Source organism: Perognathus longimembris, chromosome 7, assembly GCF_023159225.1.
Source record: "Perognathus longimembris pacificus isolate PPM17 chromosome 7, ASM2315922v1, whole genome shotgun sequence".
NCBI lineage: Eukaryota > Metazoa > Chordata > Mammalia > Rodentia > Heteromyidae > Perognathus > Perognathus longimembris.
The window spans coordinates 44833489-45121846 of NC_063167.1; the positions used below are offsets into that span (position 1 = coordinate 44833489).

The 288358-nt window shown below is 40.4% G+C and overlaps 2 protein-coding genes, 2 long non-coding RNA genes and 2 other non-coding genes across 7 annotated transcripts; 4 read left to right on the forward strand and 2 right to left on the reverse strand.

Moving 5' to 3' along the window:
* The first annotated feature begins 9815 nt into the window (after nucleotides 1-9815).
* Nucleotides 9816-74483, forward strand: Raver2 (ribonucleoprotein, PTB binding 2). 2 transcript variants are annotated; one of them, XM_048351481.1, is made up of 12 exons: nucleotides 9816-10068; nucleotides 31790-31856; nucleotides 43314-43783; nucleotides 47063-47254; nucleotides 51231-51357; nucleotides 57087-57172; nucleotides 59388-59492; nucleotides 59646-59757; nucleotides 62046-62293; nucleotides 63450-63561; nucleotides 66946-67082; nucleotides 72358-74483. In XM_048351481.1, the coding sequence occupies exons 1-12, from the start codon at nucleotides 9856-9858 to the stop codon at nucleotides 72502-72504; spliced, it is 2016 nt and encodes a 671-aa protein (XP_048207438.1). In that variant the 5' UTR covers nucleotides 9816-9855; the 3' UTR covers nucleotides 72505-74483. The 2 variants fall into 2 exon arrangements, with proteins under 2 accessions (XP_048207438.1, XP_048207439.1); XM_048351482.1 differs by having other exon boundaries at nucleotides 57090-57172.
* Jak1 (Janus kinase 1) lies at nucleotides 74476-191500 on the reverse strand. Its single transcript, XM_048351480.1, has 25 exons — nucleotides 191247-191500; nucleotides 141224-141304; nucleotides 137968-138166; nucleotides 132590-132713; nucleotides 126307-126460; nucleotides 122677-122840; nucleotides 119573-119915; nucleotides 117057-117242; nucleotides 113182-113339; nucleotides 109796-109919; nucleotides 107760-107946; nucleotides 101123-101229; nucleotides 88207-88350; nucleotides 87431-87518; nucleotides 85973-86100; nucleotides 85236-85371; nucleotides 82894-83045; nucleotides 81889-82039; nucleotides 81639-81733; nucleotides 80553-80745; nucleotides 79733-79857; nucleotides 79281-79453; nucleotides 77791-77908; nucleotides 76997-77107; nucleotides 74476-76008 (listed from the first exon to the last, which is right to left on the reverse strand). The coding sequence occupies exons 2-25, from the start codon at nucleotides 141227-141229 to the stop codon at nucleotides 75898-75900; spliced, it is 3477 nt and encodes a 1158-aa protein (XP_048207437.1). The 5' UTR covers nucleotides 141230-141304; nucleotides 191247-191500; the 3' UTR covers nucleotides 74476-75897.
* LOC125355868 lies at nucleotides 90156-90262 on the forward strand. Its single transcript, XR_007211789.1, has one exon. It is a non-coding gene; the product is annotated as a U6 spliceosomal RNA (small nuclear RNA).
* Nucleotides 125079-125209, forward strand: LOC125355811. Its single transcript, XR_007211743.1, has one exon. It is a non-coding gene; the product is annotated as a small nucleolar RNA SNORA51 (small nucleolar RNA).
* On the forward strand, nucleotides 185037-188399 carry LOC125355259. The gene is made up of 3 exons (XR_007211630.1): nucleotides 185037-185055; nucleotides 187116-187118; nucleotides 188082-188399. It is a non-coding gene; the product is annotated as an uncharacterized LOC125355259 (long non-coding RNA).
* A 27645-nt stretch (nucleotides 191501-219145) lies between the features above and the next one.
* LOC125355258 lies at nucleotides 219146-225659 on the reverse strand. The gene is made up of 3 exons (XR_007211629.1): nucleotides 225150-225659; nucleotides 224113-224223; nucleotides 219146-219277 (listed from the first exon to the last, which is right to left on the reverse strand). It is a non-coding gene; the product is annotated as an uncharacterized LOC125355258 (long non-coding RNA).
* Between the last annotated feature and the right edge of the window lie 62699 nt (nucleotides 225660-288358).

Sequence of the window (288358 nt, forward strand, 5' to 3'; positions counted from 1 at the left end):
CATTGGTGATTTATACCTTGTAATACTAGCTACTTAGGAGGCTAAGATCTAAGGATCAAAATTCAAAGCCACCAAAAAGCTGAAGTGGAGCTGTGACTCAAGTGGTAGAGTGCTAGCCTTGAGCAAAAGTGCTCAGGGACAACATTCGGGCCATGAGTTCAAGCCCTAGGACCTGCATCCTCACCCCCACCAAAAGAAAAATGATCACAATAATCAGAAAATACTGAGTGTCAAAGGCACCATGAATTTGTGGTGGTTTTCAAAGAGCAGAAGCTATAAAGATTGCTAAATGAAGGTTTAGGATTAATAAATATTTAACAAATGAGTTGTATTCTGATCCAAAGAGAAAATGGCCATTTGCATGAAGTCCTGTTATGGGAAATAAACAGTTACAACTTAAAAAACAAACAAACAGCGTTAGGGCTGGGAATATGGCCTAGTGGTAGAGTGCTTGCTTCATATACATGAAGCCCTGGGTTTGGTTCCTCAGCACCACATATATAGAAAAAAGTCAGAAGTGGTGCTGTGGCTCAAGAGGTAGAGTGCTAGCCGTGAGCAAAAATAAGCCCAGGACAGTGCTCAGGTCCTGAAGTCAAGCCCCAGGATTGGAAAAAAAAAAAAAAAGAAGAAGAAGCCAGGTTTACTCTTATGAAAAATAATAACAAAATGATTTGTATATTCATAGAAGAAATCTCTGCCTGGACATTGTTAAACTCTAGAGTGAGTTTTCTATTTTCTGGGAGACATTTTGTGCTGTGTGGGTTGTTTATGTACAAGTGTGCCAGAAGGTAAAAGAACATAGCAGAACTGACTTCCTTAAGCTCCTTCAGGCATAAAATTCTCTAGGGTATCATTTTAAGCAATTACAGATAGGCTTCTACTCTATTAGAGTCAATTCAATGGAAACTTGGGTGAACTTTGTGAATGGGTAGTTTGCAAGTAAAATACTTACAATTGCATTAGATGTGCATTTGCATCAAAAGTATAGGTTCATATAATTATGGGTACCTGGGAAACTTCCTACAGTATATGTAGAACTAGTACTCACCTAAATTTACTGAGATTTTCCTTGTCACACCCTATCTTGGGATCTTTTTCTCTGTTAGCAATACATTTACCATCTGAAAAGTGTATTAAGAGAAACGTCTGTGCTCATGTGAAAACTATGCAGGAATAGTCCAACTTCAAAGCTTGCATTTCTCTTACTAGGTGAATAAAAAGCAAAATGTTGCTCATAAATGGACAATTGAGTGCAAAAGCAGAAGTAACGGAATATCACAACTGAAAAAGTAATGGAAGAGTTGGCAAGAGACCTTGGATATAGCAAAAGGAGAGATGTAAAATTAGCTAAAAGCAGATGCAATTGTGGGAACACTTTGAGTGGGCAGCTCAATGCTGATGAGGCTACAAGATATTCAGGCTTTAGCTAGAAAATCCTGGGGAGTGAAATCTATCATTATATTTTCCCAGAATCAACAGAGCCAAGGAATATGGAATGAAACCTCTGAAGCCATGAGCCAAACTAAATAATTCCACCCTGGAAGTTTCTTTCAGGTATTTGGTCACAACCACAAGAAGTCTGACTCACATAGGAAGTTAACATTAAAAAAAACAAACAAAAAATCCTTTCTCTTGAGACTCAATAATTTATGAGGTGATGATATGAAACACCTGCTATGTTGGATTTAAAAGCAGTAATTGTCCAAGCATTCTAATCCATTACTAATCAATGATAAGACTGCTGTCAGGACTGAACCAATCAGGTTTAAAAGTGTGCTCCAATGCCTGTTTTCAGTACAGGTCCAGAAGCATGTTCTAGAAACATGCCAGGGATGGAGGACTAAAGGGACAGTACTGAAGGAGATTAAGATGACAGAACAAATCAGGGGAATGAATACATATCAAAGTGTGCTGAGAATTCTTGCATATTAACATGTTAAAAGTGGTTTATTTCAAGTCCTCCAAGGCAAAAAAAACCAGGGATGTTGAGCATTTCCTCTTGTATTTGTTGGCCACTTACTTCTTCTGAAAAGGAGAGAGAGAGAGAGATTTTTTTAGAATAATTGGGCCTTGGCTGACATGATTGTGGGAAGTAGAATCTGAAGAACAAGGGTGGCAGTATAGAGACTCGGGAAGAAGCTCTAGTTCAAGTTCAAAGACAGTGCATTGGTGAACCAGGAAGAGTACATCTTATAGCTAAGCCAGTAGGAAATCTACTGGAAGAATTCCTTCTTGCTCCGGGGAAGTCAGCCTCTTGTTCTATCCAGGATCTCAGCTAATTGGATTTAACCCACCCACATTATGGAAGGCAATCTGTTTTGCTTAATTAAAGTCCCCTGAATTAAAGTCCCTTGAGGTAAATCTCATCTAAAAAATGCCCTCACAGAAACATCCAGAATAATATTTGACCAAGTGCTTGGACATTGTGACCTGGCCAAGTTGACAGGTAAAGATAATCATCACAGTGATACTAATATGGGCCATTGTTTCTGGGACATGATATTATGTAATTCACTGTCTTGGCTTAGGAAGTGGTCATTTTAGAGGCTTCTCCTTGGTTCTTACCACATTACCAGAGGATATAAAAGAACCAAATTGCCATGGACATCAATCCTACTTCTCCATGTAGACTAGGTGAAATGACTGCCTGGATTCATGGACAGTAGGCTGACCAAATGCTGGATTTTAAACAGATCGCATATATTATGGGGTCCAAAAGCCCCAATCTTACAGGGACCAGGTTAACACTTCAAACCTTTGAGAATCAATGTCAGCTCAGACAGTTGTTCAAAAGCTCTCAATATCGTTATCCTCCTTTTCCCAGTCACATGAGTAAATAGTTGGGTGTCCCTTTAAGACAGGACTGAGGGATCCATCTCTCGTAATACCTGCCATGGTCTTGCAGAGTTCTTCTTCCTCAGAACACAGCCATTTCTCAGTCACTGAGTTCTAGGTCTGACAATGTCCTCAGATGCAGGAAGTGAGCGATGGAGCATGAGACGCTATTGGGGTAACCAACTTTACCCTCTGATAAATGATGTTAAATGACACTCTTGCTGGCTGTTCTGTTTTTTTCCCTGGGGATACCAGATTCTTTTAACTTTTTTTTGCCAGTCCTGGAGCTTGAACTCAGGGCCTGGGCACTGTCCCTGGCTTCTTTGTGCTCAAGGCTAGCACTCTACCACTTGAGCCACAGTGCCAGTTCTGGCCTTTTCTGTTTATGTGATACTGAGGACTCGAACCCAGGTCTTCATGCATGCTAGGCAAGTACTGTACCATGAAGCCACATTCCCAACCTCTATTAACCATTTCTATCTCCTTTGCTCATTCTCTCCCCCCATCCCCTCATTCTATCTATCTGTCTCTCTTGGTGATCTTAGGATTTGAACTCAGGAATTCATGTTTGCTAATCAGGTACTCTACCACTTGAGCCCTTCTCTAAACCACTTTTTACATCTTGTGGCTCATGAGCCTCTGTGACTCCAGTATTGTTGGTTGTTACAGTAATGGCATCCCACGGGTAGTTAAGCATTGTTACCTGGCCTCATCATCCCTACTGCTCTTTGTGAATCCACCTTGGTGACAGCATCAGTCCTGACCTGAAGAAGGGCTGCCATCATGATGTTGGGTACCCTCCCCAGTGCGCTCCTGATTGCCTTGGAGAATGGGGTGTTCTCTGGGCCATGCAGTGGACATAGTCCTCTTGTGGGCCTTCTGGCCACATGCTAGGAATTCACTGCAAAACCTTCTATACTCCTTCCTATGCCCTCTGCCACTTCTCTTAGCATGGGCTATCACTTTCTCTAGGCACGTAAGCACTTTTAAACAGTGAGTTTGCCTCCCTCAAGGGGGTTTTGTGTCCTTGCAATGTTGTTAAAATCTCATGATTCAAGTTAAACAGGATCTATTTAGGTGTCTCATATTCTGTCTGCCCTTTTTTGTTGTTTCATTATTCCTCAGGTTGAAATCCCTCTGTGGGTAATCAATAGAACTTTGAAATAACCAGCCAGCAACTCTTATTGCTATAGGCATGATTCTCCCCATACCTTTCAAATACCTAAATATTACTCTAAAAGCACTGGAAGGCTAGAGGCATGGCTAAATGGAGGAGCACTTGCTTAGTAAGTGCAAGGCCCCGAGTTAAAACTCTAATACTGCCAGAACACAAGTGGACAAAAATTGTTCTCTTCTCTCAGGATGTATTCCAGATCCTCAGCAGTGAAATCTTCAGCAATAGCATGACCACCCTGGACTAGGAACATTCCAGTAGTCTCTCAGAATGAGGTCCTCCTTGCCAGCAAAGCATGAATAAACAATACCAAAACCTAATTACACTGCCTTTTTCCTTGGACCATTGTTTTTAATCACCTATGTCAGTTTATATCCTCTTGGTAATGGACATTAAGCCACACGTAGATGTTACAAAGATGTTTAGGAGTAATCATGTGTGAAAGATGAAGCAGAGAGGAGCAGGAATGGGTAGGGAGAGACTCAAAGTGCAGAGCAGAGATGACACTTGTGAAAGAAAAGAAGGAAGGAGGGCAGATGAGGTAGGAGGAGCCCAGGCTGCAGGGCTGCTTGGAGAAAAGTCTTGGCTGCATGACTGGCAAAGATTGCTCAATATAGGAATCTTGTGTCAGGCAGAACTGAAGCAGCTGTGGTACCCTATGTATTTAGGCATTGCTTGGCAGTGCTGTGGGGGTAGGGAGAGGAATTAATGCTGCACATCTGGAGATGCAGTCACTAGCTGGAGGCTGGGAGTCAATAACACTTCATACAGCACACTGTCTTGGAGAGAGATCTGAGTACAACACCTCCACAATCCTGTATAAATGCAGAGGCAGAAAGAAAGGAAGCCAAGGCCAGGAGGCCAAGTGGAAAAATAGAATGAAAGCCTGCCAAGAAGCATTCTGGGTAATACACAAAGACATGCAATTAGAAAGGAGGAATAAGTCTAGTGTTCTATTGCACTGGAGGGTGACTTGAGTTAACAAGGATGTGTGCTGTATAGTTCAAAAAAATTTAAAAGAAAGTTGTCTGAATGTTCTCACTACAAAGGACTGATAAGCGTCACTTGATCATTATACAATGTGTATATGAATGAAAACACTGTGTAACCCCTAACTGTACATTTTTATGTTACTTAAAAATATAAAGAAAAATAACCAAGGGCATGTGGAAATGTCACCATTATTTCCATAAATATAGGTTTGTTTAATGGGGTGGTTTCATGTTACAGTTGACACAAATGAGCCTCTGGGGCAAAAGATGCCTATTGAAGAGAACTGGTGGAACTTGGCATGGTGGCCTATGGCTATAATACCAGCACTCCTTAGGGAGCCTGACACAGAGGATTCATGTAGTCAAGGCCAGTTCAGGGTATAGTAGGGAGTTCTAGGCTAGCCTTGACTATGTAGCAATACCTTCATCTCACAAATATAAAACAAAGAAAGAAACAGAACTGGCTAGGTATGTCTCAAGAAGGGAATAGCCAACATGTCATATCATCAGAGAGGAGAGATGGACAGAAAGACCCCCAGCGACCTTTTGGAGCCACTTTTTCTTTGATCATTTCCAACCTTACTTCCTTTTTTCTGATTGAGAAAAACATTTTGCTGGTATGATATGGAATGCAAGGTCAATAGCAGAAAGCAGCAAATGGTAAATTGGTTCCATCTGTGATCCAAAAAGGAAGTAAAAAAATACAAGCAAAGTCGATGAGGACACAGAAGCAAGGAGGTGATACACCAGCAGCCAGCCAGGAAAGCTGAACTGGGGCCTCCGGGCCTCATCCTGGACTTCGCTTTCACTTTGCACACTCACCAGAGTTAAATGTTCACTTTCACTACCAAGTTCTCTTACAATTTCTCTAGTGTCTTCTGGGTATTCTTAGCTATGTGTCCTCCAGTAGTTGAAGCTCAGATGCCTAAAATCGAGCCTCGTAGCTATAGCTCTTACATGGTTGCCTCTTTTCATTGTGGCATCACCACCCACCCCACTTCACATTGAAAACCATACCATTCTCTTTGCTGACATTCAATATGCCCCTGAAAGCTCTAATGATAATTCATAAGTATTCATTATCATCATCATTATTATGACTGTCTTTTATCTAACCCATGAGCTGAGCCCTCTGCTAAGTCCTTTTATATGTATTACCTTGCCTAATCCTCCTCTTAGCCTTTAATTATTTATAACCTTATGGGTGCTGCTATTATTCCTGTTTTAGAGATGGAGTGTCTGAGGCTCCACATATTTAAGTATTCTCTCATGCTTTAAATAGTTGCTCCAGTTACACAAAATTGAATCCAGGTAATTTGACTCTGGATCCTGTTCTCTCGCTGCTATATTTTGCTTTTTCTTAGCTCTACTGTGTTTTTCTCAGAATAGCCTCACAAATCCAGCCCTTTCTCTGACTGCAGTTACATAAGATTATATACCTGGGCTCCAAAAGCAGATGGATTTACATTGGAACCCTGGGGCCTCTGCCTGCTGTGTGCCTTTGGACAAGGTAGCCGACCTTCTCTACTTGTGGTCCCACATTGGTAAAAAGGTACATTCTAGCTACATCGCAGGTCAACTACAGGGGTCCAAATAAAGCTGTATGCAGAGAGAGAATGAGAGAGAGAGAGAGAGTGAGAGAGTGAGAGAGCGAGAGAGCGAGAGAGAGCACGAGAGAGCGAGAGCAAGATAGAAAATGAATATAAAAGCTTACATACATTATAGCTCTCATTGTTAATATTCTACTCTAATATGAAACTGCAAATGTTTTCACTTTGTTTTAGAAGATTCCTGACTGGTCACTGACACAACACCTGGTAAATGAATTTTTTCCATTCTTGTCAGAATTATTTTTCAAAAAGCTAAAACGGATTGTGCCACGTTCCTGTCTGCAAGCCTCTGATGTCACTTTCCTCATTGGGATTGCCTTTGAAGCCACACGAGGGTATTCGGTTATAATGGAATCAACTACTTGAAAGAAGAATGACATCTGCTGCTCTCTTCTCTTTTCTGTCTTGTTCCTAACAGAAGCAGGGTTCTCAAAAACATCAAACTCATTCCTTTTGATGCCTTTGGATCTCTTTGTGTTTTCTGTTTCAGCACTTGCCCCATTTCATCTAGAAAACTCCTATTTGTGTTTCAGGATCCAACATCTCAGGATAGTGACCCTGGCATCAAAATTCAGCCTCCTGCTGTGCTACTGAGCACATTACCAATAGTACTTATCATACTAAACTTGCAATTATGGAATTGCAATTATTTTCCCCATGGAAAATTACACTTTTGAATAAAAATTAATGTACTGTGTCTGCTACATTGTAAATACATCTATAGACTGAAATTGAATATATATGTTGAGTGAATAAATTACTAAGACTGTGGTTCTTACAGTCTATAAAGTCTTGCCAAATACTTTTTTTATGTCTCATTATCATGATGTAAAATCCTAAGATTGTTTGGATACAAGATGTTATTTTTATTATTATACAGTAAGATTTATTAAATCTCTTCAGCACCACCACCCCTCATTTGGAAAGCTTTAAAAATACAAAAAAAAAACAAACACTCATAGTTTTTTTAATAAAGGCTAAGTGAGCACATGGTTCATATTTTAAGAACAATGTAATTACATAAATCATGATAATTACCTGTGAGTATTTGGTAAGTGTGCTGTAACCTGATAATGGTACTTCACCTCACATTCAGATTAGAGTGTTCTTCAGTTTTCCAGGGAGGCTGCTATTTAAAGAGTCAGCCTGAATCCTGAAATGAAAGGAACTCTGGAATTACATTAGCCTTCATTGGCTACCTCCCTCCCTTTTTAATGTGACAAGAACAATCAATTCAGCTTTAGAATGTCAGGAGCAGTCGTTTATTATTTCTCCAAATTCCTCAAAAACCTATTGAACAAGAATAACAAAGAAGGATGGTTGATTTGAACCCTGGAGCAGTGTTTATCAAAATGTGGGTGATGATTTATTAATGGCACATAAAACCAATTGTGCCCTCACAGAAGTTGTTTTATTTGCGGGGGCAAGGGAGGCAGTCGTGGGGCTTGAACTCTGGGCTTGGGCACTGTCCATGAGCGGGCTTGAACTCTGGGCTTGGGCACTGTCCATGAGCTCTTCAGCTCATGGCTAGTGCTCTACCACTTGAGCCACAGCACCACTTTTGATTTTTTGGTGGCTAATTGGAGATAAGAGTTTCCTGGACTTTCCTATCTGGGCTGGCTTTGAATTGTGCTCCCCAGGTCTCAGCCTCCTCAGTAGCTAGGCTTCTATAAGCAACCAGCACCTGGCTCCCACAGCAGTTTTAAAATGGACACCTGATTCATTCATTAGACATGCATGGCTCCATATAACATAGTCCTTTTTTTTTTAAGCAGCTGGGGAAAGGTTTTAAGCAAAAGCAACATCACTAAAGTTAGATTCAGATCACTGTTTTCTGAGGCTGATCCTGAAATTCTGTTTGCATACTAATTATCACATCTAATTATAGTTATTACATAATTTCCCTAATGAGGCTGAGCCCCTATCACGAGGAAACATTTTATTATTTGTGAATTTTTAGAGCCTATCTATATATTGTCTAGAACAAAATAGACATTTAATAAGTGTTTGTCAAGTTGAGAGTACTCATTTGGATAAATACATGTTCTGAAACTTAATGAATGACTCAAGTTATCGCGTATTCTAAGGCTATTCTTGCTTCTTGCTCACTTTGAAAAATAATCTTTTCAAAGTGTCCAAGCTCTATGCAATAGACTATCATAGAATTGAAATCATGTGAATGCTGGGATTACAGGTATGCCCCACCACACCCAGCCTGCAGGTTCCTCTTGGTTGATTTGAGCAGGTGCCAAAGGCTGCTTCATCTCGTGATTCTCTTTGACTAGGTAGTTTTACAATATAATTCTCGCAGTTTCAACTGAAATAATTTTATCGCAAGCAGCGTTTGTTCCGCCCTCGGCCCCCCAGTTCCCCTCGGACCTGGTGCTGGTTTCAGCACTGCTTCCTAAGTTTTCTCCATCTCAGCAACGCAATTGTTGGACAAAGACCCAGGGACCAGGACGCGTGGGACGCGCAGGCTTTCCCACGTGCCCAGTTATAACAAAGGTGTACGGTCCCCGTCCTAGACCCTTTTCTAGAAATTGCATTTCTCATTACAATTCCCGACTTTGCCAGACACGCCTATCTTGAGCCGCAGACAACAGGAGAGTTAGGGTCAGGAGTCCCCGCAGCTGCAGGGACGCGCCTCCCGTATCTCCCCAGGTTTGGATGTCTTACGTCCGCACCTGCCACCCCAGCACCCACCCAACGAGGGAATACCGTGGGGGCCCCAAGATCGGAGTGCGGCGGGAGGGGGCGATCTGCGGGAACAAAGGTCCGGGTCGGAGTCCCTGGCCCAAGCCGCGCAGGGGCCACCTCCAGAAAGCCCGACCCTGGGCGTTCCCACGGGCCTGGGGAAGGGGGAGGCCGCCGCCCCGCGCGAGCCCACTCACCTGCGCCCCCGGCGAGCCCACCCAGCGGCCCGCCGCCGCACAGGTGCGGGACGGCGGCGGCGTCCCGGCCGGGAAGGGAGGGGGCTTGGGCTCCTCGGGCGTGGGGGGGGGGCAGGGAAGGGGGGGCTGGGGCCGCGCCGTGGGGGGCGCCCGAGGGGCCGCTGGGCGGCTCCTCAGGTTTCCTCTCCCCCTCCCGCCGCCGCGGTCGCGGCGCCGCCTCCGCCCTCGCTCCCTCCCCCTCGGCGGCGGGGCCCTCTGAGCGGCCGCGGCCCGCCTCGCCCCCGCCCGGGCCTCCTCGCGCTTTCTCTCCGCTCCCCCTCGAGCCTCGAGGAGTCCGCGGGGCCGGGGGGAAGATGGCGGCGGCGGGAGACGGCGGCGGCGCCAGTGGTGGTCGGGGGGGCGCGGGCCTGGGAGGCATGGCGGGGCCCGAGTCGGGTTCTCCCTCCGAGACGCCCCCTGCGCTGCCCCCCGACGAGGTAGCGGCGCGGCTGCAGCGGATGCGGCGGGAACTGAGCAACCGCAGGAAAATCCTGGTGAAAAATCTGCCCCCAGACTGCGGCTGCCAGGTACCGGGGCTGCGGGGGGGCGGGGAGTGGGGTGGGGGGCACGTTCCGGGGTGTTGGGGCCGGTCGCGGGGAGCAGTAGGGGGGATCCGGGCAGCGTACGCCCTCCCCACCCCCCCCGGCTCTTTTCCTTATCTGCTGGGGAGGGAAACTGAGGCTCGGGGAGGCGACGAGGCTGTGGCCCAAGGTCACGGGGCCGGGGTGGGGGTGGCTGCGTGGAAGTGTGGCCCGCGTTCCCCTGCACGTCCAGCCCACCGGGAGCCGGAGGAGGGCCAGGGAGAGTGGATGTGGGGTGTGCCGCTCAGATTTGGGGGACTGAGACTGGAAACCTCCCTCCCCCCCCAAAAAAAAAGAAAGGGACGGCGGGTGTAAGGGGATACCCGGGGACTCGGATGCGCCCGGGGAGGGCGGGGTCGTGGTGAGCCCGCCCGGGCTCCCGGCTGCATCTGTGCTCCACCAAGTTTGAAGCAAGTTTGTCTCCGGGGTTTGCAAAGGCCCCGGAATGGAGGCTTTCAGCTCGCGTCCAGGAGCCTGCCGCCGAGCCTTGGACCCGGAGGGTTTGTGCCTCAGTGACCTCAGGGCAGCCAACTGTTGCCTTAGAACCAGAAACTCTTAAACGATCTTGTTGTTTGCTTGTTTATTAGTTAGATTTCTCATTGCAGAAGTTACATGGTAGAAAGTACAGCTTGGAAATGCAAGAAGGGTTAAGGAGAAAAAATAGGAATAACTCATATTTGGGATACTTATAACCACTGTTAACCTCTCTTTTTGTATGCACTTTGTTGTATCAAATGCATGAGGTCTTGGGGGGGGCTTCTTAATGGTCCAGATGTTCACATATATATTTTTTTTCCAGTCCTGGGCCTTAGACTCAGGGCCTGAGCACTGTCCCTGGCTTCTTTTTGCTCAAGGCTAGCACTCTGCCACTTGAGCCACAGTGCCACTTCTGGCCATTTTCTATGTATGTGGTGCTGGGGAATCGAACCCAGGGCTTCATGTATATGAGACAAGCACTCTTGCCACTAGGCCATATTCCCAGCCCCCAGATGTTCACATATTATACACACACGTATTTGGATGTCCTGGTGGTTAAGGATTTGTGTGTATTCAGGCACGACTGCATGCATGGAATTGTAAGCGGGACTGGCTGTTGACATTTGCAGGGTGATTTTTCTAGGGTACCCATAAAATAATGAGACCTATGTCCCATTATCATGTTGTTAGAACTTACAGAGCTTCTGGTAAGAAACAGGAACACTTGACTTCATAACTCACAAGTGCATGGGGCCATTTTTTAGGGAAAGATGCAAGCAAAACATTGAGTTAATGTTTCTCCTTTCATCTGTCTTAGTCCCCTTCCCATCTGTGTGATGTTTTGTATTGCTACCTGTGAAGATACCTGGATTGTTTGTTTGCTTGTTTGTTTTTGTTTGAAGCAACTTTCCCTGCCCATGCAAATAGAGGAGCTTAGAGAGGGGGAAGGCTTAGAGAAGGTGGCATTTCTAAGACACCAACTAAAGCAACACAGCACAATATGTGGATAATCTTGGGGAGGAAAACAAGTTTCTGGATTTGTTTTGTAGAATGTCAACTATTCTTGCATTAGTTCTAAAATAGATTTAGAGGCAACAATCAAGTCAGTTCTATTCTTGTTTTCTGTTGGTATTTTGTCAAAAGAGGTAGAAAGTATATCGGTATCCTATGCGAAGAACAAATCAATTACATCTGGTAGCAGTGATGGAGACCAGCTTTCTGAAAACTATAGGTGTGGCTTGTGGTTTTGAGCTAGTCTTTCTCTGCTATAAACTTAACTTTACCCTAAATCTTAGAGTTTTCTCTAAGGTATCAAGCATAAACTAGCAAATAAAATTGTTGTGCGTTCTGTATTTAGGTGAGCTATTACTGCCAGATCAAGTGTATACTGTTCTTATGCATTTAAACACTTATAGCAAGTTTCCTGAGAGGCAGCAAAAAAAAGGTACTAAGAACTACACCTGTTTCCAGGCTTGTGCCAGCATTTAACTTTTCTGTAAGAATGTCCATGGTGAAAGCTCTTAGTATTTCAGATATGTAGTTTAAAAATCAAACAGGTCAATGTTAGTTTCCATACAGGATTTGCTTGAGTGTGGATTTCTCTTCATCACCCCCGCCCCCCATCATATTCAGGACTTATGTTACTTTTACTAGTTTTCTGGTCTATGTTACATAAGTAACTAAAACAAGCCAAAGTATGTGAACTGCTAAAAGCCATGAAAAGACAGTCTTTCCTTTAGACTATTTTAGTCTGGGAATTGTTTATTGGTTCAGTAAAACTAAAATTCTCTCCCTCCCTCCCTCCCTCCAATTCTCCCTTCCTTCCTTCTTTCCTCTCCCCCCCACCCCAATCCCAGGGAGTGCCAATGGGTTTTTTAACTCAGATATTCTACCACTTCAACTATGCCGCCAGCCTCTCTCTCCTTTTTCATTTTTCTTTTAGAGTCTTAGATTATTGTAAGGGCTAGCCTCTGATGGTCATCCTCCTACCTGTGCTTCCCGCTAGTGTTTACAAGTTGATATCTCCATGCCTGGGGTGGTAGTTAGGATGAGGTCTCTAACTTTGTGCCCAAGCTGACCTCAAACCTCCATCCTCCAAATCTCTTGTCATCTATTGGCTGGGATTACAAGTGTGTGCCACCACACATGACTTCATCTACTTTTTTCAAGTAATATTTTCTTGAGTATGTCTGGGAGGAATTCTTTTAGGTCCTATCTCCTCTTACTTTCTTTAACAATTCTAATGTCTGTGGGTTTCCCCCCTTAGTTTTAGTATTTTGGTGTAAATTCAATAATGGAAGTTTCAGTATATTTTGTAACCTCTTTAAAATGATTGATTTTTGCTCAGTTATTAAGTAATCAGATGTTTGAGATACATTCATTTCCAAAAGAAAGTCTGTGTTGCTTTCTGTTGCTTTCTTTTCCTTCCCTCCCTCCCTCCCTCCCTCCCTCCCTCCCTCCTTCCCTCCCTCCCTCCCTTCCTTCCTTTTTCTTTCATGGTCCAGGGGCTTGAACCCAGAGCCAGAGTGCTGTCCCTGAGACTCTTTGTGCTCAAGGCTAGCACTGTACCACTTGAGCCACAGTGCCACTTTCAGCTTTTCAGACTTTCCAGCCCAGGCTGCCTTTGAGCTGCCATCTGAGATCTCAGCCTCCTCAATGTTAGGATTATAAATGTGAGCCACTGGCACCTGGTTTGTGCTGTTTTCATTTGTTTACTTTACTTTTATTTCATGTAGTTATACAAAGGGATTTTAATTCAACAAGAATATGATAGCATGATCAGTATCATGCTATCATCAACCTTTGTATCATCTTCCCTAATCCCATGCATACCCTTATATTTTATTTATTTTAGGATAGCACATTAATAGTCAATGGCATTTATGACTATAGTTCTCCACCTATGTAGCTAGAGCTCCAGAAAAACTTCTGATTGGTAATTGGTTCGTAAGTGTCTAATAATTTTTTCTTAACATTTTGAAAACATAGTTTTCCCTTTTATTTTATTCATTTATTTTTGTGCTAGTACTAGGACTTGTACTCAGGGCCTGGGCACTGTACCTGAGCTTTTTCTGCTCAATGCTGGTGCTCTACCACTTGAGCCACACCTCTACTTTTGGCTTTTTGCTGGTTAATTGGAGATAAGAGTCTCACAGACTTTTCCTGTCTGGGCTAGCTTCAAACTATGGTCCTCAGATTTTAGCCTCCTGAGATTACAGAGTGAACCACTGGTGCCTGGTTTGGTATTTTCTTCTTAAAAAGTCGTTTTCATAAGTATAGTTTCTGTGGTATAGTTTCAGTGACTAAAATGCACAATCAAAGTATTATTTTTTAGTGAGCACTGTAGAGGTAAGTACCTATATCAAATACCTTCTAGCAATGTGTTGTTTGATAGAATGAAGCCCTTTATCTTAATATTGTCTCCCAGGCTTTCTCCTAGTGGTACATTCATTCACTCAGCCCTGCTTGCTCTGCCTCCCAAGCCAAGAGGCCTCCTGGCCTCTTGTTTTAAAACCCGTCCCCCTTACAGGTTGTTGGGTTTTGTTTGTTTTGGTTTTTTCAATCTCTTGTTCTGACTAGCACAACTTTTCCCTTTCTTTACCTGCAATTGTCAGTCATGACCTGCTTTAGATTTTTTGATCAGTCCTCCTCCTGCTGTAAACAGTAAAAGCAAACTATAATATGGATGTCAGATCTGGCCACATGACAAGTTGTACTCATCTGGTCTTGATGGCTGTGCCTGGATTCCTATAGGAAGGGAAGTCCCATCCCCAGGTAATAGGTGTTCCTGAACCCCAAGAGACAGGGGCGGACACATGAACCTGCAGGTTACTGAACCTGCCTGTCAAGTGCTTGGAACTGGGAGCTTCCTGTGACCAAGCCCCCTGACCTGACCCTATTTAGGGTCAGGCACCCTTAAGCCATGCGATGTGTCTCCATATTCACGTCCTGTGTCCTGTCTCCTGGCTCATCTCTCCTCCCCATGGCGTCCCAAGTCAGCTCTCCTTTGGAGCTGAATAGGTTTACTGGTGAATCTTCTGGAAGTAAGTCTCTGTGTCTCTGTGTCTCTGTCCTGTTTTGTGTTACATATTTTTTCTGAAACCTGGGACCGGTCCATCTGGAACTTCCCCAATAAATTCATCATGTTGCTTGAGACTGTCTCTGAGTGGTGACTCTTGGATGGATGGGGAATCCCCTCCCTTGAACCCCATAACACCATCAGCCTCTCGGCTTCACAGACCCTGGACCACTTCTCATACATCTCCAGAGATGATTTTTAGTAGGAAGAAATAGTAGGTCTGAATTAGTCGTGTAAGAGTGAGGTTGCCGTGAAGTTCGGTCTCTGTCCGAGAAGCTTGTATACATTTTGTATGCCACTGGGAGCATGGAATTGGATTTTAAAGCAGTGATTTCTTTTCATCAATTTCATCCATAGGCAAGATGTGCCATATTCCCACTGTGACTTCCTGTACTCCTGTGCTGTGGCTCCTCATCATGGGATGGGCATTTAAGGCCCCTGGGCCTTTTGTGACCTGAGCCCTCCTTACCTTTGCAGCCACACCTCCTACCTATCCTGCACTGGATTCCAGTCTAGCTGCATAGGGCTACCTGGGTGGGGTAGACAGGCACATCATCGATCACTGTGGATTGAAAATGTAGAGTTATGTCTTTCAGAGTTTGCATTTTAGGATGTAATTATTTAGAGTGATAATGTATAAAACTATATTTGTAACAAATAATTTCTAATGAATATTGATGAGAATCTGCTTTGTTCTCATAATTCCATGTTATTCCCCTCTCAGCACATTCTTTTTATGTATCCAAAGATCCTATATGAAGGACTTGCCTCTCCCCTCTAGGCTCCATTCTTTCTATGTATCTAAAGATGGAATATGAAGGGTTGATTCCCCCCCACCCTATTGCCTAAGGCCCATGCAGATATCAGGCAGAACCTCAATATGCGAACCTGCTTTGATATGCAGACAGGACATTTCACCTAGGCCCAGCTGTAACAGAAAAGCCCCAATTTCTGTGAACCTCCTTTGATATGCACCTAGGCCTAGCTGTAAATAATCCTTTGTGGGCAAAAGGAAAAGCCACCAACTTGCTAGACCTAGTAGTGGTGCCTTCATTAACCTCTGCTTCCTTGCTCAGACCCCATATAAGCCTGGTCCCAAATCCACCCCCTTGCACAACCTCAAAACCCATGGGAAGGTCTGCTCCCCTCGCTGTTCCCCAATAAACAGTCCTCATCTGTTGACAATTGACCTATTCCTTTTCCATTCTCCTCCATTTTCCTAACAAATATAAAATTATGTCTGAAGCAAATAATTTCTAATAAAAACTAGTGTTGTGAATACTACTCAAAATAGTTGTGCATGTGTGTGTTTGGTATGTGTACTCTTGCAACTTTGAATCTAGAATTTTGATTAAAGTACCAGGTACTTAATTAAAGAATTAGGGTATAAGACACCCTATCTTAATGTTTGCTATTGCATTTCTATAAATTGTTTATATTCTAACTTGCTTCTCTTCCAGAAGCACTGTTGTTAGAGTTTCAGATGGGAGAAAACAGACAATTACTTCCTATGTTGCTTGTGCGCATTCGGTATTTTTCACATGGCTTGTGTGTGTTCATCACTGTTTTTGTTGTGTTTTTTACTTGAAAACCTGAGGGGCCTGATTGTGAGTGCTGAGGTGTATATCCAGGATCAGCAGTAGAGGAAAGAAAGCATGATCTCCTCTCCATGTGAGTACTAGAAACTTCTATTTCAAGGTGACGAGAATCTTGGTGGTTACTTAACAGAGATCCATTTGAAATCAGAATATCATCAACTAAGCACTTTTTAGAATCAAGACTCACCAAATGTAGGGTACTCTGGTTTAGCTTATCTTTAAAAGCTACTTATTGTTCATTAAAGAAAATTAAAACCCCAAAATATATGAAAATTTTGCATATGTTTTATGTACTTCAACTGTGGTATATTAAAAATATACTTTCTTTTCTTTTTGGGTTTGAACTTATGGCCTTGAGCTTGCTAGGCAGACATCACTTGAGCCATGCATTTAGTCCATATATATATTGTTTTAGAGGTGATATACAATGGGGTTACCTTTACATATGTCAGGTAATAAGTACATTTCATTTCTTTCGCATAGTATCATCTGTTCCTTCATTATCTCCCATTCCCTCCCTCCCATCTCTACCCATGAGTTGCTTGGTTCACTTTTATCAATGTCCAGTGCAACCAGTGGCCTCCACTGCTGCACATTTTTGCCTGCTTTCCACTGATTCTGTGCCCTCTCTCCACCTTCTCTCAAATGTGCACATGTATACACTGTATATGAGGTAAAGCATACAGAGCCATTTAAAACCAAAAAGACAAAGTAAGAAAAAGGTCCTTTGTTTCCTTATCTTTGGGGTTCTTTTCAGTCTGTATACTATTTTATATACATATGAAGAAGTGCTTGGTATTACAATTTGGTGCTTTTCTCCTAAGAGTAGCCACTTTTGGTCTCCCTGCATATGTATATCTTGAGTCCTGTATACTTTGTCATATCTCACTGCTCTCTAAATCTAACTTCCACACATCAAGGAGAACATGCCCCGTTTATCTCTCTGATCTTGGCTTAACTTGCACACCATGATTTGTTCTAGTTCCATCCATTTCCCTGCAAATGACATTATTTTATCCTTTCTAATGGCTGTGTAAAATTCCATTCTATATAGGATCCATTCATCTATTGTGGGGCATCTGGGTTGTTTCCATATCTTGGCTATTGTGAACAATGCAGCAATGAACATGGAAGTGCAGGTGTCCTTGTCACATCCTGGTTCATGCCGCTCAGGGTAGACGCCTAGGAGTTGTAGGGAAGGAGTATGTTTAGCTTTTTGAGGAATCGCCAGACTGCTTTCCACAGTGTTTGTATTAGTTTCCATTCCTACCAGTAGTGCAGTAGGGTTCCTCTTTTTCAGCATCCCTGCAAGCATTTTGTTGTTCTTGTTAATAAAATTCAGAATATTGGCCAATCTAACTGGGGTAAAATAGTATTTCAGGGTTGTTTTTATTTGCATTTTCTTTATTCAGCCCTTCTTGTTTTTAGTTATTTTCCAGTAGAGTCATCCTGCCTGTGGCCTCTAGTGTAGCTGGAATAAGAAGTAGACAACAACATGACTGGCTTGTTAGTTAAGATGAAGTCTTAATAATTTTTTACCTCAAACTGTGATCCCTCTGCTCTCCTGCTACTGAGTACTTGGGGTTATTTTCTTTTCCATAATAATTTATTCAGTAATCATGGCCTCTTTGGAAAATAGAATTGTTATTTACGATTCTTGGACTGGGAATGTGGCTTAGTGGTAGAGTGCTTGCCTAGCATGCATGGAGCCCTGGGTTTGATTCCTCAGTACTACATAAACAGAAAAGGCCAGAAGTGGCACTGTGGCTCAAGAGGGAGAGTGCTAACCTTAAGCAAAAGAAGCCCAAGGACAGTGCATAGGCCTTAACTTCAAGCACTAGGACTGGCAAAAAAAAAAAAAAGGCCTATTATTTACTACTCTTTCCTGACAGTATTAAGATGTTTTCTCATTTTGAAAAATTATTGCTTCTTTGTCAAGAATACATTGTACTTCCAAAAGTCAGTATAGGTATACTTTTTAATGGTTGTTAGAACATTTTCATTTCTAATGTAATTAAGTAGGATTGAGTTACGGGTTCTGCCTCTTTGTGCATCTCATTACCCTGTTTCTAACATAATAAGGACATTGGTGGCTGCTGTAGAAATTCACCACTGCCTCCCTAAGTGGTAGTCTTGGCAGAAATTCCAGAAAAGCGTTCTGGAAGTGCTGATCCCTGCTCTGAAATCTATGCTAGGAGCAGTGGAGTACTTTGTGGTTAGCATCACAATGCTGTGCGTTAATGCCAGGCCCAAGAAGGCTCATACAATCCACAGACCTTTTTTGTTTTCATCTAATGAGTGGGGTTATGCATAGAAATGAGCTTTAGAGTTGCAACATGTTTTCCATAGAAAGAATTTGGTAGTGTTTAGTTTTTGCAGGTTAGCATTTTAACTTCTATTGAAATTATGATTGCTTCTGGAGGGTAAGATTACACCAGATCACATGGTGACCAGCATCTAATCAGCTTTGTGCTGAAGTCCAGACACACCCATGTCTCACAACAGAACAAGGAGGGAGGAATTAAAGAGAATTACTTCTTAAATCAGACTCAGATTAGGGACGCATTAAATGAAATTGACTCTGATGGAAGAGTTGCTGTGAAAGGGAGGCCCTTTCACCATCCCCAAGCCTTCTCCCCTGGTTGCCTTTGGCCAGAGTCACCATGGAGATCAGCAATCAGAGAGCGAGACTGGAGTCACGTCCACCCAGCTCTCCCCCTGCTAGCTTTATTGCTTCCTTTGTCAAAGGTTACAGGTCCATCCAGTGGCTCTGTGCTCTTCTGGGTTATCTAACCACTCCCCTTGTCCCGAAGTCCATGAACCATAGGGAATTGTGGGTAGCCAGAGGATTTAAACTTTGTAGCTGTCTCTCCAATGAGTTAGTTTTCAGTATGCCATCTCTTTCTTGCTGGGACCCAGATAGTATCGCCCACCCAGTCTCCTTTCTTCCTCTGCCTTTCTTAACAGCAACTCACTTTCCTTTGAGGCCCTACCTTCCTGGTTATTTAGCAGCTCTATGATTTGGGTGGGTTTCCCTCTCTTTTTGCCTGAGGAGGTGGTTAAAGAGTGGGCAATAACTAACCTGCCCCTGAGCCAGTCTGCACGTGGTGGTGCCTGGGCCACTGGAATTGTGCAGCCTAATGTAATACAGAACAGAATCACCCAGGAATTTTGTTTGATTGCTAAGAAAAATGATTTTCTCCTCACTGGATATGAATGCAAACACAAAGTCCTGGTTGCAGCAAGCACCCGAAGGAAGGCTGACTGAGTTGGGGCTGGCTGTTAGAAGCTGAACTGGAGTTACAACCTGTTCAGCTGCCCTCTGGAGCTTGACTTCCCAAGCTCCTTGTTCCCTTTTTGCCTCACTGAAGCTAAGTCTTATGTTGATGCCAGCCAGAAGTATCCTAGGTAATAAAGGACTGTAGCAAAAATATATAACCACTGGGCATGGTGTATCATACCTGTAATCCTTGGGCTCAGGAAGTAGAGGCAGAAGGATCAAGAGTTGGGAGATCATCCTGGCTTGTATATTGAGACTCTTAACAGAACAAAACGTGTGTGTGTGTGTGTGTGTGTGTGTGTGTGTGTATGTGTGTGTATTTCAGTATTCGAAGGAAGGTAGAACATTTTTGTTCTAGATGCGAGTCTAACTTCCGAGTACACTGTAGCACGTTTGAAAACCTTTCATTTCACAAAACTACTATAAGGTATCCTCCCTCTTCATCAAGTTTCTGTGTTGTCAGTGTCTTAGTAATATTGACCATATAAAATATTGCTTTAAAAATTTTAAATTCTTGACCCAGCACCTACCCAGCAACACAGGACTTGTAGTGTCTTACAACATAAGATCTTGTAAACCACAGTTTTTAAGATACAATTTTAGGTTTCCTAATCACCTTACTTTTCTCTGGATACACACCACTATTTTTTAAAATCATTATATCTTTTAAAATGTAGCACCCAAAATTAAATTTAGTAGTCTGATCAAGATATCTGTATAGACTGTGGTGTGGTAATTCAAGCCTGTGGTCCTATATATTTGGGAGACATAGATTGAGAGTTCAAGGTAAGCCCAGGCATAAAAGTTGGTAAAATTTCACCCAGTCAGTTCCTGGGTACATTGGAACATGTCTGTCATCTCAAACCAAGAGGAAGCACAGTGGCTGGATTCACCTGCAATCTAAGTGACAAAGGGAAGCACAAGTAGGATTGCCAGTCCAAACCAGCCTGAGCAGAAAGTGAGAAGGGACTGATAGAATGTCTCAAGTGCTAGCGTACCTGTGGCAGAAGCACTATGTTCAATCCCTAGTAATGCCGAGAGAAAGAGAGGAGAGAGAGAGAGAGAGAGAGAGAGAGAGAGAGAGAGAGAGAGAGAGAGAGACTATCTCCTTATAATCCTCAGCCAGAGCAAATTTCTCTTTCCTTTGAACATCTGTAGTAACAATAATAATTCACCCCCAAGGCTGTCAACTCATAGTGCTAACACAGTCCCATGTGAGAGCTCGGCCAGCCTGGCTCTTCGAGGGCCCTTCCTTGGTCACCTTGCCTTTGCTGCCCTTCTTCTCTGCCTCTCCTCCTCCAGAGCCATCCCGAGGACTGACTTTCACACTGGCCCTTGTCCCAGAGTGGGAGATGCTCCTGCATCTGTATTTGGGACTGGGGGTGGCAGGAGATATGGCCAGTGGCAGGCAGGTGCCAGGACACCCTTCAGAAGGAGCGTTTTGGGCCTTTGTCCTGCTGCTGCCCCACATCCCCTGACAAGTGGGTTTGGAGTACACCGGCATTGAGGAACCTTATATCCTTTGCTCCTGTGCCATTAGGGACCTGAGGCCCAGCCAGGCCAGCCCCTCTGCCACCCAGCTACACTCAAGTTGCTCAGCCTGTATGTCAAACAAAAGATCATCTTACTATGCAAGAAGATTAACAATAATGACTTAGGTTTGTCAAGTATTATACTTAGAGCTTTGTGCATATTTAATTATCATTAAAGTTGTATAATCAGACTTTCTTACCCCTACTTTATTCATAGACAGCAGAAACTTAAAAAATAATGTTGATATGCTCCCAGGATCATTTGGCTAATTAGTGATAGAGAACTAATATGTGTTTGGGTTATACATGCAATTCCTCCCTGCCCATGTTGTAGTGTTAAGTGTTGAAAGGGCAGAGACTGTGTCCTATTTACCTTTGTGTCACTAGTGTTTAGCCTAGAACCTGACTCATGGTTCCAAGAGAGATATGGAACATCTACTTTGTTCTGAGTGCTGCACTTCTCCTCTTCACATGCCTGTTGGGTAACAGGCTCTCAGCACTGCTCTGTGGATGAATACTTTTTGCAGTGTAAGCCTGCCTTAGTTTTCAGCTGTGAGCTCATCTATTCACCTACAGTCAGTCAGCCAACTATCTGTAGCCTTGGGCACTATTAAACCTCTCACAGAAAGGTGCTAAAGTTCCTAAGCACACCAAAATCTGCATATAATTTCAAGAGTTAGGGATCCTTTACAGATCTCAGTACAGCATCACAGACCCCAGGTTGTAAAGTGCTCTTGTAGGACAATGAAATTTTGATCACCACTTCAGGACATGTGAGGGTAGACCACATGGGCAGATCCAAAGCAATTTTTTTTAAAGAAATTACTATATTGAAAGTCTCATATACAGCTCAGGCTGGTTTTCTATTTGAAATCCGTCTGTTCCCTGACTGCTAAGATTATAGCAGTCAGCCTCAAAGCTTCAAAGTTTGTGTGTGTGTGTGTGTGTGTGTGTGTGTGTGTGTGTGTGTGTGTGTGTTGTAACTGGCACTTGAACTCAGAGACTTGCTATGTTCCCCCCTCTCCCCACCCTCCCAGATAGAGTCTTGTGTTTTCCCCTGGGCTAGCCTGGGACCTTGAATCTCCTACCTATGGCCTCCAATGTAGCTGGGATGACTGATGTATGCCATCCCACCCAGATTATTTGTTGAAAGGGAGATCTTGCTAACTTGTACCCATGCTGGCCTCTAACTACAGCTTTCTCAATCTCAACCTCCTGAATAACTGGGATTATCGAAAGGAGCCACAGCACCCTGGTCCTCAAAGCTGCTTCTTGAGAAAAGTTTTCATAAGAAACTTTTGCACGTGTGGATGATGCTCCATCTAGACAGAAGTATAAACCAGGCCCATTTGTTTCTGAGATGTATTACTTATGCCACCCAGGAATTGAAGACTGACCCTTCACATTCTGGGCCTGGCAGGCAGTGGTTGCTCAGTACAGTTTCCTCTAATGAGGTTTTCAGCCTGAGTATAAGATTGTACTCTTTTAACCCCAGCACTCAAGAGGGTGACTCAGGAACATGAGTTCAAGACCAGCCTGGGTTATATTGGGAGACCCTGACTCAAACACACAAGAAAGTTACTTACGAATTAGCTCTTAGGTAAAAGTGTTGAACTGAAAAGTTACAGAAGAACAATGCAGAAAGCAATAAAAGGCCAGTACAAGTGCAGGGAAAGACATATTGATAAACACTAAGTCCTCAGCTCTTCTAAGCTAGGAACAAGGGAGAGGAAATTAGACCTCCCAAAGCTCCAAGCAAACCAAAAAGGTTTTCAAGGAGTTACAATGTAATATTTCATTTAAAGAATGTTTCCCTTTACAACATTTAGAACAGTATCCATTATGCTAGTTTTCCTCACACTATTTCTAGGAAGGAAAAGTTTCTCTAATCCCCAAAGTTTAATTAGTCTCATTGTGCTTTGTGTTGTGTTTATTCACAACAATTGTCTTTACTTTGAGACCCCCATTCCCTCTGCCCTGGGTCAGCTTCCTGCAAAATCTTTATTTCTGCTCCATTCCCACTATCCTACCCTCACTCTGTCCAACCTACCCCACTCTACTTTCCCTAACCCCATTCTACCCACCCTACCCTACTCTTACCAACCCTACCCTTACTCCATTGTCCCTATCCCTTCTGCCCAGGCCAGTGAGAGCTACTCTTAGTCACCAGCGTTCCTTTCTTTTCTGGACTTTGGAGCTTCAGTTATCCTACCAGTTTAACCACTTTCTTTGATTCCAAATTAGTCTCTACTTCCCTGACTTGGTAAGGATGTTTTTTGCAACCTGAACTAGAATAAACGTACTTGCAGTAAACAAGAGCATGCGAATCTGAAAAGTCTTCAAATAGTTACAGTAAGAGGGTTACAATCCAACATGTGCATCTTAACCAGAGGCACCCCTCCCATCATTCTTCCCCAGACACCCCCCCCCCCCGTCACACCAAGTTTCCTACTTTATTTTTTGCATATATACATTGAATATTGTGGCTGTATTTGTGCCCCTCCCCCATCTCTTTTCCATTTGGGAAATGAACTTTTGAAAGCACTTCAAACATACCAAATATTGTCAGTACAGCTCTGAGAATTTTTCTTTCCCGGCACTGTTTGAGCATACTGCTGTGATACCGTCACCCTGGAGACAGCCATTGTCACATCTTGACAGAGGTAGTTTTTGTTTGTTGGTTTTATTTTTGTTCCAGTATTAGGACTTGAACTCAGGGCTTTACACTCTGGTTTGGCTTCTTTGCTCAAGGCAGGCACTCTGCCACTTGAGCGCTATGTTGTGAGGGATGCATTTAGGCAACTCGGATGTCTGTGAGGATCAAGGGTGCACTCACACAGACCTGGTTGGTGGGAGGCAGTCACGTCAGGTGACCTTTTGATGAGACTAAGAGACAGAGGACACAAGACAACTGAGGCTGTTACTAGTACAACATGTACACTGCTTTCCAGTAAACACCTTTTATAAGAGCAAAGAATGATTAAAAGTGCAGCATAGTAAACATAAACCAGTACCATAGTTGTTTGCTATTATTAGCAGGTATCTAGGGCCATACAGAATTACATATGCTACACTTTTATGTGGGGCAGATGTAAGCATGTTTACCTCAGCATCACCATGAACATGTGTGCTACAGACTACAATAGGTGAGGGTTGCTTCTCAGCTCAGTGGTGCTCATAGGGGACCACAGTTGTCACTATTCCCACATTAGGGCCTCCATTGTTTTAGTTCTGGGCAGGAGGAGCTGTTTCTAATGGCCCTGTGTCCTCTTTTCAAATAAGCTCTTTAGCTTCACAAAAAGTTTCAAAGATCAAACATACACTTATCATGTATTGCCTACCCAGCTTTTCGTAATGTTATACATTGCATAACTAATATATGTTATTCTAAACTGTGAAATTGATGTTGTCTTACTAGTATTAGGAAACCACAAGCTTTATTTGAGTTTTATTAGTTTTTTCACTTAGGTTCTTTTTTTGTCCCAGGCTCTAATACATGATACTTTGTTTAGTTATCTTGTCTGTTTTGTTTCCCTCTAGGACAGTTTCTCAGCCTTTCTTTCGTTTATTACTAGATCAAAGATCAGGCATATTCTACAGTGTTCCTCAGTTGGATTTATGGGATTTTTTTTCTCCTTCCTGATAAGATCAGTGCTATGGGTTTGGGGAAGAATGCCAGAGATGAAGTGCCCATCTGACCCCAGGGTGTTCCTCTTGACACCAACAGGACTTAGCACTGGGGATATTGACCTTGGTTATTTGGTTAAGGTGATGCCTGCAAGTTGCCCTTCTCTAACGTTAGTTTTTCATAGTCACCACTCTTAGGAAACAAGTCATTAATACCTTCACACATTTAATGGAAGGGTTTTCTCTCTCCCCCCCTCTCTTTCTCTCTATACATATATATGTATATATATATATATACACACACACATACATACATATATATTCTGTGTGTGTGTGTGTGTGTGTGTGTATGTATTTAATGCTAGTACTAAGGCTTGAACTCTGGACTGCTCTTGACATTTTTGCTCTCTGTTGGCACTCTATTGCTTATGCATGCCTCCAGTTCTGGCATTTTACTGGTTACTTGGAGGTAAGAGTCTCATGATTTATCTACCTGGGCTGGCTTCAAACTGCGAACTTCAGCTGGAGGCAGGCCTTTAACACAGACCCAGACTTTAGCACATTCCACTCAAAGTTCCTGGCACATTTTTCTCATGGGAACTGATATACTGATTCTAAAATCTATGCAGAAAAGGTAGAGGGCTTCAAATAGCCTTCCAAAAATGGATTTGTACTACCAGATTTCAAAGCTTTCTCTAAGATAAAACTTTTTTTTTTTTTTGCTGGTTCTGGGGCTTGAACTCAGGGCTTTGGTGCTGTCCCTAAGCCTCTTTGTGCTCAAGGCTAGTGCTCTACCACTTGAGCCACAGTGCTACTTCCACCTTTGTTTATTGGAGAGAAGAATCACATGGTGACTTTCCTGCCTGGGCTGGCTTTGAACCATGATCCTCAGCCTCCTGAGTAGCTAGGATTACAGATGTGAGCCACTGGCACCCAGCTAAGCTATATCAATTTATACCCTGTAATACTAGTAAAAAGGACTAGACAGGTAGACCAATGGAACAAATGCCAGTTAGCCCATGTGTCATATAGCAGTTCATTCAGCAATGCATGGCTTTCCAATAAAGGAAGGATGTTGGGAAGTTGACTTGTAACTAGTGGAATTTAGACAAATTCTTTTAAGATGAATTGTAACCTAAATGTTGATGTTGTTTGTTACTTTTTTTGTTTGTTTGTTTTTGCTGGTCCTGGGGCTTAAACTCAGGGTCTGAGCACTGTCCTTGAGCCTCTGTGCTCAAGGCTAATCCTGTACCACTTGGAGCCACGGTTCCACTTCTGGCTTTTTCCGAGTGGTTTATCGGAGATAAGAATCTCATGGATTTTTCTGTCCAGGCTAGCTTCAACTCATGATCCTCAGATCTTAGTCTCCTGAATACCTAAGATTACAAGCATGAACCATAGGGCCTCTGGTCTAAATGTTAATGTTAAGACATCTTTCCTGCTGGGAGCTGAGGGCTCACACCTGTAATTCTAGCTGCTCAGGAAGATGAGATTTGAGGATGAGACTTGAATTTGAAACCAGCCCAGGCAGAAATGTCTATGAGACTCCTATCTCCAATTAACCACCAAAAAAAAAACAGAAGGGAGGGAGCTGAGGCTCAAGTGGTAAAGCCTGAATCTTAAGTAACAAAGTTAAAGGACAATGCCAAGGCCCTGAGTTCCAAGTCCCAGTACTGGCATACACACACACACACACACACACACACACACACACACACACACACCTTTCCTGAAGAAACAATAATGCATTTATGAACTTAGGTAAATAAAGATTTCTTTTTTCCAAACTGACTTAGAACTGAAATGTAGAAAACTTCAGTCTATTAGCAAATAAGTTTTTGGTGAAGAAAGAACCTCTTAAGACATAAACCCTACAAATTTTATGGCAAAAATTGATACCAGTGGCTTCATAAAAATGTGAAATGTCTCTGGAAAGTTTCACAAATAAACAGAATGACAGACTACATAGTACGGAAAAAAAGTTTGTAATACTACTAATGACAGGGGAGTTTTAGCATTTAGAATTTGTTTTTAAAATCCTCATACAAGTAAACAAACAAACAGAATCAGAATGGAAAAACAGGCAGTAGAGATACATATAAATGTTTTTCAGAAGAGGAAGTAAATGGCAAATAAACATAGAAAGATGCCTGTTCCAGCAAGGGTCCTTTCAGAGAAACAGAGCAGGTTTTTCTCTTCCTCTCCCTCCTCCCCCCCCCCCGCACGTGCGTGCATGCGTGCGTGTGTGTGTGTGTGTGTGTGTGTGTGTGTGTGTGTGTAAGGAATTAAGGAATTGGCCCTTGAGCACTCTCAAGTCCAAAGGGCATGGCAGCAGGCTGAAGACTGAGGCAGGTATAAATGTTGTAGCTTTAAGGCAGAATTTCTTTAGCAGGACATCTTAGATTTTGCTGGTACAGACTTCAACTGACTGAGGGATGCCCATCCACCTTATCAAAGGCAATTTCCTTTATTTGAACAAAATGGCCTCTTACCAATACCTAGATTTGACTGTGACTGAATAACTGGGTACCGCAGCTCAACAGGCATGTAAAGACAGCCAGCACACTGCCCTTTCTGGTTAGTCAGTCTATAACAACTTCAGAACACAGTGAGACAATGAAGTTGACCAAAGCTTCATATCTGCTAACACTGTATAAAAGGAAGTGGATCAGCAGGTGCATGTGTGTCAGCTCATTCTGCCAAACACATTTTCTCTTACTCACAAGCCAGCCATTTGCATGCATGTACCCCATGAAGACTCCTTGAGGATGAATACCAGTAGATATGCCATGCTTGCTTGCAAGAACATGATGTAGTTTTATAAAAACTCAGAAGAAAAACAGCCTGGTAATAAACCAGATGTCAGAAACATGATATTGAATATAGAAATCAAGGTCTGGAAAGACAAACACCATTTCTACAAAGACTCAAAACAAGAAAGAGAAAAACCACTCTTGCTCAGGTAGGGAGTCAAAGGTGGAGGATTGTGGGGTGTGGGGGGGTAATACCTATAGAATGGTGAAGGTAGGTAAGGACCAGAAGGAGCAGGTCCATGTCCCAGTCCTTAAGCTTGGAGTCCTCAGTTTTCTGGCTGGCAATATGGTTATGAAATTTTGCCCCATACTTCATTTGACAGATGAAAATTAACACACTATTTGTTTCCTTCAGGATCTAAAAGTAGACTGTTAACCTGTGAAAGACTTAGAAGAATTTGAAACACAAAAAAGTAAGCCAGTGAAAGGCTTAGGAAACTGTGGTTCAAGTGCATCACAAAGGCCAAGTTTCATGTAGGAAGAAGTCCAGACCAGCAGGAATATTACTGTTAACTTTGGTGGGATTTGGGGTGTCATTGACTGCCTGCTTTGAGCCGAAAGTAGCTCATCTTCTTTTCAACCAACATTTTATGTGAGCAAAAGCTTTCATGTAACTTTAGGGAGTGAGAGCTAGTCAGATCTAGAAGAACATTACTATTGGCAATTAGTAATAGCAATGTTGATAAGCCCTTGTGCTCAGAAATTTGTAAATGATATTGCTGATCAGAGGACAGAAGTATTTCTATCAGAAGTTCTTCTTAAAAATTAGCTTGTGGAATGAGGGAAGAGGTAACAAACAGTACAAGAAATGTATCCAGTGCCTAACGTATGAAACTGTAACCTCTCTGTACATCACTTTGACAATAAATAAGAAAAAAAATCTTTAAAATAATTAGCTTGTGAACTGGGGTGGGGTCAGTTGAAGAGTGTTTGTCTAACATTCATGAGGCCCTGGTATCCAGTTCCAGCATTACAAAGGAAAAAAACCATTTATAATTCATTAGAAATGTTATAAAGCTAGCTGCACAGTAGGGAAGTGTTAGTTTAGTGTTTAGTTCTTTCAGGTCTGTGTGGCAACGCATAGGAGAATTTTGGCAGATGGTTATTAGAACTCTCAGGTTTCAAGTTTTTAATTTGGCCAATTTACGAAGGCTCAAATTGAGGGGTGACCCACTTTTGCCTGGGTCAGAACAACCAGGGCATGGGGAAAAGTAATTTGATTTTTCTTTGAGGATACTATAAGGAATCCCAGTTGACAGGCTCTGTACCCCATGTCTGATGCATAGAAAAGCTATGGTTAGAAATATGAACGTTTTCTAAGGGACTCTGAAGCTTTCCCTCAGCTAATCAAGCAGAGAGCATGCCATTTGTTTACAATGCCATGACAATGTGAAGAGCAGTATCAGGTTGTCATTATCTAATGTTTAACAGCTGTTCACCAGTGAAAGATCAGATTCTGTGCAACCAAAAGAATATACTCGATCCCTTCAAATAAAACCTTCTCTGTGGAGTATTAAGTTCATCAGCTGGCACAATGTCTATGTTATATACAATTGAAGTTGTTTTTCTTAGTGAAGAATACACTATATGTTTTTATAAGTTTAAGAAAATATTGAAGCCTACAGTACAAAGATTGTGATAGTAAATTATAGACTAATATGTACATTGATCATTATATTATGTGTTCCAGCTAACAGTATTTAAAAAAATCAATACATATACGTATATATACACGTGCTTATGTAATACATGTAGATAGATATATAGATATATATATACATATGTGTGCATATATATAGATATATATCTATATCTACATGTATCTATTCAGTGATAATGGGGCTTGAACTCGTGCTTGCAAGACAGGAATTCTCTTTCTTCTTTAGTTATTTTTCAGAAAGGGTCTTCCTTTTTTCCCAGGATGGACTAGACCACAAGTCTCCTATTATATTTCCTGCATAGCTGGGATGACAAATGTACAGTACTGTATTCAGCTTTTTAATCAGTTGACATGGAGTCTCTGCAATGTTTTGCCCAAACAGGCCTATAATCCTCCAGATCTCAACCTCTGAAGCTAGGATTACAAGTGTGAGCTGCTGTGTCCACCTATTTTTAAACATCTGTCCTATAGCTTACAAATAAGTAGTGCTGCATTATCTTTTGTATGAGGCCTGATTATCTTTTCTTCACCCAGCTTTATGTTTTGCCTATTTTATCACTTCTCTTTTCCCCTTCTACTGGGTTAAAAGGGAAAATATTTCTCAACTATCCTCTTGTTTTCCATTTCTAGGTTGCTCTTATGTCTACTTATTATGAAGAGTTACTGTTGTAATGGGGTAACTATACCAACAGTTAGAGTTTTGGCAACTGTTAATGACAGTGTACTGCTGCACAGGGACAAGTAAGGCAGTACAGTCAGCTCCTAGAGCCCCAGTGATTGGCCTAGTCCTCACTTAGCAAGATACTTACTGGCCAGACTTAACGAAAAAAGTACTGAGTCCAGTGCTTACTACCAGCTGACAGCTAACTAAGTATTATAGCAACACAATAGTGAGAATTAGCATTATGGAATTAAGCCTTTTAAATATACTTACCATACTGTATACTTTATATACTAGCAACTATGTATAATTATTTTTTTGGTTTTTTTTTTTTTTACTTTTATTCCTTGACTGTACCAGAGTTTTGTTATTGGTGTTGGTGGTGGTGGTAGTTGTGAGGCTTGAACTCAGGGCCTGGGTACTGTAGTTGAGCTTTCTAGTATTCTACCTTTTTGAGTCACAACTCCACTTCTTCTTTTTGTGTGTGTGTGTCAGTTGTGGGGCTTGAACTCAGGGCCTGGGTACTGTCCCTGAACCTCTTTGTGCTAGTGCTCTACCACTTGAACCACGATCTCAGATCTCAGTCTCCTGAGTTGCTACTACAGATTATAGACGTAAGCCACCAGTGCCCAGCTGCTTCCAATTTTCTGGTGGTTAATTAGAGATTAAGAGTCTTATGGACTTTCCTGCCTGGTCTGGCTTCAAACTGTGATGCTGAGGTCTCAGCCTCTTGAGTAGCTATGATTACGGGCACGAGCCAACAGTACCAACCTGCTTATGGGTACTAGAATTTTGAACTTGAGCCAAGCTTTCAGCCTTGTTTGCTTTCAGTCGTTTTTTTTTGACAAGTCTTTTGCTTTTGCCCAAGGCTGGCCTCAGACCACAAGTCTCCTAATCTCTGCCTCTTGAGTGGCTACAATTACAATTGTGTACCACCATATCCAACTCATTCGTTACTTACATAGTATAGGTTCCTTGTAACTATCCAGCACTGGGTTAGAATGTCCACTTAAGGAATTATCTACTTCCTTTGTATCTGTTCTATATTATGGAAAATAATTAAGGCCACAATTTATATTTACTTTGATATGTATTTGAATGTCTTCCATATGCAAAGTGATACAGGTAAAATCTAAATATATAAAATAAAGTTCCTGTACTCAAGTACTATATGGAGCCCACAGGGAAATAGATTTAACTGTATCCTATGCTTTGATGGCTATTAGTTGTTTTTATAACTAGAAATTTCTCAGTTAAAATCTCAAATTCATTTATTACAATAAGAATAATGTATATTTATTTACTCTCTGTGTGTGCTTCAAGTATCTACAGGTGAATTCCTTTTAAAGCCTCTGTAGGTAGTATGTAGACATTGAAATACATTTTGATGAGAGGTATAAAGTTATGTCTCTTTTTTTTGAATAATTACTTATTTATTGTCAAAGTGATGTACAGAGGGGTTACAGTTTCATATGTAAGGCAGTGGGTACATTTCTTGTACAATTTGTTACCTCCTCCCTCATTTCCCCCCAGTTATATCTCTTGTTCGCATAAGGAGAATGAGGTCACATTCTTTGGGGAAGTTTCAGGCAAAGCTTCATGAAGCAGCCCTTGAGGTGAATTTCAGGAGGCATGGCGACTGTGGTGATACCCTGCTGGGAGGCCTGGTGAAGGCTGTGGGAGGAGTATAGGGCAGTCAGTGTCTGGTGCACTCAGGAGACAGAGGCTGTGGCTCTGTGCAGGACCACATTGGAAGGTGCATTTTGAGAGGGAGGCTTTTGCCTTCAATGCTGGCCTTCTGTGCCTTTAAATCAATACTGGGGGATGTGTGAAAGAGTTCCTTTTCACAGGTATGTGGTGATGGCGGCAATGTAGCCATGATGTTAGACTAATAGAGCAGTATCATCTACTAACATGAATTCATGGTTTTGTCTCTTTCAGGAAGTTCATGATTTGTTAAAAGACTATGAGTTGAAGTATTGTTATGTTGACAGAAATAAACGAACGGGTAAGTTTTCAGTTTCATGCATCTAATTTCACTTTGAGGCTACATAAGAGTCATAGAACAACAAGGAAAACACTGTCTTCTCATAATTAATTCTATCTATAAAATTTGCAGATATTGAAGTACCTTAGTGTTGTTCACATAATTTTCTGAAGGTAATGTCAGTGTCTTAAATTTTAACCATATAAATTAAAATAACATTAGAGATTCACAGTTTAGTGTGTAGCTAGGTGAGTTGAGAACTTGTAGTCCTGGCTTTTGCCTTTTGACTTCTGGAATTACAGGAGTGTGCCACAATATCCCATCTGAAACAGTTTTTAATAATGAATATTCTAATATTGTGTCATATTGCGTTTTCTTTCTAGGCTCTGTCTGCTTCAGTTTTAATAAGCTATTACTGGACTTTGCAAATAGACTATATGATATGACTGATAGCTGGACAAACTGGGAAACTTGCTTTGTTATACTGACTGAGCATTCATTAAAAATTAAGATATTTTATTTGCAAAGACTGTAAACAATTTTTATTGAAACAGGACAGATTGATATTCCATTATATAAGGGGATAACACATAATAAACCTTTTTTGGCTTAATAAATTAGTTAAACAATTTTTAAGTTGTACAAATAGGGTTGAATTTTATAAGTCAGGTTATGAGAACAGTGCATTCATTTTATATTTGTGAGATTAAAGCTAGATTATTTCTTTTGTGTGTATGTGATATGTAAATGTTTACAGCATCTTTTTAAGGTAACAAGGAAACTGAAGGGTAATAAAACCACAGTGTACAATCTGCTGCTCTGATCCCATTTTTACCCTCCATCCTTCCTTCATGAATTCGGTGCCCACTTTCCAATCTGTGCATTATTTTGATGTAATCAGTAGAGCAGTCCACAAGTTCTTGTTGTTTTCCTTCTGGGCATAAAGTAAGGTAGTATGTCCCTTATGTCCAAGAGTGGACATGTGATTTGCTTTGCGGTAAGACAAATTAGAGTGGAAGTGACTTCTGTGCCTCTTAGAGGAAGGTCTCGGGCCAGTGGGCGTGTGACTCATTTGTTACTCATTGCTCACCTGTCCCTGGCTGCGGTTACTGGGGAAGAGTTTTGTTTCTGGTAGTACTGGAGTTTGAACTCAGTTTTATATGCTGGTTATGCAGATACTTAACTGCAGATCCATGTCCCCAGTCCATTTTTGCACTAGTTATTTATTTATTTATTTTTGGCCAGTCCTGGGCCTTGGACTCAGGGCCAGAGCACCGTCCCTGGCCTCTTCCTGCTCAAGGCTAGCACTCTGCCACCTGAGCCACAGCGCCCCTTCTGGCCGTTTTCCATATATGGGGTGCTGGGGAATAGAACGAAAGCTCATGTGTAGGAGGCAAGCACTCTTGCCACTAGGCCATATTCCCAGCCCTGAGCTAGTTATTTTTGAGATAGGATCTGGCATCCTGTCTATGCCCAAGTCTAGATGAATATACCTATTTTATGCTTTCTGTGGTAGTTGGGATGATAGAAATATACTATCCAACTTGGCTTCTTTTGTTGAGATGAAGTCTTCTTGGGCTTTTCTGTCCAGGCTGCCCTTGAACTGATATCCTTGCATTCTTATTCACTCAAGTAGTTGGGTCATACTTTAATCCTAGCTACTTCAGAAGCTGAACTTATTCCAGTCCAGATCTTAGGCTGTAAGGAGCAAAATCTCCTTTCTTGCCCTTTCTTCAAACTAGACATAAGCTATGAACAGCAAAAACAAAACAAAACAAAAATACCCCAAACAACAACAACAACAAAAACCCTTGGTTTTAACAGTAATAAGATTATGGGGCTGCTTTTTGTTTTCATTTTGTTGTCACTGTTGTTTTTGCCATAGTATCTTGAGTTAATACCCACTTATTACTGAATCTGTACACGATAAATGTTTTTTTCTGTCATTTTTTAAACATTATATGAGTGGCATTCAGTATTTCATTTAGCAGCTTTCTTTTTTAACCACCATTGTTATTCAGATCTCTCCCATGTTGATACATACAACTCTATGGCATTGTTTTAAACCACCACATGTCAATCATTGTGTGAATTTATAAGAACTGATGAATCCCTTGGGGTAGTCATTTAGGTTTTTAACATTTCTAGTATTTCAGTGTTGTAAAAGTTGTTTCTAATAAACCATTGCTCCACAATTGGAGAAATTTCAGTATTACTATGTAGTGATATAAGGATTATGGGTACAGATTTTAAGTGTTATAGAACCAGGAGTTCTATTCCAGCTGTTCCCACCAGCTGTGATAATACATTTCTATTCCTGAAACATCAAGAGGAATATTCAAAAGGTTTTGCCTCAATAATGGGTCAAATTACTTCCTGTCCTACCTAGAAACTTAAAAGCAAGAATAGACAAGGTCAAACTGGTAACTTAACCACACCTGAGAGCAAAACTCAAAGATATTTATACAAATACAAAAATACCTGCGATCCAAACAAGGTTAAATTTACCTATGGCATCCAGAAAAACAAAAACAAATTATCAGGCAAGTACCAGGCATGGTGGTGTATGCTTGTAACCCAAGCTACTCAAGAGGCAGAAGTCCAGAAGGCTGGAATTTAACTTTTTGACCAGACAAAAAGTTTATGAAATTTGTCTGAATAAACAGAACAGTAGTGGGGCTGGGGATATAGCCTAGTGGCAAGAGTGCCTGCCTCGGATACACGAGGCCCTAGGTTCGATTCCCCAGCACCACATATACAGAAAACGGCCAGAAGCGGCGCTGTGACTCAAGTGGCAGAGTGCTAGCCTTGAGCGGGCAGAAGCCAGGGACAGTGCTCAGGCCCTGAGTCCAAGGCCCAGGACTGGCCAAAAAAAAAAAAAAAAAAAAAAAAAAAAAAAAAAAAAAAAAATAAACAGAACAGTAGTGATGCTGATGCCTGTCTGTAATCTCAGCTATAAGGGAGGCATAGTGAAGAACATTATGATCGAAGACCTGTCCAAGATAAAACATGAAATCCTATGTAAGCCAAAAAAAAAAAAAAAAAAAAAGTGGGAGAGAAGCTGGAGATAGGGCTCAAGTGGTAAAGTTCCTGCCTAGCAAGCATATGATTCTTGAATTTGAATCCTTGTAGTATCTCTGACTACTCCTCCCACCCCCAAGGAAAAAAATCAGCTTTGGTAGAGAAAATACAACTCATAATGAAAAGAAAACCAATCAAAATTGATCTACAATTGACCCGGATAAATAAGTGAAAATGAACATTAAGCTAGTTTTAATAAGTATATTCTATACATATAAGAAATTATACTAAAGATTGAACATGTAAAGTAGAAATATAGAAGATATAAAGAATTATCAGAGTCATACTTCTGGTGGTAAAGACTATAATCTCTGAGGTGAAAAATGCATTGAATAAGATTGATGCCAAGTAGACACTGCAGAATAAAAAGTTAGTGAAATTAGCGATAATGAGTTATCCAAAGTAAAACAAGGGAGAAAGAGACTGTAAGTTATAAACTATGTCTTGCGACAGCTTCAGGTAAAGGTGGAAAGGTAATACTGACGGAAATGTTTAAGGAATTAATGACTAAAACATTTCCAGGGCTGGAAATGTGACTTAGTGGTAGGGGGTTTGCCTAGCATGCATGAAGCCCTGGGTTTTATTCCTCAGCACCACATAAACAGAAAAAGCCAGAAGTGGCACGGAAGAGGTAGAGTGCTAGCCTTGAGGAAAAAAACAAAAAACTAAAGAAAACAGGAACAGTGCTCAGGCCCTGAGTCCAAGCCCCAAGACTGGCAAAAGAAAAAAAAAATTTCCAAATCTCATGAACTCTCTAACCCCAGAGAACAACAAAGTTGCACCAGCCCCAGCCACAAGAGCGTGAAGAGAACTATGAGACACATTGTTATCCGACTGCTTATAATTAGTAATACAGAGAAAATCTTACATACTGAGGAAATTAGTAGGTGGCCTACCATATGTAGAGACAAAGCCCATCACAAATTTCTTTAAATAGAGATGAGAAGGCCACAAGCAACATCTTTTCTTACTAAAAGAAAAACAGTCAATCTGGATATTTTTTTTTTACCCATTGAAGATAATTTTCAGCAAAAGGATGAAATAGACATGCTTTTAGTCATACAAATATGGGAATAATTTGTCATTATCAAGTGTGAACTATAAGATATATTTAGGTGGTTATGTTGGATTATGACTATAATCCCACCTATTTGGGAGGCAAGATCAGAGAGTGCAAGGCCAGCCTAGACCCAAAGTGAGACTCTGTCAATCCACAAGCCAGGAGTGGTGGCATATGCCCATAATCTCAACTAGAGAGAAAGCATAAAGGGGATTGTAGTATGGACAAAATCATAGAGCACCTGCCTAGCAGGCATGAAGTGGATATATAACGTCAGCCAAAAAGATAACACAATAGAAGAATTCCTTACTGGTATTAATTAATATGTTCAGCACATTTGATTTTAGTATCCAAAGAAACATAATTAATAACTAGTTTAATATGGGGATGTCTGAAAACATAATTAGTAGTTTTATAAAAATAATTAAAACAGTAAACTTTAGTCTTGTAATCAGAACTTTTCTATAGCAGATATAAGGAAATAATTGCATTGAAATAGGACACATGAAGAAAAACTATTTACATTATATTTTTTCCAATAATAATTTATGAACCAACAAATTAATTACAATATAGGCCAATTCCTGTGACAACTCCTGCCATGTTCTAAGTACAGAGGTGTAAGAAAACAAGGCATGGTGAGCTCTAACCTAATAAATTTAGGTGGTTATGTTGGATTGTGACTATAATCCTACCTATTTGGAAGGCAAAGATCAGAGGATCACAGTGCAAAGCCAGCCTAGACCCAAAGTGAGACTCATTGTTAATCAACGAGCTAGGGATGGTGGCAGAGAAGACCAAGGAAGGCCATAGGGGCCCACGAGGTAATCGTCTCTGGCTGGATTTGACTCAGCCGAATAGCTGAAATGCTGGGGTAGAGCAATGCACTTAGGATGTTTGTGGATACTTGGAACAACTTGATGTTTACAGGGAGCTGCAAATACTTCAGCTGCAAATGTTGGGGGCTGGAGCGCTGTGAGGCAGATCTTGTAGGGCACCATGCCTGATCTGGGGTGGCATGGTGCTGAGAATACCATACCTTTGCATCTGGAGTCAAAATGAGCCCAGTTTGGTTTTTGAGTGATCGCTATTGTCATTATGGAAAAAGATTAAAAAGAGGAAAAGCTAGCAAAATGAAGAGGGTGGATTTAAAATCTATTTGAAGAGTTGAATTTGAAGGGTTTTATTGCTGGTTTTTAAAGTGGGAGATGAAGAAAAAAATGGGCCTGGAGAATCTGCCAGCTCTCCTATCTGTAAGTGTGATGAGGTTGCCTCTGAAGTCAAGAAGAAAGGCCAGTGAGCAGTGCTGAGCAGTCACCTCCTCTTTCTCTGTCTCTGTCTCTGTCTCTCTGTTTATCTGAGACAGCATGAAGATTATGAGTTGAGGTTGGACAGTCAGGTGGGAGTCAGTTTGATGTTTGTGCATGCACGCACACACACACATCTATGTATACAAGGAACAAATGAAGACTAGAAACAGATACAGGAGTTCACAGAGTCTTGGATGCCTTCCACAACCTTTCCACAAGGTTGCTCTTCTGTACTTAATTGCTTTCATGGTCCTTCTTTGTCCTTCTTAGTAATACTACATTTGATGTCTTGTGTCCCCTATTAGTGTGTGAGTTCTGTGTTGAAAGGGATCTTACCTGATGCTTTTCGGTACTTGGCCTGGTGATTGGCACAGAGTACTGAATAAGTGGCAAAGGACCTTGTGGTTCTTGGGATGAGAGTGTAGAGTAACAAGAGAAAGTCAGTGGTAGGAGCAGCAGACTACAGGACATAGGTGTTCCCATGCATGAACCTGCCAGGCAGGATCCCAAGGAGTGTTCCGCTTGACAGGAGACAGTGTGGGAGAAGGTGTAAAGGAAATGTGCAAAGGAAGGAGTGCTCTAACAGGCATGCAGAACTAGGGAAGAGTATACCTTAAAAAGGAACAGTTAGATTAATGGTTAAGATCCCTCACAACTCAAGCCTGAACTGGTAAGTGTGGGCTGATAGAGGAACATGAAAGTATAGACAGCTGATGATTAGCTTGTTTGTAAATAATAGGGAAATAGAGTTAAGTGGTATGTTGTGTCACCATCTGAAAAAAAATCAGAATAACTCCTGCCTTTTGAAAATGGTGTTGGAAAGCAAAGGCTATTCTCTCACTAAAGATGGCAAAGCTATTTTTTACTCTAGTGTTGAAAGAATTAGCAGTAGTTCCCTTTGGCAATGGTTTCCTTGCATTTGGAGACTTAGGAAAAAGCTGGGTTTCTGTAAATGTTAGCATCGCACTCAGTGCGGTGAGAGGTTCACACTTTGAGAGCCACGTGGGCACAAAGACTGAGAGACTGAAGAGATGACGGGCAGAATTACCCAAGCTGTTTAAATTCTCCCTCCCTCTCTCGTGCTTTATATATTTGCCTTGCACAACATTTTGTCGTGTTGATATAATTGAGTTTGGATAAAGAAAGTGTCATAATGTGGCAGCTCCGTTGAGCAGGAAGGCAGCAGTGGATTGCTTTAGGTTACTTTCAACGTAGTTGAGGTCTCTCACATTTTTTTTTATAAAACCTGTCTCTGTCTTTGTCTCTCTTTGTCTCTGTCTCTGTCTCTCTGTCTCTCTGTGTCTCTCTCCCCTCTCAAAGCATTTTCTTGCATAACAGGTAAATTGATATAGCTAAAGTTTAATTTTTACAAGTATGAGTGTATAAATATTTTGTTGATTTAGACCGTTGTAATTATCACGGGTTTGTGTTGTTTAGGTTTTTAAACATTAGCCTCAATTAGTTCTCCAAGGGGTTTTGATTTTGACTTGTTTATTGGCTATTCACATTTCTTTTGAAAATTGTTCAGGTCATTAATTTGCCCATTTATTTATTTTGCCAGTCCTCGGTTTGGGCTCAGGGCCTGAGCACTGTCCCTGGCTTCTTTTTGCTCAAGGCTAGCTCTGCCACTTGAGCCACAGTACCACTTCTGGCCATTTTCTCTATATGTGGTGCTGGGGAATCGAACCCAGGGCTTCATGTATACGAGGCGAGCACTCTTGCCATAAGGCCATATTCCCAGCCCCTAATTTGCCCATTTATTAATTAGGTTGTTGATTCCCTGGGAGTTTACTATTTTCAGCTCCCTTTATAATCCAGTTGTTAATCCCTGGTCTGATGTATAGACTTCTCATTATGTAAACTGTCTTTCCACCCTGGTAACTACTTCCTTTTCTGTGTAGGGTTTTTTAGTTTAACATAGTCTCATTTGCCAATCCTTGTTCCTGTTTTCCTGAGCTATTGAAATTCTGTGCAGGAAATCACTGCCTATGCCAATGTGGTCTAGTGCTTTCCATATTTTATATAGTTGTTTCATAGGTTCAAGTTTTACATTGAAATCCCTGATCTGATTTGAAATTGATCTGGTACTGGGTTATAGACAAGGATCTAGTTTCCATCCTCTACATGTGGTTATCCAGAATTCTAGGCACCCTTTGTTGAAGAGGCTTGCATATACTCTGGGCTCCTTGGTCATAAATGAGACATAGATATGTGGATATGTTTCTGGGTCTTCTAACCTGTTCCAATGGTCTTAATGTCTGTGCCAGTTTTGTGCCAGCACCATGGTGTTTTAGTTACTATGGCTCCATGGTCTAATTTGAAGTCTGCTGTATGATACTTCTAGCAATTTTTTCCTCTTTATTATTTTGGGTGTTTGGGATCTTTTGTGATTCCGTATGAACTTAAGGATTTTTTTTTTGTATTTCTGTGAACAATGACATTGGGATTTTGGTAGGCATTGCATCACATCTGTAGATTGCATCTGTTTTTTACATCGTTACCATTTTCACAGTAGTGATTCTACCAATCCGTGAACATGGGAAGCCTTCCCATCTTCTGTTGTCTTCTCAGTTTCTCTCTTCAAGGATTTATAGTTTGTTTGTTTGTTTTTGTTTTGCTTTTGCCAGTCCTGGGCCCTGGACTCAGGCAGGGCCTGAGCACTGTCCCTGAGCTTTTTTCTCAAGGCTAGCACTCTGCCACTTGAGCCACAGCACCACTTCTGGCCGTTTTCTATATATGTGGTGCTGGGGAATGGAACCCAGGGCTTCATGTATACGAGATAAGCACTCTTGCCACTAGGCCATATTCCCAGCCCCAGATTTATAGTTTTTATTGCAGAGAGTTGTCTGAGACCAGGACTTGAGCTCAGTACTTGATGCTTTCACTCATTGGTTAGTGCTCTACCAACTGAGCCATGCCTCCAACCCCAGTTACTTCCTTTTTCACTCAAGACTGGCACTCTAGAACTTGAGCCAGAGTTCCACTTCGAGCCTCTTCCCCGTTAACTGGAGATAAAAATCTCCAGTTTATCTGTATGGGTTGGCTTCAATTTGGGGTCCTCAGAGTCCAGCCTCCTAAGTAGGTACGATTACAGGTGTGAGCCACCAGTACCCAATTTCAAAGGTATTTATTTTGTGCATCAATTGAGATAAGATATGATTTTTGTTCTTGATCCTGTTCATGTGCTTTATTACATTTACTGATTCACATACATTGAAAAAATCTTCTGTCACTGCCGTGAAACCACCTTCATCCTATATAGTCGTTTAGAGGTAGAGTTGAATGCATTTGACAGATATTTCATTGAGAATTGTTACATTTATGTTCATCAAAGAAATTGATCTATAAAATTATCTTTCTTTAATGTATCCCTGTCTTGTTTGGAAATGAATATAATACTGACTTCATAGGAAGAATTCTGTAGTGTTCCTTCCCTTTCTGTCTCATGGAAGTGTTTGAGGAGTATTGGTGTCTGATAGAATTCAGAAATCAGTCTGTTGAGTCCTGGGCTTTTCTTTTGGGGAGTTGTTTTTTTTAACTCACTGCTTCAGTTTTATTGCTTATTTAAGTTTATTATTAAAGCAGTCGGCATCCTCTTAGATCAGTTTCAAATCAGTTTCAATATAGTAAGTTCATCTAGAAATGCATCCATTTCTTCTAGATTCTCCAGTTTACTTGAGTATATGTTTTCAAGGTGCAGTATTCCCTCATGATCTTCTAGCTTTCTCTTGTATTTGTTGTGCTAGTCTCATTTTTTATCTCTCTGTATTTCTAATTGTATTTACTCAGGCCATTCTCTTCTTCCTTTCAGTCAGATTAGTTTAAGGTTTAATAATTTTATCATTTTGAAGACCCAACTTTCTGTTTCATTGACCTTTTTTCTCCAGTATGTAGTTCTGAACTTGGGACCTTGCACTTGCTAGGCCAGTGCTCTATCACTTCAGCCACACCTTTAGCCATGCATTTTTGTTTATTTTTCTAGATAGGGTCTTGTGAACCTCTGTACTTAAGACTGTTTGTTGAGTACAAAGTACTTGAGTATTGTAATGCTTCTATTTGCAGCCTCCCCAAGTAGTTAGGATTTCAGCTATGGACCCTCATGCCCACTGTTTTATTGATTCTATGTATGTTGTTTTTTTTAGTCTCTATTGTTTTCTGCTCTATTATATCTTTTCATTTTCTGATTTTGGATTTGGTTAGTTCTGATTTTTCTAGGTGCTTGAAATACACCATTAGGAGGGCTGGGGATATGGCCTAGTGGCAAGAGTGCTTGCCTTGTATACATGAAGTCCTGGGTTCAATTCCTCAGCACCACATATACAGAAAATGGCCAGAAGTGGCGCTGTGGCTCAAGTGGCAGAGTGCTAGCCTTGAGCAAAAAGAAGCCAGGGACAGTGCTCAGGCCCTGAGTCCAAGGCCCAGGACTGGCAAAAAAACACACACACACACACATACAAAAAAAAAATAAGAAATACACCATTAGGTTACTTATTTGAAATTTCTCTATTATTTTGATACAGACATTCAAACTATAAACTTTCCTCTTTGCACTACTTTTGCTGCATCCTAAATGTTTTAGTAGGTTATATTTTCATTTTCATTGGCTTCTATGAACTTTTGAATTTCCTCTCTTAATCTTTTCAGTGATTCACTGTTGATTTCATTCAACAATGTGTTCAATCCCCGTGTGCTTGATTGTTTTCTGTAGCTTCTTTTGCTACTGAGCTCTAGTTTTGTTCCACTATAATCTGATAAGAATACCGGGAATTGTTTAAATTTTCTTAGATTTGCTTGGAGTTGTTTTATGTCCTAAACTACGATCTGTTTTGGAGAATGGCTCATGGACTAAAGAGAAGATACAGAATATGTATTGTGTAGCTGCTAATTAAAAAAACCTGTAGCTAGATCCATTTGGTTTATGGTATCATTTAAATCTGAGACTTCTTTATTGATTTTTTTGCTTGGATGACTTATCTACTGGTGAGAGTTGGGTATTAAAGTCTCTTAGTCGTGTTGGGGTCTATATGTGTCCTTAAGTCTAGTAGTGCTTGTTTAACAAAGTTGGCACATGGTAACTGTTGTTTGGTATGTAATTATTAACAATTGCTATCTCCTCTTAATGGAGTGTTCCCATTGTTACTTGTCTCTTCTGACTAGTTTTATTTGAAGTCTACTTTATCAGATATGAATATATCTATTCTTGCCTGCTTTAGGGTATTTTTTAAAACCTTCATGTTTTCTAGTCCATACCATCAAATGGAGTCTTTCTTGCATTTCTCTGGAAAGAAGGATGGTTCTGTAATATTGTTTTTATTTCACTGACTTTTTAAAAATTGTACTGTTTTTAACTCAGTAACTCATACTTGCCAGCATGTTAAGCCATGTTCCTAGCCCAGAGGGAAGTGTTGTTTTTTTTTTTGTAATAAAGTCTCCATAAAATTTGATATCACAGGTTGTTAAGAGGAAAAAACAAATCTGCATATGATTGGGAAAGATTACCAAAAAAACCCTTAGAATGTGGTAGGACCTTACAGTGGAACTCCTAATATAATGACCATGCTTTCTATTTGAGAGAATGAATACCCATGAAATTAGTTCAGTGAAGGTTCAACATTTAAAAAAACAATAAACTAGGGCTGGGGATATAGCCTAGTGGCAAGAGTGCCTGCCTCGGATACACGAGGCCCTAGGTTCGATTCCCCAGCACCACATTTACAGAAAACGGCCAGAAGCGGCGCTGTGGCTCAAGTGGCAGAGTGCTAGCCTTGAGCAAAAAGAAGCCAGGGACAGTGCTCAGGCCCTGAGTCCAAGGCCCAGGACTGGCAAAAAAAAAACAATAAACTAGAATAAAAACTCATAATGTATTGGATATTGCTGAGCTATAACTGCATGATAATTTTGTTTTGGAAAAATGTGCAAATATCTGAGTATGTGCTGAGTTATGGACCAAAACTGTTTTTCTTGTTGTCGGTTATAGTAAAAAGAATTTGGCATCAAAACACTATAATTAATTTTATTATATTCCAGCTTTTGTTACCTTACTGAATGGAGAACAAGCCCAGAATGCAATTCAGATGTTTCATCAATATTCTTTTCGAGGCAAAGAATTAATAGTTCAGCTCCAGCCTACCGATGCTTTGCTGTGTATTACCAACCTGCCCATTTCTTTTACATTAGAAGAGTTTGAAGAACTTGTTCGTGCCTATGGAAATATCGAGAGATGTTTTCTGGTCTACAGTGAAGTAACTGGCCATTCCAAAGGCTATGGGTTTGTGGAGTACATGAAAAAAGACTTTGCTGCAAAGGCCAGATTGGAACTGCTCGGCAAACAACTGGGAGAATCTGCACTCTTTGCACAGTGGATGGATGTTAATCTTTTGGCTTCAGAGCTCATTCATTCTAAGTGCCTTTGTATAGATAAACTCCCTAGTGACTACAGAGATTCAGAGGAGCTGTTTCAACTTTGTTCCAGAATCCATAAACCTATATTTTGCCAGGTAGGTATTTTTAAGAGATTGTTAGAGCTATTTTAAAAATACTTGCATATATGTCTATTCTACATGAACTCACAAGTTTCTTTATCATACTCATGAATAGCACATGGAACAGTTTTATTCTGTGCTAGTCTATCATGGAGACTTAGGGTTCCTAGGAAATTTTAAATCACTTCCGGTTGATGACCCATATTAGTTATTATATGTACTTTAGCGTGCCTTAGGAAACCCAACGCTACTCATTCCATTCATTCATCCAGCTTGTCACCCCTTACCTGTTCAACATACCTGCCACCTTCTCAGTGTCAGATACTGTGCCCAGTGTCAGAAATGCAGAGAATAGAAGATACTCTATCTCAGAACCTCATAGTCTGGTGGCAAAGAATGACAAGTAGGAAAAGATTGGCAAATCTTACATAGGAGAGCACAGAAAAATGTTATAAAGCTTAACAAGAGGGCATAGTATCTTCATGGAGTAGTCTTCATGGTAGAGAAATCCTGAAAACAATACTATAACAGTTTTGAAGCACTTGATAGTAAGCACTTGTAGTAAGATTACCTATATCCAAATCAACAGATACATACTTTGTATGACTATATAAAGAGTCCTGCCCTTACAGATTTTCATAAAACTATCAGTTCTTCCTCTAGTTCTCCACTTCTTCCTGCTTCTTTTCTTTTTTTTTTTACCAGCTTCCTTACCACACCCTTTGTCTCTTGATTGTTTTTCCTCCCCCTTTTCCCCTTTAATTGTACATTTGATGAATTCCAACTATTGCATTAGAAATTTCAGAGTTGGGGTGCGCATGTATGTGTGTGTGGAATGGTGCACTCCAGCTAGTTAGGTTCACATTGTCCAGATAGTTGTGTTGTGGTAACCCTCGTAGCAGATATTGACTTATAAGCAGCCATGTTGTGTGGTAGTTCCACTGAACTCATTCTTGCTATTTAACTGGCATATGTGTCCTTTGAGAAACATCCCTCCAGATTTACCTGACAACCACCCCAGCCACTTCTGTACTCTGCTTCTAGGAGTTGAGCCTTTTAAGTTCCACGTGTGAGTGAGATTATGCACTAATGTGTACATTTGAAATTAATGTTACCATCTTCCCTCCAAGAATTGTATACATTTAAAATTTTTGTGGCAAATCTTTTAAATCAAATTTCTTCCCAGTTGCTGAAAGTTGATTGGCTTATAGATATGCTATTCTTGAAAACTAATAATTCTATAGTGATATCATCTTGTGACCACCCCATAATGCTTTATAGTTTTAGTTTAGGTCTTTGGAGCAAATGGGAAAGGGTAGCCATTTATTATGTGTTATATTTGAATATGAGTCCAGGAGTGAGAGGGATCATGTGGATTATCTAATTGACCATTGCACTGATAGAAAATGTTTCCTACACTATTTTTGAGTCACCTCACTATTTCATTTCTGCTAAAATGCTTTAACATAATGGAAAATTAATTAGATCATAAGCCAATCTATTATGTCTTTGAATTGCTTTCATGGTGAAGTGAAATACATTTTTTATTTTATTTTATTTTATTTTTTTGCTGGTCCTGGGGCTTGAAATCAGGGCTTGGGCAATGTCCCTGAGCCGTTATGTGCTCATAGATAGCACTCTATCACTTGCGCCACAGTGCTACTTCCAGCTTTTTTTTTTTTTTTTTTTGCCAGTCCTGGGCCTTGGACTCAGGGCCTGAGCACTGTCCCTGGCTTCTTTTTGCTCAAGGCCAGCACTCTGCCACTTGAGTCACAGCGCCACTTCTGGCCATTTTCTGTATATGTGGTGCTGGGGAATCAAACCCAGGGCTTCAAGTATACGAGGCAAGCGCTCTTGCCACTAGTCCATATCCCCAGCCCCACTTCCAGCTTTTTCTGAGTAGAGATAAAAGTCTCATGGACTTTTCTGCCTTGGCTGGCTTTGAACTACAATCCTCAGATCTCAGCCTCCTGAGTAGCTAGGATTACAGGCATGAGCCACTGTTGCCCAGCTAAAGTATTCCTTTCTAAAACTACTGATTAGTGGATTTAGAGAGACTGTGCCTTTTGAAAGGCTTAAAAATGAACTAATGTATATGGGATTGAAAGATATCACAATGAAACAGTAATAGTAAGTATTTTAAGGCTTCAAAGGATTATTAAAACAATACTAAGATGACAGCTTCTTGCTGTCAAGAGCAATTCCTGGGAATGAAGACGGCTCAGAAGGCTTTCAAAGATGAGACTTTAAAATCTGGTTTGGATTACGAGAAGAACAGAGCTGTTAATGAAGTATTGGGAAGAGGTCAGGGTGATGTCCTTGTCTTTACATGACTGGAATGTTTTTGGAGAAAAAGACAGTTACAGGCAGTTTTAAAAGGCACAAAGAATATGAATGAAAAGTGGAAATTTGGTCTAAGTGCAACAAGAAAAGTAGAAGGAAATTAAGTTTCAAAAATTAAATTTAAAAACAGGGCTAGGAACCTGGTTTTTCTGCATCAGTGTATGAGATGCCAACCCACACAGAAGGGTTGAATGTCTTCTTAAAGACTGCAATATACACATATGGAAGATAACTCAAATGTGTTAGAAGCTTGGAAACATTATAGTGTCTTATTGAGTTCTCTTGGTGCCAGCGTTCACAGGACTTTAGTATCTCCCAGTGCCCTCCTGCTGGTGGGTGACTGGCCCCGCCTAGCCGCAGTTTACTCAGAACTCAAGGTTGGATGTTGTGTATGGTATATTAATAAACCTGGAAGCATTTTCACTTTGGTATACTTGACCAGATTCTGGGGAATCTGCCTCAGATATTGACATACAAGTTGAATACGCTTTCTCTTTCTCCCACCTGCCTACTTCTGACAGTACTTGTTTTACATCAGTATATGATCCAAAAATTATTCTCTATGGTCCAATACTGTTCATTGTCTCTGTAACCTGTACATTTTGTTTAAAAGAAAGTTTCAGTTATTGTGTCCTCATGTTTTCTCATAAATCCCCAATCACATGTTTCTGAATGTGTGGGGGACTATTATAATTTAGGAGTTGATTGTTAAAATAAATTATAAAAACATCAAATGAGACTCAACAGATCCTTGTCTATTTTCCTAACTATAGAGAAGGATGTGTGGAGTCTAAGCATCCTGTATCCTTCCATTTTCACAGAGGAAGGACACATTAGGGTCACAGCTACCAGGCTCAGGTCTACTTGTTCTTGAAGTTGGAAATGATTTATTGTGGGCTAGTGTTCTGAGTTCCCTGCAGAGTTTCCTTGTAATAATGTACGTGGTGTCAGCTTGCACAGGATGAAGGCAGTTACGTTGGTGGCTTTGCAGTGGTTGAGTATCACTCTGCAGAGCAGGCCGAGGAGGCCCAGCAGGTGGCGGATGGCATGATGGTCAGCGGGGGCAGAGTCCAGGTGTCCTTCTGTGCTCCAGGCGCGCCAGGACGAAGCACCTTAGCAGCACTGATAGCGGCACAGCGTGTGGTAAGTGCAGTTTGCTCTGTTGGGTTTTCTCTCTTTAAAGTTATAGGAAACTCTAAGACTATCCAAAATCATTGAACCATTATTACGTTTCACATTCATCCTCTCTGAAGAGCGACTAAATGATATTTTTGTAAGAAGTTGTGATAGAGAAAGAAATGGTATTTAGTAAAAATGTATTCATCTTGAGAAGTTCTGTGACAGAATTTTATTTGTTTGGTAAATATTGGCATTGCCCTTCTGCTGTGAGTTTGAGTGTATTGTGCCTCTATTGGTGTTGCCCTTCTGCTGTGAGTTTTGAGTGTATTGTGCCTCTGTTGGATGTTTTTCTAAGCATTCCTGAGTATGAGTTGAGGAAGGCGTGTGTCTCCTTTCTGTTCTTTATCATCACTGTCGACTTCTCCCTCTCCACTTCTCTGTCCTGAAGCCCTGTAGACAGGACTCTGCCTTCTTCACAGCTTTTTCCTCAGCCCTCAGCATAGCAAATAAGTTTTGATTTAATAAAGGATGAAATACACTTTTGAAAGAACTGGGAAATAGTTCATGAAGCACAAGCAGGTGACATTTGAGTGTGACATTAAACAATGGCATATGTGGATGGGTGGAGGATAAGATTGCCAAATACAGATTTTGCATGAGACATACTCCTGTTAACAAATCATCCATTGTTTAGCTGAACTCCAAGTTTAACTGAACATCCTGTATTTTTTAAATAATTATTTATTGTCAAAGTGATGTACAGGAGGGTTACAGTTTCATATGTAAGGCCATTTCTTGTACTATTTGACTTGGCAAATTTGACAAGCGTGAGGAGGGAGACTGCGTAGTGACTAGATGAAGTGAACAGCTTGAGGAGTGGTCTGGGCCGGGTCTATGTGCTTATAAGCAATCAACTTGGACAACAACACAGGGATAAGTATGGTTAAGGCGATAGCTTGATGTCACAGTAGGGAAGACTAGTGTACCCAGAGAACTTAAGCGGAATCTGATAAGCAGTGGAGAGCTTATAAAACCCATAAGTAAGGTAGTGATACTGAGGTAAGCCATGCTGAGAGGAGTCTGAAACTGACTTGTAGATGAACTACCAAGACAGGAAGGTCGAGTATAGGGGAACAGACAGGACATGGCTATTCGTCCTCAATCCTATCTCCATCTTCCTTCTTCTCTTCCTCTCTCATCTCACTTCTGGTACTAGAGCCTGTCTTCTCTTAGCTGTCTCCTTACAGCTTCTTTTGCCATTCCTGTTCTTTTGCTTACATAATTTGCTACTTTAGCCATTTGCTTCCCATCAACTTCAGTTCCTCTGGCTAAGCTGTCTCTGTTGGATTGCAGAGTTTACAATTCTGACTTCATTCTAGTCACCTACTTCCAAAGTCAGGGCACTAACTTCTCATGGGGAAAAATAAACAAGTGGGTGGTGATGCTTAGGAATGGCATCTGTTTAGAGCTGGCCCAGCAACCTGCAGCTTGTCACTCATCTGGTCTTTGGCATTTCCCCCAGCAGCATCTAAAAAAATCTACACCCTGTTCCTGCTTTTGTCCTTTCTGCCAGAGAAGCATGGGTTCTACTTTATAGAGACATGAAGGCTATGTGTTAGATTCATTCAAGCAACTTTTCTTATTTCTGGCTTCCTTCTTTGACTAACACCATTCATTCCACAAGTACTTACTTGGTGCTGTCAGAATTTCCTGGTGTTCAGTTGAGATCCCTGCTCTCTGGGAGGCAGCAGAGCTTCTGTAACCAGTGTCCCAGGTCAGAGGTCTAACTCCAGGGGTCTAACTCCAGGTTCATCCACTTAGCCCAATATGCCAAATAAGGAGACAAGCAGTGGTAAAGGAGAGTTATTAATCTGTCACGGGAACCCAAAGTAAGCATTTCAGCCTATCTTTGGGGAACAGGCATGGGTTTTAGATTTAAACAGAAGAATTGGGGTGGGGGAGAAAAGTATGCCTAGTTAAGCAGCCCTGAGCAAAGGGTGACCTGATTAGTTACTGTCTTGGTTCTACTTCTGAGAGGGATCCCAGAGAGGAACAGTCTTCTTGACATGAATGGATCACTCCTGCTCTAGAGTACAGCCTCAACATTAGAGGTGTGATAGATGATGGTCCTCATTTGGGGAGATCTGTTCTGCAAGGAGGAGGAGGAGGAGGAATCGTACTATTTCTATGTGTAAATTATTGTTGGTACTATATTTTTTTGGACCAAAGTCATGAGTTCTAGAGACTTATATCTCTGCATTTTATACTATCTTGATTCTTTTCATCATTGTATACTATTTCATTAAATATAGGGTTTTTTTTTGTTGTTGAGAGAGACTTTTCCAGATCTTGGTCTTTACAACTATACAATCAGAATTTCTAAAAAAAAGAGTCCCATTCATTTTCCTCATTCCTTACCCATTTCCTTCTCATCACATTGTAGTTTCTGCTTTTGCGAGTAAAGTGACTATGGAGAAGATTAGCAAAGATTTCTTTAGTATTCATAGCTAATGAGTATTCTTCAGTCTTTTTTTTTTTTTTTTTTTTTTTTTTTTTTTTGGTGCCTGTCCTGGAGCTTGAACTCAGGGCCTGAGCTCTCTCCCTGAGCTGTTTTTGCTCAAGGCTGATGTTCTGCCACTTGAGCCACAGCTCTACTTCCAGCGCTGTGGCTAAGTGCTGGAGTGTCAGCCTTGAGCAAAAAGAAGCAAGGGAAAGTATGGATAGGCCCTGAGTTCAAGACCCAGGACTGGCAAAAAAAAAAGTTATAAAATGCAATATATATGCATATATACTTCTGTCCTTATATGTGATGTTTTCTATGGAATTTTAATACAAAATCTTTTTTGGTACTAGGATTTGAATGAACTCAGCCTCATGCTTATATCAGTTGCTTGCATAGCTGGCACTCTACTACTTGAGTCATGCCTCTAGCCCAGCATTTTGCTTTTTTTGTTGGTCCTGAGGTTTGAACTCAGGGCCTAGACACCTATCTGAGCTTGAGCCACAGTGCTACTGAGTGGTTTATTGGAGATGAGAGTCTCACAGAAGACTGCCTAGCCCCTATTTTGTGCTATCTGCTCCCCACTGTCCCTGAACTTGCAACCACCCTGGGGCTAATTCTTCTATCCTATGGCTGTCACTGGACCTTGCTGCTCTTTTTCTTCCTTGCTTTGCTGGGCAGAAGAGCCAGGCCCCCCTGAGGGCAATGTACAGGAAAGATCTCAGTCACAAACTCAAAGCCCTTCCATGAATTTCCCTGTGCATCCAGGCTCTCTATTGGAACCTTCCTGGTTACCTGCACACCTTTTCTTTCTCCAGGGTTGTTGTTGTATGTTTTTAAAATCAGATTTATGGCAATTTCTGAGTCATCTCTCCCTCTCAGTTTCAGTGTCTAGATCAGGAGAGGGATCTGGATTTCTTGGTCAAGTCTCCATTTTCTCATGACTAGAAGTTTCAAATTTTTCTTGTTTACTATTATAAGTTAAGATCCTCATAGATCAGGCTAGTTTTTAAAACCGAATACTTCAATTACATGTATACAAAGCTTATTTTAGTCTTGTGTTCACCTTGGAATATAAAAAATTATTTGTGCGACAACCTACATTATTAATCTTCAGATCAACAGTATAATAAGGCTTTTCTGTAGTATTGAAGAAGATTCATATTGTGTCAGCCAAGTTCTTTCCTTGGTAGCTAATTCAGGCCTTCCTTGTTACCATCTTACGTGCCTATTATGAAGAGATTTGTTCTTCTAGACGTGAGTTTTTGTGAAAACAATTGATGTTTAATTGACATACATGAAGAGTTCATGTCATATGCAAAATAGAACAGCTAAGCTAACTTGAAAGCTGGATAGAAAGCAAACAACCAGTTTATCACATAAGGCAAGTTGTGGCAGAAAATAGATCTTTGATGAATGAGAATTTCTAGGAGAAAGCCTTTAAAATGCTGTCTTTTGTATCCACGCTTGTTCTAATGTTCGTTGCTGTATTCATGGAAGACACACAGTAATCAAAAGGGATTACTTCCAGAGCCTAATCCTGTACAAATTATGAGAAGTTTAAACAACCCTGCCATGTTACAAGTTCTTCTGCAGCCGCAGCTGTGTGGACGAGCTGTCAAACCAGGTAAGCAGGTGTCCTCATTAACCTAGAATGCTGGTGCCAAAGTGATTGGGCCACCTTATGTGTGAAATGTGAATTAATAAAATTTTGTATTTTAATTTTAGTCAGTTATCTGAGAGAGCAGTGTATTTTGACTAATTTTGTAAGTTACAATCTGCTTATGTGTTGCCTGTTATATTTACCAGTAGTAAATATTCAATACTAAACTTTTAATCTAGCTTTTAATTGGCATGATGTGAAACCAGGTCATCATTGTCATACCACTTCTTGGCACACCTCCCCTGGTTGTATCAAGCCCTGCCTGGCAAGTGAGCTGTGGCTTTTCGATGTGAGTTTCCCAGAATTCAGTTTGCGGCCGGCTCCTCTCCTGGGAGGGTGGGAGGTAGGGCTGACTGAACGTGGCTCAGAGCCCCAGAGCTCTCATCCTATATAGTCTGCTCATCTCTCCCCAGTATCTCCTTCCTTTGGAGGCCATTTGTGGTCTCACTGCATCTTCTTAGCATAGCAAGAGCACTCCTTTCATGCAGAAATTGTCATTCTCCCTCCCAGGAAGCAGAGATAAAATCTAGTTAAATGTGTGTGTGTGTGTGTGTGTGTGTGTGTGTGTGTGTGTGAGAGAGGGAGAGAGAGAGAGTGTGTGTGTGTGAAGGTACCAGTGTTTGCTTTAGTTATTTTTCTCATGGGGTCTCACTTTTCCCTGAAGTCGGTGGTCTGGAATCACCTGACCTTTGCCTCCCACGTTTGCGATTACAGGTGTGCACTTACTCCACACAGCTTGTTCCTTGACTATCCCCTACCACCTATGGTCTCAAACTGTGATCCTCAAGTAACTGGGCCCACAGGCATGAACCACTGTGCACAGCCTGGATAACTTTATTATACAGCAATATTTGTATTGAGTGTTTCATGTAATCAACAATTATTCCTGCCTAAGAAGCAACTTTAGAGGCCTTCAGGCTTAGGCTATTATCCAACTTAGCATAGAAATACCATCTTGAACATATGGATAATAAAAATCTCATTATTTCTCAAGGCAGTTTGTTTCTTGATTTCATCATTTTAGTCACTAGAAATTTCTTTTCTTAACAACAGGACTGAGTTTGAACTCAAGGCTTCATTCATGCTTTCTAGGCAGGCCCTCTATCACTTGAGTCACATCCCAGCTTTTTGGTTTTTGCTATTTTTTTGCTTTAGTCATTCAAAAAAAAACAAAAACAAAAACCAACAGCAAAAAAACAAAGTCTCACTTGGGCCAGCCTAAACCACACAGTTCTATTGATGTTTCCCATACAGCTGGGATGACAGGCACTTGCCATTGTACCCAGATTTTTATTGATTGAGATGGGGATCTTCTGCCCTTTTTTGCTCTTGCTCCCCTTGAATTTTATCTCCCTGATCTCAGCCTTCAAAGTAGATAGGATTATAGGTGTGAGCCAGCACACCTGTTTTAGAAATTTCTTATATTAGGTCATAATCGCTATAATTTTTAGTCCTTTACCATATTTCTGAAAATTGTCGTCTTTCACAAGAATAGGAAGACAGTACTTGAATACTCATAAATTCTGGTTTGATTTTTTTCCTGGCTTCTGTTGTCCCAGGCTGCTGTTCTCTGCTCCATTTATTTATTCATTCTGTGAAACCATATTTGCAGCCAAACTCCAATAAATTCTTGCCCTTTAGAGTGTTCTCAGTTATATATCAAGTCAATTTACCATTGGCAATCCATGTATTAAAAATGGTTAAGCTTAATATTTTCCTTTTTAAGACGAAATTAAGTATAAACCAGAATTGTAATATATTCTTTCCTAAAACTTTTCTTTTATACTTTTTATTTTTGCCAGTCCTGGGGCTTGAACTTAGGGCATGAGCACTGTCCCTGACTTCTTTTTGCTCAAGGCTAGCATTCTACCACGGAGCCACAGTGCCACTTCTGGCTTTTTCTATATATGTGGTGCTGAGGAATCAAACCCAGGGTTTCATGTATGTGAGGCAAGCACTCTACCACTAAGCTATATTCCCAGCCTCTCTTTTATACTTCTTATAGTTGTTGTTTTTTTCAGTGACAGTCCTGGGGCTTGAACTCAGGATCTGGACACTGTCCCTGAGATTCTTTTGCTCAAAGCTAGTACTCTACCACTTGCTACAGCTCCATTTCCAGCTTTTTGGTAGTTTATTGGAGATAGGAGCCCCAGGAACTTTCCTGCTCAGGCTGGCTTCAATCTGTAGTCTTTATATCTTGAATAGCCAAGATCACAGGTGTGAGCCACCAATGCTTCGCTTGGCCTTTGAATAACAATCTAAAAATGTCCCATGTCCTGGCTCCTGGCTAGAATAGGATTCCACTGTACCTCTCAGTACCTGATAAACTCATGAACTGACGGAGTGTTTGTGGGGATAAAGAAAACTCGAAGTGTTCTCTGCTGTCAGAAGTGATGTGTATTGTAGGAGAAATAAGCTGAGCATGACTTGGTTTGGTTTTGGATGTTTTTGGTGTGCTTTTGTCCCCTGTATTTTAGTGTATTTGTGTATTTTAGTGTTTTACAGCAAAGTAGAGTGGCTTTCTGAAAAAGGGAGGAGAGTATTGAGTTCTCTAGCCATAATTTTGGATTTACCTACTTTTCATTTCAGTTCTGTTAATTTTATCACTATGTATTTTGAAGCTTTGTTTTTGGATATACAGACATTGGGATTTTTGTACCTTTTTCATGAATAAGCCCCTTATTATGAAATGATCATCTTTTTCTCTTGGAATATTCTTTGCTCTGGAATTTTTATATCAATGTAGCCATTTGCAAGAAATTTGTATTAACATGACTGTGCATATATTTAATAAAATGTCTTCTAAATTGTCAAGTAGGTTTGTATTTTATGTTATTGTAGAGAATCCTTTCATCACACTTGCCAAATTACTACTGGCTGCTCCATCAGTAATCTGTGACTTTAATGTTATTTAAAAAATGTTTTGACATCTCTTATGTTTCCCATGATCATTTTTTGAGGGAAAGATCTTTTTTCTCTGGTAGGTGATACATATGAGACTTTGTAATTTTGATGTTTTTCCCCATGTATTCATCAATTAGGAGGGAATTTGTCTTAAAATAATTCTTTGAGAATGAATCAAGTTGAAAGTAGTCAAAATCAATTATTTGCAACAGTGAAACCTGCTGAAATTGTTTTAGGAATGGGAGAATGAGAGTGATATGGGGTGGAATTGATTGAAGTACATTGTCAGCACGTGTGGAAATGTAGCAATGGACTCCTTCCCCCAACCCAATGTAAGCTAATAAAAAGTCAAAGTCATCCAAACATAGTAAACTTTGAGTTTGATGACTTTTTACAGCCATTGGAGACTTGGCTGTTGCTACATGCAGTGTAGTACCCTGGATGGAATCCTAGAATAGAAAAAGGATGTTATCAATAATAATAATAATAATACCACTAATGACATGCAAATCAAGCATATGCTGAGTACACATGTCAATATGGGTTCAATAGCTACAATGTAGCTTGAGAGGGAATTCAGTGAGGCATATGGACTGCTCTGCTACCATTACTTTGTTGTAAAAGTATCCTAATAGTTAAACAATAATTCTTAAGACTTCAATTCCAAACCCGCCCCCCCAAACCCTCTTCTATCCTGGTTGTTAGTCAAATAATACTTTTCCTATTTCTACACTCAATTTTTCAGACATAGAGCTTGCAAGCACATTCCTTCTATGTAATACTTTTCTACCCAGACATGCCTTTTCCACAGACGTATGATAGAAAAGAAGGCTACAGGGTCCCCTGCTATACACCTTTCCATTACTCTAGTGACATTAAAGTTCCACTGTAACTAAGCATTCCCTCCATTCCCATATGCAGTGGGTATCACTGCTAAATTTCGTAGTCCCTGCGGTTGATTAACTCTTGGAATACTGCGTCATTGTCATCTGAGGTGTCCTGATGTAGGCTTAGATGCTAGAATATTTGGTTTTAAGTTCAGTTTGTTTCACTAGCCTCTTTTAGTTTAGTGGCTTTTAAAAATAGTGTTTGTTGTTTTTGTTGTGACAGAGTCTCTCTGTACTCAAGACTGATCTTGAATCCATGATCCTTTAAAAAAATTATCTTTAACTAGTTGTACAAAGAAGTTGCCATTTAACAAAACAGTTCATAGATACAATGCCTCTTGATAAATGTCACCTCTTAAGATTCTTACCCATTCCTTCCCTACCTACCTTTTCCTTCACTCTTACACATACACACACACACACACACTCACACACACACTAGATTCTTGTCGTCATTTTCCCCTCATTTCCTCTTCATTTGTCTACTCCTTTCCCATTGACCCCACCCAACCCCTTTTGAGTACCTGCTCCCTGGTATTTTATTTTCCTGGACTTTGTTTGGCTTTCTAAGGAATTATACTATTTGAGGTCTCCCTTGAATCCACCATATTTCAGTTAATGCATTTGTCTTAGCCTGGCACTGATATAGCTTTTTTACTTTTTCTATATATTAATTATGAAAAGCTTTTACCAGTACCTTCTCTGGCACTGAATATTTTATATATTGCATATGTATAATTTTGTATGTTATGACTATTTGCATCTGCTTTATAATACTTATGTGCAGTATCGTCGCATATTTTCTATCTCATTGTTCTTTTTGTTCTATGTATTATCTATTCAGAAAATACCTCTTCTAAAATTGACACTGATATTTAGACATTTAGATTTTGATTAGAATGTTTATCATTTATTCTTCTTTCTCTGCCCAGTGGTGTTGTTTCCTTTGTTTTTAGTATGTAAATATATCTGTGTGCATAGATTATTTTTTCAGTAGGATTTTGCAAGTTTTTTTGTTTGTTTGTTTGTTTTGCCAGTCCTGGGGCTTGGACTCAGGGCCTGAGCACTGTCCCTGGTTTCTTTTTGCTCAAGGCTAGTATTCTACCACTTGAACCACAGTGCCACTTCCGGCTTTTTTGGTTTATGTGGTGCTGAGGAATCAGTTTTTTTCTGCTAATGTGGTGCTGAGGAATCAAACCCAGGGTAGGGCTTCGTGCATGCTAGGCAAGTACTCTACCACTAAGCCACATTCTCAGCCCTTGCAGGGTTTTGGTTTTTTTTTTTAAGAACATCATATCTTTCCACCATCTTCTCATAGCACCTTCTTTTCCCCAGAAAAGCAGCGTCCTGGTGCAAGTAGCTCAAACCTGTAATCCTAGCTAGTCAGGATGCTGAGATCCAAGGATCACAATTCAAAAAAAGCCCAGGCAGGGAAGTCCATTCGACTCATATCAAATTAATCACCAAAAGGCTGGAAGTGGAGCTGTAGCTCAAGTAGTAGAGTGCTAGCCTTCAGCAAAAACTGCTCAGGGACAGAACCCAGGCCCTGAGGTCAAGCCCTAGGAAAGGCACACACACAAAACAAAAACAAAACAACACTGAGCAAATTCAGTGGGTTTAATTAGTACTGAACTTATGAAAGGATTGAGTTGGTTTTATTGCAGTAGGGACTAAAGAAGAATTAGTGTGTTTCACAATAGTGGCAGAAAGTAATACAATTCCAAGGCTGACTCCAAAGTTGAATCAGGAAAGGAGCCTGACACTTTGAACCAGTGGACCAAAGATGAATATGTCACTAAACTTCTGAAGAATTTGCTAATACTTTGAGCAAATGTTTTTGGAGCTTGGTTTGTTTTTAATTCATATGTCTGTTGGTTAAATGTTCCTTTTGTTTTCCCGAAGCAGTTCTGGGGACACCTCACAGCCTGTCCCACCTGGGGAACCCGTCCATGTCCCCTGCGCTTTTGCACCTGAGTAAAGCGCATCAGGTATGTCAAGGCCCCGTGGCTGGCTGCGGCGCCAGGCACAGCCACGTGCAGGTTCTCAGCCCGCAGAGGTCTTAGAAGTTCCCTGAGCATTTTTTGCTTTTAAAGCCTATCCTTAGTAAGTAAAACTACAGAATATAACATGAGTGTATCAGATCTAGTTAAGTTAATAAAAATAGCATGATAATTATGTTGACTCCTATGTGGAGGGCCTTAAGAAGGGAAGTGCTCTTTTTATGGTATTTATTTTTAATGTGGTATCTTTTTTGCTAGATAATTAATAGATAGTACAAAACAATCCTACATAGTCGTAACTCAAAACATTTCAAAGCCAGGCCTTGTGGCTCAGCTGTGTCACCTTAGCTATTTAGGAGGCAGGTGTTAGGAGATTTCAGTTTGAAGCCAGCCCAGGCAACAACTTTTGCCCTACGCATGTGCGTAGCATGTGCATGTTCTCCCTGGTGACAGGAAGCACAATAGGAGGATTGCAGCCCAGGCCAGCCCACGCAGAAAGTCCTGCTTCAAAATCCATCAGTGGCAAAAGGGGCTGGCGGCCCAGCTCTCATGGTAAAGCACTTGCTTAGCAAGCTTGAGGCCTTCAGATGAAACACAGGGCTGCTCCCACCCTCAAAGTTTTTTCTAGAAACTCATCAATGAAGAGTAATTCTTGAAATTAAATAAGTATTATAAAATAATTCATATACTCTTGAGAGCACAGAATATTTTTCTTACCATTTAAAATACTTCAAATATGTAAGTGATGCTGGAGACAAACATGATGGAGACAAACTATTAATTTCAACTGATTAAAAGGCAAAGTTGGTATATAGTAAGTTCTTGTGTAGGGTTGCAGAAATTAATATGTGGTCCTACACCCAGCTTTTATTTTTTTTTTATCCTCACAGTCCTAACATAGGATTGATGACATCTGTATTCATTCATTTCCTCTGCATGTTTTGTTGTTTTTTTTCTGTCATTCATGGGGCTTGAACTCTGGGCCTGGGTGCTGTCACTGAGCTCTTCAGCTCAAGGCTAGTTCTCTACCACTTTGAACCACAGAGTCACTTCCAGTTTTCTGGTGGCTAATTAGAGATAAGCCTGGGCTGGCCTTGAACCGTGATCCTCAGATCTCAGCCTCCTAAGTAGCCAGGATGATAGGCATGAGCCACTGGCACCTGGTCCCTCAGCATATTCTTATTGTGAAGCAGCACCTAGGTACTGGGCACTGATCACTGATGTCCCAGCATCCCCCAACACATTCATAGGGAAAACAGATATGAAACAATGATTGTAATTAAGTGTGCAGTGTGTAAATTATGAAATGGGCTACAGGGATAGAGTTAGTATTGATAATATTCCCTTTGTGTTAGAAGAAAAATCAAATTCGTTTTAAGTTGGCTTCGAAAGCTTGCGCAGTGGCCCAGCCTGTCCCCAAGCTCAGTGTGACTGTCCCCAGGACCTCTTCTCTCCTTCTCAAGCTCCTGTTATCTCTGCTGTCTACAGCACCTCACCACATGGCCCCTAACTGCCCATACCTCACTCACCTCTTCCTCCCAGCCTTCAGACCTTAGTGCCTGACCTCAATCCTCAAGGAAACCTTCCTCCATCTTCCAGGGTCTGCCAGAGTCCTCCAGCATTTGCATAGCCTCTTGCTTGTTCCTCATGCCATTGCCATTTGCAATCTTATGTAGTGTTCTTTTTTTTTTTTTTGGCAGGGGGTAAGATTTGTTTGTTTTGGAGCCAGTCCTGGGGTTTGAACTGCAATCCTAAGATTTCAGCTTTCTGGCTACAGGCATGAGCCACTAGTGCCTGGCAATCTTTTTTCATTAAAATCTCCCCTTCTCTGGGGGACTAAGATCCACGAAGGCCAATCATTATGTTATATTTCTCAATGTAGAACACAATACCTGACAAATAGAAGATGCTCAGCACATCGTTGTTAAGTGTTGGCATGCATGTGAATGTAATGTCAGTATCATCACAAGGGAAGAGAGGAAAAGTGAGGGCAGAAACAAATGTGCAGTTAGTCTCATAATGGCCTGGTCACTTTTTATGTATTACTGAGAAAAGGCAATAGCATTGCATAAAGTTGGAAAGTGGGGATATTATAATGCCATGGCTTCTGCTCAGCTCAGTTGGAGAACTGAATTTTTAGATGAATTGGTTATATGATAGCTTTTTAAAATTAAACCAACTTAATGTTCTGTCTTGTTCACAGAGCTCAGTTATGGGTAGTACTTCTAATTTATTCCTTCAGAATCTGACTCATGTATCCCTGGCACAACAACAATTAATGAAGTTTGAGAATATCCCTACTAATAATGTAAGTATTACATTTTTTTTCTTTTGAAATGAGTCCATTTCTTTTCTGGAATCTGGTGATCAGATTGTGAAATTGCGTGCATGTAACCTCTGTATATGTTTGTAGCTGTCTGCCATGGGCAGAGCCATACTTCATCTCTTCCTCTTCTTGTAGAAGCCTGGCTTACTTGGCGAGCCCCCAATTATGGTCCTGCCAAATGCTCTAGGGCTAGGGCCTGCACTTCCACTGAAGGCGGAGCTGGCACATCATGGAGAGGCACGCAAAAGTAAGTGATGGGTATTTGCCAAGAATTCAGTCCTTGGTCAGGCTTGAGATTTAAAGACAGTTTACTGCTGGGCTCCGATGGCTGAGGCCTCTAATCCTAGCTTTGCAGAAGACAGAGATCCAAGGGTTGCAGTTCAAAACTAGCCCAGACAGAAAAGTCAATGATATTTTCTCCAATTACCAGCAAAAAGCCAGAAGTGGAGCTCTGACTAGATGGTAGAGTGCTAGCCTTGAGGAAAAAAGCTGAAAGATACTTCCCAGGCCATGAGCTCAAGTCCTAGAACTGGCACAAAAACAAGCAAGACTTATTTACCTATATTTTGCTTTTATATATAGGAAGGTTAGCTAGAGTAGACCATTTCAAATTTCAGGAACCCTCCTCTCTGTATTTAATATTGATAAGTTATGGGTACATCTGCTCCCATGCCAACAGAAGACAGCCCCTGTGGGGAAGCTCTCATCTTTCATGCAGTTTCCAGCACGCGAGGGGAAGATACAGCTTTGTTTGAGAATGACATACTGCCTGTGGGGCCAACAGTGCACCACACACGCATATTTACTTTTTGTCTCAGCTTCTATAAAAGGAGTAACTAGCATTTGCAAGAAAAGTTTATTTACTTGAATCATTTTAAAATTAGTATAGAAAACATTGTTTATGTGCTATAGACAAGACTTGGCAGCATATGGCAAAAGATGCATTATTTACTGTATGAAAGCAGGAGTGTGGCTTTATCTCTTACTGGAATGTGATTTTGAAAGTCCGTCAGACATGGACATGCTGAGTGGAAAGCAAGTCCACCAGTAACGTAAAAGTCAGCCAACTATCTGTCTTCATGCTTCACTCGAGTGAATAACTCAGGCCGTTCCAATGCTGAAAGTGATCAAGTAAAGGTTCAATTAAGATATTTTTATGATGAAAGAGCTGTCCTTCCAAAAAATTCAACTTTCTACAACTACAAGCTATATAAATGTTTATTATTATGCTTACATTAAATAAGCCTTGCTTGTGCTATTTACAAGCACTGAAAAGTCAATGTCCAAGTAAACCTCTTATTAAAAAGAGAACTTAAGTAGCAGTATCTAAGCATTTAGTACTAGAAATTATTTGCAAAATGTGTTTAGTGAATTTGTAAAACACAAGTTAGACTTAGTTATATTAGCTCTTTTTAATTTTTTTTTCTTTCGTTGAGATGAGGGTGCCCAGGCCGACTTTTAAATGTGTAGCTTCACATGATCCTTCTGTTTTACACCGAGACTAGCTAGGAATCTCTCTACATGTCTGCCATTTGCCCAGATGACCTGTAGACTTGTCAACAGTGGAATGATTATGAATTTTCCCATTAAAACTTTTATTTCTTTCAGAATTTTATTTCCTGCAAATAAAAACATTAAGCTTTTATGGGTTCATGTTTATCTAGTCACAAATAGTGATTATCTTCCCCATTCCCCCAAAACAATGGTATACTAGTGTTTCAACTCAAGTTGAAAGAGATTCCTGGTCCTCTGGCTTTCAATAGGTGAGGCCAGCTAACCAAACAGCGCTGGGCTCAGTCCAACACATTGTCAAAGGATTTAATCAAAATCAAAACTTATATCTTTAAAAAATAGAAGCGGATGGGCTGGGAGTGTGGCTTAGGTAGGTGCCTGCCTATCAAGTTGAAACCTCAGTATCATTAAGGAAAAAAAAAAAAGATGTGTACCAATGGCTCACACCTGTAATCCTAGCTACTCAGGAGGCTAAGATCTGAGGATCAAGGTTCAAAGCCAGCCTGGACATTAAAGTCCCCATGAGACTCTTATCCCCAATTAACCACTCAAAAATTGAAAGGGCTGCTGTGGCTCAAGTGTTAGAGCACCAGCTTGAGCACAAAGAGGCTCAGGGACAGTGTGCAGGTCCTGAGTTCAAGCTCCACAACCAAAAAAAAGAAAGAAAAATTTAAAAATAAATAATGCTGGAGCAGATAAATTGAGCCATTTTAAGGTACTGACATAATTTACATCCCCAAACATACATAAACCCATAAATACACAATACTTAGAATTAGAAATATAATAATATTGAAATCATTCTGGGGGTTGGAAATAAAAAAGTGTTATTATTACTTTACATTTTTTTCATAAATGAGCCACCCAACTTAAAGCCTCATCTTTTGAGTTTTAAAGTTCTCTAATGGGTACAAAATAGACTCTAGTGCCCAATGTCACAAAGTCAAACAGACTGTCCTGATCAGTCCTCCTGACTAACGATCTTTGCAATTGTGGTTCACACAGCATCTACTCTGCTTTCAGCTCAGACAGCTGTGGCGGCCGGGATGGGCATGTTGCCTTTCTTCCCGGCTCAGCACACTGTTGGACAGTCTGGGCCCGGGCCCGGCAGTGCCCAGGAGAAGCAGCCAGCCACGATGGGAACGGCAGATGGCAATTTCCCAGTGTCACAGCCTTATCTTCAGAGCTTCCCAAACCTCCCCGCTGGAGGCCTGCTGCCTGCACACCAGAAGCAGCAGAGCCAGCCCAAAGGTGCAGAGATAAATCCAGAGGTGAGCAAACGCACAGGTGTGCTGATATACCGACAGGTGCTTCCTCTCACCTCAGTGAGATTTTTCTAATACTAGCCATAGCCTAATTGTGATTACCTTATAGGTGGTATAACCTTTGAAGCTTCATAAAGCAATCTCAACTATTTCTAAACTTGAACTTAATCATATACTTGAAATATATAATGACACCTAACTAATTATATGAAAACATAGTAAACACATTGCTATTGTGAATTTTTATCATTTCCACGCAAATTTTGAGTTGGGAATTCATTTTGTTGAAATTTTTTTCCATGCTGGGGGGTTAAATGTAAGGCTGTGTTCATGCTAGTCATTTGAGCAGTTCCCCTAGAATGCACCTCATTTTGGTTTTTTGTTTTGTTTTGTGAGACAGGGTCTTACTAGCTTTGTTCAAGAAACTTATATTTGGTTTTTGCCTCATGATTAGCTGCGATTACAGGCTTATAATACCACGCGGGCCTTCTTTTTTGGGGTAGGGGTGTAGTGCAGGGGTTTGCTGCTCTCCGCCTATGAGCCTAACCCCAGCCCTATTCCTGGCTTCACAGTTGTAGTTTGCAAAACAACAAACTGTTGTTTTTAGTACCAGAAATAAATACGATTTGCCTTTGTTGTTTGGTCAGCTATATCATATGAAATAAAAAGTCTTAGTAATCAATGTTAATAACTGTATTATAGAAATGAGGTCTAGGATGCGTTGTTTATTCTGGAAAGATGAATTCTTTCTGTTTCAAGTGTCAACATTGTACCAGACACCTTCACTCCTATTTCAGTTCACCATCCTATAGGTCCAAAATTTTATTTTTTTAACATGAAAAAATATTGACAGGTGAAAAATGAAAGTAAATAAATATTTGTAAGTATTTCACAAGTTTATATAATCAAAGATTAGGTTCCATGGGTTTTTACTCACACTACACCAATGAATTAAAAACTGTGTTTTGCTATTCGGTCTTCATTCTTTATGCTAAAATCTTAAGTAGGGATTATTAGTTGAATAGAATATATTAATTGGGTAAAACAAAGGATTTCACTTTGATGTTTTCATGCATGCATGTAATATTCTTTAATTATTTTCACCCCCTTTATTTCCCTCTGCCTCTTATGAAACACCCCATCTTTTGTTTTTGACTAATAGGCTGCTGCTAAGAATCAGACTTCACTCTTGGGGGAACCTCCAAAAGAAGTCCGGCTCAGTAAAAATCCATATTTGAACCTGGCGAGTGTGCTGCCCAGCGTGTGCTTGCCGTGTGAGTGAGGCCCTGTCACCTTGCGCGTGCTCTCGGTGCCTCACACGGTGACTTGCCTTAGCTTTGAACTCAGTGGAAACAAATCGTGTCCCCTAAAATTATGCCCTAAATCACAGCCCTACTCTTTAAATGGATGAAAATTTAGACTCCTAGAATGCATATTATCTTAAGGGCAAGATCTTCAATAGTTTTATTAAAAATAAAATAATTTTATTGATTTATTATTGAGTCATGATTGAACATAATGAGGGCAAAGGGATGGCTTGACAGTTCTCTGTGAGTCTTTACAACACATAGAGAATCGTTTCATTGCATGCTGCAGCTCGGCTATGGGCTGTGGTGCTCAAAGCTGGACCTGACTTAGGGCAGACTGGGTGGGCACTTGGGCTTCCACTCACCCTCCTTGTGCCACTGGGGTGTCTGAAACTCTGGTGTGATGAACCAGGGTGAAAACCAGAACAAGGAACCAGAGCGACCACTTCCTGTCTTAGGGCCTGTAGTATTTGATCCTAAAGGTTGTATCATCATAGCTATCCATGCCAACGTTGGTCCCAAACAATGCTGAACCAGCTTTGAGGCCTGACGCCCTAAGTGCAGCCACTGCAGCACCAGGGCCGGAGGCAGGGGCTGAGGCTGAGCTCTGTCTGTCTCAGAACTCAGGAAGAGGCATGCCATTTAGATAAGTGAGATCCACTTTACAAAAAGGTGGTGATGCTTTCAGACTCAGCAACCCTAGAAGAGATCTTGGAGAAATTAAAAACGGAAGCTGAATAAAAAGTTAAAGCAAACATAGAAATACATTCTTGAAAGACTTTTGTTTAATTGTTAATGATGGATAAAGAGGTAGGAAAGGGAATTTAAATGAACAAATGAACACGGGGCAGGGCTGTAGGTGATCCATCTGGATCAGACTAAAATCCTAGAGATTTGAAAAGCACTTAGGCGCCAGTGGTCCATGCATGTAATCTGAACTACTCAAGACTCTGAGATCTGAGGATCATGGTTTAAAGCCAGCCCAGGCAGGAAAGTCTGTGAGACTCTTATCTCCACTTAACTACCAAAAAGCCAGAGGTAGAGCTGTGGCTCAAGTGTTAGAAAGCTAGCCTGGAACAAAAAAGTTCAGGGATGGCACGCGGGCCCTGAGTTCAAGCCCCGAGACTGGCAAAAAATAATAATAATTAGAAGAAGCACTATCCTTTGATAGAGGTTCTAAAATACCTAACTCCAAACATCCTGAACATAGTTCCTTTGATGTCTCGGAGTGGCAGCAGAGCAGCTCCCTTGCACTGGATGGGTCTGATGTGGGGAAATGGGGAGAAGGCTGACCAGCACATCCTGCGTGTGTCACGCTAGCCACAGCGCCAGCCAGAGCCCAGGGCCCGGCCTCCTGCTTGAGTGCAGTGCGCCTTGCTGCAAACTGAAATGAAAATTCCACATCACTGTCACCCTAAGCCACCCCCTAAGCCACTTCATAACTGACTTGCCACACTGCTTCTAGTCTTCCATAATAGTGAAGGTGCTTATCAGATGCAGAATGGTTTTTTGTTGTTGTTTTTGCCATTCCTGGGGCTTGAACTCAGGGCCTGAGCACTGACCCTGGCTTCTTTTGGCTCAAGGCTAGCACTCTGTCAACTTGAGCCACAGCGCCACTTCTGGCCTTTTCTTCCACATTTGAGGTGCTGAAGAATCGAACCTAGGATTTCATGTATATGAGGCAAGCACTCTACTACTAGGTCATGTTCCCAACCTCCACAATGTTTTTTATGTCTGTTCAAAACTACATGGGGCCTTTTGTGAAAATATTAAATAAAAATCAAGACTTGAAACTTAATGATTTTTGAGAAGCCACTGAATGCCTTTCCTTTTCTGTTGTTAGCAGTCTTCAAACCCAAAAGTTCTTACAAATCTCCAAAGATCTTTAAAAAAACAAAGACGACCTGCTAAATCTTTTCAGTATTTGTAAAAGCCTGTCAGAAGGTACACCTATACCTGAGAAAGAGGATAATGAATTTTATATATTTGCAGCACCTTATAGTAGTTTAGTAAATATCTTAGTTACCAACAAAAGAGAATTACTTTTCTAAGCCAGAAATAAGTAACCTAATATATCCAAAATATTTGGATTCCTGAAAAGCCTATAAATACTAATTAGTAGAAATAAGTTGTTTTTTTTTTTTTTTTTGCCAGTCCTGGGGCTTGAACTCAGAGCCTGAGCACTGTCCCTGGCTTCTTTTTGCTCAAGGCTAGTACTCTATCACTTGAGTCACGGCGCCCCTTCTGGCTTTTTCTATATACGTGGTGCTGAGGAATCGAACCAAGAGCTTCCTGTATACGAGGCAAATATTCTACCACTAAGCTATATTCTCAGCCCAGAAATAAGATTTTTATATTTTAAAGCCTCTACCCCTAACCAGGCCCTTAATCACTGTAAATCATCTGTCACCCAAATCTAGTTTTAACAAATGTTGTGGAGCACTATCCACGCACAAAAGTTACCACAACTTTGGTGATCAGCAGAAAAAAACTGTACAACACTGGGATGTTTTCACAAACTCTTAAGCATAGTTTAAGCGGGGGGCATAAAGCATACAAGTCAGTTGATTCCATCTATGGCTATTTAAAGCTACATATTCTTACATGCACACATTTGACTTTGTAAATGCATGTTACTCTGGAGAAATAAATTCTGAACTGTTAGTTATGGGAAAAATAGGACTGAATGAAAAGGATTAAAGCTGAGTATCACTAAAATATATGACTTTTGCTATATTTATGTAGTAAATTCTTGAGCCCAAACACTATTTTGTAATTTAATATACCTGTGCCTACAGTATGTTGACCTGGTCTAAAATTTGAATATGATTCTATTCTATGATTCTATTGACAGCAATTTAATTTGCATTTCATGTGCCTTGTTTGAAAATGTGTCTTAAGATGTTTTTAAAATGTTTCATCATAATTATTTTAATAGAGCAAGCTTTTTGAAACAATGTGCCAGGTACCAGTAGCTCACACCTGTAGTCCTAGCTACTTAGGAGGCTGAGATCTGAGAATCATAGTCCTAAACCAGCTTGGAAAGGAAAGTCTTGTGAGAGTCTTACCTGCAAAAAACTACCAAAAAAATTTTAAAAACCAAAAATGGCGGTGTGGCTCACGTAGTAAAGCATGAATCAGGGACAGCACCCAGGTCTGGAATTCAAACCCTAGGAATGGCAAAAAAGAAAGAAAAAAAAACCCCAATATTATACATAATTTCTCCTGGGGACAATAAATACATATTGGCAAACTAAACTTCTTGTTCTATTTGAGACTATGCTGAGTTAGTGAGATTAGCATTGTGTTTGTAATTTATAAAAACCTAAATTGTGCTGATTTTGCCTTCAGCTGCTGCAAGTAAACCCCCCCTTCCTAAGACTGGAATGGCACACAGCATTCTGGATACAATCTCTCAGGGAAGTGAGTCTCAGCATGCGCTGGACAAGTGCATTGCCTATTCCCCAGCTTTCGGTGATTACGCACAGGTAAGTGATGAAGACCCCAGATCAGGGTGACCTGTAGAACAGCCATGTGCTGAGTTCACTGAAGGTGAAATTTGCTTTGTTTCCTGTTAACATAGGAACATCGAATTGCACAGGTCTGCAAATGGTGTTTCTTGCTCTGCATTTGGAATCTGGGAATGGGATCAAGAGATTGCTATGTATGATTTTGCATCAGATGTTTACCTCTCATACTAGTTGGTTATAAACTATAGCCCACAGATCACACCCAGCCCATCATCTGCCTTTGGAAAGAAAACTTTATTGGATATAGCCATGTCCATTCATTACATAGTTTCTGTGGTGCTGTTGAGCTACAGTGAAAAGACATGAGCAGTTCCAACACAGGCCTATGTGGTTACCTGATTGAATATTATCTGACAAAATACAGAAGACTGCTGACCTCATGTTCACACAAGTGTAGGCCAAAGAAATGCCTCTGCTCATTGCTGCTTCTAGATGGAGGACATGGTCGTTTTTACAGGCTCTGCAACATGAACTTGTAAACTAGTTGATCAATAATATCACAATTCAACCATCCTCATTGTCTATAGGGGATTTGCCCCAGGACCTCAGTATAGGCCGACATCTGTGGATGCCCAAATCTTGGGTGTAAAATGCCATGGTACTTGCATTCATTCTATGCACATCTCTCCAGATTCATAGTATGTTTTTTTTAATGCTGTTTACGAAATAACAATGAGAAAACAAGTCTGTATGTTTAGTGAAGATGCATCTTTTTCAAATATATTCAATGTTGGTTGAGTTTATGGATACAGAACTGACAGAAAATATTCAAAAGATGTGTTGTCTTGACTTAGATATATCCATTTTGCCATTCTCAGGTAGAACCCAAGAGATTGGAAAACCAGTGTCCACACACAAACTCACATGCCAGTTCACTTAGATTTATAAGAGCCAAAAGGGAAAACCTAAATGTCTCTCAGTTAACAAATTATCCATGATAGAATATTACTTAACCATAAAAGAAATGAAGTTCTGACACACACTACAACATGAATGAAACTTTCAAGCATAATAAAGTAAAGCAGGTGCCGTGCCATACATGATGCCATCTTATGAAATATGTAGGACGGGCAAATCCGTGGAAAAATTAAGTAGACGGTAGTTATTAGGGGCCAGAGGAAGATGATTTGCAGGTGCAGAGAGGTGCTTTAACAGGTATAGGAATTCTTGTATGAGTGAGGAAACACTCTGGAATCATATTGTGACACAATATTGAGACTATCAGATATTGGACTCTAGGTTGCTATTAGATATTGGACTCTAGGTTCTGTTGTTTTGTGCCTGTCTTGGGGTTTGAAATTAGGGCACTGTCCTTGCGCTGTTTTGCTCAAGGCTAGCACTCTGCAAGTTGAACCACTATTCTACCTGTGGACTTTCTTTTTTGTGTGTGTAATTGGAGATAAGAGAGTCTTATGGACTTTCTTGCCTGGGCTAGCCCTAGAACCATAAGGTCTTCTGAGTAGCTAAGATTACAGGCATGAGCCACCAGCACCTGGCAGGACTCTTGAGCTTTTTTTAAAATAAGTCTTAACTGTGTTAGGCCATTTTATTCATATTTTAGAAATATTCAGAGTGTCTACTGAAAGCTAGGCACCAGTGGCTCATGTTTGTAATCTTAGCTACTCAAAATTCTGAGGATCATGGTTTGAAGCCAGCCCAAGCAGGGAATTCCTTGAGACTTCTCTTCAGTTAACTTCTAAAAAGCTGGAAGTGGAGCTATGGCTCAAGTGGTATAGCGTGCTAGCTTGAGTGAAAAGAGTTCAGGGACAGTTTCCAGGTCCTATAGTCCCAGCACACACACACACACACACACACACACACACACACACACACACACACACACACACACACACCACATCTATTGATACCAGACAAGTTAAAAGCAAAGATTTATGATCTAGGTTGAATTGGAAACCAGTTTTAAATGGACACTACCATTTCTTCACTTAACTACAACTTGGATTTTGATTGAAATGGTCAATTTGTGCAAAAACTACATGTCAAATATTTTAACCATGACTTAGAAAATTTAAGTCAGTTTAAATCAGTTTAAATTTCCTCTAGAATAGCATCACAGTCTGAAATCTTGTGTTAATGTGAATGTACAGTTTGAAATGTCAGATTCTGAGACAGATAAACAATGCAGTAATTGGTAACCTATTTTACAGAAGGCTTTGAATCAATTAAATACTTAATGACCAAATCTAACATCTAATTATAATTTGACAAACCAGTTTTCTCTGCATCCTTTTATTAAAGTAGGCAATAGGGCCAACGTTTATTCTCACCACTTGTCAGCTTTAGTTAGTCATATGTCTCAATAATACAGAAAAAAACTAGTTGGCCAGGAGGCATGGCTCAAGTGGTATAGCACTAGCCATAAGTAGAAGAGTTAGTTCAACTGTTCTGTATAAACCCTGATTCTGTAAGGTCTGTGATGTCCATTGTGTGGTGTACTTCTGCATTACTCTGGATGCAGGTCATTCCTGCCAGGAAGTTGCCTCTCACAGGGAAATCATCACAGAATGGGTAGAGAACAAAAACAAAAAGGAACAAGGCTGAAAGGGGCCTGCCCCTTCTTCTAGAGTGCCATGCTGCCACCTAGTGGCTTCACATGGCAGAAAAGCACACCATGCAGTGACAGCAAAGTCCTGAGACATGCGTGGATATGCCATAGTGAGACCTCTATTTGTGCAATTAAACTTACTTTTGGTCTGTCATTTATACAGCCTTGTGTAGACACTAAACTTAGGAGGTGACTGCTTCACTTTTTAAATGATATAATACCTTTAGATGTGGGGTTGGCAGAGTTGGGAGGGCGGGGAGTGCTAAGGGAGAGAGTGGCAAAGCCAGGCACACACCTATACTTCACAGCCACTGTGCGAGTGTGGTGCTGGCTTCCGCCGTGTCAAGCAATCATGTGGGGAAATACATAGGTAGAGGAAACATTTGTGACAAGTATTGTTTCAACCTATACTTACTATTGGACCGGTAATGTTCTGGGCACTAGGATTACAGTAGAGAACCAAGTGCATTCTTTTAATTTAATTTTTATTGTTAAGGTGATGTACAGAGGGGTTACAGTTACATATGTAACTACAGCAAACCATCAAAGCGAGAAGAGGGAGGGATCGGGTAGGGCAGAGATAGGTGAGAATGTTGAAAGGGATGACACTGAGCGGATTATATTGTTTTCATAAACTGCTCTGTTAAGTGGAAACACCTTTGCATGACCAAAAGCTAGTGAAGAAATGTAATACTGTAGACAGCAACCAGAACTCAAAACCTTAGCATCTAAAATAATCAGATTCCAGAAATGGCCAAACCTCTCTCCACATTAAGCAGGGCAGTAAAGGTAGCACCTGTGGTCGAATCCTTAGTATTTGTATTCAAATAGCATGACAAGCCTGTCCAAGCAGTTAGGCAACAATAAATGTGAATGTAAAACCAGCTGATAAGGAAGGTGGTGCTTGGACCATCACTGGAGCCGGCTTCCGAGTGGCAGAGGCAAAGTCCGTCATAGCACAGCTGTCAGCCCTCCATCATGCCTGTTGAGGAGGCTGGCAGGGCGGGGTGTGGCTCCACACAGCCCTTGTCCAGCACGTGTAAGGCCCTGGGCTCCATCTTCAGCATGAGGAGGACAATGACGATCTGTTTTGCTACATACCTTATAACGGTATGGCTTTCTACTGGGAGGACAATTAAAAAAAAAACAAAAACTTCCCATAACTTTAGTTTACAGAACAGTTCACAAAGTGAAGCACTGACTGGCCACGGATTTGCCTTTGCCCTCTGTCCCCAACTTTCTTTGGCAGTAAAGAATGAGGTTTGCTCAGAAGTCATCTGAAGATTGAGGGAAGGAAACAGGCTGTGAGCTGACGGTTGCCCCAGCCGAGAGCACCCGCCTCTCCCACTGTCTCTCCCAGCCCTCTGCTCACAGGCAGGCCCTGCGCCACTCGCCAGTGCCCAGCTGTCTTCAGCCAAGACCCTTCACTAGCAGGGGATCTAGCTCGTTAGTGGATCCCACCCACTAACATGCACTGGTGCACCTTCACTTGCAGTCCATTCTGCAAGCGAGATCTTCAAAGACAAGGGGAGTGGTGCCAAGCCCCTAACTGGGACCAGGACACTCACACCCCTCACGACTCCGTACCTACTTCACTCTCCCCACTCCTTTGTTTTGTCCAGGTTCTGAGGCTTGAACTCAGGGCCTGGGCCCTGTCTCTTCGCTCTTTTACTTAAGGCTGGCACTCTACCACTTGAGCCACAGCTCCACTTCCAGCTTTTTGGTGGTTAATTGGAAGTAAGAGTCTCATGGCCATTCTTCCCTGAGCTGGCTTTGAACTGTGATCCTCAAATCTCAGCCTCTTGAGTAGCAGGAATTTCAGGCGTGAGCCACCAGCACTGGGCTCTCAATTGCTGTTAGCAGGCAAACTGAGCATCAAATTTGCTATGCAGATCAGTGCCACTCAAGATCGCTGACTCCAATGTAAGCAGCAAGACTGATGTAGTGTGCTTAGTTTTCTTCAAATCCCGAGAGGGCTCAGAGGCTCTCATGTTGGCAGAGTCCATAGATGACTTATTCATTTTTGTGGTGCAGGGATGGAGCCTAGGCAGCTAGACGAGGCTCACTACATTCACAGCCCTCCACCAGTGACTTTTTCTTTCCAGTTGTGGTTTTTTATTTAAAACTGCAAGGTTATGAAAACAAACTCTTGGAGTCTCCTTAAGGTTTTTACATTAGTAAATTTCAAGTTCAAATCTGCTCATTTTGAACTATTTATAGGTAACAGGGCACCTTAGCATAGTAGTATGTCAGACAAGTTATGAACTTTTTTTGTGTGATTTGGGGGGCTTGAACTCATCAGAATCTTGTGCTGTCGCTTCCCTTTATGCTCAAGGATGGCACTCTCCCACTTGGTCCATAGCTCCTCTTCCAGTTTTTTGCTGGTTAATTGGAGTTTTGGACTTTGCTGCCTGGGCTGGGTTTGAACCTTGATCCTCAGCCTCCTGAGTAGCTAGTATTATAGCTGTGAGCTCTGGCTACACCAGTGATTTTTACACAGATTTAAAAACCTAGTTTTATTTTAACTGAAAGCTTTGTTTTTTTTCTTTGATAGCTTCTAGATTCTGTAATTATTTACACCAACATGAAGAGAACACAAATAAACATCTTTAACGAGTAAGCAATTTTTAATTTAGCTTTTAACGCTGTGATATGATTTTCTCATAGATGTCTTCTTTGAGAAATGAAAAGCGAGGCTCTGCCTATCTCATCTCGGCCCCGGGTGGCGGCGCAGTGGAATTCCTTGACCAGCATTCTCAGGGCACTGGAGCTTATTGCTTGGAAACCTACTTAAAAAAGAAGCGAGTGTGCTGAGCGCCGTGTTCTGTCACCTCCTACGGTTCTCTGCAGTACCTCTGCTGTTCATCACTGCCTTAACTTCATTCAGTCTAGCCATATCCTTTCAATACGGGTTTCTGATTTCCCAGAAGGAACTGTGTTGTGCAGCAGGCGGAATTGCCAAACTTCAAAGAAGTAGCAATAAGAAGAGACATTCACTGAGGATGCATTTCCACTAGAATTAGATCTGTCCTAATCCATGTGACATTAGCACACAGACCACTGGAGAAACAATGTTCTAATATTCCTTGTTTAGGACTGGGAACAATTTTGACGTCGCATACAAAAGTTTGAAGCAATAAATGGGAAACAGTCTTGTTTCCTTAGCCTTAGAATGAATTTCTTACAAGCCACTGTGCATTTTAATGCACTTTCCCTAGAAGTAATCTCCTTTACTACATTTGTAGGACCTGCCTTTCCTAGAACCATCAGGGCGCAAGTACCAAATGTGGTGATGGCATCACAACCAAGATGATCGTTGTGCACACTCCATGACCATATCCACACCAGCCGTGCTAGGCTGGGCCCAACAACTGTGGCCATGACACTATCTGACGCAGTTCTACCTACTACCATTTGTACCTTCTGTGGCAAATGCAAAATATTTTAAAAGGTAACTTTGGTGATCACATTCGGGAGATGGGCCAGTTTGGCCCTCTACCCATCTGTGCTACCTGCAAGCTAAGAATGACGTTTACATTTTTAAATGGTTGGGGGGAGGGGGAGACTGATGACAGGAAACTTACATGAAATTTCAATGTCCACAAAATTTTATTTGATTGGAACAGAGGCAAGCTCATTTAGGGAACCAAGTAGCTTTGACACAAGACCATAAAGCCTGCAAAGCCTAAAATAGTTACTACCTGGCCCCGCATAGAAGTTTGCTGACTCTTGGCCTTAATGCCACTAATTCCCTATTATTTCAGCTAAAGAAAGACCTTCAACCTTTGCATGTGACAAAGGTTTCTGTGCCATCTTTCAGAGCAGACTAGTGATGATCACCAAATGCCCTCATTCCACAGTGCACTAATTGTCCATACTGCCCTTTCTGAAGGAGTCCTGGGAGGTGTTTGTAACTATTTAGAGCTAATTAGCTATGCTTAACCCTGGTTTCTTTGGTAATATGTTTGGGTGGGAAAAAAAATTAGCTCTTTAACCCACTTAAAGAAATTTTTGTCTTAATGTGACTCTGACAGTGCTATTTTCTGAAGATCTTGGTATTAATTGCATGAAAAACCCTTTGCTATCCAGAAATTTCTAAGTTTGTTCACTGCTCTGAGACTATAATTGGTCAGAGTTTGGAATCTCAATGATCCTAGTCTTTAGGAGCAAACAGATCACTGAAGTAGCTTGTCAATTTAGAGGACTCTTGTTTTTGACTTTTGATACTGACATCTCACTTTAGTTATGAAGCGTAGAACTGGTACATGTATGCTTTGTAGAGAAATTTACTGGTTAATTTATTGCCTATATTAGCATCAGTTGCAAGATGACAGCTAGAACATTAAGACAATTCCTAGGATGTATACTACCTATAAATAACCAGACAGGACCCACTCCACAGCAAGTGGCTAGTGGTCTCTCCTTCCCTGTACTTCTTCCATTTTCCTGTTGGATTTGGCCTCTTGGGCACCCGGTTGGTTACTCCTCTACTACAGTGTAAATAGAGGAAAGGGAAGATGGTTTTACATCACAGCAGCAACAAAGAGAGCAGGAAGAGGTTGAAAGAACTAAAACGATATTTTGGATTACAGCACTTGTGGATTTGCCATCCATGCTGGTCTTTGCCCCACTACCATTGGACTTAACATAAGTACAAATCAAGTTGTTTTAGTAACAAAGACCATTATTAACCATTCCCCCTTAAAATCTATATTGTTATTTTTCTATGTAAGCAAATTGTTTGAAATGCTTTGAAAGTAAAAAGTTAATATTAAAAGGCATATGCATGTAAATTCTTCAGTATATTTATTTGTATAAAGAGTAAACAAAGTGCATATAGATGACCACAGGTTTGACACAGAGATCTTGATGATGAAGGACAACTGAACAGATTTAAATGGCAAGTTTATTGCCATGTGAAGAAGTCCTGAACTCTTTTGGGGGTGGGGGGGAGGGGGCGCTCAAAAGGAAGATACTGAACAAGTACTAGACAGCATTAACAAGTTTTTCAGACTCTTAGTCATAAGGAACTTTATGTTTCACATTGAATTAAGAGACTAAACATCTTGACTTGGGCTTTTTGGGAAGAAAGGGTAGGGGAGGGGGAAGACAGGGTCTTGCTGTGTAGCCATGTAGCACAGGCTGGCCTTGAATTTTTAATCCCTCTGCCTCTTAAGTGCTGGGATTACAAGCCACACCTAACAGGGACGAATCATTTTCGATTACCCAGCTACCTCCAAGCAAACTGGAAACTGTCTAGAACTCCAGAGTGCCTCCAGCTAGATCTTCATGTTTTGCACCAGGAGGCAATAGTCAAAATAGTGATCGACTTTTTAGATGGTGGTATCAAAACGCTTAAGAATAGTACAACATATGTGGTATACATTGTTTGCCTATAGTGTCCAAACCTAATGCTGGAACGGCTTGCCCCAAAGTGGTAGCTAGAAAAGGGTACACACTGAAGGTTCTTGAAAGCATGTGTAGCATCCAGGTCTAGGGAGGGGGCAGGTGGAAAGCACACTGCCTAGGAAAGCACTGGCACAGGCTTAGTCCTCAAGAAGTAACATGCACGGTGTGTCCCACGCTGTCCCTGGTGCAAGGCCAGTCTGTTCAGCAGAGAACGATGATCAGCCAAGGGAACAGCGGCTGAGTCACTGGACAAATAGCTTGAAGTTTCAGTCAGACTGGTGACAGAATGTACTCATTTCTGTATAGCAACAACAGTAGACTAACTGGTATCTAATATTTTAAGAATGCTTGGTCTATCACTGTATAGATACTGAAATTTGAGGGCATGTTAGCATATGGGCTAATTAAGTCCACTGATTTTTACCTAAGATAAATGTGCCAGAAAATACATTAAGTCATCTGGCAGTTGAGGAAAGCTATCATCTTGAGACAGTACTTTGGTCAATTCCTCTTATTTCACAAATCCTATTTTGTTAGGCAATTATGATGGCAAACTAGCTCCATGAAGGTGATACAGTCTTTCCAAAAGGAGGAGTGCTTAAGTGCTTTCAGACATTTTGGCTGTCATTATTTGTCACTAATTTGAAAGGTGGCAATTTAGAGAAAGTTTTATACATGCTAGGCCCACAGTGGGCTTTTGCCTGTTGAGTGACTTTTTAGACAAAACAAACTTGGCATAAAACTTTTAAAATTGCTTGGGTATTCATTGGGGGCAGAGGACTTGGTAAACAGTGGGATTTAAAGGTTATTCATGCTTCTTAAAAGTGCTTCAAATCCTTCAATAAGGTTCTGAAAAGTTGTCCGATTGGCTGGTTGTAATTCCCAGCATTTTTTCATAAGTAGATAAACCTGTAAAAAATAAAAGCAATTAGCAGTAACAAAAATGTCAGATTTGGTAAGTTTTAAAGCATTATAGAAATATTAAGAGTAAGGAAGTAATTTTGGAAATGACTTTTCCTTAAAGATTAGCTCCTACAGTACTGGATAATTTAAAATGCAGAAGACATATTTATAAAGTACAATTCCTAAATATTAACATTTGAGAAGGTCATGGCGGAAAATTACTGTAACCAAGTGAAAAGGGGCTGGATGAAGCTGGGGTGAGATCCCACCTCAATAAAATGGTCACCCCATTCTCACTCACACCACTCAATATGTGTATTTTTTTTTCTTGCAGTGCTAAGGTTTGAACTCAGGGCCTTATGCTCTGTCACTTGAGCCATACCTATAGTGCTGATACAGTGTATTTTAAAGAGTCTTAAGGAGTTGAGTCTCAAAGCTCAGCTCACTTCAGAATGTAAGAAACTGATGCTGTAAGATACTGTAGGCCTTACTAATAACTATAACAAATTTACATACAAAAATGAGATCAGGGGCTGGGGATATAGCCTAGTGGCAAGAGTGCCTGCCTCGGTATACCCGAGGCCCTAGGTTCGATTCCCCAGCACCACATATACAGAAAACGGCCAGAAGCGGCGCTGTGGCTCAAGTGGCAGAGTGCTAGCCTTGAGCGGGAAGAAGCCAGGGACAGTGCTCAGGCCCTGAGTCCAAGGCCCAGGACTGGCCAAAAAAAAAAAAAAAAAAAAAAAAAAATGAGATCAGGCTTTGGCAAAATATTCTTTGGATAGGCAATAGATAAGCACAGAAGGGCTTCTTGCCTTGAATGTATTAATCATGTGTCCCAAAGACTATTTCTCGAATGTCCTACCTGAAACAGCTTCAGAAAAATAATTTAGAGGAATTTTCGACTCCACCTCCCTGCCCTCATCCCACCCTTGCTAGAAACGGGCTGTGAGAGTGAACTGCAAGTGGGCTGCTCCTGATGGGAGCGGAGTACCTCATCGGGACAGTTGCGGGGACACGGCAGGCGCTTCCCTTCTTTCAGCGTGTTCACAAGTCTTGTGACTGTCATCTGGCCATGAGTTGGACCAATCATTTTCAGAAATAACTATGTAAAATAAAACCAAACAAAATGTTTTACTTTGTAAATACTTGTATAGGTAAAATACTTAGAACAAAAACTCTTTTCTCCTTAACTTTAAAGGAAAATCCACATTTTTAAATAGCTCTCGATTAGGCTATAATCCTATCTTAGACTCTACCCAACCACTTGTTCCAGTCAAGAAACCTGCTCAGTGAAAATGACCTTGTTCAGGAGTAAACGAGCACGAACAAGGTCCAGTACCTCCTCAGACAGGTAAGATCCTGGAAATCTGGGTTGTCCTACAGAACTCAGGACTCCTTGTGAAGCCAAATCTTAAGACATCTTGTTGAATAACAAAAGGGAGTGACACTTTCCCTTTTCAATGGACTGCATGACAATTAAAAACAAACTTACCGGGGCTGGGGATATAGCCTAGTGGCAAGAGTGCCTGCCTCGGATACACGAGGCCCTAGGTTTGATTCCCCAGCACCACATATGCAGAAAACGGCCAGAAGCGGCGCTGTGGCTCAAGTGGCAGAGTGCTAGCCTTGAGCGGGAAGAAGCCAGGGACAGTGCTCAGGCCCTGAGTCCAAGGCCCAGGACTGGCCAAAACAAAACAAAAAAAAAAAACAAACAAACTTACCAAGTAGAGAAGAATGGACATACTTTAACAGGATTTTAGGTTCAGATGCAGAGACAAGACTTACAGCCATGGGGCTTGAATCCGAATCACAGTAAGTGAGCAGCTCGTGCAGGGTCACTCCAAAGGACCAGACGTCAGAAGCAATATAAAATTTACACTGAATTAAGCATTCTGGAGCATACCTGGGAAAAAGCAGCAGGTAAATCTTCCAATCCTGAGAGATTCCAAACATTACATAATAGCTAACAAAAATCACCTCTTTGGTTCTTAGACTTTAATATTCAAGGCATCTAAGTGTGTATTATGTATTGTATGCTAGTATGGTGCACATCTGAAAGTACTGTTCCTGTCTCTCAGTAGCACCTATTTGCCCCCAAATAAGTAGACAATTCATGTGGAAGACAAGGAAACTCATGAAGGCTGGCTCCATGCTGAATTCCTGCAAACTCCAGAGTCCGTGGTAATCTCACTGGCTCATCAATGTCTAGTGTCACTTGTTTTGGTGAATGCTCCCCAACTGTCTAAGCAAGGTGTCAGGGTACTCCATATTGTTTCCTAAATACTCCTTGGTCCTACCCCCGATTAGCCTAGCCACTGTCCTGGTCCATGCTGTTGCTGGCTCTTGCCTATGCTGTGGAAGCAGCTGAATCTTGCACCCCTCCAATGGCATCCCACTGTTCTTGGGATAACGTACTAGCTCCCAAACTCAGCTTTCTTAAGGCCTGACTTGGTTGCCTCTCACAAGCCTCCCTTGTGATTGATGCACACTGAGTTTCAGTTCCCATCACTCCTGTTAGCCTCACAAGCTACCTTCCTTCATCTCCACAAACTCCAGTCTTTCAGGTCTTACCCAAATATACAAGACTTCTAGAAAACTTTGCCTGACCCCTTCTATGCTTCTGTACTCCAGGTTGGCTGCCTCACACTTGAATTCATATGGTTGATCATATCTCCAGCAACTGTCACAAAGATGGGCTGTGACACAATATTTTTTACACAAATGAAGAAAGATTCAGGCTCTATGAGGGAGAGATAATTTGTGTCTGTTCAGGAGGTACTAGGGCTGCTGATCAGTTTTAGGGCAGAGAAGCCCACAGCTGCTTCCCTGAGATCGTTGAAGGCTATGAGGTGGTTGTAAGTGTGTGGCCTTCAAAGTAGGATGCTTGGTGATTCATGAAATGGCCAAGACCTTCATCAAAGATTTCCCTGGCTCTGTTCAGGGTCTCTATCACCACTTCCTCTCTCCCTTTCCTGTCCTCTAGATCCCTTCTGCATGGATGTGTTTAAGGAAGTGCTGGTCTTCTCCATCTGCTCACAGCTGTGACAACTGTGGCAGATCTGTCCTCTCCTTAAGGGACTAGAGATGCTGAGCTGGGGATCAGACCTTTCCTGTTCCTAGAAAAGTGGTGCCATCAAAGCACAGGATTTGTGAAGCCTACCAGTAATACAGACTAAATGAACTCTAACCCTGATTCAAGACAAAGGAATGAGAACCCATGAAAACAGTATAAGCCTGGGAAGCACTGATGAAATCTAGTAGTTTGATTCAGTTACCAAAACACAGGGCTGTCCCGGTCGTCCTTGACTGTGTAGTACTCCTTATCAGTTTCAATTGCTTTGGTTAGACCAAAGTCTCCAATTTTCACTTGGTGTTCACTCTCAACAAGCACATTTCTTGCTGCTAAGTCCCGGTGAACATATTGCCGAGAACCCAGATAGTCCATCCCCTGAGAGAGAAGTAAAGATAGTACATTGTAAGCCACTTCAAGGTACATCTTATATCTGTCATTTCATAATAAAAATCGTTTATATATCACTTATTTTTTGTGAGATCAAATGATAAAAGTAAAAACAAATTCATTCAGTTGTATGCAGAAGCTCATTTTTCACCAAGTAAAAAAAAATAGGCTCACACAATTATTCTGAAGTTTCCTACTTGTGGTCTAATTTCAAAGCACTATGATCTAAGGCAAACTGCCCAACCTTTAGGCGTGTTTCATTTTTACCTTACAAATCTGAACAGCATATTTTAGTTGTTGTTTGAGGTTAATTTTGTTCTTATTCTTCGGAAGATATTCCTTAAGGCTTCCCGAAGGCAGAAATTCCATAATGAGCTTGATTCCATTTCCTCCTATTTAGGAAAAACCCATCAGTATGAGGTTGCTGAATCAAAGAGTGTAAGACTGGAGACTGGGGGAGAAGAACTGACATGGTTTCAGCATTACCCTTTGAGCCAGGCAGCTCTAACTTTGATGACACACACCCCTCACACTACACAGGAAACACACCCCTTAAGTTCTTACCTTGTGTACAAGCACTCATCAGGATAACATAGCCCAAGTACTCATAAACCACCAGGAAGATGAAAAATGTTAAAGTGACAAGCCACATTATTCATTACCAATGTTAAGGGACATACATGAATATCATGTCCTTAGAAATAAACAAGTATTGGTAAATACTACTACCAAATACTACTTGCCACCTTGATTTAAGAAAATATAAAACAAAATGTTCTGGCTAGGGAGGGGGCCTGGGATAGGTGTCACTCCTATGTATCAGTGTGGATATCTGAATGGTAGAATCCTGTTCAGAATGAGTATATCAACCACAGGAGAGACGCAACTGAACCATCCATCCCTTCAGTGGGAGAGAAACTGGGAAGCTACTGCAGGAAGCTAAGGGACTGACAGTGTGAGACCTGCAGTCCTGACAGTTCCTAGTAGCTGATGGCTTAGACGAGGCCAAGGACTGCATGCCCAACAATGGCCTCTATGAACTAGAGAACCACTTAGTCTGAACCAGACCCCACTTTGGACAACATACCGTCTTCTGTGCAGATTCCTTTGTACTTCACAATGTTCTCATGATAGAGGTTCCTTAAGATTTCTATTTCCTTCTTCAGATCAGCTATGTGGTTACCTCCACTCTCAGGTTTCAGGGATTTGACAGCCACCTGCTCTCCTGTATTGTCCCCCTCAGGGTCATACCTGCAGAGCTCAACCTTCCCAAAGTGACCCTAGAAAGACATGTGTGTTTATCAGAGAAGCCCCAGCCTAACTAGCTAGACACACCTAGAAAATAAAAGTCTCGCTCACACATCTGTGCTTCTGAAGGCCAGGAGCTAATAGCACTGCCTGACTCTGACATACTATGGACCCAAGACATGCCAATCATTGTGCCATTATCTGAACAATGGAAAAATCTGTGTAAAGATATAAATCTCTAGCCCTATTGGCCATTGGTAACTTCTATTTGAGATCTAAAGGAAAAGCCAGCAGTCTCTTACTCTGTAGTAAATCCATCCGTGTGTCAGGAGCCTCTTATTTACTCCCAGGAAGTCCAAGACAGAGATTTTTCTATTGATTCAAAATCTATACCTAATTACCTCTGTCTAATAGAAAAAAAAATCAAGACAGGTGTTGGTGGTTCATGCCTGTAATCTTAGTTACTCCGGAGGCTGAGATCTGAGGATTAAGACTTGAAGGCAGCCTGGGCAGGAAAGTCTGTGAAACTCTTATCCCAATAAGCTGTTCAGAAAAAGCTGGAAGTGGCACTGTGGCTGAAGTGGTAGTGTGCTAGCCTTGAGCACAGAGGCTTGGGCAGCACTGAGTTCAAGCCCCAGGACAAGAAAAAAAAAATCAAGGCTCTCTCAAGGAAGCTGAACAAGGTCCTGGGTACACATACACTGATGATACATACAGTTATACATGCAGACAGATGAGCGGTCTGGCAGGTGGGGAGGTGTTAAGTGGAGTATAATAAAAGTGTTCCTCCACAAAAGGAGTAAGATGTGTTCTTTTATAAAGTCTGACCCAGAATGGGAAGAAGCAGGGAGCTCCTTTCTATACAGACATGGTATGTCAGCAGAGAACACTGTTATCAGCCACAGAGAGCACTAGTGTAACTTGCCTCTCCCAAATCACGGATCCTCTTCAGGAAGCGCTTTTCAAAATGGGTGGGATCCACCTCTGTTGCTGGTTGTCTTTCTGAAACAATGTCTGGATCTAACAGAAGAAAAAAAGTAAAAAAAAAAAAAAAAGCAAATGATACCCAGAGACTGCCACTGACAGGCAGGCCCTGCTCATTTTCTCCACTCCCCTGCCCAACTGTTCAATGGCTGTTGCTGCTCATGGTTATGATGGTGTGTATAGTGTCTTACTCTGTTCTTCAAGCTTGTTAATGTCCCTCATGATGGCTCGGAAGAAGGGTCTCTGATTGGGATCATAGTTCATACAACGGGTCATAAGGTCAGCTAGTTCTTTGCAGGACGGTGTCACTGGCCTGCAGCGGCTTTCATAGAATCTCTCTTTCTGTAAAGAAGGAGGACATGTAGAAGAAACAAAGGAGCCCCAAACCTTTTAGCCCCAGGTCAGAATAATTGTAATCTCTAATTTAATTTCCAACTTGTCTGCTGAAAGGTTGATTTTCTGTATGGGTTACAATGGCCTTATTTCACTGCAGGAAATCTCTGTCCCGATACTAGAGTAGCCCAGATAGGCAGTATATCTCAGTCCTCAAACTGCAATCCTGTGAAGTCAGGCAGCCTTTCTGGAAGAGTGTGGCAACCTGCTTAACAATCTTCATGTTCTTCACCTGCTCTAACTCATTTAGTTCCAATTTGCAAATGATTCAAAAACAAATCTGATACACCGAGACTAGTATACAAAAGTATTACCTGCAGAATTAGAGCACTGGAAACTTGAGAACAACATAATTCAAAAAAATTCAAAACAGTATATATATACATATATATATACATATATATGTATATATATGTATGTGTGTGTGTGTGTGTGTAACAGTGAAAGAAGACCAATTAACTCAGATTTACTTTTTAAAAATTAAGGCCTTCTCTTAATATCATATGAAAGAATTCATATTTTTAATTCCACTTTTAAAACTCACAGCTTTTAAAATTCAGAACATATTAACTATAATTAGCATGATGCCAATTTATTTTACGAGGATAGACACAAACAGGCTGAAAGACAATATGTGAAAGTATTAACAGTGGTCAGAGATGACAGGAAATTAAGTTACTTTCAGGGGCTTACACAGTGGCCCATGCCCACCTCTTCCCACCATGAGCTTCCTGGAAACTCCTACGATGTGCATGGTCATCTGGAATTCGCATCTTCCTTACACCCTAGAAACAATTGCTTACCTCAATCAGGGTCTTGTCTTTCAAGGGTATCTCGCCATTGTAGCAGATTTCCCAGAGTGTGGTTCCAAAGCTCCACTTGTCAGCAGCCACACTCAAGTTCTTAGAGTCTTCAACACACTCAGGAGCAATCCATGGGATTCGCTCTATGCACTCTGGAAAAAAGACAAGAGGCACACTTACAAACCTGCTTCTGAGATCACACAGGGAACAGAGCAATGCCATTCGGCCAGAGCTGCAGACAACCAAAGAAACTATTCCTATCAAGAGTCCCCAGAAGTAGACCTGGCTATGTAAGTCCAACAGAGAGTCATCACATGGCAAATATTAGACTTGCTCCAGTGCTTCTGATAAAGCAGTATGATCACCTGCCTTTGAAGCCCTAGCCTCACAAACAGCAGAGCATCCCAGCACATGGACACCATGGTAGATCAGGAGAGAATGAGAATAATGGCTCACAAAAAAAGCAGGGGAGAAGAGGCCAGTGTATGCAGAGGCAGGCAGCTGTCTGTATCCTGTACCACAGCTCAGAGTCTTAGGCTAATATTGTACTGATTTCCTTTTGTGGGGGAAAGAATGAGGAAGAAATGGGGAAATCTGCATATCCTTTTCTCATAGCAACTTCTGTGGCCACTGGTTTTGGCTTCTAAGACCAGAAGTCACAGTCTTAGCAAAGACCCCTGCCATGTCCACTGGAAATGTCCTCAGCCAATGCCATGACACCTACAGAGCAGTAACTTGGATGCCAAGGGAGGAAAAACAGGAGAGATGCCCCAGAATCCAGCATTCAGATTCAGGTCCACCTGATTTTCCAGGCCTTCTCCCATTCTTTCTGTTCTTTCCCCTTTCCTATAGCCCCCTTCACTAACCTGCAAGGCCCAGAGAAGTTCTAAACATCTCCCTGAACAGCCCATTGCCACTAACTAACTAGGTGATGTCTCTATCTTCCAAATCACCCCACAACAATTCTCTTTTTTGGAGAGAGGGGGTGTCAGTCAGTCATGGGACTTGAACTTGGAGCCTGGGGACTGTCTTTGAGCTTATTTTTTGCTCAAGGATAGTGCTCTACTACTTTGAGCCACAGTGCCACTTCGGGATTTCTAGTGATTAATTGGATATGAGTCTCCTGGACTTTCCTCTTCGGGTTGGCTTTGAACTATGATCCTCAGATCTTAGCTCCCTGAAGAGCTAAGATTACAGGTGTGAGCCATCAGTGCCCAGCCCCACAGCATTTCATAGGCACCTCTAAGTCCCCAGGCTTTTCTGACTGTAATGTCATGAGAGAGAGGTGGGGGGGGGGAGTAGAGAGAGAGAGAGAGAGTGTTCATAGGGTATGTGTGTTTGTCCCTTGCTGAAGACGAGACTCCTGATAGACTTGTGTCTCTGCCTCAGGACTACTGGCTGATGGTCACATGACAACCATCATGTCAGAAATGAAGGGTAACTTGCCATTCCTCTATCAAGGAAAACATGACTGAGGTTTCATATGTAAGATTTCCTGCCTAACTCCATCCACACAGAACAAATTTACTAAGTAAAATTCATTATGTTGGGCTGATCAAAACAATAATGAAGGGGCTGGGGATATGGCCTAGTGGCAAGAGTGCCTGCCTCGGATACACGAGGCCCTAGGTTTGATTCCCCAGCACCACATATACAGAAAACGGCCAGAAGGGGCGCTGTGGCTCAGGCGGCAGAGTGCTAGCCTTGAGCGGGAAGAAGCCAGGGACAGTGCTCAGGCCCTGAGTCCAAGGCCCACGACTGGCCAAAAAAAAACAAAAAAAAACAAAAAAACATTAATGAAGACAGGAGACTGTAAGGCCACCAGCACCAGGCCCTGGTGTGTTCCAGTCCTCCTCGAGTAATCCACTGGGCCAGGAAGAAGAGCACAACCTGTGCAGTGTGGGTTTCTGATCTTGCTCCCAAAGTTACATTCTCCTTTGCAGCCTACTACTTGACATAACACAATTCACAGTGATGATGTGAAATCATAGCAATCACTCAATAAAGAGGCCTTCCAAACAACTCATTAGCTACAACAGAATCCAAAAAGAAAGTGGAGGAGGACTCAATTCCTGCCTTCCACCTCTTGAACACCCCTTGGAGCCAGTGGCCCCCTCTGAGCTTCCCTAACACATGACTGCAGCATCTATACAGCAGGGATCAGACAGTATGGGCTGGGCTATCAGGGACTGCCCTCCCTCAGCATTATATCCCTGCCTAGGATACAGCAATAGCACCATACATCAGTTTGCTGACTCTCTTGTCTCAAGAGAGCCAGCCCCTTCTCACTGCTGGACAGACACCTGACATTGAGTACACAGAGGTGATGGCTGGGGACATACCTTGCCTGGACAGCACAGAGACAGGGATGCCAGGGTCGCTGAGTTTGATAAAAGGGCCAATCTCGCTGTCAATGCCCTCTCGGGCCAGAAGGAGATTTTTGGTGCACACGTTCCCATGGACCAGGTCTTTATCCTCCTGCAGAATAAAAAGAGTCTTTGTGGCAAGGCCCATCTTCTTTCCCTTACTCCTCTGTTTCCAACTCTGGCCCCTCTGATTATCTCTCCTTGCTCTTGTGAAGGCAGAACCCACAACCTGGCCCTCCTGCTGCTGATCTGTGTGATTCATACACATCCTATACTGCCCCTCAGTCCTTGGCTCATCAGTGGAACAGGCTAATGGCAGGGATGTGTGAGGTTTCAAGCTAGCAGAATCTAAAACATAGGAACAGCATATGGCTCTTGGTAAGTTGCCAATAAAACATTAGCTCTGACTGACACTGACAGTTTCCCTTGTTTACTCAGTTCTACACTATTCCACTCTTACCATGTACCACAATATAGTCAATCCTCTTTTCTGACACTGTACTATTTTGCTCTAAGCAGGATTCATAAGCGAGCACAAAAAAAACAGCCCTCAATGACCATTTTCACTAAGTACTGGCCACACTTGTATTTAACTAGAGCCTTGACATGTGAACCTTCTGGAGGTCTGCTAGCCAGCACCTCCTTCCTGTTACCCCCTATGAGGACAGTGTGGTTTCTGGTCAGAAAAACTGTGGATATGAGGACATTCTTACCAAGTAACTCAGAGCGCTGGCCAGCTGTTTGGCAACTTTGAACTTCCATGGTGTGGTGAGAACATCACTTTTCCGGTGCATGAAGAGATCCAGGGGCCCCCCCTCCACAAATTCTTCTACCATAATGTCTGCAGACACAGAAAAAATGACATCCAGAACATCCATCTGTCTGGGATGGTATTCTCCTTGTCCCCTTACAACAGCCCTTTTTTAGTGGATGGTACTCAGTTTCATAACCCAAAAAACACTTTTCAGAGGTACAGCTTTTCCACTTCTAATATGAGCCTCTCTGAAGTTCAGGTTCCTTGTCTGTAAATACGGACACAACACCACCTCAGGGGTTTGAGGAGAGCTAAATGTGATGAGACATAGAAGGCCTGTGAAGAGCCACCATCACCATCCCTACTCTTAGCACACACTGTAAAGATTACCCTTACAGCAAGACTTATGCATAAGCAAGCAAGCAAGCAGAATAGCCCATATTACATATTGCACAGAAAACAAAGTATTTGGGGTTTAAAAGCATTCCTTTCTTTCACATATGTATGACAGGAATTCCAAGGTCTTTTTCTAGCAGCTTCAACCCAAAGACAGGTGAACAGCAATGGTGTCAGTAGCCTGACACTAGAAAGGTCAGAGCTTGCACATTATTATAAGCAGCCAGTCTGCTAAACAGGCAACCCCACTGTTCAGGGTTCCTCCCTCCTGTCATGCTGACTTTACTTCCTGAGGTAGCACAGTAAGAAGCCTAGAGTAACCTGAAGAGGTATTAAAGAAATGAATGAGAGCTGAGCACTGGCTTATACCGATTATCCTAGCTATTCAGGGGGCTGAGATCTGAGGATCATGGTTCAAAGCTAGCCCACAAAGGAAAATCTGTGAGACTCTTATCTCCAATTAGCCACCAAAGAAGCCAGAAGTTGGAGCTGTAGCTCAAGCGGTAGAGCACTAACCTTGAGCAAAAAAGCTCAAGGACAGTACCCAGGCCCTGAGTTCAAGTCCCAGGACCAGCACACACACACACACACACACACACACACACACACACACACACACACACACACACACACACGCACACACACACACGGTGTCCAATTCCACAGACACTACTAATGTATACAAAAGACATTCTGGGGCTGGGGATATAGCCTAGTGGCAAGAGTGCCTGCCTCGGATACACGAGGCCCTAGGTTCGATTCCCCAGCACCACATATACAGAAAACGGCCAGAAGTGGCGCTGTGGCTCAAGTGGCAGAGTGCTAGCCTTGAGCGGAAAGAAGCCAGGGACAGTGCTCAGGCCCTGAGTCCAAGGCCCAGGACTGGCCAAAAAAAAAACAAACAAAAAAAGACATTCTGAGTAGCTAAAGTCTGTACATCGTGAAGGTATCAAGAGTTCTGAATAGCAGCTACACTCCCCAGGCAGGCCCCACTATCCACTTTAAGAGGGAAGACACTTACTTTCCACATCTCGGACACACACGCCATAGAGGTATACAATGTGTTTGTGGGAGACCTGTCTCATCATGCTGGCTGCCTCAAAGAAGGCCTGTGAGAGAAGGGAGAAAGGTGGGTCAAGGGTAAGCCTTCACTGCTAAGGGAACATCAATGGACCCCTTGAAGTCTCATCATTCTCATCACTCCTGGCCATGAAAATACTTACACTGGCCTTTACTGTTCAAAGACATGGCTACACCTTGACCTCTACACCAATGAAACTGGAATGACTTTTAGAAAATCCAACAGGACACAGAGCAAACCTGATGAGATAAGCTGATACTTTTCCCATCAGATACTCATCCTCCCCATTCTTTACATTTTAGGAATAATAATGCTTACTTAGCACTGTGTTAGAATAAAAGGGATGCCAAGGCAGTAGATCTATGCACTCTACTAGTCTGTGGGATCCTAGGTAATCATTTTTTTGCTTCTCTCTGCTTTCATTTTCTATATTTTGGAATGGGAACCCCAGACTCCACTGGAAACTCTTGAGACCACCTGGCTTGTCCCAGGGCTTCATAGCACCCACATGGGCCTTTAGCAGGAGAGAGGAGGAAAGGTAGAGGACAGGTTAGGTACTGAACCTAATGTTCACTCTTCCTTGACTAATTTTACATACAAGGTCAGCCTGAAACTGACTGAAAGGCAGGTATGACAACAATGAGGGCAATATTAAGGTGAAGGCTCTTCCCAGCCCACCGCCCTCTCCTGGCTCCACAAAAAAGGAGAACACTTGCCAGAGAAATGTCCCTGTGGCTGGGGTCTAAGACCTTGAGGATCACTTTTATTCTCTTCTCTTCAGCAGTCCCTTCATCGTCCTTGTAATCCACCAGGGTCCCGGAGTAGATATGTGTCCTGGTGCCTCTGCCAAGGTGCTCACCCTGAGGGATGAAGCAGAATATGGTGATCTCTTTCTGTAACTGTGTGATGGCTGAGTGTGGGACTGAATCATTAATGGAAGCACTAAATATGGATGGGGTAGTGGCCAAGGGAAATGAGTCTTAAGTTTGTTAGGTCTCTGGAAGATCAGAAAGTTTACTGGATAAACATAATTATGTAATTTCCTGGTGCCCTGGAAAGAGTTACCTACTCTCTAAATACCCTACCCTTGCTTCTTATCTAGAAGACTGACTAAAGCCAAATCTCAATCCTGACTTACCACAAAACTTCAAAATAATGATATCAACAGCCAGCTACCCCATTCCATCCCAGGGTCTCCACAGAAGACTTAGGAGGGACCCTGTCAGATGGCTTTCTCACTCTAGTCAAGGGAACAAAGTGAAAAAGTTTATAACTCTGTGTTCTACTACCTGCTGTCCACTCTCTGAAAACATGGATAATGGCACCTACTTTGCAGAGTTGTTTTAAGAGCTGATTAAGGAAGTAAATATAAAGGTTCCTGATACAGACTCCTGGATGTGATGTCTGATAGAAGCCCATCTTGCTGGGCCCATGTGTTTGGTGTGAAAGGCTTCCAGACTAGCAGTCATTTCCTCTCACACTGGAAACATTCATTCCTCCTCCACCCTATCTTTCCATGTGCACAAGGACACATGCAAAGCTCTAGAAGCAGTAATACAAATTATACTGGCATTACCAAGAAGCCCCAAGCTAAGAAACTGGGCCCTTAGTTTCCTCACATGAGAACAGTGATAATACCACTAAAAGAGAGGCATGAGGATTAAATGAGCGATTCAGCAGAGCCCTCAGCACAGAACTATCTGCCTCTAAGGACCCTTCTAATTTGTGCTTCAATACTTCTGATTTTTGAATGCTTTTATTTTTTTCGGGGGGGGGGAGGGTCAGTCATGGGGCTTGAACTCAAGATCTGAATGCTGTCCTTGAGCTTTTTTGCTCAAGTATAGCACTCTACCACTTTGAGATACAGTGCCAATTCCAGTTTTCTGGTAGCTAACTGGAGATAACAGTCTCATGGACTTTCCTGCCTAGGCTGGCTTTGAACCTCCATCCTCAGATCTCAGCCTCCTGAGCTAGGATTACAGGTGTGTGCCACCAGTGACTGGCTTTAAATTCTTAATATGTGAAAATCAAATGAGATTTATACTCTGGACACTAGTGGTTATGCCTGTAATCCTAGCTACTTAGGAGGCTGAGATATGAAGATTATAATTCAAAGCCAGCTTGGGCAGGAATGTCCATGAGACTTTTGTCTACAATTATGTACCCCTAACAAAGGGGGAACAAAGCCAAGAGTGGAGTGGAGGTGTAACTCAAGTGGTAGAGCACTGGCTTTGAGCAAAAAAGCTCAGGGACAGCACCTAGGCCCTGAAGTAAGAGAGGAGAGAGAAGAAAAAAAAGGAGAGGATAAAGAGAGTTGTAGCTGGGCACTGTGGCTCCATCCTTTAATTCTAGCTACTTAGGAGGTAGAGATGAAGGGATTGTGGTTTCAAGCCAGCCTGGGCATAAAAGTTCATAATATTTCATCTCAACCAATGGCTGGTTGTAGTAGCTTACATCTATCATCCCAAGCAACACAGGAAAGCACAACTGAAAACACTGTAGCCCAGGCCTGAAATACCATCTCAAAAACAAGGCAAAAATGGGCTACAAGTATAAGGCCTTGAATTCAATTCCCAATACTTCCAGAAAAAATTACTCATAAAACTAATGCAATATGAAGCTGTTGACCTTAGGCTCACAAAACATAACTCAAAGGACTATTATGGTGCTCGCTCTGGCAGCACATATAATAAAACTGGAATGATACAGAAAAGATTAGCATGGCCCCTGTGCAGGGATGATATGCAAACTTGTGAAATGTTCCATATTTTTAGCTGATTTTAAATACTGCAAAATCAATGAAGTGGCTATACTACAATGGAAAGAAAATCAGAATCACTGCAGACCTCTTCACACAAACCCTCAATGCAAGGAGAGCTTGGAAGGGTACTATCCAAGCCCTGAAGATCAACAACTGCCAACCCAAAGTGATATATACCCAGCAAAACTAGCATTTACACGCTGGTGAAACGAAAACCTTTCACAACAAAGAAAACTTAAAGGAATTCATGAACACTAAACCATAACTACAAAAAATATTAAAAGGAAGAATACAATGTAAAGAAAACAAGATCAGGGAAACACATCAGATAGAAATCACTAGAAAATCAATTTAGTAATCACAGGAAAAGGAAAGAAGCAAAATACAGGAAAGAAAATGGCAGGAAACAAAATGTTTCTCTGGATAACAAACCTAAACATTAATGGACTCAACTCTACAATTCAAAGAAAAAGAACTGCAGATTGGATCAGAAAAACAAGATCCATCCATTCGTTGTTTCCAAGAAACCCACCTCACAGCCAAAGATATAAATAAATTCAGAGCAAAAGGATGGAAAAAGATCTTCCATGCAAATGCACCCAACAAGAAGGCAGGAGTACCCATTTTGATACCTGACAAAATAGACTTCTCATTAAAATAAGTACAAAAGACAAAGAAGGTCATTACATATGAATACAAGGAACAATCCATGAAGAGGAAATCACAGTCATCCGTTTATGTGCACCGAACAATTGAGCACCTAATACGTTAAACACTCTCAGACTTACAGAACAAGATAGATCTAAATACAATAGTAGCCTTTCTGTACGTCAACAATATACAAGCAGAAAGGGAAATCATGAAAATAACACTATTTGCAATAGCCTCAAAAAGAATAAAATATCCAGGAATTAACCTAACCAAACATGTAAAGGATCTATTTAGTGAAACTATAAAAATCTCAAGAAAGAAATCAAAGAGGACACCAGGAAATGGAAAGACCTTCCATGTTCATGGATAGGTATAATCAATATTGTGAAAATGGCCATACTGCCAGAAATGATCTACAAATCCAACACAATCCCCATAAAATCCCAATGACATTCTTTACTGAAATAGAGAAAACCCAAAAATTCATATGGAACAACGAAAGACCAAGAATAGCCAAAAAGCAATTCTAGGCAAAAGAAGCAATGGAGTTGGTATTACAATATCAGATGTCCAGCTCCAAACAGCTTGATACTAGCATAAAAAGAGACCCGAAAATCAATGGAATAGATTAGAAGATCCAGAAATAAAACCACATATTTACAGTCAGCTGATATTCAACAAAGGAGCCAAAGGCATACAGTGGAAAAAACATAGCCTCTTCAGCTATTGGTGCTGAGAAAACTGGGCAGTCACATGCAGACAACTCACAGTGTATCCCAGCCTGTCATCATGCACTTACATCACTCAAAATGGATTAAAGACCTGAACATCAGACCTGAAACTCTGAAACCACTGCAAGATGGAGTAGGAGAGATATTAGAACATATAGGCACAAACAGGAACTTCCTTAATAGAGTCCCAGGGGTATAACAGATTGACGAGAGACTTGACAAATGGGACTACATCAAAATAAAAAGTTTCTGCACAGCTGAAGATACAGCTACTAAACTAGAAAGACAGCCACACAATTGGGAAAAGATACTTATCAGCAATACATCAGACAAAGGCCTAATATCTGATATATACAGGGAGCTCAAGAAACTAATCCATCACAAATCTAATAAACCAATCACTAAATGGGCAAGGGAACTAAAGAGAGACTTCTCAGAAGAAGAAGTAAAAATGGCAAAGAAACAAATAAGAAAATGTTTGTTACCCGTGGCCGTAAAGGAAAGGAAAATAAAAACAACCTTGAGATACCACCTTATCCCAGTTAGAATGGCCAATATTCTGAATTCAGACAACAACAAATGCTGGTGGGGATGTGTAGAAAGAGGAACCCTACTGCAACTTCCAATTGGGAATGTAAACTAATACAACCACTCTGGAAAGTATTCTGGACATTCCTCAAAAAACTAAATATAGACATACCCTATGATCCAGTCATATCACTCCTAGGCATCTATCCTGAGTGACAGGAACCAGGTACAATAAGGACACCTGTACAGGCATGTTCATTGCTGCACTGTTCACAAAAGCCAAGATATGGAGTCAACCTAGATGCCCCACTGCAGTTGAATGGATATAAAAAACATGGTACCTATATACAATGGAATTTTACACAGACATTAGAAAGGATAAAATAATGTCATTTGCAGGGAAATGGATGGAGCTAGAACAAATCATGTTGCACGAGGTAAGCCAAGATCAGACAAATAAACGGTGCATGTCCTCCTTGATATGTGGGTGGTAGATTTAAAACACAATGAGATATGACAAAGTAAACAGCACTCAAGATAGCCATACGCAGTGAGACCAAAAGAGGATAGTCTTAGGAGAAAAGTACCAAATTGTAATACCCAAGCATCTCTTCATTCATATGTATGTAAAATAATATACAGACTGAAAAGAATCCCAAAGATAAGAAAACAAAGGACCTCTTAATTTGTCTTCTAATTTTTAGATGGCTTTGTACTCTTTATCTCATATATGGTGTTTACACATGCACTTCTGAGGGAAGATAGGAGGAGGGCACAGAATCAGTGGAAAGTGGGTAAAAAAGTACAGCAGTGGAGGGCCCATCAGCTGCACTGGACATTGATGAAAGTGAACTAAGCAACTCAAGGGCTGTGACAGGAGGGAGGGAATGAGCGAGGAGGGAACAGCTGATACTAAGCAAAAGGAAAGAAATGTGCATACATATCACCCAACATATGTAAAGATAACCCTGCTGTATATCACCTCTAAAACAACAATTTGAAAAAAAAGGCCTATTATTCTATGACTACTCTTATATGCAGAAAATTGTGGAAGATAAATAGGAAATCAGTCCTGTTTCCTACAGAAACACATGTGATTATTAATTGGGTATATGAATTTGCACAAATACTGCCATTTGTCTGTCACAGCAGAATAGCCACACATAGCTATATATATATTACACTTAGCTCCCTCAAGATTTGTGTCTAGAGATAAGTTTGCCTCTTCCACCAGTCTAAAAGCCTGCTGAGGGTAGCAACTGCACCCAGTGGGTGTAAATGCTCATCACTGCTGGTAAATGGATAGAGAAGGCATGAAAGATGGTGGTTATCAGCTCACAGGCTCAGAACTAGGGAAAGAGAAAACACAGGTCCAACGTTCTCTTTCAAGTTCTAGAGAGAAAACAGACTGCAGTAAGTATGATGATTTTAATGTCAGGACACAGCTCTAACACCATCAGAGGGTGGTAATGATGGGACCTCAGGGAAAAACATTTAGATTCACTTAAAAAGTAACAATAACAAACAGACCCCATGCTTGCCTTCTTCCTTGTCCTCCCTATCAGTGAGCCTATAATTGGCCTTGAAGTTTCCTTCTTTCCAAGCTACTGCTATCTACTTTGAATCTCCACTTGCTGCCATGTCTTGTTCCTAACCCAGGAGGGCTGGAGAGGGGGCAAAAAATATGGGTGGGATGGTCCCTGAGCTTCAAATGCTTAGAAAAGGTCTAAAGGAAGCTACAAGGGAGTAGGGATGTACAGACAAAAGCCTCCAGAGGCTAGGACATTTGATCTCAACTGCTATAAGGATCCATTTCTCAAGGAGTTGTTTTTCTGCCATCTGATCATGTTCTTTGTTTCCCTAGCTCTGTTCCTTCTGGAAGTACCATCAAAAAGAGCAAGAGAGGAGAAAGATGGCGCCGAAACAATAGGGAGGCACCCCGACTCGCACCAACTGAATAGCGAGCTGGGAACTCCAACACCCAACACTCCACCAAGAACCCAGCAAAACCAGCATCCAGAAGCAGTGGAGAAACGCAGGAAAACAAAAAGGAGCAAAAAAGAAGAACCGAAAACCTACACGGAGCCGGAGATTAATTGGGGCACCCTCCCCCCACCAGCCGGCCCTGGCCCAAACAGGGTCAGGCTGGGAAAGGGAAACCCGGCGATCGGCAGACAGGTTGCCAGGAGCGCAGAATCCATATAGCGGGAGACCCCACGGACACAAAGCAGGGTGCGGACCAAGACACACCCGGCAGCGACGAGAAGTTCGGGTCCACACCGGATTCGGACAAGGGAACCCAGCGCGGCAGAAAGAGGGAACGGGGGAGCCACCACGACACTTCGCCAACCCCTGAAGGGCCAACGGCGGTGCGGGACACACACACAAAGCAGCAAAAGTGAGTCCCCCATAATCCCTTCCCCCAACGGGAGACCCAAGCCCGACAAAGAAGCTATAGCTCCCTCCCTCCCCCTCCCCACTCCCGTGGGAACAAAGGATCCCCAAATCAGGCGGGAAGCTCCCATCAGGCGCTGGGAAGCCAGTCTAGCAGGGGAAGGGCGGAACAGCCCCAAGCCCCCAAAGGTTCCTGAACTGGCAGAACCGGCCCCGTCCCCTTCCCAACAGGGGCCGGGGACGGCCGGCAGGGCAAGCCCCACCCGAGGCGCCTAGACCTTGCGGACTCTTACAACTAAAATCACAGGCGCTGGTGGGCAATACCAGCCCAGCAGGGTCACCTGAGCCTGATCTCGTTCCCCCTCCTCGCAGCGGAGACGAGGTCTGAGAGTGCTAAGCCACACCCGGACAGTCGATCCCACTGGGCCCCACACATACTGCCTCCCCCCCCCAACGGACTCTCGGGAGGGCGTAAGCACAACCCAACAACCCAGGGCTCGCTCTGGGAGGCAGACCCCACTTAAGTGCCTGTTGTAGGGGACTCACAGTGCACAGGAGGGCGGGGCCCCGGCGAAAGCGCCCGCTCTGATAGGCGTGCCCTGCACTGGTGGGCGGGGCCACAGCGACAGCACCTGCTGACGCAGACACGCCTACACAGAAGGGAGGGAAGATCTACACAGACTTCCAGATGCGCAAATCACAAAGAAACATAACTCAGTTCATCAAAGGACAAGCCAACTCGCCAGCTCCAAAAAGCAGCACGACTGGAGAGGAGATGGAGAATAAAAAAGCAAATGAGGACATGTTAACAGGAATGATCGAAACCGTCAGAAATGAAATCAGAAAACAATTCCAGGAGTTTAGAGCGGAAATCTGGAAGGACACCCAGGAAGCCAAGAAAGAAATGGAAGCAAAACTGGATACAATGCAAGCCTCGTTTAAAGAAATGGAAGCAAAAATGGATACAATGCAAGCCGCCTTTAAAGAAAATCTCCACACCCTGAGAATTGAAATGCATGAAAAAATAGATTTAAAATACAACTCTTTAAAGGAAGAAATTTCCACGATCAGAGCTGATATGACAACCATGAATAGCTCTCTGACATCCATAAACTCCGCAATTGAAACCATAACACAAAGAGTGGACCATATGGAATCCAGAATCTCTCGCCTGGACGATGAAGCAGCTGACAACAACCAGAAAATGACCACACTCCAAGAAAAGGTGAAGCTTCAGGGAAGATTACTCCAGGAACTAATGGACAAAGACAAGAGATATAATCTGCGCATAATTGGAATAGAAGAAGGAGCCGAATATCAGAGCAGAGGGCTTAATCATGTTCTCAATAAAGTTATTGCAGAAAACTTCCCCAATCTCACAGGGGACCCCATCCAGGTAACCGAAGCCTATAGGACACCTGGCAGGCCAGACCCCAGGAAAACCACCCCAAGGCACATAATATTCAAGACTACAGACCTCAAGATTAAAGAGCAAATTCTGAATTCAGCCAAAGCGAAGAAGGAAACTTTTTTCAATGGGAAGAGGATTCGAATAACATCCGACTTATCCACACAAACTTACCAAGCTCGAAGTGAGTGGAAGAACACCATCCAAGTACTTCAGAATAACAACTTACAACCTCGGATCAAATATCCAGCGAAACTGGAGTTCACATTCGAAGGGAGAACCAGATCTTTCCACACCAAAGAGGAGCTAAAGGAGTATGTGAATAAAAAACCAGCCCTACAGCGAATATTAAGAGGGGAAGCCCACCCAACAGAGATCGTAAAAGACACACAGACAGATTCAGAAAGAAACTTCAATAGCCAAAGTCCAGCAGAAACACAAGCTCACTAAAGACAAGAAGAAAAAAAAAAAAACAACAGGAAAAAACAGCCCAACAAGAAAATGGAAGGAGAAAAAACACCCTTATCCTTGATCTCTTTAAATATAAATGGCTTAAACTCCCCGATCAAGAGGAGCAGACTGGCAGAATGGATCCGCAAGCAAAAAGTTGACATCTGTTGTCTACAAGAGACCCACCTTACAGCAAGGGACAAAAACAGGCTTCGAATGAAAGGATGGAGCAAGATCTACCAAGCAAATGCACCCACCAAAACGGCAGGTGTAGCCACCCTGATCTCAGACAAGCTGGATTTCTCTTTAAAGTCCACTCAAAAAGACAAAGAAGGACACTACATATTGATACAAGGAAAAATCCAGAATCAAGACATCACGGTGATAAATGTATACTCACCGAACAAAAGAGGCCCGACATATGTCAAGCAAATTCTCACAGAATTACAGAGCAAGATAGATGCAAACACAATCATAGTGGGTGACTTTAATACTCCTCTCTCTCCAAGAGACAGATCCAACACCCAGAGGATTAGTAAGGGAGCTGAGGACCTAAATAACACCATTGCCCAAATGGATCTAACAGACCTATATAGAACCTTCCACCCTACAGAGACCCAATACACCTTCTTTTCAGCAGCCCATGGATCATATTCCAAAATAGACCACGTCATAGCCCACACAAAGAACCTCAGCAAATACAAAAGAATTGACATCATCCCATGTATTATATCTGATCACAGTGGATTAAAGGTAACCCTCAACAACAAAGGATACCACAGAGCCTATACACACTCTTGGAGACTAAACCCCACGCTGCTATCCAACACTTGGGCCACAGATCAAATTAAAGATGAAATCAACGAATTCATAAGCCACAATGACAAAGAAAACACATCACAAAGAAACCTATGGGACACAGCTAAGGCAGTACTGAGGGGCAAGATCATTGCACTCAGTACCCACATTAAAAGAATGGAAGCAGAGCAGGTGAATACCCTCACGATGAAACTAAAACAACTGGAGAAACAAGAAATGACAGAATCTAAAACGACTAGGAGGGGAGAGATTACAAAGATTAAAGAAGAGATAAATCTGATTGAAAATAGAAAGACCATTCAACAAATAAATAAGACTAAAAGCTGGTTCTTTGAGAAAATAAACAAAATTGACAGACCCCTTGCAAGACTCACAAAAAAAAGAAGAGAAGAGACTCATATTCGTAAAATCAGGGACTCCACAGGAAAAATTACAACAAATACACACGATATTCAAACAATCATAAGGAGCTATTTCCAAAACCTCTACTCAACAAAAAACAATAATTTTACAGAAATGGATCAATTCTTAGAGAAGTACAAACTGCCCAAACTGAACCAAGAAGAAATAAATCAACTAAATAAACCAATAACTTACGGTGAGATACAGGAGGTAATCAAGAACCTCCCTACTAAGAAAAGCCCAGGCCCAGATGGATTCACCAATGAATTCTACAAAACCTTTAGTGAGGAGCTAATTCCAATACTCCTCAAACTCTTCCGCGAAATAGAAACGGAGGGAAAAATCCCGAACTCATTCTACGAAGCTAATATCATACTCATCCCCAAACCAGGCAAAGATCCAACAAAAAAAGAGAACTACAGACCAATATCACTAATGAACACAGATGCAAAGCTCCTCAATAAAATATTAGCTAACAGGATCCAGAAAGTGATCAAGAATATCATACATCATGACCAAGTAGGCTTCATCCCTCAGTCACAAGGATGGTTCAACATCCGTAAATCAATCAATGTAATTCACCACATAAACAGAACTAAAATCAAGAATCACATTGTTATCTCAGTCGATGCCCAAAAAGCCTTTGACAAAATACAACATCCATACCTATTAAAAGCTTTGGAGAGAACAGGAATAGATGGAACATTCCTCAAAACAATAAAAGCCATATACAACAGACCAACTGCTAATATCATATTAAATGGAGAGAAACTTAAATCATTCCCCCTAAACACAGGAACAAGACAAGGATGCCCACTCTCCCCACTTCTGTTCAACATAGTACTGGAATCCCTAGCCATAGCAATAAGGCAAGAGGAGGACATCAAAGGGATCCACATCGGCAAGGAAGAAATCAAGTTATCCCTATTCGCAGACGACATGATCTTATATCTCAAGGACCCAAAAAACTCAGTACCCAAACTCCTACATCTAATAAACCAATTTGGCAAAGTAGCAGGATACAAAATCAATCCACAAAAGTCAGCAGCTTTTCTGTACACCAGCAATAGACAAACAGAAAAGGAAATTATGGAAACGATTCCATTTACAGTAGCCAAAAAAAGAATAAAGTACCTAGGGATCAACTTAACCAAGGACGTGATGGACCTATTCAATGAAAACTACAAAAATCTAATAAGGGAAATCAAAGAAGACACAAGGAGATGGAAAGACCTCCCATGCTCATGGGTAGGCAGAATCAATATAGTGAAAATGGCCATACTGCCCAAATTGTTATACAAATTCAATGCAATACCTATCAAAATCCCAGCCACATTCTTCACTGAAATAGAGAAACCAATCCATAAATTCATATGGAACAGCAAAAAACCTAGAATAGCCAAAGCAATTCTAGGCAAAAAACATAGTGCAGGAGGTATCACCATACCAGACTTCAAGCTCTACTACAAGGCCATCATAACAAAAACAGCATGGTATTGGTATAAAAACAGATCGGAAGACCAGTGGATTAGAATTGAAGACCCAGAAATAAAACCGCACTCTTACAGCCAACTGATATTCGACAAAGGAGCTAAAGACATACAATGGAATAAACATAGCCTCTTCAACTACTGGTGCTGGGAGAACTGGGCAGCCATATGCAGAAAACTCAAAGTAGACCCAAGCCTATCACCATGTACCAAGATCAACTCAAAATGGATCAAGGACCTCAACATCAGACCTGAATCCTTGAAACTACTGAAGGACAGAGTAGGAAAGACACTAGAACTTATAGGCACAGGAAGGAACTTCCTGAATAGAGTCCCAGGCGCACAACAAATAGGGGAAAGACTCAACAAATGGGACTACTACAAATTAAAAAGTTTCTGCACAGCTAAGGTCATAGCCACCAAAATAGAAAGACAGCCAACGATATGGGAAAGGATATTTACCAGCACAGCAACAGACAAAGGCCTGATATCTGTCATCTACAGAGAACTCAAAAAACTAAGCCCCTCCAAGCCCAATAAACCTATTAGGAAATGGGCAAAAGAGCTAAAGAGAGACTTCACAAGAGAAGATATAAAAATGGCAAAGAAACACATGAGGAAATGCTCAACATCCCTGCTAGTAAAGGAAATGCAAATAAAAACAACCCTGAGATACCACCTCACCCCAGTTAGAATGGCCTATACTCTGAACTCAGGAAACAACAAATGCTGGAGGGGCTGTGGGGAAAGAGGAACCCTTCTCCATTGTTGGTGGGAGTGCAAATTAGTACAGCCACTTTGGAGAACAGTATGGAGGTTTCTCAAAAAGCTCAATATAGACCTACCCTATGACCCAGCCATACCACTCCTAGGCATCTATCCTAAACAGCAAAACCCAAGATATCAAAAGGACATTTGTACTTCCATGTTTATCGCAGCACAATTCACAATAGCCAAAATTTGGAAACAACCCAGATGCCCCTCCACAGATGAATGGATCCAAAAAATATGGTACTTATACACAATGGAATACTACATAGCGATTAGGAATGGTGAAATATTGTTATTCGCAGGGAAATGGTCAGAACTCGAACAAATAATGTTGAGTGAGACAAGCCTAGAACACAGAAAACAAAGGGGCATGATCTCCCTGATATATGACTGTTAACAAAGGGAGATGGAGAGACAGAAGAGACCAAGTCTGTGAACACTGTATATGTGCTTGATACATTGTATACTGCATATGGGTCTACCTGACCTAGACAAGGGATGGGAAAACAGGTTGTAAGATATCACAAGAAATGTACACAATGCCCTACTATGTAACTGCACCCTCTTTGCACAGCACCTTGTAAAAAAAAATTTATGTTCAATTGATAATAAAAAAAATTAAAAATAAAAAAAAAATAAAAAAAAAAAAAAGAAGTGAATTGATACCTTGTACTGAATGACTACATCTGATTGTTAGTGAAGGGGAGACAAGAGAGGAAGAGACAAATCTGCCAATGAAAGTAGCGACTTTAAGATAACCTCTGATTTATGTTTATTCACTTTATATTTATTAGTGAATAAAGTTTTAAGCCTTTCAAATTGAAAAAAAAAAAAAAAAAAAAAGAGCAAGACTAAAATCTGGAATGCAATCTTACACCATATACTGTGGGATGGTGAGAGCATCAACCCAGGTCTCCTTGGAGAGCTGACTCCTGCTATTCCATCAGTGCTCCCTCACAATGTACAGTTTCTCCAACACAGGTAACCCTACACCTACGCTAACGTACTTCTTCAACAATGAGTAGCCCTGAGGATGGCCATCAAAACACGGTGGGGCAGAATAGGAGGTACTAGGTGATCTGCTTTAACTATGAAAACAAGTTTTCTTTTCCTTCTCTCACCAGGATTTCCCCAGACATAGACTTCATTTCACCTCTAGTCCTCAGGCTTTTCTCCTGTCAGGAGGTAAAAACAAAGCTAGGCCAAACGACTGCAATAATAACTTACTTGTACAATATCTTTCTTGAGGATCCGATCAAAACTTAGCTGGCTCATGGAGTAGACAGGCTGCCACTCCTGGGCTTTCTTTGTGGCCACCAGCAGGTTGGAGATTTCTGTGGAAAAGATCAAAGAAGTCTTAGTATACTAGAACTAAAGATTCAAGATCCCAACCAGCTAATGTGTGAAGCTACAAAAGCTGCTGAACACAAATGTGTATTTGTTGTCTCAATCGTTTGTCAACTAAACTGGAAAAGTACTTGATTCATGCCCTCCAGGGGATCAAAGGCTAATAACAGAGCCAACAGAAATCAAATAATCAGACCAACAGGTGGAAAAGTACAATGTGGCTAGCTATTGATTATACAGGACAGACTGAGTTGTTCCAAGTTCCACAAAGCAGGACCTGCCCTGGGAAGAGGTCAGGGAAGATTTCTATAAGGATGTTTTAGACCAAAAGGGAAACTCCCAAGAAATCAGGGACTGTTTTCTATCTTAATTTCTGTTCTACATCTACAGCTACATGATGGGCACACAAGAAGTACTGTATTGGGGTTTTGCTTTGTTTTGTGGTGTTGGGAATTGAACCCAAGTCTAGGTAAGTACTCAGCCACTGGCCTCAGCCCTCAACAAGTATTTGTTAAATGTATGAATAACTAGCAGTGGTTTGTAGGAGGAAAGTTAATGAGGGAAGCTGAAGCTTTGATCCTAGGGAGCTACAGGAATCCTGTGAAGAAAGGAAATGCTGGTTTTGTGCAAGAAGAGGGGAAAGGCATCCTAGAGAGGACTGTCTAAATTTCTCTGAGCCTAGCAGTACCCCTACTGAGGAGGTGTTTACCAAACCCAGAACATATGGGTTATGAGTGACCTATCCCCTCCAAACTCTATTCAAACATAAGCCCAACACGTGACAAGGTCTGCTGGACCAGTCTTGACAGAAGTAGCTAACCTGGAATTTATGATTCTCAAAAACCACCTTTTAAGTTAGGGTCCAGTGGCTCATGTCTATAATCTTGGCTACTCAGGAGGATGACATCTAAGTATCAGCAAGTTTGAAGTCAGCTTGGGCAGGAAAGTCCATAAACTCATCTCTAACTGACCCTCCAAAATCCAAAAGTAGAGCTGTGGATAAATGATAGGGCACCAGACTTGAAAGAAAAATCTAAAGGATAGTGTCCAGGCCTTGAGTTCAAGCCTCAGTACTGGTATGCACCTAGGTCCTGAGTTCAAGCCCCAGTACTGACATATACATGCATGCATGCATGCACACACACACGAGCACACACACAAATCGCCTATCCTACTGTGGATTCACAAGATATGAGGTAACAATGGGGAAATAAAGGACCTTTCAAGACAAGTGCAGTGGCTCAGGCCTATAAGCATAGTAATATAGGAGATCATGGCTCAAGACCAGTCTAGAAAAAAAAAGTTAGCAAGACTCTTATCTCAACTAATAAGTTTAAAATTTTTTTTTAATTAGAATTAAAAAAAATTTTTTTTTGTTGGTCACAGGGCTTGAACTCTGGGCCTGGGTACTATCCCTGAGCTCTTCAGCTCAAGGCTAGTGCCCCACCACTTTAGCCACAGCTCCACTTCTGGTTTTTTTTTGGTGGTTAATTGGAGATACGAGTCTCATGGACTTTTCCTGCATGGGATGGCTTTGAACCGCAATCCTCAGATCTCAGCCTCCTGAGTAGCTAGGGTTATATACGTGAGCTACTGGCACACAGCCTAATAAGTTTTTGTATGGTTGGTGCATGCTGGTCATCTCAGGTATGAAGAAAGTATAAAGTGGGAGAGCTTGAACTATGAAAACATAACAGACCCTATTTTAAAATTCTATTTGAAAAATAACTAAAGTTAAAAAGGGCTGAGGTATGGCTCAAATGGCAGAGCATCTGCCTAGCAAACACAAGGCTCTGAGTTCAAGCCCCAGGTGTGTGTGGAGACCTTCCAAATTGGGACACACTCAAATGACAGGCCTGGAACCTCAGCAGACACTGGCAGTCACTGAACATGACATGGCCTCTTTTAGCTGAGGCCCAATTGTTAGGGAAGTGACAACTCATGGATGCTCTCCTGCTTCCACTTTTGGGAAGAAAACTCAAGTCCTGATTCTTGGATTCTGAAGGAGCTTGTCAAAGATCTGTGAGCTAGGGTCACACGTGTCCACTGGGAGACAACAGCTGCTGAGTACCATGTCCTCATGCATGCTGCAAACTCCAAGTCCCTCAAGTCCTCACTAGCCTTCAAAGTTTCCCCTTTGCTATTTTAATTTCACACTTTTTTTTTTTACTGCTTTCTCTCTGCCAGACACTGTTCTCTGCCCACATGATGACCCTATGCAGACAGCAACTTTACCCTTATTACAGATCAGAAAGCCAAGGTCAGAGCAAATAGTCTGACCACAATGAGAAAGCTCATAAGCTCCACATGCAGGCTTTACATGGAAGTCAGAGACAGCTCATCTCTTTCCTTGCCACAGAACATCTGCTCTAGTATGGATATAAACCTCGATGCCTGAAACTGGTTTCAGGAAGGACTCCTCATTACCACATTGTGGGGACTCCTTTTTCAGAGGCTTCTCCCTCTATATGTTTTCCTGACTTTATTCAATTCCTGGAGTAAAACCTGATTCAAACAAGTAACAGGCTGATGCCAAAATAAGTATCTTGACTGGTGACACATAGAAATAAGGTTTACTGTGAGTAGGAGAGAACTTAAACCTCCAGGAACCTCCTTCACATCAGAAAAATGTTCCTCATCAGCTCTCTATGAAAGACAGATGAGACAGTACATTCCAACAGCTGTCTTCACTGACTGGTGTGAAGTAAGAGCTCCATCATAGGTAGCCTTTGTTTTTATGACCAGCCACCATCCTTCTTCTACCACCAGGGTGCCCCAGACTGCAGAGCAGCCTGAAGAATGCCTTGGGGTCAGAGTTGATTGGTGTGGAACTCAGGCAGCACAGATGCCTCAGCTGAAGAGGATATGGAGGATGGCTGGTGAAGCTTCGTATTTTTAACACAGCTGCTCTCAGGTCTGGAACTGGGCACAAACTCCACAAAGGGGAGAGATGGTGAGTTTGCTTAGCCATCACACCAATTCTGTGTGGTCTCCTGCTTTTTCCTCTGATTTTTATTTATCCCATGAGGATAAATGAGGTTTAGTTTTGAGTGAGAAACTCAGATTAGGATATCTGACTACTGGAACCTTGCAGTTAGAGCAAAGAAGCTGAACATACCAAAAAAGAACACTTTCAGATCAAATTTTCATGATTTTACTACTCTGATTTGTAGAGGGAAGAAAGAGGGCTCTGAGAACTAGTATGAAGAAGCCTCACTGCCATCCACTCCTTTGCCCTTGTCTCAGACTCAGACTAATGGCTCATCTGCCCTTTTACACAATATCCTTGTAGCCAGACAATCTAAATTCAACTTCCTACTCTTCTGACACATGATCTGAGAAAGTACAATGAGAAAAGAGAACACACTATGTTTTGTTCTAAGGATTAAATGACTTAAAATAGAAACTGTTTTTTGAGTTATGTCTTGTAAGTAGTAAGCTTTACTAATAGGGTAGCAGTTACCATTATTACTTATTGACACTAATTCAAGTATTACTGATACCATTAGCATGTAACCTTCAAAGTCACCAAACATTCCTAAGACTCCATTTCCTCACCTCTGTAATGATTAAAAAGAATTGCTGTGTAGATTTAAAAAAATAGGATATTCATGTAAACTGCATAAGATAGGAGGTACCCATAAATATGGCTGTAAGTGCTAACATTACTGCTTGACAGGAATTATTACTTGACTTTGTGCTGGGTCCTGGGGTTCCTAGGAGTCACAAAGTAGTAAGACCCAGACTCTGTCTGAAAAGTTAATAAGAAAGTAGGAAGGCAAACACACTAAACTTAATGCTCAGTGCTGAGTCTCAGGAGACTCAACAGAAGACACATGACAGGGCATTTAATAGTTTCTGCACATCTCCTCTACAGCTACTGGCTCCAAGACCTGGGATGTCAGGGATGGCATCTATGTCAAACACCTTCCCCCTAGAGCCCTAAAAGACGTCACGTCCTCTTCTCCAGCCTTCCCTACTCCTGTGGATACTGTCCTCTACTTTTTCCCTTTCAGAGGCCATCAATCCCTAGAAAAGTATAACTCACTTTTTACTATCTGGAAGCAAAGGTTAAACAAGTAAACAGGACTGTTGGGCTTTAAGCTTTTAATTTGCTCTGAGGTCTCACAGCCAAGTGGCAGATGTGTTTTTAACCTCTGTGGAACATCTTTGAGCATAAAAACAAAGGCCGCAGTTATTCCCCAAGGCTGGCAGGAAGTCCTATCTGATCAACAAGAACAAGTCCTTCCTCTTTCACTATGTTTAGTGCCCAACCCCCTTTGCTTAGACTGAAACATGATTCACACATCAAGAAATGAGGCCCAGAGCAAGGGGAGTAGATCAGTGGCAGAGCACTAGCCTAGCATTTATGAGATAAGCTCCTGGTTTGATCATTTCTGCAGCAGCCACAGAAGCAACAACAAAAGAACCTCTTTCTGACCTGGCATGCTTGCTTTGCCATACCTGCCCTTGATTCTAAGATATAGATACAGATGGCTCAGAGATAATTTCCTCCCATGAACAACACCCTCTCAGGCAGATCCTCAGAACAACTTCCCTGCCTGTGCTTTCAGGCCTGACAATTTGAAAGAAGGTCTGACAATTACAAGCAAGTATTTTGGAGAAAGAAATTCCATTCAGATTAGGCCTGCCCTCAAACACTTGGATCTTGACCTTCAGTGACTTTATTTCTCTGCACCCCAGTTTTCCTATCTATAAGTGGAGGTTCAGGTCTAGGTGAACCCCAAAGTGTTCTTCCACACTCATTATGAAAGATAGTGAATCCTCCTTCAAGACATCAGTGACACTACTCCTGGGGCTTAATAAAGAATGGCTGGGCCCCTGGTCCCTTGTCAGGCTAGATGTATACCTCCCCATGTGCGGAGATGCCAAGCTTTTATCCCCTTATCTGTGTTCCCTTTCCACTCCCTTCCTTGGCCACCTGACCTGCAGGCAGGGCAAGATGGAATGGAGGACACGGGTAGCCTCGGGTACACGTGGCTGCGAGAAGCCCTCCCCCTCCCTATACCCACCAAGGAAGCAAGGCATGCATGGGCTCTCGGAGAAGCTTCAAGGAGCTGTCTGTTTATTCAAGGGAGGGGCAATCAGACTTATAGCAATAGTGACGGGCAAAGGGGAGGGACTGACCAGGAACTAGCGATAGGCTGGTAAGCTTGTCCATCCAAGAGCAGCGCCCTACAACCTCCCTCACGGGCTAACGTCACTTCCCACAGAACCCCCTTCTGAGCGCCTTTACGACACAGGTGCTCGCTGGCGAGAGGTGGGGGCTGGTTTAGAGCTACTCCCTCGGGTTCCAGAAGGAGAAAGGTGTGGCTAGCTTCCATAGGGCCCCAGGGCGGGAGGAAAGGCAGCTTCTCGGGACCACCCTCTCCCCCTCAATGCCAAGCTGAATCCCCAACAGTCCCTTGCTTGGATTTTATTTCCTAGTCCTTCCATAGCTTTGACTGCTGGCAAGATAAAGTCCCAGCTCTTTGTTGTAGCAGCTGACTTCCATGATGCAAAATATATCCCCCTCCTCCATTCTTTCCACCTCTGCTTTTACATTTGTCCCTTTTTTGGCCTGCTGCTTTGCACAGGTAATGGTTTCAGATTTGCCAAAACACATTCTCATCTAACTGGTACCTCCTGCTTATCATCCAACACTCAACTCAGGATCTGCTTCCTCCATGAATCCCCCCATGTTCAGTAACTCAGAGAATTTGGTCATCTCCTTCTTTTCACTCCTGGGCTAGGTTAATTAAAACACCTATCACAGGGGCCTCATTGACATATTTTCTGCATTAGAAACCCCCAGAGAGCAGGAACCAGGCCTTAAGCAATTCTGATTCTTTAGATCTAACATGGATCTGGGCTCACAGATCATATTTCTCTGACATACCAATGATAGAAGCCCTCAAGACACTTTATCTTTCCTTTCCTCCCTCATTCCATTCCTCTTTCTTTCTTTTTTTTTTTTTTTTTTTTTGTAGGGTACCAATTGTGGGGCTTGACCTCTGGGCCTCATGCTCTTGCTTGGCCTTTTCATATAAGGCAGTTCTACCACTTGAGCCACGCCTCCACTTCCAGATTTTTACTAATTAGTTGAAGAGCCTCTTAGATTTTTCTGCCTGGGCTGGCTTTGAACTGTAATCCTAGAATTGTAGCCTCCTGAGTCGCTAGGATTTTAGACAAGAGTCACCAGCACCCAGACAGGGCACTTTATCTTAATGAGTGAAGAATTGCATTTCTGTTCACTGAACCTTCAATATGCTTCTTTCTGTAGCCTGAGATGTTGAGAAAAGGTGTTCATGTCTTTTCTATAGAAAATTCTAACATTCAAGGATGAGGTGTGACTTAGAGATAGACTTGTAACAACATTTAAAAGAAAAAAAAAACCAGAAACGGTGAGCAAGGGCTACTTTCTTTAACCCAATTAGTATCCTTTAGTTCATCTGGGTCTCAAAGTACCTATGACAACTGAGAAGACATGGCCTTGCTTTGGCACAGGGAGACAAACCTCGAGGTTTGGGTTGGCAGCAGCGTTTCAGCACAAAGCTGATGTTGTCCGTGCGCAGGATCTGCTTCTTGAGATGGCTCATGAGTTCTCCCAGACTGGGAAATCTGCGGTCTGAACCATGCAGGCTGTAGCTGCCCTTCTGTACCTCAATCTGAAAGTTCTTGAACTGCTTTTGGCCACCTAACACCTGTCATTCAGAAAAGCAATCAGAAACTATTTGTTTAAAATGGAACAAGGAAAAGTTACCTTGAGTATGTAAGATGTTAATAAATGTTAAGAAACCCTCTGGAACATTTCTGTAACGTAACTTTTCATTTAAAATTATTAAAGCATTTTAAAATTATTCAGTATATAAGTTAACCAATAAATAAGGAAATAATGTAATGGAGGTTCAGGAGAAGGCCTTGGTAAAGTGAGCATACAACATAGAGTCTCCCTTAGCTTTTCACCTAGAAGATGAGGGTCAGGAAACTATCACATTTACTACTAAACTGTTGCTATAGTTAACTGACAAGGAGTATCTTAAGACTTAGTACTTTATAAAAGATAGAAAGTATTATGTATAAATTAAGAATGTGATTGCAAAATTCACCCAGAGACTCCTTCAATCTGAGTCCTTCTAGTCTATAAAACTATTAGTGGAGAACCACTAGAGTGGGTGCTTGACTATCGTCTAGGTTCAAGTTCTATGATGCAACAGAAAGGAAACATAAGCAGATGTTTCTTTCATTGTTCTTTCTGTGCAAAGGAAATTATTTTAGTGGTTAACAACGAAAGCTAGTAAGACCTACTTACACTGTATAAAGTAGGACAGATATTTCAAGCCTCAATGCCTTACCTACTTCACACAGTGAGATAACATTGCCTACCTAATATGGCACTGTATGGCTTACCAAAAAACATGTATGTAAAATTAGCACTGAGCCTAGTGGACTAAATAAGCAGAATAATTAGTCATACTGGTGTGATGCTCTTTTTCTCCAGGTAACTAAGGAAGGCAGGTCCTTTCTCAACCACTGACCTTGTTGGTACAGCACAGGTGGATTCCACTTCAGAAAGGCTGGGTGGTCTTACATATCCATCTATCCTAAAAACACTAAAACGTCTCCGAAGATGGAAGAATAATAAGAATAGGCATCCCTTGTGAAGACAACAGCCTGAAAAGTTCTGAGCCACTTAAGTCATATCAGCCTTGAGGCCTAGCTGTCCAGAAATACCCCTGGACAAGTGGTAGCCACTGGGACTTTGCCCAGGGCACCAGGCAGCACTGGGATCCTTTTGTAATCTCCTCTTCCCACTCTTGACAGAGTCCAGTCCAAGACACCCTCCTGTGTCTGATATCTACCTTATACTATCAGTTGACTTCCATCTTGAGCATTGCTTTCACTTCAGTTCTCCTCGTTCATGTTGAGCCCCACTATTACTAGTGGATTTATCAATGAATACTATAAAATTCTGTCTTCTAAAATTTCTACTTTTTATTTTGAAAAACTGTCTAACAAAAGTTAATTAATAAGTCTGGCTAAAATCTCAGCCTCTGGGGTTTCTCTATACCACTGTCAGCTTCCAGGCACATCTAAATGTCTAACCAATATCTGTAATTTTCAAACCACAGGTCAGCCATTTACTTGTTATGATGTCTGAAGATGTCATTTGAATACTTGTCTGAACTATATGTGACAGAAGGACACAACTCTGTGTTTGTGATGATCCTGATATTAGGTCTAAAATACACCAGTCTAGGTAATTACACTGAAGTTCACAAGTGTCTGGTAAAAATCAATTTTCTAGTCATGGTCTGTCTTACAAAAACACTGAATGCCTGCCTGCTGAGGGAGACAGCAGATAGAGAAGGAAGGCAATGAAGAAAGAGTACAGGTTTAGTTGCTTAAGACTGGTCTTTTGTGAGCCAGGGATTTTCTCAACAACCCAGGCTTTTCTACCTCAACGTGGCCAAGTAGTCTTCTCTGCCACAGATTCTGGTTGCCCAATACCCTGTGATCATATGGCTCAGCTCACACCAGTTTCTCACTAACCTCAGACTTTTCAAAGCAGGTGACAGTCATGAGGATGTTATCAAAGTCAGTGCAGCTCCACCTTAGCACATACATCCCCTCTTCGCTCCCTTCTTGCCGTAGCTTATTGATGGCATATTCCGTGCTGGAAAGGGAAGTAGGAAAAAGGAGAAAGAGCTCACATTACATAGCACTTTTTAACCCCCCTGGAATATCCATTTACCTGAGATGTCACAATTCTTACAGCCCCATTATGTAACCCATTTGGAGTCCTATAGCCTGTGGCACGACACAGGGAGATATCCATGAGCACAGAGACAGAATGAATCTCTAGTATAAAGGATTCACCTTGCTACCCACGCACTGGGTTTTTGAGTCTTATTTGCTCCAAGTTCCCAAACACATCTCCAGGACTCACTAAACAGTGTCCCTGGTGATAGGGAGCTACCAATGATGCAGTGGTAAAGGTCCCATACTTAGCCCCCTCCAAATACCCCTAACTCAGCCTAAGTGGAATGTTATGGTGGACATCTGGGTCGACATTTCTTATTGCTATATTCTTAAGTAACCAGTACAGGCCTGCCATAAAATATATGGAAACATATATCATTCACATCAAAATTGCCTGGCCCGAGTGTCTCAGATATGGAATCCCAGCCTGTCAGGAGGCTGAGAACAGAAGATTATTTTGAAGCTAGCCCAGTCAGGAAGTCTCTGAGACTCTTACTGACTGCCCCAAAGTCAGCTGTGCAAAGGATGGCTCAAGGGGTAGAGTGCTAGCCTTGAGCAAAGAAGCTCAGGCCCAACACACAGACCCTGAGCTCAAGCCCAAGGAATCAACAGAAGAAAAGGAACAAAATGAGAAGCTCCTTAATGAAAGAGTTTACCGATTTTATGTGAGTAGTCACTGGTGTCATATTTTCAATAATGTAGAAAAAGTGTGCTTTTCAATATACCTTCTCAAATTACCTATATTCAGGTTACTGAAGAGCATATCTTGACAAGTAACAGAAGGTGCTTAGAAAGTATATTAAATAGTATTATTGTTTGCTGTAAGATGCATGTATATTTTTAAAATTAGAAATAAATGACCAAATGTCAAGATACCGAGCACTTTCAAAAACTTTTCACAAATGCCTGCATATCTACTGTGTTTTTAATTTGCTAAATAGAATATATTGATGTTTTTTGTGTTTTGATAATGTAATATTCCCAGTAGACTCCTGCTTTTAAAACTTTGTCCCCAGTGGACTGGGCTGTTGTGGAACACTTGTAGACTTCTGGGTGGAGGAAACAGGTCATTTTGGGTATGTCATTGAAAGCTCTACCAGGAATCTCTTCTGTTCTCCCTCCTCCTCCTCCCTCCCCTCCTCCTCGCTCTCCCTCCCCTATCCTTCCTCCCTTCTCTCTGTCATTTTCAATGTCTCCCTCAGCCTCCTTCCTGGCTGCTAGGAGGTGTGGTAATTCTCTGCTCCATTTTCCCACTGTGGTCATGTTGTGTCCAGTGCATGGGTCTCAGGAACTGAGAGCAGAGTCCTTTGAAGTAATGAATCAAAATAAATCCTTTGTCCCTTAAAAAAAAAAAAAGAACAGGCCTGGCTCACAGTAAGCACTCATTAAATAACATACTGGATAAATAAATCAATGAGATAAAGATGCTAGCAGGGAACATGTCTGTTTTACACTTGTATTCCCAGGACCAATGAGTCCTACCACTCAGAAGGCAATGAACACTCATTTAAATAAATCCAGATAGAATTACACTAGCATTGAGTGAGTGCTACTCATGAAATGTGGGTAAAAGAGGACTGACATGACCAACATGCTTTACAAATGCAGACTTTTAAGTACTTTTCCTTGCCCTGGTCTCTGACACCTCCATACCTTTACACAGCTGATCCTTTACCTGGAGTACTCTGCTCCCTCTTTAAGATCTGGCAAACTATAATTGATTCTTCACAACTTAATCCAATGTGAATGTGGATTACTTTGAGAAGCCTCCTAGGCAGACAGTTTCAACCTCCCAGAAAACATAAAACACTTATCCTTCAACAAATAAATCGTCACTGAATGCCTATAATGTGCCAGGCTGTGCTAAGGAAGGCAGGGAGCATTGCCTTAAGGAGGCTCATAGTCTGGGAAGGGAAGGTAGTCAGGCCAGAAACAAATGGACATATAACTAAACACAGGAGGTAATAAATGCTGCTGAAGGAAAACAAAACAGAATACAGAAGCCAAGGAGGGAAGGATGGAAAGGAGAGAGAGATGTTATTTTACACAGCAGATGGAGTGCTAGCTGTCACGTGATAGAAGTAAGGGGCTATGTAGATCTCAGTGGAAGGGCATTCCCAGCCTAGGGAACAGAAAATGCTGAGGCCCTGAAACATAATAATGAGTGGGACACTGGAGGAAGACACATTTATGGCGGTCAACTCCTTATTCTGCAACTCTTCATGACAGTCTCCCCCTAAGTCCTTAAGACTATAAGACACAGCCCAAAGCAATACTAACCTGTCTTTCACTAGGTAGCCAAGAGAGGAAAATGGAAAGCATGTCACATGGAAAACAGCTGCAGAAATAGTATCCCAGATCTAAAGAATCAGTTGTAGCTAGGGATATAGCTCAGTGGTGGAGCTCCTGCCTAGCACAGGGGTTCAATCCCTGGTACTCAAAAACAAAACAAAACACAACAAACCACAGTCTTCCTTTGTCCGGAGGGTAGTTTCATTTAACAGGAAGTACACTGAACCCTCACTGTCTCAAAAGCAGAACACAAATGAGTAAGGAGAAGTTACGAGAGGCCAAGTACAATTTTTTTTTTTTAAAGATTTCTACATTTGTCACTAGGGGGGTTAAAATCTATGGTTGCCTTATGTAGGACTGTGGGAACCATTTGCAGAGGTGTTTAAGTACAAGTTACCAATTGTAAGACACAAGTGTTCTAAGGCATGTGACAGGGCCCTTTCTGGCTTAAAGGCTGAAACACTCCCAGTCCTCACAATTCCTCCAGCAGCACTAGATCAAGCTAACCCAGGATTCTATTTACTACCTGTCTGGTCCTGAGATCTGTATTATACCTTGAATTGACCACAGCATGTGACAGGGCAGGGAATGAGGAAAGGTAGTACTGGTTGATCAGTGTGATGGAGACATGAAGGTATTGAACTGAGTAGAGACTGAGTAAAGGAGGAGTTGAGAGATTATGGCAGGAGATGACAGGCAGGACTAACTGAAGCGCACACAGCAGCAACAGAAAAAAAGCTAGTCCATATGTACCATAAGTGAACAGGGTCAACTGCTCCAACCTAAATAACTAGCCTCATCTGGATTGGTGAAGACCAAACTCTCTACTGCTAAAATCTGGACTATCGTCACACCGAAGTCACCAAAAGCATTCTAGAACCAACCAGATTGGACCGTGACAGCCATTCTGAATGTTGTGGACGATCAATGGTGGAGCCACATCAGTGCAGAGGTAATGGTGGGCATCTGCTGTGAGCCGGAAATAGCCATCTACCAGGGATACAAAGGACAAGGCCTCCTCATGGGAAGAAAGTTTCAGTTCCTGTTAAGAGAGAAGACATTCCAATAGTTACAATGTGTCTAGCACCCTACATGGTCAACCTAATTTGTAAAGCACATAGTGAAAAGATACTTAAAGTAAAAGACAGAACATAAGTGACCTCACAGGGAAACCATTTTGTTGAAGGTAACTGTACTCCTACATTTACATAGAACTTATATTGTTCCAAACTTAACCCATTTATTATCTTAATGAGACTATCAAGACAATGGACAGTGCATTTGAGTAGGAAGGGATGGGACCAAAGGGAGGCTGTGACAAGCAGAGAGACCTACAGAGAAGCTGGCTCGTGAGTCCAAACGGGAAAAACAGCAGCCTGAATCAAAGTGGCAGAGGCACAAAAGTAGAGATGTTAAGAGGAGAAGGTATACATCCCATTGTTGGCACAAAGCAATGACCCATTGAATTGGCATTATGCCTGTTCTGCAGTAAAGGAACACAGGCATGCCTCATCTCATGGCATAGCTAATACAGAAGGTGACATTCCTAGGTTCTAATACAAGAATGGTCCTCCACACAGTGCTCAGTGTGCAAGGAGCTTGGAGAGTTTGTTTGGAGGAGGCAAATCATTCTTGGAGAGGAAAAAAAAAAAGACAGAGCAAAGCAAAGTGGAAGAATTTCCACAAAGGAAGGTATTCAGCAAAACACTTGGAGGAAAAACCAGGGGTCCTAGATCAAATATTGCCAATCTGAGTAGAAATGTTTGCTCATCCAAGAACATTGCTTGGTGAGAAAATACATGTAAATCATGATTTGGAGCTCTGGTTTACAAAAATATTAAAAGCACCTGAGCCTTCAGAGAGGGGCAGAAGAACACTTGAGAATAAGGTGCTTTCTTCTGGAAAAGGGAGAAGAGACATAATGATAGCTGAGGAGAAAGGAAGGAGGTAAAGAGGTCTTGATATCAGCTGCAGTATTAAAGGGAGGGTAGTACCCTAAGACTGAGCCAAGGAGGTTGTGAGGGAAAGGCACTACAGAGATGGTACCTCAGAAGAAGGACTTCCTTTTAGGTGTAACCTAAAATCCATCTGAAAATATCTCTGGAAAGTAGATTTACGAGGCTCTAAAATGAGGGACAGGGTTGGCTAAGGCAGTTCCTTACCTAGCCATAAGAGCACTTGAGTTTCCTAAGAGCAAAAGCCTAAGTAGAATTGGAGATGTCAAAGAGATGCAGAGAGAAGTGATACAGCAAGATGGATTTGGTGGTCTGTAGTCATGCTTCCCTGAAAGACCATCAGCCAAAGTGCTGCCTCATCAAAGGTAAGCACGGGGGAGTGAGATAGTCAAGAGGAAGCATGGAATGGTGGTGAAGCCACTGGTTCTGGATCCTCCTATCTGAGTTCAGATCACAGTATCTCTACCTGCTACTGGGTTTAAGCATTATGTACTGCTTTTTTTTTAGGTCAAAATGGCAATTTCAAATGGCTCAATCAAGCAATTATGTGTTCTGGGTGGGTTACTTACTAACCTCTTTGTGATTCAGTTTCCTCCTCTGTAAAGTAAGGACAACTATCTACCCATTCAGAATGAAAATGAAAATGAAAATGTGGGTACTTATTGAGAACATAGAATAACAAGTGCTGACCAAGCTGTGGGCCTAAGTGGCAGGGTAAGCTCTGATTTAGAGGACAGGGATCCCAACCAAGTGCCAGATCTGACTGTGTCAACTGTGAAGGGGGGTAAGACAGGCTAACAAAATGTGTATCCTATCTGTTGCTTCCTTAAGGGATTGTCTACATTCAGGAGTCATATCTCTGTCTAACCTCTTTCTCACTGCCTCAAAGTCCCTGAGGGATGATAATACCTTAGACACCCAAGCAACAAAGGCAAAAAGCAGGGTCTGTGCCAAACAGCAATTCCTGATGCTTTCTCACTCTGGGACCCTGTACACGGTTCTACATCTCTCTGTTATGGTCTCAGGTTCCTCACTTAAAACAGCTGGTATTGCTACAGCTAAGGTCCTTTTTAGTGACTAATCTTAGCTCAGGACCTTAAGTAAGGACTAGTAACACAGAGCCTGGCATCTACAATATGGTATGTACATTTTGATATTTATTTTCTCTCGCCCTACCTTTTCCAAATTTCCACAATATCTATCTGTGCTGTGCCATTCCTCTCCTCACTTGCTTTTGCTACATTTTTCTGATAAAATTAACGTCTGTTTTTTTAAAGAACAATGGAATAATAAAATTAAAACCACCAATAATCTCATCATGAATGACAACTAATACCTGATTTTTTTTTGGGGGGGGGGGGGTTTAAACTCAAGGCCTCACATGTGCTAGGCAGGTGCTCTAGCAATTGAGCCATGCCTCTAGCTTTCTGCTTCAGTTATTTTTCAGATAGGCTCTCACATTTTTGCTCAGGGGTGGCCTCAGATCATGGAGAAATTTACCAGTTTACAGGTAAAGTTTTATGTACTTCTTTTTGCTTCTAAAGGCAATGTGATTATATAATGTTCCTACTTGGGTGAACTGCATACCTAGGTTGCTTTCAGTATTTTGACACTGAATTTTACTAAAATGATTCTTATTCATTAGCCACTGCCTGCATCTCAACATTGCTTCTAGATCAAGACCCTTTGTAGGTCCAAGACTTGAACTCAATACCTGATGGTATTGCTCACTGGCCAGACTTCTACCAACTGAGTCGTCTCCAACACCATGATTACTTCTCCCCTTTTCTCCCCTTCCCTTTTATTTTTTCTTTTTTTTGACCCTAGATTCTTTTTTTTTTTAATTGTCAAAGTGATGTACAGAGGGGTTACAGTTACATATGTATTGACCCTAGATTCTTGAATGGAGGGACATACAAATATTTTTCAAGCCTTTAAAAACAAATTATCTTTAAGTAGTTGTACAAAGAAGTTTCAATTCAGTCAGTTTTTGAGTACCATGTGTCTTGATCAATGTCTTTCTATCAAATTGTTTTCAAAAGACTACTAGAAAAACAAGTTACTCTGGTTATGAAAGTGATCATCCATCTATCCTTAGCCATATGCACAAGACTCTTCCTCAGCACTATTCTTTTTTGACACAGACTATGCTAAATTTAGGCAACACATGGCAATTTCTTGGTGTTGCCTCCTTTTGTATTATGAATGTACTTTTTTCACCAGACTGTCCTCTGCGGTGTTGTCATCCATGACTTTCCTTGACACAACTTTTTATTTTAGCAGTTTCTACTTCCTCTATCAAACTGGCTTGCTTGTTTAGATTATGTTCTCAAGTGCTACCAGTAAAGAGGAAGTAAGATGAATACCCCTTCCTCTGCCTAAGAGTTCCTGGGTGTGCCTTACACCTTGATAAGGCCTGACATATGATCTGCTGAAGTGGCAAGTGGACTTCCCACTTTCTAGTCCCAGATGATTCACGCAACATAATAGAGAAACTGAGGTGACTCTGGGGAAAAATACATTCACTGGTTTTCTTTTCCTTCATATCTACTAACTCCTGTGAATTACATATTTATGCTGAAGTATCATTTGATAGGCAGCAAACAAAAAGGTAAATTCACATCTGCAAGACCAAAGAAAGGCACTGGAAAGTGGACACTCATGATACTTTGAAGTCAGACTTTTTGGTTTGAATGGGTCATCACTGAATTCTCTCTTGGGATAGGAACTCTAGAATCGCATGCCCTCACCAATGTCTCCCTCTCCTTTCCACATCCAGACCAAATGGCTCTGAGCAAGCTTACCATTTTTTTGTTGTCCTGCTTGTTAATGCTGACTACAGACTCCTTTATTACAATGTGAGTGATTTCAGGGAAGTATGAAAAATTGTTCCACTCTTCCCGGATTTTGTTTTTCTCCTCATCCTTTTTAAGTTTATTTTCCAGTTTCTTCCGCTTCAGCTTATTTTTTTCCTTTTCAACAGGAACAGCCTGATAAAGACACCCAAAAGAAACAGGTTTAACTTGGCTTACTAGTTTTCTGCTGGTAAAAGATCAAAAATACATTTGGCAACTTCATGCAGGCCAATGAGGAGAAAGTCACCTGCCAGAATTCACATAGCAATTGAGGAACCATGAGCTTAGAACCAAAGGATTGAGTCTTATCAGGAAATCTTGGGATTTCACATCTGGAAGAGACCTTACTGAGCACACTGACATTTATATAAAATGTATGTGTCAGAAGGGATCTAAATTCCTAAATGTTGACAATCGTGCCTCCTTGTTTCCAGATGGACCCTGTTCATCAGCACAAGCAGAGAGCAGGTTCTTCCCAAATACAACTGGGTACTAATGTGAGCTCTCTCCTTGTATGATCAATGGTCCTGACACTGTGACAGTAATCAGGTGGAGATTTCCAAAGAAAATACGAATGAATCTTATTCTTGAATCATCTGCACACTAAAGAACACATATCTCAATGGAATTTTACACAGCCATTAGAAAGAATAAAATAATGTCATTTGTAGGGAAATGGATGGAAATAGAACATATCATACTAAGTGAGATAAGCCAAGATCAGAGACAAACAATACATGTTCTACCTGATATGCAGAAGTTTGATCTAAAATGCAACTGGGATATGACAAATTACACAGGATTCTAGATATTCACATACAGTGGGACCAAAAGAGGGTAAGTCTTAGGAGAGAATCATGATGCAATACCCAAGTGCCTCTTCAGTATGTGTATTATTTTATATATTATATATTTATATATTATGTATATAAAATAATATACATACTGAAATGAACTCCAAAGATATGGAAACAAAGGACTTTTTCCTTAATTTGTTTTTTCTTTTTCTGATGATTCTGTATTCTTTACCTTATATATGATGTACTCATGTGCACATCTGTAGGAGGGTGGGAGGAAGGCAAAGAATCTGAGGAAAAGGGTGAGAAAGTGCAGCAGTGGAGCTCATTGGACATTGATGAAAGTGAACTATGCAACTTGTGGGTGGAGATGGGAGAGAGGAAGTGGGAGGGAATGAAAAATAGATGACACTATGCAAAAGGAAATGTACTTATTACCTGACATGTTTAAATGTAACCCTGCTGTATATCACCTCTAAAACAACAATAAGGTAAATTAGGGGGGGAAAAACATGTATCTTCCCAAGACGAAATATGTTACATAGCATGAACTCTGAACAACATAGAATTCTAGGCTAAATTCCTGCCTCTGTCAGTTACTTAGCTACTGAAGTCATTTCTAAATCTCCTTTTCTCCTACCACAAAACAGAAAACTTAAACCTTTACAAGGTTTCCTGAGATTAGGAACATACTTATTAACACAGTATCTATGATACAGAAATCCCTTGGTAAGTACTAGCCATTTTTATCTCCGCATGAGAATAAAACAATAGGAAGAAATGACTCTCATTTAATTTTATATTATTACTTACAGTACTAATTACAATAGCAGTTATATTAAATTTATTCAACCCTTATTATATGCCCCATTCTGTGTTAAATGCCATTTCATTCTCTCGATAACTCTATGAACTAGATACAGTAAAAATAGTTAACCAAACATATTCACAGGTTCCACATCCATGGACTCTGCATATACTGATTCAATCAACCAAAGAATGAAAATGTAAGTTAGACCTATTAATGGCTGTGTCTGTGCTGAACATGTAGATTTAGGGTATTTTTTCTGTCATTATCCTTAACATATATAATGTAGCACTTACATCTATCAGGTATTAAAAATAACCTAGAAATCACTAAACTATACAAGACAATATGTGCACATTATATAAATTCTATACAATTTTACATCAAAGAGTACCCATAAATTTTGGTATCTACAGAGAGTTCTCGAACTAACCCCCTCTACTCAAACACTAAGGAATAACTGTATATTACTTGATGGATGAATAATATGCAACTAATATGGGTAAAATAACTCTCCCAAGGCCTCATAACCAAAACTAGTAGAGTTACAATATGAGTCGTTTCCTTAGATTTAAAACCAGGATCTTAAAACCCCTATGCCTCAACCGACTTATTCAACAAGCACATTAATAAAGAAGCTTCATTCTGCAATGATAATCCTTTTTCATGAAGCTAGTAGGCTAAATTTAATTCTTGCCTCAACCATGCTACATGGATGATTAAGAGATGACTCATATACAGTCCCTAGCTTAAATAAACTCAAACTATAAGGATGGACATGTAAACAAGTGGTTCAGGCAGGGTAAACAGCACAAACTGTGTGACACAGTTCTTCTGATTAGTCATCCACAACCACTTACATTTGGTTTCTGTCGCCACTGGATTCCAAGATTTCCGGTCACCATCACTTCATAGTAAAGAACATTTCCACTGTCATTTGAATGAAACCAATTCTTCTCATTTTCTGATGATATCAGTAACATCGAAGTCTCAAATATTTCAGCCCCATAATGTTTTGTCAATGTTTCCAAGGTAGCCAGGTATTTCACTTTCAGATCATGTGTGGACACACTGCTGTCGCAAATAGTCTTATTGTTAAATTCCTTGAGGAAATCCTTGAAAACGTTATTTATCCTCATTCTGGTGAGAAGATTTCTTTGTCTGATAGATTTATTCAGTGTTTCTGGAATATATCGCTTGTAGCTAAAAGAAATAAAGACATCTCTTTATTTCTCATCAGGTTAGTAGAAAAGGTTCAGAAACAAACCTGTCTGTGAATCTTTCCCCCATACGTGGCCAAATGAGAAAGGAGAACCTATTCCTGCGTCACCATAGGTGATAAATATAAGGAGTTGGGCATGAATTGAGAAAGAATGGAAAGGTACATGGCACTTATCATCAAATTTTCGGAATCACAAAAAACGTATCCACCTTTTTTACTTGCTAGTTTAATTGCTGTGAGCATGTTAACACTCATGTACACTGTTACGACTGAGCACCAGGTAGAAAATGATTTAAAAGGCATCCAGGGTAGATCTCTCCTAGAAAGATTCTACATGTATGGCGACTTTGCCTGTATGCTTATTTTTCTATAAAGATCACAAGACTTTTTATTTTCTATTTTAATTTTTATGCTTTTGTCATTTATGAGGCTTGAACTCAGGTAGGTCCTGGGAGCTGTCCCTGAGCTTTTTTTGCTCAAGGCTAGTGCTCTACCACTTTGAGCCACAGTGCTACTTCTAGTTTTTCTGGTGGTTAATTGGAGTTAGAGTCTCATGGACTTTTCTGCCCAGTCTGGCTTTGAGCCCCAATCCTAAGATCTTAGTCTCCTGATTAGCTAGGATTATATAGGCATGAGCCACCAGCACCCACCCACAGGATTTTTTAAATTAGAAAATAAGACAAGTACACAAAGGCTAATAAAATATAAAAGATTTATTGTTTGCCATGTGAATATGTTCCAGACATATTAAGAGGATCATGTAGTTAAGAGAAAGAGTAATTACTTAGCCAGGTACTAATAAGAAGATGTATAATAATCAGTCCAAAAAAAATTGGTAACATTTTCAAAACAAGAGTCAGTTCTAAGATGATCACAAACATCTATAAAAGAAGGAACAAACTAGGAAAGAGAGAGAAAATGGGGAGACAAAGGATAAAAGGCAAATCAATGCAACAGCAATACTTACAAGACAATAAGCTGTACAGCTTAAACCAGCTGTACAACTCAGGGGAGGGTGGGAGCGTACTGGGAAGGGGGAAGGTGGGAGAAAAATGAAGGAGGACGTAACAAGTTTGATAAGAAATGTACTCACTGCTTTACATATGAAATTGTAACCCATCTGTACATTACTTTGACAATAAATTAATTAAAAGAAAGAACAAGTCTACTATGGAATAAACAAATGAGGAAGCTGATTTGCTTGTTATCCCCAGGTGTGGGGTACACCTGGCCCAAAGAAGTCCTGCAGCCTTAATGGCTTCACAGAAGAGAAGTATTGTGAAGTTTGGCATTTATCCTCAACTTGCAGTATAATTTTTGTTTAAATTAATACAAGAGAGAAGAGCTGTCTCTTTTTGTTTCAGTTTAATGAAAACAAAGATGGCAAGGTACCAGTGGTTCACACCTGTAACCATAGCTATTCAGGAGGCTGAGATCTGAAGATACAGGTCAGAAGCCAGCTTGGACAGGGAAATCTGTGAGATACTTAACGACAATTAACCAGCAAACCAGAAGTAGAGTTATAAGAGTTAGCTTGAGTGAAAAATCCAAGGCACAGTGCTCATGCCTGAGTTCAGGCCCAAGAACTGACACCAAAGGTAAATAAATGAATGAATATATATATGCACCCAGAATGAAGGTTGAAGGTCATAGAAAAAAAGAGAAAGCAACAACTTAGCATGTATTTAATCAGTTTTTGCTTTACTGAGTATGACATGGACTATGGCCAAGAGCAAAGAGAAACAAGAAGTCAGACTAAGGATATGGCTCCAAGAGTAGAAAGACTGCCTAGTAAGCACAAAGCCCTGAGTTTAAACCCCAGTACCACCAAGTTAAAAAAACAAAAAACAAAAAACAAGTAACCTTCTGAGATGTTTGCCACCGATATATTATAATTAACAGAGACATAAATAAATCTCCTAATATAGAGACTCTCTTTATTTATAACAATAATACTCCACTGGGGAGTAAAAAGAAAACAAGCTGTATACAAAATTTAAAATATGCTGAATATTGACCTTTAATATTTTGTAAGTACCATTTCCTTATATAATAAAGTGTGATCACCCCACATTTAAGAATTAACTGTTCCCTAGTATAACATGAGAGCTCTCTGGTAGCTCAGGCTGGAATGGCAACAGCTACTTAAACTGCAATACTGAGGACAGTGAGACAGGACACCATGGAGAAAACTGCAGGCATAGATGGCAATGTCCACCATGGGTAAAGGACTAATCTGATTGAAATTCTTATTCAAAACTTTTCACTTACCAGCCACCATTTACAATCAGATTACAGAATGAGGGAAGGGGTGACATTGTCCAAAAAGAACTGGACTCTTGGAAGTAGAGCTGTGACTCAAAGTGGTAAAGTACAAACCTTGAGCAAAAGAGCTCAGGGACAGCTCCTAATTACTAAGTTCAAGCCCTGCAACCAACCCCCCCCCCCCATACACACACAACAACAACAAAAAAAAGAAAAATAGACAAAAAGAAATGTACTCTTTACCTGGACTTATGTAACTGTAACCCCTCTGTACACCACCTTAATAACAACAATAGAACTTTTTTTTGAAAAATCAGGACAGTTATAAGCTATCTTTTTCAAGTATTCTAAGTAAGATTTGGGTTTTGCAGAGAAGTTATTAGGCAAATGTTGGGTACAGTCATATGAGATGTATGAGAACATATAAAAGCAACATCGTCTCCACCATCCATTTTTTTTCCCAGAAGAAAGGATTACCTGATATCCTTGGGAAGTTCTGGCAACTGCATATTCTTTATCATGGCATAGTGTGAGATGGCCAGGACGGCCATTCCAAGGCACTCGTTCTCAATATCATGTCCATCCTGCTCAGTCTTAGGATCCCGAATGGGAGCCAGGCATTTGATCAAATCATACTGTCCCTTTGAAGCAAAATGAACCACAATCACTTAGTATCAAAGCCCACTTATCTTTATTTATTTATAATTATTACTTTTTGCTCATCTTTGGACTTGAGCTCAGGGCCTAGGTGCTATCCCTGAGTGTTTTTGTTCAAGGCTAGGCACTCTGCCACTTGAGCAACAGCTCCACTCCCCAGCCTTTTTTTTTTTTTAAGTGTTTAATTGGAGATAAGACTCTCACATACTTTCCTAATCAGGCTGGCTTCAAACCTTGATCCTCAGATTCTCAGCCTCCTGAGTAGCAGGATTACAGGTGTGAGCCACTGGTGCCTGGCTCCACTTGCCTTTTTTATAACTTGACAGGACAGCTTCCACACTGGGAGGTGATACCCAGAAAAGCAGTACAGCAATGATACAAATCATATTTACAGTTTCCCCAGCATCAAAAGTTTTTCAACAAAGCTGGACATGAATGTTCTCTTTAACTTTCATTCATTAAATTAGGCAGTATTTCTTGAGCACTCTGAAATATACTGGTGAAGAGTACAAACATATAAAGCCCCTTTGTGGAGCTTGCCATATCAGTAATACTAGGCTAAACTGCACTAGAACATGGGAAAGTGACACTGGGCTGAAGGACATCCAGAGCACAGGAGTGACAGACACTAGGCTGAGTGGCTCTGATCACTCTTTAATTCCACAAACATACTCGACAGCTAATCTAAAAACTGGGTATATAAAGTTGACAGGGCTACCGCCTCCCTTTCTAATGTAAGCTTAAAAGAAAGGGGAAGGAATTCATATCCTGTAGTGTTATCTGTCACATGTATGTTTGTTTGCTTCACATTTGCTGTTCAAATTTCCAGTATTGAATCTTAGCATTAGGGTATACACCCTTATGTATTAGGAGGCAGAGAAACTTTAAACACAAAATACAAATAGCAGACAGTTCCCACAACAGTCTTGTTCAAAGCAATGATGATAATGCCCATGTTGGCTCTCTTATTAACCCCTAATCTCATTTCTAGATTTTGTGCTTGGTTCCTGTTTATTATTCACTCAATCTTTACAATAGCCATGTCAGGCAAGTGTTAACATTAGCTCTTCCTAACAGATGAGGAATCTATAGCAATCCCACTCATTCATTCAGAAGAACCAATTATGGGCCACTTATTATGTAAGGTACATATTTGTTACATACTTGGTACATACATACTTGTGGTACATACTTGTTATTCTAGCTACATGGAAGGCGTAGGTAGGAGGATTGTTGACCAAGGCCAGCCTAGGTGAAAATGAGAGATCTTATCTAACAAATAACTAAAAAGGGCCAAGAAGCAGGTCTCAAGTGGCAAAGCACCTGCATAGTAAGCATGAGGCCAAGTTCAAACCCCAGTATAATAAACAAACAAGATGATCGAATGTCAGAGTGGTACCAAAAGCATCAAATAGAACAGAGTACCATGAGTTTAGTGAGTGGTAGGTTAAGATTAAACCTAGACCTGACTCCACAGTGCCACAATCTTCAATGGTGACTTAAAAGCATTCAGCATTCAGCACTGTAAACTCTTCATTCTTTTTCCAGACTAGCTCAGGGAAAGATGTGAGGAGGTATTCCTACTGAAGACACTCATTTAGTCTCAGAAAACCTAATTATGAAGGCTGTGTGTGTGTGTGTGTGTGTGTGTGTGTGTGTGTGTGTGTGTGTGTGTGCCAGTCCTGGAACTTGAAATCAGTGGCTTGGGCCCTGTCCTTGAGTCTTTGTGCTCAAGGCCATACTTTGCCACTTGAGCCATAGCTCTACTTCCAGCTTTTAGGTCATTAATTGGAGTCTCACAGATTTTTGTGGGGGCTGGCTTAGAATTGAAATCCTTAGATCTCAGCCTCTTGAGTAGCTCACACTACACGTATGAGCTACCAGTATTTGGCCACTGTGTTGGCTTATAGGGGGGATTTTCAAGCTGCAGTTGCCTTTCTGTCCACGATTGGACTTCTTGTTCATCTTAGGTAAGCAAAGTTTATTAGCAAATTCTACAAATCTCTGAGAACCAACAACAATTTTCCTACAAATGTGTGAAGAGCAGAACTGAGTCTGAAGCTAGAATTTTTGGCGGGGAGGGTTAACTATGATTTTTCTGTGAACATTTCCTATACAACTGCAAAAGGCCAGAGTCTTAATGCAATACATCATCCTTACAATATGTTATCGTCTTTCTTTATATCTCTGCTCCCAAGAATGATGAAAAAATAAATCTCAGAGGCCCCCTGGTGCTTACCACAGGCTGTGTTCTTATACTGATATATAGAAAGAGGAGGTGGAGTAAACCTATTCTATATACACCTCAGCCCAGGCCCTGTGCTTGGTCTGTATTGTGAATGGAGAAACATGGGGTGGGTGGAAAAAGAATAAATCTCAAATAGAGATATCTGAAACTGAGAGGATGATGCAGAAAAGATCACTCTGATTGTTTTTGTCTAAACAGCATCTGCCCATGGTTGTGCATTGTCTTGTTTCTTATAATAGTTTCTAAATTGTTCTAAATTATATAGGAAACATGGATAAAGTACAAACAGAAACTAAAGCTATAAAGTGATATAGTGAGCTGTAACTTGGATATAAAAAGTCATGTCCTAAGGAAATAACAGACATGGACAGAAACCCATATATATGACCTTAGTTTGTTCATAACAGCTTCTCACAATGATAGCATCAAAGGGAAAACTTGAGAAAAAAATGTCAAGTAATATATGATCAGTTGAATTAATGATAGACTTTCTTCCAGATTCCAGTTTCCTTTCTATAATCTCCTCTTATATGTCTCATAATCTTCTCCAAAGGAGAACTAAATCTTCCTTAGGCTCTTCTTTTTAGTAGGGAATAACTCCACTGTCCACCAAACACTGCTCCAAACAAAAACCTAAAAATTAGCTTTGCATCTTCCAGCCTTCTCACCTTCTATACTCAGCCCATCAGAAAGTCATATCAACTTCAAAATAAATGGCAGATCTGCTTGTTCTTATCCAACCCCATTGCTACTACGCTAAATGAAAAAAGCAATTTCCTCCCCTCCTCCATCACTGTTTTAGACTCTCAACTAATAGATTTGGAATTAATTCTGACCAGGCCCAACCTACTTCCTACATGTAACAAGAATCATCATTCGTTTATAGCACGAATAAGATCAAATCTCCTCAAGTCTGTGCATAGGACATCACAGATAACAAACAAAATGGCAGAGGGTTGAAAGGAAGAAAGTGATAGAGAAGAAAGTCCCGCAAAATCAACAAGCAAAACATCTAGCATCTTAGAAGCCAGAGTTGCTGCCTCCTCTTTCACCTGGGGCAAGTCTAAAGATGGCAAGAACTTCCACAAAACAGGCCATAAAGCATACCAGCACCCAAACCTCAGCTATACCAGGAATCTGAACCCTACAGATGCCTTAGTCTCCCCACAAACTCCAGGTCATCCTGAGGCCAAACTTCCTACCTGAGCAAACAGATACTCTAATGAGCTGGCATCAAGGAGAGGGGTTGCATCTGGAACCTTTTTTTTCTCATAGCCATTTTTCTGCTTCTTTGGAGAATGTCGCCATACAGACTGTTCATTGTCATTGGTCCCATGCCAGTTGGTGAAGTAGAACCTGAAAGGCAGTAAAATAATGTCAATTTTCAGTCCCTGGTACCAGAAGAAGACCCTTGTGTCTACTGAGAGTAGTTGGTACTGGAAGCAGAACTGCCCTGAGGTAAGCGAAGAGACAAGGCTTACACTTTACATCCCCTCGTCATTCCTGTCCCTCTCACTCTTACAAGCATTTTTACAAGTGCCCTGTCAGCACTTCCTCTACTACACAGGGAGATAGCTATTTTCCTGATGATCACAGGACGACTCCTGTGACATCCACTATGTCATCTTTTTTTTCTGAATAATTATTTATTGTCAAAGTGATGTCTTAAACAGGAAAATACTTGCTGCCTCCAACTATATGCTGGTCCAGCAGCTACAGCCACACTGCTTAGCTATCCTGCCTTGGTCCCAAGATGCTTTCATTCACATCTCACCATTTTTTAAACCTACTTTCACAGGACATTACTGCTTGTTTCCCAATTCCCAGACTGCTATTATTAAATTGGTGGTATATCCTAGGATATACAAGGATTAGAAACAGAACTACATGAACTCTGCTACAAGCATCAACCATGGTGTCATGGATAAGTTAAAAGCACTCTAGAAACATGCCACCTACTCTTCACAGCCTCTCTAAAAGGTATTATTTTACTGTTTCCACCGCACTGATAAGAAAATGAAGGTTTCAAGAGGCAAGGTGATCTACAATAACAAGTCTGTTACTCTTAACTACTGCTTTCCTCTACCACCTATACAGGAAACATGAGTTATAGAAAGCATGAAAGTGAGCTACATTGGCCCAAGGCTGTTTCTGAGATATAGACTTAGTTCTGTCTATATCTCTCTCCCCTGATCTGTCCATAAGCTAATAGAAAGACAACCGCATTACTCTGAAGTGATGAATAAAACTTCTCTTCAAAAAGAACTGATGGTTGTGCTGGTAGATCAAATGATAGAGCACTTATTTCAGATATTGTACGATCAATCAATCAATTGATAACAGAGAGGAAGAAAAGAGGAGAAGTGGAGGCAGAAGAAGGGAAGAAAGGGAAAAAAAGGAGGGAGGGGAGTGAGAGGAAAGAGAGAGGGAGGGAGGGGAGGGGAGGGGAGGGGAGGGGAGGGGAGGAAGGAAGGAAGGAAGGAAGGAAGGAAGGAAGGAAGGAAGGAAGGAAGGAAGGAACGACACTGTGTCATTGAGCTATGAGCTATACTTGCTGACCCAAGATATAGTGGGTCCTGCCTGTGTTGGGCCCTGAGACAGCTCTTAGGCATAGCCTCTGTCCTTTGTGAGTCCCATCCAGCAACAGTATAAAGTGCACACAGGGGGGAGGGAGCATGTGTCATAAGTACAACTACACCACAGCTTTCATGAGCCCCACGTCCTTTTCCCTTCATCCTTAAGAAAACATTGAAAGTTATATTTTACAACTGTGCTGACTGGAAAGTGACTATAATTCAACCAACTTGTATTGTATTAATGTATCTGTGACTTTAAATAGAGCATTCCATGGCCCTCTGGTAACATTGTGAGACCTCTGGCATTATGCTTAATGGATAATGTCCCTAGGACCACAATAAATAAAACATAAGTGCCAACATACAAAGCCTAAGGATCCTCAGCAGACAAAAAGAAAAAAAAAAGAGCCATGATGATGTGAGGCAGGAGGCCTCTGTAAGAAAGCAGAGGAAATGAAACAGGCCAAAAGATATGCAGATACTTCTGGTCTCTTTCTGGGCAATTGTGTGAACTCCATGGTAACAGAGTCCATAACTGTCTCACTCACCACTGAATCCCTAATGGCTGGTACATAACTGGTGCTTCTTAATACATGCTTGACAGATTAAACAAATAAAAAACAATGAGAAAGCTCAAGAATAGCAATTAACATGGACAAAAAAAGGACTGGTAAAAAGTTAAAGACATCAGTAGTTTGTAACTTCTTCCCCGCCCCCCCCACCCCGTTATGAGGCTTGAATTCCAGACCTGGGTGCTGTTCTTGAGCTCTTCTGCTCAAGACTAGTGCTCATCCACTTTGACCAACAACTCCATTTCTAGTTTTTGAGTGGTTAATTGGAGATAAGAAATCTCATGGGGACTTTTCTGCCCAAGTTGGCTTTGAAGTCTGATCCTCAGTCTCAGCCTCCTGAGTAGCTAGGATTATAAGTGTGAGCCACCAGCACTTTGTAACTACTGATGATTTTATACAGTCCATCTACTCTAATTTATGAGAAGGACTGGGAGTTTGACTGTAGAATTTGGTGTCTCCTTGTCACACACAAAAAAACCCACATCACTGCAGAGCCCAAATGCTATGCCCTCACCCCTGCACATGTATGATAAGGGATCAGACTTTTGTAACAAGAAAGTCCTAGGGATCAGCTGATGCAGAAGCTGGTGATATGCTGTCCTTGAGCCTTGAAGTACTCTTCAAGAACTGGACAGAGTACAGGCTAAGAGACTCAGTGTAGTTCCTGCCTCTCCACAAGCAGGAAGGAGTAAATCAATACCCCAACTACCAAGGTACAAAGCAAGACTCCAACAAAAGAGCATATAGGCCAGATAAACTCTGTTTGGTGGTGGAGGAAGGTAGTGACCAGGAACATAGGAACTATATAGAAGATGGAAGGTTTCCTACAAGAGCAGAAACAACTCTCTGTGACAGGGGAGGTAGTTTGAGAAAGGCACTGAAGTTAAGTGTTTGCTGAACCAACCCAACAAATGCCCTGTCCTTTGAATTGCCTACAGTCAAAGGTTGACAGCTTTTTATTTCATAAGATGTCAAAAACGACATTTAAAAATTCGTTAGCCAGATACCGTGGTATGTACCTGTATCACTAGCTACCTAGGTGGCTAAGGCAGAAAATTATGAGTTCAAGGCTAGTCTGGCAAAAATCCCCACTTAAAAAAAAAGTGCCAGGGACTGATGGCTTACACCTGAAATCCTACCCACTCAGTAGGCTGAGTATATAGGATTCCATCTCTAATTAACCAGCAAAATGCATCGCTCAAGTGATAGGACCACAGCTATAAGCCACTCTGAGTTCAAGCTCTAGTATAGTGAGGGAAGGAGGAAAGAAAAGAGGGAGGGAGGGAGGAAAAGGTGGCTACCAATATCAACAACCTCCTTAACTGCTAACAAGACAAAACTAGGCAAACCTAGATTCTTGTTTCATAATTAATCACTGAGATGGTCAAGAGTTCAAAATACGAGACAGGAGAGAAATAGGAGTACTAAGATCTATTGAGCAATACGTAAATATAGTTAATAATAGTATAGTATACATTTCAAAACTGCTAGCAGTTTCAAATGTTCTCACCACAAAAATATTTATGGTGATGAATATACTTAGATTGACCTAATCATTCCAGACTGATAAATAATAGTCATTTAACTCTCCATAAATGTATACAATTATAAATTGTCAAACATGCCCATTTATAATGAAATAAATTACCAAGATGTTTATCACACTTGGTACACAAGATTCCTATTAATATAACATGCCAATGAGAACAAACAGTGATGAATGTAGTATGGACATTGCCCATCCTTCTTTTCCTAATGACGAGAAAAGTCCAGAGAGATATAGACAAATCCCCCAGAAATCTCCTAGTAAGTTTTGAGAAAATTTATTACAGATGATTGCACATTTAAGTGGATAAATAGACACTGTACTCCATGATTTTGCTTTAAGTTTCTATAAATTTTACTCATAGGATCAGGAATTTCACTTAGATGAAAAGGCAAGAAAGGATTGGAAGTATAGTTCAACTGAGAAAGCCAGAGTTCAAACCCCAGTACAGAAAGAAAGAGAGAAAGAGAGAGAGAGAGAAAGAAAGAAAGAAAAGAAAGAAAGAAAGAAAGAGAGAAAGGAAGGAAGGAAGGAAGGAAGGAAGGAAGGAAGGAAGGAAGGAAGGGAAGGAAGGAAGGTTGATTTTCTTCTTAAAAAGGAATAAAGAATATAAATGTTACACTAACATATTAACATATGTTGTAAAAACTATCAAAATTTATCTAAAAACAGAAAACCACACTAAGTAAAAGAATATGTCATCTCAAAATAGTTAGAATTCAACTGAAACAATCACCAACACTTATTTTCATATCACATCTTGTTCAGTGGACAGACTGAGTTTTGGAATATTTTCTTCTCTGTTGTAATGCAAATGCTTTATTTAGCTTAGGGTGGTACTTTTTTCTCCCAAGTTCAAAGCGTTTGTGGTTAAAAAACAAACAACAACAAAAAAGCAATATCCTGTTAAGTATAATGTTAGTACAAAGTCAAGGTGACAAAAACAAAGCTGTTGTGTACTTCCTGGCAGCTAACAGAAACAGCAAGCAGACAAAACCAGCTTTTAATACCAAGGTACTCCTACACCTAACAAAGACCAATGCTTCAGAGAAGACTGTAGGGTTAACACAGTTCACTACATATATAACTGGGTAACTCTCCTCTCTGGTATCAGTTGTTTCATGAGAAATGGGAGGCATGAATATGTTCAAGTCTTTTCTAAATGCCAAATACTACACACTACTGAGTCCAGACTCAGCTAAATTTAGAAAGCTCCAGGAAAGAATTAGAACTCAATGGCATGTTCCCTGCCTAAACTAACAGCTGTTAAGTATATGTAAAAATGCTAATCACACAGCCAGCCTTTGGCCATAAAGAACAAAATTATACTTAGAAAAGTAAATCAAAATACAGTCAGAAGGCTCAGTTGGGTGGGATAAATGGTTCCCCAATCTGAGGGGAGAATTCTTACATGGCACACACCTCTCCCCTTAAGGTTATATATTCAGTAAGTATAAGAGGAAGAAGAAAAGTGAGCTTTAGAAGGATTATGAAATTGAGCTCTAGTTCAGCTTTCAGAAAAACACTCCTATTGTTCTAGAATGGTTACAACTCTATCAAAGTCACAAAGGCATTAGCAGCTAACAGCAGAGAGCTTCTGAATTGAGAGAGCTTTTCTATCATGCCCTTGGCATCCTGTTAGCATCTTAGATCATTTATTGACTTAATAACATCTATACAAATTAAGGTCTGTAATCCTAGCTACTCAGAGGCTGAGACTGGAGGGTTATGGTTCAAAGCCAGTTTGAGCAAACAAATCCATGACACTCTTATTACCAATTAACTACCAAAAAGCTGGAAGTGGAGCCATGGTTCAAGTAGTAGAGCACCAACTATGAGCAAAAGGCTGTGGCACAGAGCCAGGGCCCTTAGTTCAAGACCTTGTGCTGGCACATACACACATGTGTGTACACTCACAAACACAGGCACAGATGTTCTTTTCATAGAGAATCCTTCCTTTAATAAGTTACACTGCTAAACAGAAATTGACTTGTACTTAACTAGTATCTAAGATGCTTTCAATTCTACTTGCTGAACCAAATATGCCTTCAAAGTCAAGAGAATGAAGTGGTAAAAGTGCTAGCTATCTATGTGACCACAAGATACTACAACATTTAGCAAATTCCACAACATAGGAGAAAAGACATCATCAGAAGAAAAGTTACAGCTCATTGCCAAAAGTCCTCCAGAGTAGATTAAAACAGCTATTCTCTGAGAGCAAGACCAACCTCGAATTTCTAAGTTATGATTTTAGTGCAGTTTATTGTGGAGATATATCTTTTAGTAAGAAATACATTTTATATAATGACCCAGTAAATACCTATATGTATATGTGTATATAATAAAATATATTGCAAAAAGTTTCAAAATTCAATGTTCCAACCATATGCAGATACACTGATATTATCTATTCTTTCTTGTCTTTCTAAATTCTGGTTACAACCCAATACATTAAACTTATAATCATGATTCGCCACCTGGGATACTCTGCTGGACACTATTCACAATGGTCTTTACATTATAAAAATTTCTCTCCTGAGATGTGCAGAGGGTGACCAAACTGTCTTGCTTTGTACACCAAATACTAAGGAAATACTTTCTTATCACAAGCAAACACTGAAGTTACAAATACCAAATTTACTGTTATTTACTGTATTTTTACAAATTTACTGTATTTACAAATACCAAAATTACTATAATACTTCTTGCTAGGTGACTCAGCAACCCAGACTAACTGCCATCCTTAGCTGCATGGGGAAACTACACAAGCACCAACTCTGTACTCCTGTACCTCATGCGGTAGTGGAGCCGAAGTGACATCTTGTCATTGACAGTGATGATGTGGTTTGGAGCATACCAGAGTTTGGTGTTCTCATCATATAAGGCAAAGAGGTTGTGGCATAAAGGAGAGATACCTAGGGAAGAGAGCATAAGAAAATTACAGAAATTCATTTGACCATCTGTTTCCAAAGTATGACACATGCAAAGGTAAGAAATTCTCTTATCTAAAAAGAATCTAGGTCACTTTATCCTCTTAGGGTAAATGAAACTTTTAACCATGTTCAGTCAGGTAGTTTTAACCCATTCATAAAATAAAGAACTACACCAACTGGAAAGTATGTACATACTTCCTGGCAAACTAATATGTACATACTTCCTAATGTAAAAACAAAAGTTGTTATTTCTCATTTTAGTTGTCTATGAAAAAGTCTTACAGAAACTTGATTAACAGATTTTTATCTTTTTCAGTCTGAGAGGCCTCAGTTCCATCTAATGTATACTATGCTAATCACAGTCAGAAACAGTCTTGGAGGAAATCTTCAATTTGCTTCCTTTAAAATATGTTTAAACAATTCTAGTACACTATGATATAAATTAAATATGCAAAGAAATTCCTGGCAGTAGTACACACAAACTGCATTTTAGAATACTAAAAAGAAGTGATTCTGGCAGTAATTAAAATGTATTGCCATTAATAATAAATATACTTCTTAAGTACTCTACTTAGCAAGGAGGTATATGCTTAACAAAGCTGGCCAGTAGAGCTTTATCTCCCCAACACATGCTTTAATAACAAGCAGGACAGAAAAAAAAAATAAGGAGATTATGAAGCTATTCACTTCAGAGCCCAGGATGAAAGAAAGACTTGTAATTCCAACAGGTATATAAAGATACATAGTGCCTACAAGCATTACTGGTGGTTTCAGGACCAATCAGACCTCAAACAGGAAACTTAAATGACAAAAATCATGGGGGAAAATGAGATAATGGATGCTTATTCTCAAGTCAGATACCTGAAATGAGAATGACATTGGCAGGTCCCTTGCCTGGTCCCAAACAGCCTGACAGGGACTCTTTCTAATGCAATAAAAAAAAACCAAAAAGCAAACAAACATTACTAAACAAACATAAAAAGGTCTAGGACAGACCTATCAGAGGATCACAATAGCTCAACAGCTATGTACATATGATTATTTAAGATGAGGCTAAGCAAAATGAACTCCAAGAGAAGGAAACAGGAGGATTTTATGGTTGTCATTATGTTTAATGTACTAGATGAACTTCCTTTGGCATACCCCATGTGGTTACTGTATATGATTTTGGTACACTGGATATTGTATATATGCTTACCTGAACTAGGGAAGGGAAAGAAAAATGAGGGAGGGTGTAACAAATATGACAAGAAATGTACTCACTACCTTATTATGTAACTATACCCCCTCTGTACATCACTTTGTCAATAAAATTTAATAAAAATAACAAAATAAAATAAAAATTTAAAACATGCCAAAAAGTAAAAAGAGGAAGAACTAGTTAAGGATGGTTTGATTCCCCTGAGTATTTTCCTGATACCTCAATTCTTACCTAGTAAGAAACATAAAAGCCAGGCTAGAGGCATGGTTCAAGTGGTAGAATGCCAGGCAAGCAAGTCAAATGAGCACAAGACTTAAAGTTCAAACCTTAGTATTGACAATTTTATCACTTCAGAAGATAATCTCCTTCTTATGAATGGAAGAGGCATTTCAGCAGCATTTTCACTTGAGAATAATGGCCAATGGCTCCTAGCTCCAGTATTACTGGGACTGTTTCAGCTGTGCTAAAGATTTTCATTCATAAATTTGTTTCTGTGGGCTGGTCTGGAAATGTGTGTGTGTGTATCCATATTTGAATGTATACAGACATTTGAAGCATAATTTATATGTAATCATGACAGTGTAGTAATTCTAACACCTTACTTATCTGTACTATCTATTAAGGAGAAGATCAAAGACCCCTTTTCATTCAAAAGTACTGAAGACCAATAACAATACTAACATTTAATGAGGGCTACATGTCAGGCAGAAGGCTAACATTATTACGTTTGCTCTCCTCTACTTCTCATGATAATGAAGCATTACTTTTGCCATTTTACAAATGAAGAAACCTGTGGCCTCCGAGATCTAGTCTGATCAGGATTATTTAGTTATATGCAGAATTAAGACTGGAATCAAGACAGAGATACTGAGGGGATGAAGCAATTAAAAAATGAATAGAACTTTACCACAGTTAGGGAGATAATAGATTTTTTATTTTATTTATTTATTTATTTTTTTTTTTTTTTTGCCAGTCCTGGGGCTTGGACTCAGGGCCTGAGCACTGTCCCTGGCTTCTTTTTACTCAAGGCTAGCACTCTGCCACTTGAGCCACAGCACCACTTCTGGCCATTTTCTGTATATGTGGTGCTGGGGAATCGAACCCAGGGCCTCATGTATATGAGGCAGGCACTCTTGCCACTAGGCCATATCCCCAGCCCGATAATAGATTTTTTAAAAAGCTGCCCTCAAAATATCATTTACTGTTCTAACAGTGATAGCTACAAAAATGTTTTGTGTTTATGTATTTTTATTATCTTTAAATAGTTGTACAAAGAAGTTACCATTAACAAAGCAGTTCGTGGATACAATGCTTCTTGGTAAATGTCACCCCTCTCAACATTCTCACCCATTCCTTTCCTACCTACCCCTTCCCTCACTCTTCTTAATTTTGTAGATCACACACACACACACACGCACACACACACGTACACACATACACACATACACTAGATTCTAGTCTTCATTTTCCCCACTTTTCCTCTTCATTTGTCTACTCCTTCCCGCTTGACCCGACCCAACCCCTTTTGAGTATCTGTTTCCTGGTGTTTTATTTCTCTGGACTTTAATTTTGGCTTTCAAAAGAAATTACACTAGTTGAGGTCTGCCTTGCACCTACCATATGTCAGTTAATACATTTATATTCACTTGTATACCACCAAACATATTTATGAGTCTGTAAGCTAAATCTTCCACATAAAAGAGGAAACATGGATCCTTTTGTCTCGCTGGGATAGACTTACTTCATTTATAACAAACTGTTACCTGTACAGTTACTCACACCTGTAATCCCAACTACTCAAAAGGAAGAGATCAAGGGGATTTTAGTTGGAGGTCAACACTGAACAAAAGGTTCACTAGACCATGCCTCAACAAATAAAAGATGATTTGGTAGTGTTTGCTCATCATCCCAACAAGGTAAGAGACATAAATAGGATCATGGTCCAATCAGTCTACTCATATATATGAGATCCTATTCAAAATATATCTAAAGCCAATAGGGTGAACAAGGTTCAAGTGTTAGAACACCTGCCTAGCAAGCCAAAGATTCTGAGTTCAAAAGCCCCAGTACCAGGGAAAAAAAAAGATTAAACTTTTGCAATATTCCAACAGAAACACTATCCATTCTATACAGACTGGGCTTAGGAACTGACACCCTAATTGACTGATTGGGGCCCAGAGTTACATGGGATAGATTACAATGACCAACTCAGACCCACAGCTTCCCTCCTATCATCTTCCCCTGCTGGTCTGCAGTTCTGCAGAAGAGATTCTTGCTAACAGACTAATGAGGTTTATACCTGTAGTGCCAATGGCAACAAGTATGACTAAGAGAATAAGCATTACTAACCAAATTTCAAGGGAAAGGATAGAAAATAAACAAGGAAACAAAAAGCCTTAAAGGAAGCTTGGTGTCAGTAGCTCTGTAATTCTAACTACTCAGGAATATGAGACAGAGAATAAAGATTCCAAGCCCATGCAGTCAGAAAAGTCCAACTCCAATTAACCAGCAAAAACCTAGACTAGAGACATGGCTCAAGAGGTAGAATACCGACTATGAGCAAGAGAGCTGAGCAAAAACACCAAGAACAGAACTGGCACCAAAAAAGTCTCAAAACACTCATTAATTACAAATACATTTAAAGCTGCTATATAATGCTATTTCCCATATATGCATTTGCTGCTTACTCAAAATAATTTAAAATTATGGCTTAGTTTTCCACTACCCTATATAATTTAGCCCATTTTATCCTATTTCATGTTTAATCAGCAAGTTTATTTTACCTTTTCTTGTAGCACAGCTCTCTCCCTTTCTGGTGCTGATACATAAAGCTTTTTAAGCTGAAGGATATATCAGAGAAGAATGGGGTTTCTGGACAAGGTACATTACTAACAAGGTAGGTATTTCTTGAAATAACTATGCTATCCCTATAATGCTATTTTGTGTATGGATATGTGCCAGTATGGGCTTGAACTCCAGGCCTTGCACTCTCATTCAGCTTTTTCTATTACCTGAGCTATACCTCTACTTCCAAATTTTTGGTGGTTAACTGGAGATAAAGAGTCTCATGGATTTGTATGCCTGGGATGACTTCAAAATGAAATTCTCAGATTTCAGCCTCATGTAGCTAATAAGATTATAGGCATGAACTACCTGATTAAACCTGAAACTAAGTTTCTATGCCTTAATTTCACTTGTCATTTAAAATCAGGTAAGTAAAAGCTATTCAAGTCAAGTTGAAAAGGTAGTAAAAGGAGGTTTTCTGTGTTAGGTGCTTTGGTTTCTCACCTTCAGAGGTGAGAGGCTAACTTTAAGTAAGACAAGCCTCACTTTAAAAAAAAAAAAAAAACAGACCGTTATTAACAGCTTCACTGTCCCTTTTCACCACCTGACAACTTGACCAAGCCACAAAGCAGCACTTAACTTCTTACTTCAACCCAGCACCACAATGAGGAAGAGCAAGCCATGGTAGCAAAAAAAGTGGCCAGACTGTAGGAGTTCTGAATAATTCCTAATATACTGAGAGATGCTGCTCACTGAGCTTGTGCTTTGTTTTAGGTGCTTTAGATACAATCTCATCAACAATTAATGTTATCCCAGCCATATAGATGTGAGATAAATAAGAACTGAGTCTCAATCTCATGTGGTGGTACAAGCTTGTAATTCTGCACTTGAGACTGAGACAAAGGACTGTGAATCTGAAATCAGCTTGGGCTACACAGTAAAACCCTATCTCAAAAGAAGAAAAGGCTAAGCCCACACAGAAGCAACCATCATCCCTTGGAATTCAATAGCTCACTAGTGATACAGACAGCGTAAGTTACTTTACAGTGACAAGTAAAACCGCAGAATTAAAATTATTGGCTAAAGATCAATTAATTGGAAATAAGTGGCAATGGCAGAGACAAGGCAGAACCCTGCCTCCTGGGAGGGTTCCATACTTTGCTTCTCAGCAAAACTAAGAGGGAAAGAGACTTCAGATCTGCTTTTGGGGCAGTGGCACACAGCCTCCCAAGCCCTATCATCAATACTCACTGCATTCCTGCGCGGCCCGGATGCACAGTTCCTCTGCTGTGTACTGTCCACTGCCCAGTCGGAGGGGCTCTCTGTCCAACAGATAGAAGGTCACTTCTACCCCTGGCTCAGGGACCACCTGATTCACCTCAGACTTCTTGGAGCTCCTCATTTTAGCACAGAAAGCCATGGCATTGCAGTCCTCTTTTATGTTTAGATACTATGTGGGGGAAAAGACAAGATAATGTGGTCATTCCAGGTGCTAAAAGTTCAAGTGGTAAGAGTCCTGTGAAGGTAAGAGCAGAAATACTTGATGCTGGGTAAGTACCACTGCTCTTTCTCTTATGAAAAACCACAGACATTAAAATATGGAAATAATTAACTAATTAAATTATTAACATAATTAGTGTGTTAATTAATAACTACAGTCAAACCATTTTCTTAACAATCAAAATAAGCTTAAAACATGACCCAGGGGAATTTGTTTTCTCTACTAGCACACAAACTGCACTTGAAAAATGTGGTCTACTCTGGAACAAAAGACATAAAGGGACTGACTCATAATTATTATTGTTTCTACCTTTACTAGGATTATAAGAGATCATGAGATTCTTTCTCAGTTTGTTTGTGTGTGTGTGTGTGTGTGTGTGTGTGTGCGCGCGCGCGCGCTCACACGCGCACCTGTCCTGGGGCTTGAACTCTGGGCCTGGGCTCTGTCTGTCCCTAAGCCTCTTTGTGCTCAAGTCTGGTGCTCTACCAGTTCAGCCACAGTACCACTTCTGGCTTTTTCTAAGTAGTTTACTAAAGGTAAGACTTTCTGCCCAGGCTGGCTTCATCTTCAGATCTTAGCCACCTGAGTAGCTAGAATTATGGGTGTGAGCCACTAGTTCTTATGTGTTTACTTCTTAGTAAACAGCAAGCTGGGTGAGGGCATAAATCACATCATCATGCCTCCATCTGAGACAGAGGACACAAAATGACTACCTAGACATGTTCATACAGAAGGGCCATGAAAGGTAAGAATGGAGCCAGGTCCCTATCACCTTGTAGGCAAGGACCTCTAGCCAATGGAAGAATGGGAAGCCTTGAGGTGGAAAGGAAGGACCCAAGGATGAGGTATGGTAAGTTAGTCACTCCCAAAGCCCTCAAAAGTGAGAACTAGGGACAAAAAAGCAGCCTCAGCTTAGTAGCTGAGCCATAGGCTAGGCCAAAGAAGAGCAAGTGAAAGTCCTACATATTTTTTCCTTCCCTTTTCTCAGTACCAATGGCCTAAAAACTAATTTCTGGCTCCCAGACTTCTATTTTCTTCCTACCTGCCATACAAGCCTTCAGCTAGCCCTAAAGTAAATATCTTTGAAAATTATCAGATCCTCCAGTTTCCCATTAATCTACAAACAAGTTCTCAAACTCTTAAACCAAGGCCCTTCCTCTCCAGGCCAGTCTGACTCACTGTTTCATGTCCGGTCATTCTCCACTTCTTACTTCAGGCTTGAAACCACAGGATACCAGCAGTCTTGGCCCCCTTCTTCCCAGTGTTGTTTCTCACCTCTATCTCTTCTCATGCTGTCTCCTCTACAGAGATGCCTTCCTTCCCTGTACTTCTTTCATGGTAAACTTCAATGTTCTTTAGAACTCAGGCCACATAGTACCTTCTTTAGGAAGTCTTCACTGAACCTCAGTTCCATCTCTAAAGTGGATGCTCCCTCCCCTCTGCCCCTAAACTCAATACACTACATTAGCCACAATGAAAGATGCCAGCTTATTCACCTTTTGTGAGGTCTCTGGGAACAAGAACTGTGACTCATGTTCATGTTCCTAGTTTGAAGCACAGAGGCTTACATAGTGGTGCTTGTATAATTAAAAATCCAAGGAAGACCCATAACAAGAAAAATCTATGGGGCAGACAGTAGTCATAGTTCTTTTCATCAAATCCATTTTTGTTTATTAGCTGCCCTGGTAAGGGGAGAAGGGATGCCTTCAAGAGGGGAATTAAACAGATATTCAAAATAAAAAGGCATTACATTTTAATTGCTTAGTCTCCAAAAGAAACCTAAAAACTAGGATCCTCTGGAAATCAGGCTGAACGCTACAAGATTATTATTCCTTGCAGTTTCAATCAGCAGGCAAGACCATTTTAAATCCCAACACTCAGACCCTAATTTCATTCCACATTAAAAAACTGAAAGGAAGCCAAACACTGGTGAGTTAAGTCCTAGCTACTCAGGAGGCTGAAATCTGAGGATCTGCCGTTCAAGCCAGCCTTGATAGGAAGTTCCTTGAGACTCTGACCTCCAATTAATCACTAAAAAATCAGAAGTATATATAGCAGTGGCTCACATGGGAGAGCACTAGCCTGAGCACAAAACTCAAAGACAGGGCCCAGGTCCTCAGGCCCAGGCCCCAGGACAGGCATTCGCATGCGCGTGCACGTGCGTGTGTGCGCGCACACACACAAATTAGGTGGAAAACAGAATTGTTAAAAGCTTGCTTTATAATGTTTTATGAAAATCTTCTGTCTTAGAGTTTTTTTTATATACATGACAGAGGAAAAACGGAAAGAATCATACCCCTTAACTTAAAGAAAATTATCAGGTAATTATGCATAATTATACATGAATAAAGTGTAGGACCATTAGAAAAACATATCCACCAGGAGAGCTCTACTAAACAAGAAACATCAAAGATATATAGTTATATGCATCAATACTAAACAATGTACCTGGCACCCTACAAAGTGTAAAGGCCTAATATAGGTATGTTACAGTCCTCTGAACTGTGCCTACACATATTAAAATCTAGATGAACATACAATAAGTTGTTAATGATAGTACTTAAGAGAAATTATAAGGTAACTAACTTTTTTATTCCTTCTTTTTAGTGCTTTTATACTTGAAAGTTTTTTAGCTTAACATTGAGAATGAATAAGATATTACTTTTCTAAAATTAAAGAATATAATACAAGTTTCTTTATTCTCTTTAAAAGATAGGTATTTTCCTTAAATTTTTTTTTTTTTAAAGAATCTTAGCCAGGCATGGTGACACAGGTCTGTAATCCTGATACTCAAGAGGAGGCAGGAAGACTGCCAGTTCAAGTCTAGCCTAGTCTACATAATAACAAGATCCTGTCACCAAAAGAAAGGGGTGGGGGAGACAAGAGGGAAGAGGGAAAAAGGGTAAGGGGAAGAGAGGGAAGGGGAAAGAAAGAGGGGAGGGGAGGGGAGGGAAAAAGGGGAATGGAAGGAAGGTGAGGGAAGAAAGGAAAAGAAAATCTACTTACCTGCATTTATTCGGCTGTCCAATGTCCCACAAAAAGCAGACTGGGTTTTCTTCTCAATTTTTCAGTCCATTGAGAGCTGAGCTAAAGATAAAAATAAATAAGTCAGATTGGAAGGAAAGAGAAAGATTGATAAGGACATTAAGAGTAACGGGGTATAAACAACAAAGATACTACTTTAAGTATTCTAAGAAAAGAAGCCAGGACTGTGACTTTCTGTCACAGGGATACTGTGAAGAATAGAGGGTGACAGTATAGGACACCCAAAAATGCAAATTTTTAGAAATAAATTAGTTTCACAAAGAAAGAGCTTCCAAATTCAGTGATTCAAAATTGGTTCCAAGATAACAAAGATTATTATCTCAGTTTTCCATCCTATCATTCATTTATTTTATCAGACTTGGGATTGGGAAAAGCACAGTCCTGGGCACTGTGTGGCAGCAGTGGATGGGAAGCAGGAAAGACATGAGGAATGGCTATCTGGGAGGCTTGGAGCAGCATTCCCACAGGATTTATAGTCAAGGGAGAAATGCACCAACAAAAACAAACCTAACTTCAACAGAGTGAGTGTGTTGCAAAATCATCTTGCATACCTCTGACAAACTCTGACATGCTGGCTAAAGCTAAGTGGGGAAAGTTTTCTGCAGTGGATCAGACTTTAGTAAAAGTAAACACAGGAGACCAGGCAGGAAACACAAGCAAGATGTGAACAATTTTTACAAGATTCAAAGAATGAACCACTATACCTTCGTCTATTTAAAATTAAAACAAACAATTATTTGAACTATGTGAATAGGCACCGTTTCCTATACCAAGAAAGCATCTAAAAATCAGCTTAACATGACTAGTCACTATGGTTCACACCCATATCCCAGCTGCTCAAGAGGTGGGGATTGGAAAGATCATGATCCAGACTAGCCTAGGCAAAAAAGTTAGTGAAACCCCATCTTAACCAGTAAGTAGAGCATAGTGGTGCATGCTTGTCAACCCAGCTGTGTGGAAGGATGTTTGGTAAAGAATCACAGTCCAACACCAGGCCAGGACAAATGCATTTATATACCTGAAAAATAGCTAAAGCAAAAAAGGATGGGAATACAGCTCAAATGGTAGGACACCTGGCTAACAAGCATGAGGTCTGAATGTTAATGCCTTGCCGTGACTCCGAAGTAGAACTTAAAATACCATATTTAGATTCTTCCATTCAACAAGTAGTTTTGTGCAATTCTCTATGTCAAAAACTAAGCTAGATGACGGGGATACCGCAAAGAAAAATAGTAATATGGTCCCTGCCCATATAGAGCTTTCAGTCTACAGGAACAACAGAAGCAGAGAAGCTGAAACAAATGTCATTAAAAACAACTAAAGATACCATGAAAAAAAAACCCAGAGATCATACAACAGGGGAAGTGTGAGCTAATCTGGGGCCCAAGAGGGCAGTAACATAGAGTTAAGATACGATGGTTGTTTCAGCAGTGGAGCACCAAGTCAAAAAGAAAATAGTTCAGACCGAAGGATCAGCAGGTATAAAGGCCCCGAAGAGGGAAGGTACTAGACTGGGGAAACCTTCTACAACATTCATATTGACATCTGTACACAGACCAGCACTAGCAACTCATGGACAGTTTGCTAAGAGTATGTTGTTCAACCTCAGGTTTTGCCAGGGTGCACCATTATCTGTTGCTGCCATGGAAGAACAAAAGATGGCCAAAGAACTCCCTGTGATGGAGTACAAAGAAGCTTGAGCCTGACCAGGAAAGGGACATAGACTGAGAACCTGTAGGGCAGGAAGGAATCAAGTGTCCCACCCAAGCCTGTTTTTCTTTCAGAAAGACTACTGCATAAAACTTTTTAGAACTTACATATCTTTAGAATATGTACCATTAGTCTGTGTTATTTAAACTTAGGAATCACTGACTTTCTGTGAACAATTTGTAAGATTGAAAGGTCAGTCTAAAATCATTATGGTTCTTCTCCAACTAGAATTCCATAACAACCTGTAAGCAAGGAGACTGGTTTTCCCATCATTCTTTCACACACACATATACACACATACACACACACACACACACACACACACGCATATATGTGTATATATAACTACTTTAAATAGTTATACAAAGGAGCTGTCATTAAACAAAGCAGTTTGTGGATACAATGCATGTTGATCAATGCCACCCCTTTCAACATTCTGACCCAGCCCTACCTCCCCAAAGGAGTTTCCCTTACTTTTCCTAATTTTGTAAGGTATGCACTGAATATTTTTTTCTGAGACCTGGCCTCAAACTTGGTATCTGATACTTTTCACTCACTGGCTGACTTGAGCCACACCTCTAACCTCTGCATTGACTCACTGACTACATTCTCCTCAACCCTTCTACTCATGTCTTCCCTCCTACCCCTGACCACACCCTCTTTCATGTACCCATCTGCAAAGAAATGAAAGGGACCTGGAAAAAATTACAAGTGAAGTCAGGCTCAGATATACAAAGGCTGCATGTTTTTTTCCTCACATGTGGAAGCTACAATTAGTTTATAAATATAAAACTAAATATGTAGGGTGGCATGCAAGTGTACATAAATGTATTAGCTAAAGTAGATTCATGGGAGAATTCAAACAGTGTAGGAAAGGCTAAAGCATTCTTTCTTTACTGCAAGCAACACTCTGTATTGAAATCATGTTAAACTTCCAATATGGCTGAACAGGACAATAATATGGTACATATTCATTATTCTTCATCTTAAATTGACAAAACAAGATTAGCAATCAGATTCTTAGACAATCTACATTTAACTATAATATTTTTGTATGCTGATTTATAAAATAAAACCCCTGTTCTCAGGGAATTGACATTCTAATAATTTTTTAAACAACCACACAGCACTTAAAAAGCATGCTGGGCTCTGTTCTAATAAGCCCTTTATATGTAGAACTGTGAATGACAACTCTCTCATTAATGATGTTTTTAGTGTATGAGCTTCATCCAAATAACACTTCAAAATAAACTAAGCAACATTATGTAGCTAACTTTTAAAACAAGTAGAAAAGAGCAAGATCATTTAATAAACACTTTGGCTAATTCCAGGAAACCAATCCAAGTTTCTTACTATAAGATACAAAAGAAAAATCTTCAATGTTAAAAATGAAGTCCAATAGAAATTATAAGTATCTTTTAAAAAGAACATGATTCACAGGGGCCTGACTCCCACTCAAATGAATACAAAGTAACTTAGAAAATGAGGATGATAAAAGCTGAGCAATTAAAAGCTTTTTGATAAAAGCAGTGAATTCTCCAATGATTTAAAAGGATTACATCTGTGGCTCAATTTTATAGATGCTGCGTTGTATGAGAAAAAATTCAGATAAAATTTGTAAATTTCTTTAGTTTCTCACATTCTCATGTAGGTAGCAAAGAGCTCTGATAGTTTCTGAATGACAGAAAAGTAAAAGAAACAAAACGGCTCTGTGAGTCCAAACACTGCCTAATTGCAATGTACGGGATGTAACGTTATTTTCAATGAGCAAAATTCCAGAAATCTTGGATAAAAGATTTCCCAAGGGCATCATTTGAAATACTAGTATTTGTGCAAGGGAAGAACTGAAAATTAAAATTCAGACAGTGAACAAAAGAAATAGAAAAGGAAACCATTTGAGTTTTTAAATTATTTTATTTTCCTTAAGTAGTTGTACAGATAGGGTCCAACATATGAATTTACGAGTGCAAATAAATCTTTATCAATGTCACTCCTTTGAAAATCATTCTCCCCAATCTCTCCCAACCCTACCAAATACTATCATTACAATGTGGCTGCTTTTGGCCCAAAGACCACACTATCACATTTATGTGGTAAAAACTGATTAACTTAAAACCAACAAAAGATCCAAAGTCAAATGTTATGAGCATCTGGTTATTTTCATTAAAGATATACTTTCACATATAGGTAATTATCTTATGTCAGACTTCGGGGAATCAGAGCCTCTGGTTTCCAAAACAGAAAATACAAGTAAAATGCTGATGAACTGAACTTAGAAAAACTGAAAAGAGATATATAATGAAAATGTCCTGAAAGTAGCCACTTGATGGACTACAGTTCTAACAACAAGAATCTAACTAGGCACTAACCACCTTCACATCTCATGCACGTTTTAACTCTCATTAAAAACATTGAGAGCTTAGAGGCTAATCAGTGCAAGTGTGTGACTCCTGATTCCCATGGTAGGGACCAACATAAATACTCCAAAGTGGTCAGCAGCATTGTCTTCTCTGGATTTTTAGTGCTTTTCATAGTCTTACATCTATCTAGCAGACTGAGCTCATTCCAGCACCTTTGCTTCTAGAGAAAAAGAACTGTCATTTAAAAAAAAATCATTCCAGCACCCTACCTTATCTGTGTTCTAGCCCACAACTAAGGCACTGCCGCTTCACGGTGGGAGAACTCTGGAGACTCTAGCATAAGCCCATCTCATGAGGGCCAGGAAAGCCGCTGCTTCTTTCTCTTCTAGCTGTGCCACCAGTCACTTCACACTCATAAAGCCACAGAAATGACTTGTGCCTCCCGTTACCAGACCCCACTGCTTTACTGATGATAATGGCTGATGAAAGCATTGCAAGATACTGTAAAGCAGATGGATTCTAGCCAAAAAGATGACATAATATAAATTTAAAATCTTTTTTTTATGTCAGTAAGTCAGAATTATGGCTTTTCTATATGCCACTCCTGCCACATAGAATAATTCACTTCTAACTATAGTAGCAGTTCCAGGAATACCCCAGAATCGTAAATGCTGTTTCACTTACAATAAACTTCTAGGGATGATCAAACAATCAATGCCAAGTCGATGGTTCGAGCTCTCTGTATTGCTAATGAGCCTGCTTTAGCTGAGAGAAGGTAAGAGAATACAGTACTTTGCTTAATTAAAGTCAATAAGTGTCCACCTGAAAACAATTTTGTACCAAGATACTGGACTGCTGCTAGCGCTCTATTTTTCTTTTTCTTCTTTTTAACTAATAACTAGTAATACATCTAAAGTGTAATTGAAGAAGATGGTACATGCTTAGTAAGGCCATACACGTTCTTAAAGACAAAAAAAACACGATGCAGAAGTACACATCCAAAAAGGTGCCACGGGGTGGGGCATAGTGGCACCTACCCATAAACCTAGTACTCAGGAGGCTCAGGCAGGAGTATCACAAGTTCAAAGCTAGCTAGGGATATATAATAAAAATTTGACTTGGAGGTGGAAGGGTGGGGGGAGTGTACTTTGTAATCATTCATCCTAAAGTAATTACAAAGCATTTGGGCCTATCATTTATATAGTACTTTATCACTTAAAGTGTTCACATCTATAACTTCACTCTCTTTCACAGATGAGAAGACTTAGTTTCAGATGTTCCCATAGTCAACTGGCCAGTAAGAAGTGAGGATTAAGTCTCAAATATACTTCTTGTACTCCAGCCTCACTGTCCTTTCCATTCGCCACACTATCCTGAGGAAGGCACATAGCTTCAGGGAATCCAAAGATGTAACAGGATAGATGTGAACCCAGAAAAACCTTGCACTCTAGCTTCAGCTGACAAGACTAACATACAGGTACTTCGAGTCGGAAGACACAAAAGAGCCACAGAGACACAGGAAGACTTGCAGTCAAGAAAGCAGAAGGTAATGCTTTGGGCTGTGAATCATATGGGAGAGTGACCCTGCTTGGGTTTGGAGAAAAGAAGCCTTCAGGTGACAGATAGGTAGGATACAGCTCTTCCAGGAAAGCACTGGAAGGGAGGAATACTGCAAGATGTCCAGGAAAGACCATGCAGACCAGGAAGGAGGACTGTACAGGAAAAAGGCAGACAGGAAGGAAAAGTGGCGAAGGGTATAAATGAAGACAGTCTGAACTCCAGCTTCTCCCTGCAGGCAGTAGGTAAGTTACCTATCAGAAAGAAGACCACTTCTGGTCCAGTTCTGCCAGGACTCACCCAAACCTGATCAAGCCTCTTAAGCTCTCTAAACTCAAATCTTCCTCAACGAACTTGTATTAAATAATGTTTAAGGATCCTTACAGAATGTAAGCAGTTTGAATCTTGGGCCTCCAGTCACCTTAACCTGGGTTCAAATCTTAGATCTGTTACTTATTGTGTGACCAAAGGTAAGTTTCTTAGCCTCTTAGTGTTTCAGTGTAAAATGGCAACTATAAAACTACCTACACTTCACAGGATTGTTGTGCTGATTCAAGAGTTATCTCTTACATACACCCATTAGGAAATTAGTTTTCTGTAAGCACATTAAGACTTGAAAACAGGGCTGGAAATATGGCCTAGTGGCAAGAGTGTTGCCTCGTATACATGAAGTCCTGGGTTCTATTCCTCAGCACCACATATACAGAAAAGGCCAGAAGTGGCGCTGTGGCCCAAGTGGCAGAGTGCTAGCTAGCCTTGAGTAAAAAGAAACCACGGACAGTGCTCAGGCCCTGAGTCCAAGCCCCAGGACTGGCAAAAAAAAAAAAGACTTGAAAACAACTTTAGACTTAAAAAAAAAAAAAAAAGGAAAAACAAACAAAACAATCTTGACTAACAAATGTTTAAAACCATACTATGGTACATTATAACATAGTTTTTCATTTCCACAATGTCATGAAGCAAAGACTTATAGATATTTGGTATTTATCTGGTAAAGCTTGAAGGTAACCACAATTTAAAAGAATACACAAGAAACAACCCTGTGTCTCCTACCCCTTGCTAACTTATTTGTGTGGCAACATGTTCATTTACTTTTCCTTCTATTTGTACAAATCTTTTGGGGAAGAAGTCCATCTAAAATGGTTTCCATAACTTTCAACCTTTAACCACTCAGTGTCCTTGGGTATAAATAACAGAAACTAGTTCTACTTACCTTAGGGGAAAAGTGAGTTTAAGGGACAAATGAAGTTTAAAGGACAAGTCTGAAATGGACACCACTGGCAGCAACAGCACAAGTCACCAGCAATCACTCCCAAATCAGTTGCTTTCAGCAGTGATCTCAAGCCACCCCCTCTATCTGCACCATTCCCTCAAAATTCAAGCCCTGGGAAAGAAGAGTTACCAGGGCTTGAGCCTAGTATGCCCTCAGTCATTTGTCCACACATCCTTCAGCTTCTGTACCACAATGGAAGATCATTCCAGAAATGAAGGGAGTTCAAGTACTACACAATCCCCCAAATGGTAAATTCCATTGCAGTATATACTCCAAAAAAATCCTGAGCATCTCACTCAAAACCTAAGTAGAGTTGAGTGGGGAAAGCAAAAATAAGACAATTTCAAGAAAAATGTTTTCCTACACTGTACCCTATACCTCTCCTCAGCCAAGAAATTATAAAGCATTTTTATGGTTACCTTTTGAATAGCAGTGCCAACAAAGGATTCACTCTTTTTCGTTTTCTCCTCTATTTCCCAGCCCCCCTTTTTTGTAAAGGGTGGGAGGAGTAGCCTATAGATCAAACTCAGGGCCTCACACAGGCTTGGCAAGTGCTCTCTATTACCGTTTTTTAGTCCCAGCCCAAGAACCCACTCCTAAACTGTAGAAAAAGCTCTGCAAAAAATATCAGTGTGATGATCTGTTCTGAACACTTAGCCCTCACCAAGACAGGAGCAACAAGGCAGAGCTCCAAGAGCCAAGAGGATCTTCTACCCTCCTCCCCATTCCCAATTTCCTCTAGCATCAGCTGAAATTCTAGTAAGAGCTATATATCACAACTTGATAGCCCAAGACCTTATGCTGACAGCCATGCCTCGCTGGCTGTAATTCCCAATAAGAAATACATTTTATAATACATAAAATGTCTCAAGTGGTAGTTCACCTGCCTAGAAAGTATGATACTATGTGCAATTCACACTAATTTCTATTCTATACTGTTTTCTTCTACTTAACATGTTTTAAAGCACTAACCCCCCCCACACACACATGCACACACACAAAGACACACACACACACACCTATAAAACAGCTAAGTAATCAGTAAGAAACCACACTTAGAAAACACTGGTTTAAAAAATTCAGCAAAAACATTAGGAATAAAACTGACCTTAAAATTGTTGTTTTTGAAAAACCTCGTTTCCATATCTTGGAGTTCATTTCGCTTAGCTTCGACATATATGACCATATGTACATAGCTACTGAGTTTTCATGTTGTTATTTTTAATGTACTATGTGAAATTATTTCTTTTTTCTTTTGTTCTTCTTTCCTATGATTTATCCCTTGCTGTCACTGTATTTGATTTCAGTACCCTGGGTATTGGGTATTGTATATACATTTAACTGAATTAGCGAAGGGAAAGAGAACATCCAAATGGTCAAACAAAAGATAAAGGGTGACCCAATGCAACAGTGATACTCACAAGACAATATGTTAAAAATTAACTGTACAACATGGAGGGGGTCAGAGGACTGGTCGGGAGGGAAGGTTGGAGAAAAATGAGGGAGGGGGGTAACAAGTATGACAAGAAATGTACTCATGGGGCTGGGAATATGGTCTAGTGGCAAGAGTGCTTGCCTAGTATACATGAAGCCCTGGGTTCAATTCCTCAGCACCACATATATAGAAAAGGCCAGAAGTGGCGCTGTGGCTCAGGTGGCAGAGTTCTAGCCTTGAGCAAAAAGAAGCCAGGGACAGTGCTCAGGCCCTGAGTTCAAGGCCCAGGACTGGCAAAAAAAAAAAAAAAGGAACTCACTACCTTATGTATGTAACTTTAACTCTTCTGTACATCACCTTGACAATAAAATTGAATTTTTTTAAAGATTGCTAATTTTATCCAACGTGTCTATCTTCCTTAGCAAAAGCACAGTGTCGAGGATATGTACTTCATCTGCAGTTCTTGTATCAACTCATCATTCCTTTCGTCCCATAGTGTATAGCTTAAGATGTTTCAGCACAAGCATCTAGACTCAGATTAGCCACCCAATGCCACACTCAGCCTTCATTTTATAAAACAATCTCTTCTCTCAGAATGTTCTTTATTCAGTTACCTCCTAGACCCACGTCTAATTGCCATGGAGATCTAGAAAACATTGAAACAAATAAGGAAAACACATCTTTTAAATTCTGCCCAAAAGTACTACTCTCTCACATGACTTATTGTAATAGTTCCTGTTTCTGCTTTTATCATCACATCTCTCAATCATCCTTCACAGAACCTAAGACATTAAAAATCCAATACAGGCAAATTTTTCTATGTATTTCACAGAAATCACCACTGTAACTGGAAAAAAGAGTTCAGTATAAAACTATCAGTAGCAGCAGATTCTATTAAGGTTATATACAAATTGTGGAAATTTGGTAGATGCAATCATTAATTTGGCAGAGAAATAAAATTTAAAAACTACTAATCTATCAATTATAAAAGTGATCAGAGGCACCTATCCTTTATCAAGACAAATTCTTGCTTTGTATTGTGTTAATAAGGCAAAACCTTGCTGCGGATGTATCTTAATGGTAGAGCACTTGCCCTGCATGCCCAAGATCCTGTGTTCAATCAGTGGTAGAATTTTTTTTATGAGGGGGAGATGGTAAGGCCTCACTGAAACATGTTTGTGCCCTTGAACTAAAATCCAGAGGAAGTCTACAGTATGTCTATATTCATAGTTTTTTTAATCAAATAGTCCTTCTCTAATCCATACACTTGCTTTGATTCAAAGTCTCAACCATTTCATTCACCACCCTTTTTGTTTTTCTTATTTTTCAGGCAGGGTCTTAAGTTTTTCCAAAAGTTGGCTTAACAGCAGTCTTCCCAATCTTTAGCTCCCAAGTAGCGAAGGTTACAGGAATGTACTACTATGCCCAGATTTTGTCTTTTTCTAGAGAATAAATGTAGAGACAGGAAGGCTAACTAACATGCTAAGCTACTTAGCAATTAGTGAGCACAAACATTACGATAAAATGCAACTAATTGGACTAAATAGAAAAAGGGGAAATAATTTACTTGTCCTGGATACCATTAATTTAAACACACAGAATTCACTGTGTAAAGCCTATGATGCACAGTTTAGCAGGAAGCAAAAAATATCATTAAAAGACATTACCAAAGCATGAACACCTCCAGAACACGGCAAAGCAATAACACATGACTCATTGTCAACCAAGACAAATTATATATATGGAAAAGGTGTGAGTAGGGGACCAGTACACCCAGAGAACTTCACAGGAAAAAAATCATTGTCAAATATTTGGGTCAAGAAGAATCTTGGGTCTGCTATTAAATAGTTGGATTCAAGCAAATAATTTGTAACTTTCTGCCTACAGCAGACATATAATACTATGGAAGAAGTAAATATGAACTAGCCTTTATGGATGGTAAGATACAAATACATGAAAACAAGAGCTGACTACAAGGAATGTTCCCAATGGAAACCTGAACTAAGAGCAATAAAAGGAAAGAGGGAATGTAAAACTCTTGACTAGACACTGAACAGAAGGTGCATGTAGAACAGACAGAGTTGGGACAAAGTTGGAACCAGACTCCAAGGGGGCAACACTGACCACAAAGCTCAGACTTTCCCTTGAGCACACATCTCCTGAGAAGCATTCAAACTCACATGAATTCCTCAGATACAAGAAAGACCCCGTATTATGCATGGATCTCAGACAATGGGAGATGATAGGGGAAGCATCGGCCCAGGACTCTTAAAGGTCAGCTATGTGAAAAGGATATTCTTTCTTTCAAGTATTTTAAGTGAATAGACCCCATAGAACACTAAATATATTTTGATGGCTATATGGGCACTGTACAGTAAAATCCTCCTACTTCTCATCCCCAACTGCAGAGTAATAAATATTCCAGGACAACAAAAATTAACTTGGCAAATAGCCTCAAATATATGAATATTCATTTGAAGGAAATATTGCCTTCATCCCACCTTACTAAACACACATACACTCTCACAAAGAAGAAGTTTCTTTTGGGGGGGAAAGAAGAAAATGAAAATCTAGAGGGTGTTGGCAAATCATGATATATATGACTCAGGAAAAAAACCTTTCCCAGAGCTACTGTCCTCCTAGATGAAGATGCTGGCTGAGGGAAATCAACCTCCCACACGTGGTGATTCATCCTCCTCCTTGGTATAGTCAGAAAGAGTTGTCCATGGGCTGCTCTTGAAAGACACTCAATTATTTTTAACTTCTTATCCTTGGAAAAAAGGCAACACAGAGTCAAAATTCAGAGGTTAGCCAGGCACTGGTAGCTCACATCTACTACATTTTTAGCTCTCAGAGGAGGCTGAGATCTGAGAATTGTGGTTTGAAGCTAGCCTGGGCAAGAAAATCTGTGAGACTCTTATCTCCAATTAATTACCAAAAGAGCTGAAAGTGAGCTGTGGGTCAAGCGGTAAAAAGGTAGCCTTGAGTAAAAAAGAAGCTCAGGGTCAGCAGTCAGGCCCTGAGTTCAAGTCCCAGGACAGACAGACAGACAGACAGACAGACAGACAGACACACACACACACACACACACACAGACACACACACACAAATCAGAGGCCTGGATAACCTATTACTCAACAGAGTTGCCTACACAGCCTTTGTGATACAAAATGTTCATATTTCCAGGGATCCAAATACAGAAAAATGAACAATAATCCTATTAATCGGAGCTTTAACTACTTTTGATGATTCAGAGACCTTATCAGACCTTCTTAGGCTTTACAATAATGATTTTGACAAAATTTTATTTCACAGAACTGAAAGGGTAAAACTGGTATGGGAGAAATTCAGTAAGTAGAATTTACATAGAACAAGTTCCCCTTTATTACACCAGTTTCAATCTCCATTCACACTGTGAATGTTTAATCAGCTCACTGAGCTCTATGATGTGTGGTCAGCCAAGCATTTCCTGAAACATTTCTGATCCCCGCCAAAGCTGTACTTGTCCTATGAATTCCAGCTGTCATAACTATGGCAGAAGCCCAAGTTTTTAGATGCCTAATCTCATGACTTCCACAATGCCACCAAGATAAATATTAATGAACGTACCTCTGCCTTAGCTTTCTCCAAATGAATACCAAAATTGCACAGTCGGCTTAACTGTTCATGTCCATTTACAAATATAAAATCAGTAAATACAATCACACACGTTCTACACTTTACAAAGCACTTTTGAATATATGCTTTTCAATCTTTACAATAGCTGAAGTGATTCCTATTTTATTCATAAGCAAACTGAATTTCAAAAACATTAAGTTATTTGTGAAAGGTGATACATATGTATTAACTAGAATTCAAATAAAAGTCGTTAAGAGGCAAAGGAAAGAAAAATAATTAAAGAAAAAAGGGATAAATCAACAGGATAAAAAAGTAGCACTGCATCACCAAAACAGCACGAAACATTCAGCCATATTTTATGGATAGCAAACAGAAGGTATAACTATCTGGCAAGCTTTCCTTATTTTTATTATTTATGTATTGCTGGTATCAGGGGGTTCAGAGCCCACCATGTCTGCCTCCCCTCCCACACACACTTTTTTTTTTTGAGACAGGATCTTGTGAAATTTGTGTCAGGGTTCAGGGCCCACCATTCCTGCCTCCCCTCCCACATACACACTTGTTTTTTTTTTTTAATTTTAATTGTGAAATTTTAATCACATCCAGACAAATTAGTCCTAACAAAGACATAAGGACTTGTCCCAGAGTAGTGGCTACACAACAACCAGGCTCAGATTGGCTCATGCCTGTAATACCAGCTATTCAGGAGATCTGAGGATCTCACTAGGTTCAAAGAAGCTGGAGCAGAAAAGTTTGTGAGGCTCTGCAATTCACAACCAAAAAATCTGGGAGTGGAGCTATGATTCAAGAGATACAGTGCTAACCTTGAGCAAAAAAAAAATTTTTAAAGCATACCCTGAGTTCAAGCCCCAATAATGGCACATTAAAAGAAAAAAAAGAGGGCTGGGAATATGGCCTAGTGGCAAGAGTGCTTGCCTCCTACACATGAAGCTCTTGGTTCAATTCCCCAGCACCACATATATGGAAAAGGACCAGAAGGGGCGCTGTGGCTCAGGTGGCAGAGTGCTAGCCTTGAGCGGGAAGAAGCCAGGGATGGTGCTCAGGCCCTGAGTCCAAGGCCCAGGACTGGCAAAAAATAAAAATAAAAAAAAGAAAAGAAAAGAAAGAAAAAAAGAGCAGCCATCGTGGAGTGTCACTATAAGAAGCACAGTAGAGAAATAATGGGGTCCACAAATGTGTATACCCCTGGAATGTGATCAAGATGAGTTCCTGATAGGAACAGGATGATGAAAGACTCTAGCATTTACAGAGGCAAGAAAGTCTATGGCCTAGTGAACAATATTTAGGACCACACACAACTAGTTCCTAATTCTGGATTTTCACTCAAGACATATGTCAACTTAAGAAATGTTACTAAGCCTCTAAATTTTTGTTCTTTTATTATAAAATGGGAACAATAATAATTCATATCTTAGTGTTGATAGTATCATGAAATGCTTGCGGGGGGGGGGGGATACTTTATGACTGCTGTGGTGACCATAACCCTAACTGATACCTCTAAATGTAAAGTTAGGTTCACACAACCCACTTAAGTTCTCATCTACGCATCTAACTCAGGAGCAAAAATCATGTCCAGTAGTTTATCTCTGTTCCACATATGCTCAAAATCATAATCTAATATGAGTTTCCTCCATGGTACACCTTATGCTCTTGAGAAAGCCACCAATTTGATGGACTACAGGTTCCCTGAGGTCATAAACAAGATGGTTTCTTTTGTAGCGTCTAACTAGAATTAGCATACTACTCTGAAACTAATGTTTCTTCAACAATTTGTGCAATAGCATTTCCCTCAGTAAATTATTATGTGCCTGGCCTTAAAGATGTTGTAATGATAGGCAGAAACAAGAAAGAACCTCAACATTAGACCTGAAACCCTGAAACTACTGAAGGACAGAATAGGAGACACTAGAACTTATAGGCATACGCAGGAACTTCCTGAATAGAATCCCAGGGGCAAAAAAACAGATTGGGGAAAAGACTTAACAATGGGACTACTTCAAAATAAAAGGTTTCTGTACAGTTAAAGACACAGCCACTAAACTAGAAAGACTGACAACCATTTGAGAAAAGATCTCCACCAGCAAAGCAACAGACAAAGGCTTAATATCCTTCATCTACAGAGAACTCAAGAAACTAACCCCTTCCAAACCTAGTTAAAAAAAATTATTAAATGGGCAAGGGAGCTAAAGAGAGACTTCATAGAAGAAGAGGTAAAAATGGAAAAGAAAGATATGAGGAAATGTTCAACATCCCTGGAAGTAAAGGAAATGCAAATAAAAACAAACTTACCCCAGTTAGAATGGTCTATACTCTGAACTCAGGCAACAACAAATGCTGGAGGGGATGGGAAGAAAGAGGAACCCTTCTGCACTGCTGGTGGGATTGTAAACTAGTACAACCACTCTGGAGAACAGTATGGAGGTTCCTCAAAAAATTTAACATAGACATTCCCTATGATCCAGCCACACCACTTCTAGGCATCTATCCTAAACAACAGGATCCAGGATATCACAAGGACACCTGCACATCCATGTTTATCACTGCACAGTTCACAATAGTCAAGATATGGAAACAACCCAGATGCCCCACTACAGATGAATGGATCCAAAAATGTGGTAGCTGTACACAGTGGAATTCAACACAGCGAATAGAAATGATAAAAATAATGGCATTCGCAGGAAAATGGACATATCTTAAATAATGTTGAGAACATAGACAACAAAGGTGCATGGTCTCCCTGACATGTGGATGTTAAAAACAAAAAAGAAAGAGACATGACAAAGAAAGCAGGACCCAAGGTACCAATTCATAGGGAGACCAAAAAAAACAAGGGGGAGGGCAGCCTTGGGAGAAAGGCACCCAAAAGTGAAATACAAACTCTAAATTACATGTACATAAATTCCTATGTACATAATTTAATATCCAGGCTGTAAAGAACACCAAAGAAGCAAAAGACTTCTTCGTAATCACTCTTAGAAAAACTAAAGGACCCTATACTCTTTTCCTTACACAAGATGTACACAGGTACACATCTGAAAAAAGCTGGAAGACACAGAACAAATGGAAAATAGGGGGAAAAATACAGTAGAAATGGCCTAACAACTGCAATGGGCACTGATGAGAACAAACTAAGCAACTCAAGGGCAGCAGGAAGGGGGGAAATTATAGAAAAAGAAGGAACAGATTACATGTAGCACCCAATCTGGAAGGAATTGTTTTACAGTTACTACTCAGAGAGGACATAAGCATAGTAGACTAGAGTGACAATGTACATTAAGGATAATATTTGTTTATTTTATTTTATATTTTGGTTTTTGAAACAATAATTAAGAAAGAAATGGGGGGGGGGTGAGAGGCCGGGAGGATGGAAGGAGGGAGAAAAATGAGGAAGGGGATAACAGGTATGAGAAGAAATGTGTATGTATTCACTACCTTAAGCATGTAACTGTAACCCCACTGTACATCATCCTGACAATAAAAAAAGAAACAAGAAAGCCAAAATCTTTAATATGAAAGCAGATGCAACTTTTTAAATATTTCATTAGTAAATTAGAACTAGGAAGTGTTATAGCCAAGAGTAACATTAATAATGAGGCACTGACTATAAGAAGTGCCAAGCTCAATTTACAGGTAAGGACTGAATTAAAGTATTACCTCCAAGCTATGTTTTCTGGAATGTTTTATACCTCTGTGAAGTGATAATAATTATCTTATACACATAGCTTTCACCAAAAGAGAAGGAAAACGGAGGCTCATCATGAAATAAATTTAAAAAACCAAGTCACATAACATTTTAACAGCAAAAGCTCTTACCTTTAATAGTAAAAAGTACAAAAACAGAAAGCTACTAGCAAGTGAAAAGGCTAGGCTCTGGTTTTGATTCTGAGAGAAAGAATAACTCTTCCGCATAACGAACCTAGCAGCTTTTCTCAGACCTGCAACAAAGTGGGATTTAAGAAAAGTGCTGGACAAATTACAAGCCCAGCCAAAGCAAATCTCTTCTCTCTGAGCCGCAGGTTGCTAGGGTACAGCAAGGGCACATATAAGATGTCCTATGTGTACATTCCCTGCCTTTGCATGTGGAATCCCTATTACAGAATTGAGTCCATGAGTAGATGCACATTCCAATCCAGACCTAATATTTGAAATTCCAGTCCTTATCCTTGCATTAATATCTTGAAAATACAGAGTGTTGTCAATCCTCTGTCCAAAGAGCTTTAAAAAAGGACATATGGAATACTTAGTCCTTATTTTTTTTTTTTTGGTCAGTTGTGGGACTTGAACTCAGGGCCTGGGTGCTGTCCCTGAGCTCAAGGCTAGCAATCTATCACTTTGAGTCACAGTTCCACTTCAGTTTTCTGGTGGTTAATTGGAGATGAATCTCATAGACATTCCTGCCTGGGCTGGCTTTGAACCTGATCCTCAGATCTTAGCATCCTGAATAGATAGGATTACAGGTAGCCCTATTTCTATTGAAAAGCAACTTTCTCAATGGGTTCTTTCACCAGTTAATTCTGAGGCAAAAAATTTTGTCTCAAAAACTGCTTCTAAACTTCAAATAATTCCATGAAAATACTGTAACTATATTGCTATCTTTATATTCATTTATTTAATCTCATTAAATTGGAGATTCTACGGCAGTTTATAAAAATACCTTTAATACAAACAAATATACTAAAAAAACAAAAACAGGACTAGGGAAAATCAACATGGACCAAAAGTCAAGACTGGTGTAAAGTTATTTACAGACTACAGCTTTTCACCTAGACATTAAGGATGGCCTGGGGACTTATGGGTCCTAGGGGTCAGAAATAAACATGATAAAAATGCATTGTTCTCATCAGAAAAGGAGAAAGGATGGAAACTTCTGGCTATTTACTGATTGACTGGTAATGAGTTTTACCAACTGATTTGCCCAGGCTGGCTTCAAACCTCAATCCTTTTATCTCAGCCTCCTGAGTAGGTATGATTAAAGTTGTTAACCACAGGCACCCAGCTAAGGATGGAAAGTTTTCTTGCTGAAAATACAGAAACAAATTTGTAGGGGATGGGGACATCTGAAATTTCTTTTCCCAGAGCTTCTAAGAGAAGCTCCCAGATTTCCTCCTAATTACTTGGAAATTTATGTTGCAATAATGTCAATATGGAGCATTAAGATTTTAAAAAAACAAGTCAGACATCAGCCTGTAAGAAAGGACTACATTTCTCTTCTTTCAGTTTTCTTCCACAAAGTCATTTATCCTTACCATTCCTCTATCCTCTCCCACACTTGGAATTTACTTCTTTGTAAACCAAACACAGTGGCCAGTTAAGAGTCTAAGACCTCAAACTCTAATGAATCAAGGAAAATATTTAGAAGTTTTAAAAAAAAACAATTCTCATCTATTTATCAATGTAGTTGGAGAGATGAGAATAACATAAAATTTAGAAAACTATTAGAAGATATTAAGAAACTATTAGAAGGTATTAAGAAATGTTATAGTATTTGGTGAATGATTTAGGGCTATAGAAATGAGGTAGAAAATTTTTAACTGTGAAAGATTAAGTGTAAACAATGGGTGGTGTTGTCATTACAAAGTGGTGATATAATTTATCATCTAAGTTTGAATACCTGAGAGTTAGAGGGAAGAACATTGCAGCCACCAAGAAAAGCCCAGGCAGAGACATGTGGTCACTCACAGCTCATCAATCTTCTATACCCCTATCTATATATATCCTCACTGCAGCCCCCAAAATATCATCTGAGATAGAGGCCAATAAAACATCTAATTTTATGGGCAAGAAAACCCATGCCAGAGAGATTAGTTAAGTAACTAACTCAAGTGCACTATGGTAATAGCTGAGCAGAGATTCAGCCAGGTCTACTGACTCTTAACCAATTGCACTTTTATTAAACAATTTAAGTAATGATCTGGATCAGCCAAATATCAATGATATGAACCTAATTTCTCTCCTTTACAATAAGAGCAATAAAAATTTCAAATATCAGAGAAAATATCTTCCTTAGCTGGGCACTGGTGGCTCACACCTGTAGGCTGAGACCTGAGGATCACAGTTTGAAGCTGCCTGGCAGAAAAATGCCCATGAGACTCTTACAATTAACCACTCAAAAACTGGAAGTGGAGCTGAGAATCAAAGTGGTAGAGGTAGAGTACTAGCCTTGAGCAAAAAAGCTCAAGGACAGCTCCCAGTCCCTAAGTTCCAACTCTACAACTGCCCTCCCCCCTCAAAATCTTCCTTTAGGTTTTAAATGAAAATATACCTAAGTTTATGTTCCTAAACTGCTTTTTGTTCCTTCATTTCAATACTCTAAACATAGACAAATGTTCTCTAAGAAAAACATGAATGCATGCACAACAGGCTTAAATTCAAAACTGTCATAAAATTTAATTCAGTTCATTCAGGCTCTCCATTTTAATATATTTACAACAATCTTTCTCCATTTTCTGATTCCTAAAATAATAACTATAATACTGTCACTGCTTTACATTAAGCAATGAGTGACCAGGGTATATTTTATGTAATAATATGGCATTAAGTGATCATCCAATCTAGGGAGTATCTAGCCCAACTGTACATCAAAATCATCTAGGAACTTAAAAAAAAATATGAATTCCAATCTTTAACTTGGTCCTACTGAATTAGGGTTTCCAAAGATGGAATCCAGAAAATAATACTTTAATCTTCTAGGTGATTCTGAGGTCCAGCCCTTCTAATCCCACTCCAAAATTGAACAACCCAAAACTCACAAGGTAGATACCAGGTAACAGTCAACTCACTCTCCTCTTAGACCCATATGATTTCATCACATTGATTTTCTTTTTCCATCCTCTGCAATGCAGTAGCTTCTAGCACTAACAGACAGCTCAGGACATGAAGACTGCCATCAGAAAGCAGTTGGGCAGATCTCTCTAACACCTCTTGAATTAGTCTGTATCAAAAGATAATTATAGTAATGATCATCACAACAATAAAAAAACCCAACATTTATGTTTCGTACTATGCCACTAACTATGCTAATCACTCTGTATGCATTACCTCAATTGCCTCATTAACCCTGTAAAGTAAGAATTCCTGCCCTCATTTTACATTCTGGATTAAATACAAATAGGTTTTCCCAATCCTGTACTGTTAGGGAAGTAGCAGAGCAAGAAAGAATATAAGCCCACATCCTAACCTCTTCTAAAAACACTTACCAACTAACCTAATATTCCTTCTGACTTCAGGACAGTGAGCTTCCATTTAGGCTGCACACATCTTAATGGAAAAGAATCCAATAAGCTCTTGGATTTTCAAGACAAACTGAACAGTAGCACCAAACAAAGGAAGCTGAGTCCCACTTCTGTAATGTAAACTGCTCCTTACAAAAGCATTTTTGAAAGGATTAGCATTCTCTCTGGAAAAATGAAACACATAAGACTGAAATGCATTAAAGGAATTTTCTTATGTTTGCTGTGGGGCTTTCCTGATTGGTTAATGAGAAAGACACTGGAGTTAATGCTTCAAATGCAAACAGACACCTTAAGTATTTCTTACTCTTTAGCTGATCCACTTGGTTATGTTAGATAAGGTAGTGACATACTTTTCTGTGGAAACTAAGACTTAAGTGAAAGTGGGGCACTATTCATAATTATGCTGGGAAAATAGGCCGAATGCTGAATGTCCTACTAATGATAGAATAAAAAGTGACAGAGGGGAAATCACCTGCCATGGGCTCACTCAACACTAGGGCTCAGCTTCACTCAACAAATGTTTGTCTATCATGTGCCAAGATCTGCACCAGGAAATGGTCACATGAAAATAAAATTACTATGAAAAGATGCTAACTGGAAGAACTGACTGGTCATTCAACAATTACAATATGGGAAGTTTATATTAAGTAGGAAAATCTATTATTAGGTAGAAAAGGCAAACCGCAGAATAATATGTATGGCAAGATCCAATCTGAATGAATGGATGTACTGTATTGAAGTGCCATGGGAACAGAATGAACCCTTTAAATCAAAAGTGGGTCAGGTAAACAATCTGGGGCTGATATTATAAGAAAATAGTAGACATTAAAGAGGAGAAATAGTTGGAACTAGAGAAAGCACATTTCAGGCAGAAAGTAAGAGTACAGGTACAGACAGATTTAGAGCATGACCTTCCATGAAGTTCAGTGTCAAAGGGAAGGGGTGGGGGTGGGGGAGAAGCAGGAGGAAGGGATGATCAAAAATAGCTCTACTGGAGTAGAAAAGAAACAGACTATAATCATTCCTCTATGTTGTGTTGAGGAGTTAGGACATTATAATTAGAGTCAGAGGAAGTCAATAAACAGTGCACTTGACAAAGATCAATTTTCACAGGTTATTTGGAAGAGACAGGTAGAGACTAGCAATTAGGAAGCAAATGCAATGATGCAAATAAGAAACAAGTTGGATAAGAAATGTACACACTGCCTTATGTATGAAACTATAATCCCTCTGTACATCACTTTGACAATAAATAAATAAATAATTTTTTTAAATAGTAACAATGCATCCAAGCACTAAGGATTCAAAGATAAGCAGGGATAAACCAGGTACTCAAAGATTAACAACTGCCTATGGAAAGTGAGGTCTAACTGCTATTGTTATGGGAGCAATTCTAATGAGAGAATAATCAGACAGTTTGAGTAAAAGACTTACACAATGGGATGATTTTTACTCTAAACATTTCAAACATTGTGAAAAAGAATGTTAACAAAGTTCAGAAATCATAAAGTCTCGGAACAATGTAGATGTAAACAGCTAAGGAGAAAATAATCTTTCTGAGACAGAACAACTCAAGACTGACCTCTTTTATTAAGCAGCTTTCAAGATAAAAGTAGAAATGCCTAGGCTAGTATCCCTAAAACATGGCTCTAATTTAAAATATTGTAACTTGAAAAATGGAAGGGGTCCTTCCTCAGTAAAAGATATAGCACACTATTCAATTTTTTTTTTTTTTTTTTTTGGCCAGTCCTGGGCCTTGGACTCAGGGCCTGAGCACTGTCCCTCGCTTCTTCCCGCTCAAGGCTAGCACTCTGCCACTTGAGCCACAGCGCCGCTTCTGGCCGTTTTCTATATATGTGGTGCTGGGGAATCGAACCTAGGGCCTCGTGTATCCGAGGCAGGCACTCTTGCCACTAGGCTATATCCCCAGCCCTTCAATTTTTTTTAAACTCAAGTTTTAAAGACTGACACAAGTTTACATTCCACTTACTAGCTATGCAACTTTTTTTAATGTGTGTGTATGCCAATACTGGGGCTCGAAATTCAGGATCTAGGCATTGTCCTTTAGCATTGACAAGGCTGGCACTCTACCACTTGAGTCACAGCTTCACTTTCAGCTTTTTGCTGGTTAATTAAACTTTAGAGTCTGATAGACTTTTCCTGCTCAGGATGGCTTCGAACAACTATCCTCAGATTTCAATTTTCCAAGTAGGTGGGACTTCAAGAATGAGCCACTGGAGCCTGACTCTATGTAACATTTAGCCAGTTATTTTACTTGCCTCTTTTAACTGAAAAATGAAAATAATCACATTTATACCTTACAGTATTGTGAATAGTAAATGAATCAAGATTTCTAGTTAAAATGATAAACTAAACAAAAGCATCCAATTTTATTCTCTCCCGATCCCTATAGAAACAGTATATATTTGTATGATATCTAATATAATACATATTAGATACGTACTGGATATACATAATATATATCTAATGTATATCTATTTGTGTGTGGAACAGAAATATAAAAGGAACTAAACAAGAAAAAAAGGGTCATTACAACTAACTTTTGGCAGCTGATAATCAGTCAGATGTGCAGAAAAGATAACTCATAAATGTGGAATCCCAAGTAGATAATGTGGCAAAGGACAAAAACGAAATTAATGCACAGCAGTAAAGCATATGAAGTCATGGTATGTGCAGTCTCTGCACATCCACCAAAACACAGTAACTTAGATCAAGAAAAGGGACTAAAGAGAAATCTCTGAGAAAAATTACATTCCCCATTCCTCTACCCTAGCAAAAATCCAAACCAATAAAAATTTCTGCAAAACAGAAATGTTTTATATCTGTATTGTCCATTCAATATGGTAGCCATCAATTAAATGTGACTATGTAGCACTTAAAGTGTGGATGGTTGTATCAAAGAATTGACTTAACTTTTTTAATGGAATTAATTTAAAATTAGATGGAGATGGGGAAATTAATTCAGCAGTACAGCATATCATTAATATGCACAAGGCTCTGGGCTCAATTCTCAAAAAAGTAAATGAAAATAAAGATTAGTTGTTGCCCTGTGGCCAATGACTGTCTTATTATAGGGCAACATGGGTCTAAAAAAAAAAAATATTTTCTGGGAAAAGTAAGGCAGAAGGTACTAGATCTAGAGATGCCGGAAAAGGCATGGGGCCTGTAGACACAGAGACGTCTGGGTATATACACACTGAATGCTGAGGGGACCATGATGCTGCAACCTTCACCATCTTCCCTACATTGCTCCAGAGAGGTTACAACTAGTTTCTAACCATCCAGGCAAGAGACTGGAGGAATGTCATCATCCCACTAGAACAGATGAAAGATACTGACACGAAACGCTTCCCAGTTAATGCTTCACTCTTCAGTGAAGTTCAAAGTTCGTAAGCCTTATACACACTCAACTCTCCACTGTGTATATTTACTCATGTACAAATAGCCAAGATAAATAGTAGTCTAAAGAATGACTACAGGGCTGGGAATATGGCCTAGTGGCAAGAGAGCTCGCCTGGTATACATGAAGCCCTGGGTTCGATTCTCCAGCACCACATATATAGAAAACGGCCAGAAGTGGCGCTGTGGCTCAAGTGGCAGAGTGCTAGCCTTGAGCAAAGAGGAGCCAGGGACAGTGCTCAGGCCCTGAGTCCAAGCCCCAGGACTGGAAAAAAAAAAAAAAAAAAGGATGACTACAATGCATCATGAAGATAAAAAAAAAAGGCAACTCAATGTAAACAAAGAAAGAGAAACCTTATAAATTAATGTGTTCAGAAAGACAAGAAACATATTTACTATGTACAAATACAAGTTTCTTTTTGTAAGTGACATTGCAGAGGAAACAAAAAGGTTGACTATTAAAAAATAATAACAAATGAAAAAAGGGCACTGAAAACGGGCTCTACAGAATTTTCAGGTTTGAAAGAAATGTTTTAGATAGGGCTGAACTAGAATATACAATTCTCAAAGCTAACCAAATAAACACTCAAGATTGGTACACTTTATAACTGCACTTTATTTTTTTTTTTTCTCAAATTTTTATTTTCAAACTGACGTACAGAGAGGTTACAGTATCATACGTTGGGCGTTGGATACATTTCTTGTACTGTTTGTTGCCTTGTCCCTCATGCCCCCCTCCCTCCCCCCCCTTCCCTCCCCCCCGCCCAGTTGTTCAGTTCACTTACACCAAACAGTTTTGCAAGTATTGCTTTTGTAGTTATTTCTCTTTTTTTACCCCGTGTCTCTCGAATTTGGTATTCCCTTTGAATTTCCTACTTCCAATACCAGTAAACACGGTTTCCAATATACTCAGATAAGATTACAGAGATAGTGTAGGTACAAACATAGGAAGGTGATACAAAACATCATCAATAATAGAAACTACACATTCACATAGGACGTTGAAAGTAGTTATAACTGTGATATATCACTTGTTTCCATATCATGGAGTTCATTTCACTTAGCATCATCTTATGTGTTCCTAAGGGTATAGCTATTGGGCCTTGTGATGCTCTGCTATGGCTTGCCTAAACCTGTACTAATTATTCCCAATAAGGGAGGCCATAGAGTCCATGTTTCTTTGGGTCTGGCTCACTTCACTTAGTATAACTTTTTCCAAGTCCTTCCATTTCCTTACAAATGGAACAATGTCATTCTTTCTGATAGAGGCATAAAATTCCATTGTGTAAATGTACCACATTTTCCTGATCCATTCATCTATGGAGGGGCATCTGGGTTGGTTCCAGCTTCTCGCTATGACAAATTGTGCTGCGATGAACATTGTTGTGCTGGTGGCATTACTGTGATTTTGTTTGTGGTCTTTTGGATAGATACCCAACAGTGGGGCTGCTGGGTCATAGGGGAGTTCTATATTGAGCCTTCTGAGGAATCTCCATACTGCTTGCCAGAGTGGCTGAACCAGTTTACATTCCCACCAACAATGAAGTAGGGTTCCCTTTTGGCCACATCCCCTCCAACAATTGTTATTATTAGTTTTCTTGATATATGACATTCTTGCTGGGGTGAGATGGAATCTCAATGTTGTTTTGATTTGCATTTCCTTTATGGCCAGTGATGTAGAGCATTTTTTCATATGTCTATTGGCCATTCTCATTTCCTCATCAGAGAAGTTTCTTTGTAAGTCTTTAGCCCACTTGATGAGGGGGCTGTTGGTTCTTTGCAGTTTTGTTTTGGAAGAAGGTAATTTTTTTAGTTCTGCATATATTTTAGAGATGAGGCCTTTGTCTGTTGAATGTCCGGTAAAGATTTTCTCCCAGTCTGTGGGCTTTCTGTTTATCTTGAGAGCTATGTCCTTTGCCGCTGCACTTTATTTTTATAAGCTCAATGGGAAAGTCTGAATACAAAGTATAGCTTAAAAAAGAGCAATTTGCAAACAGGAGAATAAGGACAGTAAGAATAAGACAGTTACACATCTTGAGTTCATAAAGGAAATACTAAAACGAGTTCCCAGATTTCCCAGAACTAAAGGCTACAGGTAGTCAGGGGAAGAAAAAAAGATCCACCCACATAATCCATGCAAACAGACATGCTGTGGGCATTCCTGGAAATTTTCAAAACACTGAAAACAAGAGAAGCTCTATAAACTTCATAGAGAAAATGGAACAGGCCACATGCAGAAGGTCAAGATTCAAGAATGTTTTCAGTCTTCTTAGTAGCTTTGTTGACACACAGACAGCACTGCCCAACAAGCCTTCAAAATTATGAAGAGGAAAATTTCCAATCTAGAAGTCAAGTTATCAATAAGGTCAGAAAGAGGAATTATATTAAGCATATTTAGACATAAAATATCTCATAAAACTTACCTGCTATGTATCCTTAAAAAGCTAGTAGAAGACAAGCTCTACCCAAGAAATAAAGATTTGACAAAGCAGAAGTAAAGGGAATTTCATGAAGATAGAATCAAGATCTCTCAAAATGACAGCTCTGGCCAGCCTTCAAGGGTGACCAGTCCACACATGTGTAGTACAACTTAAGATGTGTAGAGAGCAGGGCATAGTGTACAATTCTGTAATGTCAGCACTCAGGAGAAAAGTAGGGGAACTTTGAGTTCAAGGCCAGACTGAGCTACATAATAAGACCCTGTATCAAAGAACAGAGAAGGCGGGAACAGGGAGAGAGAGGAAAGAGGAGGATTTCCTTTTTCATGGAATAATAGTGTTCTTGTTTTCCCTTCTATGCCCCACTGCCTGAATATGCAGAAGACCATTTGACCCAGAACAGTGTTCTGTTTTGACCTATATAAGTCACAGGGCTCTTAAAACAGAAATAAAATATGGAAGCAGCCACATTACCAACCAAGATCCTTCCAAGATCCCAAGAGCTAAGCCACTGAAGTCTTCTAGATACTCCAACTGCTGTGAGGAGCCTGCTTCTCACAATGCTCTTGTGACCATTTCCACTAATCTTCAAAAAGAACTCACAGTCTGAATCTATTCTCCACACAGATATTCTGATGAATCCAGGGGTAACTTCAACCTAGAACTATGAAGCTCTCTTCTCAAAGTCTTCACCTAGTGATGAAAGCACGGCCTTTTGCTTATACCTCAACTTGGGCTTGCTTCTTGGATTTATCACACTGGAAGGAAGGAAATGATTAATGCAAAAGGAGGGATGGCTGTTACCTCTGAGGAGAAGCAATGAAGGATACTTGATAACTTCAAGACAATGGTAGTACTCTCTTTCTTAATCTGACCAATAGGCATATAGGTATTTTCTCTAGTTATACATTTATGTTTTAAATAGTTATGTGTATGCTGATGTTTTTCAAATTTAAAAGTACCCCCTAAATGTTTTAAAGATATATTTAAAGCCCCTCGTACCCCATGTGGTTACTGTATATGATTTTGGTACACTCTGGATATTGTATATATGCTTATCTGAACTAGGAAGGGAAAGAAAAATGAGGGAGGATGTAACAAATATGAAAAGAAATGTACTCACTACTTTATTATGTAAGTGTACCCCCTCTGTACATCACCTTGTCAATAAAATTTAATTAAAAAAGAACTTCCTCTCTGTTCTCATTTTAATAAATAAATAAATAAAACAAAATACATTCTTAATGATCATGTAGTTGTAGCTGAAAAAAAAAGCCCCTAACACAATGGAAAACCCTAGAAAGATACATATTATGAATTTCTTTACTTTTATCAAACAAGATAGTCTCAAATAGTAACAATCTTCTAAAAAGCTCTACCTAAGCAATAATCCTCCTGATTTTTATTATTGGCCAGTTTGTAATATATGCTTCCTTGGGCAGGTTGAGAACAAAAAAAATGAAGGAAAAAGGTCATTTTTTCTAATGTTCATTTCTTTCTTTTGGGCTTCAATTAAAAACAACGATGAACTGGGCTGGGAATATGGCCTCGTGGCTAGAGTGCTTGGCTTGTACACATGAAGGCCTAGGTTCAATTCCTCAGCACCACACATACAGAAAAGGCCAGAAGTGGCGCTGAGGCTCAAGCTGGCAGAGTTCTAGCCTTGAGCAAAAAGAAGCCAGGGACAATGCTCAGGCCCTGAGTTCAAGCCCCAGGACTGGAAAAAAAAAAAACAAAAAAAACAAAAAAACAATGATGAACTAAGTCAAATGGGAGTGAGGCCTGACACTGGAGTCAAGTCTTTAAATGAGGTCCTTCTATTACTTAATACAGTTGCACCCCAGCACCTACCTAGCCAAGGGCCTGACACAGAATGAGAACTCAAATTAAAAAAAAAAAAAAGATGACAGCAAATAAAAAGATGCTAAGAGTGTCATATATGACCACCATGATAAATGGCCATCAAGCTCCCTGAGGGCAACCAGGTTGTTTTGTGATTTGTTGCTTTCTGTCTGGATTAGTGCCAGAGCAGAACACAGACATAGCAACGCAAAACTGTGCCTAATGTACCATTGGTAATAAAATCAAGATCAACAGTTTCAAATTACAGTGCTTTTACAGAGTTTAAAAGGTTTTTATACATGCTATGCTATAAGTTAAATGTATCCTGTGACTTTTAACCTGAAAACCTTTAAAGTCAATGAAAATAATAAACGTTGAACTCATGCCTACTTCTATTATAGTTCCATTTTTAAAAGTAAATAAATGTACATGACTCACACATACTGACACATCCCTTTATCATTTCATCTGCTGGTACCAGTAATCTCTTTATAGAATGCCAAAGCCCTTCTTAACACAGGTAGCATGCTTCTGGCCATCCTCCACAAACCAGTACCATACTATAGCAGTTAGAAAGAAAAAAAAAAAAAGTTTCTGCACTTTTGGATACAAGATGTCCAAGCAGTTGTCATACATATATGACTTTTTCTTCTCTCCATGTACATCTGCCTAGACAACCCAAAGCTTATGTTATTCTTCAGGCTTACATAGCCCTGTTAAATTTACAAAGCACTATCAACAATCAACATCTGTTAACTAAAATGATCCTAGGGACCCACTGGAGTGCTTGGGAAAAGATGTCCTTATACACTTTTGCAGAAAAAAAATAGCAATCAGAGCTAGGACTTTTACCCAGTCATGGAAAATCAAAAACTATTCTATTTTCATCAAAATGGCTGTGATCTGGAGATGAGAAAGTAGCTGAAATAAAAATTGTGATTTTATTTATGGGAGTTAAGCCTTTCCGAAATGTATCCACATTCTTGGTTCTTTCTTAATCCTTTTTATTCCACAGGTTGCCAGAAGTACAACCTCCCTCTAAGAAAAGGTCAGCTGAAGAAAGTCAGCATATAAAAATTCTACCTCTCAGTTCTTTTTATGCCTAACATTACCAATAAGTAAATTCTACTTCCAAAAAAAGACTAAAGTAAGAGCCAAAATCAGAAATAGGGTCAGTGATGGCTATATGGCTAAATGTAATCTAGTTTCCTCCTGTTATCTTTTTTTCTCATCCAAACCAAATGGATCAGGAGAACAGCACATATCTACAAGGGCAGCAGGCCAGACATGAGTGGGGAGGGGGCCAGCTAAAATAGAAATAAAGACAGCATACCCATTTGGCTTTTACCCCTAATGCGTTCCCTCTCCCACTTTCAACTAATACAATTTTTTATATCTATCCTCAGAATTCAAATTACTACCTATAATCTGAGGAGTCAACTGAAGCTAATATATTAAGTAACGGGCCTCAAATCACAGTTGACAGGAAACATGGAGCTGTACAGTGACAAAAAATAACTTAAACTGAAAACACTTCCCTTCCCTCCTGACAGCTATATCTTACAACTATTCTTGCTGCCAACCCTGCTAAATCATCTCCCCTCTCCTTCCCCCCTGAACAACACACAGCAATCTTGGAAGAAAGCCTGAGACCAAGGCCATGTCTGGCGCTGACACCTCTGGTGGACATAAAATGCTGTTGAAACCCTGAAAACCCCTACCAAGATAAAGATTATCCTCCAACACCTCCCTCCATCTCACTCTGCTTCCATCTGCCCCACCGGGCTTCACTTTCTCTGCTGAATAATAAAGAGAGCCTAGTTGTAAGAAAGACATGCCATTTTCTTTCCAGCCTGGTTAAAGGAGACTTGGTTGCCCTTCCCAGGTTATCTTTGGGCCCAACATTAAAAATAAAATAAAATAAAATAAACTTGTTGGACTGCTGAGTTCACCTTCTAGCTCTTTTCTTTATTCATTCTCCCAATTGTTCAAAATATTTTCTTACACATAACACTTATCTTCCCACATAACACTTATCTCCCAGAGATACTCTACAGTACTTCCTTAGAAACACAGCTTCCAGCCGTGCTTTCAGTAACAAAAATCTCCCTTAATAACCAAAGGTGTTGGTAGGCTCCTCACTTGGTTGTTTATAAGAAGAAAATAACTAAGTCTAACTCCATTATTAAGTCATCCTACTACTTAGCTACTTGAGTCTAGCTGATAAGAATGTTCCTATTGGCAGCATCCTAAAGGTGTTCTCCCGTGCTCCAACCTTCCTTTTCTACATTAATTCATCTATGTAAGCTTGTGTTTTCATGGTTTATGTTCTACATTTGCTTCTTTGAATATCAGGTTGACCATGATGTTAAGAATAATTTTTAAACCAAAGTACTGTAAATGTAAGTCTATGTGCTTTGTTTTCCTGGATGGCATGACTGGGGTGATCACCTACCTTGTCCTTCTCTCTTAATAAAGTCATATACTTGCTAAGTCAAAAAAAAAACAACAAAAAACATTCTGCTCACAGGCAGATACAACCAGCTTCACCATAGCTGGGAGTAACGGAAAATTGTTGGGCATCCTTACCAGTAGTCACATAATAAAGACTGGAATCCAGTTAGTTTATTCAGCCAGGTTTACAAGAAGTCACAAAGGAGACACTCCAAAGCCACTTTAACATTAGTACAAAAGCTACTCACAGAGCCTGGTGCCTGCCGCTCATGCCTATAATCTTAGCTACTCAGGAGTCTGAGATGTGGGGATTGCCATATGAAGCCAGCAAGGGCAGGAAAGCCTATGAGATTCTCACTTCCAATTAACCACACACCCCCCACCCCCAAAAGAAAAAGCCAGTAGTGGAACTGTGACTAGTTTTGAGCCTCAGGACCAGCATAAAAAACAAAAACAAAAAATAAATGGAAAAATTATAATAAAAAAAAACTACTCACAGATTTCTCTGACTACTAAGTACTACAGAAAGATCTCCTCTTTCCCTACACCACTTCAAAAATTTAGTACCAGTTAGGTTTTCGGTTAAACATGCTTGTCAATCAAATGCTTTGAGCTGCTAAATTACTAGCTGGGCTAGAACTTTGCAACCATAGCTCATTTAAATACAATTATAAAATACATATAAAAAGTTATACAGATATTTTAATGCCCTTTTTGTCTTGAAATAAAAATCAAATTATACAACATAAACTACATGCTATATTGTGACATTATCTGTGATATTGTTATAAAACAGAGGGTGGGGATGTTAAGACCCATCAATTTAATTCATTCGGATGTATAAAACCAGCCTGGCAAGTGCAGAGGAGAGATATGGGAAGAGTTTGAGTCATATCTGTGACTTCGATTTGAATAAATAAGACTCATTTGAATAAAGAGCTGATAAGTTTTCAGCTTGTTTTCAGCTGATAAGTGTTTTCTGGTTTTGTTTTTGCCAGTCCTTGGGCTTGAACTCAGGACCTGGGTGCTATCCCGGAGCCTCTTTGTGCTCAAGGCTAGCACTCTACCACTTGAGCCACAGCGCCACTTCCCCTGCTTTTTTGAGTAAATTAGAGGTAAGAGTTTCACAGGGACTTTTCTGGCTGAGCTGGCTTTGAACTGCAATCCTCAGATCTCAGCCTCCTGAGTAGCTAGGATAACAGGCATGAGCCACTGGTGCCCGACTTCAGCTGATGGCCTTTTTTATTTTTATTTATTTTATTTTTATTTTTTGCTAGTCATGGGGCTTGGTTTCAGGGCCTGAGCACTGTCCCTGACTTCTTTTTGCTCAAGGCTAGCACTCTATCTCTTGAGCCACAGTGCCACTTCTGGCTTTTTCTGTTTATGTGGTGCTGAGGAATCCAACCCAGGGCTTCATGTATGCTAGGCAAGCATTCTACCACTAAGACACAATCCCAGCCCCAGCTGATGGCTTTTTAAAAAGTAATATTTTGTTTTATTGTACAAGTGATGTACAGAGGGGTTACAGTTACATAAGTAAGGTAATGAGTACATTTCTTGTCAAACACTGTAATGCCCTCCCTCGTTTTCTCCCACTTTGCCTCCTCTTATACTCCCCTCCACCCCAAGTGGTGAAATTCATTTTCAACATAAGTGTCTTGTGAGTATCACTGTTGCATTAGTTCACCCTTTGTCCTTTGTCTCACCAACTTGTTATTTTCCTTCCCTTCCCCAAATCAGATATACTACAGGGTAAAAAAATCAAAAGCAGTGACAATAGGGGATATGGAAACAAGAGTTGTTTGTTTTTTAATGTACTATGTGCAGCTCGTGGTTTTAAAGTAGTAGTAAAAAGGTTTGAGTGGACGTGTAGTAGTGACAGTGTCTAGTCACAGAACTGTGAGGCTGAGAAGGTTAGATGCAGGAATTCTGCTTTCTGACACATTTACCACAGCCAACCAATTGTTCCCTTGTAATCTGAGCCAATGCAGTTTTAGAGACATTTTTTTTATTAGGCTCCCATTAACCTTATCCTTGTTTCTTTTCTTTGGAGCTTATACTGTTGCTTTCTATACCTATTAGTCTACTTTCTGATTTATGACCATCTCCTTTCTCTAATCAGGAAGGTGATATCTGTTTTCTATATCAATGGGCATATACAATAACCAGTACCCAATAAATGTTGAATCAATGTGTAAATGAATATATAAAATAAATGAATATATAAAATAATGTATCACATTGTATATTGCATATATGTCAACCTGACCTAGACAAGGGATAGAAAAACAGGTCGTAAGATATCATAAGAAATGTACACACTTCCCTACTATGTAACTGCACCCTCTTTGCACAACACCTTGTAAAAAAATTTATGTCCAATTAATAAAAAAAAAGTGGTAAACTTAAGTCAAAATAAAATAAAATAATGTATCAATGTGTAGATATATAAAATTCAGAAAGGTTTGATAATCAATATAATATATAGATAAATCAATAGAAAATAGGAAGCTCAAATTAAATTGAGGCCAAAATATTCTTTGTAACATGGTACCCTGCCTCTTTCTACACAGTAGCTGCTTAAGAATATCTATTGAGGGCTGGGGATGTAGCCTAGTGGCAAGAGTGCCTGCCTCGGATACACGAGGCCCTAGGTTCGATTCCCCAGCACCACATATACAGAAAACGGCCAGAAGCGGCGCTGTAGCTCAAGTGGCAGAGTGCTAGCCTTGAGCGGGAAGAAGCCAGGGACAGTGCTCAGGCCCTGAGTCCAAGGCCCAGGACTGGCCAAAAAAAAAAAGAATATCTATTGAAGAAGCTGGGAGGGGGGCACAGAATGAATGGAAATGGGGGGGAGGGGAATACAGTAGAAAGGGTCCGACAGCTACAAGGGGCACCGATGAGAGCAAAATAAGCAACTCAAGAGCAGCAGGGTGGGGGGAAAATTAGAGAAAAAGAAAGAACAGATTACACTAAGCAAAAGGTGTGTGTGTGTTATCCGATCTAGAAAGAATTGTTTTACAGTTAATAATCATAGACGAAATTAGCATTGTAGACTAGAGTGACAATGTACATTAAGGATAAGAATTTTTTCTTGGTTTTTGAAAAAAATAATGAAGAAAGTAAGGGGGGTGGGATGAGGGGCCAGGGGGAGGGAAAGAGGGAGAAATGAGGAAAGGGATAACAGGTATGACAAGAAATGTATATGTATTCACTACCTTAAGCATGTAACTGTAACCCCCTCTGTACATCATCTTGACAATAAAAAAAAACACATAAAAAAGGGTATCTATTGAATAAATGAACCAACAGGGAATCCTTAGGTAACACATGTATGGTCATCACTGCTCTGGCATAGCTGTCACCCTGTAAAGTACCTCTTTTATCAGTAAACTCAAACATCTATTAAGTACCCACAATGAACAAATGTATAGGTCACCTGTATAATATATAACAATACAAAGTCATTGCACTTGGCTGGAAGATACTACACAAGATCAGGACTGTAGTATATGCTTGGGCAGGCTGTACACTGCCAAGAATGCCCAAATTGAGGGGAGCAGTAATAGCAAAAACCCAGCCTGCTTTCTTCTAGCCAGGCCATGTCCCTAGTACAGGAGTGCCCCAGCCAGAAAAGACACTGTTCACTCTCACAAAAACAACATATATTATAAGAAGAGTGTCAGTCTTATTTCTTAAGGTTGAGCTCTACATTATGGATTTTAATGGCACAAAAGACACTATTAACATAACCATTTCCCCCTCACAAGGCCCCTGAAATAGCCACCTGGGTAAGAGCTATGCTATGAATGCTTATAATACATAAAAACAGGAAAGGGTAGCCAGTCAATTCACTACCACCTTTCAATTCAGAAAAGTGTGTAAGACTGTTAACATTTGTCAGAGAAACCTGAAAATAGACCTGAATAGATTAAGTTCCAATGCAACAAAAGGTGGTAAGAAAGTGTACCAGCAAGAAGGGTAGGCTCAGGCTAGGAGATCCAGTCACCATGCCTTCATCTTTTAGCTGAAACACCAGTTCTCACTCTGTATATATTGGGTACACAGAGGAATACATTCATATGCCCTCACATGTGCACACACGAAGTTCACATGTGCACACATAAAATTAATGGGGGTTGGTACTTAAAGTTTCTGACTAGGATATTTAAACTGTCAGAAAGTCCTGCTCAGTAGTGAAAAGCTTCTTACAGAGCATAAAGCAACTCTGGGATTCCTCAGCTTTCTCAGTAACTTTCAGAGAGACCTTTGGAAAATTACACTCTTCCGCAAATCTAGGCCTCAAATTCAACTTTTATAAATTAAGTAAAGGCTGGGGATAGAGTTCAGTGGTAGAACAATTGCCTGAGATGTGCAAGGCCCTGGGTTTAATCTCTTAACACTGCAAAAAATAAGTAAAGGTGTATGTAATATGTAATAGATCAAGATTTTTGAGCCATAGTGTAAGAAACTGAAAGGTTCTCGGTGGTATAAAAGTCTGAATTTGAATGTATTCAATTTTAATATAAATATACTTGAAACAGCCAAATTTCATTCCTAATATTTTAACATTTTTGAGATTTATAAATAAATCCCCACAAGTTCAAACTTTTTAGCAATTTTACCCCATCCAAATTTCATTCCTAATATTTTAACATTTTTGAGATTAATAAATAAATCCCCACAAATTCAAACTTTTTAGCAATTTTACCCCTGAAGATTACTAATGTGTTCACACATTCTACAGACTTCAAAATCATGCTCCTTTTCTCAATTCTAAGCTTATATTGAAATACCTTGTAACTATGTTACTGGTTGTAAAGGAAGCTGGCATCTTCTCTTTCAAATTCAGGCCCATGTTGCATTGCTCCTTTACAATTGTTCATGAAAGTATACTACAACACACTTGCAATGGATCCAATTAAATATCAGGCAAAGCTCAAGATCAGCTGTTGACTCATGCTTTTATCACAGAGCACTAGCAATCTAACAACAAATGAATGTATATGAGGTTACACTGTAATAAAATGAGCAGTCCCACATTATCATTTGTCTTGCACTTTGTGATAGGAAATAAAATATTTGTTAAACAGTTTGATTCTTTTGAGAGCAAAGTTCCCCCTTCATCTTTCAGGCTTCTAGGCCAATTTAATTAGAGAGAATGGTGAAAATGTATCAAGATACATTATTAGTAAACTATTCTTATCTACAATTGCTTTATTCATGTGAATCAGACTGTTCATACTGCAAACAAAACTATATTGAGAACTAAACTGTCAATGAAACTTGACAGACAACTGGAATTGCCACTCAGTACTCTTCTCAAATTCAGTGCTCATTAACCCAAATACATTCTTTTTCTGGCTACATTTTAAGTAATGGTGAGATATTTACAAGTCTTAAATACATAAATGACTCTCTTTAGGACAGGAAGTTCTGTGTGGGATTTGATCTGCAATGTCACATACCTTTGCAAAACAGTAGCACACAATTCCAGAACACTACTATGTTTCTAAGAAAAAAAATGTAATCATTGTCAATCTAAATGTACATTTATTATTGAGATGACCAAATACAGGATGTATAAAAGACACAAGTCTAACTGTATCTATCTAAATGACCTGATGTACAACATAGATGAGAAAACCTAAGTATTACTATAAAGTTAAGGTTTGAGATGGACAGTTTTAACATCAAAGTCACACAACAGAATAACACAAATAAGATCCTTGACCTACACCTTATTGAGAGAAAGTACTTCACACTTTCCTAGCTCCTCAGTGCAATTCTCGCCTTACTGTGGATTTCCTGGGTTTAGTTATCACTACTGACAACATTTAATCTAACTAATCCATATCTAAACAATAAATGTTTATTGACTGTATGGGTATAATCTCATATGAACGAATAAGCACCATGAAGGGGAAAATAAAGGGAGAAGGGTGTTTCATATACTAAATATGGTACTAGGCTCTGCAGACTGTATATGAGTTAATGTAAAAAGGATCTCTAAAAAGCTTTCCTGCTAGAAATTAATGCCAAATCATATTCATATCCAGAATATGAAACATTTACAGAATAAAGCTGAGCAGAGGTGCCGGAAGCAAAATTTTAACATGAACTGCATTCCCTAGGGAAGACGCATAGTTAGAGAGACTTGTTGTCACAAGTCTTTGCAAAGATAAACTAGCCTTCCTTCCAATGAAGCAGACTTGGGCAACAAAAATAACTTCGAAACTACAAATGCCATCCATGTGAAATCACTCTTAACAAATGATCAGTTTTTAAAAACTGCGTCTTCTGAAACTGTTTTGAAACCTCTCCATCATAAAAGACAATAACCATTGGATGAACATAGTTGTGCTGGTGGCTTTAGTGTGGTCTTTCTTGTAATGTTTTGGGTAGATGCCCAAAAGTGAGGCTGCTGGGTCATAGGGGAGCTCTATGTTTAGCCTTCTGAGGAACCTCAATACTGCTTTCCAGAGTGGTTGAACAAGTTTACATTCCCACCAAAATTGTATTTTCATGAATTCTACACTGTGTATCACTCCATTCCAAATCTAGAATGTATTTAAAAACAAAAAATATACAAACCACTAAAAGCCAGACTTGGTGATTTGCATTGGTAGTCCTAGCACTTCAGAAGCTAAGTAGAAAATAATCATGAACTTTAGATCAAACTGGAATTTGTACCCCAAGTCTAAGACTAGCTGGGGAGGGGTGGGGAGAAGAAAAAGCACTAAAGCATTGACCCATAGATATCTGGGACAAGTCACTTTTAGGTACTCTGATTCTTTTCTTCTGTCTACTATAAAACTGGGAAGGGAGTTGTGTCCTGGAGGAGGTTTTTCCAACTCATAAAATTACTGTTTTATGATTATTATGGTATGCTAAAAATTGTTAGACAGCCTATTAGACAATTCATATCAACTCACAACTAAATGTGTTCAGGTTCATGGCATACTTGTCTCCATGATCTCTTAAAACCATTAGAACTGTCAGTTCTAACTTGAGAAAAGTAAACAAGACTCAAAGCCAAGAAGGATCTCGTTGGACTACTTTCTTTACCTCTCAATCAATAAAATATTCCCATAAGTGTCTGGCCCTAACACTTCCAAATGTTTCTTTCCATCTAACATAAGCAGTGTTTTCATCTGATTGGCAACTGAGTGTAAATATTATCTGTGTCAATAGTATCTGACCAGCTGAGCACTGGAAGCTCACACCTGTAATCCTAGCTACTCAGAAGGCTGAGATCGGAGGATAGGGGTTCAAAGCCAACGTGGGCAGGAAAGTCTGTGAAACTATTATCTCCAATTAACCACCCAGAAAACCCAGAAGTGAAGTTGTGGCTCAAAAAGGTAGAGTACTAGTCTTGAGCAAAAGAGTACAGGTAGAGCACCCAGCCAGGCTCTGGGTTCAAGCCCCATAATTGAAAAAGAAAGGTAGCTAATCCTTAGCCACTGATTTTTTTTTAAACATACTAAGTATTGAATAAAGTATAAATAACTACTGATTTTTTTCTTGCCTATTTTCTCAGGCTAGTCTCAAACTCTGAACCCTTGGTTTTTAGAGGACTCAACAAGCCTCTTCATAGATTCCTACTATATGTCAAACACATAGAAATGGTTCTGGATACAAAACTGATGACAGTTAAGCAAATAAGTGCAATAACATATACATTCCAGAATGTGCTTGGATCAGGTCTGACAAATTCGCCCTTTAAAACATACCAATGCAGGTAATACATTCCTAAATACAGTCTTAAAAGCAATTCTGTCTTTTAAAAAATTCATCCTCTATTGGTTGTTTGAAACTTGGAACACATTTTCCCTAATACAAATTGCTATACATGTGGTTAAGTTCCCAAGCCAACACACAAAAGACTAATTTAACACATAAAGTATCTAAAACACTATGCCTCTACCCTGCCAACAAAGTAGAAAACAGTACTGCCGCCAAAGAGAACCATGAGTGGTATTGTCATCTCAAAACTGTAGCCTGAGTACAAACTAACAGCAAATGGGAGTCTTGAGCGGATGCCTAGATACTTTAAGGAATTGAAATCAGGGAATGAGACTTATCCAAGGTCCAAGTAGGTAGGCTTGGTTTTCATTAAATTTACTGAAAAGCTGGGTGCCTCTAAACATGCCATTCAACCATTCTAATCCTGTTTACTCTATGAACATCTGGCACAGAGTAAACAGTCACTAAAAAGTAAGACATTGCATGGTTTTTTTCAATTGTTTGAGACAACACAGCTTTCATCTTTCTTGATATGAGTGTAAGCTTTCATGCCTTGGTTTATCAACATTATTAGAAAATGTTCAGTTTCCAAAATGAAGTAACTGAAGTAACTAGAAAGGCATTAGAGACTGAAGGAATAGACAATATATGATACACCAAGGAGTTATCTGACAGTAGAAGACATGAAGAGGATTTCAGGAATTTCCAGATGGTTTATGGGATATTTATACAGGAAGAGGAGAGGAGGAACAATAAGTAATAGAAAATCCTTATCAAGTGTTGACTTACATATATACAACACACACATGAGCACACATTTAATTTTTAAAATCCGGTAGGTGCTATTATTCCCTTTATTATCCTCTTATAGATCAGGAAACTTAGGACAATGAGTAAATTCTCAAATAGTAAAATAAGGCTGGACTGAAACACACGGACTGATTCTGACTGGAGATGTTAATCACTACAATGTATTGATGCTTTTGTAGCTGGAACTCAAGCATTTGCATAAAGGGTTTCCTTCATGCGAAGTTCCTAACTTTAGAAGTATCTACTGACAAAGTTCCTCATTAAAAAAAGTATAAGCATCATGGGATCATCTACAGAAAATGGTACTGGTGGCAACTAAAGTATTAAATGGTACTGGGTCCCAGGCCCCATCTAAAGCAGTATCATATGTTCTACCTTATTCAGGATTCACAAAGCCTCCATGGTGACAGATACTATTATTAAGTCCCTTTTGCAGTTGAGAAAATTGGAACTCAATTAGGAACACAAAATCACAGAACTAGAAGTGGAAGAGGACAGCCTCAGGTCAGGTTCTTCCTAGTCCCAAAGCCAGTGTGCTTTCAGAACCTCACATCTGCTGTGCTCAGATGTCAGTGCCCAAGCAATTAAACATGGATTATGCTATATAATTAGTAGGTAATATAAAGCAATAGAACTAGACATAGCAGGAAGATCTTTGAGGTCCACATGGGCTACAGTTTTAAACAAACTAACATAATAGAAAAACAAATGTAGTCTAATTTAAAATGTGAAAATATCAATGTGTGTGTGTGTGTGGTATGTGTGCATGCACCGGGTTAGAGACTGAACACAGGGCCTTACATATACTAGTAACAACTTCACTCTAAACTACCAAACTCACTTCAGGACAACTAAATGAGAAATTCAAGTGTCCATAAAAAGGGATCTTTGCATGTTTTCTTTGTTATTCAACATGTGATATTACACACATGTGTGGCGATCCTTCCCCAAAGACCTAAAACTGTTTCAAAAACATTATATTATAAAATGTACTAAGAGAACTTAGTCACTTAGGTTCTCATTTTAAGTGCCAATGTCAACACAGAGATAAAATAAGTTAACAGAAGTTTTTCCTGAAGCATGCAAAGGATTTGGGGGTTTTTGTTTTGCTTTGGTTTTTTGTTTCTTCTTTTTTTTTTTTTTAACACTAGAGCCTCAAGTTTTAGTTCTAGCTTTGCCATTTGGTAGTGGTTGGGGTTTAACACAAGCTGCCTTTACAACTACATTTAGGTGGAGTTTGGACTTTTTTTTTTTAGTTAGAAACAGGGGCTTCAAAAAACTTTTATAATTTGAAATGGCATAACGAGTCAAGATTCAGAAACTTTATTCAACATTCATGTGAAAGACAGGAATAAGGCTGGGAGGAAAGAGTCAAGATTAGAGATTACTATAACAGGTTGCAGCAGTGGAAATCTGGGTGGAGGAGGTGACAAACTACTGTGGGGTAGAGAAAACCAAAAGGAGAGATCAGAGTGAGACTAAGGCAGAGGTCAGCAAACTAGACTACAAAGCCAAATTTGGCCAGCCACCTGTTTTGTTCAATCAATAAATGGACAGGTTTTTGCATATTTAGAAGGTTGACAGGAAAGAACAGTATTTTGTGACAAACAGAAATACATATTTCAATGTCCATACATCACAAAGCTTTGCTGGAACACTGCCATACTCACTGGCTTATTTAGTGCCAAGAGGCAGGATTCTGTTTGTGAATACTGAACATGACTTTCAAAGAGCTGGAAATACTTATTGTCTTTTCCTTTCTAAAAGAAATTTCTGAATACTGGTCTAAGGTTTTGAGGGTGGTACACAGAAATGACATTAAATAGATAAATTTTCTATTACAGTATGATAATGGGTCAAAAAGAGAAAGAGTATGAGTTTGGGATCAGTTAAATGGAAAGTACCAACAAGTGACCCAGGTAAGGAGGCACAGTATGACATGGGAGGATCATACACCTAGGGGCCCAGGTGTTGGCTCTGCCTCCTGCCTCATTATAGTCTTCCTGAGATCATCACAAGACCTGGCCCCCTACTCATCACTCACCCTCCATGTCTGAGCACAAATGTTACTTCCTCAGAGAGAGCTCATCCTCATCCATATACCTTGACATTCCCTATCCTTTACCTTGCTAATGTTCTCCATTGCACTTACCACTACCTAAAAGTATACTGAAGCTATCTTACTGACACATTTAACTTCTTAGAATGTTGGCTCCTGAAGGGCACAGTTTTAACTCTTAGCTCTTGCTCCTCTTGTCCTAAATGCTTTTGAATAGTGCCACAAATGCCTAAACCAGTAGTTAGAAAGATAAAGAACAGATGAATAAAAGCAGGGATAACTGCAGCTCAGACAAAAGTCTGCACAATTTTAAAGACAAACAAGATCTGTCATTCACAAAATCTTAAGGAAAGTCACATTTGTCGAAGAAGAAAAGCAAGAGAAAAAGGAGATATCTAAGAAGAGAACAAAGACACACAGAGAGAAAAGTAGTTACTTTAATCTCAGAAGCCTATCAGCCTGGTAGCAAAGGGTTACTGACCAGGAAGGAGGTCTATAGGAGCAGAAATATTTTAGTTAGTAAGGACAGAAAATGGGTATTAAAATACCATACCCAAAGGTGGCTGATGATCTCCAGAAGTGGCAGTTTACAAAGGGTTAAAGAATGAGTGAGTGAAAGGAAGTGAGAGCTTTCAAGGTACTGGTAGCAGACAGAGGATGTGGAGGAGAAAAGAAAAGCGGAGGCACACCCAGGGGCAGTGGGAAATGGTATCCTTTTCTCTTTTTTCCATACAACAGCAGAAATCTCTTATATTACTAATGTTCAGTGTTAAAGCTTTCAATTTCCCCTATTGCTTTATGAAAAAGTCCAGATTAATATGGCCTACTATGCCCCGCCTGATCAGGTTTCTGATTATCTTTCCAACCTGAATTTTTTTCTCTATATACCAACTGATGGATGTTGGCTCTATTTGGTTCCTTTGCACATGCTTGTTCCCTCAGACTAGAAAGCAAGCTTACCCCTCTTAGTGTTGATAATTCTTTTAACCGTCATATTTCAACCAATAAAATATATATTTCAGAGACATCTTGCTTTTACTGCCCCCTCTGTCTTATAGACAGCTAGACATCTCTCCTGATACTTAGCACAATTGTAACAAACAATTTTATTACTATTGAACGATTCAACCATTGTGCAACTGTCTTTTCCACTGAGCAGAGTAGTTCTTGTCTTGTTTGTGTATGTACATGTGTTCTATAGATAGTTGTTGAATAATGAGATGAATATGAAAAACAAGGAGTATTTTTATTTCAATTAGCATGTGAATCCTAAAAAGTCTACTTTCAGAATCCATACCAAGGGGCTTACAATTTATGGTTAAGCCAATATGACCTACTTCCAAGAAAGCAGAGTGAATAATCATTTTAAACATAGCATATGGATGAGGCTCTCTGGAGTTCCCATCACATATACAATGAATTTCCTAATAGGATAACTGATACATGGTAATCAGCAGACCAACCTAAATTTCTATATAATGGGGAGGGGGAGGGGAGGGGGAGGAGATATCTGTAAGTACTCCTTTTCAACAGGGAGGAGGGGGAGGGGAAGGGGGAGGGGGAGGGAGGTAGGAGGAAGGGGAGGGGAGGAGGAGGGGCAAAGGGAAAGGAAGAGAAGGCAGAGGGGGAGGAGGGGAAGGGAGGAGGAGGGGGAAGGGGAGGAGGGGAAGGGAGGAGGAGGGGGAAGGGGAGGGGGGAAGGAGGAGGAGGGGGAGGAGGGGAAGGGGGAGGAGGGGAAGGGAGGAGGAGGGGGAAGGGGAGGGGGGAAGGAGGAGGAGGGGGAGGAGGGGGCGGAAGGGGAGGAGGGGGAGGAGGAGGAGGAGGAGGAGGAGGAGGAGGAGGAGGAGGAGGAGGAAGAGGAGGAGGAGGAGGAGGAGGAGTCTGTAAGTACTCCTTTTCAACAGTTCAGGTGGACTGCCCTACAGACTGCCTTCCACAACCACAAATCAAATTAGGAAGCTTCCCTGTCTTTCTCATTCTTGAATGAGAGAACAAAGACACAGTATTTGCTACCAAAGCCCAGGGCATAAGAATGGTATCTACACCACCTCATTTCCAACCACAAGGCAACTGTTATTCTTAAAAATAATACCCAGATTAAAAAAGAAAAATCCAGGGCTGGGGATATAGCCTAGTGGCAAGAGTGCCTGCCTCGGATACACGAGGCCCTAGGTTCGATTCCCCAGCACCACATATACAGAAAACCGCCAGAAGTGGCGCTGTGGCTCAAGTGGCAGAGTGCTAGCCTTGAGCGGGAAGAAGCCAGGGACAGTGCTCAGGCCCTGAGTCCAAGGCCCAGGACTGGCAAAAAAAAAAAAAAAAAAAAAAAAAAAAATCCAACATAAGTATCATTAAGAAGGAAATACACTTAAAATAAGCAAATATGTATGCACACATGTAACTAAAACAAAGTATGACTATAATTTTGTATTGGGGATAAATCTTACTTTAGGAACGGAGAGAACAAGAGCAAGAGAATGGGTAGAAAAGGAGGGAAGGAGAAAGAGAGGAAGAAAGGAAAGGTGGGGAGAGGGAGCCAGAGAAAAAAGAAAAAAGGGAGACTGGCTCACTATGGAAAAGCATTCAATAGTTCAGTGCAAATTGTATATTTGAGAGGTCCTTGGTAAACTCCTATGATTCCTTAAACAGCAAAAATCCCTGGAATATTACCTGATCAGTAAGATTTTTAATTTGGATCCAACTCTCAGACACCATTTTACAAAATAAAGATACCACAGGCCTCTTCATCAATAGCCAACCACTTGCTAAGTCTGACTCAGTGAAAGCAACATAGTATCTTTCTATTGAGTTTCTCAGAAAGCCTAATCAATTCCTCCCAAATTATATTCCTTGTTAAATAAAAGAACCTTTGTTTCTTATTTTCCTTAAAAATAGAGAAATACCTAATTTATCTAGCACCAAAATGCTATCGACATAATAAATGCTTTTAGATTAAAAAAAAGCCACAAAAGTTTTTTGGTTTACTCATTTCTAAATGAAGCCTTTCAAATCTATCAGCTACTGTTCTGTTCTGCATGTAATAATAGGTAGTACTTCTTACCATCTTAAAACATTCTGAATATAATTTGAGCTTTTTAAAAATAGACATCAAACACATATACCAAGCTCATTTTTAGCTCAAGCCTGTAACCATCTTTAAGCATAGACATTCAATTCTTAATCTCAGAAGTAGGCACTGTCTTTTCCCTCATTCTGTAGATAAGAAAACAGGTGTAACTTGTTCACTCCTCATTGTCAGGCTCAAACCAATCAATCTATCTACTCCAGGGCCTCCTAAACTATTAAATTCAAGAAAAGGCTCATGCCTGTAATCCTAGCTATTCAGGAGGCTAATATCTGAGTAAGGACTGCAGTTTGAAGCCAGACACTTTCCTGAGGGCAGGAAAGTCCAAGAGTCTTTTATCTCCAAAAGGCTACTCAAAAAACCCAAAAGTGGCACTGTGGTAGAGCACTAGCCTTGAACAAAAAGCTCAGTGACAGTGCCCAGTCCAAACCACAGAACAGGCAAAAAAAAAAAAAAGTAAAGAAAAACAAAGGTAAAAAAAAGGAAAGAAGGAAGGAAGGAAAGAGAGAAAGAAAGAGAGATATAGAGAAATTTAAGAAAAGAAGCAAGCTAAAGATAACCATGTCTGTTTTCTATCTGGAAGTATAACATACAGACCTGAGTCAGTCTCCAACACAGAAAACTTGGGATTCCTCTTTATATATTTCAACTACTGATCCCTCTAAACCAATGTATTTGCCAAGTACTTCTTTAAGTACTTGCTTGGGTGGGTTTGTTTTTTTTTTGGGGGGGGGTGTCTGTTTACAGAAAGTCTGGTTCCCCTCTGTACATTTCAGTTACTGATCCTTCTTAACTTACTCCCTAAAAAGTTAACGCAAAGATTGCTTACCGTTTAGGGGAGGGGAGTGTTAGTTTTATTCTGAAGAAAACCTTTTCCTTGACCTGGGTCATGTTTGGGAAATGGGGCATTTACTTTATCTCAGCACTTGGGAATCAAAAGGCCATAAAGCTCTGAGTTCAAGCCCAAGTACCAACACCAAAACAAAACAAAAACTCTTCTTTGAATGTATCCTCTAAAAATTCTGACAACAGTGGCCCTATCTCCTACTAGAACACTTCCTAATCCTTAAATGAGGTGTATGAATACCTTTTCTATTACAAGCCTGAATTCTTGACTTATTTCAGTTATGCTCTACAACTTGACCCTTCCTTCCTTAATGCCTTGGTCATCCTTACCAATATCAATTACTAGATTGTGTGGTGACAGTGACAGTTTCAAATTCCTAGGGTGTTTACAATGGTTTACTCCTTTGATAAATGCCCAGATTGTGTCACTGTTATAGTTCCCCTTTTTATAAACTATCTACTTCTACCCTGTTAAGATTTTTAAAATAATAATAAAATAAAAATAGCACTGTTTTGCCCCTGGAGCTGCATCTTCCTACACTCATCCTCTTAACCACACCAATGTCTTCGGTTTATTGTAGTTTGAAAACCTATACAGTGCTGAAGAGACTCTTAGAAATTACAAGTAAATCACAGTGAATTTTTCTCTGCTATAAGTAAAGCTTCTATGGACTTCATGACATGTATTCTTTTCTAAGAATTTTCTGTCCCTGGACAATTGGCAAGTGATAGACAATAAAGCATTTTCAGTGAGAAGGACAGAGGGGCACAATGGTTGGTAAAAAGCTGACCCTTTTTAGAAGTCAGTGCTTCACAGTTTTTCCATTTTGATAATGATGTTAGTCTTGAGCTCAAAATTCAAATGCCTTCACATCTTCTTTACTCATCCACTAAACAGAGGCACAGTTTTCTGTATGTTTGTTTTTTTGGTTGTTGCTTGGTCCTTGTTTGTGTCATGACATCCTGGGGCTTGAACTCAAGGCTTGGGATGTACTGTAACCCCAAGACAGGGAGAATTATGAGTTCAAGACCAGCCTGGGCTTCAGAATGAGATCTTGTCCTCCTCAAAAAAAAAAAGTCTATGCATATTCTCAAATTCTAAATTCTAGGAGAACAGAGCATTTTGTTCTTTTTTTGTTTACTTTCTGCGACTCATAAGGAGGGCTCAAAAATATTTACTGAAGGAATAAATGAACAAAATATTGTTTGCATCTTACCAAGTCATCTGATTAAAAATATATTCTAACATACATACCCCAGCTGTCTTCTGGCCAGAGTAGACCTAAAAGAATTTTCCTTTTGTTACTAAGTCACAATTTGCCTTAGGGCTGAGCAATCTACTCAGACATCAAGGAAGAATGTTTACCCACTGCCGGCTGCTAAGGGTCACAAATCATAAAACCACAGAAATGAAGGTATCACAAAAATAAGGTTAATATCATGCTTTCTTCTTGCCTCCAACTGCTGAAAATGTTCGCTCACTTCAGAAGGGAAAGCATTCATAGAAATTAATTTCCTGCCCTGAAACTCTTTCATTTCAACATGGCAGCTGTTTCAAACCCCATGTTACCATAAAGTTTTTGAGACCGGAAACTAGAGGCATACCTAGCTGAGAGCACAGGAGAGAGGAAGAAGCCAAGAGGAAGCATGAACTAAAGGAGAATATGTTTTGCAGCTTAGCATGAAACATAAAAAACAAGCCAATTTCTCTAGTGCCTCTCATAACATAATAGCTTTTGACCTTAAGTTTTTAAAAGAGACAGTCTTGTTCTGTTGCATAGTCTAACCCCAGACTCCTGGACTCAAGCTTTCCTCCAGTCTCAGTCTCCCAAACTGGAAGGTTCGAATTACAAGTATATACTACCACACCCAACTTGCATTGTAATTACTCAAAAAGAAAAAAATAAAAAAGAACATAAAACCAATTAGCACTTCCTTGGTCATCAGCTGGTATGCTCTCTTCCATTATAACTGTTCTGGAAATTCTAACCTCTCTTTAAAAAAATTGGTAAGAATATAATTGTCCATAATGGGAAAGGCAGTAGGGAGGACATAAATGGTTTAGGTCTTTTTCCCCCCTCTACTTACTACTTTCTTTTATTTTCCCATTTTTCCACAATGAATTTCCCCCTTCTCATTTAGTTGTTATAACCAGAAAATAAATTTTATGTTTAAAGAAATTATATAGCTTAAAGTTTATGCTCTAACAATAAGAAAACTAAGCACACTAAGTAAATTCTTCAGGTTGGATGCTGGTGGCTCAAGCCTGTAATCCTAGCTATTCAGGAGGCTGAGAGCTAAGGATCACGGTTCAAAACCAACTCAGGCAGGAAAGTCCCTGAGACTCCTATCACCAATTAACTACCAGAAAAATGGAAGTGGAACTGTGGCTCAAAGTAGCAGAGTGCTAGCATTGAGCAGAAAAGCAAAAGTGACAGTGCCTAGGCCCTGAGTTCAAGCCCCACAAACGACGCGTGCGCGTGTGTGTGTATCAACACATATATATATGCCAAAACTGAATAAAAAATAAATTGACAATAACAAGCCATCCACAGTCTCAAACATACTGTTTTCACCTCCTCTCTTGGCCAACTACCAGTATACCTTTATAACAATTTATTTACAAAAATAAGTATCTTTATAATAGGTATAATTTGTATAGCATGTCAGTTTCCATGTATTAGCACATGCACTATTTACTCAACAATACTGTAAGGCTGTGAGACAGCCAAGAGGGATATTTTTGCACCTGTTTACAGAGAAAGAAAATACGTGTCACAAATGAAATGATCTGTCACAATAAGAACCCAGATCATCTACTTTTCTTGTATCCAAAAAAGATTTCTCATTTTGGGCTCAACTGTCATTTTGAGGTAGACATTCCCTTGTTGGGGGGGGGCGGGGGGGCTGAAGATGATACTGCTGTATATTTCATAGGAAATTTAGCTGCATCCCTGAGCCTGCCCACCAGAGAGACCAATAGTAACACACACACACACACACACACACACACACACACACACCATAGCTACCATAAATCTCTCCAGAAACTGCAAATATCTTCCCTGGGTGCAAAATTATAGCAAGTTGAGAATCACTGGCTAAGAGAATCTGCAAGGTCGGCTGCAAATGTGGCTTAGTGGTAGAGTGTTTGCCTAGCATGCATGAAGCCCTAGGTTGGATTCCACAGTACCACATAAACAGAAAAAGCCAAAAGTGGCACTGTGGCTCAAATGGGAGAGTGCTAGCCTTAAGCAAAAGAAGTTCACAGACAGTGCTCAGGGCCTGAGTTCAAGCCCCAGGACTGCCCCCCCCCTAAAAAAATAATGATCTGCAAGGTTTCTGTGGCAGCTCTATTCTATGGCAAAGATCCATATACCACTCAATAGGGCATGCGAAGCAGCTTGCTCAGCTCCATTCAGCTAATTAACCATTGGCCATCTACTTGAAAATCTTAATGTGAAAATGAACAAGAAAATTCTTTGCACAAGCATATACATCTTAGACAAGAATCCTAATAGCACATTCCATCACATTGATATAGAGAATAAATAGGTTTAGAAAGGGGGAAAAACAGGACTCAGAGTTAGAAATGCAATTATTTTTACTTAGGGTTCTTTGCATAAAAAAATAAACCTATATATGTTTTCAATACTTGGCTCCATTTGTGTTTCTATCCAAATATATGTTACTTCTAGAAATGAGTGATAAGTTTAGAATATTATTAGAATCTTGCAGCCTATCATCTACTGTTGAAACTACTAGTGTTCATAAAGTGAAGATCTAAACTGGCAAAATTCATGGTCCTATGTGGAAGCCCACAGATGAAGGTTCTTTAAGCCAAGTGTACCACAGCAAAGGCAACAGAATTCTTCATTTCCACTTGCTTAGCAAGAGCCTGAATTTAAAATATTTTGCAAACTAATTCCCCTTAATGCATTAAATCTGTAACAGATGAATACTGAGTAGAGAAATCATTACAAGTACAGCAAGCCAAGCTGTTATTATAATTAACTGAGCTACTGACAAAAGTATTTATAGTGTGTATATGTGTACATATTTTGTTTGTATACAAAATGTACATATACAAAATGTATATTTGGTAAATGTCTGAATTATTTTGCCAGTTTGTAATTTTTTGTATTTTCCATCATTATTTCTTAATGGTAGTACATAATTGGTACACTGTGGAAACAATTTGAACTGGCTCCACTCAGTGTGGAGTTTAACACCAAAATCCTAGTGCTAAAAAAAAAAATACAGCTAGGTTATTATTGAGTGCTTAGTTAAGATGATTGATAGAATTAAGAAGAGGATATGATTGCTTCATAATACCTTCAATGTACTGGGTATGATATATTTGCATCTTTAAATGTGTATAAGAGGAGGACATTTTCTTTATATTACAAAGCATATTGTACCAGAAGTATCCAGAACTCTTACTCTGATGGTTTCATTAACATCCACCACAAAGTACAAAAGAACACATTGATCTTCCAGTGAAAAGACCCGGAAGACATCATAGCCACCAAAAGCAAAAGTAATAATACAAAATGAAGTTTTGGAACAGGAGGAATAAAGACTCAGTGAAAACACAATGCTCATTTTAAAAAATATTTTTCCAAAGGATATATGCCAAATCATAAACTGAATTCTTTTTTTTTTTTTTTTTTTTTTTGCCAGTCCTGGGGCTTGAACTTCTTTTTGCTCAAGCCTAGCACTCTACCACTTGAGCCACAGAGTTACTTCTGGCTTTTTCTATATATGTGGTGCTGAGGAATCGAACCCAGGGCTTCATGTACACGAGGTGAGCACTTTACCACTAGGCCATATTCCCAGCCCATAAACTGAACTTTTTTCAAAAATAAAATAACCAAACTCTCCAAGATCGCATCTAATTATCTCTGTATTATATACATCATTTAACACCTCGAGGGAAATTTTTAATGCCTTTCTGGCCAGAGAAGCAATTAAAGCTTTACATCATTGTAAATACCTGCCACTTAAAAACCCTGTGACCAGGAGGGGTCAAAGGGAATATTAACAGCATGTACAGTGATATATCAAGCCATTTACTAGGGCTTTCAGGGAGGTATCAGAGTCCTAGAATCTTATCCCCAGCAAACAGCTACCTATAGGAAAGCATACAGAACCTATGCTCTAAAAGATGGATCCAAAAACACCTTCAGTCTGGTCTCTTTTGATAAGTCCCTGCGTCAATACACATCCCTGGGGCCCACGTCCCCTGGAAGCTAGGTAACTTCAGAGAAGTGTTTACTAGTCCTGCACGAGTTACCTCTCCCTCTGACAGACCGACCACGCGTGGAGGGGGTCCAAGGAGTTGGGGAGCCGGAGATTACGCGTGGTTTCGGTTAAATCAAGTCCCTGGCCATAGTAGGATTTGCAATCCTCTGCGGATCCTTTCTCGCTATTCCTCTTTCCCGGCCCCCTCGTCGGGGGTAGAGTCATCGGTGGCCCTTCAAGCTGGCTCTTCGAGGCCAGGGTCCTGAACACGTCAAAGGGAGGGGGCGTTTCCTTAATTGACAGATGCCACTCACCCCCACCTAGCCCTAAATCCCAGAAAGGTCCCCTCGCTGAGAAGGCCAGGGAGAAAAGCACCTAAGACCCTTCGCCTGCGTCCTGTGGTCAGGAAAAAAAAAAAAAAAAAATTCTCTCTCGAGCCCCGCCACCAGCTGTGGGACCCGGGGCTGGCGGTCGCGTTCTCGGTGCGGCGAGCCCGGGGCCGCATAAACAGGATGTCGGATCGCGCGGTCTGGGCTTGTTTATGAAAACTTGCGGCGCGCCCTCGGGGAAAGGGGGCGGCGAGGCTCGACCTTTCCTTCCCAATGCCGAGGCCTCCGCCGCCCGCGGCCTCCGCCAGCCCGGCTCCCCTGGAAATCCCCCGCCGTCCCCGCCGGCCGGCGCCGAGGCCGCGGAGCCCCGGGAAGGCGGCGCGCGAGGACCGGCCGGGAGCCTACGAGAGCCGCAGCAGCGCCTCTGCCAGCGTCGGAGTTCGGCGCCCCCCCAGCCCCCGTCACGTCGCCGCGGACTTCGCCACCTCCCCACGGTGACACTCACCACTTCCGCGTATTCCAGGGCCAGACGGCTCCAGGACGCTGCCCCAGTCCGGAAGGAGCGGCCGGCTCGCTAAGCGGCCCGCCGGGCGGACCACGCCAGGCTGAGGTAGCGGAGGGGACACGAAGGGCCGCTGAGGCCAGGGACGAGGCGGCGGGGGTGGGGGTGGGGGGGGATGGTGGCGGGCAGGCTCGCTGTGTCCGCGGCTCCGGAATAATCCGCGGCCGCCGCGGCCTGCGCTCGCCAACGCTCCCGCCCCGCCGCCGACCCCGCCTCCCTCCCTGCGGCGGCAGGCCACACCCACATGCGTCACGGGAGCCTCCTCCCCGGGAAGGGGGCGGATCCGCACTCCCGGCCCCCACCCAGCTCTCCTCCTTCCGGCCTCGCGCACGCCCCCGGCTCCGGCTCTGCGAGTCTCAGCCTTTGGGTAGCGCCAGCGTGGAGACCACAGGTCGGCCAGCGCGCAGGAAAGAACGACTGTCAGGGTTCACCATCGAGTGCCCCTCTCCCAAGTATGGAGTCCGCGCCGCCCCATCTAGGTGCAATTGGATGTGTTTGTCCCAGGTGTTCTTCAGTGCCTTTCTCCCAGCCGTGCCAGAAGGGAGCTCGTGAAGCCCTTGACTAGCAAGAACATCAATCAAACCTTAGGTTTGACAGATCCAACCCATCCCATATTTAATAGGCTATGTAAAGGCATGGGAATGGAGTGTAGGCCACTTAGGTAAAGCAATAATATGAAAAGTGAAGTAACATTGATAATTTGTGACCAATGCTTTTCTTTTCTTTTTTACTATTGCCTTCCAAAGTAGATATTAAGTTTATTATATCCATGAAAAATCAAAGTAAGGCTTAAGGTCCCTAATCAAGGTCATACTGTAGCTAGGCGTCATGCACAATAGGCAATCTACAGCCATATCCTAACAATTTTATTTCCTAGATATCTGTCTAAGCAACCCAGTTCACTGTGTCATTACAATATGACCCATGCTGCCACTGTTGCTCACTTTAGGGACACAAAAAGCTCTTAAATTGTCATTATGAATTCACTTGAGCCTCTCAATGAATTCATTATTGTTATTAAGTAGTTGTACAAAAAGGTTTCAATTCTATAAGTCAGGTTATGAGTACAATGCATCTTGGACAATGTCAAGAATCAATTAATTCTTCATGGTGAGCTTTTAAATGTTCAAATCTCTTCTACTCAGGCCTGTGCTTAAAACACACCAGTGATTTCAGCTTGAAAGTCCTGCTAGGCCATGAATGGTGCAGTTTCAAGTCACTTAGATCTGTGACTGCTCTTGACTCCACTAACCCTGCTGGTGCAATTCATGATGTCTTAGGGTGGAGGGTGGGGGTTCTGCAACTTAGACTGACCAAGAGGTGTGATCTATGGTAGGGGAAAGCCTGGACTTTAGTTAAGCCTCAACCATTAACCACCTGTATTTCCCTCAACAATTTGTGGCTTACTCATAAAAGTTGAATAGCAGACTAAATGATTTCCCAAGAAGAGAGAAGAGCTGTCTGGGAAGATGAGAGTCAAGCAGATAGCAATTAGGCCCAGGTGGTGGTGTGCATGTTTTGTCTTGCCTGATACATTATACCTCAGCACTGTTGCATCATTTTCTTCACTTGCCTTCCTTATAGGGGTTTTTGCTGAAGTAAATTAAGATATTATCGGTCTGGCTTATAGCATGCTCTCAGTGAATCGGATTTGGGGAGGGTTTTTTGTTTTGCTTTACTTATTTTTGTCTGGGCCTTAGGCATGAGTGACATGAATGTAGACAGAAACATGCAAGAATAACATTTTGGGTGAAGAAAACGGGTTAAGAAAAAAGAAATGAAAGAAAGTAGCAATGAATCCATGATGCTCAACAATTAGTGTGTTTTCTCATGAAGTAGAATCAGAGGAAAGGGCCTCCTTTGAGTTTAGTTCCATTCCCCTGTCCCAGAAATTGCTGAATATTCAACGAAAAAGACTTCCTGACCTGTGAGTGCTCACTGTGAAGTAATCAGAGAGAAGAGCCAGTAACAAAGCAGTATGATTCATGCTCCACAAAAGGCCATCACAGGATCGCTGGGAAGAATCATCCAGTCCACTTTTGAGGAATCAGAAGAGACTTCAAGTAGCCAACAAGTCAGGGGAACAAGCAAGATTATGGCATATTCAAGCAATATAGTGTGTATGGATGGGGCCTGTGACAAGCTGAGCCTTATGCAAAAACAATGTGCTCTGTGGGGATAAGCAAGCTTTTTAGGGGGGAGGCGGGCCTAGCTCTTACTGGGCTTGCTTGCTTGACTTACGTGCTGGACTACTACTCTACCACTTGAGCCATACTTATATGCCTTTCTTAAAACAGGGTTTTGTAGTGTACACTGGAGTATTACCAACTTCATGGCCCAGGCTAACCACCACACACAGTTCTCCCTCTGTCTTTAGCTCCTAAGAATTGAAATGATAAAAATGCACATAGCATACCTGCTCATCAGTACAATAGACCCCTGGTATCCATGGGTACATTATTTTAAGGAAAGAGCCATTAAGAAAAACCACAAAGGCTCAGTCTATGGAGAGTTCAGTGCTGTCTGTGGTTGCTTGATTCATTTTTCCTACCATACTGCCCAACTTCCACTAAAGACATACTATCTCAATTAAGCACATTCAGTTTCGTGGTGGGGGAGCCTTGAACTTGAACTCAGGACCTTGAGTCTCCAGCTCTCATAGCTTTCTTGGTTTCTCTCTCTGCTTTCTTGCTTATGACTGATACTCTGCCATTGAGGCAAATCTTGTCTGTTTAATTGGAGAGTATGTCCCTCTGACTTTCCTGCCCTGGGCTGGCTTTGAACTGTGATCACCAGATCTCAGCCTCATGAGTAGCTAGGATTACAAGCATAAGCCACTATCCCCCAGAAAGCATATACTTTTACCTTGTTTGGAGCGCGGGGGTGGGGGGAAGACCATTTGTTGTTTTTGATGTTGTTATTTTAGGAGGCATATTTTCACTTAAGGACAGGAAAAAACTTGACAGATCATACATGATTTTAAAACAACTGATGATAACAAGACTGACTGAGAGCTTCTCTGTACCAATTGAGCTTTGTAATGTACAGGACAGAATTAAATTTTTTAATTTCTTTTTATTTTCTTTATTTTTTTACTGCATTTGGTAAAAATAAGTGTAACAAATGTGCAAACAAGGTAAACTTACTCATGTTCTTTCTTAATGGTCTTGGTGAGTAATGTACTGTTTGAATCTCCCAAGGAACATAATCCTCTCTAGGTTTTTTTGTTTGTTTGAAGGATCGAATCTTGGAGTTTTTATTAGAGCATTAGCAGTCTGCAGGCATCCAGTTGTTACAAAGGCCTGCAGCTTAGAAATACACTTAACACTATCAGGAAACAGGCCAGAGAGAAAAGCAAGAACAAAAACAATACTAACAAACCAATCCAGCTCCAATGGAGAGCTGACTTGGGATGCCATGGTGACTGGAGACAAGCCAGGTGACATGTCACAGGACTCCAACATGGAGACATGTGGCCTGGCATCCTCTCTATGTTTTCTACTCTTTATTTTTTTTTTTTTAGGTTTTCTATTCTTGCAGAACACTTCCATTTTCATATGTTTCTTTCTTCACCTTTGTTTTGTTTTTGTTGGTAATGGGGCTTGAACTCAAGGCTTGGGCGCTATCTCTGAGCTTCGTTTGCTTATGACTGGTGCTCTAGCACTTGATCCATAGCTCCACTTCCAGCTTTTTAGGGGTTAACTGGAGATAGAGTCTCACAGACTTTTCTGCCCAGGCTAGCTCCCAATTCTGATGCTTAGATCTCAGCTTCATGATAGCTGAGATTACAGGCATGAGCGATATGTACAGGCCTCTTTTCTTCAACTTTTTAATCTCTCTACTCCCTATGAGGGCAGCATGGACTTCTCCACTTTATAAGTTTGACTCATTCTCTAAGGTCCTTGTGTTTTGAAAATGTACCCCTAGATTTGAGCTCCAGTAATAGCTACATTTCCCTTTGGAAAGACATACTTCCCACTTACATAGATTTTCCCTTTGATTTCATCATTGAGAAGCTCAGAATCAAGCATAGATGCATACATATTATATAAAGAGAAATGTACAGCATGTACTTTATAGAGTATATCCCAACTTTACATTATTCTTTTTATGTGTGTGTGAGTGCTGGGGCTTGAACTCGGGGCCTAAGTACTGTCCCTGAGCTTCTTTTTGCTCAAGGCTAGTGCTCTACCACTTGAGCCATAGTGCCACTACTGGCTTTGTCTGGGTAGTTTATTGGAGATAAGAGTCTCACAGACTATCCTGCCCAGGCCGGCTTCACACTACAATCCTCAGATCTCCGCCATCTAAGTAGTAGTAGGATTAGACATGAGCCACCAGTGCCCGGCTTCACTTTATTCTTTTAATCTTATTTTCACTTCACATAGACTCTCTCACTTGCCTTTATGCACAATCTGCCTACCACTATGCTGAACACTACGCATACATATTATCTCTTTTAATCCTAGCTTCTCTATTGTGGGGTCCTGAGCAAGATAATAATTTTTATCTAAGGTATGATTTTTTGGCATCTGAAAGTGAGCATAATGACCACATCTACTTTATTGAGATACCACCAGGTTTGGTTATGACAGTTAGCATCATTTACCTATTAAAATCACACTCAGTTCTTTTTGTCTAATTATCTGATTTAATTATTTTACAGGATACCAATGCAGTAATGCCTGGGAAGATAAACAGCAGTTGTTCTAAAAACATTCAACATGCAGCAAAGTGTTACTAATTTTATTTATTATAGCTTTGATCACATTGAAAACTTTTGTGACTTCTGTAATAAATAGCCACAGAAGAGAATAAGTGAGATAGAATAAGCAAAAATACAATTGGGTTTGGGGATGGGATATTTTTTTAGGAGTTAAATGAGATGACAGTCCCTCTAAGGGCAGTAAAGCCAAGGATGCTTTACTTCAAGATTCTTTTTGCTTTACAGCAATGTCAAATCCTATTGGACTGACTTACTAGCTATAACAATAAGGTTTATTCTTATGACTTAGCATACTGTATTAGTAATTAAAATGCTTTACGAGGAAATGCTATGCTGACAACTAAGCTTGGGGCCTTAGAAAGATCACTGGATCAGAAAATAGGAGTCTAGAATACATCAGACAAGATCATTTCAGCACTCTTCATTTTGCACTGACATTTCAACTTGGGTTAGATTGCACTATATGTTTGTTTTTTTTCCTTTCCTGGTATGTAAATTCTTTTTGAGGTTAGAGTTCTCCTTTTACAGACTTTAGTATACAACAGATTCAAAATCCAAGCTCCTTGATATCCTAGTATTAAATTAACTAAGTGTGCAAGAGCACCCCCATCATTACACAGGACATCAAAAGCAATATATCTTCTATGAAACAGTATGTGCACAGATTTTTCCAAGCTGGGGAAATGCAATAAAGAGCACAACACATTTTGGTCACTTTATTAAATGACATTAAATAGTTTAAGTTTCAACTACTAAACAGCACTTTGAATGGTGAAAACACAGATAGTATATTGTCATACTTGAATGCTAGTCTTTAAAAACACAATTCCAGTCCTTATATATATTACAAAACAGCCTCAAAGGAAGAAATGACATCTTTTCTACAGTACTTAAGATACTCAATACAGAACCAAAAAGCAGTCTAACAGAAACAAAAGTAAGTCTTCCCCGCTGTATGACTTTAGCAGCCAAAACTGGATGATGGACTGAAACATTACTATACAATTGGGACAAAACATATACAAGATCACAATACTAAGCAAAACGCTTTATACCCAGAGAAATAAAACAGGTTATAAAATGTGGAGAATTTAGCAGGCAAAACTGTATTACAAGAAACATTTTAAATTGTCATTTTTAAGCCATTGCAACTATTTAAAACATCTAAAACATATAAAAATGAGCCTTTTTTAGTATTTAATGTGATTTTTATCTTCAGATTATTTGTTAAATCTTGATGTTATACTCAAAGTACAGATTATGCAGCTAAAAATGTCAAGTGATGAAAGTGTATGCAACGTGGTCCAAGTTTTTGCACTATATGTTTTTGTGTATGCTAGTACTAGACCTGAACCCAGGGCCTTGTGCGCTCATTGGCTTTTTCCACGCAAGCCTGGTGCTTCACAACTTGAGCCACAGTTCCACTGCTGGCTTTTGGTGATTCATTGGCGATAAAGAGTCTCACAACTTTCCTGCCTGATCTGGTTTTGAACTGGGATCCCCATATCTCAGCCTCCTGAGTAGATAGGATCACAGTCATGAGCCACTGGCACCCTACTTGCACACACTATTTTATGATTACTCTCAGCATCAAAATTAGATGCATCTCTCCTTTCAACCTCATACTATCCATGCAAAAGTTATTGGCTAGGGAATTATGCTTGCATTGCACAGATGAGGGTAACTGAAGTAGAAAGCCTAGAGCACAAGTCCCCAAAACAGTACACAAATAAAATGATTGTACAAAAATTAAGTGTGACTCTTTGCAAGTTCTAATTTTCTGTTACTCCTCTAAGAGAATGATGCCTTAAAAATCTTAATAGTCTTACAGTCTGTGATCTCCAACAATTCACTTTCAGTCAAGAAATATTCATTGAGTACTAGTATGCTCAAACACTGAGTTAACTTCTAAACATATATGACCAGTAGCAATCTGTTGCATGTAATAGGCCTTCAGCAAGGGGTGGCCGTTCTTTCTGTCCTGAAAAATTGTATATATACTGGAAAAGTAAATTGTTCATCTGGAAAGTAAATGACCAAGTGACAAATGGACAGAGGGAATACATGTCATAAGATTTCAGAGACAGAAAATATCACTGAAAGGGCTGGGGATATGGCCTAGTGGCAAGAGTGCTTGCCTCGTTTGTATACATGAAGCCCTGGGTTCAATTCCCCAGTACCACATATACAGAAAATGGCCAGAAGTGGCGTTATGGCTCAAGTGGCAGAGTGCTAGCCTTGAGCAAAAAAAGAAACCAGGGACAGTGCTCAGGCCTTGAGTCCAAGCCCCAGGACTGGCCAAAAAAAAAAAGAAAGAAAGAAAAAGAAAATATCACTGAAAATTCAGGTGGACTTCCTGGAAGATGGGGATAAGAGCTGAATATTCAAGGATACAGAAAAAAAAAACCTTCAAATAAAACATGTGGGGCCCATTTAATTGACACCTTTATCCTTCAAAAAACCATGAGAATTAGATTTATTTTAATGTTTGAAATACATATGTGTTGACCACTGACTTTTAAGTATTGTGATAATAGAGAACATGTCTAGATATCCCTCAGTATCCTCAGGGAATTGTCTTAGCCCTCTCCGGTGGATACCAAAACCTTAGGATGCTCAAGTCCCTGACATATAAGGGCATAGTCCTTGCATATAAACTATACACATTCCCCTATATGCTTTAAATTATCTCTAGATTACTTTATGATAACCAGTACAATCTAAATTCTATGCTAATCATTGTACTGTTTCAACTCAGTTGTTTAAGGAATAATGGCAGAAAAAGAAATCTATATATGTTCATTAGAAATAATCATTTTAATATTTTAACTTATGGGTGGTTGATTCTGTAGATGCAGACCTTGCAGGTATGAAAGCCCAACTTACAGATTTGGTGCAACAGATATTTCTAGATCTCTTACTATACATAAGGCACTATACTGGATAAGCTTTAAGGTAGACAAGGAAATGAAGAAATTAGAGACATAGCTGAGAAATCAACATATGCCCTTTTCCCTCTCAAAGATCTAGTTGGATTTGAATGTGAGATTGAATTTAAACACAGTAACTGGCTTGAAAAAATATGAAGTACTTTCAAAAGCTAGGTCTGCTTGAGAGGATTATTTCTACTTCCTCATATCTACTCTGATTTGAACAATGTTGAAATGAAAATCAGTGTCTTTCTGGTTTTCTCATCCAAAACTCTTACACAAAGTTGCCCGAATATGGTATAATCCCTGAGCAGTAGGGATGTTATGGTAGAAAAACCATAGCATTGTTACTTAGCTTAATGTTCTCTGCCCCCTTTCCCTCTTCCCTCCTGCCTCTTCCCTCACACTTTCTGTTGCAAATGCCTCCAGATTTTCTCTGTATTATGCACAGCAAGGTGTCCCTCCTCTACTATGAGCAATGTTCAACTCTAACCCTTTCCAGCCTATTTTTATTATACCTAGTTTTCCAGCTGGTTAATTTTTATTTTTCCAAACCTAGATCCTACTATCCTCATAAGAAATTCCAGTGCCAGCTATTAGGAGATAGCAATGTTTTTCTTCACCTTGTTACAGAGATAAGTGCTCTGGTGGCTGGAAGACAGCCTCAGAGTCTCTGGAGAAACAGAAGGAAAGAAGGGTCATGGCAGATTTCTAGGACCCTTTTAAGCAGTCTTTCTCTTCTTATTTCACATACCACTTATTGCCTGCATCGCTCCTTGGAAATGTGTCCTCTTCTGACTTCAATTGTCATTTCTCTTTCCATCTGTCTGCCTGTTTTTTCTCATCAAGTTTTTCACAGCTCCAAATGTAGCCAGATTTCTCATTTTCCTCCAGAAATCTATGGCACCTCACCCACAGCATCATAGGTAATGGACTTCATTAATTGTATGTCTCAGCCTATAGGAGCTATAGGATTTGTGTAGTTTCCCAATCTAACATTTCCCTAAAACCTCACATGGCAGGAAAGTGTTCTAATTTAAATAAGTTAAAATATTTTGAATAATGTATTGAGTCTTTAACCAATTTCCATGAGACACCTAGGGATATTTACTCTTATTCTACTAGGGAAGAGCTAGAAGAGATGAACATGTATTCAAGAACCCTTGAGTACCTGCTATCTGCTTTAATGCTTGTTTATCACTTTTTGAGGTGAGATCAGATGATTTACCAAAGGTGATACCACTAAAGACAAGTAATTGGAATTTTAACATAAGAACACAGATCTTAAAAGCTCCTATTCTTTTCACTATACCTGACATCTAGAATAATCATGCCGCTATAGGTAATATTCAAATTCTCATTATCAATTAAAAAGCAGTTATTTACTAGGAACCAAACTAAACAGAACCCACTAATCATCTTGGAACAGCATAAAGAAAATTGACTCTATACTTGTTCAAGTTCATTGATCTTTCTGAGCTTCAGAATTCTTATTCACACATAGAATTTTACAGCGCTGATGTCAACTCTAAAATAGGTAATATCTACATAATACCTGGTAGTTTTTTTCCATTAAAATTGGTTGCATTCTTCCCAGCATATGAGTGTAAGATAGAAGTTGACATTCAGATTTGTTGAACAGGTGTTTTTTTTTTTAATTAGGTTCACTCATTACATTATTTGGGAGTAGTATTAGCTGACTCACACAAGAATAGATTAATCATTAGCCTAACACAATAGCAACACACTCCTGGGAGGTAAATTGGCACCACCACTGACATCCTTTGGAGCTCTTTTCCATAGTAACTACCATTGTTCCTCAAAAAGACAAACAGTGTTGCAGTCAGCACAGGTAAGAACATGTGGTTCAAAGATGTAATCATTATACGCTATGGGTAAGTTTATAAACTATGGTGTGTACAGCAGCTCCTTCTAGTCCCTCAGATATACCAAGTCTTGCTGACTCTATGTGTTTATTGTTCTTTTCTTATTCTTCCCTTCTTTTTTCCTCCTCCTCTTTCCCCTCTTTTCTTCTTCTTCCTCTTCCCTTTCTCCTCCTTCTCTTTCTCTTCCTAACAGAGTCTGACTATGTAGCTGAGGGTAGCCTCAAACTCCCCATCCTCCTGCCTCTGTCCCTAGTACTGGGATTACTGGCATAAGCCACTACACCTGGTGTACTGTCTTCTGGTTTTTGTTGTTTGTTGCTTTGTTTTGTCTTCATGCTGGTACTAGGGCTTTGAATGCAGGGTGTCTTGTTCTCACTTGGCTCTTTCAGTCATGGCTTGTGCTTTTGAATCATGCTTCTAACCATGCCTGGACTGGCTTTGAACTGATATCTCAGATCTCAGCTTCCTATATAGTTAGGATTATATACCAGCACCTGACCTTATCTTGTTTCCAAGACCACAAATTGGCAGTGAAGTAAGGATGGGGTTTATCTTTGCCTATTCCTAGGTGGTAAGTACATTACTGCTCCTCTTGGGCTGGGAATATGGCCTAGTGGCAAGAGTGCTTGCTTGCCTCATACATTACTGCTCCTCTTGTTTTATTCAGCTAGTATCTTGTTTATATAGAAAGGCTGGCCTAGGGTTTGCTATGTATATGTAGCCTAAACTGAACTCAAACTTGTAATTCTCTTGTTGCAGCCCTACACATGCTGGGGTTGCAGTCATGTGCAACCATACCTAGCTATATTATCACTTTAAAGCTTAATTTTCTTATTTACAAAATTAGAGTGATTTTTTAAGGTTGCTGTTCACATCGTTAAACAATGAATGTAAAAGCATTTGTATGTTGTCCGTCACATTGTCAGTGTTAAAAAAGTTGGTTATTATTAGTATAGAGACTATGATTTGATAATTGGTGATGCAAAGCAAATTCATAGATTCTGTACTGCTGAGGGAGACAATAACAAGCATCTTCTTCTCAAATATCTACTTCCCTTATGTTAATCCGTATAAACTCTGCACAAACATCTTTAGAACCCTCTTGAGGCCACTTTTATTTATTTATTTATTATCATTATTATTATTTTTGCCAGTCCTGGGCCTTGGACTCAGGGCCTGAGCACTGTCCCTGGCTTTTTGTTCAAGGCTAGCACTCTGCCACTTGAGCCACAGCGCCACTTCTGGCCATTTTTTGTATATATGGTGCTGGGGAATTGAACCCAGGGCTTCATGTATACGAGGCAAGCACTCTTTGCCACCAGGCCAAATCCCCAGCCCTTGAGGCCACTTTTAAATTTCCAGGGTATTTTTTATACACTTTCCCTTATCACACTTATAAGGATCAATTCTGTATTCTAGATTTGATTTTGTTAACACATCTATCTCCATTCTGCCCCATTCCATCTCAAGCTGTGAGTTCATAGACAGTAAGAACCATGCTGTCATCTTTGTATTTGCACAATTGAGAGGAAGGAAGGAAGGAAGGAAGGAAGGAAGGAAGGAAGGAAGGAAGGAAGGAAGGAAGGAAGGAAGGAAGGAAGGGAGAGGAGAGGAAACATGCCAGAACAATGTCTTTATAAAAGGATTTGGTCTATATACCCAGGGTATTAGGTAAGATAGTCTTTCTTTCACAAACTTGCCTAAGCTGAGGTCTGAACAGAAATGTAAAGGACCTGATAATTTGTAAAACAGTTGCCTGGTGAGGATGACTGAGAAATCTGTATATATGTTCTGAGGGGAAAAGCATATCCAGCTGATGCTGCTGGCAGGACCAATAGCAAGTAAAATACCAAGGCAACCAAGGAAGTCAAGCCTCTAAGATCTCTTGCAGCCTACATGGTTAATAGTCAATGAGAGACGATGCCTGGCTAGATCAGGTGCCAACAGGGTGGCAGACTGGAGGCAACAACTTTGTTCTGTGATTGTATTCATGGCAAGCAATGATGCAAGATCTAGAGATGGAACAGGATATGAAATGTGAATCTCACAGAAGGTAGACCATCTGGAGAAAGCTTTTCAAAGTACTTAGATATAAAATATTTTAGAACACTAGGCAATATATAGAACATCATATATTTTGGCTTTTAAAAACAAGTATATCATTTTCATTTTATTCTTTTTCTTAAAGCCAAATAATGATGAAAATATTTATTAACTGATCACTTGAATGCCTGTTTGTTGTGATACTGGAGAAGGAACCTAGAGCCTTATGCTTACACGTTCTACCACTTGAGCTATATTCCAAAATCTTTTTGATTTAGTTGTTTTTCAGATAGAGTCACATTTTGCCTCTACATTCCATGTAGTTACCCAACTGTTCTTTGAGATAGGGTCTTGCTAACTTTGTGTGTGTGCACATGCACAAATACTGGAACTCAGGGCCTGGACATACAACTTTTTCCACTCAAGGCTAGCACTCTACCACTTGAGCCACAGCTCCTCTTGTAGTTTTTGATGGTTTATTAAAGATAAAAGCCTCATGAACTTTGCTTCCTGGGCTGGCTGCTAATTGCTATCCTCAGATCTCAGCCTCCTGAGTAGCTAGAATTACAGGCATGAGCAACCAGCGCCCAGCTATATGTTGCTAACTTTTTGCTTGGGCTGGTCTTGAATTTCAATGTTATTATTCTACTTGCTAATAGCTGGGATTCTAGGTGTGAGTCTCATGCCTAGCCCCAGATCTCGCACTTCTTAAAAAATGATGTCCTTGAGTTGACTCCTATGGTCTCATGAAAGCCAACTGAAAGCATGGTGTCTCAACTCTGTGTTAGATGATTTTCTACTGGCATCTTAAAAATCAGTCTATCAGTAGTATTTCCACCATGGAAACTGGCAAATACTGAAAATTAGGGTTTCCCATACCCATTCCTTCTAAAAACTGATCATTAAACAATTACCAATATAGCACTGATTTTTACAATGGAAAACTTTAACGCCATCCCAGTGGTCAAATTTTATAGATGGAAAACTAAAGTTTAGACAGGTTAAATACTTTATTATAAACTTTTAGTAACAAAGAAAGAATTAAAATTCAGACTGCCTGCTTCCGAAGTTCATGCACTTGAACACAGAAATTGCAGTCTTTCTTCCTTCATTATTTTCTGCCAGCATTGGGATTTGAATCTACAACTTCATGCTTGCCGTGCAGACATTCTTACCACTTGAGCTATGCCACCAACCCTGTTTCCTTTGGTTATTTTTGAGATAGGGTTCCACTTTTTGCCAAGGCTGGCATGTACTTTGAACATCGTATTTACACTTTCGGCTGTAGGTGTGATGATAGACGTATACGACCATGCCCAGCTTTGTCTGTTAAAATGAGATCTCATGACCCCCCTCATGGTATGGTAGCCTACAAAACTGATCCTTCCAATCTCTGCCTCTTGAGTAGCTTGGATTAGAAGTATGTGCTACCAATGCCTGGCTTTTTACTTTCTTTTAAATTACATAGGAGGAAAAAGTTTATCTTATATATGAATTTTAATATTTCAAACCTCTAATTAGGTCAGAAAATTGTCAGAATAGACAGCTCCAAGCTTCTATTTCCCACAGAAATATCAAAACTAAAACCAAATGAAACACACACACACACACACACACACACACACACACACACCAAAGCTGTTAGAATCTGCTTTGTCAGAACTCTGAGGTATTAAAAAAAAAAGGCAAAAGGGGATAAGAGCAACAAAGTAAATGGTGCATCAAGATTAAAGCAACTTTAAAATGAGACAAGCTAGTGTGATTATACATACATGTAATCTCAGCACTTAATGCAATTCCAGCACTCTGAAGGCCAAAGCAGGAAGATCATTAATTTGAGGCCTAGCCTGGGCTACAAAGTGAGATTATATCTTGAAAAATGAAACAAAACAAAATAGACATTGTAGGAAAATTTTGTAGAATTTTTATTGGCTCTTACTTCTTAGTCTTATACTGATCCTAGAAAGAACTTATTTAGCAAATTACTGTGTTGAGCTGCTAAAACCTGTTTGGAGCTACCTAAAAGACTAGTATAAAAATGATCTACTCTGTTGGCCTACTTCTAAACAACCAAGGTTGGAAAAGTAGAAGACATTGCTAAAAATATTACAAAATGGAGGAACAATGCCTGAAGGGAAAAAAAGACCCACAGTTGAGCAATACAATAAACTACCTAAGGCCTGAAGGAAGAATCATTGGAAAGAGTTTTGAGAAAAAAATGTTTTTGTTTTTAAGTAGTTGTACCAGTTGGATTTCAATTTAATATGTCAGCTTATGCACATAATTCATCTTGGTCAATGTCATCTCTATTATTCTCCCCCATCTCTCCCAAACCCACCTATTCCCTCAAGTTACCAGGTTACATTTGCACATATGTACATTGAATATTATGACTGCATTCACCCACCCTTCCTCTCTCCATTTCTTAAGGAAGTTACAACAAGCAAAAACAGCTGTCTATATGAGGAATCTGAAAAGCCATATAATGCCCAGAGAAAGGTTCTAACTGGGAAAAGGTCTAAACAAATCCTTAAACATTCATCACAGGATGATCCAACGTATTGTGCAAGTCTGCCTGAATGTTGAAGGAAGGACCAAGCACAAAGTTAATATGCTAATGAGCAAAGTGAGAGAAATGAGATTCGTTTATTTGTTTGTTTTCAGGGGGCTGGAATCAAACACAGCGCCTTGAACCTAAACAGGCACTTTACTACTGAAAGTATATTCTTCATTAAGAGATGTTTCTTGTTTGCTTGCTTGGTTGGCTGATTTGTTTTGTTTTCTAGTGCCTGACATTCAAGTATAATTCTGCCAAAACTTAATGAAAACAAGCTAAAGAAGAGACTCCCATGATAATGCATGACAAAGAAAATAGTCTCTGCAAAAATAATTAGGGAAAAAAATCACTAGAAAAGAAGACTACTACAGATAATAACAACAAACAAGTGAGCACAATGAGAAAGGAGACCCTGATTTCCAGAGTTGTCATAAAATACTACTCAAATGTTTGATTTTCAACAACTACAAAAAGAATCAGAAGTTACAAAAAGAAACACGAAAGTAGAGCTCTCAAAGGAACCAAATTGATAGGAAGAAAAATATTCTTAAAGAAATCTAGGTATTAGACAAGACCAAGATTTTAAAACAAATAGGACCAAAGTGCATGCCTACAATCCCAGCAGTAAAGTCAAGGCAAGAGGCAACCTGGACTATATGACAAAGAAAAAAAGAGAAAGTGGGGGGGGGGAAGGGAGAAAGGAGGATGGAGAGAGAGAGGAAGGAAGGAAGGAAGATGGAGAGAGAAAGAAGGGAAGGAAGGAAAAGAAAAGGGGAAGGAGGGAGGGAAAAAAAGAAAGAAAAACTAAAGGAAAACATAAAACAAAATCAGATTGGGTAGAATGAGGGAAGGGGCAACATTGACCAAGATGCACTGTATCTATAACCTGACTTATAGAATTGAAACATCTTTGTATAACTACTTATTAAAAACAAATAGTTGGGTGCTGGTGGCTCACACCTTTAATCCTAGCAGGAAAGTCCGTAAGACTCTTAACTCCAATTAATCACTAAAAAAACTGGAAGTGGTGCTCTGGCTCAAAGTGGTAGAGCACCAGCCTCGAGCACAAAAACTCAGGGACAGTACCCAGACCATGAATTCAAGCCCCATGACTGACAAAGAAAAAAAAAATCATATCGGGCACTGTGGTTCATGCCTGTAATCCTAGCTGTCCTAGCTACTAGGGAGGCTGAGACCTGAGGATAGCAATTTGAAGCCAGCCTGGGTAGGAAAGTCTGTGAGACTCCTAACTCCAATTAAAAAAAAATTACTGAAAAGCTCGAAGTGGAGCTATTGCTCAAGCAGTAGAGTGCTATCCTTGACAGTGCCCAGGCCATGAGTTCAAGCCCTAGGACTAGAACGTGTGTGTGTGTGTGTGTGTGTGTGTGTGTGTGTGTGTGTGTGTGTGTATAATAATTATATTACCAATGATAAATTATGTTATAATACCCATAAGACATAGAAAATGTAAATATTGCACTGGATCTGAAAATACAATAATTATAACTAAAATTAAAATTCACTAGAAGGGTTGGCATTGGTTTGTTATGCTACCATAATAAATATCACAGCCTGGGTGAATTAAACAACAGAAAGTTATTTTCTTATCGTTCTACAGTGATTTTCTACAAGCTGAAAGGCCAAGATAGGAACTGACAGAAAGTTGTTTTTCTCTGAGTCCTCTTTCCTTGGCTTACAGGTGGTTGCACTCTTGCTACTTGTTCATATGGTTGTACCAGGTGTTCACACCTTCTTATGCTTCTTTCATCTTATAGAGATGCAAGTTATGTTGGACTAGAATCCTACAACAGGTATTTAAATTTATCATTAAAAATGAAATATTTCCTTTTCTTTTAAAATTAATTTAATTGCCAGAAACAATGATGCTGTGCTTTTAGTACTGGCATCCAACATGGTACCATCCAGAGAAACTAGAGTGATTAGAAATAAATAACACTCCAATTGGAAAAGAAGAGGGAAAATTATTCTTGTATCTGTAGATCCAAAAATTTCACCAGAAAGCAGCTAAAACTAATATATGAACTCAGCAAAACTCAGATTCTGAGACCAATGCATAAAAATCTGTTGTCACTTCTCTTGTCTCTTCTCCTTCCTCTCTTCCCTCCCCTTCCTCTCCTCTCCTCTTTGTCTCTCTTTCTTCTCTTTTTCCTTTTTATGCAGTGTTGAGGATCAAACCTAGGGTTTATGCATGCTAGGCAAGCTCTCTGCCACTAAGATACATTCCTAGCCAAAAAAAAAATCAGTTGTTTTTATACATCCACAAAGAATATTCAAAAAGGAAATAGGAACAAATACAGCCACAGTATTTGTTATACACTATGTGAAAAATGAAGTATACAACTTGTAGGCAGGGATAGGAGGGAGAAACTGGAGAAAGCAAAAGTGGTGACATAGTCCAAAAAGATTTGTACTCATTACCTGACTTACAAAATGGCAACACCTCTGTATACACCTTAATAATAACAATAAAATTATATTTGTTTTTAAAAGGATACAAAGGAATTCCATTTATATTACAATATCATCAAAAAGCATAAAATACCTGGAAATATATTTAACCAAAGAGGTGAAATATTTTTCACTGAAAACTAATGTTCACTGAAAACTCATTGCTAAAAGAGATGAAAGATGAAATGAGATGAAAGAGATGAAGAGATGAAAACCTAAATTAAATGGAAACACTTTGCACTTATGGATTGGAAGATTTAAGCTGGCAATATTACTTAAAGTGAGTTATAGGTTCCACACAATATCAAAATTTCACTGGTTTTTAATTTTATTTTTATTTTCGCAGTAATGGAAAAAATCTTATCCTCAAATTCACATGGGTTGGGAAGGGTCCTGGAATAGCCAAAATAACCTTGAAAAAATATAATCAAAGTTGGAAGATTCACACCTCCTGATTTCAAAATTTCTTGCAAAGCCACAACAATGAAACACTGTAACACTGCTCCAGTTTGCTTTAAGTTTATCTTTCAAAGTTTCCTGTGTTGGAGGCTTGATCCCTAGTGTGGCAATGTGAGAAGTGATGAGACCTTCTTTTTAAAAACAATTCATTTCAAGATTTCAGAAAATGTACTCGAATGCACTTTGAAAAAAAAAAGCAATAAAGCAGCTGGTGGCTCATGGCTATAATCTTAACTGCTAAGGAGGCTGAGATCTGAGGAGTGAAGTTAGAAGCTACCTTGGGCAGTAATGTCTATGGGACTTATCTCCAATTAATCAGCAAAAAGCCAAAAGTGGAGTTGTGGCTCAGGTGGTAGAGTACCTGTCTTGGTGAAAAAACCAAGTCCTAGTACTAGCACAAAGAAAAAAACAAACATGTTGAGCTGAGCACTGGTAGCTCAAGCCTCTAGTCCTAGCTACTCCAGTGGCTGAGATCTGAGGATTGTAGTTTGAAGTCAGCCTGGTCAGGAAGGTCCACAAAACTCTTATCTACAATTAACCACTACCAGAAAAGCAGAAGTAGAGCTGTGGTTCAAAGTGGTAGAGCATTAGCCTTGAGTAAAAAAAGCTCAAGGACAGTACCTAGGCCCAGAGTTCAAATCCCATGACTGACCAAAAAAAAAAAAAGTATAATAAATTATTCTTTAAGTGTTACATATACAAACTATTACAGTTAAAATGTGAGCTCTAGTGCTTTCTCTCTTATAATGGTTAAAGGAGAAAAGAAAGGAGGGAAGACATGATAAAAGAATGACAGAGAAGGCAAACAGCAGATATTAGCGCTCCCTGCAAAAATTCATGCTAAAACTGAACTTCCAAGTGGCAGTAGAGCTGAGAGTGATGTCTCCCAGACACTGGTACTGAGTCACACAGGTGTGTGTTACAACATATGCTCATAGCCAGCAGGTAATTTGGCCACAATTTATAAGCTGACAGACTTAAACTATCCTGAAAAATGTTACATGTGAATTATATAACAATAATGTGTTAAAAATAAAAATTTAACCATTTTTTCCTTTAATCAAATGTTTTATATAAGTCATTTGTTTTTAGTTCAATATAACAATAAGGCAAATTAGTCTCAGGCTTTTCTTCTAAATAAGCTTAAGTATATAATATTTTAAAATTTAGTGTTAGATGTGTACTATGAAATATATGTAGTTATTTAAACTCAATTAAAAAACTGGAAAACAAATTAGTGCTAGATCTTTTCTTTGATGTTCTCTTTAAAAAATTATTGTCAAGGTGATATACAGCAGGGTTACAGTTACTTGTCAAACTTGTTACATGCTCCCTCATTTTTCTCCCACCTCCTCTCTTCCCCAATCCCCGCCCCCCCCACCGAGTTATGCAGTTGCATTGGTTCACCTTTTATCTTTTGTCTCACCATTTCATTGTTCTCCTTCCCTTCCATAATTCAGATAAACATATATACAGTACCCAGGGTACCAAAATCGAATACAGTGACAACAGGGGTTAAATCACAGGGAAGAAAAACAAAAGGAAAAGGAAAAATTTCACATAGTACATTGAAAATAATAACAATGATAAACCACTTGTTTCCATAATTTGGAGTTCATTTCCCTTAGCATCATCTTATGTGTAAACTTGTTCAACCACTCTGGAAAGCAGTATGGAGGTTCCTCAAAAGGCTAAACATAGAGCTCCCCTATGATCCAGAACCCCACTTTTGGGCATTTACCCAAAGGATCACAAGCAAGACCATACTAAAGCTACCAGCACAACCATGTTCATCACAGCACAGTTTACCATAGCTAAAATATGGAACCAGCCCAGATGCACCTCAGTAGATGAATAGATCAAAAAATTGTGGTATATATACACAATGGAATTCTATGCTTCTATCAGAAAGAATGACATTGCCCCATTCATAAGGAAATGGAAAGACTTGGGGGAAAAAAATCATACTAAGTGAAGTGAGCCAGACCCAAAGAACATAGACTCTATGGTTTCCCTCATTGGTAATTGTATATGTCTAGGATAGTTCTAACAGATTATCACAATAGCTCAATAGCTATGTATATTTGATGTTCTGTTTCTGAAGCTTTTGGATCCATTCTTCAATTTCCATTCTGTAATACTTATATAAGCTGAATCTTCACATAACCCCAGCTAAGTATCCTGTGATCACAGTAATCATTGCTGGGATGCATATAAAATATACCCAAAATTGACATGTATAACAATGAGGTCACTCATCTTACCCATCTCTACTGAAAACTGCGGAATCTTATACAGGTGATTCTTAGTGTTTGAAGATTTAGGGTAAACTCATATTTTAGTGAGGTGCTTGGTCCTTTTCAATCTTTTTTTCTTATTGACAGGTTCAGTTCTTTCCTAGAGTTTTCTTTCAGCACCCACTGTGTTCATATCATACTGTAACATGGGATACGGTGATTTATTTCCAGTAAGTCTACTTGTTTTTTAATGTGCACTAAAAACATTTTAGGGACTTCCTCTGACTTCTTGCTGTCTTTCCTCAACAAAGTTTACATTAGCACTGCCACCAACAATCCAAAGTTCAAGCTGGAGTGCTATTTCTCATGCAACTAGTCCTTTGGTTTCCAGAGTCACAGGAGGGGCAATGTTGAAGGCATACTGTCACCCACTATGTGACTTGGTCATTGTCATTTCCAGCAGCAATGTTTTCCCATTGTGTGACACTGTACATGTCAAAGTGCTTGATAATTCCTTAAATGCTAAACCAACATCATCCTACCAAAATTCCAGCCTCACACTTGAATTTAGCTAAGCAACCAAATTCTCTTAGGATTATCTTTATTCTAGGCTGTGGATAAATGTGTCATCATGCTTGTGCTCTATGGGGAAATACAAAACCTGTTGGGTGCTAATCACTTACAAGGTTCCAACTAATTAGGCTACTACATCTAAAGTTAAAGCCCATTTGCAGCCTACTGCAAAGATTAGGAGATTGAAAGATTTTTTTACTGGTAAACTCATTAAAAAAAAAAAGGCATGTGCTCAACACTGCCATTAGCAATAATGGAAGTTATGTCAGCTAGGCCCACTGAGAGATGAGAGTTGAATGTGAGCCATAATCTATCTTACTTAATGTCATCAGTTTCCCTATAGCCCCTTCAAACAATCAGACGCCAGTGAAATGCCATAAATGGAACTAAAAACATTGCATTAGGAGAATATTGACAATCTATTTCAATGAAGCTTTTCAACATGAGAAGCCAACAGATGCTTCAGAATCATGACAGCCATGATTATTTTTTGTTTACTTAAGCAGGAAGGCAATCCTTTAATGATGATAACATGCTAGAAGAAGATAATTTACATGTATAGATCAGCCAAAATATTTCCCTTTGGGATTTATTGCCATTGAAAAATTGATGGCATTTGATGAGCCTTTTACTGTTGTAAGGAAACCCAATCATGAGAAATAGAGAGGCCACCACTTAAAAGGCCAAATTATGAGTCTTCATTGGAGAGCCAGAGAGAGGTTTGCTGGTGTATTCATGTCTCAAAGATCAGCAACCCCAAATACAGATAGCACAAAGCTTACAAAGGCCAAAACCATACAACGTGTGTTGTACGTGAGCAAAGCAAACCAGATGAAGACACTTAAACCCAATAGAAAAGCAAACCATCTAGGGAAAACCAAGGGCTAATTATCTAGGGGAAGCATAGACCCATTCTCCTTACTTCATTACATATTAGAAAATCTCTCACATTGCCATTAGTTTATGAGAAATGAATAAACTAAAAGAAAAGTGACATTGGGCTTATTTTCTTTTCTGACAAAATGACCACTGAAAAGACTTTTCAGCCATGAAACCTGGTGCTTACTTAGAATCTTAATTGCATAGGCAGAAATAATATTTCTCCCTTATTTTTAACCCGTATACATTTAGATCATCTCCTGTCACAGAATCTTTCAAATAGTTGATATCTAACCTTTCTTTCTAATGCCACCACACCCACCCAGCTAAGGCTCCATTAAAGAGGCAATGACTTCCTAGCTGCTCTTCAGCTCTCTTGATACAGTGCACATTCTACATGGCAGAGATGCAAAAGCCTGGAGGGAAAGGACTATGATCTGTCTTTCCCTGTATTATAAGAGGTGACCATATTCCTTGAATCAAAAATCTAGACTGACGACCTAACAGTTATATTTGTAGAGAATATAGAAAAAAGCAGAAACTTAAAATGGGCTTTTTCCTCCATTTGTCTGATTATTGTATCCGACAGATGTGTTCTGTTTTGTTTTGTTTTTTGCCAGTCCTGGGGCTTGGACTCAGGGCCTGAGCATTGTCCCTGGCTTCTTTTTGCTCAAGGCTAGCACTCTGCCACTTGAGCCACAGCGCCACTTCTGGCCTTTTCTATGTATATGGCGCTGAGGAATTGAACCCAAGGCTTCATGTATAGGAGGCAAGCACTTTCGCCACTAAGCCATATTCCCAGCCCCAACAGATGTGTTCTAACAGAATTCATTCCACATGGTATGAATACTGTATTCACACATTGGATGTTGGTTGCTTAGCTCATCTAGAACAAGAAATTATAAACTGATAGGTTGAAGGTCAAATATGGCCTGTAATTTTTTTACTTTAAAAATATATTTTGCCAGGCGCCAGTGGCTTGTGCCTGTAATCCTAGGTACTAAGGAGGCTGAGAACTGAGGATCACAGTTGAAAGTCACCCCAGGGAAGGGAAGTCCATTGGACTCTTATCTCCAATTAACCACAGGAAAACCTGAAGTGGTGCTGTGGCTCAAAGTGGTAGAGCAGAAAAAGCTCAGGGGCCAGGCCCTGATTTCAAGTTCCAGGACTCTGTGTGTGTGTGTGTGTGTGTGTGTGTGTGTGTGTGTGTGTGTGTGTGTCTCCATTTCTGTCTCTGTCTCTCCCTCACACACATACATACTAAAATAACTGAGCCAAGCCACAGTGATTCATGATTCAGCTACTCAGGAGGAGATCAGGAGGCTCAAGGTTCAAGGCTAGCCCAGGCAAAAAGTTAGTAAAATCCTACCTCAACAAATAAATTGGGTTGCAGTGATATATATTTATAATTCCACCTATGGGGAGAATTGCATTCTGAGGCCAGCCCTTGCAAAAACCACAAGATCAGATTTTAAAGATTATTGAACGAAAGAGAAAAGGAAAGGAGGGAGGGAGGGAGGGAAGAAGGAATTTTGACTGGGAATAGTGGTATATATCTGTAATCCCAGCATTTGGAAGGGAGGCAGGAGACCATGAGTTTAAGGCCAGTTTAGGCTATGTAGTGAGACTCTATCAGTCAATTAGAATTGTTCCCTGATATTTACAAATCACTGATTTCACATAAATATCAAGTATCTAAAAAAATTTATCAATCTAAGAACAATAAGTTTTTAATAGAAATTAGACCAAGCTAAAGGCCAAACAAGCTAGGGAAATCTAAAAGAGTTGGAAATGTAAAAATAAATGAGCAAACCCTACTGCACAGAAAGGGATAAGAAAACTGACTTATCTGTAACTTGGTATTTGATTGTTTGATAGTTTATTTAATATTCAGAGTTGATATTCTCATATACAAGTTGACAGGCCAATTCACTCTACTTATATACTTACAAAAAGAAACAATGAAGCAGATAAACTACTATGATCCTGGATAAGTAATTACCCTAGATAACTAATAAAGTAAATACAAGAGCCAGAGGTATGGCTCAATGCCTACCTACCAAGCACTAAGGTCCTGCTGGGTTCCTAGTATCTAAAAAATAAAAACAAAAAATAAAATAAAATAAGAAGGAAACACAAAACATCTCTTCATGTATGAATGCAACTTCATTTTATGCCTCAAAGACTTTCTACAGATAAAATCTAAGGAATATGAACCCAAGCACCAAAATCTACAAGCACACAAGTAAATAAGACAAAATGACTTACAAAAGCCAGCAGCAACTCAACACTTCAGAGTCTTTAAAGGGTTTCTAAGTTGTAATTGTTTTGCCACCAACTGCCTTTCTTTTTACTTACTGTAACAAGTATTGAATGATAGAGGTTTATTAATTTTGTTTATCCAAACCATTAAAATTCTTTTGTATGTAATCAAATAAAATTTGAGTAACATGCAAAAAAAAAAAAAAAAAAGCCAGCAGCAAGATGGGCATGGTGGCACAACCTGTAATCCCAGTCCTTGGGAGTCTCAGGAGTATGGTGGAGCTGGTACTATACAGCAAGTCCTTGTCCTCAAAACAACAGATGAAAAACCTTGTACTTGTCATCCTTCAAATATGGAATGACAAGGCATAGACTACAAAGAATGTTTAATAATGACTCATTCAACTAATATAACCTTTTGTTTGCTAGGTACTGTTTCTAAGTTCTGAGAATAAAGAAACTTACAATATAAACACCTTGGCTCTCAGACAATTACATTTTAGAAGAGGGAGAAAAATAAAACATGTAGCAGGCTTCTCTAGGGAGGAAACCATTTTTAAAGTAGAAAGAGAGGAAAGGCTTTCCGTGACCAAATTTTCTAATCTGATCCACACCATACATTCTAAGCCTGATGCAGGAATGAAAGGGAGTTCACGGAAGACAATGTTCTTCAGTATAATAAGTGTTGGGATCTAATTTCATCATGACTTTAAACGTCCCACAAATAACCTTTTTCAAGTTGCTATGTGAATAAAGTCCAATTTTGGGGGTGGTGTGGTATGTGTGTTGGAGGGGGGGGCTGGAATTGAACCCAGGGCCTTGTGAATGTTAATTTAAACATGTGCTCTCACATTGAGCTCCACAAACCTTTTTAACAAGACACAATGAGCTACTTCTTTGCCTGCTGCCAGTGCCCTCCATCCCAGTAGAGCAACTCACATATTCCCCAAATAAATGAACACAGGCTGTCAGGGAACCATGTTTCTGTACAGGAAATTCCCTTTAGCCTTCTTGTCCTCCTGTGTTCTAGCCACTGCTCACCTAAAATCTGAAAGTCTGCTGCTGCTTCCAGACCTTCAGTTTTGCACCTGATTGTACAAAAACATTTCTGACATGGATGGCACCTTGAACTACTATTACTACTACTGTATTCATTGATCTTTTTGCTGTAGTGTATTCTGAATCTTGGCATGTCTGCCATGCGATGAGAATTTGATATATTCTTAGTAAACAAATGGTCAGAAAGTCTGGGGAAACACTGGGGGAAAATCATTAGCTTAAAAGGTCAATGTAAGGCAATTCTTGTCAACCCTGAACCCAGTAATGCAACTTATAGGAAATGTATCTATGTAAACAATTGAGGCTGTGCTCAAAGGTTTAGCTGCAAGGCTGCTCTCTCCCAAGGTCTGCTTAAATGGCACACTTTAAGTACACAACTTTAAAACATTTTATAGGGTACTGGTTAGATGAATGTACAGTAAATAGCCACATAAAACATGTATGTGACATATTTAGTGATATGCCATATTGTGTGTATGTGGGTGGGTGGATGAGCATACATGTGTGCCAGTCCTGAGGCTTCAACTCAGAGCCTTGATGCTACCCCTGAGCTTCTTTTGCTCAAATCAAGCACTGTAGCACTTGAGCCACAGTTCTACGTTCTATTTGTGGCTTTTTGGTAGTTTATCTCCAATAAACTGGAGATAAACTGGACTTTCCTGCCAGGACTGGCTTCAAATCACAAACATCAGATCTCAGCCTCCAGGGAAACTAGAATTATAAGTGTGAGCCACCAATGTCAAGAAGCATGCCATATTTTATGTGTGTGTGTGGGGGGGGGAGGCTATCTAACATTCTACTTAGTGTGAATACCCAGAATGCTATGCATCAAATTAACAGAACTTCTGGGTGGCAGTATTTCAGATTTTGTTTCTTCTCTTTTCTACAGGTGTATTAATTATTTTGTGATTGGAAAAAAAAAACCGGGAGATTTTTGTTCCTATAGTAGAGAGTCCTTTCCTAAAAGCTCCTGTTCCCTATTGGGTTTCCAGCTGCAGTAGACAGAGGCTGTCTATGTTCCCAACATTCTCAGTGCCCAAGGGAAAGGCCTGTTCAGATAGTTTAGCCTCGACTCACAAACGAAGCCTGGGGGTGGGGAACAGATGTTCTAGAAAGCAATGACTCTTAAAATCCCAAACAAATTCAGAGGACAAATTTCCAAGATTTCATGCTGTTTTAAAACTTTCAAATCAGCCCATTTCACTTTCTACATAAACTCCTCTTCACATTCCGTTGCTGATGCTGAAAAATGGTCGTGGAAAGGCTGTGTGTCTCATCCACGAGAGAATCCCGAGTGTGTACAAGGCTCACACACCCCATATGGGGCTGCAGCTATTCTTGGAGTTGCCCAGAGGAGTCCAGCCCCAGCGGGTCCCGAGGCCCCTGCGGCCTGGCAGCGCGCCACCACGCGCCCGCCGAGCAGCGTCCCCAGCTGCCCGTGTGCCTGGCTGGCCAGCAGTTAGCGCAGCCACTTCCTCAGCTCGCCTTCTCGGAGATGCCTGCCCATGCCACCACCATCAGGTCTCCGAGAAGTCACGCTCCAGCTACAGCTGGTCGGTCACAAGGGCCTGGAAAAGGGGTGGGGGTGGGGGTGGGGGAAGGAGGTGGATGATTTGGCAAGAACCCCTTGATGGGACCAAGAGACAAAACTCGGTGTCAGTCACTGATTCGACTGTGATAGGGATAAGGGATTTTCCTGTTGACTGAATTAAATCTTTCGTCTACCCGCGAGGCTGAGGATCCAGAACGACCACGCTAGTCTCCTCGCCAATGTTAGCAAGCCAGTGCCAGTGAGTGAGGGCGAGCTACACGCCAAGGCCCCCGTCGCCCCAGTTCTCCCTTTACCCGAATGAGAGTGGCGGATGGGGGGCGGGATCTATGGTACTGGTGGCATCCAAACTCGGATTTGCTTGGCAGTTCTGCCTCCAGCCAGACTTCATGCAAGCAAAACTTCCCTGTGAATCCTGCTCCTTAACTTTTACCTGAAACTAATAATAGCGTGTATCTCACAAGGCTGGTGGGCTCAGTGACGAATCTACCCGAACGCCTGCCCTGGGGAGCGCGCGTCCACGTGGCGTGTCCGGCCTACGCTCCTTCTACGACCCCAGATCCCTCGGGCGGGAGCCCCTGTATGCGCCCGCTCGCACACAGCGACGTGTGCACGGGCTACGGGGGCGGCAATCCCCGGGGCTCGGGGTTTCCGCGCAGACTCCCGCGTACCCCGCCGCCTGCGTCACCGCCGGAAAGGGCGAGAGAGCTGGGCCGGCGGGGGCGGGGGCGCGGTGCCGGGGCTCTTCCCGACTGGGCGAGCCCACTTTCCCAGCCACGATCGACCGACGTCAGCCTGTGTCTCCTACCCCTTCTCGGGCCAAGTGCTGCACCCCTCGCCCCCCCCCCCCCGGGGGACGCCGACCCGCGGAGTCCCAAGAAGCGTCCTGGTGAACGGTGCCCGCTGGAGAGGACGCACTCCTCCGCCCCCCCCCCCCACTTCCAGGTCCCGTTCCCCCCCACCGCCTCTCCACCCCGCGTCCTCACGGGGAAGCTGCACTTCCCAGCCTGTGGCCCGGGGACTCCCCGTACCCCGCAGTCGGGCTGCGCACAGCGTGACGTACCTACACTTTATAGAGGCGGGACCTAGTTGGAAACCAGAGAAGCCCCTCCCGCTGTTTTTCACCCTCACCCCCACGCCGCCGCCCGCTGGAGAGCCGCATTGCACAATCCCTACCATGGAATTGCCGCGTGACTCGAATGGGGCCCAAAGAAACTTTCCCAGGTTTCCCGAGCCTAGGAAAAGAACGGCCGCGTCCACGCCCTGACCTCAGACGCCCTTTCAGCCGTATTTCTGTCGGTGCTGGCCTTTAAGATGCAGAGTTCCTTTACAAAGAAAGATGGTCTGCCAACGCTTGCTTGGTGACTCCTCACAGCTCCTTTCCTGGGGTTCACTTGAGGGGCAAAGTGTTTCGATCTGTCTGGGGGGGTAGGGTGGGAGGGGGGTAGGCTGGCAGGCGCTGTATTTTTGTTGTTGTTTTTTAATGGGAGGAAGACTTGCGGAGTTTTTCAAGAAGCATTGTGAATGCGCTGCGAAGGGGCAGCAGACTGAACGAATCCCTGGAGGAGAGGGTTTAAAGGCCACCTACAGCCCAGGGCTTGCATTGTGTGGCAAATGACAGTGAATCTGGAAAGTAGGAAACCTGTTTAATGTATTTCAACTTCAAATGCAATTTGGACATTAGGGATTTTTTTTTCTTGATGAAAATTAAATACCGCCCTCAACCATCTTCCTAGCGATCCAAACTGAGCATACAAAACAAAACATGAACTTTCCAAGTAGCCTGGCTTTGATGCAAGGTCCATAAATGAGGAACACTTCTTAACCATTCAAATCTAAAGAAAAAGAACTGAGTGTGGATGACAACTATAATCCCAGAATTCCGGAGGCAGAGGCCGGAGGATCAGGAATTCCAGGCCAGCCAAGGCCTCACAATGAGACTTAGGGTGTAGTGGGTGGGGAGGGAGGAGTAGGGAGGGGAGGAAGGGGAAAGAGAAGAGAGAGTGAAGTATGAAGAGAAGAGAAAAGATGAGAAGAGAAGAGGGAGAGGAGGGGGAGGTAAAGAAAGCGGAGAAAGGGAAGAGGAAGAAAAGGGGGAGAAAAAGGAAAGGGACACAAACCCTGCTTCTCCAAGATTTTAAAATGGAAGGTGTCCCGGTTCCTACTAATCTTCCTTTTGTAATTGTGGTTTTTTGTTTGTCTTGTTTTCGTAATTTTGTAATTGTGTTTGGTATGGTACAGCTATGCTCATAAGTCACTCTCAGGTTTGCTCTAAGATTGGTCAGTTCTTTCATTCAGTCTTGGAATAGATTTTTGCTCATCTTTTGGAATCGATAAGCTGCAGTCTGTGAACATATAGGGGAATTCTACGACAACCTTGCACATGACTGAACAGATTGTTGTCTTCGAAGTTTCAAAGCTGACCAACAAACCAAATGTCTAATTTAAGGACAAGAATTTCCAGAAAGGAAAATGTGAATGTCAAAAGGAATTTTTTAAAAAGCACTTAATGAAAAATTTCTTTTCCAAGTCAGATTTTAAAAATAAAAACCTATTTGGATATAAATTATATTTTCTAGTATGTTACATTTTGAAAATCATTATATAACTCATGTTGAAATGTCCTTTTGCAAAGAAAATATCAGGATAATTTCAGTTCAGTTACTAACTGTTATGCCAAGTCGCGAAACGACCACCAAGAAGGCCACCAAGACTCAGACATTCCGAAATGCAAAAGCAAGGCAAGACTTTATTTAAGTGAGCCTCGGCTCAGGGCCTTGTCCTACCCACTGACACAGCGGAGGTTAGGAGGCAGTCCCGAGCTGCGATTACACAGAGCTTTTGGCCTTTATAGGCCAAAAACCAAAGTCACAGCAATCAGGTGTTCAAGCAAGCAAGATTACGGGTACAAATCTGATTGGCTCAGGGTTCGAGGCATTCTAGGGGCGCTTAGAGTTAAGCATTCCCAGGCGGTTAGAGTTCTTGACCGGCTGGGCCCTAATAAGCTTGCCCTGGGTTTTGCACAAAACGGGGGCTGCCTGAAAATGGGGTTTACTTTTAACTCTTCATTCCCCCCTTCACTAACAACCCTAATCTAATTACATGATACTTACCAGTATCATCACTCATGTTCCTGGACTGGAGGCTACAGTTTTTTGGGTGGGTCATGGGGCTTGATTGTGTGCTGTCCCTGAGCACTTATTGCTCAAGGCTAGTGCTCTACCACTTTTAGCCACAGCACCACTTCTGGTCTTCTTGTGGTTAATTGGAGTTACAAGTCTCATGGATCTTCCTGCCCAGCCTGGCTTTGAACCATGATTCTCAAATCTCAGCCTCCTGAGTAGCTAGGATTGATTACAGGCGTGAGCCACCAGTACCCAGCTCTGGAGGCAACATTTAAAGATGTTAATTCCTCCACATTGACCCATTAGTTCAGTTACAATTTCAGTCAAAAGCCCTAAAAGCCTTTTCTGTTTGAGTTGACAACTTGATTCTAAAATTCATATAGACGTTGCACATGGTAGCACGTGCCTGAAATCGCAGCTGTGAAAAAGGCTGAGGCAAGAGGATTAATGCCAGCATAAGCTACAAAGTGAGAACTTGTTTCAAAAATAAATAAAATATTTATATAGGGCAAAGAGCCAAAAATAAACAAGATGCTTTTGAAGCAGAATGTTTGGAGAGTTTCCTTCCTAGATATGAAATTGTACAAAATCATATTAAGCAACACTGCTTGAATTTCAGTGCATGAGTAGGAAAAAGAAATCAATGAATGAATTTGAATAGAAAGACCAGACTTAGATCCCCACATATGTAAATGAGGACACCCAACAATGAAGAAAGTCAGGACCTTAAGTTCTGTTAAGGTGAGAAAAGTTTCTTTTTTTTTTTCAAATTTTTATTATCAAACTGATGTACAGAGAGGTTACAGTTTCATATGTTAGGCATTGGATACATTTCTTGTACTGTTTGTTACATCGTCCCTCATTCCCACCTCTCCCTTTCCCTTTCCCCCCATGAGGTGTTCAGTTCACTTACACCAAACAGTTTTGCAAGTATTGCTTTTGTAGTTGTTTGTCTTTTTTTATCCTGTGTCTCTCAATTTTGGTATTCCCTTTCAATTTCCTAGTTCTAATACCAGTATAGACGGTTTCCAATATACTCAGATAAGATTACAGAGATAGTGTAGATACAACCACAGGAAGGTGATACAAGAACATCATCAATAGTAGAAGCTACAGATACACATGGGACATTGAAAGTAGTTACAACTGTGATATAACAATCATTTCCATAACATGGATTTTATTTCACTTAGCATCATCTTATGTGATCATAAGGGTATAGCTATTGGGCTCTTGTGATCCTCTGCTGTGACTTGCCTAAACCTGTGCTAATTATTCCCAATAAGGGAGACCATAGAGTCCATGTTTCTTTGGGTCTGGCTCACTTCACTTAGTATAATTTTTTCCAAGTCCTTCCATTTCCTTACAAATGGGGCAATGTCATTCTTTCTGATAGAGGCATAAAATTCCATTGTGTATATGTACCACATTTTCCTGATCCATTCGTCTACTGAGGGGCATCTGGGTTGGTTCCGGATTCTAGCTATGAACATTGTTGTGCTGGTGGCTTTACTGTGATTTTGTTTGTGGTTTTTTGGATAGATACCCAAAAGTGGGGTTCTTGGGTCATAGGGGAGTTCTATATTTAGCCTTCTGAGGAATCTCCATACTGCTTGCCAGAGTGGCTGAACCAGTTTACATTCCCACCAACAATGAAGTAGGGTTCCCTTTTGGCCACATCCCCTCCAACAATTGTTATTGTTAGTTTTCTTGATATATGACAGAGAAAAGTTTCTTTAAACAAGACATCAATAAAAGAGAAATTCGTAACTGGGTTATACTAAAACTAGAACATTTATTCATGAAAAAAACTTCATAAATACCTGTCATCTGTTGGGGAGAATAGAGATAGATAGACATGAATTAACATAGATATATATCTTAAGATATTTATTTTAGATATATGTCTGAGTGTCTTTCTGTCTGTCTGTGTATCTATCTAAAGGACACTTTATCAACAACAAATACAGGCTAGGAAAAGTAAGCCAAAGGTCAAAATAGGGACTTTCCAAAAGAGGAAATTCAAATCATCATCAAATATATGAAAAGTGAAAGGTAAAGTAGAACCACGTCGAAATATGTTTTCCCACTTCACTATGGGAAATGAACCTAGGGTGCCTTGGTGCATGGTAGGCAAGAGCTCTACCACTGAGCTACATCCCTACCCCCAAAAATTTCCATCCTTTAGGAGAACTCATAACCTGCTTTTGTGGAGGCAAACAAGAAAAACCAGCTTAAGGAGGCCTAGTATCTGACAAATCCAATGCAGGAATGTATCTGGGTGGCAAGTTCTAGAAGTTTGGATCATTTTGCAGGCACAATTTTTAAGAAAATACTGTCCTATATTTTCCCAGACACTATGAAAGAATGATGTCAATTTACATATTTAAGAAGTCAAACAAATCCCAGTAGGAAAGAAAGGAAGAAATTCATACTTAGATTCATAATAAAATCATTGTTCTACAAAGATGAAGATATTGTGGGTGGGGTGTGGTAGAGACATAAGAATAGCAGCTCAACTGACAACTGACTTCTCAATAGCAGTAATAGGACTGGAGGCATAGCTCAGTGGTAGGACACTTGCCTTGCATGTGAAGTCCTGAGTTCAATCCTCAGAACCAGGGAGGAAAATCAATAAGACCAAGGGAAAACAAATGACAGTACTACAATAACTTGGGGGCGGGGGTGGAGGGGGAAGCCCCGCCCCATGTTGTCATTGCCATACCCCACTTCGGAGAGTAAAAGGGGGATCCTGCCCCATTTTGAGGGGACTGGAACCACCACCCCCAGACTGCAGGCAGCCGGGGGATATAAGAGGGCAGGATTTCGTGTGGGGGTGGGTGGGGGTGGGAAGAGGCCCGGAGAAGCAAGGTGCCAGGAAGTGCCTCGTGGAGCTGAGCAGTGCTGGGTTCCCCTCAGGCCTGAGGGCAGCCTGGGCCTGCGGACAGAGGAGGCCCAAACCCCGGGCCTGTGGTGTGAAAAGGCCTGACCCGGGCCTGCGGACAGAGGAGGCCCGAGTCTGGGCCTACAGAGGAAGGGAGGAGAGGCGTGCAGAGCCGAGGCCTGCTGAGAACCAAAGGCCCGAGGAGAGCAGACAAAGAGGAGCAAAGCAGAGCAGAGCCAAGAAGAGCCTGAGGCCTGTGGGACTGTCTGGAGCCTGGTGCCTGTCGAGAACGCTAAGAGCAGAGGCCCATGGAGATCCGAGGCCCATGGAGAGCAGAGGCCCACAGAGAGCCACGTGGAAAGTGGAGTCCCTCAGAGGGGAGAGACCTATGAAGAACAGAGGCCTGTGGAGAACAAGAGGCCTGCAGAGGCCTGTGGACAGGAGAAACCTGTGGAAAGGAGAAAGGAAAGAAACTTGCCCCCTGGAGGCTGCAACTGCTTCTGAAAGCTCTGGGGTAGCCCAGGACAAGGCAGTTGCAAACTGACTAATAAAACGCATTTGTCACCTTCAACAGTGCTTGGTGGATTTTCTTGCTCCCCAGAATACAAGTACAATAATATCCTCCATGAGATGAAAGGAAATAACTTGTAACCTATTCTCTTCCTGCTGAAAATACCTTTGAAGAGCCATGATAGCTATTTAAAAAGCTAATAGAAAGAGTTTACTGTTATCCAGACCCTTGTGAAAGGGAATTCAGATGGATGCCACCCCGGATAAAAGAAGCTTGGAGAATCAAGAAAGGAGGAACATACAAATAATCAGAAATATAAGGGGGGATATTATTCCAGATGTTGCAAATATTTGGAAGATATTAAGAGGACAATAATGAATGACTTAATGCTTATACATTTGACAATGTGATCTATGATGGTAAATGACCTAAACTGAAAGCACTCCCCTTTCCCACTAACAGCTATCTCATCTCCCCTCCCCTTACCTTTGAACAAACATACCTGTGGTTTTGGAGAAGAGAGCTTGAGAGCAAGGCCAGATCTGACATTGACACCCCTGGTGAACACAGATGCTGTTGAGGCCCTGAAACTCCTCAGTCAAAATTGCTCACCTACTCCTGCTTCCATCTACTCTTGTTTCTAATATTTAGTGACCTTACTTGTAAGGGAGGCTTGACATTTCCTCTTCAACCAGGCTGAAGGAGACTTTGTTGTCCTTCCCAGGCTTTCCTCCCAAATGAAGCTTATTTATCTGTTGAGTTTTGCCCTTTCTGCTCCTTTTCTTTCCTTACAGTCTATATGTCTAATTCTCTAAGTATGAAATAAGAAAATTCTAAAATGATACAAAAATCCTGAATAATCCTATAAGTGGAATTACATAAGTGGAATCATTCAGAAAAAAAAAAAGCACAAAACCACTCAGATCCAAAAAAGCTTTAATTTCATTCCATCACTCTTTTAGAGAACAAAATATTCTAAAAGCTCATAGGAGCATAAAAAAGTGAATAAGTTCAAAGCTCATAATAAGACACTAAAACTCGTCATGGACAATAAGACAAAATATAATTACAGATGAATTTGACCTATGATCATAAATGAGAAAGTTTGAAACACAATGTTAGCAAACAGCCAAGAGATAAAAAAAAATACTATATATCACCAAGTTGTATTAGCCTAAAAAAACAGAATTATCTTAATTATTTTAATAGTGTAAATTGTCATATTAATAGTCTAAAGAAAAACCATATGATCACCTCAATATATGCAGAAAAGATAAATGGTTAAAAAAGTCAATACACATTCTTAATTCTAAAAGTAAGCAAATGACATAAAAGAAAATAGTAATGTACTGGAAATTTTCCAATATTTTTACAGAAGGAAAAAATTAAAAGATGTCTACTATGACTGCTTCTTCTCGATTGCGATAACACCTTTTTAAAGTGTAATGTGGAATCTGAAACTACACCAGTAAACTTTTTATTAAATCAATCTCTTTGACTTTGAATAATATTTTTACCAATGTATGATTTTGTAACATTATATATCAGTCATTTGGAAAACACTAGCTCATTGTATTATGAAGATTTTCCCAATGCTCATACATATATTTACACAATATTTACATATAATATTCATGTAATATTAAAAACTCATATTTCTTATTAATCTCATTAGAAAAAAAAAGAAGTGTACTCACTGACTGGGATTCAATAGTGTTAATTTTGACTGCTCCATTACAGGTATTTTTGGGTGGGATTGGCAGGTTTTGACTGTATTTTTACCCATCAATGTTTTTGCTCCATCAGCACAGATGTTAATACCAGTGAAAATGACAAATAACATACATTATTATAAAAATAGTTTCATCTAGGTGTGATGACACATGCCTGTAATCTCAGTACTCAAGAGACTGAGGCAGAAGGATTCAAAGTTCAACCCAAGCCTCAGCTGTACAGTGACATGTCACAAATAAACAATCAAAACAAAGCAAATATTTTTGTCCTCACAGGCCCTTGTTCTGGATGATCCAGGATACAAGGTTAGGAGTGAAATTGTTGTGTCAGTGTCAGAGGCATGTACTTTGGTCTTAGATAGTCCCACACTGTTTTGTTAAGTGATGTTTTAATTTATATTCTTGTCAATAGTGATATGGAATTCTTATCATTCTACATTATTACCATTACCAACAGCTGGAATACACTGGCATTTATTGCATTGTAGGCCTCCTCCTCCTCCTCCTCCTCCTCCCCCTCCCTCTCCCCCTCCCCCTCCTCCTCCCCCTCCCCCTCCTCCTCCTCCTCCTCCTCCTCCTCCGTTTGTTGTTGTTGGTTGGTTGTGGGGTTTGAGCTCAGGGTCTGGGTGCTGTACCTGAGCTTTTTTCACTCAAGGTTAGTAGTGCTCTACCACGTTGAGCCACAGTGTCACTTCCAGTTTTCTGGTGGTTAACTGAAAAGTGTCTCATGAACAGTCCTGCCTGGGCTGGCTTTGAACTGTGATCCTCAAATCTTAGCTTCCTAAGTATCTAGGACTATAGGCATGAGCCACTAGCATCTGGCTTGAAATCTCTCTTTTATGTACTACTTTTTCACATCTTCAGCCCATTTTTTTTTTTTTTTTTTTTTGGCCAGTCCTGGGCCTTGGACTCAGGGCCTGAGCACTGCCCCTGGCTTCTTTTTGCTCAAGGCTAGCACTCTGCCACTTGAGCCACAGCGCCACTTCTGGCCGTTTTCTGTATATGTGGTGCTGGGGAATTGAACCCAGGGCCTCATGTATAGGAGGCAAGCACTCTTGCCACTAGGCCATATCCCCAGCCCCTCAGCCCATTTTTTAATTGGACCTATTTTTATCTGTATTTGTATGAGTTTTCAATGTTTCAGATGATGATGTCATGCAACATTGCAATACATTTATACAGAGTATCGCCAATCAAATCAACCCCCTCTACCATTCTCCCTACCTCCCTATTTCTAACATAATTTCAGCATGTTTTATTGTCTTATTTTCATGTATGTAAATAAAATCTTAGCCCTATTCATCCTTGCTCACCTTCTCCATTCCCCTCCCTCTTCCTGCTCATTACTGCCCCCTCTCAGAGACAGTTTTACTTCCTATGAGTCTTTTTTTAATACTTTTTTTTACTATGTATAAATTGTACCTAGGACTTTAATTGTGGCATTTCAGATGTGCATATATTATATTTTAATCAGAATAACCCACCCTATAGCTATCTCTTACCCCACTTGATATCTTCCTATTGATATACAGTTTTCCTCAATGGTGTAATGTGGTCTTGAAGCCAAAAAGCTTGAGAACCACTGACTCTCCTAGAGAAACTCACACTAGAGACACTAGAGACACTAGAGACAAGCACGATACCTTTCTCAGGAGCACTGTTCCAAGTGTCCTGAAATTCGACCCAATCCAAACCCTCCCCAACAGTAGAACAGACAAATAAATATGGCTCCAGAAAACGAGGAGCAAAACATGCAACAATAGCATGCATGCCACCCAGGACCTAGATTGAGACACAAAAAACTATCTATACTCTCATTCTATTTATAGAAATTATATGGCAGGCAAAATGATACTATATTCAAAGAATGCTGACATCATGGATAAAACACATACTCATTGGGGAAATGCAGGAAAGCAATAAAGTGACTACCATATAGTCAGGATGAAGGTGACTTTATGGGAAGGAGGGGGGAGGGGGAAGAGGGTCAGTTGTACTTCTAAGCAGTCAGCAATGTTCTATATCTGAATAATCACACTGCTGTGGAGGTGTTCATTTTATAATTGCTCTTCAAACTGTGCAGAGTTGTCTCCTGTTCTTTTCTATATGTATTCCATATGCTTTATTTGAACTTCAAAAAAGTCATTCTTCAGTGAAAATTCACATGCGTTAAAAAAAGAATTCATTTGGGATTAGAGGCATGGCTCCCGTTGTAGAGAGCCAGCCAAGAAGGGAAAGCAAATACCACATACCAAATTAAGTACTGGTCTCTGAAAAAAAAGAAAAACAGTTGTTTGATCTTGAAAGAAATCTCATTTGATAATTATTGTTGTGATTGCTAATAGAGACCTGTCTGAACTAACAAAGGTTTCACCCGGAGAGGCATAATTTACTTGTATAAATTTGGTAATAAGGAATTGTTTGCAAAGGTGTGCACAGATCGTAAGGAACTCAAAAATGATAGTAAAATATCCTAGTATTAGTAAAATGACTCACCATTTCTACCCATCAGCTTGAAGAGGTGAGGAAAGAAAGACACTATGTGAACCAGGCTGTTGTAGAGAAAGCTACTAGTCAAACGCTATGTCTAAATGGCAGGAGGAAGCCAGTCCATATCACAACAACCTCCTGGGCCTTGGACTCAGGGCCTGAGCACTGCCCCTGGCTTCTTTTTGCTCAAGGCTAGCACTCTGCCACCTGAGCCACAGCGCCCCTTCTGGCCGTTTTCCATATATGTGGTGCTGGGGAATCAAACTGAGAGCTTCATGTGTAGGAGGCAAGCACTCTTGCCACTAGGCCATATTCCCAGCCTGCTCTTACCTTTTGTCAGCACATCAGCTGACAGTCCTTGTCTTCGTGCTAGGCTGCAGGAGTAAAGATACTTTGCTCTCTTGCCTATGGCAGATTTGGAGAGGTACAAACTTTATTGCAGGTGGGCAATGGGACATTGATAATCCAGTCTTCATTAAATGACAGCCTTTGTCCACTGACCAGACCAATGAACCAAAAGGTCATTCACTGAATCCCTGAGCTCTACACAGAACCACCCTGCTCCCACCTCACCATGGAGGTAGCCCTTACTGCTAATAAGGGGCTACCACTCTTTATCTATACATTAGTTCTATGATCTAAAGAGCCCAGGGGATCTAGGGGGATGTCTTAGCTCCCATGTCATTGGAACCATGTCCATACTCCCTATTCTTTTTTGTTTTTATGTAGCCTCAAACTCTTGGCCTTAGCCACCTAAATGATAGAAATACAGACATGAACCACCAAGCCTGGCTTTATATCTTGTTTTTAGATGACAGTCTTGAAGCTAAGAGAATTTGAGAGATTTATCTAGGACTGCATATCTATGACTGACTAATTTGTTTCCCACACACTAGAGGAGAGCACCTGTGTCTTATCACTGTAACCGGTGGACCAGGGAAACAGCAATAACATAATGTTAGATAGTGATAAAGGTGACTTAGGGGCAGGCAAACACCTGGTAGCAGATGCCTTCTAAATATTAAGGCACCACAGGGAAGAATAAGACATTTGTCATCCTGTTGTCTCACTATGCCAAGCTACAGAGGGAGATGTTTTTGCCCTGTGTTTTTCCAAAGCAGGGCCTTTTCCAGAACAAATTCATCAGTGTGATCACTACTGAAGCAAAGTTTAATGTGTTTGCTAATAAGTTTTCTTGGTATTGGAAAATAATATCCTTTTGCTTTGTGAACTTCCTGTCCATTTCCGCCCCAAAGAAGTTCATTGTGGCTTTTATTTTTGGTCACTGAGAAGTCTGTGCTAGTGGAGCAATTAAGGGCTCTTCCTAATCCCCAAAGCTCCAGCAAAATGAATATTCTGCTGTGCCCAGAAGAACTTCAGAAATTGTGCTAGGAAGTTCATAAGTGACTCTGCATTTCAGGATTCCCATAGCCTTCCCACAGCCCATTAAACCGCTCTGTAAATGGTAAATGACAAGGCATAAGACTAGCAGACAGGATGAGCCAAGGATACAATGGGAGAAGAATGAGTCAGCCAAAGTGGAAATTTAGTGTGTAAGGATTAGTAGCTCTTCAAACTTCATAGAGATTTGAAGATAGTAATCATTGTTATATTGATTTCATTGTTTGTCCTTTCTGGACTTTAATATAGAAGTTACCAGTTCTTTTGGACTATGTTGTGTGAAATGAAGAACTTTTTCACAAAACTTGATTTTTTAAAAAGGATTGGAGGGCTGGGAGTTTGGCCTAGTGGCAGAGTGCTTGCCTAGCATGCAGACAGCCCTGGGTTCTATTCCTCGGTACCACATATACAAAAATAAAAAGCTGGAAGTGGTACTATGGCTCTAGTGGTAGAGAGCAAAAAGCACTCAAGGACAGTGCTTAGGCCTGGAGTTCAAGCTCCAGGACTAGCAAAAAAAAAAAAAAAGATTGGAAAACAACAATTCATAAATGTACCCTATGATGAGATGGATGGAGCCTTAAAGAACTTGACCATGTTGGTCAGTAATAGGTTGAGCTATCTTCCTAAGAAAAGAGGAGCTCTCCTAAAATGGTTAATGGAGAAAATAAATTTAAATTTTTTATTTAGAATCTGGCACTAGTGAGCCTATAATCCTACCTACTCAGAAGACTCTGATGATTGAAGTTGGAGGCTAACCTGGACAAGAAAGTCCATAAGACTCTTATCTTAAATAAACTACTAAAAAAATTTTTTAAAGCCAGAAGTGGAGCTGTGGCTAAAAGTGATAGAGTGCTAATCTTGAGCAAATACAGCTCAGAGACCATGCTCAGGCTGTAAATTCAGGCCCCAGGACCAGCACACAAGCAAAAATTGTTTAGATTTTTCAATACTGTATAATCAGAGGAAGAATTCAGTTCATTCTTCTTTATTGTTAGGGAAAGATTTTTGAGTAAAAGAGTTTTCACACCCCAAATCCTATAAGTCTACTGGATTTTTCCTCCCTACTCATCCATAATAAAAAAAATGGTGAATATTTTTAAATGATGTTCATTATTTTTTAAAGTCAAGTACACTGATCATAAGGTTCTTTAGGTCAGTTAAATTCTCACAGTAATAACAAATCAATTTAACTACCATCTAAAGTTTTGGTAAGTTCAGTCACCCTCTTGTCTCTTTCTAGACAAACCTCTTTCCTTCTCACTTGCTAATCCTGGTTGGCATTGGTTACTGTCCTGCTGTTGGGCTTCATATAAATGGAGTCATACTACAGACATTATTTTGTAGCTGATTTCATACACTAGAGATTTCTAGACTGTAATACACATTTATTCATGTTTTTGTGTATGTCATTAGCTAGTTCCTTTTTTAAATGAGTAATATTTCTGTGTGTGAATATTTTACAATGTGTATATCTAGTCTCCTCTTGGTTAACATTGTTCCTTGTCGCTGCCCCCACTCCCAGCCCGCTTTTAGTTTCCACGAATAAAAACAGTATGAGCATTCTTGTCCTAGGCTTTTGGTGGATGTACATTTGTGTTTTTATGGCTATATATTTAGGAATCCAATTTTTAGTCACATGATAACTCTTATGTTTAGTTGTATGCTGAACTTCCAGTCTGTTTTCCAAAGTAGCTGCACTATTTTATATCCCTACCAACAACATCCAAGGCTTTCCAATTTTTCCATATTCTTGCCACTACTTGTTATTGCTTATATTCTTATTATATCCATCTTAGGAAGTAAAGTTCTCTCACTGTGATGTTTTGTTGGTTGTGGTTTTGATTTGCATTTTCCTAATGAGTATTCATATTAAGCATCTTTGGAAGAGTTTGGTTGACACCTGTACATCTTCATTGGAAAAATATCTATGCAATTCTTTGTCCATTTAAATTGAGTTATCTTTTTATGGTTAAGTCCTAGTCAGTTTTTAACACTAATTGAAGTAAATTGCAATGCTTTTGGTTGAAAAAAACAGAGAATACAAAATAGTAGCTTTTGCATAAATGAAATTGTTAACCACTGACTACAAGAATGGCCTGATCCAGAGGGGTAAAAGATGACACGGGGACCTGTTTTCTTCTTATTCTTCTATTGGCTCTGTTTTTGCTGTGTGAGCACCATCCTGGGACAGGCTTGTCCAATCAGAGTAGCAATTTGGCTCCAGCCATCCATTCTCTCTCATTCAGGTCAACTGGAAAAGTGCCCTTGCCTTTCTCCCAGCAGTTGTTGGCAAAGACTTACTGGTCCTGAGTATGAGTCCCAACTGTAGTGGCCCAGAGGAGTGGGGATATTGATTCAGGGGCACATGAAACATGGGTATGAAACTCAAATATGGGTAGAGCTCTCCAGAGAGAAATTAGCAGAAGAAGATTGAGAGATGTTATAAGCTAGTAAGTTTTCACATAAGCATTCCCAACCCTGATTTATTCAACTTTGAGAATGGTTTTGATATGTCATATGAGAATGATGGGCCACGACAGGTGATGGCCATTAGATACAGCCCAGGGTGGAAGGCCGTGATGATCATCATAGTTAGAGATAGACCAGATGTCACTAGAGATCCTAGATTCCCAAGGTTTGAGTTCTGACAGGCAAGTGAGCATCAATTTCTTTCCTCTCTCAAAGCTCCTCCCTAAAATGCTCTGTGCATTTTAGTTTGGTATTCCTCAGAACTTGGTTAAGGATTTGGAACTACTACACTGGTAGCCCTAGAATTTTATTACAAGAAATACTTAGCCCCTTTTGTATAAATATTTGAAACAATTACAAAAAAAATTAAAGGCTATACAAAATAAATACCTAGAATCATCAATATGGAGGAACTGATTGGAACTGTGAGGCTTTGGTTTGTTTGTTTTTGTGCTAGTCCTGGGGGTTGAACTTGTCAAGGCTGGGGAGCTTTTCCTGAGCTTTTTTGCTCAAGGCTAGCATCCTACCACTGGAGCCACAAATTCACTTCCAGCTTTTTTTTTTTTTTTTTTTAAATAAGAGCTTCATGGCTTTCCTGCCTGAGTTAGCTTCAAACCATCATCCTCAGATCTCAGACTCCTGAGTAACTAGGGTGGAACTGTGTTTTTAATAAGTAAGTTTCACTCAGGTTGTCTGCTATTTGAGATGACTCAGAGGAGTGTTGATGCTGATTATCTGGAAAAGTTGATTATTCCTCCCCACCACTTAGACTTGCCTTGACCAGGACTTGGAATCTGACTTAGAGAGGCCACAGAAGCCAAGAAACATTTCCTCACATGCATCTCTACTTTGTCCCCAGGAGAGCTGGGTTCTCTAAGAAATGACAGACACTAGTAATTAAGTGCAAATAATTCACTAAGGGTAGTACTGGTAAAAGCAAGAGGAAGTTGAGTGGGAAGACAAGTCTTACACCATGAAGCAGGTCTGATACATGCGAGAAAAGCCTCAGATAGTGGTGCAGCTCTGGAAACAGATTGGCCAGTCTAACAAGTTGCTTTGGCACCAGGCTTGCCCTTCTAGGAGTCCCACACTCGATAGTAGTGATCATATCCCAGTACCCTGCTATACGCAGATATCATTGCTTGAGGATTCTTCTCCGAGATGCTGGGAGATCTCTGCACCCCTAGCAGCAGATTTCTTTCTTGAAGGGAATCCACATCGCACACATCTACAGCAATGCCCACCTCATCCCTGATGGTTCTTTAACCATGCTGCACTGGCCTGTAATCAAGCCCTTAGAAAGAGGAATACGTGTTGTATTCTGTGGATATGCCTTGGCTCTTTCTATGATTCCTTTGGGTGAACTTTCAGGAAGTCATTCTAAGTCTTAGGTTTCTTTTTTTCTCTGTCTGGAATGCTTTTTTCCTTGTAAACCCTCAACATTCAATAAATAGCTCCTCTCCTTTAGTCTCAATGAGGGATAAACAGCTCCCTCATAATCCTTACTCATTTTCTTATGCTATTTTTACCCTTCCTGGTTAAACTGTTTCTGTGAGGCACCAGGGCCTCAGGCCTGTAATCCAGCTACTCAGGAGGCTGAGAACTGAGGAACACAGTTCAGTCAACCTGGTTAGGAAAATACAACAGACTCTGATCTCTACTATCAAAAAACTCAGAAATGGAGCTGAGGCCCAAGTAGTAAATTGCTATTCTTGAATAGAAAAGCTCAGGGACAGTGTCCAAGCTCTGAGTTCAAGCCCCATGTTGGGCACTAAATAAATAAATAAATGTATCTATATCAATCATCTATCTCCTTTGATTAGAAGATAATAGATGTCAAATTAGAAGATTTGGGGTCTATCCCCTCCAGAGAGTGACTGGCCCAGGGCAAATGTTATTCAATGTTGTCTTTGAAGGAAGGAAAGAAGGAAGGAAAAGGGGATGGGAAGGAGAGAGAAAAGGATGAAAACTGATACAACTATATAAATCAAATAAAAGTTAACAAATGACAGTAATCTTTTCTCTTTCTGATGAAAACTTTGTTTCTTAGGCATCTCACCTCTTGAAGAGGGCTATGAAGGTTGCACAGTTCAAAAACAGAATTTATTTGCTGACTGCTCCCTTTTATCAGATACCCCATTACAAGTTTTCAGGTACATTATCTCATTTAATCCTCCCAACAACATTTGTGAAGGAAAGGTGATCATTCCTATTTTACCACAAAGACACTGAGACCTAGAGAAGGTACTTGGTGTCTTCCAAAACAGAGAGTGTGAAGTTTGAATCCCAATTTGTCTGATAGCACCAAATAAGAAACAGACTAATGTGCCAAATGGAGAAGTGGCCATGTTCTTTTGCCATTGGAGATACAATATGGAAACTGTTAGGAAAATGGAGGATAACAGAAAAGGAATAGGTTGGACTTGATCATCAATAAGTGAGGACTGCTTATTGACAGTGAGGGGCACAGACCTTCCTGCGGGTTTGGAAGTTGTGCAAGGGACTGGATTTTGGGATGGGCTTATATAGGTCTTAACAAGGAAGCAGAAAATAAAAATGGGCTCTGGCCTCTTGGAGGCCAAGGGCAGTGTCCTTGGCCAGGCCCAGAGTGGAATGCTCTACCTGGGGTGAGAGGCTATTGTCTCCTGGGGGCCAAGGTCACAATGACCTGCTTGTGGAAAAGCACGTGAGCATGCACTTGGTGCTTTGCTTGATTAGATAGGAGTCAATCCTTCAGAAACAATTAAAGAGTCATTTAACAGAGTGCAGAGCTAGGAGTTACTTTGGCTATGCTTGGGTTTGAGCTCTCACCATTAGTAACCCAATCCCAGGAAGATACCATCTTCTTATGTTGGGAGGGGAATATTTTAAAGTCTGTCATTGGAATGAATGTTTATCTCCTTCCACCATTGGTATGGTGAAGTTCTTACCCTCAATGCTGATGTTGTTAGTAGGTGGAGCCTTTGGTGATCATCTGTGTGGTAATAAGGCTGAAGCCCCTTAATGGGATCAGGGTTCTTGTAAGAAAAGAGGTAACACCAGCACTGTCTCTCCAACCTTGTAACATCACAGTTGGAATGTGGCCAAAAGCAAGCCAGGAAGAGAGCTCCCTTCAGACTCTGAAGCTGCTAATGCCTTCATCATAAACTTCTCAATCTATAGAACTGTGTGAAATAAATGTCTGCTGTTTAGGCCACTCGGGATATGATGTTTTGTTAGGCAACCAATGCAGACTAAGACAACATCTAAAACTGTGTAGCCACAGGCATCAGAACCTCTCCTTTACAAGAGAAAGCTGTTCTTACAAAGAAAGAAATAATGGATATCAAAATCCCCAGTGGTTATATGGATGGATATTTGAGGAAGAATCATATATTTCCAAGGCCTCCAAACTTCCCCATCAATTACACTTTATTACAAAAGAAAATACATCTTGTAACTTTATGATGGAATCTTGGATACCATATTAAGTAGCTACTAAAGTCAATATTGCTGGCATTAAGACACCTAGCATTGTGTTTGTCCTCATATGAGGCACCAAGAAGGACACATTAGTGTTTTACTATTCCTGCCAGAAATCTACAGCCTATGTATGGTCAGGCATGATGGTACATACCTGTAATTCCAGAATTCAGGATGCTGAGGCAGTAGGATTGGGAGTTTGAAGCCAGTCTGGACTACACAGTGAGACTTTGACTTGGGGCGGGGGGCGGGGGGTGGTGGGGGGAGAGGGAGAAACAGTTTGAACATAACTCTTGGACAAATCAGAAAAACCAAGCTGAAGGACATTCTACAAAAGAACAGTCTACTGCCCTTTAAGTAGGGAGGTGAGGTCTGGGCGCCATATTGGCCATATGGTGAATGGTAGGGTCTGGCATCTTGTCTTCATACTGGGAGAAGGTGAATCCTTCTCCCCCTCCCCCCCATCCCCCACCAGGTGATGGGCATGCCTGAACCCCTGGAGGCAGGGGCACTTGGCTGATAGGTTAACTAAACATGTCAGCCCAGTGCCTGTGACTGGGAACTTCCCATGACCCTGCCCCCTGATCAGACCTTGTTTTAGCCTGGACCAGCTCAGGTACTATTATGCCATGCCAATGCCTCTCGGTGTTCATGTTGTCTCATGTCTCCTGGATGTTCTCTGGTCACCATGGTGTCCCAATTCAGCTCTCCATTGGGTCTGAATTGGTTTGTTGGTATTGTTTTTGTTCTTTCTTTCCTCTCTGGCCTTCATAATTCTGTTTCCTAACCATGTTAAGTGTATTTTCTGGCTGCATGTCTTTGGAATTGGCTGCCTACAGACCACTAGCACTCCAATAAAGATTCCTAAATTCGACCTCTCAAAATGAGGCTTCTCTATTTTCTCGTGATTAGATTTATATAGCTGATTCAGGGTACAACTCCCTGAACTCCCTAAAAATGTCACATAAGAATAAGCCAAAGAGGGCTGGGAATATAGCCTAGTGGTAAAGTGCTCGCCTCCTATGTATGAAGCCCTGGGTTCGATTCCTCAGCACCACATATATAGAAAAAGCTGGAAGTGGCGCTGTGGCTCAAGTGGTAGAGTGCTAGCCTTGAGCAAAAAGAAGCCAGGGACAGTGCTCAGGTCCTGAGTTCAAGACCCAGGACTGGAAAAAAAGAAAAGGAAGGCCAAGAAATTGTTTCAAACAATGGGCAGTGTATTGTTATGAGTCTGGATTCTGATCTGGGAAAACAAAAGACAGTAAAGGACAGTAGTGGAATGTGTACACAGACCATCTTAGATGATAGCATTAGGTAACAGGACTTTTATCAATCTTAATTTATTGTTTTGATCATTTTGGTTGGTTACATAAGAGAAGATGCTTTGGTTATATAAGAGAATGTCCTTTTATTTAAAGTGTGCCTGAGTGTTCCAATATATGAGGTCTTCAATTTATTGTTAGACGTTTGAGAAAACAAAAACATACACACAAGAGACAGGGCAGGGAAAATGAGAAAACAAATTAACCAAAATGAAAGCAATTGATGACTTGGGGGTAAAACACACACAGAATTTTAAATTATATCAAAATTTCAAATTACAAGAACGTGCTTTTAATTTCAGTGACCTTCTCCTTGTTATTCTGAGGGCCAGGGACATGTTTTAGTTAATTACTATCATTTTTTTTCTTTCAAACTTTTTAATAATTTTGGAAATCAAAATAAGAAACTCAGGAAAATTTCAAGAATGCCCCAATGTCTATTGAAAATTGCAATCTACTCTTTTTCTCTAAGTGCTCAGTAGGTATTTCCTGAGTACCCAACATCCTGTCACAAGTTGTTTTCTTACAATGGGCTCTTTGCCAAAAAAAAAAAAAAAAAAAAAAAATTCCATGATGCCAGTTTTACAAGTGGAAATAAAATGTATACAAAGAATAAAGACAGAAGGAAACACAATACATGTATTTAAAATAATTTCAAATGACTTGGGTAAATGTTCTGTATTATTTGTCTAGGAGGCCTACAGAGAAGCCACATTTTGAGAGCTTGAATTTGGAGCCTTTATTGGAGAACAGGTCAGGTAGTCTGCAGATGGACTCCTGTCACAAGATCTGCAGCCCAGCAAATACACTTAACACTGTTAGAAAACCGAGCCATGAGAGCGAGAGAGGAAAGAGAACAGAAATACAATGCCAACAAACCAGGTCAGTACCAGCCAGACTCAACTCCCATGTGGCCAAGATGGCACTGGCCATCCCAGTATGCCTACTTCATTCCCTTTTACTTTTAATCTTTTCCTCTTTTCCTGAACACAAATATGATGCTGGACTTTCAGCAGTCATCATGTAACCATGAAGATAACAGCAGTATCCTAAGGCAGGGCTAAAAGAAGCTAGGAATGTGATCCTGTATTAGGGCCCACATATTCCATCGTGGCCTGATTTTCTCTGGATTTCTTTTAAGTTATAGAAAGAGAAATAACTCCAATTTTGTTTGTAATTATTACTTTGGATGTCTAGAAGTTTCAGTTAAATATAATCCTTAAATTATACAGTTCCTGATTTCAAGAACTAATAAGGGAGAGAAGACAAATGCACACAAACCAGTTAAAGGACATTTTTAGATAGTATGTGGTTGAAGGATATTTGGTAGAAAGAATAAGAATTTGGAGTTCATCCCCTGCAGCAGTTCTTAGCTAAGCAAATAGGCAACATCAGGCAACATACAGCCTTCCTGAACTCTCATAGAAATAAGATGAACTGAGTACTAGCAGCTTATGCATGTAATCCTAGCTACTCAGGAGGCTGAGATCTGAGAATCATAGTTCAAAACCAGCCTGGATAGGAAATTCTTTGAGAATCATCTCCATTTAGACACTTCACACTCCCCCCCACCTCCTGCAAAAGAAAGCCAGAAGTGGAGCTATGGCTCAGGTTCTGGTAGAGTGCTAGCCTTGAGCAAAAAGCTTAGGGACAGTATCCAGGCCTTCAATGAGCATGCATGCATGTGAAAGCCTGCATACACACACACACACACACACACACACACACACACACACACACACACATAAAGAAAGAGGGGGGAGGAAGGAAGGGAGAAAGAAAGAAAGGAGGAAGGAAAGAAGGAAGGAAGGAAGGAAGGGAAAGGAAAGAAAGAAAGAGAAAGAAGGAAGGAAGAAAAGAAGGCAGGCAGGAAGGAAGGAAGGCAACAAGGAAGGAAGGAAAGAAGGAAGGTAGGAAGGAAGGTGATATTAATTTTCTTCTGTAGATGTAAGAAGGAGTAGAAATGAGGGAGACATTTTTTATGGACTGAAATTGTAAAAGAAACCTTAGAGAATAAACTAGATTTTTTGGCAGTGAAGAACAGAAAAATTGAGGCTGGGTGGAGAAGAAAAGTATTTCACATGTATCAAAGGAAAGAGACATATTACATGGGTAAAGACAAGGGGTTGGTTGAATACAACATATTTGAGATGGGCAAGGTAACTTATATGACAGGTGTTACAGACTGGAGGAAAACAGAATAGCATGGATGGGGTGGGATCTGGGTGGTACAAGACAGGATGTGGTCATGTTGAAGGTCAAAGAAAAGACATGACTCCACATAGAAGGGCATGAGTCAACTCCATAAATTTTGTACAAAAGGAATCATGCAAAGGTCTTCAGCTACTCTAAGTGATTTTATTTTAAAGTAAGTGACAGGAAATGACTCTGAGTGCCAAATGGAAGAAAAGCATCTAGTCCAAAAAATGTATCCATTAATTTAATGGGGAGATTGTATAATAGCAAACATTAGTCTAGTTGTTAGAAAGGTATATGGAGTAGCTTGAGTCCATATGAGCTTTCTTCTTGTGGTTTTTGTATAAAATTAAGACTTTCAGCATTTTGCAAAGGTGTTTTTCACTTAAAAAGGTAATCAAGCCAATTAGATATAGTACATTTCTTCTGCACAAACCATAAAACCTCAGCAGAGATGCACCTGTTTCCTTTCTAATGGTATCTTTTTCTTTCCCTAATTAAAAAAAATTCTCTTGGGAATGCCATTTGTTTCCAGCAAATATTTTAGAACTTTCTCAAGGTAAAAGTTTAGAGCTCACTGAATCATCCTTCCACTCTTTGGTTCTACTCTGTTATTTTTTTTTTTATAAAATGATCACATTCTACACTAATGCTAAATTATTACTGCATTTCCTATATGTTGAGATGGTAAACTAAATCAGCTGCTAGATTTGTTGGACACCTAGACATATAGAGCCCACTGAGGAAAACGTTTTCATACCACAATCCAAACTAGACTATGAAAATATGAAATAGGAGCAGTGAGCACATGAAGTTTGGCCAAGTAATCACATATCTGAGATGTCATGGAAGATACTTTTTTTTTTTTTTGCCAGTCCTGAGGCTTGACCCCTGAGGTGGGGTGCTGTCACTAAGATTTTGTGCTTGAGGTTAACTTCTACCACTTAAGCCACAGCTCCACTTCCTGCTTTGCATATAATTGGAGATAAGTCATGGACTTTCCTGCTCAGGCTGTCTTAGCTTCGAACCTTGACCCTCAGATCTCAGCCTCCCGGGTGGCTAGTCTTACAGGTGTGAACCACTGGCATTCAAGTGTAAGAGGCTTAAGAAGACTTGGCCTTAGGTCCTGAATCTCCAGGTAAGATGGGCAAGAGACATCAAACAAGTCAGATATTATCAACTTCAATCAGCTTTCCTATACAAGAAGAATGATAACTTCTGACTTCAAGAATTCTTTTAGTCTTCTGAGGAATCTCTATACTGTTTTCCAGAGTGGCTGAACCAGTTTACAGTCCCACCAACAATGAAGTAGGGTTCCCTTTTGGCCACATCCCCTCCAACATTTATTATTGTTAGTTTTCTTGATAAAGGACATTCTTACTGGGGTGAGGTGGAATCTCAATGTTGTTTTGATTTGCACTTCTTTTATTGCCAGTAATGTAGAGCACTTTTCCTTTTCTTTCTTTTTTTTTTTTTTTTTTTTGGTACTGGGGATCAAACCCTGGACGTTGCACTTGCTAGGCAAGTGCTTTGCCACTGAGCTACATCCCAGCCCTAGAGCACTTTTTCATGTGTCTCTTGGCCATTCTCATTTCCTCATCAGAGAAGTCTCTTTTTAAGTCTTTAGCCCACTTGTTGAGGGGGCTGTTGGTTCTTTGTGGTTTTGTTTTGGAGGAATTTAATTTTTTTTAGTTCTCCATATATTTTAGATATGAGGCCTTTGTCCATTGTATGGCCAGTAAAGATCTTTTCCCAATCTGTGGGCTTTCTGTTTATCTTGTGAGCTATGTCCTTTGCCCTGCAGAAGCTCCCCTGTGACCCAGCACCACTTTTGGGCATCTACCCAAAAGACCACAAACAAGAACACACTAAAGCCACCAGCACAACAGTGTTCATCGCAGCACAATTTGTCATAGCTAAAATACAGAACCAATCCAGATGCCCCTCAGTAGATGAATGGATCAGGAAAATGTGGTACCTATACACAATGTAATTTTATGCCTCTATCAGAAAGAATGACATTGCCCCATTTGTAAGAAATGGAAGGACTTGGAAAAAATTATACTAAGTGAAGTGAGCCAGACCCAAAGAACCATGGACTCTATCATCTCCCTCATAGGGAATAATTAGAACAGGTTTAGGCTAGTCACAACAGAGGATCACAAAAGCCTAATAGCTATGGCCCTATGAATGCAGAAGATAATGCTAAGTGAAATGAACTCCATGTTATGGAAACGACTGTTATATCCCTGTTGTAATCACTTTCAACATGCCATGTGAAATGGTAGCTTCTATTGTTGATGATCCTTTTGTATTCCCTTTCTATGGTTGTACCCACACTATAACTGTATCTTATCTGAGTACATTGAAAACTGTATATACTGGTATTAGAACTAGGGAAGTGAAAGGGAATATTAAAATCGAGTGACAGAGGATAAAAAGACAAACGACTCCAAAAGCAATACCTGCAAAACCATTTGGTGTAAACCAACTGAACAAATGAGAGGGAAAGGGGGAGGGGGAGGGGGAATGAAGGAGGAGGTAACAAACAGTACAAGAAATGTACCCAAGGCCTAAAATATGAAACTGTAACCTCTCTGTACATCACTTCGACAATAAATAGAAAAATATGAAAAAACCCCAACTTTATCAGGCTCATCTAACTCAGACCTGTTATTAAACAATAATATTTCTAAAAGAAAAAAAATTATTTTAGCCAAGGATATAGCTTAGTGGTAGAGCATTTGCCTAGCACCTGCAGATCTTTGGCTCAATCAGCATCACAAAAAAAAAATGGTTCTTTGAGAGGACAGAACAATGTTCTGTGTTTTTAAAGACTTGGAAAGTATGATATTTCAGTGGACACTCAACATGCTTAGCCACCACGTTCTCTTCTTTGGGAAGTGTGTACTTCATCCCTCTTCTAAAGGGTAGACTGGCTGCCATATCTGAACTGCTCAGAGTAACAATATTTAAAGACAAGAATTCAGCCCTGTGCCAGTGGCTCATTCCTATAATCCTAGCTACTCAGGAGGCTGAGGTCTGAGGATCACAGTTCAAAGCCAGCCCACACAGGAAGATCGGAAGTAGAGCTGTAGCTCAAAGTAGTAGCTAGCCTTGAGCACAAAAGCTAAGGGACAGTGTGCAGGCCCTCAGTTCAAGCCAATGAATGATAAAAGAAAAAAAAAAAACCAAAACAAAAAACCAAGAGCTCAGATTTGGGAGTGATGAAAAAGTTCTGGATGGAAAGTGTTAATTCTTTAACAATGTATATATTACTAATGCTACTAATATACTTAAAATGATTAAGGGAGTAAAGTTTACATTATATATGACCATAATTTTGAAAAAAGAGAAAGAAAGAATAGTCAAGTGCTGGGGACTCATGCTGGTAATCCTAGCTACTCAAGAGACTGATCGTGGTTCAAAGCTAGCCCAGGCAGCAAAGTCTGTGAGACTCTTATCTCCAATAAACTATCACTCCCCAAAAAGCCAGAGTAGAGCTGGGATCAAGTGGTAGAGCACTAGCTTTGAGCAAAACAGCTTAGGGACAGTGCCCAGGCCTGAGTTTTAAGCATGCGCGCCCCCACACACACACACAAACACACACACACACACACACACACACACAAATAAATAAAAGCAAAGAAAAGATAATAAAACAGATTCCTAAGAGCACACAAGCACAAAGAACTTTTTAGAAATATAATTTTGTTGTGATTATTAGGGTGTTGTAGAGATGGGTTACCATTTCATAAGTCAGATGAATATATTTCTTTTTGAACAATGTCACCCCTCACAAAGACCTTTTGAGGTGACCTTCTCATACTCCACAAGGACCTTTGTTCCTTCATCTTCCTTATAACCTCATTCAGTTGGTCTTGGTGTTAGCTTCATTCCACAGCAATGTAGAGAAGCTGGCTTTCTGACTATGTGCAAAGTAGTAACTGACAGAGCTTCATTTGAATCTAGACTAATCTTAAAGCCCTTAGCTCCACAGCCAAGCTCTTCAGCCACTGATCAAGGGAGGGAACAGGTTACAAGGCCTTATCAAACACATGACCTAGAACCTGATGAAAAAAAAAGAGATAAAGAAATTCTGATGCTATTGTGATTGGTTCAGAACTTCTTGGAAATGGACCTGATATCTCTGGTTACAAGTTAGCCCAGTGCTGGCCAAAATGACAAGAGAAGAAAAATCAGGAGTGAGTAGAGAAGTCAACCTAGGTGATCAACAATACTGAAAGGACTAGGGAGAGATCCTTAACTTTCCAGTTCCTCTGTGAGTTGCCGATTGTGTCTTAATTTAAAAAACAACAACTTGTTATTATAATGATGATATAGACAGGTTACAGTTACATAAGTCAAGTAAAGAGTATATTTCTTTTTGGACAATGTCACTTCTTCCCTTGCTCTCTCCTAGTTTCTCTCTCCTATCCATGCAAACAAGTTGTATAGCTCATTTTCAATATGGTGTTTAGCGAGTACCATTGCTGCATTTGTTCACACTTGGCCTCTCCATTTCCGTGTCCCCTTACCCTCCCAAAGACAGATAAATGAACAAATAAGACAAAAAGAAAACAAAAACTACAACAAAGAAAAAAAACCCTCTTGTTTCCATTTCCTGGAGTTCATTTTGATGGAATTATTGTATGTGATCACATGCACATAGGCATTGTGACTTTGTACTTGTATCATGTAGCTGTTTTACCTGCTCATCAACAAATTTCTTTTACTTAAGCTATTCCAATGAGCTTTATAATTTGCAACTAAATGAACACGAATTATCCTGGCAAAAAGGAGCTGTGGATAAAAAAAAAAATCTAGGACACTGCTCTTTATAGTAATGAAATGCTAGAAAAACTGAATCATCTAGTAACTGGGGAATAGTAAATTATACTACATCCTTTCAAAGGATTACTAGGTAATCTTGACAATAGAGATTACTAGGTAATCTTGACAATCTATGTACATAAAACCTGTGTACTATTTAAGTAATAATGATCATCTTAAAACAATATATACATTTAAGGGTTGAAAAATAAAGCTTCACATGCAACAAAAGCAGTGTCATAGTGTACACTGGTAACTCAACTGCTCAGAAGGCCTAGGTAGAAGGATCGTGGTCTTTGGCTAGCTTTGGGCAAAAGTGAGGCCCTACCTGAAAAATAAACTAAAGTAAAAAATGATTGGAGATATGGTGCAAGTAGTAAAGCATTTGCCTAACAAGTGTAAGGCTTTGAGTTTAAAACAACAACAAAAAGGGTATGATGACAGGAATGAGGTGTATGTACGCACATTTTTATATGGGTGTGTTCTATATAGTTCAAATATTGCATTATTTTTTGAGGAAAAAGTTAAGGACTCTTTAAATCTCCATTTTTAAAAATGTGATAGAACTTTGGAGTCTCAGGGCTGGCGATACATTTTTGAAGATCATTTAGCGAAACTTTTTATTTCTTTATTTGCTGGACAGTGTCAGTTATGAGGATTTCTTCCCTCCATAGTACAACTGCCAACTGCTACCCACTCTTGGCTCAGGTTCTAGTTTTTCCTGTTGAGATTGAGACTCCTTTTTCAAAAAAAGGATCCTGATATGTTGCCTCGGCTGGTCCTGAACTTGTAGTCTCAGGAAACTGTCCTATCTCAGCCTTCACAGTAGCAGAAACTATAGGTGTGTACCTATAGTGTGTGCCACCATGAACAGCTAAGCCTATCCTTTCTTATATGATGCTGTTTAGGGATGCTTTCTTGGGTGTGCAACCTGTGCCACAGGGCACTGTTTCCATTGGGTCCCATGTATTATGTAACTTGTCCTGAAAATATTTCACATGGCTTTAGGTCAAACCTATCTTTCGTGACATATTCTTTGTCTATGACTTGATCATCTTTCAAAATTTTTTAAAAAATTATCATTAAGTAGTTGTACAAAGGAGATTCCATATAACAAAGCAGGTTATGAATGCAATGCATCTTGATCAGTGTCATCCCCTTCAACACTCTCACTCCCTTCAGCCTACCCCTTCCCTTACTTTTCTTAATCTTGTATATATTATGAATTCTTGACTATATTCTCCTCCCACTTCCCTTTCATTCAACTATCCCGCTCCTCTTGGTCCCACCCACCTCATCTGGTGTTGACTATGTTGGGCTTAGACCTAGTCTTTCTAAGACATTACACTATTTGAGCTCTCCATTGAGTCTATTATACTTCTGTCAATTCATTTGTAACCACTTGCCTACTGTCCAATGTGTTTACATACATTCTATCTATTACAATTAAGAAAACCATGCAAACTTTGTTTTTCTGGGTTTGACTTATTTGACCTAATGTTTTGTTTTTTTCCTAAGTCTATTTTCTCACAAATGACATACTATTCTTTATAATAGATGAGTAGAATTCCATTGTGTATACATACTTCATTTTCTTGATCCATTCCTCCATTGAGAGGCATATGGGCTGATTCCATATCTTGGCTGTGGCGAATAGAGAGTGCTGCAGTGAACATGTTTATGCTGATGGCTTTCCTGTAATCTTGTTTGTGTTCTATTGTCTTCTCCTCCTCCTCCTCCTCTTCCTTATTTCCTCCTCCCCCTCCTCCTCCACCTTCATCACCCCTCCTCCTCCAACTCCCCTCCTCCTTCCACACCCCTCCTCTTTGCACCCCCCTCCCGCATCCCCCTCTCTTGTTTTCTCACTGAGCAAATTTATGCACCTGAAGCTAAGGATGATTAAATTTCCAACTGGGTGGTAGAGAAGGGAGTCTGCTCTTATAATATGAAGCCAATTTGTGAATTGGGCTCTTTATCATAATCAGAAATAATTTAGCATCCTTGTCCTCGCTAAATGTTTTTGTTCTTAATTAAAGGGAAGAGATCCTCAGCAAGACTGAGAGCAAGGCCCTTGGATTAGAAGATCCTCAGCGTTGCCTGCCACAAAACATACTTGTGCTACTGCTGAGTCCTGAGGGACTCACATGCTTTATGGAGGCTGAGGCCAGAGAATGTTTTTAAAGGCAAAGAGGAGGATTACATAAATTGCTTTGATTAAGTATTCCTTTGCTGCTAGAATCAATAACAAGTATGGTTTCCTGGGTGGACATGGAGATGTTGGGCAGACAACCTTTCAGAAGTATTTTCTATGTGTGGTTATGGTAGCCTTTGTATCAGGCTGTGGGTTGGCACAGTCTTTTATGATGGCTCTTTTTATCGACCTCTCCTGTTGCCAGCCCTTCCTCCATGCCTCCCCCCCCCCCCCCCCCGCAGCTTCCATTTGGCAAGCTTGGACTCCAGTGACTCCACTTAGAAAATGACAACTTCTATATAAATCACTATCCACTTAATGGCTTTAAACAATACAAATGATTATCTTATAGTCTAGAGGTCAAAAGTCCAAAATGGACCTGAAAGGGCAAACAAAAATCAAGGCAGAGACAGAGCCATGTTCCTCCAGGATGTTCTATAACAAAAGACCCATTTCTTATCTTTTCCATCTTCTAAGTTCACCTGCCCTCCTTGGCTTGTGGCCATGTCACTCCAAGCCTCTGTGTGTCTTGGGGTCTCTTTTGACGGACCCTCCTGCTTCCCTCTTATCAGAACCCTGTGATTGTATTGGACCATCTGGATAATCACAGTAATCTTTCATTTTAAGGTCAGGTGTTAGTAACCTTAATTCTGTCTGCAACCATAGCTACATATTCTCAGTTCCCAGAGATCAGGATGTCTTTGGAAGCCCATTATTTTGTCCACAGCAGGCCCCATTCTTCATGTGACCTGGTTCTAGAACCTTTCTCATCATCTTGATCACCCACTTGCAAGTACACCCTGGCTCAACATTTATACAGCATCCATTATGTGCTAAGCATCTTACTTGGGGCAAGGGAAATTAAGAAAAAAGACAGTCCTTGCCCCAAAAGAGCTTCCCTTTAGTGGAGTTGACAGAAAAATCACAAAAAAAAGAGAGAAAAAATGGTAGTTACCAGCATAGGATAAAAGGAAATCAAGGAGCTGATGGGGAACTGAGGTCTTGGTGCCTACAAGTTGCTGGAATATACAAATCGATAGTTCCTGTTTCTCTCCTAGACCCAAAAACCAACAGAGAGCAAAAAGGATCTCTGATGTGGTCTTAGTCCATTCTAAAGTACCAAGAGGCCAAATGCCAGGCCGGGATGGTCAGTTCAGAGACTGAGCAGCAATGAACAACAGATCTCCCATTAACCTCACCTTAACATGGGGTCAGAGCAGTTAGCAGGAGTTCATTGCCAAGGTGTTTGGGTAGATCTAGCTCATCCCAGTGGGCTCATTCTCATGCCTCTCACTCCCCAATCTGAACCTGACCCTAGCCACATTTTCTCCTAAAACATAAAAGAGGAGAAGTTATAAGATCAAGTACACAGAGATGCACTCACTTCCTATCTGCATCTTGAATGTGGAGGTTGAAGAACAGCCAGAAACTTTCAAGCTTTTCATGATTTGTGTTTGCTTTATGGATGATCATAGCCAAGGACCCTGGATATGCTTGCTGACTGACCTTTGCTGCTACCTGATGACCCTTTGTAACTCTTATCCTAACGTGCTCAAAGGTTTTTCTCTAAGTCTGCATGTTCCTTGCCAGAGAAATTTCAAAGGAACCAGGGGACCTTGGTTTTTAGCTCTGTACTGAACTCTACTGACACCTTTTAGAAACACAAGCAAATGCATGCGTGTGCACCCACACGCACACACACACCTTTCATTTTCATATTTAGTCTCCCTACTTCTGCAGAACTGGTCTTCCTCAAAACTTGTCACACATATACACACATCCCAGAAATGTCCATTTTTTAAACAACACATAGCCAATCGACTACTGAAGGGCATCTGAATTCATATGAAGCCAGATGTCTTTTGTGGAACACTAGTGTTTGATATAGGACTTTATGGTTTTATGTAGGGCTTTAGGGTTGGACAAAGGTTCTCCTGGGAACAATCTAGTGAGTCTGGGTGTGGTAGCAAACATTTGATAGTCCAACACTCAGGAAACTGAGTTGGGAGAACCTTATATTTGAAGTCATCATGAGGTACATAGCAGACCAGTCAACAAAATAACAAAACAAAAGGAAAAAACACCTCCTGGAACAGCTGTTTCACAATAGGTGACTTTGCATCTTTGCGATAAGTTTCCCATTGGTCATGGGCATAGGATATAACTTCATTCTAAAGTTGAGAAAACAGTCTTTGAAATGTTAAGCAATGCACAAGGTCTCCTGACTAGGAAGTGGCAGTTACTCTCTGGAATGCTAGAGACTTAGTTAATAAAATAAACAAATTACTAAGCTTAAAAAACGAAATAGAAAAGTCTTAGTATATAAACTCTAAATAATAAAAAGCCAAAACCTATGTTCAACTTGGATACTTGGATGCTCCTTTTATCTTTTATTTATTTTTTTGCTGGTCCTGGGGCTTGAACTCAGCTTGAACTGGGTGGAGTCCCTAAACTTCTTTTGCTCAATGCTAGCACTCTACCAGTTGAGCCACAGTGCCACTTTACCACTGGAACTACCCTTCTGGCTTTGTTAACTTTTGTTATTTCTCAAACCGGTTCCACTTTTTGCTTATGCTGGCCTGGATGGTGAGTCTCCTGGTTTTGCTTCCTAGGTAGCTAGGATGATAGATATATACACTGTCATCTTGGGTAGCTGGGATTGCAGGCATGTGTCTTGTATAGGGGACTCAGCAGGCTTATCCTGGAAGCTCATTGAGGGTGGAGATGGCTGTTTCTCCTCATGGGCAAAGGGCAGAGTGAACTTCAGGCCAGATGTTTCTCAGTGACCCACCCACAGGAAAATCTCAGTTTCCAAGGCCATGTTTTAGCTTAATGCCCTCCCTAGGGAAAGTGAGTAAAGTTGCAAGTTTTTAAATAGGTTAGCATGACATGAGGATTCATGCATTAAGGACTTGCCTGGGGACCAGAATGTATGTGGCAGCTTTGTGCTGTGGAGGCAACTGAAATTCCAAGTGAAGGTGAAGATTGATGATAGCACCTATGTTGTAGAAAGTCAGGGTGACAAATGTCTGACTAAGTGAAGCCTGCAAAAAGAGCAGCTCCCTTTTGGCCTCACTCTGGGTTTTTCTGAGGTGGTGACTGCTCCTAGCCAATAGGCCAATGGCAAGGGCAGAGAGGTACAAGCTGTATTGGGATGGGGCAGGCAGGGAGGATTGAAGGGAAATGGATGACAGTGCTAGCACAGGACTCACAGCCCAGTGTGCTGTGTCCAGGCTCTGACTCTTATAGATGAACAACTCTTTTGGTCTGAGTTTTAATCTCCCTATTTACAGAACAGGGCCTGAGTCTAGCCTACATTACCAGGCTCTTGAGAGAAACAAGTGAACTAATGTAAGTAAAAAAGAGTTTTATGAGCATTTACATGCTATGCATTGCAAAGATGAGTAATGTGATTTAGCAGGATTCCTAAATAAAGAATTTCTGAACTGAGTGTCATGGTTCAATTCTGTGATCCCAGCATTTCGGGGGCAGTAAGGAGGATCACAAGTTTGAGGCCAGCCTGGGATACCTAGTGTATCATGACTATAATCCTAGCTACACAGGAGCATGAGATTATGTTCTGAGGATTATGGTCAAAGCCAGCCAGGGCAGGAAAGTTCATGAGACTCTTATTTTCAATTAACCACAAAAAAGCTAGAAGTAGAGCTGTGACTCAAGTGAAAGCCTTAAGCAAAAAACTCTCAGGGACAGTGCCCAGGATGAGTTGAAACCCTAGGACTCTCTCTCTCTCTCTCTCTCTCTCTCTCTCTCTCTCTCTCTCTCACACACACACACACACACACACACACACACACATATTCAAGACCTGGGTTGTAGCTCAGTGGTAGAGCCTAGGATACACAAAGCTCTGGCTTTGACTTTCACAGGCTCTGTTGGGGAGTGGGGGCACCAGCAGGAAGGGGAGAGGTTGCAATTGTTGACATTGTTTTTGAAGGAGGGGGGGTAAGGGAGAGTGATAGGTGCATTATATTCAACTATGATGTGTTCCTTATGAGGAACTCTTGTATGACTAATGTATGCTAATTAAAAATAACTATTAAAAGATCTGTATCTATGAATTAGGAATAAGATGTTCTTAATTCCTTCTGAGAGGTGGTGAATCTTGGGCTTGAAGTTAGCATTGCAAAGCAAAGCTGTACAGCAGTGATGTCCACACCACATCCAGCTTTCAGACATTCTGCATTCCCCTAGAGAGGAAGCAACCTGATGGTCACATCTGACCCAACCTTGAGTAGTGTTCACTGACTTCTTACTCTGCCCCCATGGCTGATCCTTTTCTCAAAGCTAAACACATGGGAAGCCTAATGTGCTTAATTGAATGAATAGCATGTACTTTGGTGAAGGGTTGTTCCACTTTTCCACTTAGGTAATTTAGTAATTTCCTTTGGTTAGAAATAGTGGACAGGAAAAGGGAGACTACAGTTGTAGGTAATAGCCTAGCTAGAGAGCGCAGGGGAGGGAGGTAGATGAATACAGGAATAGCATACAGTGGCTCTGGCATTAGAGGGTTAAGGAGTAACCCAGCTTTACTCTCTGGACCAGGTCACTTTATTTTCCCTCATACTGATTTAAAAAAAAATTAGTGTAACTCCACAAAACAATTGGCTCTATTGTAACATTTTCATCATATTCATCCCACCTTCTCATTCTCCATCTTCTTCATTCTCTTCTTTAATGCCCTAATGTCATCATTTTTCTATATTCTATATGAGAGATAAAATATGTAGCACATCAATCTAATTTTGATTAACATGAGGATCTCCAGTCATTCATCGTCCTGTAAATGTCATGATTTCATTTTTTAATGATTAACTAATATTCCATTGTGTATATATCCCACATTTTCATTATCCATTTGTCTGTTGATGGGCACCTAACCTGTCATTAGCTATTGTGAACAATGTCACAATAAACATGGATGTGTGGTTATCTCTATTGTATGCCGAGTTGGATTCCTTTGCAATAGCTGAGTCATATGATAGTTCTATTTTCAGTTTGTCAAGATACTGTTCTGCTATGCAGCCTAGGCTAGCCTTGAACTCACAATCCTTCTGTCTCAGCCTCCTCAGTGCTGGGATTACAGGCATATGTCATCCACATGTGGCATCTATTTTTATTTTTCTGAGGAGCCATGATTTCCATAACAGCTGTAATAATTTATACTTCAACCACCAGTGCAGATGGGTTCCTTCCCACTTCCCATCTTTGCCAGCATTTGCTATTGTTTGTTTTCTATTTTATTTTCTTTTGTTTGAGTCAGGGTCTCATTATATAATGTAGGCTGGCATTCAAAGCTTGGTGAAGCTGTCCTTACCACAGTGGTCTTGGGTGTGATAGGAGTGTGCAATAACGGAGGACAGTGTTCATAGACACCACTGTTACTTTTCATAATCGTCAAGTCATCTGTGGGTCCTTCTGGGCAGTACTTTTTTTTCTTCTTCTTTTTTCTTTGGGGGGTGGCAGTACTTTCTTATGAGAATTAAAAAACAGTTCACAAATAATTTAGGGATGTGGCTAAGCCACATGTGACATAACTGCCAAGAATACTGGATATGATCTCATCCTAGAGTACAGGATGAGGTACATGCACAAGCTGAAGAGCACATGGAAGGGGCCACCAGGATGGAAAACTGTCTAGAAAGATGCCACATGAGGACCATCAACGAGCAGGGACAAGAGAAACATAATTCTCTTGGGTATAGATAAGTATGTGATTGAAAAACAAACAAGTAAAGGGATGATTTCATTTCTTTTGTCATGCCCTGAAGTGCAAAATACAGACCAATGGGTGGAAGGTGCCTGAGGATAAATTTCATCTTGATACAAAGAATTTTCCAATAATACAGCTCTCCAATGACAATGCAATGCTCCATCAGTGGGACACACTCTTTAAGCTGAAAGAGGATTTGAGTCTCACAATCTGGCATTAAACAGGTAGCTGGAGACTTGTGGGCAGATGTGCTAGTGCCTGACTATAATCCCAGCGCTTAGAAGGCTGAAGGTGGAGGATTCCAAGTTCAAGGCTGATCTGGATCACACAGTAAGACTCTATAGCATGTAAGATTCACAAGGGGGTGGGGGGAGAAGAAGGGAGGGAGAGAGAGGGAGGGAGAGGGATGGGGGTGTGTGGACAGACAGAAAGAGAGCAATCCATGAACAACAGAAGCAGTAGTCTTGTGCTGAATATCCATTTATGTGAATCTTCTATCGGGGCAGCAGCATGATAGGATAGAACATAATGACATTTTATTTATGTTAATAGTGGTATAGCCACTATTAATGAGAAGATGAGTGTATGCATTCAATAAATACAATATTTACCTACTCAGTACAGGACACCTGAAGCACTGAAATAATCTCTTAAAAAATTCAGAAATAGGCTGGGGATATGGCCTAGTGGCAAGAGTGCCTGCCTCATATACATGAGGCCCTGGGTTCAATTCCCCAGTACCACATATACAGAAAACGGCCAGAAGTGGCGCTGTGGCTCAAGTGGCAAAGTGCTAGCCTTGAGCAAAAAGAAGCCAGGGACAGTGCTCAGGCCCTGAGTCCAAGGCCCAGGACTGGCCAAAAAAAAAAAAAAAAAAAAAAAAAAAATCAGAAATAGTAAATATCATTTACAAAACAGAATTTGAAATTAAAAATAACTACTTCTGCATTCAAGCATATTATTTAATTCCCAAAATCTCACTTTCCTTATGTATAGATGAGAATAGTATTTATCCCTCAGCAATATTGGCCTATATGCTTGTAAAATTTCAACATTTGAGCATCCACTGTAAGATTCTGGTCTTACAATCTTGAACTAAGAAGTCACATAGCTGACTTCACAGTAGGGAAGGGAAGCAGTAAACACTAAGTGAGTAACAGTGTATCTGTGTAAACCCAGAACAGGAAATAAGGAAATGACAGGAAGAGATGCAGGTCAAACTGGCGAGGTTCAGTAGCAAGCCCTCAATTGATGTTTGCTACCATTCTATAACTTCTGAGCTTGTAGAACCTATAGGACATAGATGCACCATCTCACTTTTGAATAATTAAGTGTTGAATTATTAAATAGATGTATATACAAAGTCAAAGACCAAAAGGATGTAGAGTCAAACACTGGTTTGGAAGTAGAGGAAGGAATAAATGAAGACTTTGGGCATCTAGTGTTGCTTCATTTATTGAAAGATACATCTAAGAATCTGCAGGAAGTTCAGAAATGCAGAAACCTAGGCTTGAACCAAGTTATATCAGGTAAGTGACTTAGTTTTTCTAAGCCTTCACTTAAAGTGTCACTTATGCTTTAACAATATAATGTATACTACTAGGCATAGTAATGCATGTCTGTAATCTTGGCTCCTCAGGAGGCAAGAGGATGGCTTGAGCCCTGGGCAACATAGTGAAACATCATCTCTTAAAAATAAAATAAGCGAGGGAAGGGGTGACATTGTCCAAAAATGTACTCTTTATCAGACTTATGTAACTGTGACCCATCTGTATGTCATCTTTATAAAAATAATTTAAAAAGTTAAAAAAAAAAAGAGCTGGTGCCAGTGGCTCATGACTGTAATCCTATCTACTCAGGAGGCTGAGATCTGAGGAGCAGTTCAAGACCAGGCTCGGCAGAAAAGGCTCCAAAAAAAGAAAAAAAATCAAAATATCTGGAAATGGAACTGTGGCTTAAGTAGTAAGTAGCTTTGGGGAAAAGAAGCTCAGGGACAATGCCCAGGCCCTGTGTTCAGCCAAAAAATAAAGGAAAATAAAAAGAAGATAAATAATATAGAGGGGGGAATGTAATTCAGGGATAAAATGTTGCCTCGTATGTGTGAGGCCCTGGATCACATCCCAACATCATGAGAACTAAAACAGACAAAACAAAACAGCTCTGTGTGTGTGTGTGCACGCATGCGTGCATGTGTGGGCACACATGTACACATGTAAGTAAAATACCAGCCACATAGCAAATGCACCTAGCTTTAAAAATTATCATTATCTAAACTCATATGAATTTGAGTCTGAAAATGCTTTCACATATTTTCCGTGTCAGGATGAAAAATCAGGCAGTCATTTCTCAGGAGGATACATTCCACAATCATGTGTTACTAGGAGTTGGCCTAAGGTCGTTTGTTATGAGAACAAACCACAAAAACATAAGGAAACATTCAACTAATCAAGTGCTGGAGCCACTTAGCTTTGCTAACTCCCTAGCTGTAAATCTTTGAAAGACACACACAGACACACAGACTCACAAGGCCAAGGACTGACAAAAAGCACCTCAGAAAGATTTATGAGTTGCATTTCCCTCCACAGAGCCTGGGAATAAAGGAGATGCCTGGCTACCTTAATCAGCTGTATGGTCTCACAGACCTCAGGAGCAGCATCCTGCTTCTACTGCTCTTGTTCTCAGTTGAACTTTCTTAAGGGGTCTTACAAGGCAGGAGCCCTTTCTGTATTCCCAGACAGGAAGGCAGACATTTCACCCCATCATTCCCATTCCTGCAAGTTCCAAAATCAATAGAAGCTGTAGATATTCAGATGCTAGTGCCTGGTCCACTAGCCATCCCTAAAGGGAGCTGGTTATAGAATCGAAGGTCCTTTGTTTACTGTTGGTAGCACAGTAACCCCTTTCCCACTGTTCATAAACCACTTCCAGGGGGCAGCCGTAGCCACCTGACATTGCAAAAGGACTAAAGGGACATCAAGGGACAAGCGTGTTCATACTTCTGGGTGCAAACCAGTGCTGCTCATACTCTTCATAGAAGAGACAGGCTATTCTTATTTCTAATCCATTCAGGGCTGATATGTACAAAATAAAATAAGATACCATGGGACTCAGTAGAGAGTATATGGAACATGAAGGATGCAACTTGTGGACAGGGATGGAGCTGGGGAATGGGGGAAAGTGAAGGAAGGGGTGACTTTGTCCAAAAAGAAAGGTACTCATTAACTAACTTATGAAGTAGTAACACCTCTGTATAACATCTTAGTAATAACAATAAAAACTACCAGAATATTTTAAAAAGACAAGAACTACAACCAAACACTTCTATCATTAGATTCAACAGATATAAAATTATTGTGGCACATTGTCATGAAGGTATTTGTATGTTCACTCACAACTTCTGTGCCTATTCTAGACCATTATGGAGTGAAGCAGAGGTTCAATGTACAGGTTTGCCAAGAACATCTTAAGACAAATAAAACACAGGGCCAAGTTATTCCTTTCTCCATGAAAAAAACATGCATTAAGTATAGTTATTGTTACTATTCCTTCTGTAATGTAAGATTTTAACTGAAAAATCAGATGGAAAAATACACTTGTGTTGTAACATATAAACTCACGAACATATCATGAGCAGAAAACTTGATTTCATGAAATAATATGTTTACCACATGCCATATATTGTTTTTCTCTTGTTGGCAGCACCGGGGTTTGAAGGAAGGGCCTGAGTGCTGTACTAGTAGCTATATTTCCAGCCCTACATTCTTTGCATGCTAACAATTCCAGGCCTATTTTATCTTTTGTAAATGTTGGGCCGAGGTGTATTTAATTATTTCCTATTTATAGTGATTTCCCATCTTCAGCCTGAGAAACACTAGTGCATATGGTTTCCATGGTACCCATTGTTGATGGCATGTGATGGGATTCACAATTGCCACGTTTCTGCCAATCACTTCAACTTGTGGAAGAACTGAACTTTTTTGTCAGCCAGACGGTTCTGGTTGTGATTTGCTTAGTGAATGTATTGGTCACAAAGATGGTGAGAGTCTTGCCCCTGGATGACAGACCAAGAATATGTTAATGGTTCCTGTGCTCATGCCAGAGACCTGGAAGCAAGAATGGCAGATGAGTTTAGGTTATTATTCACTACAACATGCTCAGTTTGGGGCTATTATTCACTGTAATGTGTTGTCATACTAAATTGCCTCTTAGTCTAGAGAAAGGAGAGGGTCAGTTGGGGGAAGTCTACAGGTTGCTGGAAGTGAGGATTGCATTGCTAATTCCATCCCAACCCAAGGAAGAAGCAGCAAACCTCTTCTAGAGGAAGAAAGACCCACTGGGATACTTCTATCTGCAGGGAGCCTTTGTGATCTTTAAAATGTTTATTTATTTATTTATTGTCAAAGTGATGTACCGAAGGGTAACAGTTTCATATGTAAGGCAGTGAGTACATTTCTTATCAAACTTACCTCCTATCTCATTTTTCTCCAATCTTCCCCCTTGGCAATTCCCTCCCCCACCCCAAGATATACAGTTGATTTACAGCATATAGTTTTGTAAGTATTGCTTTTGCATTGGTTCACCTTTTAAATCTAACTTTGGAATTTGAACTCAGTGAATAAAGTATTAACTTATTTTTATACCCAATGACTTCTGTCTGTTGAAACTCCTTTTTCCTTGGGTTATGATTTCTCAAATTGGCCTCTTACCAATTTGAGTTGCTAGACTTTGTAAGTCTCTTATTTCAGCCAATAGTAGTGCTTGGGTGCAAGAGGAGTGGTCTGCGCTGTCATCTTTTCTTTCCTTTCTACTTTGAGATGAGCCTCTTAGCTGCTTTTTCCCATGACCATTCACAACAAACCTGAGAGTGGTTCCACTGAGACCACCACTTTTAAAAGAGCCTTATATGAAAAGGCTGGCCCCTCTCATTATAACATCACAAGAAATTGGTCCCTCTATGACCCACCTCTTCAGTTGAATGTATAGCGCACGTTGCTGGGTGAACCCAGAAAACCATAAATAGGTAGTTTCAGCACTCTTCTATGGAGTCCAGGCAAGGCTCTGGAAATCTCCCAACAAAGTGCCCCTCTTCCCCACCAATATATATGAGGGGAGGAACACTTCAAGTAATATGAGTCAAAGTAGTTCTTTCGAGCTGCGCACTATTGGCTCAAGCCTGTAGGTCTAGCTATCTGGGAAGCTGAGCTCTGGAGGACTGGAGTTTGAACTCTGTCCAGGCACACAACACCCTCTTCTCAATCAATAGCTGGACACTGTGTGTACCTGTCACCCAGCCATTATGGAAAAAATAAGCTGGGTGCCAAAGGCTCATACCTGTAACCCTAGCTACTCAAGGAGACTGAGATCTGAAGATCAAGGTCTGAAGACAGCCCAAACAGGAAAAGTCTGGGACTCTTGTCTCCAAAAAACTACTGAAGAACTATTGTGATCCTCTGCCAAGAATATCATAGACATATTCTAGCTATTACAAATGAGGGAAACCACATAGCCTATGTTTCTTTGGGTCTGACTTGTTTTGCTTAATATAAAAATTCCCAAGTCTTTTTATTTCCTTACCAATAGGGCAATGCCATTCTTTCTGATGGAAGCATAGGGTTCCATTGTGTCTATATACCACCTTCTCTTGATCCATTCATCTACTGAGGGGCATCTGGGTTGATTCCATATCTTAGCTATGGTAAATAATGCTGCAATGAGCACGGTTGTGCTGGTAGCTTTAGTGTGGTCTTGACTGTGGTCATTTGGGTAAATGTTCAGGAGTGGGAAACATTGATAACAAAAGGTATGAGGACTCTCAAGATTGCTGGTAGGAATGCAAGATAATAAAGCCATTTTGGAAAATAGCCTGTCAGTTCCTTATAATACTAATCATCAAATACCATAACAATTATATTCTTCAGTATTTAAACAAATATATTGGAACTTTCTGTCCACACAAAAGTGTGCACTTGCCTATATCACCTCTATCCAAAATTGCCCCAAATTGGGAAATAACAAAACATCCTTTAGTAAGTGAATAGACAAATAACTATAAAATGTAAAAACACCAAAATAAAATTAAGTACTTCAACAAGTGAGATATCAAGGCAGGAAAGAGTTAATGGAAATACTCAATGCATATGCTGAGTGAAGTAAACTAGTCTGAAAAGGTTAAAAGAAAAAAAGCAGGAAGTGGAACTGTGATTCAAAGAGTAAGAGTGAAAAAGGGACAGAGCCCAGGTCCTGAGTTCAAACCCCAGCATTCACAGAGACACAAACAAAAAGTTGAAGAGGAAAACTCATGGTCTTGGTGCAAGCTAAAATAAATACACCCCCCAAAAAAACCCACAAACAAAAAGCAAGGCCCTATTCCCAAGTAAGTGCAAACAAGGACTGGAGATGTGGCTCAGTAGTGGAGTGCTTCCTTAACCAGCTTTATACTCTTGAGTTCAAAATCTAGTAGCACCAAAATAAGGAATTCTCTTATAATTTCATTTCAAAGATAAGAAAAATTGAATTTTCTACTAGCTGACTTAGAAGTTGTCTACATCAATCTGCTATTTAATCATAGAATAAATATAAAAGTACAAATAGTCCAAATCCAAAAGATATAATAAACTTTTTTTTCTGTGAGCTCTATTCAATTTAATACTTTATGTGAGAAGTGTATATTACAACCCAGCAGAAGCCAGCCGAGAATGTGGCAAGCCAGCATTCTCTTCCAATGAGAATCTATAGTCTTCATGTATTAAACATTGCAAGTGGAATTCTGGTACTTCCTATAACCTTGCTCATGTGAATTAAGAATTTGTGGTAAAAGAGAAATCCTACTAGTAATGCATAATATGAACAATGCTTGAGGATAGATGGTGTGTGTATATATATATATATTATTTACCATTATGTATTTATTTTTATATATTTATTAATATACTTAGTTTATATATGTATTGATGTATTAATATTATGTTGCATATACATAAACACAAGTTTTAGGGTAGCATTTTTTCCAGAAAGAAAATAATCATAGACTATAAGAAGCTTGTTGCCTCAAAGAACAAATGATCTGGAAGAAATAAAAATTAGATAATTTGTCACATTCCACAATTAGCTAGTTACTCAGAACTAATTCAGAGGTGGCAAAACAGGTATCAGGCATAACAAGACCTCGGAAATCCATGTAGCAGGAACAGAGTTAGCTGTCTCCTCCAACTTATGCTGTAACAAGCAAGGCAGAACACTACCTGGGATAAAGGAGGAAGTCCAAGGTTTCTACAAGTACAGTTTGATTCCAGAGTATCAACCCTAAGTCAGAGCTTGCTAATGAAATATTCTATACACAAATGACATGCAAATGAGTGTATCTTACCACCTACATCTAAAATAGCACGAGGTATTTTAGTGTTTTTCTGTGATTTCCAGTAACTGTGGCCTTATTCTTGTTTTTAAAATTAAACATACAAATCATTCACAAGAAAGAGCAAATTACAAAATTCCATTAAAGAACTTGCTAGTACTTTAGTTGCAAGACTAATTAGGGTGCCTGATTTACTAAATAATGCGAAAGCTGTTGTTTAACTCAGACATTGCATGATTATGTACATTTGATGTTTTGGTTATGTTTCTATACATAGGTTTCTATATAAACACTATGTGTAACATATAATTCATCCTTATTAGAAACCAAAGAGGTAGATAGAAGCAAATACATGGAAAGTATCAGTGGGTTACCTGATTTCACTAAAATGGCAAAAATATATGAAGAAATGCCTGAAAGGCAGAGTTCTTGTCCAGGCCCTCCCCCGCCTCTCTTTTATTCTGTTTTTTGTACTCATTATATTTGGCTTTCTTTATATTAAAGCTATCCAGTGTAAGCACCTCTGGACCAATTTCTATGTACAGGTTAGAAAACTTTAAATATATAAGAACATGGCAGTTATATTTTAATTGCTTACTTGGAACAGCCGTTATTTCAACTGAAAACTATCTGAGGAAGACAGCAATCAATGTAATCTTGTTGGATACAAGTGTTATTATTTTCAATTTCTTTTTATGTGTGTGTGAAAAAAATCTCTAACATGAAACTTACCATTTTAGTTGTATAGGTTTGTATTAAGCATATTCATGTTCCTATGCATCATAGTCCATCTCTACTATTTTTCATCTTCCCCAAATAAAACTATTCATGAAGCACTAATCCCCATGCCTTCCTTCCTCCAGCCCTGGCAGTAATCAGTCTACTTGCTGGCCTGATAAACATAAATACACTAGGAGCTCACAGATGATATGGCATTTGTCCATTCATGTCTGGTTTGTTTAACTTAACATAGCATCTTCAAGGTAGCCTACCAGAACTTACTTCTTTTTAAGGAAGTAGTGAACATTCCATGCTATGTATATACCACATTTTGCTGATCTATCCATGGACGCCTGGGTAGCTATGATGCTTTGAATTCTGTTAATAATGCTGTGAACAAATGTGTACACAGACTTCTTAGAGTCCCTTCTTTTCATATCTGTTGGGTATATGCCCAGAGTGGAATTACTAGATCACATGGTAACCCTGTTATCATTCATTCTCCTATTCTCATATACCTACACTGAAGAAAGCAATGAATACACTAAGTAAACATAAACTAAAAGGTAGTGGAAAACCTGTCAGTTTTATCCCAATCCATTGAACACACATTCTGTCTTGCATCTACCAACAGTAAGTGAGCAGCTGGAGCAGCTGCCCCACTCTTCCCATTCACAGGAAGTCAAGCCCAGGCTGGCTGGGCTGTAGAAGCACTGGGTTGATTCCAAACTCCAACCCACATTCAGTCTGCAACGTTCTCCAGGCGTGGATGTGGATTCCGAGGTCAAGTGTGGTTAAGTACAAAACCTGCTGAATTTTTGTCAAACTTGCAGGGAAAACAGGAAGATCAGGGAAGGTGTTGAAATCCTCACTTAGGCCAACAATTGCACAACACATTACTCCTTCAACCACTTTTTTTTTCCACCTGCTACAGCATTAAATTTAGGATTGCTTCAAATTACTTGAGGATTCACCAATCCCAGAACTTCAGAGTCCTTCCAGAGTTTTTGTCAGAAATTCCATTGCTATTTTAAGAGGAAAAAATAAAAATAAAAAACCTCCCACGAATTTGAGGAGTGGCAGTGTTAATAGACAGCTGGGCACAACCCCTCTGTAATTCACCAAAAACAGTCTAACTTATAGTTTAGGGAAAACCTGAATGTGTGGAGATATAGGCAGGTTTTGGGTTATAATGTGGTCTGTGTGTTTAGGAGATAACGGCTTGGATGAAGCTCGCATGGCATAAGGGGGTGGCTACTAGGGATGGCTCTTGCAGACTGGACACTAGAACATTGAACACTCACTTCCAGTTCCCTTTCTTCTTCATTCTGGTCCGGTGGAAGACTGACTAGCAAGTGGCCACATCTAAGACACTAAGTGGGAAGTATGCACTACTGGATAAAGTTCAATGTATTTTAAAAGACCATGCATGCTCAGGAGACTGAGATCTGAGGATTGCAATCTGAAGCCATCCTGGGAAGAGAAGTCCCCATGAAACTCTTTATCTCCAATTAACCACTCAAAAACTGGAAGTGGCGCTGTGGCTCAAGTGGTAGAGTGCTAGCTGTGAGCACAGAGAGGCTCAGGGACAGCACCCAGGTTCTAAATTCAAGCTCTACTACTGACACCCTCCCCGCCTCCCTCGCCCCCCTCCCCCCCCAAGCCAAATACCATACCTGAGCTTGTCCTCATGTCGTCCTATGGTTGGTTGAAGGTTAAGAATGAGGCCTGGCCTCAGCAGACCTGTCTAAGCATATGGGTCATTGGTTTCAGCCATTTTCAGGGAACTGAGGTTCTCAGAGCCAAGGAAGAGGTTAACATGTCCCTGTATAGGCCTGCAGTCTAAAATACATGCTGCTATTCTGGCCTGACAGTGGACTGTGATCCAGCATAGTCATGAACTGTGACACTCCTTTGTATCAAAGAGTGTACTCAGTAAGGAAGAGGGATGACTGGCAGAGAGGATGTAGAAAATCCTGGCTTCTCTAATAACCCCACCAGCCATTGCCATAACACTTCTTAGATTAGGATGCAGTTGGAGATTTGCATTTTGTTAAACTTCCTCCACTTCCATGCCAATATGATGCGGACTTGGTATTTACAGCTTCAGAAACCTGAACTGGATTTATACCAGGTAGCAGTGCATAGTCGTTTTTGACTTGAGAGTAATAAGGCAATTTATATTTCACTTTCATGTATAGTGACAGTAAGTAGCAATAACATAAGTATTCAATAAATACTGCCAGAATTAGCCTAGATTGTAAACATCTTGAAAAATGACAGGCCACAATGCATTCCTTACCCCAAAAGATGGAATATTATTCATGTAATAATATCAATACTCCTTGGTATATTAGACTTTCTCTTCTCTGTTTAATTTAATTGTGAATACCCAACACTGTAGTGACAGTCTAGGCTAGCCAGGCTAGCCTAATCAGGTTACTGTTTACATTCATAAAGTGCCACAAGTTTCTCTGCATGCCACTGCAGACACACTTCTCATACATAATACACTCCTGCTATCAATCTCCCAGTCAATGGTTCCAGAGATCTACACATTTGTTTGGCAGGATGGTCTTCACATTGTCAAACTAACATCTACCTTATTTTATTCCCACATAACAAAACAAGGCACAGAGACAGAATAACCTGTAAGGTCTGGAAGGGATTGTAAACACAGAATGGTGTGAAGAGTGTCTGGACCAGTTTCCCGCCATTCCTCTTCTGCTTTCTGTCTTTCTTCCTGGGTGTGATGAGACATTGGTGGAAGGCAAGATGGCTGCCATCCTTCAGTTATCACAGTACTGTACCTTTAGAATGGACAGCATCAGCACTGTGATAACTGAGCCAGGGCAGCCTGTCAGTCACTGTATGGATCCAACAGCATCCTTTACAGGTGGCTGTAGTACTCACTCTCTCTGAGGCTTCCCATGAAGTGAAGGATTAAAGGCTCCCCTTCTGATTGGAGTCACGAGGAGGCAGAAGAAAGGGTCACAGCCCCAGGAATAGTTGAGGCTGAAACATGAAAATACCCAGTTGAGTTATATTAAGAGTAATAGGTGAACGTGTGATTTATACATATTAATGAGGACAAACCATCACAAAATGGAGCTTTTTTTTTTTGCCAGTCCTGGGGCTTGGACTCAGGGCCTGAGCAGTCCCTGGCTTCTTTTTGCTCAAGGATAGCACTCTGCCGCTTGAGCCACAGCGCCACTTCTGGCCGTTTTCTGTATATGTGGTGCTGGGGAATTGAACCCAGGGCCTCATGTATACGAGGCAAGCACTCTTGCCACTAGGCCATATCCCCCAGCCCAGAGCTTTTTCTCTGACAGTACACCTAACAGGCAGCGGCTTGCTTCTCAGCTGTGTCTTCTCTTTCAGCCCACGTTCATGGACTGTATCTACCTTCCTGCCGTCATTCATGCAATAAATATCTACTTGGGTCTAGTATGTTTTTAGAGTTTTTCTACAGGTTCAAGAGAATAAGTGAGCCAGAGTTCCTGACAAAAAAAGTGCTCATCACCAAACATGGCAGTAATATGTCCCATCTACCTAACATTTATTAATCTTCCATGTGTTTTCTCATTTGATTTTCACAAGAACACAATAGGGTTAATAACGAATTGACTTCTCCAAAAAGAATTATCATTATCACATACTACAGATAAGAAAAACAAAAACAACAATACCTAAGAGAGATTTGGGGGGGAGGGGGAAATGATGTCACTAACTTATGGGAAATTTAGGTCCAAACATTGAACCCCATTTTCTTTCTTTGCATTATGCCACTTAGTTTCCCAGTCAGATCAAACAGGGACTCAGTTTACACAGAAGACAGATTTCTGAAAACATGTATTTTTGCTCAGAGTTGCAGTTTGCTAGTAACACAGATTACAAAGCAGTAGAGTAGATTTTAAGATGAAATACACAAAAGTAGCAAGAAATGACTTTTGCTACTCCTGTTCTAAGTGCTAAGAATATACTCAAGTTAATGCTACTGATGAAATGTAGTTATTTAGCATATTCATTATAGTGGTCCATTGACATGTCTGTTTAAAAAGAAAAATCAACATGAACCAGAAATTGGTGGCTCATGTTTATAATCCTACCTACTCAGGAGGCTGAGATCTGAGGGTTTCCAAAGCCAACTGGGCAGGATTGTCTGTGAGACTCTTATCTCCACTAAACTAAAAAAATAAAAAATGAAAAAGAAGAGGAAGAAGAAGAAGAAGAAAGAAAGAAAGGCCACAAGTGGAACTGTGGCTCAAGTGGGAGACTGCTAGCCTTGAGCAAATGAAGCTCAGGGACAGAACCCAGGCCAACGGCTCAAGCCTTATGACTAGCACCAAAAGAAACCAAACCAAACCAAACACAACATATCTACAGCATTTTCTTTGAAATTATCTGTACCTTTGAGGCATACCCTGGAGTAATTTCAGGAACGAGTACAAAAAGATTGTGAAACTGGAATTCAGGCATCAGAATATCAACTTATGAAAAACTATGATTCACTTGGGCTTTTTTTTCCCCATGCCAGTCATGAGATCTCAAGTTATTTCAGTGTGAGTAAAACCTGATAGATACTTGAAAAATAATTATGTTTTCAATTAGCCTTCTGCCCAATTTCAAAGACTCATTATGTGTAAATTAGATATTAGCACTGATTTAATAAGCCAGATGAATCAATTCTTAGATCGTCAGAAAGTCAGAGAATACAGTGAATCTTGCTCAACTATTTATTTCATGTACTATGACACTGAACTACAATCTGCAGAAAAGTAATACCAATGATATAATTCAGCTACACTGAAATCTAAAACAACATTCTCTAAAGTGAAAAGATAATCTTAAAAGTTAAGGAGGTCACCAGCTAGGTTTTAGCCAAGTGATGTAATACAAGAGTTGAAACACAAGAGGGCAATAAAGATTTAAAAAACAACAACAACAACAAAAACAAAAAACACCAAACATGAGTTGAAGTCCATAACCTAAGGTTTTCTGGAAATAGTTGCATATTTTCACCCAAATTACAAACATCTGTTATGTGAACAAAGACACTGTGATTGTTGGAGAATAAAATTTTAGAGAGCCAATCCATCAAGTAGGATAAAAGTGTAATCACCTAACATTTCCTGACCACAGGGTCAGCTCTTTAAAACAGTATCAGGCCCAGCACGGGTGAGCCTGTAATCCTAGCAACTCAGGAGGCTAGGATCTGAGGATTGTGGTTCAAAGCCAGCCTGGAGAGGAAAGTCCATGAGATTCTTATCTATAATTAACCACCAGAAAACGAAATGGAACTGTGACTCAAAGTGGTAGAATGCTAGCCTTGAGCAGAAGGAGCTCACTGACAGTGCCCAGGTGCTGAGTTGAAGTCCCAAGACTAACAAAATAGTAGAAATAATAATAACAACAATAATGGCAATGTCCACTTACACTGAAACCCTGGGTGTTGGGTAAGTAAGGGTACAATGAAATAACCTTTTAGATCCTTAGTAGTCATGAGACTGTTCCTTGACCAGACTATTAGTATAAGTGAATCTTTAAGATGAAGGACACAATGTAAACTTACTTAATGCAAAACCATCACCAAAAACCACTCAACTTTCAAACACCTTTGGTAAAAGAAGGATATTTGCTTTTCAACTTATTTTTCTTTTTCCTCTACCCAAATTGATGGGTGGAGCAAATACTCAAAATTGTAAAGAGCAAGTAGTCATTGTTCTATGAATAGTTGGCAGGTCTCAGATAATCCTATAGTAGTTTCAAAGGAGGAAAAAAGTACGGGATTTCCAAATGATATTTTATAAATAATTTTCTAATAAGTAAATGTTTCAATGATGCAGTTCTGTTACTTCTGGAAAGTAGTTACTAAAATTTTTATTTTTGAAAAGTGAAACCTTCAGAAACAGTTTAGATTTTTTGTTTCTTATAAGAATTAAATTGGGCCCGGTACCGGTGGCTCATGACTGAGATCTGAGGTTCTCAATTCAATCAAGCTACCTCAGGTAAAAAAGACCCCGTAAGACTCTTACCTCCAATTAACCACTCAAAAAAACTGGAAGTGGTGCTATGGTGCTATGGCTCAAGTGCTAGCCTTGAGTACAAAGAGGCACAGGGACAGCATCCAGGCCCTGAGTTCAAGCCTCACAACAGACCGAAAAAAAAAAAAAAGATTAAATTGGTCAAGTAACGTTAGCTCTGTTAGCTCATCCCTGTCACCCTAGCTACTTAGGAGGCTGGGAGTTGAGAATCATAATAAGAAGCCAGCCCAGATAAGAAAGTCCATGAGATCTCCAATTAACCCCCAAAAGCTGGAAGTAGAGCTGGGACACAAGTGGTAGAGTACCAGTCTTGGGTAAAAAAGCTAAGGTATAACTCCTAGACCATGAGTTCAAGCCTGGCACCCCCCACTTCCCCCCGCCCCAATTAAATTGTTTTAATGAAAAGCAGAAGTGATCATAGATAATCATGTTATATAGTAAGCAAATACATGGCATAGTAAGTATACAAAATGATTAAAAAAAGAGAAACAAACAAACAAAACCAAAAAAATCCTACCATCCAAAGATCAAATTGGTTTTAAACTCAATTCTTCTGTGAGAATTGACAAAGCAGAACAACCTCATGAGGCATACACCAAGTACCGGAAAAAGCAAGTAGTTCTGGAATACCAAAAGATTTGCATTTAAGTAATGTGGAGCCCAAATGTACGCACTAAAACCATGTCTCATTCTTTTTACCTAGAAATTGACCTTTAAACATAGATTTTATATTAAATAGCTGGAGATGCAACAAAGTAAGTTTCTGGTAAGTCAAAGTCTTTGAAAAATTACTATAATTTAATTTGTTACCTTAAATTTACATTTCTTTTAATTAGGTGATTATTTACTGTTTACATTTATTATTTTTAAAACTACTTACATTTGTATAAAATATGCAAAAGTGATGTCAGTGATGTTATAAAATGTACTATATATAAGCTGGGCACTGGTGGCTCAAATCCTAGCTACTCAGAAGGCTGAGACCTAAACATCATGGTTTAATGGCAGCCTGGGGAAGGAAAAACTGTTAGATTCTTATTCCCAATTAATTAGCAAAATGCCAGAAGCAGAGGTGTGGCTTAAGTGGCACAGTGCCAGCCTAGAGCAAAACAGCCAACCAATAACTGAAAGACCTTGAGTTCAAGCTCCATACTGGCACACATACACGAAAAAATAATGTGCTATAAGTAAAGAGACTCCAATGTCAACTTCTCTTGTCAAAAGTACACAACATGTACACCTATGTGTTACTGCCATCTTTGCTCTGTTGAGATTTTTAAAACGACATGTACCAAAGGTTGGTGGGGAAACATGGAGAGCATTACAGATCTTTCTCCTATAAGGAGAAAGAAATTGGCTAGAAAAGCAAGGAACAGTTAAAAATAACAACTCTGTACAAAGTCAGTCCTGATACTCACAAGAAGCACTAAGTAGGAGTAACTATAGAGAGTGTCATTATTTTACCTGCTTCAAGGGAAGGCCTCTAAACAGTCTCATGCTGTACAATCTCAGCAGGTTATACAAGCAAACACCCGGCCATCAAAGGCAAGCACACAGTAACACAGACGAGGCCTGAGCTTCTTCCCTTATGCTGATTGGGATTTTATTTCACAGCATCTCCAGGAGACTAAAAATGAACAAACAGGCTGACTCATACATTCTATTCTATGGGACGTTGCACTTCATACACATGTTCTACAGTTACTTTATTTCTCATTTTATTCTGGAGTGTGTGTGTGTGCGTGTGTCTCATGGGGCTTGAACTCAGGGCCTGAGCTCTTGTTTGCTCAAGGCTAGTGCTCTACAACTTTGAGCCACAGCACCACTTGCAGTTTTCTGGTTGGTAACTGGACATTAAGAGTCTCATGGACTTTACTGCTGGGGCAGGTTTTGAACCACAATCCTCAGATCTCAGCCTCCCGAGTAGCCAGGATTACGGGTATAAGCCACCAGCATTTGGCGCTGGATTACATTTTATCCTAAGAGTTCAGATTTTACAGTTTGCTCACAAGTCAGTTTTATTCTGAGTTCATCTCTGTATCCTTTTGAATAACTAGTGAAATATATGCCAGGTAAAGCCAACCTGGGTTATAAAGCAAGACTGTTAAAAAGAAAAAAACAAAGGCCTCCTTCTCAAAATAGTTATTAATTATAAGTGGAAAAAATAATTTTAGCTAGTCATGGGAGTATACTTCAGTAATCCCCGCACTCAAGAGCTGGAGGCAGGAGATTTCCAGTTCCTGGCCTTGTCCACTGTATAGCAGGACCCCATCTTAAAATACCAACTCCTCTCTGTTCCAAACCAATCCATTAAATTTAAAATGATCACCTCTGACCCCTGAAAACTCTGACTGTCTCCTATTAATCAGTCATATCCTCATTAGTGAGGCATTGGCATTTAAAAATGCTGGGTCACTGGGTGCTGGTAGTTCACATGGGTAATCCTCGCTATTCAGGAAGCTGAGATCTGAACATGCTGGTTCAAAGACAGCCTGGGTAGGAAAGTCAGTGAGGTTTAGCTCCAATTAACCACCAGAAAACCAAAAGGGGCACTGTGGCTCAAAATGGGTAGAGTGCTAGCCTTGAGTGAAAAAGCTCAGGGACAGCACTTAGACCCTGAGTTCAAGGCCCAGGATCAATAAAAACAAAACAAAATGAAAATGCTGGGTCTTAGGTTTTCACATTCCCTTAATGGATAGCTAAAGGAGACAATGTCCAAGAGTTGCACTGACCTCTGAGTCTAGAGCCTTGGGCTGTTCCAGAAACAGAATTCTACTCCACTTTTCTATACAATCACATCCTCATAGCTTCCATCCTACATGTGCGAAATGAGCACTTTTTCATTGCTCACACATGCACAGTGGCACTGCTCTTATGACCTGTGCTGCATACTTAAGCACTGCTTCCCTTTTACAACCAGTTAACACTCTTCCCAAAGTCAACCTGTCTTCTTGTCCCTTCACAGCACACTTGCCAGTCATTCCCACCAAAGTGCACATTCAATACTCAATTCACTGATGAGCCGTTTCCTTTCTCAGGGACCTTCTAAACAAGCTTCTCAACAAAAGTACACGTTTAGTCTCAATCATAATAGGTATTTGTACATCTTATAGGTAGTATCTGTACATCTTAATAGGTATTTGACAGTACCCTATCTATTAAATGGGGTGGGGAGAGGGATAGCACTAAAGGCTTTTAAATGATTTCCAGTGCCATTACTGAATCTCATTAAACAAGAGAACCCCAAAGGCACCACTACTGCTATTCATGTGGCACTGAACCTGTTGCAGGGGAATCCAGCCCTAACATATGGGTAGAAAGTAAGTCAAAGAAAGACAAAAAGGGAGAGCAAACCAAAGTAATAGAGATAAGAAGCAGCATCACTAAAATGCCAAATGGTGTCACAATCATTACCATACCAACCACAGTTTGGGGACATATTTTAGTGTTCCTAGAAGCTTTATATACAAGAAACCATATAGCTAGGTGCATGAGATTCCTCACAAGCCCTCTAGAACTTTCTGCACTAGCCTTCCTGATACAGATCCTGCAAAAAAAAAAATCTACAAAGCAGTCATGAGGAAGTCTCACATACAGTAGGCACTAATATTCTAATACTCCAGGCATCTCCAAATATCCACATATGACAGAGCAGGGGAAGGGAGATGGCTGGCACACATGAAATAACAGTGTTTAGTGCAGTCCCTCTTTATAAATCAATGTATGCACAAAGTGGAGTGATGCAGGACAGAAGCTCAAAAGAAGTTCTATGTAACACATAGCATACAGGTATTGTATCCCATAAGGATTACTATGGACCAGATAAAAATATTTTTTAGAAATTCATTTTAAGTGACTTATATATGTTTAAATTCTCTACTAGCTACACTTTTTAAAACTAAAAGTAAATAGGTAAAACAGTAATGCATTATTTTACTTTTCTCTTTCTGTTTTCTTGGGGAGGTCCTAGTAATCTTTGAATCTACAGTATTTTCTACTTCTAACACATCCCAATTCCAGTATTAAGTTTCAATATAAATATTTAATCTGTACTTACATTTCATGAATTTACAGTTTGAAAAGTAGGTTCAAATGCTCAAGTGTAAGTCTAGACACACTGATGTGTTTCAATCATCAAATTGAACATGGATTTAAAAATCAAATAAAAATTTAAAATTTCAGCTCATCACCCAAGCTATATTTCACATGGCTGATGGACTCATGTAGCTGGGGGCTACCCCGTCATAGCAGGTACAGTGACAGAATCACTTTTAAACCTTTCTAAGAAAATCTTTCTAAGGAACCTACCAAGTAGTTAAATTATGCTAAGTATATTCCGTATATTTCACTTCTTATACTGTCAATAGTTCAGTCAGGATACTTTACTAAACAGTGTTTTGGAGGGGGTAGGTCGTAAAGAGAGAAAGGCACACCTCAATTCAAGAACAGAGGAGACAAGGAGATTCAAAGAGGAGGAAACAAAGTTCCCAAAGGAAAGCTGGAAAATCCTGACATTGTTACTTCTTGGTCCAGGGTGCTAGTTACCCTGCAAAAATTACAACTGTTGTTTATAATGAGTCTCTCAACTTACATACATACAGTAGCTGTCATTATATCCTCAGACAGCACATTCAAGGAGCTCTAAGTCCCTCTCAAACATGCTTGTTACTGTTGACATACTGAAACATATGAATAATTCAATAAATGAATCTCTACCCAAGCTATTAATCATACATCAGTCTAGGTACCCATCTATCTTGAGAAAACCCTTTCTGAAATACCTGTAAAGTATGCCTCCATTACCCCAAAGGAACCAATTACAATCCCTACAGCCTTCTCTTCTGGGTCAAAGTTCAGTGTTCCTCCAGCAGCAGGCTTAAAACATAACTTTTAAAGGAGCTAGATTCCTAAGGTAGTTCTATTTTGAGCCTTCTTCCTGTTCTGAGCTGAAGTTGGAAGGGTTCTGGTGGTGATGTCATGGAAGAGAGTCACTTGGCTTTTCCAGAGGGGTCTTCTCTGGCAAGGCTGCGAACACTGCAAGGAGAGTAAGTGGTAACTGGACACTCATCTTCCCTTTGGGGTCCCAGCTATTCATTAGCCAGGAAGAAGGTGAGTTGAAATGATAGGCAGATATATTTATATAGTTATTATGCTAGGCATCTCGGAAATGAAATAGAAGAGGGAGAATATGACTCACTCTAGGGAAGAGAGATGACCATCTTCATCCACCCCTTTCCCCCAAACACCCATTATAAAGTCAGGGTAAAAAAAAGGGTGGGAGGACCATCTGTTAAGAATATAGAGATTATATACCTTCGAGGTTTGAAGAGGGAAATACTGCTGGGATACTCTGACCCTTCAGTCTCTTCTCTCCTCTGTGGTTTTGGAACGGTGGACTTGGGCCTGGGTGTGCCTTTTAACTAGGAGGCTTTTGGCTTTGGAGGACCAAGAAGGGCCAGGGTGTGGCTCAGGGAATTAAAAAAAAAAAAAGTAGCGGTTTAGGCTTGGTTTGGGGTTGTTAGGGGAAAATAGATTAAACTAAAAGACCCATTGGGGAATAAAATAGAATACACTGGACCAAAGGTGTGTGTGTGGGGGGGGGGGGCGGTCCATCTACCTCTTTCTCAACTAAGTCCAGCAGTTCATTGCTGGTGATGGGTGCCAGGGATGGGGAGGAGAAAAATCCCAACACAACTGCAGACCACTACTTCCGGCGGCTTGGAGAACAGACGTGCCAAATGCAATCAGCAGGTGAAAGACACGCTCTTTGTCAATTCTGGGGTGTTAGGCGTCTAGCTAAGCCCTTGGGGGAGCAGGGTATTCCCGGTTTCTCAGCCCACTTCTCCACCAAATTCTGAAGAAGCATAGGTGTGGTCTCCCTTCAGGAAAGTGGCAGCTGGCATGTAGTGAGGGAAAGGATTCTTGGCCGGAAAGGCAGGGAGAAACCCTGGGGTTAGCTACAGCAAGGAGTTGGGGGGGGGGGGGTGTCTCTGCCAAGCCCCTCCTCCTTTTGAAAACTGTTCTGGATCAGCATAAATTACAGCAACATCCCCCCCCCACCCCCAATAATGTTTCTAATAAAAGACATAGCTTCTCATGCCCACATTAAAGCACACACTGGAGCCCCGGTTGATAGAAATAAACAGGTGAGCCAAGAGAGAAGCGGGAAAACAAAACAAAACAAAAAACCCCTATAACAACAACAAAAAAAAACAAAACAGGGAAAGGGAGAATGAAGGGAGGCGTCCTCGAACGTGCGGGGAAACCGAGGCTTCCTCGTCCTTCCTCTACACTCTCTTCCAGCCTAACAGAATCTGCGTGGCAGGGTGCAAAGCTAAAAATGACTCCCCGACAGACCCCCGCACCGCCCCTGCACGCGCGCTGTCTCCCACCTACCCCAGGTCCAGCGTTCTGGCCTCGTGGTAGCTCCCGATCCCCCGGGCGCCGTGCGCGGGGTTTACCCTCACCCGGCCCGCCACGGCCGCCGGCGCCACCGCGGGGACTCCGGTCTTCCTTTCTCCTCCCTCCCTCCCTCCACCTCCTCCTCCTCCGCCGTCTCCGCCACCTCCTCCTCCTCCTCCTCGCAGACTCCTCCCGCCGGATCCTTCATGTAAACAACATCCAGGCTCTATTTACAGTCGCCACCGGACCGCAAGGGACCCGCGCCAGCACCCTGTAAGAAGGCGGGGGTGGGGAGGAGAGCGAGTGCGCAACATTCACACACACCCCGCCCCGCCCCTCCGCACCGCCTCCCCCTCCCCTCCACAGGGCTGGATTGGGACCCGGGGGGCTCCCCGAGCTCTCGGCTCACCCGCGCGATCCCTGACACCTCTGCCCGGGCCACCGGGAAACCGCGGAAATGCCCCTGGGCGAGGCTGCTTGCCCGCCCGCCCGCCCACTCCGCAGGAAAATAACCACTCTCACAACAACAAACCCAGCCCGGCAACACCTTGGAGTCCGTCCCGGAGTGCAGAGCCCAGGCCCGCCCCGGCCCGCCCCGGCCGGCCGCCCCCGCACGCCTACCCCGCGGTGGCGAGCTGCGTGCGGTGCCCCAAGTGGCTGAAGGCAGGCGCCGCGGCGACCGGCCGTGGCACTCTCCGGCCCCCGCCACCCCCGCCGGCCCGCCCCCCGGCCCGCGATTGCGCGTGCGGGCGCGCGCGCCGCGGCTAGCCCCGCCGGAATCGCTCTCCGCGCCCCGAGCCTTCCCGCGTCTCCCGGGCCGGCTGGGGCGCGCCGTCACACTGGGCCCGGAGCGCAGCGGCCCGCGCTGCCCGGCGCTGCCCGGCGCGCACCCGGACGTCCCAGCGGCCACTCGAACCGCCTTCCACCTCCCGCCTTTGAGCCGCCGCCGCCTTCCACCTCCCGCCGCCGCCCGGCCCCGTGCAAGCCCCGCAGCCCCCACGCCGCGCCGAACGGCCCCCCACACCCACCTGCGTCCCCGGAGGGGTCCTGGGCCCCCCCTTCCTTTGTTCTTCCCGCTATTTGCATGAGGATTATCTAATGACGCAGCAAGGCTCGCCACAACGTGACCGTCGCCATTTTTCTGTTTTTATTCTATCTCTGCCATGTGATATAGTTCGGGGGGGAGGGGGGGCTTGGAAAAGGGAGAGAGACAGGATTTAAAAAAAAAAAAAAAGCACAACAAAAACTTCCGGGTCTCATGACCGGGAAAGGAGAAAAACAAAAGGGAGACGAGACACAACTCCAGGGGAAGGACGCTGTGTGTGTGCGTGTGTGTGTGCGCGCGTGCGTGCGCGCGCGCGCGCCTTCCCTCTCCTCTGCTGGGAGGAGGAAGGCTTCGACCGTGGACTCGAGCATCTTTCCATCCTAGACGTCCAGACCGTCCACATCACACCCTCCAGCCACGGCTGTCGCGGGTCCCGACCCGGTACAAAGCCCCTAAAGCTGCGGGAAGCTGTCAGCTCGTCCCTTCCTCCGGTCACCCTCGCTTACCCCGCAGCCTCACAGCCCGCGCTGTACTCCGGCCCTAGAGCTGGAGCTGCTGCGATCGGACAAGTCCCATTCTTACCTGGAGAAGGGAAATGATCGTCGAGAGGCCACCACAATTCTTAAGTTTTGAAACAGTTTCCTTCGAAGCTGTTGTTTACACGACCACCGCGTGGCACCACCAGGCATACTCTTAGCAGTGGTCCAAGTCTCCTTTCTCCGGCGTTTTCCTCCCCCTTTTCAAAGCGGGACACACCCGTAAGTGGTGTTCCATAGGGGTGGGTTCTTTGGGGACAGAATCATTCATCATGCCTGGGCTTATTTAGGAAGAGATTTTAAATAAATGGTTGTTCAGAGTGTGTGTGTTGGGGGGGGGGCTGTTTCAGAGACAGTTACGTAGCACAAGGGGGAATCGTGTTTCATTGATCTTATTCACCTTCAGAGGGAGAGTGGGATAGGCATATTCTATCCCAAGTTAACGGTTGCTGGAAAAAAGAAAAAGAAAAAAGAAATCTCCGGAACTCTGCCACATTTTCCACTAAGATGTAGAAGATTGTGCTTTTGTTTGCTACTGAATTCCCTTTGGGTGCTTTCACTTTTGTTTCTTTAGAATTGCTTTTCTGGGATTTTCCCCTCTCTATTTCATAACTGAGAGCAGAAATGGACATTAGAGTTGAATAGGCTTTCTCACTTACCAAGAGAAAGAATGGGGGGCTCCAAGTAGACTTGGTAGTCGCTCTCGGTTGAGGCTGGATCACCTGACATTTTAGGGAGGGAGGGGGCATAGGGAGCTTGGGGAGGGCAGGCTAGGGGAAGTTGCTTAGTAATGCATAGTAATGAGTCTTCTTTGTAGCATTTATGCTAGAAGTTAAAGATGGAGAGGGGCAGCAGCCCCTTCTCAGGAATGCTGTGAGACTGATTAGTTCTTTCCAACCTCTTTCTTGTGACTTGACTAAAATGTGTTTGTTCAAATACAGCTTCACCTTTCCCTGGTAGAGTTTGTCATTTCCCTGAAATGCTACTTGATCGCTGTGGCTTTTTTTTTTTTTTTTTAACTAGACTCATAGAGTTGACCACTCTTCTTTTTGTAGCACTATGTCCTTTTTCTATTTATTCCACACTTCAACACACAGAACAGTTGCTGTATCTCTCACAGTTGGGAGGGGTGGATTTTGAAGACCAGATTTATCCTATTCATGCTGTATCTCCCTCATTTCACAGTGAGTGGCAATGAGTGAGCAAAGGAAGGTGGGCAGCCCTTGCACTGTTTGCAGTGAAGTACTGCAGATGTTTCTTGAATCCTACACCTTTGCAGACCATTTTTGGTGGGCAAAAATGGCTACAGAGCCAGGCAAAACATACTTTGCTCCCCTACTTTTTCCTCCTCCTCCTCCTCCCCTTAAAACTGTATTTGGCTCCTTTTAAAAATTCTTTATAATTTATACAAATAAATTTGTTATGCCAATTCTTGACTCTTTGGGGTTGTTGCTTTTGCTTTCAGGGACTGCAAAGCTTGGTGGAATTTTAAGTGTGATTTAACCCTGCCCAGCCTGGAAGCAAGTCATCACCAGTAGCATGTTTTTGTGTTTGGGGGTGGGGGGATTAGGGGGAATAAGGCCAGGGCCTCTTGTATGCTAGGTAAACACTGAGCTGCTCCCCAGCCCACAGATATTCCCATTCTTCCTGGAACCCAATGACAGAGCTGCCAACACTGGCAGTTGAGCAAGCTAAAAAGAACTGCTGAAAAAATGTTAACTACTAACAGGATTGAAAATACACATTTACAGCTTGGGGGGAGAAAAGAAAGAAACCCTGGAGAGTAACTGCTGTGTATAATTATAATTACAGCTCAGGGGAAGGTCTGGAGAGAGACCCAGATGTCACAGATAAATTCATACACATCTGGAGCGGTCAAGTTCCACTGCACAGTTTGAGTGTATGCCTATTGACCGGGTAGGTAAAGTGGATATGTCAGGAAGAACAGCTAACATTCATATTTGCCATCCCAGATAACAAGTGTGGGATTATAATTTCAGTGTCACATTTTCACCTTGAACAAAGTGAAGGTGACGTCTAGTTATACATGTAAAATGTGTGCCCTTACAAAGCATAACAGAGGGGAAAAGAATAGTCCACAAGATAGAATTATAGGAATGCCTTTGTATTTTGTCTTCCCTACATGTGCACTCTACACGTATCACTTGAAAATCAAACTTCAGTCCTCACAGGTACCACTTAGCTGCTGATTATATAGAATTTTTACAGAAACCCCAACCATCTTCAGTCACTTGGATATGCACCGACAAGAGAAAACAAAAAAGAATCCCTAGGGGCATGGTGATTTGAGGCATGGGTTTTGAAGTTAAGTGCTAAAGCTGCCGCTCTGCCAATCTGTTCACTGTGTCAAGTTGAACCAGTTACTCACTAGTTGTGATTTTCAGTTTCTTTACACATGGGTAAGACAATAACACCTAGATTACAGGATAATTTTGAGGAATGAGTTTGTATATATGTATATATACACATATATACAGATATAATGAATATATACTGTGATGTATCTTTTATATGTCTGAAAAATTTTTAAATTACTTTTTTTATTTACCCTGTGCATTTCTTAGAATTCTTCTTTCTTTTTTGGCTCCTTATTCTTGAAAAATTAATCAAACCTACTATGAGTGAAAGCTCTCTAGCTATAAAGATAAATCAAGAAGTACTCACTCTAACCTTGGAAAGACACAAACAAATAACTAGATTGACACAGGAAGACTGGAGGAAAGAACACTGCTGCCTCCTGCCTCCTACATAACCGTGGTCTGTTTGAAATTAATTAAGATCTAGCTTTAGTAATAGTTACATGATGACAAAGTTTATAGAAGCAATTTGGAAAATGCCTCTTCTCTCAAAAAAAAATTCTTTAGTGGAGGGAAAGTGGGAGAAAAATGAGGATAACATTGTTCAACAAAAAATGTACTCATTACCTTACATATGTAACTGTAACCCCTCTGTACATCACCTTGACAATAAAAAATCCTTTAAAATTTTTATACAAGTTGATTACTTTTGAAATTTTAACCAGTGTAATTCTTCAGTTTTAAAGAGCAATTTCCCAGTCTAGTGTAAGAGGCAGGATTCTTTTTCATTCCGGTAAAAAAAAAAAAAAAAGCTAGTTTGTATCTTTGAAGTTGAAGAAATGTAGCTAATAGCAAGTACTTTTGGTTATTAATTAGACCACTTTAATCAAGAACTGTATTCCAAGGAAATTATTCCCAGCTTTGGTTCAGGTGCTAGAGAAACAAAGATAAGGGAAATATAGACTTTGCTTTTAAGGAACTAATAATCTAATAGTATTGTATTCAACAAGTATTTATTGGTTACTTACTAGAATGGATGCTAGATATAGTTCATACATGTATAACAATCTATTTATCTATATGAAGTGAGTTGGTAGGATCGCAAGTTCAAGGCCAACCTGGCCTATATAGTGAGACCCTATTTTTATTTCCCTGCCAAGATTTTCATCCTCATCCTCCATGAGAGTTGAGAACTAGTAGATAAAAATACAAGATGCCCAAACAAATTTAAGTTTCAGATAGATAATATTTTGGGTATAATGAGGTGACAAATGTTGAATGGTACATGTTTATGTTAAAACCTATTCATTGTTTATCTGAAAGAACGCATCCTGTATTAGGCAACTTAATCCTTGCAAACCCAATTGATTAATTTGCAGTTTTCTGGGAGTCTGGTCAGGCTTGGTAAATGTTTAATAAACCTTTGTACTGTATCTTATCCACATGATGTACTTTGCTGCGGCTTCTAAAGCCAACCCTGGAGCTCTACAGGCATGAACTACAGTGTGCCTGAGGATAGGCTTGGTCACTTGTGTGACAACTTTAATTTTCTAGGCTTCTGCCCTGGTTCTTGTTCTTCCTCTCCATTTTCTCTCTTGGAACTGGAGTTCTGTCCTGAGCCCCAGTTTACTTGGCTGGGACCCATACTTTTTTTTTCTCTTGCCAACTTTTTCTGGGGTAAGAACAAGACTTTGTTAGTGGCTGGCTGGGCTCATGATTTAAAGTGAAATTACTGAAAAGTACAAATTACTGAAACCCACTACAGATATTGTCTCCTTCTGGTCTTACCTACTATGTGGATGTGCAAGAAACTCAAATGACATCAGGCTTGTGAAGGTGCTTTGTAAAGTACAAAGCTTCTATCATGGCAATTTCATTTAGGGATGGAGTTCAAGTTCTTCCTGGCATAGTATGTGAAAGCCTTTCTCCAAAGTACCTGGAATTCCCCGTTTCTGTCCATGTCAAGTGACCTATGATGCTAAAATTGATATGAAAAATTTCCAAATGCCATTTTTTTTGTGTTTTGTGTTAGTGATGGAAATCAAACCCAGAACTGTAAAATGCCAGGTAAATGCTTTACTGGTGAGCTACCACCCCAGCCTCTCTCCTTAATTTTGATTAGTACATTCAAATTGACTTGTTATTGCAATATTAGTGGACCAATGATTTTATTTTTTTAATCTTGATGCCTCTGAAACCGAAGTCTCACAAACTAAGTGTAATTTGAGACATGTAATTTACTCATGTAATTTATTTTCTATTTTATTCTTTTAAAATTCTATTTCATAAAAAACCGAATATAATATGTTAATTTTATAACCTACCAATGGATTTATTATATGTGTTTTGCTAATCAGTGATCTGCACTGGCCAATGAGATTTCCTATATTAATCATACAACAGGATAAATGTCAAATATTTACCATCTTTGGTCTCCAATAGGTATTACCTTGTTCATGAAAGGAATGGAGGCCACCTGTCAGAGGTAAGTCACAGTCATTCACACTAATATCAGCAAGCAGAAGACTGCTGCCAGATTTGCTAAACTGCCTGAGGTGAATATGTATAATTCCTGGCAAAGCCATTTACAAAAAAGGATAGCTGAAGTAGTAACATAAACAGAAACAATGTTCATGCAAATCAAAGGACATTGTCTCAGGCAATTCTTCCTCTGACTCTTTCATTAAATGATTTCTGGTTGGGTTAAGGAGACTTTTAAGTTTCTGAGATTTTACAGATAAGAAAACAAAATGAAGGTATTTTTCTCATTGTCTTTGCCCCTGGCCTAAATGAGGAGATTTGTCTGATATTCAGATTTCACTCTACCAGCCAGCTTGAAGAGGCTGGAAGACAGTAGGGTCTAGAGAAAGCAAAGGTAATAAAGGAAAAAGAAGAATGGTTCAAATGAAGTAGAAAGAAAGCAATTTTTTAAATTAATTTTTTATTTCTTGGTGTGTGATCCATTCCTGGGGCTTGAACTCAGGACCTGAGTGCTGCTTTCCCTGAGCATATTTGCTCAAGATTAGCACTGTACCACTTGAGCCACAGATCCACTTCTGGCCTTTTTGGTAGTTAATTAGAGATAAGAGTCTCACAGACATTTCTTCCTGGGCTGGCTTTGAACCACAATCCTCAGATTTTAGCCTCTTGAGTAGCTAGGATTACAGGCGTGAAACTTCAGCACCCACTATGTCTTGGTATTCTTATAACAAAGACATTCATAATTCAGGATTTCCTGGATACCTTCTCTTTTCCTTTTCTAGTTTTTCTTTCCTTTCTTTCATATTTTTATTAGCATCTATTAGTTTTACCAGGGGATTTTCATTTTGATGAGTCCAAATATGTGAACAATATACCTTGATCTGACTTGATTGGACTTGATCACACTCTCCCCTTCTGTGGCTCTCCTTTATATCCCCTCTCGTCCCCATTCTTTTCTTTTTGATTGGAGTGTTTTGGGTTTTTGCTTTTTTTTTTTTTTAACTTTTGATCAGTTGGTTTTAGGGGAGAGAAGGCCCTAAAAGGCCAGTGTCATTTCAGTGTATCACAAAAGCTAGATTAGTGAAGTGTTTTTGTTAAAAATGATAGTGGTCTCACTATGTTGCTTAGACTAGTCTTGGTCTCTGGCTCAAATGAAAATTTAAAGAGAGGACAGAAGATGAATTAGAGGCAGCTAGGCCACACAACTGGAAGGAGAGGGAGAGGATTACAAAGAAACAAGAGGTAATAGATGAGGGACCTGTAGCAAGAGAGGCTTCTTTGCTTTTCAATGGTTGGAATGACAGCATGATTGTTATACTGATGGAAATAGCCAATAGAGGAAGACCAGATGATGCAGGATAGAGAAGGAGGATTGGCTGGTTCTATTTTCTTGAGTTTGAGAGGAGGGGTTACTCTAATACTCAGGTAGAGGCTTTTTCATCCCGGAGGAAAGGCAAAGCTTACCCGGCTGCACCCACGCATGTGCATAGATATGGTAAGCCTGAATGGAAGTTCTCTTCAGGTTCCTCCCTTTTCTCAAGGAGGAGAGAAGCATAGTTATTAGCTGTGGGTCTGAGCATGAGGATGGGGGGAAAAGGAAGACCAGGATGGCCTTTTTTTCAGGGCAGAGAAGTAAATGGGCCAGGGATATAGGGGGTTATCTGGGAAAGAGTAAAGGTGTGACAATTTTAAAGTGAAACATTCAGCCTGGTATGGGTATGCATTTTCCAGCTGTTACCAACCACAATAGGTATGCCAATAGTATAAGTGGGAAGCTGGATTCAACTGGTTGTGATTTTTCCGAACAACTTGGCAGAATGACAGAATTAAAATGGTCAGAGGATCTTAGGGAGTCAATATTGTTTGCTATGAAATTTCAATGTGTTGTAAAGGAACAGAGCTTCGGCTAGGGACTGGTTCAGGAACGCGCCTCCCTCTGGTCTTTGCTCGACTGGCTCCCTCTTGTGGTTCAGTCATTCTGTGATTATGCCCTTTGGAGTACAATGAACTGGCTTCCTTACTCCTTTATTATTTTTTTTTATCTTATGATTTTCAATTAGCATACATCAGTTGTACAAGGGGGATTCATTGTGAAATTTCCATGCATGCATACAATGTATCATCATCATAATTCACTCCTCTCTTTCTCTTCTTTCCCTTTCCCCTTCTGAAGGTTGCAAAGATCTTCTCTTTCTTTGTCCAAGCTGTGTATGATTACAAGGGTTCAGTCAGTTCATTCAGTTGTCCCAACACCTATGGTTGAAAGGATGGTCCTTTCCCTCATCACTCTTGAAATTCACTAAGCCAACTGGCCATATAGCTGAAGGTTTGTTCCTTAACCCTCTGTTCCTTTCCATTCGTCTCCCTATTGTATATTTATATTAATTTCATAACCATTTTGCTCTTCTTTCCTTTCTTGCCTTCTTCCTTCCTTTTTCTTTTCCCCTCCCTCCCTCCCTCCCTCCCTCCCTCCCTCCCTCCCTCCCTCCCTCCTTCCCTCCCTCCCTCCCTCCCTCCTTTCCTTCCTTTCTCTCTTTCTATTTCTCTTAAAGACTGGACTGTTCCATGATTAGTAGTGTTGCTTTCCAACAATGGAAGTCTGCTACATTTAGCTCTAGTACAAAGATTAACCTGCTGTAAGGACTGTGTGTTTATATACCCAAGTTTCTTTTCTCCTTTGCCTCTATGACTTGCCTATATTTTTGCTTTAATTGCTACCTTCCCCATCATCCTGATAACTACACACATTCTTTTAAATAAGCTTTCTGTCTAGTGGTTTTCTCTTAGCAATGCATTAGTTATTTTATAGGTTTAATTTCAAAATATATTCTTAAATTTTAAATATCTAATTGATAAGTGTGTGCACATATGTGCAAGGGGTGGAGGTGGGCTGGATACTCCGTCAACTACCACATGCTACTCAAATCACACTGCAGTCAATTAAACACTTTACAACTCTTCACTCATGTCATTGTCATTGATTTCACTTCCAACTAGTTTTCCTATGCAGTTGGGTTTTGGGATCATTTGTTTACTTCTTTCAGAGTTATATCTTATTATATTCAGCTCACTATTCCAGATCACTGAGATCTTTTTGGATCCTAATTTGATCTATCAAGGGCATTTGTTATTTCAATCAAACCCATTACTTCCTATATTTGGAAAGCAGATCAGTATCTATCCAAGTACATTTTCAACAAAAAGTTCAAGGCAGAGAGTGGTAGGAGACTATAGCATGTCATTAGAGACCCTCCCTCTGGATGCCCTTTTAAAAAATAAAATGCTGGGGTTTAGACTGGAGGCCTAACAGTTGCTAGACAAGTGCTCTACCACTTGAGTCATGACTATGGCTTTTCACATATTTTGTGTGTGTGTGTGTGTGAGCATGGGCTCATCCTAAGGCTTGAACTCGGAGCTAAGGCATACTCCCTGAGCTTTTTTTGTTTCCCCACTCTAGATTAGTGCTCTACAGCTTGAGCCATGGCTCCTTTTCTGATTTTTTCATGGTTAACTGGAGATGAGTCTCATGGACTTTCCTGCCCAGGCTGGCTTGACCCACAATCCTAGATCTCAGCCTCCTGAGTAGCTAGGATAACAAGTGTGAATCACTGACACCTGTCTTTTCCCACACGTTTATTATTAGTGCATATTTATTATACCTTGTAGGGGGGCATTGTGATACTCCCATTCAAGCATTTAATCCTCTGGTTTTGTGTGTGTAGGTGTGTGTGTGTGTGTGTGTGTGTGTGTAGGTGTGTATGTGAGAGAGAGACAGTACTAGGGCTTGAACCTAGGAACTCATACTCTTGCTCAGCTTTCTTGCTTATGTTTGGTGCTCTAATACTTGTGCCATGTTTCTAGTCCAGCATTTTTCTAGTTAGTTGGGTATGGAATCTCAAAGACTTTTCTGACTTGCAACTATGATCCTTTAGGTCTCAGCTGCCTGAGTAGCTAAGATTACCTAGTCTCTGGTTGCTGTTACTCAGCAGTTAACACTTGTTAGGGGTGGCTACTCAGATCTTTACACAGTAATGGATTTATGCTTCCTTTTCTCAACTGTATAATGAGAATGGTATTACCTACCTCAGAAGACTGTAGTTAGGATTAGATGATTAAAACACATGAAATACCCTTAGGCCAGTAGCTAACAGAGCAGTGTTGAAGATGGTGAGCCATTGTGATATTCAGCTTTCCCTTACTGTCACAAATATCAGAGATAAGAAAAATTCCTTTTGGGAAGAGGTAAGGGTAATATTGAATCATAGTTTTGGAGCTTCTTATAGTCCATATCCAGTTGGTCCCATTGTTTTAGGCCAATGACAATGTGTCATGGTAGGAATATGGAATGTAGCAAAACTGATCACGGTATGGCCAGGACTCAAAAGACAAGTAGGGGAAGAGACAGGGGTCTCAAAATCTCCTTCCAAGGGCATGCCTCCAGTGACCTGAGATCTCTTACTAGGGTTTACCTAGGTTTTCCTGTCTCTGAGTAGTACTAAGCTGGGGACAAACCCATAGACTTATGGGCCTATCCTCTCAGTCATTAATTATTTGGGGAGGTAAGGGTTTCACTATTAACAATGTGGACTTTATCCTTGCCTTATTACTTCCTTGCTGTGTATCCTTAGACAATTGATTAAATTTCTTTGAACCTCAATTTTATTTTTGTGGAATAACTGTAGGAACAGTGTCATTTTGGTGTGAGGACTCAATGCAGTGTTTAGTGGCATGCAGGTCTCTCAAACACTGTTTCTGGAAGTGATAGTTGTGGATTTTCATCCTGTATTTACTGTTATCTCTCCTGCCTCATTTTCATGCTAAAGTATTTCCAAGCCTTGAACATATGAAGATACGTTTGTTTGTTTTTTTTCTAGTGCATTTCCTGGTCAGTCAGTTTAGTAATTTAATAGTTTGTTTGCAGAGTGATAGTTAATTTAAATCAGCTTTTAAACCTCTTCTAAAATGCAAGCAAACTGATTATTGGAATGTTTGGTAAGTGTATGTCATGGCTAAGTTATCAAATGTCAATTCATTTTTATAATACTTCACCTTGTACACTGTCTATGCTGAATGTGTAGACTTCATAAGAGAACCTTCAGGGACCAGACCGTGGAAAGTTGTGTTCATTTTCTAGACTGTGAAGCATGATCTGATGTTTCAGAACAACTATGAAATTCACTTTTGTTTTTACCACTGCTTTTTCCTTTGGCTTATTTGATACTGAGGATACAGCTCAGTACTGCAACCACCAATGACAAAGCTGTTTCCATGGGAAAATAATCTGCCTTGTGGTGACCAGCTGTCAGACTCATTGTGGTGGAAGACAGACATGGTGTGCCAAACCATGACCAACACCTCTTACAAGGTAGGAAAAGAAATCCCAGATCCTAAATGAATAATCTCTGCAAAGCAAACAATCAAAGGCTAATGCCTGATAACAATGAAGAATAAAGGCACATTTTGTGATGTACTTAAAAAAAAAAAGTATCAAGTCAGCTTTTCTAATAAATGTCTGAGTGTAAATGATAAATAAAACATTGCAAGGAAGTAAAACGTTGTTACTTTTTATTCTCTGTCCGTGTGCACCATTAAAAAACATTTGGACTGGGTGCCAGTGGCTCACACCTATAATCCTAACTACTCAGGAGCCTGAGATCTGAGGATCATGATTCAAAGCTGGCCTGGGCAGGAATGTCTGAGAGACTCTTATTTCCAATTAACCACCAGAAAACCGGAAGTGAGGGGGCTGGGGATATGGCCTAGTGGCAAGAGTGCTTGCCTCCTATACATGAAGCTCTGGGTTCAATTCCCCAGCACCACATATACAGAAAACTGTCAGAAGTGGCGCTGTAGCTCAAGTGGCAGAGTGCTATCCTTGAGCAAAAAAAAAAAAAAAAAAAAAAAAAAAAAAAGCCAGGGACAGTGCTCAGGCCCTGAGTCCAAGGCCCAGGACTGGCCAAAAAAAAAAAAAAAAAAAAAAGAAAGAAAGAAAAAAAAAAAAAAAAGAAAACCAGAAGTGGTGTGGTGCCTCAAGTGGTAGAGTATTATCCTTGAGCGGAAGAGCCCAGGAACAGTGCCCAGGCCCAGAGGTAAAGCCCCATAACCAACCAAAACAACAACAACAACAACAAAACTAAAAACAAAAAAAACACCCAAACCATTTGGGACATATCTATCTTTTTAAATTCTTAGTCCGTCCCTCTACTCCCTTCATCCCTACCTCTACTAGTGGTAGAGCACTAGTTGAATGAAAAGGCTAAGGTATAGCACCTAGGCCCTAAGTTCAAGCCTCAGCAAGAGCACAAAAAGTGCATATACTATGTAGGCATTATGGTGAAAAGCTGTGATATCAGCACTAGGGAAGCTAAAATAAAAGGATTAGAGGTTCAAGGTCAGCCTGCTTGACACAGTGAATTTTAGGACAGCCTGCAGTACATAGCTAGGCTTTGTCTCAAAAAAACAAAAATGACCAAGCATGGTGTTGCATGTTGGTTATCTAGCACTTTGGAATCACAAAGAGGTCATGCATTAGAGACTAGCTAGGGCTAAAATCTGAGTTCACGGGGCTGGGGATATGGCCTAGTGTCAAGAGTGCTTACCTCTTATACATGAAGCCTTGGGTTCGATTCCTCAGTACCAGATATATAGAAAACGGCCAGAAATGGCGCTGTGGCTCAAATGGCAGAGTACTAGCCTTGAGCAAAAAAGAAGCCAGGGACAGTGCTCAAGCCCTGAGTTCAAGCCCCACGACTGGCCAAAAAAACAAAACAACAACAACAACAAAAAAACCCACAAAAAAACAAAAACTGAGTTCACAACCTGCCTAGCCTCTAAAGTAATACTTTGTCTAAAAAGAGAGAAACAAAAAGGACAGTCTACAGAAAAGGAGAAAATCTTTGGCAACTATTTACTGACAAGGGATTAATATTCAGACTGCATAAGGCACTCAAAGAAGTTAGACATGGCTGGCACCAGTGGCTCATGCCTATAATCCTAGCTACTCAGGAGGCTAAGATCTGAGGATCGTTCTTCAAAGAGCCCAGGCAGAAAAATCGGTGACATTCTTATCTCTAATAAACTACCAAAAAAGCTGCTCAAGTAGTAGAGCAATAAAGCACAGTGTCCAGTGTCTAGACCTAGAATTCAAGCCCTGGCCCCCTACAAAAATAAAGATAAAACTACCACCAACAAAATGCCCCCCAAAACAACAAAAAAGTTAAACACTAAAAGAACAAGTCATTCACTCCAGAATGAGAAAATTAGTTGAATAGTTTTCAAAAGAAGTACAAATGGCCAATAAACACATGAAAAAAGTTCAACATCTTGATTCATCATAACAATGCAAATCAAAATAACATTTAGATTCCATCTCACCCTAGACAGAAAGAGTATCACAGAGAAAGCAACAATAGGCTCGTATGGTGGTTTACTCTATACTGCTACTATTCTGGAGGGAGAGATCAGGAGGATTGTGGTTCCAGAACAGCCTAGGCAAAAGTAAGCAAAACTCAATCAACAAGCTGGGTGTGGTGGCACACACCTGTGCTAAGTATATAGGAACCTGTAGGTAAGAGAATTTCAGACCAAACTGACCTTAGACAAAAATAAGAAACTCTATCTGAAAAGTAATTAAAGTTAAAAAAAAAAAAAAGAGAAATGGTTCAAGTGACATAATGACTGCTTAGGTAATGAGAGGCCCTGGATTCAAACATAGTACTTCCAAAAATAAAAAGGAAGTATATATACCAATGGCTGAAATGTAAATTAGAACCACTATGTAAAACATTAAAAATAGAACTACCATATGATCCTGTTAGATCACTCCTTAGCATATATCTAAAGGAATCAAAGTCAATATATAAGAGAAATTATCTGTACACCCATGTTTATTGCAGTACTATTACCAATAGCTATGTTATGGAATCAGTCTAGGTGCTAAACAGGTGAATGAACATAGAAAATTTACTGTATGTACACAACGGAGTATTTTTTGGTCATAAAGATGAAGGAAATTTGTCATTTGCAGGAGAGTGGATGGAACTTTAGATCACACTAAATGAAATAAACCAGACTTAGACAAATATTTCATGTTTTCATTCATATGTGGAACCTAGGTTTAATGACAAATGAACAGAAAGATATGATCATGCAGGGAAAGTACAGAGATGGGGGAGTGACCTCAGGAAGAGGAAGGGAGGGAGATAAGAGAGGGTGATAGGGGAATATGAGCAAGACACATTAAATATGTGAATGAAGATGTCAAATGAAATCCATTATTTTGTAAAATAGAAATGTTGGAAAACGTGTGTGTGTGTGTGTGTGTGTGTGTGTGTGTGTATAAAAAGTCTAATGTCATAAAGCTGATGGACTTTTGTATTTCTAAGTCAAAAATTCTATTTAAGCTCTTTTAGAAATGATTCTAGAAATTAATGTGTACCCAACTTCCATCTTGCTGTGAAATCCCTGAAGGTGGCAACAAATCCTTTTAGAATTTCTTAGAGGAGAGAAAAAAAAATCCCAAGGGGATGCCATGGAACACTAGCTGCTCTGTTAGATTCTTGGCTCTCTTGTTAGCCCTTGCTTGCTGTGATTTTATAGGTTACAGGTACAATTAGCACACTAGGGCTTTAATGTATGAGCAGAGATTTACAATTATTCTGGGATTTATTGTGACTATAGCTTAAATCTTTTTTCCGTACTCAGTCATCACTGTCATTATTAAATCTGCTGATCATCAGTCATTTCACAGCCAAAACCAACAAAGCATTCAATAACTGGAATACTAAGGACATTGTAGTCAACTCTATTATTTGGAGACTCATTAATTTAAATCTCCAATTTAGGATATGTTAGAATATCTCAGTTGCATATGCATTCAAGTTTAACTTTGTTGTGTCAGTATCAAAATCTTATGCAAAGTAAAAATAACAAAGAAGACTTTGAGAGGAATGTTTAACCTGCTAAAGAAAACAGGAGGGTCTGGATGCTAGGGGCTCACACCTAGAATGCTACCTCCTTAGGAGGCTTTGATCTGAGGATTTTAATTCTATGCCATCCCAGTCAGGAAAGTCTCAAAGTACAAACAAAAACCTAGGAATTAACCAAAAGTATGAAGGACCTCTATAGTGGAAACTTTAAAAATTTGAAAAAGAATAAAGATCTAAGGAGGTGATATAACTTTTCATGCTCCTAGATCAAAAGAATTAATATCATGTAAATGGCAATACTGCTCAAAGCAATTTACAGATTCATTGTAATACCATAAAAATACCAACAACATTCTTTAATGAGATAGAGAAAGCAATACAAAATTTTGTATGGAATAATGAAAGACCCCAAATAACAAGAACAATCATCAATAGGCAGAACATTGTCGGAGGAGTAACAATACCAAACTTCAAACTCTATTACAGACCCATAGTAATGAAAACAGCTTGGTACTGGCTCAAAAACAGGCCAGAGGACCAATGAAACAGAGTAGAAGGCGCAGAAATGAACACACAGACCTATAGCCATCTAATATTTGATAAAGGAGCCAATAATATAAGCTAGAAGAAAGATAACCTTTTCAACAAATGGTGCTGGCAAAACTGGATATCCATCCATGTGCAGAATACCGAAACTAGATCCCCATACTGTACCTTGCACCAGCATCAATTCAAAATGGATTAAAGGCCTCAATGTAAGAGGGTTTTCTTATAGAGGAAACTTATAGAGGAAAAGATAAGGGAAACACTAGGGATCCTGGGCACAGGTTGAAACTCTCTAAGTAAAAATCCAATAGCACAACAAATCAAAGAAAAGAATTGATAAATGGGATTACTTCAAGCTTAGAAGTTTCTGCATGGCAAAGGACATAGCTAACAAGCTGACTAAAAGATCACAGAATGGAAGAAGTTTGTGTGTTTTTTTTTCAGCTATACATCAGAAAGGGGCCCAACTTTCAAGATATTCTCAGAGCTAAAAAAATAATCTCTCAAAAAACAAACCCTCAAAGAAACAACAACCCATTTAATAAATGAATTAATGTCTTAAAGAGAGATTTCTCAGAAGAAGAAGTAAATATGGCCAAAAGACACATGAAGAAATGTCCAACATTTCTGGCCATAAACGAAATGCAAATCAAAGCAACACTGAGATTCCACTTCACCCCAGTTAGAATAGCCATTATCAAGAAA

Coding starts and splice junctions, on each gene's coding strand:
- Raver2 (XM_048351481.1), top strand. CDS start 9,856: ATGGCGGCGGCGGGAGACGGCGGCGGCGCCAGTGGTGGTCGGGGGGGC. Junction 57,173..59,387: donor ACCTGAGTAAAGCGCATCAG/GTATGTCAAGGC, acceptor TCTTGTTCACAG/AGCTCAGTTATGGGTAGTAC. Junction 63,562..66,945: donor GCCCAGCGTGTGCTTGCCGT/GTGAGTGAGGCC, acceptor TTTTGCCTTCAG/CTGCTGCAAGTAAACCCCCC.
- Jak1 (XM_048351480.1), bottom strand. Junction 88,351..101,122: donor TCAAGAAAGATATTGTACAA/GTAAGTTATTAT, acceptor TTCATCCCTCAG/GGTGAGCACCTTGGCAGAGG. Junction 86,101..87,430: donor GTGTGTCCGAGATGTGGAAA/GTAAGTGTCTTC, acceptor CTGTGTCTGCAG/ACATTATGGTAGAAGAATTT.